The sequence below is a fragment of the Diceros bicornis genome, chromosome 4 (genome assembly GCF_020826845.1).
Source record: "Diceros bicornis minor isolate mBicDic1 chromosome 4, mDicBic1.mat.cur, whole genome shotgun sequence".
Lineage (NCBI taxonomy): Eukaryota > Metazoa > Chordata > Mammalia > Perissodactyla > Rhinocerotidae > Diceros > Diceros bicornis.
The window spans coordinates 52,488,215-52,776,572 of NC_080743.1; the positions used below are offsets into that span (position 1 = coordinate 52,488,215).

General features: G+C 37.7%; 5 protein-coding genes and 1 pseudogene across 8 annotated transcripts; 5 read left to right on the plus strand and 1 right to left on the minus strand.

Annotated features, from left to right (window-relative positions):
• Positions 1 to 586: 586 nt before the first annotated feature.
• FMO5 (flavin containing dimethylaniline monoxygenase 5) lies at positions 587 to 57,251 on the minus strand. Of its 2 annotated transcripts, none has more exons than XM_058538958.1 (9): positions 57,139 to 57,251; positions 32,009 to 32,186; positions 21,984 to 22,172; positions 19,679 to 19,841; positions 18,449 to 18,591; positions 15,207 to 15,406; positions 11,730 to 12,082; positions 5,712 to 5,784; positions 587 to 2,730 (listed from the first exon to the last, which is right to left on the minus strand). In XM_058538958.1, the coding sequence occupies exons 2-9, from the start codon at positions 32,141 to 32,143 to the stop codon at positions 2,385 to 2,387; spliced, it is 1,602 nt and encodes a 533-aa protein (XP_058394941.1). In that variant the 5' UTR covers positions 32,144 to 32,186; positions 57,139 to 57,251; the 3' UTR covers positions 587 to 2,384. The 2 variants fall into 2 exon arrangements, with proteins under 2 accessions (XP_058394941.1, XP_058394942.1); XM_058538959.1 differs by lacking the exon at positions 57,139 to 57,251 and adding an exon at positions 32,657 to 32,732.
• CHD1L (chromodomain helicase DNA binding protein 1 like) lies at positions 56,786 to 125,159 on the plus strand. 3 transcript variants are annotated; one of them, XR_009219785.1, is made up of 24 exons: positions 56,786 to 56,921; positions 76,740 to 76,852; positions 79,984 to 80,090; positions 80,644 to 80,758; positions 81,383 to 81,414; positions 85,005 to 85,086; positions 87,964 to 88,130; positions 89,466 to 89,617; positions 90,320 to 90,412; positions 91,838 to 91,934; positions 93,712 to 93,785; positions 94,980 to 95,090; positions 98,161 to 98,275; positions 98,906 to 99,059; positions 101,044 to 101,209; positions 104,784 to 104,932; positions 105,770 to 105,933; positions 106,497 to 106,702; positions 107,860 to 107,958; positions 117,734 to 117,804; positions 119,730 to 119,844; positions 120,863 to 120,971; positions 123,042 to 123,206; positions 124,952 to 125,159. XR_009219785.1 is itself a non-coding variant. In XM_058538956.1 (23 exons), exons 1-23 carry the CDS (start codon positions 56,789 to 56,791, stop codon positions 123,118 to 123,120), a joined length of 2,703 nt encoding a protein of 900 aa, XP_058394939.1. In that variant the 5' UTR covers positions 56,786 to 56,788; the 3' UTR covers positions 123,121 to 123,390. The 3 variants fall into 3 exon arrangements, 2 of the variants coding, with proteins under 2 accessions (XP_058394939.1, XP_058394940.1); XM_058538956.1 differs by lacking the exon at positions 124,952 to 125,159 and having other exon boundaries at positions 123,042 to 123,390; XM_058538957.1 differs by lacking the exons at positions 56,786 to 56,921; positions 124,952 to 125,159 and adding an exon at positions 57,069 to 57,333 and having other exon boundaries at positions 123,042 to 123,390.
• Positions 125,160 to 126,418: 1,259 nt separating this feature from the next.
• On the plus strand, positions 126,419 to 126,491 carry LOC131405046 (small nucleolar RNA U3; annotated as a pseudogene).
• Positions 126,492 to 184,012: 57,521 nt separating this feature from the next.
• Positions 184,013 to 234,019, plus strand: LOC131401168 (olfactory receptor 5V1-like). Its single transcript, XM_058536236.1, is given in 4 exon segments — positions 184,013 to 184,232; positions 231,039 to 231,907; positions 231,910 to 231,979; positions 233,997 to 234,019. Coding segments are annotated over 4 exon segments (1,182 nt in total).
• A 23,307-nt stretch (positions 234,020 to 257,326) lies between these two features.
• Positions 257,327 to 258,286, plus strand: LOC131401177 (olfactory receptor 5V1-like). The gene has a single exon (XM_058536247.1). The coding sequence runs from the start codon at positions 257,327 to 257,329 to the stop codon at positions 258,284 to 258,286; it is 960 nt and encodes a 319-aa protein (XP_058392230.1).
• A 14,908-nt stretch (positions 258,287 to 273,194) lies between these two features.
• LOC131401187 (olfactory receptor 5V1-like) lies at positions 273,195 to 274,154 on the plus strand. Its single transcript, XM_058536257.1, has one exon. The coding sequence runs from the start codon at positions 273,195 to 273,197 to the stop codon at positions 274,152 to 274,154; it is 960 nt and encodes a 319-aa protein (XP_058392240.1).
• The last annotated feature ends 14,204 nt before the right edge of the window (positions 274,155 to 288,358 follow it).

Here is a 288,358-nt window from a genome sequence, read left to right on the forward strand (position 1 = left end):
TAATTTGGCCTGACTTTGTTTTTCCAAAAGGACCTGACGTGGCCTGTTGAGCATGCATTGTATATCTGCTTTAAATATTTACTATGTCTCGAAAACAAGAGCAATGCCCTTAAAGATAAGGATGTAACTTCCCCCACATCGGCATTTTTTAAAGATAAGCATCTCTGCCTAAACTAAGGATTAATTGCTCACCTGCTGCGATCACCTTATGACCACCCACATTGTGACCACCAACCTGCTGTGTTCACTGAATTGCTGTGTGGGCAAAGCAATCTCATGACTATTATAAAAGGGACATTCCTATCATATGTGATGTATGCTCTCTGTTCCAAGATGGTATATAACCACTCTGTACACCCCACTTCTTTGGTGCCCTTCCTTCCTTGAGGAAGGAAGGCCCTGGGCTAGTCCTCAGATCTCACTCACCCCAATTTTGATTTATAGATTGATTATGGATTATTTGCATTGACAAATATAATTTTAAAAGCAAGATATGCTAAATTGATCAATATTAGTACACATTCATTAGTAACAAAGGCTTTGTATCTTGAGTTGTTTTGAGTTCAATTTCCTATTCACATCTTACTTGTAGCTTGGTTTAGAAGTTAACCAATGATTTTTTTGTAACCTTGCATGTTATAAGTAGAATGAGAGAGTCAATGAATTTAGAATTACATGCTTTTTATTTAAGGAGGAAACTGGGGTACTTGTGCTGATAACTAGGAATTATATTATCAAAGGACTATTAATTCAACAAATTAAATGCTAAAAGAAACAAATTTATATGTTAGAAGAAGGAAATGAAAAAGAAGCAAGCTACCTTCAATTTACTTTTGAACTAGAGTAATCTGCAGATTAAAAGATACTAGGTCCATTTTAATAGATGATAAATCCCCAGTATCACAAGGATTAGGGAAGGAAAAAGACCTAAGAAGTAATACCAATTCTTAATTCTCTGATTCTCAAAAGGCATTTCCACAGGTAAATTAGGCCAAATGGCAGGCAATTGTGCAAACAGTTACATGATTAGGAGGAAGTTGTAGTTCTCACATTTCTGGTTCTCTTACAAGTATTTATATTAGGAAAGATAATAATTTCTAATTTTGTTCTTCCAGTTGTTCAAATTTATCCTTTTTTAAAGTAATAGGCCGCAATCCCAAAATGTATTGCACAAAAGCTTATTTATGAACATACACCTGGCTGGTACATCCAGTACCTTCTTCATGAAATTCAGTGTGGTGGACCCCTAACACTTAGTTAACTTCTCTGTGAGACAAGAACACAGCAAAACTTCTACAGATGAGAAAACAGAATCAACAACAGCACCAGGACATAAACTGGAGTCCCTGCTTTTCATTTCATTTGCTCTGTCTTCCAGAAATACACTATATGACATAAGAACTTTTATAAGCAGAATGCCCCCATATTTAGTTATTATCAATCCTAATTTAATACATAAATGACCTCTTCGAATACTTATTACTTAGACTTTATGTGTGGGTGGGAGTGGAGGGGAGAAAGCAGGAGTAGGGGGAGACAAATCAAATCATATTTATAGGCTACACTATAACAGTTGGCAGCTAGTTATCATATTTCCTAAGGTAAAGTCTTGTTGGATCCTAATATGGGAACTAAGAGATCAAAAAGACAGGACAGCTCATTTAAAATCCCAAGTTTTTCAACAAACTCGAACCTACTGGCAGATGCTAGATTATTAGAACGACCCATGAGCCTAGAAAGTTGACGGTAGTTTCTTCACTGAGAAAATAAAGATGTGTTGCTTAGGGGAAAAGAGTAAAAGTGACGTGGTCTTAGATACACTAGTGAAACAAAATGTTTAAGTATCTACATATCTTATCTTAGATGCATACAACTGTTATAAGACCATTTTTTTCTCTTACTTCTCAGGAAACATACATTTAGTTAGAATATTAAAAACAAACAAAAGATTGGGCTTCTAATAGAAAACCAAATGCTATCAGAAGCAGAGTTACATGGAATCACCCATTTCTTATACAGATATTGACTTATGCTCCCCACCATAATATTTGGTAAATGACAGTCAACATTTATTAAGCACCTACCACAGGTCAAGAACTCTGCTAAGGACATACAAAGATGACTGAATGGGTACCTGAGCTCACAGTCCAGGGATTGCTTTAAGGAAAACGTGATAAGTCATTAGAGGAAGGAAGGTAAGCCAATATGAATGAAAAGCTGGGATTTCACTGTAGGGAAAAGAGGAAAGAGGATTAATGCTTTAGAAAGACAAAAAGTAGATTTCTAAGCAATGTGAAGCTGAGAGTTGTTCAATCTCATCAGATTCTGAAGGCATCTCTAAATCCAGCTTCCCAAAGAAAACTAGGGCAATGACAATGGAACAGCTAAAAATAGGTGATAATCATAGCAAAGAAAACAACAGCCAGCATAAACCTGGCCATTGTTATTGTCGAAGTGGTGGAACTTTTGCTTTCAATTACTCTTGTCATCATAGGCTTCCTGATACGATCTTCTGTGGTGAGGATAGCTTTTCGAGCTCCATCCCACTTTCCAGGGCCCTGTAGACGATACTGGATTGGAGTACATGGTCCCACGAATAAGTGTAATGCCAGTTTGGGGTCAGTGAAGGCCAGAGACAGCAGATTAGGCCTGACGCCCACCAGATCAGCAAGCTCTTCCATCGTATCTATATAGTCTCCTTGAATGGTATGACGTTGGCTCTCCACATACCTGAAGCAGAGAAGACAGAAGCCATGGCCTATCAACAATTCAATCAATTAATCAATGCTTTATTTTTTTTTGCTGAGGAAGACCAGCTCTGAGCTAACATCTATTGCCAATCCTCCTCCTTTTTTTTTTTTCCCCAAAGCCCCAGCAGCTAGTTGTATGTCATAGTTGCACATCCTTCTAGTTGCTGTATGTGGGATGCTGCCCCAGCATGGCTGGACAAGTGGTGCATCAGTGCGCGCCCGGGATCTGAACCCAGGCTGCCAGTAGCAGAGCGCGTGCACTTAACTGCTAAGCCACGGGGCCAGCCCCTTATCAATGCTTTCTGAGTGCCTGTTATTGGCTCAGTATTGGGCTAGGAGCTGTGGAAAATAGAGAAGAAAGAAAAGACATTGTCTCTATCCTTAAGGACCTTATAATCTACTAGAGTAGATAAGATAGATACACATGAAGCAGAGAAAAATATAAGACTTGGTAAATCATGTGGTTTTAGACTGCTAAATAGAAATGTAGAAAAGGGTAGTTAAAACAGAGCTATAATAAATCCTTGAAGGATGTCGAAGATATAGATAAGCAGAGAACAAAGAGGAAAGTATTACAAGTCGGGGGAATAGCAGAGTGAAAGAACAAAGCAGGAATGAGTGTAGAATATGAACATAGAATATCTGTGGGTACTACCTACAGTAGAGAAGGCATGTTGTGGAAAACAAGGCTGGATATAGAGAGGCAAATAGAGCAGGTCTGATACAGAGGACTCTAATGTTATCAGAAAGAGAGAACCCACCACAAAAATTCTCAGGTTTGGGATCCTCAGTTGTTTTCTGAGGGCAGTGGTGGTGGGGTCCCCAGAGCAGGACTTCCCAGGGCCAATGTTAATTGGGAATCCTGAAAGGAGCAGGGAGGTTGACTCATCCCACAAGAGGAAGTGGCCCTCCAAACAGAGCCAGATGGAATGATTACACCAAGTGCAGACTTGAAGAGCTAAAAGGACTTTTTAAAGGGAAAATGTGCTAACAGTGACACCTGTGGAAGGAGCGGGATTTAGAGAGCTAACTGGTGACTTTCTCTTTTTACTTTCTATAATGAAAATAAAGAACAATGGGACAGAAAAGAAGTAAGAGAATAGCCAAGTCAGGCTACTTGAGATTAGAGGTGCTTACTAGAGGAATCCAAAAACAAGGACAGGAAAAAATGATAGAAAATAAATTTGAGGTAGAATTGATGAGATGGAATTCCACAGGAACAGATAGCTGGTCAAATAGCAATTTATTGAAATGAGACTAAAGTTTAGAAGAGAAGAAGATAAGACAGGAAAACATTTGAGAGCTTTTCCGCAAGACAGGAAAGTATTTGAGAGCTTTTCCGCATGGATGTTTTGTTGGCTCAAGGGTTTGTAGGCATGCATTTATCCTATAGTAGAAGGTCAAGATCTATAGCATTCATGCAAGTTTCACAAAAGAGATTCACTAATACCTGCCTGGTGGGTTTGTTAGAAGGATTAAATAAACTCATACATATAAAACAGTGTGTGTACATAGTTAACTCTCAATAAAGTTTAAATTATATCCTTGGGGACTGCTCATGATCAGAAGGTAGTTAGACAAAAATAAGTCAAAGGAAAGAGAGGAGGGAAGTTGAAATAGAATAGTTTAGTGCCAGAAAAGCAAGAAAAGAAAGCACTCCAAGAAGGAAGAGATGTGTAAAAGCACCAAACTCAGTGCTGAGAAGAAGGAAAATTAAGTTGGTCACGGATGATCTTCAAGAGAGCAGTTGCAGAAGTAAGGATGGAAGTTACAATGCAGGGGGCTTAGGAGGGAGAAAAGGGTGAGAATTTAGAGCATATACTATAGAATATTCATTGTAGAAGTTTGGCAGTGAAAGAAAGGAGGAAAATAGGAGAGCACCTGGCAAGGGTATCAGAGTTAAATAAAAACTCTCCTCTCAGATAGGGAAGAGTTATGCTAGTATAGGCAATTGCAGAAAACCACCTCTTTGGGCTTGGAATGATTGTGCCTCTGATTTTTCCACAAAAATTTAGGAATATACCATCAACTTGCATTTTGTCCAAATAAAAAAATCACCCAGTGAATAAGCTCAAGTTCTGAAATTCGGACTTCTAAATTACTGTGTTCACCCAAGCACTAAGCCACTGGCTGATGTTACCACCTTCCCAAATCACAGAGACTATTCATACCATGAGCCGCTGTGACCTGAGTGTGCTGTTATATGATGACAGCCAGCCAAGTGGCCTCTGTAGATTTGTAAATCTACCTACAGATTTGTAATTCGACCCTATCTACTGTGCTTTAATTCATTGTCGCTTTTCCTTTCTCTGGCAGCTCTGCTAGCCCTTCAACTAATCCTTTCAAAAACAATATACCTGATTTTCTCTCCAGATGCTTTTTCCTACTTGACTTCTCTTTTAGGCCCTAAACATAAGATTTTAAATTATTATTATTTTTTTTTTTGAGGAAGATCAGCCCTGAGCTAACATCCATGCTAATCCTCCTCTTTTTTTGCTGAGGAAGACTGGCTCTGAGCTAACATCTATTGCCAATCCTCCTCATTTTTTTTTTTTTCTCCCAAGGCCCCAGTAGATAGTTGTATGTCATAGTTGCACATCCTTCTAGTTGCTGTATGTGGGACGCAGCCTCAGCATGGCCGGAGAAGCGGTGCACTGGTGCACGCCTGGGATCCGAACCCAGGCCGCCAGTAGCGGAGCGCGCACACTCAACCACCAAGCCACGGGGCCGGCCCCTTTAAATTCTTTTCTTAGGTTTTTCTCTCCTTCCCCATCCATATTCAAACCACTTAGTGCTATTTCTTCATTCTATAGTCACAAAGTATTATTTCCTTTTTCTTCAAAATATAATCTAAATCCTTAACCTAACATGAGGAAGGTAAATACGGTACAATATTGCTCTTATTAAGAACTAAATAAGTAGAAAAATTAACCACATTATCTTCCTGGGAGAATTTCTTACCTTTTTGCCATTTCCTCTTGAGCCTTAGCTATATCTGTTATCATTTCACTTTGTGAGGGCAATGTCTTTAGCCCTAAAGAGAAAAATCAAAATTTTAAGTGTAAAATTACCTCAGTAGGAACAATAATCCTATTAACAATTACTATGCTATGGAGAATTCAGAGAAATACAGGCTTGTTTTCTGTACTCAAGGAGGTTATGCCTTCACTAGATCACATTCACCCTACCACCACCACAATATAATGATATTAACATCAGTAGCTTACTCTGTTCTACTTTGTCTTTAGAAGATATTTCTCCTACTCTGCCTTCCAGCCAATAACTGCTTCCTTTCTAACATAGTCTTTCACTTGGGAAATGAAATATAGACATGAAGAAATGATAAGTGGCCTTAAAAGTATATGGAAAATGAGGTACAAAGTAAAAGGGCAGGGGCGAGGGTGGGAAACACACCCACACTTGTACTCTTAATAACAAAGAGGATTTATATCGCAGGAGAAGGAAGTAAAAATCAATTCTCAATCCCATTTGCCTCAAGTCCTACGGAAGATAAGACTCACCTTCTAAACTTTTTTATGTGGTGCGAGTGGGGGGTAAGGTCAAGAGCAACTCATAATACCCAATCTTGACAGATAAATTAAGCACTAATGCACAAACAGTTCCAGCAGTAGGAATTTAACACCAAGGACATGGCTAGACAAAGGTAGAATAGTATTTAAGTTGACATAACTCTAAGCTTAAATGATTAGCTTTATGCCCAGATTTACAGGTGCCACGCCACGTAGAAAATTTTAGCCACACCCAACTCTAAGATGTTACTCCATAAAATTCTGGAATGTATAATTTTACAATGGGAATATATCTTACCTAACATAAGCCTTCTCTCTATGAATACTCTAATCAAATGGTTATCTCATTCTTCCTTAAACATCTCTGGTGATGAGGATCTCATTACCTTCTAAGGAGATGATTTGATTATTTGGCTGCTCTAGTTGCTGGAACATTATTCTTTCTACTGACCCCAAAATTTGCCTCCATGCAACTTGCACCATTGGACTTAGCTCTGCCTTCTGGAGCCAAGGGGTCTAATCTTAACAAATGACAGCCCTTGTAACATTTGAAAACAACTGTCATAACTTCTTTAAGTCTTATTATCAGCCTAAACACTACTAGTTTCCCATATAACAGGTTTCACATTCTCTGCCATGTTGGTTGCCCTTCTCTGGGCACACTCTAGACACTATTCTAGGGTGTCCCTCTTAAAATTTGAGAGACATATTTCCCTCCCACTGGATCAGGGGGCCAACCCAGTGATGCAGTGGTCAAGTTTGCATGCTCTGCTTCGGCAGCTCAGGGTTCATGGGTTTGGATTGCAGGTGCAGACCTACACACCGCTCATTAAACCATGCTGTGACAGTGTCCCACATACAAAATAGAGGAAGATTGGCACAGATGTTGGCTCAGAGACAATCTTCCTCAAGCCAAAAGAGTAAGATTGGCAACAGATGTTAGCTCAGAGCCAATCTTCCTCACCCCCCCCCAAAAAAAGACTCAGAAATTCAACACTCAAGAAATAGCCTTATATGTTTTCTCCTTTTAGCCTTGGAAATTATTGCTTATATTCATAAGTCAATGAGGAAACACTGAAATGCTTCATTTGAGATTAGTCACAGGTCTCTTAAGATGCTCATAGAACACATTTTGAGAGTTGATTTCCAAATTATTTCTCATAGCACAACCGTAACTTTTACTTCTATTAATGAGAAACATTATGGAAGAGGAGGTCTATTTCTTGCCTGTGAGAGGCAGCCAATTCATTGAAAAAAGACAAACAAAAACCCTACTATAGATTAGATTAGATAGATAGATAGATAGATAGATAGGAATGTAGGAAGATACATATAATATCCTATGGTGCAGTTGTTTCTTAATTCATTAATACTGTTCTTGCAGTGTTTCCTTGTTCAGACACATTGTTTTTTACCATATTTCTTATCTCCCTCCTTCCTATCTTGCCCTCCCTCCTTATATTGCCAATTTAAATCAATGGCCGCAGCACCTGAGCAGATTATTTTCTTGCTTTCATTTCCAGCACACATTCCATCACCAAATCCCAAATTCACCAATGAAATTTCATTCAAATATGTCTCCTCCTATTCTTTTACGTAGGTTTAAAGCCCTCATCATGTCTTACTTGGACTTTTGCCACAGGCTTTTAAGCGACCTACTTCCTATTTCTCTCCCCTCTAACACATCTTCTGAATTACAAATCTGATTTGACTTCCCCTCACACAAGTAAAATCCTTCAATGTTTCTCTATTGCCTACATTGAATGCAAACTTCTTGCATGGCACCAAAGGGTTTTTCTTGTTTTTGCCTCTATAAATATCTCTAGCTTCATTTTCCTTAATTCCTATGACACTTTATCTTCCAGAATTCTGAACTACTTGCAGTTCTCAGAACTTGGTTTATTCTGTCATTTTTCTCTAACTTTGCATAAATATTACTGTTTCTCTGTTATGGTCAAGATTTCCTGGTCCTTTTAGTAAACTTTTACTCATCCTTTACAATGGATTTGTGGTTGTAGGAAGAATTGGGTACTTATTCCTCACTGCTCCCATAACAACTCCTCTATATTCCTATTAGAGCACTTGTTTAGAATATAGTAAATATCTGCTGAGTGAATGAACACATTAAGTGTCTGTTTACTTGTCTATCTTCCTTGCTTGACTCAGTTCCATAAAGATAGGAATTTTCTGTTTGGTCATATTTGCATCTCCAGTACCTAGCAGAGAGCCTGGCACATACTAAAAGGTCAGTAAATGTTAGCTGAAGAATGTCATTGAAGAACAGTGAGGAACTGAAGTTCAGAGATTTTCCCAGGGTCTCAAGACAACATGGGAAAGAAGTGAGCCTGAATTACAATTCTATGGAACTAGGTCTTTCAGTCTGCTCTCAGGCCTAAGGCAGTTTGTATTTATGTAATCCTGACTTGTCCCTGCACTGTAAGTGTAAAGATAATGTTACAGGAGAAAAGAGATGTGGCTGCCATCCTGCTCTTTTAGTCCAGTCCAGCCTTTTAACATGCCCGGAAATTGGCTGAGGTCATCATAAACTGAGATCCTCAGATAACAAGTTTCTACTGTAGAGTTTAGAACTTCATTTACCTCCAAAGCTAAACTGGTGTTCGTTTGAATTACCTCCTCTGTGCTAGGAACTGGTCTAGGCTTGAAATACAAAGACAAATAAACAGGATTATTTTATTTAAAGAGCTTTCAGTTACTACTAAGGGAGGGAGGAGATATACCTAGGCTTTTCTATCCAAGTGAGGAGTAAAGGGAGGGCATACCAAGCAGAGAGGACAGCGGAAGCAAAGGCACAAGGTACAAGAGTTCCTGCTGTGTTTGCTGCTTAGTTCGTTTGTCATTTAGGCATTTAGAAGATTGTAGAATGCATGATCAAGACTAGTGGAAGATGGGCCTGAAAAAGCAGGCTGTATCCAGTTTGTGGAGAAACTTGAATGCCATGCTATGACATAATATCTTCTTGTGATCCAGATAATTGGTATAATTTCACATGGTTTTCAAGGAAAGAAAGCTGCTGAGTGGAAGCAGAGCACTTGCAAGGGCTTTGAGAGGGCTGCAAAAGAGGCAAAGAAAAAAGAAAACTAGATGTCAGTCAAGGCAAGGAAGTGGGTTCAGTGTCTAGAAAAGGGTGGAATATTTTTTTGACAAGAGAACAGTAATTCCAGAGAACACAGGAAGAAGGAAAATGGGGCTTGGTAGAGAAAGGACAGGCCAGGGAACTGGACTGAGTTGTGCAGGCATGAAAGAATGGGAGAAACTAGCTAACCTTAAGTTTAAAATTGGCAAAGTGAAGGCAGAATTCAAGGATGAGAAAAGCAAGAATTTCATAGGTAGACAGGAGGGCTATAGGTAGAACAAAAACCTCAGGGTTCCTGTTGGAAGTTTGATCACGTTATAGGGATTCTTCTGATAAGTCCTTCCTTCTAGTGTTAGAAGAAAGCTGGAGGAATTAGCACTAGGCTTCTGCTAGTATAGGAAGCTGGGCTTTCTGTGCATTTCCCCTAAAATCCCCTAATCCCATAGCTGTAATGCAGACTTATTCAAATACTTATTTTTCCTGTTCCTCTCAACAGTTCACTTAGTCCTGGTAAAGTCTCAGTTGTTTAAAGTATAGTACTAAGATGCTGTGGCTTATTTTAATGCAACTTTTTCCCCTTACTTAATTAACCTAATTAAAAGATCCATTTAATATGACTGGAATTAATCCAACTTAATGGGTTACTTGCATTTGATTGCTGGTCTAGTGCTCTCAAGGAGTACATGATCTACTGGATAGAAATGAAAGGAATTAAGAAGTAATACAATTTTGGGGAAATTTGGAAAGGTTTTTGATCTATCAACTCTTAACACCATTGCTTCATTTTTCTCTGCTACCATGAGGACCTTTATCAGGGAGGAGGAAGCTATAATTCCAACAAGAACTCTGAATACTTTTAATTAAACATTAGTAATACTAGCAAATTTTATTATAACAACCATAGAATCAAAGAATTTCTTCATTAGAAGGAACCTTAAAGGTCATCTGATTTCTCCCTGTTCTGAGGCTTGAATCTACTCCATGTTGCCCTGGCCAAATGGCCATCCAGCCATTTTCATCCTTTTCCTGTTCTGCTTGGATTCCTTACAATTTCAGAGGCAGCCCATTTCATCCTGAAATGGCACCAGCTGATAGAAAAAAAGTTTGTTTTTAATGTTAAGCCGATATAACGCTAAGCTGCAACCCTCAAAGTTTCACTCCTTGGTTCTGGTTCAACCCTTTGAAATGATAGAGAGCAAATCAAATCCTTCTGTCATGGGACATCTCTTCAAATATTTGAATAGAACGTTCATATTCCCTGAATCTTATCTTCTCCAGGCTAAACCTCTCCACCTCCTTCAGTTGTATTTCAAATGGCACGTTTTCAAATGTCTTAACCATTCTTGTCTCTCTCCTTTTAAAGCACTCCAGTTTCACGTTTACAATATGTCTTCGGGTGTGGTCTGACCAGTTTAGAGAACAACTGTAAGTTCTAGGGCATTATAATTTTTTTAATGAAGCTAGATATAATTAAGCCTTTTGGAAGCCATATCATTCTGCTGATTCATATTGAGCCTACTATTCCAAACCCTAAAGTTTTTTCTTATGTTCTCCTAGCCAAACCTAAAAGAAGGAATATAAAGGAGGGAAAGTAAGAATTTAAGAGGTTGAATCTTCTACATTCTGAACTAGTCTTTAACCAGGTCTTAATTTGTGGCTGAAATCAAATCACACAATTTCTATATTTGACTTTCTTTGTCTATAATGAAAGAAGATGAAATTCTTTTGCTTCATAAATATATATCAGTTGTCTAAAATCTAGATGAGTGGATTCTAATCTGGAGTGCACACTGAAATCAGCTGGGGAACTGTTTTCTCAAAGATTTTATGGCTGTCCCACCCCAGATTTATTGAATAAACACCACCAGGCAAATCATGCCTACTTGGGGAAGATTTCTCAGGAAATTCTAATATACGTCCATGGTTATAAATTACTACTTTATATTCACTCAAAAATTAATTTTTTGAGCACTAATTTTGTGCCAGGCACTTTTGCAATCATACATACTATCTCAGCTATTTATTTATTTATTTATTTATTTTATTTATTTTTTTAAACATTTTTTTTATTTATTTTTTATTTTTTTATTTTTCCCCTAAAGCCCCAGGCGATAGTTGTAAGTCATAGTTGCACATTCTTCTAGTTGCTGTATGTGGGACGCGGCCTCAGCATGGCTGGAGAAGCAGTGCGTCTGTGCGCGCCCGGGATCCGAACCCGGGCAGCCTGCATCGGAGCGCACGCACTTAACCGCCAAGCCACGGGGCCGGCCAGTCTCAGCTATTTAAAAGCAAGGACATAAACATAATCAAACATACCACCAAGTAATTAAGCAATTAACTTGCATGGTCACTTACCTTTAAATACTTGAGTGGCCCAGCGTCCTTGGAGCTCTGAGATGGGCATAATGGCACCCAAGGGTTGGATCAAGCCTATGAATGCAAGAGTTGGCTTTTCCAGGTTAGGAGGGAAGACCTTTTTATACAGGGATATCTTGTTTTTGACTACTTTGACAGAATCTTCAAGAAAAGGAAAGGCAAAGCTATAGCCTGTGGCAAAGATAACAGCATCAATGTCATCCTCCCTGGAGCCATCTTCAAATATGGCAGCTGTTTCTGTGAATTCCTTCACATTTCCTTTCACCTTCACCAAGCCAGAAATTATACGATTTGGCAGGTCATCATTTACTGTTGGATGCTGATTCAGAGGTCTGTGAGTGGTAATCAAGACCAAAAGAAGAAGAAATGAGAGGGAGAGAGAGAAAGAGAGGAATCAGTAACATGTAAGTAAACAAGTGGATAAACAATATGCCAATGGCTCCCTCTTGGTCTATCCATGAAATTTGGGAAAGGTCTAATGTATACCAGCTTGGCACCAATCAGGGTCTCAGAGTAGATGTTGGAACCCAGATGGCACTGAAGGGGAAGATGGAGAATTGAAGGAAAAATGGTCTTATTTGAAGAATGCATGCATGGTTTCTCAAGGAATAGTAATGTTCTCAGTGATATGATAAGGCCACAGGACAATGGTTTCCATCCATATATCAAGAAGTCTACAGAACTGGACTATCAGCATTCTGTTGAGTCTCATTTCCAGTTTCAAAGGCCCAAGAGCTAGACTTAGACCATGATTTTCCAAACTGTATAATAAATTACATGTGTATAGTAATTTACAGTTATAAATTGATTTTATATACATTAACTTGAGTCTCACACAAACCCAGTGAAGGAAGCAGGACAAGTGTCATCATCCAGGTTTTAGAGATGAGGAAATTGAGGTCTAAAGAAGTTAAGTGGCTTGCCCAAGGTTACACAGCCTAGGATTTTAGAATTTATATCAAAATGGTTTTCTATGAACTCTTTTGGGATCCTCTGGGCCTGTTAAGTAGTATTTCCTAGAGACAGCAGAGGATAAGGGTGCCAAAAAAATAAGGCAGGGTTTCCAGCATCTTGGACCTTTCTAAAAAGCAGTCTGAATGCTTGGATCCTAAGTTAACAGGCTCTGAGAATCCTCAGCTCATCATGTTCAGACCAAGCTGGCCTAGACTCAGCAACATGATATGTTTAAACAACTATTGCTGGTTTGCTGCGTTTAGTTATGCTTTGACTCTAACCTTTAGGTACAGATTCTGTCCTCATTCTGACCTCATGATTTCATCTTTTGCCTCAAGTTTACTCCTTTTCACTAACAGTACCACCATCCACATAGTTGCCCAAGCCACAAAACTGTGAGTCACATCTGTCCACCATTTTCCCTTTCTCCTCTAACATCCTCAGAATAATTTTATCTATTCTCCATCTCACCTGTACTATTACAATTGTCTTTAGGGCCTCCTGCTGCATCCCCCTTCAATCTATCTTCTACATCATTTTTAGAGTGGTTGTTCCAAAATGTATTTATTATTATGTCACTCTCTTGCTTAAAATCTTTCAATGGCTCTGGACTGTCTTCATTCCAAACCATTTTTATTTAGCAGAGCATACAAAGGTTTTCATGTACCTGCGCAATGAACCTGGAGATGTACTCAATCACTCTTCCGTCGTCTTTGCCAAATAGTCCAGCCAAACCAGACTATGTGCAAGTCCCAGAGCATAATGTAATTTCTGCTATTCCAAGACCTTGTACTTATAATTAGAATGCTACTTCCTTACCCTATTTGTTTGACTATCTTCTATTATTCCATAAAGCCTCAATTTATTTTATAATCACCAAATTTATGTATGCTACAATTTCCATAATTGGGTGAGATAAATTGGTGAAATGTTGTTGGGGGACACACTCCTACAGTATCACCCCACTGATTAATTTCAAAGGAAAAAAATATCTTTACAAAGGAGAAACCTGGTAGTTAACACCTTATCTAAGTGATCAAATTTAGCATCATTAACATGGGATAAACTGATATCATTGGCTCCTGATGTGGTCCACCAGGAAGGGACAACATAACCTATGAGTATTTGTGCTAAAAATGTTTAACCTGAATATAATAAAGGAAGAACAACTATGCAAGTCCAAATTTAGAGACTTTCTGCAAAACAATTGGCTTGGATTCTTCAAAAAAGATGTTCATGTCAAGAAAAATGGAGAATTATTTCAGATTAAGAGGGATTAAAGAGACGTGACAACTAAATGCAATCAATGGTGTAATACCTGACAGGATCTTGGATTTAAAAATAAAAAAGCTATAAAGAATATCATTGGGACAACTTGGGAAATTTGAATATGCAATATATTAGATAAGGATATTTTTTCAATGTTAAATTTCCCAAGTGTGGTAACCGTATTATGTTTATGTAGGAGAAAGCCCTTTTCTTAGGCAGTATATCCTGCAGAATCATGGGTAAAGTGTCTTAATGACTGCAAGTTACTCTCAAATGGTTCAGAAGAAATCAAGCATGTATGCATGTTTGTATGTATATATACTATATATGTATGGATCTATCTATCTACAGAGACAGTGAGAGAGAGAAAGCAAACAGTAAACTGTTAATAGGTGAATCTAAGGGAAGGGTATGTGAGTGCTCATTGTATTTACTATTTTGTAGTAAGTAAATCTGAACATTTAAAAAAATAAAAAGTTGGAGGGGAAAAAGGCATTTAAAATCAGCCTCTAGAAATGCTTTCACATTCTATCTCCTTGGCTGGGCGAGGACTCTCATCCTTCATACACTCATAGCACTCTATGCATTTCTTTATCATATTCTATTGTTTGTCTTCTCATTAGAGTATTTAAGGTCAGATCCATTTTTTGAGTCTGCCATTTATTACCTGTGTGATCTTGGGCAAATTAGTTTCTCCAAGTGTCAATTTATTTTTATACCTGAAAAATGGAGATAAAGCACCAACCTATTGGCTGTTGCAAGAATTAAATGAGATACTGCATGTAACTCATTTAGCAGTATGCTTGTCTTGTGTTAAGTCCTCAAAAATGGAAGGTGTTACTATTTGTATTATTATTACTATTAGGTCTTTATTCTCTGTATTCTCATGTCCAGTAGAATGCTTGGCTCATAAGAGGTGCTCAATGTTTGTTAGATGAGTGAATGAATGATGCATTGCTTTCTACTACCATTTTGTTGCTGTTGCTGGGCATCATGTGAAAATAACCAGTACCTGGGGGAATGATAAAATGGTTAATGTTAAGGAGAATCATAGACTAAAGATTACAGACCAGTAGATCTTGGACTTCTGGGGGGTCAAGGTAGAACTCTGATCTCAGATTCTGTGGATTTTCTTAATGTACATGCACAGATAGCTCTACTAATAGCCTATGTAAACAGTCCTTAGTCTTGTGCCTTGGCCATTACCTCCCCACTCCCACGCTGGGAACATACCTGTGTTTAGGCTTTAGGCCATACATTTCATGGTCAAACCTTTGGTTCACCTTTTTTTCCATATATGTGTTTACTAATGATTCACCACAAATCTTTGCCAAAAAACGTTTAAGTCGAGAAAGGAACAACACATCAAAAGGAAGGCCATTGTCTCCTACACGATTCAGGATCCAAGCCCCTCTCCTGGTGCTGAGGAATACCTGGGGCACAGGAAAAAATTGTTTGCTTTTACCATTCTCTGGCTCATAATCCTTTAAAAGCATCCCATTTTCTTCAAGATTAAGTTTAAACTCATTAGTCTGATTTTTTAGCCCCTGAACAATCTTTTTTTATTTCCTGCCATTTTCCTTCTCAAAAACTAAGCTTACAATTAAATTGGTGTATTCACTGACCAAGAATATGTCTTACTCTGAACCACCATTGCATTTCTATTTAATGTCATTATGGCTCCCTGAAAAGCCCCCTGTCCTTTTAATTCTCCAAAACCTATTCATTTTTAAGATCCGGATCAAGTCTGCCTCCTCCATGAAGACACCATTGACTGTTCCGGCTGACAATTTTCTCTCTATCCGCTGATCTTCTCTAGCACTTATCACCTGTCTAGGTCATTTAAAATCATGGAATGGTAATGCTGAAAGCAACTGGAGATCATTCAATCCAAAACCCTCAGTCTTTTTTGCCTTTGACATTGTTTGCATTATTACAAAGAAAACTTATCACTTATATTGATATTAAATGTTTTACACTCTTATTTTCTGTCTCTCCAAATGCGTTTTCTCCAGGGTAGGAGATATAGCATACACATCTTTTAGTCTCCCCAACACATCATCATCATCACTTCCATTTATTGAGAATTGTGACCTGTAAGCCACTGTGCTAGGTCCTTTATCTATATTCTTATTTAATCAATACAACAACCTCTTGAGGTAGGTATTATTATCCCCATTTTATGGATGAGAGGCATGGAGAGGATGAATAACTTGCCTGAGATTATACAGCTAGTAAGTGGCAGAGCTGAATTTCCAACCCAGGTCTGACTCCAAAGCCTGCCCTTAAGAAATGTCCCCTTGCTTATTTAATGGAAAAACTGAAGATTGCTAGTAGAACAACAGGAAGCTGGGCAGTCTTTCTATGTTCTCTGCTCTCTAAAGTCCACATTCAGAGCTAATAACATTTGATATTCAATTACCTGGCAAAAGCATCACATTCTCTACATTACAAAACTCTCTGGAGATAGTTTCCAGAGTTGTAAGGTTTATAAGTACATTGCTTTATGGTCTTTTGTCTAAGTTCTCATGTAAAAAGGTGACCTTTCTACAGAGGGATGATCATGTACTTCATTCATATATTCTCACCGATGGTGACCTTAAGCACTATCATAATTAAGCTCTTTTACATGTCACAGTAAAAGAGCATGCATGGTCTTAGGAATCGAACAGTTTTGTGCACAGTCAATATAACTTTTGCTATATAAGTATATGGTAATATAAATGCTCAGATCCTAAAGCAAAAGGTCCCCTATGTAGAGATAGTGACAATAATACATACATCACAAGGCTCTTGTGAGAATTAAATAGTGTTTTTGTAAAAGGTGTGGCCTACAGTAAACACTTGATAAATGCTTAATGGCATCATACATCTTATTTCAGTTTCCCATCTATACTTTGTTTTAAGCAAATAGCATATTTACAAATCTGGATTTATAGGGAAAAAAAGAATTTTTTTACAAGAAAAGGATGTTTTCTCTTCATGAAAGCATTATACCACAAGAATTATTATACCAAAACTTCCATGATACAACTGAAATTTATGGATTCATTTAAAATTTTTGATTTACAAACAACTTCTCATAAATACAATTTACTATGTAAAGCAAAAAGTTAGAACGCAGCAATTGAGTTTCTTCAGCTTGTATTAGTGGTGTGACGGTGCTGCCCCTGCTATGAGTTTTCCCAGACACAGCCACCTTATCTCCACTCATTCTGGATGCTTTGTTCTTTGGCAATCTACAATTCCACCATGCAGGTAAGGCCCAGCTCCCTCCTAACTGACCATTGGACAAGCCAATGATGTTAAAGAAGGCTAATGCCATGGGTCCCTACCACATACCTTGCATATTCTTCTATCATAACATCCACACACATTTTTACTCTTTCTTATTTATATACCTATTTCCTGATAAGTGCTTGATGAATTAATTCATGGAGTAACATATGAAATCACTTTTGTGATGATAAATGGGGTAGTACTAAGAAGTATTATTGAATGAAGTTTCTGGATAAGGGTCATTTAACAAAGTTGTGGCATTAAGCTTCTATTTTTTTTTAAATAATTTAAAACATATTTGTGGAGAAGCACAGCTTAATTAAAGTTACTGAAGAACAATCAGGCATTTACCTATTGCCAATAAAGTTAAGATTCAATAAAGACATGAATAACAAAATATAACAATAACATGTCTTTTTCTAGGAATTTATCATGAAGACACTTCTCAATTCAAAATATGTGATACAAAAAACAAAACAAACAAGGGCCGGCCCCGTGGCTTAGCGGTTAAGTGCGCGCGCTCCGCTACTGGTGGCCTGGGTTCGGGTCCCGGGCGCGCACCAACACACTGCTTGTCTGGCCATGCTGAGGCGGCGTCCCACATACAGCAACTAGAAGGATGTACAACTATGACATACAACTATCTACTGGGGCTTTGGGGAGGAAAAAAAGGGAAAAAAAGGAGGAGGATTGGCATGGATGTTAGCTCAGGGCTGATCTTCCTCACACAAAAAAATAAATAAATAAAGAGTGAGGACCAAATTCACTCACCATCCTGTGAGTGAGAAGTTTTCAATGACCCAGTGTGCTTTCCTTCACGTAAGAGCGTGGTACTTCTGCCGGCCAGCAGAAGATCCACACTCTGAATGCTGCATTCTAACAAGCTTTCCCAGCAATTACTTGGTCTTCTTCAAAGCCAGAGGCACACTCTGAGGAGGAGACAGCTGATTGGGATTATCAGCACAGTCTGTGGTCATAAACTAATTCCTAAGTATGAGGCCAACTGAATGATGGAAATCTAACTGGTAACCTTGGCTCCATCACATCATCAATCAGGATGTTGCCAAATGAGGCAATGAAATGAACCCTACATTTGCCACTGGCACTGATGGGCTATGTGCAGGTATCCATACTCTCTATTGGGTTCACCTGCAGCTTCCTTGGTGAAGAAAAGTAAATAATTTACTGATTCCAACCTGCTTGGCTGTATGGCTAATCTCCACAGCAAGATCCCCTCCAGAATTCCCAATGCCAATTACAATGACTCTCTTTCCAGTGAAACTCTCTGGGTTCTTATAGTTTCGACTATGGAAGTACTGTCCTTTGAACTTCTCAATTCCTGCAAGAGAATGGAAAATAATTATTGGGTGATGGTTTATCTGATATCATTTGTGAAATCATTCATTCATTTTTTTTGCAGTGTGTAGCATCTATTCTCCATATGTTCTCATTTTACTCAGCTGCATTCTTGCATTTCTGAATATTTTTGCCTATTTTCTTTTCCCATAGCTTCAGAACAGAACCTTGTGATTGCCTATCCGAAGTAGTCTCCTTAACTCAGTATCTGTTTGTATTTTGGAATTGTAGACTTACAAATCCAAACTGCTTCAGAAAACCTCCATTCTCTTTTGTCTTTTCATCCTCTTTAAATACCTACTGTCATTTCAATTGGAGTATATATGTTTATACTCTATACAGTGCTTTTTTTTTTTAAATGAAAATCCTGGCCAAAGACTGTAATTATATTCTATCTTTAAGTTTTGTGTGTGCGTGAGGAAGATCAGCCCTGAGCTAACATCCACGCTAATCCTCCTCTTTTTGCTGAGGAAGACCGGCTTTGAGCTAACATCTGTTGCCAATCCTCCTCCTTTTTTTTCCCCAAAGCCCCAGTAGATAGTTGTATGTCGTAGCTGCACATCCTTCTAGTTGCTGTATGTGGGACGCAGCCTCAGCATGGCCGGAGAAGCAGTGCGTCGGTGCACGCCTGGGATCCGAACCCGGGCCACCAGTAGCAGAGCGTGCGCACTTAACCGCTAAGCCACGGGGCCGGCCCTATCTTTAAGTTTTAATTTCTTCCTTAGAAACTCAATATTTCTGTTTGTTTCCTCGATTGCTGAAAAAGCCCTCATTCAACCTAATGTGGATCAACTCCACATTCTTTCTTCTGATCCTTAGAAAAATCAAAGCCATTGTGAAATTAAATATAGAGCTCTCTAATTTTCCTCTAGTCTCCAAAATTACCATTATCTCTGTCCCCCAAATGGCAGTCATAAAAGTTACCCCAACATCTTTCAGGGGAACATACAGAATTAGAGTAAGCCTTATTTCATCCCAAGGTAGGATCACTCAGACCACAATCCTTCCATTCCTCAGAACTCAGGTCACAGGGATGGTTCAAAGGTCTTCCTTCCTGGTAGGCTACTCACCAGGGAAGCTTTCCAAGGGTAAGTTAGCATTGGTGTGATGGCCAGTGCAAACCATGACTCCATCGAAGACATTCACCTCCTTTTTCCCTTCAGATTCCGTGACCACCTCCCATTGGCCTGAAGTGGAGAAATCAGGTTGCTTCTTCACACTGCACACAGTGGTCTGAAAAGCAAAGTGATAGCCATAGGGGACTGTAACCACAGCTCTACAGTGGACATCTTCACTGACATCACTCTCCTTGCAGAGTGTTACACAAAGGGCTGATACTGCATAATAGGGCTCATACAGGGATATTTTATTTTCATACTCCACAAATAAGAACTCTTTTGTTTGGGGCTGTGGTCAGAGTGAGAAAACTTTCATGAGGCAGGCTAAATATAATCGAGTTGGCGGGCTAATGTTGCACTCTCCTCTGCTTCTAGGAAAGTGCAATTAAGGCAGTGCAACATGTGAATAAAGCTTGGGCTTCTCTTGTGCTTCTAAGACACTGCATGCACTAAATGCCTATTCCTCCCCTGACCTCCAGACATCCTGAGACCCTCTGATGCCTTCTTACCCCAAATCCTGTTCTCACTGTCTAGCCTTAAACTTGTGACTGAGCTATAGGGCTCCATTTCCTAGTAGAGTACAAAAACATCTCAGTGGCTCATATTTTATGTAAATGAACCTCTCTTTGGCTCCATAAACGCCCATTTTACAAGTAACTATAAAGAAAGAGGCTGTGAGATGGGATAGTCAGTGGTATAATTTTTAGCTGTTTTAAAATAAATAAATAAAGGTTACTCTACCCAGCCTAAGGAAACATTAAGAATGTGTTCCTCTGTGCTTCTAGGTTCTATGGCCATATATCTTGGTGGACTAATAGAGACACCACCTCTGTATACCCTAGCCATCCTGCACTATTTATAGTTCCTCTCTATCATGTTCTTGCTTTTACACAGGCTGATGCTTCTGCCTGGATCATCCTTTTATTATTTTTTCATTTGGCAGATTCTAACTCACCCTTCAACATTCAGCTTGGATATTATCTCCTCTAAGAAAACTTCCCTGGTGCCCGATGCCTCATGCCCTGATGGGTTAAGCATCCCTCCTCTGAGCTGCAATATGTAGATCTCTATGGAATTTACCATGCTGTAACACTTTGTTTTTATTAGTTATATTTATAATAAAATTTTCTTCATTTTTCTATCTCCCTAACTAGAGTATGAAATCGCTGATTTTTTTATCTTTGTATCTTTACTGCTTAGTATGATAACAAACTTGTTCAATAAGTGTTTAAACAAGTGAAGGGAAGTACCACTGGGCTGTAAATGACTGACTTTGTAAGTTGTCACTGGATATTACCATTTTATTATTGTTGTTAAACAGAAAAGGCGTGATTCAGCAGAATGATCAGAAGGTAGAAGCGGGGTGGGGGTAGGGGAATTGGATGAAGGAGGTCAAAAGTCACAAACTTCCAGTTATAAGATAAATAAGTACAGGGATGTAATGTATAACGTGATGACTATAGTTAACACTGCTGTATGGTATATTTGAAAGTTAAGACAAGAGATCCTAAGAGTTCTCATCACAAGGAAAAACAAAAAAGGTAGAAGATTTGGGCTATTTGCCAGCTGTCAGAAATATCTGTTCTTTTATGGCCATGGTTAAAAATAAGAAAAATTATGGGAGATTTTACAGCAAGAAGAAACCATTGAAGTGATCTAGTACAATCATCTTGTTTTCCAAACAAGAAAATTAAGACACATCAAAGTTGAGGAACTTACTTATCTGAGGTCACAAGTTCATTAGTGGTAGAGCAAAGACTAGAACTCAAGTTTTTGTTCCCCAACTCAGTATGCTTTCTTCTACACCAGACTTAACTTCTTTGCCTCCTTAATAACTTCTCAATAACTGCTTCACTGTGTTGTTGTGATCACATAAAATAATACATTGGAAAGTACTTCAGAAAGTATAAAAGGGCTAAGCAGTAACGGACAAGTTGTGAACCAGAAGTTTTAAAGTTCCTATACCTGTCAGTTCCCCTCATTTGTTGTATTGCAATCAAATAGTATAAAAGGAAGGCAATGAAAACATTCTGGCAGGTGGCTTCCTGGACCTGCAGCCAAAATATACAGAAGAGGGACGTTTCCATGAATATTTTTCAGGCACAGAGAAGACAAAGAGTGGAGTCTTTGTCTGGATAGGATAGATACATGTGCATATCAAACCAATCTTTACATGTAAGCACTGGTAAATGAAGCCACGTTGTTCATTTACTTGACAAACAACTTCAAACACAAAGATACCCACAAACTTCCCTACCTTCAATCGAATATACTTTAGAAGGTCAAATTCTTTGGCATACATCCTGAAATACTCCATGATCTGAGAGTTATGCATGAAGTTGGGATAATGATCTGGGATGGGATAGTCACTGAAGCACATCATCTCCTTAGAAGTGTTGATGATCACTGATTTGTAAATACTGGCCCTTCCTTCTTCAGGATTTTCCTGCAGTAAAGAAGAAGCATTCATAGCAACACGAGCATTACCTTTATGGTCTATAAACAGCCAATAAACATTTGAAAAAGTTTTCTGAAAGAAATGCCAATTAAAAGAAATTACACATACACACATATACCCCTCCACATCTCCCAGTATTTGCACCCTTGTGTAGTCTCTTCTCCTTGTTTCTGAATTGTCTTTATGACTTGCTTTTGACCAACAGCATGCAGTTGGAATGATACCGAATGGCTTCCAAGACTAAGTCATAAGTAATCTTGCAGCTTCTGCCTAGGTCTCTTAGAAAGCTTGCTTGGATGGAAGTTAGCAGCCATGAGAGAAGTCCAACTACCCTGACACCACCATACTATGAGGAAGCCCAAACTAGCCACAGGAAGAGAATGTTTGGGATACAGAGATGTGTAGCCAGCCCCCAGAAATTCTAATTATCCCAGTTGAAGTTCTACACATGAGAGCAAAGAGGCCATGGCAGATGTCCAGTCTCAGCTGTCACCTGATTGCAATGATATGAGACTCCAAGTGAGAACTGCCCATCTGAATAATACAGTCTTTTAAATATTTTATATATTCCAAAGCCTAGGTAAGTTTCAAAGGTTTTCAAATACTTGTGAGACTGCTTTCCAGGAAATATTGTTCTAACTTATATTCTGTCCAGTATATGTCCCCATTTTACCTCATTTTTACTAACTTAGAAGACTATTACTCAGTGTTAGCAAAAGTGGGGTGGAAATGGGAACTTATGCTAGAGAGAGTGTAAGTTAGTACAATGTTTTCTGGAGAGCAATGAGGCAAGTATATGAAAACCCTTGCAACTTACTTAGCCTTTTGAAGAAATATTCAGCATTGTAGACAAAGATTTATGTTAAAGGATGTTAATGGTAGCATTATATATAATATAAAAAGGAAATAAGCTAAACACCTGCAATATTGTGATTTATAAGAAATACACATTTGGTCATTCAGATGACCAAAATATACTTCCCCTATGTATTTGGTCTTTGTCTACAGTTCTTGGGTCATAGCTCCCCAAACTCTTGGAAGTTTCCAAGTGTTGGGAGTGACAAGGGTGTCTTTTTTTATGTCAGTGAGATGACTTTTGGAAAGCACCTAAGGATGGGGGCTAGTTGCCAATGGAGCCACCATGTGATTAGAGGGTTGGAACTTTCAGTCTCCCTCACTGACCTCCGGGGAGGGGAAAGGGGCTGGAGGTTGCATCAGTTGTCAATGACCAATTATTTAATCATTCATGCCTATGTAATGAAGCCTCCATAAAAACGCAAAAGGATGGGGTTCGGGGTGCTTCCAGGTTGGTAAATCCACAAAGACTGGGGAGGGTGGCATGCTTGGAGAGGGCATGGAAGGTCCACGCCCTTTCCCCGTACCTTGCCTTATGCACCTCTTCCATCTGGCTGTTCCTGAGTTATATCCTTTTATAATAATGCAGTAATCTAGTGAGCAAACAGGTTTCCTGAGTTCTGTGAACTACTCCAGCAAATTAAGTGAACCCAAGGAGGAGGTCATTGGAACCTCTGATTTATAGCTGGTCTTAGCAACCTGGACCTACAACTGACGTCTGAAGTCCGAAGTCCAAGGAGTGGGTCCTTGGAACCTCCAGTCTGTAGCTGGTGGGTCAGAAGCAAAACTAATAAACTGTGTTTGTGACTGGAGTCTGAAGTGGGGCTGGGGGGCAGTCTTGTAGTACTGAGCCCTCAACCTGTGGAATCTATGCTTTCTCTAGGTAGATAGGCATCAGAATTGAGCTGAAATCTCAGACACCTACAAGGTGTCTGGTCTCAGATCCATTTTAATGCACTAAAAAATACACTGAAATTTGAGAAGCACTGCTCTAGATCCTTGCTACCTAAAGTATGATCTGTGGACCAGCAGCAGTGGCATCACTTGGGAGATTGTTAGAAATGCAGAATCTCAGGCTCCACCCCAGACCTACTGAATCAGAACCTGCCTCTTAGCAAAACCTTCAAGTGATTCAGATGCATCTGAAAGCTGAACAGCATTGCTCTAGATGACATGAATCCCCAATTCAGTGTTCTTCCCCCTACCAAGGTTAACTCGTTTACTTCCTCAAAAACTTTCTAATAACTACCTCATGAGGTTGTTGTAGTGATCACATAAAATAATGCAATATCTACTCAGACTATTAGTCTGTCACTAAGATGTTACAAATGATGCCTTTTCAAATCTATTACATTTTTAAAAATTGTTTTGATTATAGAAAATCACCTTAACCATTTTGAAGCTCCCTTCCCTTTTTATTCCTGAAACGAGCAGATATTTGGATGCCGGGTATTACTGGCCGTTAAGTGTCCACAAAGGAGAATGTTCATTGACTTTGCCCACATTAGAGATAATTTTCCTCCCATTTGTATAGAAGAATTTTTCAGTCTAGGAATCTTGAATTGATCATTTTCAGTTGTCTCCCCCAAACTCCAATATCTCATTCCCTTTGGCTGCTAATAACATTTTCACAAGTCTCTTTTCAAGTCTCTCCTTCTAATTTATCCTACCTGTTTCAAACAAAGCATTCTTTCTAGAGTATGGCTGTATCTCTGCCCTAATTACAATTTTGGATTGCCTCATTATCTATAGTTTACATTTTTCAGTTTAGGATTGAAAGACCTCCAAAATGTCTTACAGTATATTCTTTATCTCCCCCATTAAATTGTAAGCCCCTTGAATTGTATTCATAGTTTTTGACACAGCTTCTAAAATTACAAATAGAACTTAGTAAATATTTAATAGATGTATGTTGAACGGTATTCAGAAAGGCACATATATAAAAAGGAAGTAAACTGCACATAATGCATAACAAACTAATGAAATACATCAAAAATTTATTTTAAAAAGAGTTGAATAAGATATATTTATCTTATTACCAAAAATTTGTTATAAGGAAAATTGAAAAATACTATAAAAGTCAAATCATAAAGATATCCATTTTGTATTATTTAAAATAGCAATTAATTAGAAACCACTTAAAACGCCCCTAACGTAGGTGAAAGGTATAGTAAGTTATGGTATCTCAATGTGATGAGAATTTATCTTCCACATTAGTCCATAAATATCCTGCTAAATACAATGCCGATCCTGTCACTCCACTGCTTAATGGCTAGGAAAACCAAATTCCTTATTTTGAAACTCAGCATGTTTCACAATCTAGCGAAATCTATTTTTTTATCTTCATTTAGTGCTCTCCTCAATTAATTTCAAGTTTCTGAGCCATTAAATTGTTCCTGAAACTTTCTGTGCTCTTTCATAACTTTAAACTTTTGTACATATTACTGCTTCTTCATTTGGAAAATTCCTCTCTATCATTCAAGAGTCATGTCAAATGTCACTTCTTTGGAGAAGACTTTCCTGTTCTCCTCACAAAGTTGGATGTCCTATTCAACGTCCAAGCTGCCAAAACTCTCTGCTAATATTGCCATTAAGGCAACTTTAACACACTATATTTTTCTGCATTTGTTTTTTTTTTTAATTTTTTGTTTATTGCAGTAACATTGGTTTATAACATTGTATAAATTTCAGGTGTACATCATTATACTTCTATTTCTGCATAGATTACATCATGCTCACCACCAAAATACTAATTACAACCCATCACCACACACATGTACCGAATTATCCCTTTCACCCTCCTCCCTCCCCCCTTCCCCTCTGGTAACCACCAATCCAATCTCTGTCCCTATGTGTTTGTTTATTGTTGTTATTATCTACTACTTAATGAAGGAAATCATACGGTATTTGACCTTCTCCCTCTGACTTATTTCACTTTGCATTATACCCTCAATGTCCATCCATGTTGTCACAAATGGCTGGATTTCATCGTTTCTTACGGCTGAGTAGTAAAGAAGATATACAGATGGCCAACAGACACATGAAAAGATGTTCAAAATCACTAACTATCAGGGAAATGCAAATCAAAACTACAATGAGATATCACCTCACGCCCATCAGAATGGCTATAATTAACAAGACAGGAAACAACATGTGTTGGAGAGGATGTGGAGAAAAGGGAACTCTCATACACTGCTGGTGGGAGTGCAAACTGGTGCAGCCACTATGGAAAACAGTATGGAGATTCCTCAAAAAATCAAGGATAGAACTACCATATGATCCAGCTATTCCTCTGCATTTGTTTCTGTGACTTACCTGAGAGTAGGATCTCTGTCTTATTCTTCTTTGTATCTCTATCATCAACACAGTACCTGATACATAGTGGATGCTCAATAAATGCTTTGAAATGAATTAATGAATGAGTTATGGAGAATGAATTTGGAGGCACCTAAAACTATGATTTTGAAATCAATACAGGAACATTGAAAAGGCATATGGTATAACTTTAAGTGAAAAAGTAATATTAAAAAATTAAATTCACATTCTAATCACCAAATATATAATATTTGTATGCATAGTGCAATTGTATACCTAAGTCTACTCATGTTTATATAATTATACATTGTATACCTAAGTCTATCCATGTTTATATAATTACACATTGTATAATCTCTTCCCTGTTAGATGGATATCTTTGACTATATTTTATTTATTTTAAATCAATAAGACTTGAAAATAGGAAAACCAAGTTGATTTATTAAGGAGGTAGGATTTTTTTCTTTTATTTTTGTGGAAATGTTTATACAACACTCATTCATAATAAAAACCTTCAGCAAACTAGGAATAGAGGGAAACTTCTTCAATTTGATAACGAACATCTACAAAACACCTACAGCTAGCATCATACTTAATAGTGAGAAAACAGACAATTTCCCCCTAATATCAGGAACAAGGAAAGGATATCCTCTCTCACCACTCCTATTCAACACTGTACTAGAAGTCCTAGCTAGAGTAATAAGAAAAGGAAGTAAAATTATACAGATTGGAAAGGAAGAAATAAAATTATTTTTATTCACAGATAACATGACTGTCTATGTAGAAAATCCCAAAGAATTAAAAAAAAAACAACTCCTGCAACTAATAAGCAATTATAGCAAGGTTGCAGGATACAAGGTTAATATACAAAAGTCAATTACTTTCCTATGTACCAGAAATGAACGATTGGATTTTGAAGTGAAAAAACAATACCATTTACAATAACACTCCAAAAATCAAATCCATAGGTATAAATCTAACAAAATATGTACAGCACTTATATGTAGAAACTATAAATCACAGATGAAGAAAGTCAAAGATCTAAACAAATGGAAAGATACTCTGTGATCATAGATTGGAAGACTCATAGATTGGAAGACTCAATATTGTTAAGATGTCAGTTCTTCCCAACTTGTTCTGTAGATTCAGTGCAATCCCAGTCAACATCCCAGCAGGCTATTTTGTAGACATCGACAAACTGATTCTAAAGTTTATATGGAAAGACAAAAGGCCTAGAACAGCCTACTTTGTCCTTAAGTATGGACCATACATAGTGACTTTCTTCCAAAGAGTACAGTATGGCAAGAGAGAAAAAAAAAAAGAGCAACGTTACAGTGGCAAAACCTGACAAACACCATCTCAAGCCAGGCCATCAAGGTTAACATCAATAGTGATAACTCATATTGATAGTATGTACCATTGATATGATGTGACAAGAATGGCACTTTACCTCTAAAGTCTTCCTCCCCAAAACCCATAACCCCAGTCTAATCATGATAAAAACATCAGACAAATCCCAATTGAGGGACATTCTATAAAATACCTAGCTAGTAATCTTCAAAACTGTCAAGGTCATCAAAAACAAGGAAAGTCTGAGAAATTGTCACAGCCAAGGGGAGCCTGAGGAGACATGACAACTAAACGTAATGTGGTATCCTAGATGGATCCTGGGACAGGAAAAGGCCGTTAGGAAAAAACTGAGTAAATCTGAATAAAGTATGGACTTCAGTTAATAATAATATATCAATATCAGTTCATTATGACAAATATACTAATGTAAGATGTTAATAGGGGAGACTGGGTATGGGGTATACGAGAACTGTGTACTATCTTCCTAATAATTCTATAAATCTAAAACTGTTCTAAAATTAATAGTTTATTTAAACATGTTTGTACATAGCACATTTAAAAAAGATTAAATGAGTGGCAGGGTCATTTTGGAACTAAGATGTTTGTAGGGGCAGGGGTAGACACATTCCTAATTTCTTAATTTGATTTCATTCATTCATTCATTCAACAGATATTTCTAAAGTCCCTTTGTAATAAAAACACTATATTAGGTGCTAAAAATTACAAGTCTGCCCGTCTTCCAAAGATTCAAAATTTAGTACAGGTAGAGCCATGCTTTCCACAGCAGGTCTGTTGGGGTCACTGAGCTAAATGAATCACAGATCTTACCCCTATGACAATAGTCATAATTTATATTCTTTTTCGAGTCACTAACACAACAAAGTGTTATCTTGTGTTAACAAAAACCTTCAAGCCCTTGCAAACACCTGATTGGATCCTAGGTACTAGGGTTTATCATTATGTCAACCCGCTGCTTTATAAAAGAGAGTGGGAGCAGAGCAGTATTGGGTTAGTGAGTGGAAAAAGAAGCTTTTGTTTCCGGATTTTAAAATTTCCTACCATCAATGAATAAATCTGTCCTCTACAAATGTACCTTGATTGTATTTCCTGCCTAAGCACATGACTCACACATTTGAGTAGGAAGTGCACTTAAGAAAAGAGAGAGCAGAGGACCTAGGGTGGGGTAATTGGAACTGAAGAGATTGGAGGCAGTAGGAAGCACAGAAGGAGACAAATGACTCCCCTTCAGTAGGAGAAGTGAGGAGTGTGGACCCTCTGTTCCTCTGACAGACTCTCAGAATCCCCTGGGACAGAAGTTCGTTTAGGACTGTTGTTCTCAACCTTGTCTGCACATTGGAATCATCTAGAGAACTCTAAAAAATACTAACGCCTGGTCCCTACTCCCAGAGACCCTGTTTTAATTGCTCCTTGTCAAATGTGTAGACAAAGTTGAGATCTGCTGGTAAGAGGTAGTGTGCTGGCCCCAGAAAGCTCAGGGCACCAGAGTTTATCCCATCAACCTCAGAAGTCCTTTTGCCACACATCCTTAGGGAAACTGCAAAATGCCTGAGGGCAGTGGCAGGAGGTTATATAACTTTGTATCTCCATACCACTTGACATAGTCTGAGGGCCAGAAACGTTTATTTAATAGCTATTATTGATTTTATTTTAAAGATGCAATGTCATCCTCATTTATCACCTGGGAAAGGTGGGGTAAAAGTTATAGGTTAAAGGTCTCCATGTTGGCTGCACATTAGAAATAACTAGTAGAGAGATTTATTGGCACTCCAGGCCAGTAAACCCAGAATTTCAGGGAGGGACTGGCATCAATGTTTGTTAAAGTTCTCCAGGCGTTTCTTCCATGCAGCCAAAGCTGAGAATCACTACTCTATAGTTACCCTCTTTTAAGCGTTTTTGCATCCTTTCAGTGGTCTTTTTGTGGGGAGTGAGAGTTAATAAATTTAAGAATTTTTAAAAACCTATTCATCTAAGAGTGTTTATTAATTTCATATTTTAAATTAATTTATTAAATATGCCACATTTTACATTATATTGTATCCATATGGTATCTTTTTTTATATTAGGAAACTTTTTTTATATTACATATACACTTTAGAACTTTACTACTTGAATTGCACTTATTAGATCAGCAGCATCAACATCACTTAGTGGCTTATTAGAAATGGAGAATCTTGGCACCACCCCAGATTAATGAATTAGAATGTACATTTTAGCAAAATCTCCAGTGACTCGTATGCACATTAAAGTTTGAGAAGTACTGCTTTGGTAAGCTTTATGGATTTTAAAAATTCAGATTGACCAAAGAATATTAAAAATTATTTTACAGCATTAAATACTTATTAAATTGTCAGCATTTCATAGGGATTTATCATGTTTAAACTATTTCATTCATAAAATAATACTGGAAGATAAAAATCAAAATGATACATCTCACATTAGCACCTACTTTCCACTATCAGTCTGATCTAATATTAATGAGAGAGATCAAGAATTGATTGAAATTAATATCTTAAGAACTTAAATATAATTATTACTAGAAAGTATTCAGCAATAACAAGAAGGAGGCAAGTGGTGAATCCTACTCCTGTTTGGCAAGTGGAACAGAGAAAGAGGAATAGAGATAGGAAAATGCAAGTGATGGTATCTGAGAAGAAAAAAATATATACTGAATCCTTGGGACCTGCCACAAGAAAGAGAAAATGGAAGCCCTGAGTCCCCAGTGTCTTACTGGATACCTGGCAGCAATAGTGGAATTCCAAAGTGCTTGGGATAATCCTATATATGAAATCCCCAATGAATTTCAAAAAAGTTAGGGAGATAGGATGGGAGAGAGCAGAACTCCAAATAACAAGCAAAGGGGTAGTAGAGAAGCAGATGTAAAACACATTACATATGTAAAATATATTACATATGACATAATATATGTATGTATTAAAATATATATATAACATATAATATAATAGACACAGATGTGGTCTGTCTTAACAGAAGTCAGAGAGTTATGATGAAATATAGCTTATTTATTTTCAAGGAAGCAGTTTATAAGGTGTTGGAATTTTGCCAAGAGGATAATCAGAAAAAAACTCCAAGTTAAGTCTTTAACAGAGAACAAGTTTAAACCACTTTGGAGATAAAGGCCAGAAACCTCATAATAAGGTAGGATGGTGGACCCTCAACTGATTTCACGCCTGGTCAGTATTGCCAAACCTGGCTAGGATGCTTACCAAAGACACCAAATGCGTGGACCTCGCTCCAGGCCTGCTGAATAATAACTGATGTGTAGCACTTATTGTGCACCTGGCACTGTCATTAATAATTGACATAATTATTCACTCACTTAATCCCCACAATAACTCCACGAAGTGGGTATTATTATTATCTCCTTAAAGATAAAGAAACAGAGGTGTAATGATTTTCCCCAAGGTCACACTGCTAGTAGAAGCAGTTACAGGATTTGAACTCAAACTGTGCACTTGACCTCTACACTGTGTTGTGGCTGGATTTCAAAAGCATAATTTTCTGTTGATTACTAAACACTAATTAACAACCTTTTTAGCCCATGCTCGAGACTGATTATGACAGAGATGGGCGGGGGGGGGGGGGGACTGCTAAGGTGTATCCACTCTAGATCTGAATAAAGACTATTGTCAAATAGTGTTAGTCCCCAAAGATAGAGCTAAGATGCAAAAGGACTGTGCTACTGCTCAACTAAGGAATGCTATGAAGCCACTTCATAAGTAGCTGGTCAACAGTGTTAGTTTTTATAAATATGAAACACATCTGGACACCTTAATTATCTAAAGTGAACCAGAATTAAAAGAAAAAAATAATAAGAGAAGATTGAAAAGGGAGATTCCTGGAAGGAGTCGTAAGCAGGTGTTCTAGATCACTTACCTATTAATGCAGACCAGGAGCAACCCACCACTCAATTTTCTAACCACCTTACATTTTCTAATGTTTGTTACATGCCCTCCAACCCCCACCCCAAGATCGTTACCCTCTTCTGGATAGCAGCAAAATTCATTAACTGAAAATGATCTCTGTGCCATTTTCACAGACATCAGTAAAGAAAAACAAGTGATACCTGTGTCCAATTTTGCTGCCAGCCTAGAGAAAGAAGAACCTGCGTAGAACCTGAGGTGATGGCTGCTGAGAGGTCAGCAAGCTGAATTCTAGCATGTTTAATCACTGTCAAGCCCGTCATATTTCCTGAGACGAGATAAAATATCTCATGCACCTAGTTGCGGTGAGGGTTCCAAGTATTAAGGAACCAGGAGATTTACCTGGAACCTCCAGAGCCCTCCGATGTCATCAGTCCTTTCAAAGCAGATGGGCTCCAAGCCTTCTTCCAGGCAGCACTTGATAGACGAGAGCCCGCTCACACCTGCCCCAATCACAGCAATTCTTTTCTTGGTCATCGTTTCCAGAGATCTTCACCGGGCTGGGTCACTGTAACCCGTCCTAAAGAAAGGATGACAAAGACAGAAAGCACACATCAGTTAACGCTTTTCAACGAAGACCTTGGCCATAGCATCCAAATAAATGCTGCAACAACAGGTGCCTTTGGGGAAGCCCGAGTGTGCTGTCCTCTTAGCCTTAAGGAAGCGCTACGCCAGCCACAGGAGAGCCCTGGGCCTGAAAGACGCAGAGCCTAGACCCAGAGCTGAGAGCTCTGCTGTGCTACCAGACCTCACTGCCTTTCCTGCAGCACCGAAGCACCCAGCAGATCCTTCAGCTGCGAGCTGGAGGCTACTCTGCACTTGCAAAGAAATCTAGAGCAACCAAGTGCAAACATCAGCCAGTAGGACGGGGCTGCTCCACTCCACCTCCTTTCAGCCAACACCCCGCCCACTCAGCGGCAAGCACTCCCTTCCCCATCGGGAATAAAACTCGGGCCAAACTTATTTTGGGTAGAAAAAAATTAACCCTACAGCCTATCTATTTTCCCGCTGCAGTTGCCCTAACTCTCAGCTACTCTCTCTGGAGACTGAGCGGCCTGTGTCTCTATCCCTCCCCACCCACTTTTAACTTCCTGGTGTTTCTTTAAAGTGACAAACTCCTACTGGTGAAGTGAAACTTGTCAACAACCCCAAAGCAAGTCCTGCTACAAAAGCATAAGCGAAGAACACCCACCTTTCGGGACATCTGTGAAAATAGACCCTGGCCTCTTCTTCCACTTCCCCACCACAGCCCCCACCTCACAGTTTGGATCTTTGGTTCTAGGTTACTGGTAGAAATTTATTTCAATGGAGATTCCTCCAAAAATTAAGGATAGAACTACCATATGATCCAGCTATTCCACTCCTGGGTGTTTATCCAAAGAACTTGAAAACACCAGTGCCAAGATACATGCACCTCTGTGTTCATTGCAGCATTATTCACAATAGCCAAGACTTGGAAGCAAGCTAAGTGCCCATCAAGGGAGGAATGGATAAGGAAGATGTGGTATATATACACAATGGAATACTACTCAGCCATAAGAAACGATGAAATCCAGCCATTTGTGACAACATGGATGGACACTGAGGGTATTATGCAAAGTGAAATAAGTCAGAGGGCGAAAGTCAAGTACCGTATGATCTCACTCATTAAGTAGTAGATAATAACAACAACAAACAAACACATAGAGACAGAGATTGGATTGGTGGTTACCAGAGGGGAAGAGGGGAGGGAGGAGGGCGAAAGGGATAGTTCGGCACATGTGTGTGGTGATGGGTTGTAATTAGTATTTTGGTGGTGAACATGATGTAATCTATGCAGAAATAGAAGTATAATGATGTACACCTGAAATTTATACAATGTTATAAACCAATGTTACTGCAATAAACAAAAAATTTAAAAAAAAAAGAAATTTACTTTAAAATACCTATGCACTGAGCTAGGTGCTGGGGTATGGTGAGGAATGGATTACGTTCCCTACTTAGAGGAGATTACAGTTTAATGAAGAAAACCAAAAGACAAACAGGTAACTTCAATAAAATAAAAATACTTTTTAGGGGCCGGCCGGTGGCGCAAGCTGTTAAGTGCAGGTGCTCTGCTGCCGCTGCCGAGGTGTTTCGCCGGTTTGGATCCCGGGAGCGCACGGATGCACTGCTTGTCGAGCCATGCTGTGGCGGCGTCCCATATAAAGTAGAGAAAGATGGGCACGGATGTTAGCTCAGGGCCAGTCTTCCTCAGAAAAAAGAGGAGGATTGGCAGCAGATGATAGCTCAGGGCTGATCTTCCTCACAAAAAAATAAAAAATACTTTTTAATAGTGCTTTCTCTCACACAATTACATGTGTTAAGTAGAAAGACAAAATATCCATAACATAAAATGTAACTTAAAATTTTCAAATATAAAATCATTGGCAGAAAAGGCCAGTGTAACAGACATAGTACTTCACACACTGAGTCAGAATCAGGGCCTATCCAACCCAGAAGTCTATTGTGACAGACGTAAAAAGTGGGAGAGGTAGCTTGTGGGTGATGCCATCCATCTTTGTTTACCTTCTACCACTCCCTGAGTCAACTTTGCGCAAGATGATTCGATGCCAATAATGCCAGGCCTGCGTTTTGACATACTGGCTTCACCCTAAAAGACTGACCTTCACAGGCCAATGATTATCATTTCTCAACAGCTTACCTTGGATGGTTCAAAAGGCTTAATGGGAATGGACCCACATGTAATCCTCTCAGCAACCCCATGAGGCAGGTACTATCATCACCCCAATTTTGCAAGTAAATGGAAAGGCAAGGAGGTAAACCAGGCAGTCTGGCTTCAGGCCTGGGCTTTCAATTGCTATATATAATACTACTCCTTTATGAGGATATTTTTACTTCTTATTTAGCCACAAGTCCTTCTTCCGTTTCTCATCTCTCTATTACATCCCTTTTCTTTTTGCCTAACTCCTGCCTTTACATTTTACACTTTAGTTGAATTGCTTTTAGCTGAGCTATAGCTTGCCTTATTTCAACCACTTTAAAATGTTTAAAAATCATTTGACTCCATCAGGAAGATGCGTGCTCAATATATGGTCTGAATTCTATGAAAATATAGTAAACACACACTCAGTGGGGAACATATGACATCAACATATCCTAATGGGAGAATAAAGGGGAAGAGGCTCAAGGATGGAGTTTTATATATATTTTTCAGTAATTAAAAACATGTTTTTGCTTTTTGATGTGATTCTTATTTATTAAAATGTCATTAATCTCTCAATAGTCACATCAAGATGACCTAATCAAAAAGTTCTTATTAAAAAAAGCTGCTGTTTACTTTTGCTCTGGATTATCTTCTCACTTTGCTCCAGAAATCCTTTATTTAACTAGTGTCCTCACAGATTACCAGCAAATAGAATGCTTTTGGTCACCAAATATCTTTCCTTCTGTCTAATGCTACTTTCTCCTAGAAAGAAAAAGCAGGATTTTCTTCAGTTACCTAAATGTATCTCCCTTGAGATTTCAGAAAAATTAGCTTCTCATTCTATTCCTACCCAAGATTTATGGTAGTGAAAGGGCCAAGGGACACTTAAGAACAAGAACATCTCATATAATGATCCTGTTTCTATTAGACCATGGTTTATTGGATATTGGAGAACTTAAATGACTTCCTTTCAGTTAATGAGTTGCTGGACCACAAGGCGCCACATCTTTTTTTTTTTTTTTAATCTTTTCCGCCCCCCTCCCCCAAAGCCCCAGTAGATAGTTGTACATCATAGTTTCACATCCTTCCAGTTGCTGTACGTGGGACTCGGCCCCAGCATGGCCGGAGAAGCAGTGCATCGGTGCGCGCCCGGGATCCAAACCCGGCCCGCCAGCAGTGGAGCGTGCACACCTAACCGCTAAGCCACGGGGCCGGCCCAAGGAGCCACATCTGAATCTGAGGGAGACCACTGCAAGTCACCTAGAGATCTCAGAACTTGAGCTGGGTGTAGTAACTCGATGGGATTTGGAGTTGTTTCCCTTGGCATGGGAATGACTATATCAGGAGAAGGATGAACATCTGTTGCCAGTCTTCCTCTTTTTTTCCTTTTTTTTCTCCCCGAAGTCCTAGTACATAGTTGTGTATCTTAGTTGTGCGTCCTTCTAGTTCTTCTATGTGGGATGCCGCCTCAGCATGGCTTGATGAGTGGTGAGTAGGTCTGCACCCAGTATCTGAACCGGCGAACCCTGGGCCGCTGCCAAAGCAGAGCACACGAACTTAACCGCTATGCCACCAGGCAGGCCCCTTGTGTTGTTTTTAAATTACTTGTAAAATATTTTGAAACTTGCCTCAAATTTTCCCTTTTTAGGCTAACTGCCAATTTGCAACTGAGTCAGTTTCTTCATTGGGCTGTAGCAATACATGCAAATTAATATACAGGCTCAACTCAGTTATCCTATTGGGAAAGAGCAATAATACAAGTGATTGATAACAGTAACTAGTGCCAAGGTAATATATATGAGGCTTTTGACGGACTGTGTGTGTGTGCATGTGTGTGCATGTATGATTATGTTTACAGAGGAGTTTCTGCAAAGGTCTAACCCAGAAGGAGCATAGCCTCACCTCTACTCAGATGTTCTCCCATTTTCTAATTCTTTGTGTTGTCTGCATTTTGCTTACATTCATTCAACTAATATTGCCCTTTGGAGGCCACTTCTTTTAAGATGGCAGCTTTATACGATAGAAGGAGCTTGGATCTTGTTTGAAGGAGAACTGCAAAGCAAAGCTGCCTGACAAGCTTGGGACTGTGACATGAGTAAGAAATATACTTTCGTTGAATTAACATGTGGAGATTTATTTGTTACCGTAGTAAAGCCTGTATCAGTCAATCCTAACTAGTGCAGCAGTTACTTACAGCATAGCATCTATTCTATGCCTGCTACGTGCTAGGTATTTTGTTAGGCACAGAGGAGGGAGGGAGAAGGCATGTGGAAAGGAAATGAAGAGATAAATCACGGGCGTTATGTAGGCTGAAAGCACGGCCCCCAAAGAAATCCATGTTCTAATCCAAAGAACCTGTGAATTTTACCTTACGTGGCAAAAGGGACTTGGCAGATACAATTAAAGTAAGGATCTTCAGATCGGGAGATTTTCCTGGATTATCCGGGTGGACCTATTGTAATCACAAACATCCTTATAAAAGGGAGAGTGAGGGAGATTTGACTGTAGAGACAGTCAAACAAGTGAAGCAAGATGCTATGCTGCTGGCTTGAAGAGGGAGGAAGGGTTCTAGGAACCTAGGAATGCAGCTCTGGAAGCTGGAAAAGGCAAGGAAACAGGTTCTCCCCTAGAACCTCCGGAGGGAGCACAGCCCTGCAGACACTGTGATTTTAGCCCAGAGAAACCCATTTGGACTTCTCATCTCCAGAAATGTAAGAGAATAAATTCGTATTGTTTTAAGTCACTAAGTTTGTGGTAATTTGTTAGAGCAGCCACAAGAAGCTAATACAGATATGATAAGCACTTGCACAAAATGAGGATACAGGGATTTGTTCAAAAGTAAGCTAATCTGAAAGATAAATTCTATGAATCAGCTTATTTGAGATGAAATGTCAGTCAAGCAGCCATGCTGATTGTGCTTCCTGTGGGTCCAATGCTGCATGCCATGCTCTCACACACAAAAACAAGCAATGGAAGAAACTGCCCTTCATGATTTTCAAAGATGATTGGAAACCCAAAATACAAACCCATTAAAAAGATTTAAAGACACTTAAAAAACCATAAAAAACAAGAGGAAAATCTCCGATGAGAAATGATTGAGTTCTAAAAAGTTAGTTTTAATCAATTGTTGAACATCAAAATACGTTTTCCCATAGAAACAATGTCGTATTCTGTGGTTAGGTCACCAGAAGTCATAAAAACCTATTGAATATTTAAAATAGCACAAAAGAAAATAAATTCAAGTTAAAATCCTGGATGACTAGAGAATGAAAGTTTTGTGGATGGCTCTGACTCATTCACATATGAGAATAACACTCATATCCGATGAGTCTCTGGGGGCTCTTGTCCTCCCATTCTCTCCTCAGGCAAAGGGTCCTTCTGGCATGCACATCAGAGACAGCCAAGACTTGGACTAGGGTGGGGAGAGTGGAGATCATGAGAAGTAGATGATTCTGGGTGTGGTTCAGAGGTAGAATAATGGATATGGAGCAGCGGTGTCATACAGAGAGTTTTCTTGTGCACTTTCCCAGCCAATACCTACCTCCAGAGGTAAGAATTATTATTTATATCACTATATGTTATTTTTGTTTCTTTTTTTATTATTGAGGTATAATTGACATAACGTTATATTAGTTTCAGGTGTACAACATAATAATTCAATATATTTGTATATATTGTGATATGATCAACACAATAAATCTAGTTAAAATCTGGTAGTTTTGTTTGTTCTTGAACTTCATATAAACAGAATTATGTTTGAACTTATTAATATGAACTTCATGTAAACAGTATGTACACTCTCTGCTTGGAATCATTGTACAACTTAATGTTTTTAAGATTTATCCGGGAAGTTGCATGTATCAGTAGTTTGCTCTTTTTTATTGTTTGAATATACAACTTGTTTATCCCTTCTCCTATTGATGAGTATTTGGGTTATATCCACTTTTTGATATTATAGAGAAAGCTTTTTATTCTTGTACAAGTCTTTTTTGTGGATGTATGCTCTCATTTTTCTTGCGTGCCTAAGAGTGGAATTGCTGGGTGATAGGGTAGGTATACGTTTAACTTAGTTGAAACTGCCAAAAGGTTTTCAACAGAGGTTGTACCATTTTACACACCCACCAGCAATATATGAAAGTTCCAGTAGCTCCATAGCCTCTCAACCCTTGGTAGTGGTAGCCATCGTTGTGGGTGTGTGTTATATTCTTATGCTATTTTTTAAATTTCCCTTGATGACTAATGATGTTGAACCTCTTTTCACTTAATTTCTTGGCCATTTATATATCTTTTTTGCAAAGTGTTTGTGAAAATCTTTTGCCCATTTTTTTAAAGCTTGGTTGTCTCTTATTATGATTTGTGAGAATTCTTTATATAACCTAGTTACAAATCCTTTGCAGATATATGTATTTCAAATATTTTCTTCCAGTCTATGACTTAAATTTTCACTTTCTTAATTGTCTTTTGATGAGTGGAAGTTTTAAATTTTGATGAATTCTGCTTTATCATTTTTTCCTTGATGGTTAGTACTTTTTACTCTTAAGAAATCTTTGCCTACCCCAAGCTCATATAGTCTCCTGTGTTTCTAGCTAGATTTATCATTTTAGTTTTCACATTTAGATTTATGATCCATTTAAAATTAGCTTTTATGACTGATGTGAGTGTAAAGGTCAAGGTTCATTTTTTTCTATCTGGGTATTGCGTTCTTCCAACCTTCCAGACCTTTCTTTCTCCTTGAATTGCATTGGTGTCTTTGTCATTGGTCAAGTAACCATACATGTATGAGCCTATATCTGGACTCTATTGTGTTCCATTGATCTATTTGTTTATCCTTATGCCTATACCATACTGTATTAGTTACTTATCTTTATAGCAAAATTTGAAAACAGTATAAATCCTCCATCTTTGTGCTTATTTTAAAGATGGTTTGACTATTCTAGGTTTTTTTGCAATTACATATCAATTTTAAAATTAGCCTGTCAATTTCTACCAAAAAAGCCCCTGGGATTTCAATTAGGATTGCATTGAATGTATAGACCAATTTGAGGAGAACTGACATCTTTATTTTTTTGGTGAGGAAGATCAGCCCTGAGCTAACATCCATGCCAATCCTACTCTTTTTGCTGAGGAAGACTGGCCCTGGGCAACATCTGTGCCTATCTTCCTCCACTTTATACCGGACGCCGTCACAGCACGGCCTGACAAGCGGTGCATCAGTGCGTGCCTGGGATCCGAACTCCAGCCATCAGCAGTGGAGCGCTCGCACTTAACTGCTGCGCCACGGAGCCGGCCAGAGAACTGACATCTTAACAATTAAATTTTTCAATCTGTGAAATAGACTATTTCTCCTTTTATTAGATCTTTGATTTTTCTGTGTTGTCATATTTTTCAGTGTAGAATCTTGCACATTTTATTTAGTCATTGTGTATTTTATTTTTTAAATCCTATAAGTGGTGGTGTTTTTACATTTTCATTTTCCAATTGTTTGTTGCAAGTATAAAGAAATACAATTGATATTTTTATATTGACTTTGTATTACATGGCATCGCTAAATTCACTTATTACTTCCAGTAGTTTGTAGATGTCTTGAATATTCTATGTACACAATCACGTCATTTATGAATAGAAGTAGTTTTACTATTTCCTTTCCAATTTTTAGATTTTTAATCCAACACAATGCTGAATAGAAGTGGTAACAGACATCCTTGTCTTGTTAGGGGGAAGCATTCACTATTTCACCATTAAGTGTGATGTTATTTGTATGTTTTAGGTAAATAATCTTGTCAAATTGAAGTTTCTCTCTATTCTTAGTCAATTAAGAATTTTTATTATAAATGAGTGTTGAATTTTATAAAATGCTTTTTCTGTATCTTTTAAGAAGATTATATTGTTAAAATTTTACTGAATGATTTTTTTAATGTTAAGCTATGTCTTTCTAGAATAAATTCACATGACTATGATGTGTATATAACACTGTATTTGATTAATATTCCATTTATAATTTTTTTCCATCTATATTCTTAAGCGATATTGCTCTGTAATTTTTTTTTCTTGTAATGTCCTTGACAGATTTTGGTATTAAGGTTATGCTGGGCTCTCTGAAAAATTTTGCATAGAATTGTTAATCTTTCTCCTTAAAAGTTTGGTAGCATTTGCCAGTGTAGCCATCTGGATGTGGTATTTTTGTTATTGGAATGTTTTAAATCATAGATTTAATTTCATTTAAAAATATAAGGTTATTCAAAATATTTTTCTCATTTTTTGCCAGTTCTGTAAGTTGTGTTTTTCTAGAAAGTTGCTCATTTCATCCAAGTCATCAAATTTATTGGCATAAATTTATTCATGACATCTTCATGTTATTCTTTTAATCTGTGTAGCATCTATAGCGATGCTGCCTCTCTCATTCCTGATATTAGGTATTTCTGTTTTCTCTCTCACTCTTTTTTCCCCTTGATCAATTTTGTCAATTTTACTAATCTTTTCAAAGAACCATCTTTTGTCGTCATTGACTTTCTCCATTTTATATTTTATTAACTTCTGATTTTATGTTTATTATTCCCTTCTTTTTACCTTCTTTTTTTTCTAGCTAGTTTAGATAGATAATTAATTCATCAAATTTTCATCTGAGAACTACTATAGCTGCATCCCACAAATTTTGATATGTTGAATTTTCATTACTGTTACTTCCACAATATTTTCTAATTTCTATTGTAATTTCATGTTTGATGAATGGGTTATTTAGAAGTAAGTTACTTAATTTCCAAATAATTTGGTATTTTCTAGATATCTTATTATTACTGATTGCTAGTTTAATTTTGTTGTGGTTAGAGAACATATTTTGTATGATTTAATCCTTTGAAATTGATTACTAATTTTATGGCTCAGCATATGATATATTTTGTTCAACATTCCATATGCACTTCAAAAGGCTGTGTAACCTGCAGCTGTTGAGTATAGTGTTCTACAGGTGTCAATTAGGTTAAGTTGCTTGGTATTGCTGCTCAAATGTTTTATATCCTTACTAATGTTTTTCTGCCTGTTCTATTGATTACCAAGAAGGTATGTTAAAATCTCCAACTATCACTCTAGATTTCTCTTTCTCATAAAATTCTATCAATTGTTTACATCATAAATTTTGAGGTTATATAATTGGGTGCATACACATTTAGGATTATGTCTTCCTCCCATGGAATTGATCTTCTAATTATTATGAATTTCCTTATTTTTTCTCTATTCTTCCTTAAATTTACTTTGACAGTTATTAATATAGACACATCATTTTTCTTATGGTTACTGTTTGCACGGAATATCTTTTCCCATTGTTTTACTTCCTATTACTTATATTTAAATCAATTACTTATATTTAAAGTGTGTCTCTTGTAGGCAGGGTATTGTTGGGTCTCTCTCTTTTTTTTTTTGGTGAGGAATATTGGCCCTGTTGCCAATCTTCCTCTTTTTGCCGCCACAGCATGGCTCAATGAGTAGTGTATAGATCTGCGCCCGGGATCCGAACTGCAAACCCAGGCCACTGAAGCAGATGGCGCAAACTTAACCACTATGCCACTGGGCTGGCCCCACTGTTGGGTCTTTTTTAAAAATAGTCTGACAATCTTTTTCTTTTAAAGACTGATTAGTCCATTTAAATTTATTGTGATTACTGATCTGGTTAGCTTTAAGTACACCATATTTTCAAATTTGTTCCATCTGTTCTTGTTTCTTTGTTCCTCCTTTCTTGCTTTCTTTCAGATTAATCAAGTATGTTTTAGTTCTCCATTTTTCCTCTTTTATTGTCCTTTTAGATATATTTCTTGTATTTTTAGTGGTTATCCTAATGATTACAGTATGCATCCTTAATTTATTACTATCTATCTTGAATTAGTATTTAACTGCTCCATAAACAATGTAAGAGCCTTACAACAGTATAATTATAATTTTATTTCCCCTGAATTTTGTGTTATTATTGTCATACATTTTACTTCAACATATTATAAACCCTCTAATACATTGATAGTATTATTTTAAACAGCATATAGTTTTTTAAAAAGAGTTTGAAATGAAAATTTTAAAAATACCATTTACATCACACCAAACTATCAAATTCCTGAGAATAAATCTAACAAAAGATGTACAAGTCCTCTATGCAGAAAGTGGAGGAAAAAATATTGTAAGAAATTAAAGAGACCTAAATTAATGGAGTGAGATACCAAATTTATGAGTTATAAGAGTCAATATTGTAAAGATGTCACTTGACTGCAATTTAGTCTTCAGATTCAATGCAATGCCAATCAAAATCTCAACATGTAGGAGTGTGTGTGTGTGTGTGTGTTTGTGCATGTGTGTGAAGCTGATTTTAAAATCTTAGCCAAGACACCTGAAAAAGAACAAGGCTCACCAAAGAAGATATACAGATGGCAAATAAGCATATGACAAGATATTCCACATTTGTCATCAGATAAATGCAAATTAAAATGACAATGAAATAACACTACATACCTATTAGAAGGGTCAAAATCCAGAACACTGATGACACCAAATGCTGGTGAGACTGTGGAGCAACAGGAACTCTCATTCATTGCTGATGGGAAGGCAAAATGGTACAGCCACTTTGGAAAACAGTTGGCAGTTTCTTACACTATACACACTCTTACCATACATCCAGCAATCATGATTCTTGGTATTTACCCAAAGTAGTTGAAAATGAATGTCCACACAAAAACTGCACATGGATTTTTTTCTTCCCATCTTAACTGACGTATAATTAACAAACAAAACTATATATATTTAAAGTGCACAGCATAATGATTTTCTATATGTACGTATTATGAAATCATTACCACAATCAAGTTAACACACCTGTCACTTCATATAGTTAACTTTTGTGTGTGCGTGTCTGTGTGATGAGAACGCTTAAGATTTACTCCCTTAGCAAATTTCAAGTATCCAATACAGTATTATTAACTATATTCACCATGCTGTACATTAGATCCTTGGAACTTATTCATTTTATAATTAAAAGCTTATATCCTTTGACCAACATCTCCTCATTTCCTACACCTTCTAGAACCTGGTAACCACCATTCTACTCTCTGCTTCTGTGTGTTCAACTTTTTTTTTTTAATATTCCACATATAAATAATATCATACAGTATTTGTCTTTCCCTGACTTATTTCACTTAGCATAATGCCTTCTAGGTTCATCCATGTTGTCACAAATGACAGGATTTCCTTCTTTTTTATGGCTGAATAATATTATATTGTATGTATATATACCACAGTTCATTTACCTATCTGTTGAAAGACACTCAGGTTGTTTCCATGTCTTGACTATTGGTGAATAATGCTGCAATGAACATGGGAGTACAGATATCTCTTTGAGATCCTGATTTCGCTTCCTTCAGATATATACCCACAAGTGGGATTTCTGGATGATATCATAGTTCTATTTTTGATTTCATTTTCCATAATGGTTGTACGAATTTACATCCCCACCAACAATGTACAAGAGTTCCCTTTCTTCCACACCCTTGCCAACATTTATCTCTCATCTTTTGATAATAGCCATTCTAACAGGTGTGAGGTGATATCTCATTGTGGTTTTGATTTGCATTTTCCTGGTGATATAGATGTTGAGCATCTTTTCATGTACCTGTTGGCCATTTGTATATCTTCTTTGGAAAAATTCTATTCAGGTTCTTTGCCCATTTTTTAATTGGATTATTTGTTTTCTTGCTATTGAGTTGCATGAGTTACTAATGCATTTTAGATATTAACCCATTATCAGATATATAGTTTGCAAATATTTTCTCCCATTGCATAGGTTTCCATTTCATCTTTTTGATTGTTTGCTTTGCAGAAGCTTTTTAGTTTGATGAAGTCCCACTTGTTTATTTTTGCTTTTGTTGCTTTTGCATTTGGTGTCATCCAAAAAAATCATTGCCGAGATCCATGTCAAGGAGCGTCTCTCTATGCTTTCTTGTAAGAGTTTTATGGTTTCAGGTCTTAGATTTCAGTCTTTAATCTATCTCGAGTTAGTTTTTGTGACCGATATAAGACAGGGGTCTAATTTCATTCTTTTTTTTTTTTTAATTTTATTTATTTATTTTCCCCCAAAGCCCCAGTAGATAGTTGTACATCATAGTTTCACATCCTTCTAGTTGCTGTACATGGGACGTGGCCTCAGCATGGCCGGAGAAGTGGTGCGTCGGTGCGCGCCCAGGATCCGAACCCGAGCCGCCAGCAGCAGAGCGCGCCCACTTAACCGCTAAGCCACGGGCCGGCCCCAATTTCATTCTTTTGCATGTGGATGTACAGTTTTCCCAACACCATTCATTGAAGAGACTATCCTTTTCCCATTTTGTGTTCTTGGCACCCTTGTCAAAGATTAGTTGACTATATGTATATGTGTGGGTTTATTTCTGGGCTCTCTATTCTGTTCCATTGGTCTATGTGTCTGTTTTTATGCCGGTGCATTAGAGTTTTGATTACTATAACTTTGTCATGTAGTTTGAAATCTGGAAGTATAATGCCTCCAGCTTTGTTGTTTTTTCTCAAGATTGTTTTGGCTAGTTGAAGTCTTTTGTGGACAGAGAGGTTTATAGCAGCGTTATTCATAATTGCCCACATTTGAAGGCAACCAAGATGTCTTTCAGTAGGCAAATGGGCAAATAAACTGTGGTACATGTGGACAGTGGAATATTATTCAGTGTTAAGAAGAAATGAGCTACCAAGCCATGAAAAGACATGGAGAAAACTTAAATGCATATTACTAAGTGAAAGAAAATAAAATGAAAAGGCTGCTGTGATGGTTAATTTTATGTGTCAACTTGACTGGGCTATGGAATGCTCAGGTAGCTGGTAAAACATTATTTCTGAGTGTGTCTGTAAGGGTGTTTCCAGAAGAGATTAGCATTTGAATTTATAGACTGAGTAAAGAAGATCACCCTCACCAATGTGGGGGGGCATTATCAAATCCATTGAGGGCATGTATAGAACAAAAAGGGTGAATTTGTTCTCTACTTCAGCTTCTACTTCAGAAGACATCCATCTTCTCTTGCCCTCCAACATGCCCACTCCTGGTTCTTGTGCCTTTGGACTTGGACGGAGACCTAAACCATTGGCTTCCCTAAAGCATTTCTCAGTCTTTCAAATTTGGATTGGAACTACATGACTGGCTTTCCTGTGCCTCCAGCTGGCAGATGGCAGATCATTGGATTTCTCAGCTTGCGTAATCAGTGAGCTAATCCCTCATAATAAATCTCTTTCTATATATCTATATATATATATTGCATTAGTTCTGTTTCTCTGGAGAACCCTGACTAACTCAGCTATATTCTGGAAAAGGCAGAACTATGGAGACAGTATTATGGTCAGTGGTTGCCAGGGATTAGAGGGGAAGAGGATGAATAGGTGGAGCGCAGAAGATTCTCAGGGTAGTGACAATACTCAATATGATACTATAATGATGGATACATGTCATTATACATTTGTTCAAGCCCATGGAATGTACAACACTGAGAGTGAGCCCTAATGTAAATTATGGACTTTGGTGATAATGATGTGTCAATGTAGGTTCCGTGATTATAACAAATGTACCACTCTGGTGGAGGATGTTGATAATGGGGGAGGCTATGCATATGTAGGGGCTGGGAGTATATGAGAAATCTCTGTACCTTCCTCTCAGTGTAGCTGTGAACCTAAAACTGCTCTAAAAAAATTTTTTTTAATGGAATTAAAAAAAAGTTTTTAATAAATTTCTCTTCATAAAAAAAAAGCAAGGTGAAAAACTTGTTATACTAAGCTAGAATTGTGTTGTATTGGTGTAAGAATAGTCAAATAGATGAATAGGACACTATAGAGAACCCAGAAATTGGTCCAGGTACATAACAATATTTGATTTATGATGACGTTGTCACTGCAAAGCAGTGGGAGAAATAGCTTTTTAATAAATGGTGCTAGGTGGAAAAAAACCACTAAACTTGATTCTTAATATCCCACATAAAATTTAATTCCAGTTTGATTATAAATGTACTGGAAGTCCTGGACAGTGTAATAAGATAAGATAAAGAAATAAGAGGTATTCAGATTGGAAAGGAAGAAATAAAACTATCCCTATTGGCAGAGAACACATTTGTCCATATAGAGGATTCCAAGGAACCTACACAAAAAGCTACTGGAACTAATAAGTGATTTAGCAAGGTCACAGTATACAAGGTCAACATACAAAAATCATCTTGCATTTCTACACACTAGCAATAAACAATTGGAATCCAAAAGTTAAAAACAGTACCACTTATAATAGCTCTTCAGAAATGAAACACTAAGTATAATCACAATAGGATATGTAAGATCCGTATTTTGAAAATTAAAAAATGCTGATGAAAGAAACCTAAGAAGACCTAAATACATGGTGAGACATACTCTTTTCATGGATTGGAAAATTCAATATAGTTAAGATGTCAATTCTCTGTAAGTTGAGATAAAGATTTAATACAATCCCAATGAAAATCCAAGCAGAATTCCTTGCAGATATAGACAAGCTAATTCTAAAATTCGTATGGAAATGCAAAGAAACTAAAGTAGCCAAAACAATTTTGAAAAACAAGAACAACGTTGAAGGACTCACAATATACATTTTTAAGACGTGTAATAAGCTACAGTAAAGAAGACAGTGTGGTATTGGTGAAAGGACAGACACATAGATCAGTGGAATAGAATAGAGTCCAGACATAGACCTTCATAAATTCAGTCAATTGATTATTAATAAAGATACAAAGGCAATTCAATGGAGAAAGGACAGTCTTTTCAACAAATCTTGGAAAATTAGACATCCATGTGCAAAAAAATGAACCTTGACCTACATCTCATACCATATAAAAAATTAATTCAAAATGGATAATAGACCTAAGTATAAAATGTAAAACTATAAAAGTCTTAGAAGTAAATATGGGAGAAAATCTTCATGACCTTGGGTAGGGCAAAGATTTCTTGAATATAAAACCAAAAGCATGATCCATAAAAGAACAAATTGATAAATTAGACTTTGTCAAAATTTAAAACTTCTGCTCCTCAAAAGGCGTTGTTAAGAGAATGAAAAGAAAAGCCATGGACAAAGAAAAGTTTACTAATCATGTATCTGACAAAGAACTTGTACCTAGAATATATAAAGAACTCTTAAAACTTGAAAAGAAAAACACCCAATTTTTAAAATGTGGGAAAAAGATTTGAACAGACACTTCACCAAAGAAGATATTTGGATGACAAAAGCCACATGACTAATGTACTCAGTCATTAGAGAAATGAAAATTAAAACCAAATGAGAAACTATTACACACCTATTAGAATGGCTAAAATAAAAAATACTGACAATACCCAGTTCTGGTAAGAATCTAGAGCAACTGAAACTCTCATATGTTGCTGGTGAAAATGCAAAATGGAACAGTTGCTCTGGAAAACAGTTTGGTAGTTTTTTTATAAAGTTAAACAAACACCTACCATGTGACCGAGCAATCCTATTTGTATATATTAAGTCTAGGGAAATCAGCACATATGTCTACACAAAAACTTGTACACAAAGGTTCATAGTAGTATTATTCATAACCACCAAAAACTGAAAACAACCCAAATATCCTTCAACAGATGAATGGATAAACAACTTTCATGTATCCATCCACTAGAATGCCACTCAGGAATAAAAAGGAGTGAACTATTAATACAAAAACAACATGGATGAATCTGAAATGCATTATGCTAAGTGAAAGAAGCCAGTCTCAAAATGTTATATACTGTATATTTCCATTTATGTGACATTCTGGAAAAGATAAAACTATAATGATGGTGAACAGATCAATGGTTTCTAGGAGTTAGGGATGGGTTGCGAGACTGATTAAAGAGTGTTGGAATTGTTCTCTATCCTATTTGTGATGGTGATTATAAGAATCTAAGTATATTAAAGCTCATCGAACAGTAAACCAAAAAAGAAAAAAAAAAAGAAAAAGGAATTTGCTGTGTGTAAATTTAAAAATAATAAGTTGAGATATATTAGAGGTTGGACTCATCATCTTGGGTCAAACTGAAGGTCCACATAGCCTACAATTCTATGGCTAGTAGTGCCATAAAATAAGATGGTTGCTATTTATCCTCTCTGGCCCCATATACACCAGCATCTTTTAATGGTTCTGTTAGGCATAACTGACTCATTCTCACTCTGAAAACATATTTATTTTACCTTTTTAAACCATAGACTGTAGATCACAGTAACATGCAGTAATATTTTTTTATAAGTGGAAATTTTTAAAAAATCCAAAAGAATCAACTGAATAACTTTCTACTAAAAAGAGAGTTCAATAAAGAAGCAGAATATAAGAACATACACAAATCAATGTCTTTTCTATATACCAATTAGAAAAAGTAACAGAATAAAGGAGTCCATTAACCAAAGGAAACCTAAACATTTCCTAAGAATAAACAAAAAAGTAATGTGCAAGACCTATATGAAGAAAACAATAAAACCTGACTGAAAGACATAAAATATGACTTGAATAAATATCTTGTTCCCAGATAGGGAATCTTAGCATTGGAGAGATTATTAAGTTTCCCAGTCTCCCAACATTCATTGATAATGTCAAAGCAATCCAATCAAAATTCCAGTTGAATTTTTTATGGACCTTGACAAGTTGATTCTCAAATTAATTTGAATACTGGAAAAGAAAATGTATTAGGCGCCGGCCCCATGGCATAGTGGTGCACGCGCTCTGCTGCTGGCGGCCCGGGTTAGGATCCTGGGCACGCACCGGACGCACCGCTTGTCAGGCCATGCTGTGGCAGCGTCCCACATAAAGTGGAGAAAGATCGGCACAGATGTTAGCTCAGGGCCAGTCTTCCTCAGCAAAAAGAGGAGGATTGGCATGGATGTTAGCTCAGGGCTGATCTTCCTCACAAAAAAAAAAAAAAAAGAAAGAGTATTAAAAAATTAAAAGGAAGACAAAAATTGAAAAGAAATAATTCAAAACAAATCGTCACATTATAATGATTGAAACAGTATAGTATTTTTGTGAAAAAAGATAGTTTCATGTATATAAAGGAATTTAGTTTGCAATAAAGATGCTACTTCAAATCATTTGAAGAAAGGATGAATTATCAATAAATGATGTTTTCTTATTTATTTAAGGAAAAAAAGTCAGGTCCTGACTTTGCATTGTACAGAAAAACAAATTCCAGAGATAAATGTAAAAAATGAAACTAGATAAATACTAGGAGAAAACATAGGAATATATTTATATAATCTGGGCGAAAAAGAAGGCATTTCTAAGACAAAATCTAAGAACAGTGAAGGGAAAGTTTTACTCATGGAAACTCAAAACTTCTGTACATAAATAATACTAAACAAGGAATAAAGAAAGGCTATAAGCAGGAGAACATATTTGCAACATATTCAACAAAAGATTAAAATTCAAAATGTATGAAGAGCTTCCACACAACTATAAGAAAAAGACAAAGAATACAATAGAAAAATAAGCAAAGAATATGAACAGGCCATTCAAAAAAGAAGAAATTAAAAATGGCCAATTAGTCTATGAAATGATCTTCAACAGGATGTGTAACCAAAGAAATTTTAGGCAATGAGATATCTGTTTTCCTCTTCAGATTGGAAAACAAAACAAAATAAAAAGATTGGTCATATTCAGAACTGGAGAGGGGTTGGAAATGGGCATGCTCATCCACAGTAGGTGGAAGATAAATTGATTAAGCCTTCATGTGGAACAATTTTATCGAAATTTTAAATTCCTTTGATCCACCAATTACTTTGCAGGATTTCCTACAGAAATAGTTGCACATGTGTATAGACAAAAATGTTTACTGCAGCATTGTTTGGGTATAGCTTTGGTGCTAGAGCCAGATTATGTGGACTCCGTCACTAACTAGTTTTCTGACCTTAAGCAAGTTAACATTTTTTGTCTCAGTTTTCTCATCTGTAAAATGAGGAATAGGATATTACCTACCCCATAAGGTAGTTGTGAGGAACAAAGAAGATAATACATGTAAAGTGCTCTGCACATGGCCTGGCACATAGAGTTCGACAAGTATTAGCTGGCATTAATAGTGAAAAATGTTAAATAACTTCATAAATATTCATCAAGATGGAAAAGAACTCTATTATGGGATTTCATACTATGGATTAATATATATATTTTATAATATAAATATATTTTAAAAATTTATTTTTAATAAGATGAATTTATACTGACATGGAAAGATTTGAACCAGCACAGCCCCTATTTGGTTTGTATAGTTCTCATGGCAAAGTGTAGGAACAGTCTAAGCAAGCACATTTATAGCTTTAGCTCATATACTGGAGTATATCACATCTACTTGCATTCCATTGGCTAAAGCAAATCATATGGACTCTGCCTGTCGGGAGGCACTGAAGCCACATGGCTAAGAGCATGGATGCACCATCATCTTATAGGCGAGAAAGTGAATAGTTGGGAACAGTAATACAATCTACCAAAGCTGGCTATCCACGACCCCACCATTGAGTAGATATCCCACACTGTGTGTGTGTGTGTGTGTGTTTTCTGTTTACCTTCAGAACTTGTATCTATGGGCCATACATATAAGAAAAACACTAGGGAATATTTGCTTGTGGATTTCCCAAGCAGATGAGGTTATGATGGGACCTCAACAATGAGGGATAACTCCCAATTTCTTGTGTCTCCACTAGTGAGATGTAGATACTTGGGTGATCATCAGGCTCATTTCCAACTTAAGTTTTTCACAATACCCTGGACATTCAAATTTGTGTTTAGTTCCTTGTAAAAAAAATTATTTCATTTAATTTTCACATCATTATAGGGTAGCTATTATTATCCTCATTATAAATTATTATGTATCAGAGGCCTTCCAGAAGCACTCTCTGATTGTTAAAACTCTTTGATTACGAAGATTAATTGTGCATGACAATTTTGAGCACTCCTGGGGGATGGAGGTAGGAGAACTTCCTTGCATCAAAGTTACAACAGTGCCTCAAGAATACAGATATGTGGTCAACAAATGTGCTCATTTTTCAAACTTATGACCCAGGCTTTGTGGAGTTGGGGCATAAGATGGCTTTGGGCTCTTGTCAACGAGAGTAGAAGAGAATTGTTAGAATTGTAGCCTCTGGTAGCAAGATCACATTATCTAAAAATACTTCAGTGTAGGCTGAATCACGAGAAATATTTTGGCTTCATGGGTTTATTAGTGAGATGTCCTAGTCCTTCTATGGAACTATGTCACAAAAGTTAAATTCCAGAGTTGGCAAATTCAAAAGTTTTGTGGGAATAGCTAGGTGGACTGCATAAACATTATACTACTGGGTAGAGAACAGAAAGAATGAGATTGCCTGTGACTAATTTGATGACAAGGCATGACAGTCAAAAGGCATTCAATTAAAAAGGAAAACAAATGCAACCCTGTCAAACAGAAAACCTGTGGGCGGATTTTGGTGCAGAGCTGCCGGTTTACAATCTCTAGACTTTGTCCTCAAAGATTTATTTGATTACATCCCAGTGTTATGCCCTTACCTTTGGTATTAAAGAGGAAGGGCAGTTTTCTGAAGTGACTGGGCAAAAGTCCTATAAAGCAGATTTACTTTGTTGATATACTTAAATGTGCGCTCTCTTTAGTATATTTCCCCTGAATTTCTGGGTTTTAAATTTATTATGTGCTATTTGATGCCAAAGATGTATAATTACATCAAAAGTGAAAATACAGTTTTTCCTTTCTTAGGAGAAGGAAAAGTCAGGTCTCTTTCATCCCAGTAGAATGATTTTTCCACTTAATCTAATCCTAACCTGAGTCCAGAGGTCTAAGTCTATGTATTCAAGAAGTCTGTACAAATTGTCACCCATGGTCACAGCTGTTACTCAAGCTCCATATCTGACTCACTAGATGCTGCCAACTCGTGTCCTGTTGTTACCCAACAGGGATATAATGGACAACAAACACAACTTGTTTGCTAACCTGTACTTGATCATGCTTGTTTTGCCAGGGTTGACAGATTCTAAAGCTCATCACGGGCATGATTTGGTCACCATTAATCCCATTAAGTTGCTGTTGCTGAAGGTATACTCTCTCTGTGGAATAATAAAAAAGAATTAATGTGAACCCCATGATTATATAACCTGAGCAATGATTGAAAAAGGAGTTGGGGTTAGACTTTATTCTGGCAGTTAACATTGACTCACCAGAAAACAGACGAGTTGCCTAAGCTTTCTGTGCCTTAGTTTGCCTCTTGGTGAAATGTCCTCTCTGTACCTCAAGGTAATAACAATTATAAGTCCTGGATTTTAGAATTGTTCTATAGGCACCTCATTCAAACATTCAATATTACTTATTGAGTGCATACTATGTGCCAGGCACTGTTCTAGGTACAAATTTAACGTATCCTAAAAGTGAAATCATTATCTTCCCTTCCTCAAATCAGCTTTTATCTCCTATATTCTGTCTCAGGGGTGGCATCAATATCCACCCAGTTATCCAAGGCAGAAGCCCCTGGGAGTCAATCTTGACATTTCTCCCTCCTTCAGCCCTATATCCAACCAATGACCAAGTCCCTTCAAGTGTACCCTCACCAATTTAAAAAATCTGCTGCTCCATTGATAACCCTGCCCAATGTCTTTGCCCTTGTGGTCTATCTGCCTTAAATACTCTTCTTCCTGATTTCACATAGCTGGCTTCCCATCATTCAGATCTTGGTTCAAATGCCATCTTCTTAGTGACATGCTCTTCAGCCTATCCTATCCAGAGCTGCTCCCCAGCCCTACTCTTTCTGTTTTACTATCTTAGCACTAATACTACCTGATAACTTATTATCCCTCTCCCCCTTTTCATCTGTCTGCATCACTAGAATCTAAGCTCCATAAGTGCTGGGACCTTTTCTGCCTTGTTCACTTCTATTCTAGACACTGGGGATATGGCCAGTATAATCACTCTCCGTTGTACTCATCTGGCAAAAATGCTACCCTGGTAAAATCCAATTCTCTAACTTTTCCCCACCTGCACCCAACACACACCATGCTGACTGGGCTCATGACCATAAACCTCAAGTGTCCCTCGCTGCTGCTTGGCAATGCTACCACATTTCTTTAGTCAATTCACTTTCTACTTCCCCATATGACTATTTCACACCTTTCCCTCTTCAAACCTCCAAAACCCCTTTCTTCCTCCTTAAGCTCATCTGATGACCTTGTTTCTTATTTCGCTTAAACAACAGAAACAATCAGAAGAGCTCTTCCACAGGCTTTCACACCAGATCTGTCCATATACTGTGCCTCTGCCTGTTCCAGTGCATGAACTGTCTATGCTCCTATCTAGGCCAACCCGCCTCCTTGTGCGTTGGGTCCCCCCTCCTTTCACTCTAGGACATCACTCCGGCAGCATTGGTTTTTCTGTCCACTGGGTTGTTCCCATCAGCATTCAACATGCTCTAATATCACCCATTTAAAAACAAACAACCCTCCCCTTGACCCATAACCCCTTTCAGTTACTGTTCCCAGTTTTCTGCTCCATTTTACAGCAAAACTCTTTGAGAGAGGTGTGAGACATTTTGTCTCCACTTTCTTTCCTCCTATTCTTTTTAAAACCCACTCCAATCAGGCTTTTGACTCCACAATATACAGAAATCATTCTTGTCAAGGTCATCAGTGACCAGTATATAGCCCAATCCAGCAGTTATTTCTCTCTCTTATCTTTACTCCACCTCTCAGCTGCATTTGACACAATCACTCCCTTCTTCTTCTTCTTCTTTTTTTTTTTTTTTTTGAGGAAGATCAGCCCTGAGCTAACATCCATGCTAATCCTCCTCTTTTTACTGAGGAAGAACGCCTCTGAGATAACATCTATTGCCAATCCTCCTCCTTTTTTTTTTCCCCCTAAAGCCCCAGTAGATAGTTGTATGTCATAGCTGCACATCCTTCCAGTTGCTGTATGTGGGACGCGGCCTCAGCATGGCCAGAGAAGCGGTGCCTCGGTGCGCGCCCAGGGTCCGCCCCCGGGGGCCGCCAGTAGCTGAGCGCGCACTTAACCGCTAAGTCACAGGGCCGGCCCCTCCCTTCTTCTTGAAACTCCTCTTCATTTGGCTTCAGGGACACCATGCTCTCAGTTCTCATACTATCTCAGGCTGCTCTTCTTAACCTCTTCTACTCATTCCTCCTCATCTTCTCAACTTCTAAATATTAGTTGTCCAAAGCTTAGTCTCTTATATAGTTCCAGTCATCCTCTAGGGAGACCCATCTAGTACCAAAGCTTAAGGTCCATCCTAAAATGATGACTTCCATATTTTCATATTCAGTTCCAACCTCTCCCCTGAACTCCAGACTAATCTGATTATCTATTCAAAACCTGTACTTGAATATCTAATAACCATTTCATGCTACTCCGTCCAAAAATGAATTCTTGATGTTCCTCAAACCTCATTGTCAGTCTTTCCCCCCTCCATAAGTGTAAACTCCCTTCTATCATTTGCTCCAGCCAAATCCCTGCAAACATCCTTTATTCCTCTATTTTTCTCAGATGCTCAGTCAGTGTATCTTATAGGCTCTACCTTTTCAATATATCCAGTATCTGACCACTACTCACCACTCCACTGCCACCATACTGGCCCAACAACTATTGTCTCTTGCCCAGATTGCTGCAATAGTCTCCTAACTGGTCTCCCTGCTTACACCCTGCCCACTTCTACAGACTCGTTTCATGCAGCATCCAGAGTAAAGCTTTTATAGGCATCATCTCACTAGCTGATTTGAAGTCTCTCAGCTACCCTTCTTAGCTGTATTTTAGATACCAGAATCAATATACCTACAGAACATTTAGCTTATAGCTAGGACCCTATCTCTAGTATTGTGCCAAAACAAATATATTTTATGTTAAAAATAAAAAACAGCCTTTTGAGTGGCAGGTGGTTGGTATTGCTGCTTTAATGAATGTCTACCCACTGAGCCCAAAGGGGAAGAAATAAGTCAAACACAGAGACCAGGATGCAAAAACCACTCACAAGCAGCCACAAAGGACAGAAGCTCCTCCAGAGAAGCCAGCAAAGGATACAAATCTATCTTAAGTTTCTGAGAAAACACCCAAGTAGGAGATCAATGCAGCCCCATTATGTAACTCTAATTCTCTTTCAGCTTAACATTGACCACTACCTGATTTTTATTTGCTAATTTCCTGTCTCCTCCTTTTAAAATATAAGCTTAACTTAAAATATAAGCTTAATATAAATTTAACTTACTTAAACGTCCTATCGATGAGACTAGTGGCCTCTGTCTCCAGTGCTAAAAGAGTGCTTGGCACATGGTAGGTGCTCAGTCAGTATTTACAGAAGGACTCAGGACACAGAATTAGCTTCACAAAACAGTGCTTGGAGTTTTATGAATAAACCAACCTGAAGTCAATCTCTTTTGTAGCTCACAACTAATTTCTCCCTTTTTTTAATGGTAGGTAAGGATGGGGAGAAATGCAACTTTAATCTGCGGTTACTGAAGATGGAAGCACCAAGATTAACCTAAATGAGAATAGTATTCTGATGACTGTTACCCAGAGGAGAATATGATGCCTGTTGCAGCTTTGCCAATTACCGAGTTGCAGTTCCCTCATCTGTAATGTGGGGACAATTATAGTACCTATTTATAGGGTTACAACTGTGAGAGTTAAATGAGAAAACAAATACTTGTAAAGCCATTAGGGCAGCACTTGTAATGCATCAACAAAAGCAGTTATTTGGGTGTTATTATATTTTTATTAGCAGTACACTACTAATCATAAATTGCTGCATCATAAATCCACTCAAAGCTGATGTTGAGTCACGGTGACCCCAATCTAACACACTGCTTCAATTTGCTCCCCTTCATTCACTTGAGAAACCCATTGCGGAAACGACACCTTTCGTGATTTTAATTTACTACCATTCAGAGGTTCCTTATTTTGGCCTGCAACCAGCAGGAAGTAAGAGGATTTCAGGGCCTAAACGAATTTATTACCAGTGTAAACTGAACTGAGCACGCTGTCCTTTGCAATCTTGCTGTGAATCTCTGGAGGGCAGGGACGATGTCTTATCGAATTTTATAACCCCAGAGCCCAGCAGACTACCCGGCACGTGACAGTCAATGCTGATTAAATAAGTGAATGACTAGCACAGGCCGACCCCCTGACCAGATTTCAGGCCATCAGTCCTCTAGAGCGGGCATAAGCACAACCAGAAACACAGGGAGTGAGACTCAATCGACCCTACGTGCGGCTGACCGCCAGAAATCCCGCACGTGCCTGAAGGGTAACTCAGAGCGTCGCTCGCACGCAGAACTCCGTGCAGGGCGCGCCCTCTGGCGGCGGCTGCGCCCGGGGAGTCGGGCCGTGCGCGGCAGGAAGGAAGCGCGCGGGGCGGCGGAGGCGGAGCCTCTTCCGGCTCCATGGAGCGCGCGGGCGCCGCCACCCGCGAGGGCGACATGCCCGGCTTCTTGCTGGCTCTTCAGACCAAGAGCCGAGCCGAGGCGCCGCGGGCGCGGGTGCAGGAGCAGGACTTAAAGCAGTGGGGCCTGACAGGTCAGTGGCCTCGGGCGAACTTACGCCCGGCCGGCCAGCTCTTTGGGACTCCCCTCTCCCGGACCGGGACCCCGCGCCAGGAACGGTGCCGAGGCGCTGCGTGTGGACCGTCCTGTGGGTTTTTAACTTACGGGAAACAGGGTCTTCCTTTCCCGCCCCTGCGGTGGGGCTGGGCGGAGAGGAACCCGGCCTGGGGCCGGGGGGCCATTTTACCCACCTGCGCAGCGCGCGGGGCCGCGTACTCTGGATGAATGGGATTCGGGGCGGGAAGCGAGGCCTGCCCGCCAACCCGACATACTGGCCCGGGGCAGGGGGAGCTTGGTGAGACCCTTGTCCCAAAGGTAAGACGTTCTCTCTGAAGAAGCGGAGGACGTCCTGGCCCCAAGGGTGTGGCTTTCAAGTTTCTGTTCTGGTAGGTTTGGAGGCCTGGCGTGAGTCGGGTTTCATTGGTTGCTTCTGTGAAACTATCAGAACTTGTCTTCAAGCTTCAGTTATTTTCGTTTACCGTTCATATGCAGTTCTGTGATAATTCCCCACTGGTTAATTCTCTCCCTATGATCTATTTTAAAATATGCACCTAAGCAAAGTTTATCAGCTCATCGCCAGACGTAACTTTTATTTATACTAGCCCTTTCTTGGAATCTTTGAAGCACGAAACTTGGATTCCTCTGAGGTCTGCAGGCAGCGAGGCCACCACATCTCCTGTGGATGGAGAGACCCAGGCCCTATTGCCCTTTTTCTGGCCTGCGCTTGACTCCCCACCTAACATCTACCGTCCTTGTTTTCTTTATTTATAAAATGGGGAACGCAGTACGTGCCTTAACTGTATGACGGAAACTTGGATCAATAGTAATCAGTGATGTAGTCGTTAATTCATTGTTTATGGAGTGCCCCTGAGAGCCACAAACTGTAAGGTTTGGTACAGAGATGAGTAAAATAAATATGGGCTCTGCCCTCCTAGAATTTCTACACTAGGTCATGTGAGTGCTTTCAAAAGTATAAAGAAGTATTTATTGAACTCATACTATATGCTAAATATCAAGGAACTGTGAGGTTTTGTTATTCTCGAAATAAAACAAAAGATGCAGTTCTATGTGCAGCTTAGAAGAGGGATGGATAATGATGAATGGATAGGATACAGACATGAAAGAGAAAGACCTTTCCCTTCTTGAGTCTGAGTGTATACCAATGTGTTTCTGTGTCTGTAAGGAGTGCATGAATTTGTGGACTGATGTTTATATGTTTGTATCTTGACTAAAGTTTATATGTTTGTGTGTTTGCTTATTTCCTTACATGTGTTTTTAGGTATGATACTTTGAGAACATGTGTCAGAGAGGGTTAAAGTGTGCACATTGATATTAGATTGTAAATAATACACCCAGAGAAATGTACACATGGATGTGTGCTGATTTAGTGAAAATGAGTAGATAGATGAGAGTCTGCAAGTTTTTGTGGATGAGTTAGAGTGAGTGAATGAAAAAGTAAATAGACAAATGTGGAAACTTGGTAGTGGGAATAGATAAGTTGGTAGTAGGGAGAAAGAAAGAAACAGAAAATAGGTATATTGAGAGGAATAACCATTGAATATTATGATTTAAAATTCCTATTTCTATTTACCAGAATAAATTAACATTCTGAGAAACTATGTGAGTCGGTTAAAAATACTTACTGATTTTTTCTTCTGATTACAGAAGTATTACATGTTCTCTGTAAAACAGGGTGATTTTCTATGCATAAAGAAAAAAAATTTAATCTCCATAATCCTTTTACTGTTAACATGTTATTATCTATCCTGCTAGTCGTTGGTCTACGCATGTGTCAGGTAAGAGGGAGAATCCCCCTCTGCCCTTTCCTTTAAGGTTCTTATGGCTGGTCAAATAATTAAAAGACAGGTTAGCAGGAGAAAATAATACCAAATTTAATAACATGTATACATGGGAGAAAGCAGGGAAACTGAGTTTCTCAATACAATAGCAGAGATTCTCCTCTTAAATACCATCTTCAGCTAAAGACAAAGGCCGTTGTTGGTGGTGGGGAGGGAGACAGAAATCACAGTAATCAAGGGTATGTAGATTTAAGGCCTTATCCTCCACCCTGATAAGTTTCTAGAGAGGCCATCCCCCCTTCCCCCCAGAGTGGGAGATACCTTTACAAATGGAGATTTCCCTTATAAATGTAAATGTTTGTCTGGCAACTCCTTGCAGGGCCACCTAGAGAATGTGGCCAGAGAGACAGGAATTATAGTAATCAAGAGTATGTACATTTAAGTCTTCTTCTTTCATCCTGATAAGAGTTTTCACAGATAAGGTCATCCCCCCCTTCCCACTACACAGAGGGAGATACCTTTACAAATGTAAATATTTGGTAAACAGAACTTTGTTATGAATGGGCTTAGCGAGGACCCTGCCAATCTGTCTATACCCAGAGTTAAATTCCTTTAGGCAGTTTGGGGGAGGTCAAATGTCTGTCAGAGAAAATAATCAAGGTAAAGAGATATATTTCAGGGTGGCCAATTTTGATCTCCCACAGTCCCGCCTTTGAAACTTAAAGTTTCACAGTCCTTTTGAAACTTAAAGAAATTTCATAGTCCAGAAGCTGAGTTGGTAGATTGTTCCATCTCACTGAACACATTTCTTAGTCCTGATAATAGATCAGTTCAATTAAGTTCATTTTAAAAGGTGATGATGCAGGTGGGCTCCCAAAGTTAGGCCTTACATACTGTGGAAGTAAGCAATCAAGTATTTAATAAGAAGCATTTCTATGGAAACAAAAATAAAAACAAGGTTAATGGTTGGAGCAAATTGTAAATCGGTTTCTGAGTTCAGAGGACAGCCAGTTAAGATTTTTAGATGTCAGTGTCAAAGCATCTTTTGTAGTTTAAAATGTCTCTGATGATGTCATCGGGTAATCTCTCAGGCTTATATCAGTTCCATCAGCTTCAGTTTGTAAGGCTTCAGGAAAAGGGGCAGGTTCAGTTTTCAATTATTCCAAATGAAAATGATGGAAAAAGAAATCAAAAATGTTAGTTTGGAGATCTGTAGCCAGATATTTTAGGAGACTAGAAGAAATCAGGATCCAGTCCAGTCAACAGATACAAAATAAAAACCTCAAAAGACAATTAACAAAACTAGGATCTAATAGCCACAAATGTATATTATAGTTTCCATTGAAATAATTTCTCTCTAGAATCACCCTCATTTTTATCAAAGATAGCCAAATTAAGACTAACTAGTTTGCAATATAAGTTTAGTTCTAATAAATTTTGCCCAATTATTTACATAAGTACAGCAGGAATAGCCATTGATCATATAGGCTCCTTTAAATCTGCTTTGCTGGAACTTTTTATAAGGAATCTCACATTGAACTTCAAAGGCCTCTGGAGGCCAGGAAAGCCAAGCCAAGGATTTTGTCATCAGACTTCGCCTGCAATACCTACAGATTTGGGTGAATTCCTCTCTTCTTAAGGTTTCCCCAAAATATTTCGAGGTTCCTTGTACCTGCCAGATAAGTAACATTCTTTACTTATCCAGTAAGTGCTGCTTGGAACATAAGGTACCAGGGCAATATTTACATGTGGCTTTAATCCATAAAGTCCAATCTTGGTTCCTCAAAAGCTGTATGGTTATATTACAAATATGATGTTCCAGTCACAGCCTTGGTACTATAACCAATGTTTCCAATTGTGTCCTGTTATAAGGAGAACAGATTCTTATTGAACTTATGCAAATAACTATATTGCCATGAAAATAACAATACTCACTAAGAGTTTCCAAATTTTGGAGGGATCAGGTAGAGAGAAAAAGGTAAATATTTTAATTTTACTTACAAAGGTATCATTTACCAAATTGTTATGTCATAGCTAGCTCAGGAGAAAAGAAAAAAAGTTCTACTTAAATCTGAAAAAACAAAACATTAAAAATTCAGCAATGCTTCACATGAAAAATCATAAAAATTGTAATCATCCTTATCAGTTCATTCAGTCCTGTGTAATCAATTCTTGATCCCAATCTTTTTGTTAGCAGCTTCATGAAGTCATCAGTCTCTCCATCAGAGTTTTGTAATTTCTTACCAAGTTCGGTTTTATGATCAGAAAGTTTGTCAGAAACCTATATTCCAGAGTAAATGTTAGAGTCCTTTCCACGGACTTTTCTGAAGATGAACATATTTCGTAAAAGCATTAGAGCAAAGAAAAATAAGTCTGTAAACAAGAAGATCTCAAACGGCAATTGACAAATTTGGTGACATACAACACTTTAATAATAACCAGAATTGTGACTGATAACCAGGATGGATCAGAATTTCAGTAATGTTATACAATTTTAAAACACCTATATCAATAACATTTACCCACACAATATCATCTAAGAAGGTTTATCATAAAGATCAAGTATGAAAACAATGTTCACTATGAAATAGTTGTGGGAGATCAAGATTTGGCCACCCTGAAATATATGTCTTTACCTTGGTTGTTTTCTCTGACGGGCATTTGACCTCCCCCACTAACTGCCTAAAGAATTTGACATAGAAGATCTGTTCCAAGAAGGAGTTACTATCTGATGGCTGTAATATAATGTAAAATAAGTGTTACAATAGGAAAGGCACCAACAAGCCCATCTTATCAAAAATTCTGTCTCTCTGGCCACATTCTCTAGATGGCCCTGCAAGGAGTTGCCAGACAAACATTTGCATTTATAAGGGAAATCTCCATTTGTAAAGGTATCTCCCTCTCTGTATTGGGAAGAGTGGGGGATGACCTCATTTCTAGACACTTACCAGTGTGGAAGCTGAGGCCTTAAATCTGCATAATAACCTTACTATTGTTTACTGTGCTTTAGTGGTAATCTCCTGTAACTGACTCCCCCCACCCCCAGCATCCTCCTTTGTCTTTAGCTGGAGATGGTATTTAAGACTAGAATCTCTGCTATTGTGTTGAGAAACTCAGTGTCCCTGGTTTCTCCCATGTATACGTGTTATTAAATTTGGTATTATTTTCTCCTGCTAACCTGTCTTGTTAATTATTTGGCCAGCCATAAGAACCTTAAGGGAAAGGGCAGAGGGGAATTCTCCCTCTTCCCCCAACATAGTCAAGGGCAGCAAGAGAGTTAAAACAGCAAAAAAAAAAAAAAAAAAAAAAAAAAAACCACCCTTAATAGAGAGACCTCAGTCCTTTGAACATAGAAAATTATTTTACCAAAACATAGATTTTCTGTTTTTTAGGTAGACTTACTCAAAGGTAAAGAAAAACCTTTTATAGCTTCTTTATCAAGTGCAAGAAAATTATCCTTTTAAGAGAAAGAAGACCAAATTTTAATTTTGTACCAGCTTACTTCTGATATTAAAACTCATTTACTTAATTGGATTTACTTTAATCCCAGCCAACTTGACCATGCATAAAACTCCTTTCCCATAATTTCTCTTCCACAAACCTTTTATAACTTTCCTTGTATACAGAGCTGTTTTCCTTATTAATTTTTAGTAACTTTAATCACATATACTAATTAGAAATTTTAACCCTTAGAAACCTTAATTTCTAAGTAAAAACTCAGTAAGCAGGGCCAGCCTGGTGGCGCAAGCGGTTAAGTGCACGCGCTCCGCTGCGGCGGCCCGGGGTTCGCTGGTTCGGATCCCGGGCGCGCACCGACGCACTGCTTGGTAAGCCATGCTGTGGCGGCGTCCCATATAAAGTGGAGGAAGATGGGCACCGATGTTAGCCCAGGGCCGTCTTCCTCAGCAAAAAAAAGAGGAGGATTGGCGGATGTTAGCTCAGGGCTGATCTCCTCACAAAAAAAAAAAAAAAAAAAACTCAGTAAGCAATTACAAACTTTCTTTTACATTGGCATTCCGTGGCTTGGAAAATTTATAAACACTTCATAATTTCTGGAAACATTACTTTATAGTACAATCTCTTAATAAAACATATAACATGTTTACCAATAGACCCAAAACACCTTTTAGTTTTCTTGCATTAAGAAGCCAAAAGTAGACAAACCTATATTTAGCAATCAACGTTTAATATCTTATCTTATTTGAAAATGATCTAGATACTCAACGAATTTTTATCATAAAATTTAGCAAAACTCTAAAGTTTTAAGTCACCAAAAAGAATTTGGAAGCTATATACATCAAAACAAATAATTATTGTTAAAAGTTCACACAACATTTATCTTTTTCACATCTATTTAGTTACTTGTTCCCAATAATTATTTAGATTGCCTACAAGATTTCATGAGACATTAGATAATATTAGCCATCACTTAAGTTATTATTTTTGTTAACCAGTTTTGTAATAGAAATTACATCAGTTTATTCGACAAATAAAGGCTGCATATCTGCATTATATCCAATGCTGAAAACAAACAAACTTAAGTTATCACGTTAACTCGAAAAACATTTGGGTTAGTTGCATTTAGAAATCATTTACTTTAAGCCAATTAAACAGAGCTCTTGTTTTTTTTTAAAAATTTTATTTATTTATTTTTTCCCCCCAAAGCCCCAGTAGATAGTTGTATGTCATAGCTGCACATCCTTCTAGTTGCTGTATGTGGGACGCCGCCTCAGCATGGCCTGAGAAACGGTGCGTCGGTGCGCAACCGGGATCCGAACACGGGCCACCAGCAGCGGAGCGCGCTCACCTAACCACTAAGCCATGGGGCTGGCCCCTAAACAGAGCTCTTAACTTTAGTCCTACCATCCGGAGGTAAAATATCACACAAATAAACAACAGACAGATGTAACAAAGATTTTGTAGCCTCTGTTAAAAATTTTAGCAGTTTTTGTCTGCAAAACTTAAACATACTCAGGCAAAGTTGATATAACCTCTTTATATAAAATTAGCTCAAACATTCCAACCTTTATAATCTTACACTTTTACATTTTCTCAATTGTAACCTGAGTCAGGGTCTTAAGGCTAGTCAAATTTTTCATTTTCTTTTTCTGGCCTTTTCTTAGGTACCAATTAAACAATTATGTGAGAGCTCTCAAAAAAATTTTTTCCCCCAATTTAGAAGTTTGTCCAATTTAAATGATTCATCCTCTGGCCACATTGATGAGTAGGATCTTAACCGTAACAGCGGCTCATCCCAAGCTTTAACTATGGACGCAAGAGGCGTCCCCAAAAGAGAGCCAGAGAATTCACTCCCAAAAATGAGAAAGCACAAGAGTGACAAAGGCCTCTCATAAAGCAAATGGGACCCCTTATGACAAACTTCCCTGAGAGCAGGCACAGCAGGACAAAGAGAGTTTCTCGGAACCTCAGTCTGTACGACTGGCCGCCGAGGATGCACGCCAGTACGTACATTTTCCGGATGGCGGAGACGAGAAAGGTCACAAAGCCAAGCTCACAAGACATAGAACAAGACAAAAGCCCAGACGACAGGCTTATAGAGATGCCTGTGTAAATCGCAAAAAGAGACAGAGAAAAAGACTGTTTCTGGGAGGAAAAGGATCAATTATCCAATGGGTACCCAACCAGATGCTAGAGTTGCTGAGTCCAAGAAGCTAGCTTCACCAATATTTTCTCCTGCTAATCTAAATTTAGAAAGAGAAAACTCACCACTCTCACTTCCATTGGACCCTGCAGGCAGAGATCTGAGAGACTGACATGGTAAGAACTCTCACCTCCTACCAGCTCTTGTCAGGGTCTGAGATCTCTCCTCTGCAGTAGTCCAGGAGCGAGCAGTGTCCAGCCAGTGAAATTTTTGCCCCATGTCGGGAGCCAAAACTGTCAGGGAAGAGGGAGAATCCTCAGCCCTTTCCCTTAAGGTTCTTCTGGCTGGCCAAATAATTAAAAGACAGGTTAGCAGGAGAAAATAATACCAAGTTTAATAACATGTGTACATGGGAGAAACTCAGTTTCCCTGGTTTCTCCGGGAAAACTGGAGAAATTTGGCCAGCCAGAAGAACCTTAAGGGAAAGAGCAGAGGGGGATTCTCTCTCTTTCCTGACACATGCATATGTGTGTGTGTAATTTCTTTTTTTTTTCTTCCTATCTGAGGCAGGGTGGGGAGCAAAAGAGAGGTGCAGAAATGGGGTTTCATGTATGTACTTTTTTGGAAACCATAATTTTTTTCTTTATTATCATTTGTTCTTCTTCAATATCATATTTAGTGGGTATAGAATATTTCACTGTATGGATGTGCCATAATTTAGCCAGCCTCTCTGCTTAGGTATTTAGGTTCTTACATTTTTTGCTGTTATAAATAATACTAATAAATATCATTGTAATCAAATATTTGTTATATTTATGAATTTTTAATACCTCAAAAGCAACATTTTAAGACAGAGTATGCAAAATTTTTGCTCATTTCTCCAGACTCTCTCCAACACTGATATTCTTTAATTTGAGAATTTAAAAATGCTGTTTTATTGTTTTATTTAATGTTTGTTTACTTGTATTGCTGGACACTTGGATATTCATCTTTCTTTTGTTCCTTGTCTATTTTTGCTCCTTGCCCTTTTTTTTTTTACTGAGGAAGATTGTCCCTGAGCTAACATCTGTGTGCCAATCTTCCTCTGTTTTGTATGTGGGATGCTGCTACAGCATGGCTTGATGAGCAGTGTGTAGGTCCACCCCCAGCATCCAAACCTGTGAACCCTGGGCTTCTGAAGCAGAGTGCATAAACTTAACCACTATGCCACCGGGCTGGCCTCAGCCTTGCCGATTTTTTAATTGAAGTGTTTGTCTTTTGCTTTGTAGGATCTTTCTTGCATTGAAAGTATTAAATATTTGTCACATGTGTTGGGAATATGGTTTCTAGTTTGTTACTTGCCTTTTGACTTTGTTGTGTGTGTGTATTTCAGTGGTGAAATTGAAGAATTCTATGTAGTCAAATCTTTCAGCCTTCTCCTATGTGATTTTTTTTAATTGAGGTAACATTGGTTTACAACATTGCGTGTAGATTTCAGGCGTACAGCATTATAATTCGATGTCTGTGTATACTACAGTGTGCTCACCACCAAAAGTATAGTTTCCATCTGCCACCATATAATTGACCCCCTTTACCCATTTCGCCCTCCCTCTACCTTCTTTCCCCTCTGGTAACCACCAATCTGTTGTTTGCTTCTTTGAGTTTGTTTTTGTTTGGTTTGGTTTGGTTGGTTGCTTTTTTATATTCCATATATGAGTGAAATCACATGGTATTTTTCTTTCTTCATGTGATTTATTTCACTTAGCATAATACCCTCAAAGTCTATCCATGTTGCAAATGGCAAGATTTCATCTCTTTTTATGGCTGAATAGTATTCCATTGTGTGTGTGTGTGTGTGTGTGTGTGTGTGTGTGTATATATATATATATATATATATATATATATACCACATCTTATCCATTCATCTGTCAGTGGGCACTTAGGTTGTTTCCATATCTTGACTGTTGTAAATAATGCTGCAGTGAACGTAGGGGTACATATATCTTTTCAAATTAGTGTTTTCCTGTTCTTCAGATAAATGCCCAGAAGTGGAATAGGTGGATCATATGGTAGTTCTATTCTTAATTTCTTGAGGAATCTCCATATGTTTTCCATAGTGGCTGCACCAGTTTACATTCCCATCAGCAGTGTACGAGGGTTCCCTTTTGTCCACATCCTCTCCAACACTTGTTGTTTCTTTTTGATAACAGCCATTCTAACAGATGTGAGGTGATATCTCATTGTAGTTTTGATTTGTATTTCCCTAATAATTAATTATGTTGAACATCTTTTCATGTGCCTGTTGGCCATCTGTATGTCTTCTATGGAAAAATGTCTATTCAGATTCTCTTCTCATTTTTCAATCAGGTTGTTTGTTTTTTTGTTATTGAATTGTATGAGTGCTTTATATATTTTGGATATTAACCCCTTATCAGATATATGATTTGCAGTGTCTTCTCCTGTTTGGTAGGTTGTCTTTTCATTTTGTTGGTGGTTTCCTTTGCTATGCAGAAGCTTTTTAGTTTGATGTAGTCCCATATTTTTTTTCTTTTTTTTTGTGAGGAAGATCAGCCTTGAGATAACATCCATGCCAATCCTCTTTTTGCTGAGGAAGACTGGCCCTGAGCTAATATCCGTGCCCATCTTCCTCCACTTTATGTGGGACGCCGCCACAGCATGGCCTGACAAGCAGTGTGTCAGTGCACGCCCGGGATCTGAACCAGGGCCGCCAGCAGTGGAGCAGGCACACTTAACTGCTACGCCACAGGGCCGGCCGCTGTAGTCCCATTTTTTATTTTGTTTCCCTTGCCTGAGGAAACATATCCAAAAACATATTGCTAAGACAGATGTCAATGAGCATACTATGTTTTCTTCTAGGAGTTTGATGGTTCCAGATCTTATATTTAAGTCTTCAATCTATTTTGAGTTAATTTTTGTGTATGGTGTAAGATAGTGGCCTAGTTTCATTCTCTTGCATGTGGCTGTCCAGTTTTCCCAACACCGTTATGGAAGAGACTTTCTTTTCTCCACTGTATGGTCTTGGCACCTTTGTTGTATATTAGCTGTCTATATATGTATGGGTTTATTTCTGGGCTCTCATTTCTGTTCCATTGATCTGTGTGTCTGTTTTTCTGCCAGTACCATACTGTTTTGGTTACTGTAGCTTTGTAGTATAGTGTGAAATCAGGGAGTGTGATACCTCTGGCTTTGTTGTTTTTTCTCAGAATTCCTTTGGCTATTCAGGGTCTTCTGTGGTTTCATATAAATTTTAGAGTTTTTTGTTCTGTTTCTGTGAAAAATGCAGTTTGGATTTTAATAGGGATTGCATTGAATCTGTAGATTGCTTTAGGTGATATGGACATTTTAACTATGTTCATTTTTCCAATCCATGAGCATGGCATATCTTTCCATTTCTTGTGTCTTTTTCAATTTCATTCAGTAATGTCTTATAGTTTTCAGTGTAAAGATCTTTCACATCCTTGGTTAAATTTATTCTGAGGTATTTTACTCTTTTTGTTGCACTTGTAAACGGGATTATTTTCTTAATTTCTCTCTCTGATAGTTTGTTGTTAGCATATAGAAATGCAACTGATTTTTGTATGTTGATTTTGTATGCTGCAACTTTACTGTTTATTATTTCTAATACTTTTTTGGTGGAGTCTTTAGGGTTTTTCTATATATAAAATCATATTCTCCACAAATAGTGACAGTTTTACTTCTTCCTTCCAATTTGGATACCTTTTATTTTTTTTTTCTTACCTAATTCCTCTGGTTAGGACTTAGAGTAATATGTTGAATAAAAGTGATGAGAGTGGGCCTCCTTGTCTCGTTCCTGATCTTAGAGGGAAAGCTTTCAGCTTTTCACCATTGAGTATGTTGTTAGCTGTGGGTTTGTCATATTTGGCCTTTATTATGTTGAGGTACTTTCCTTCTATACCCATTATATTGAGAGTTTTTTTTATCGTAAATAGATGTTAAATCTTATCAGTTGCTTTCTCTGCGTCTATTAAGATGTTTGTATGATTTTTTTCATTTACTTTGTTAATGTGATATACATTGATTCATTTGCGGATGTTGAACCATGCTTGCATCCCTGGAATAGATCCCACTTGATCATGATGTATGATCCTTTTAATGTGTTGTTGAATTTGTTTTGCTAATATTTTGTTGAGAATTTTTGCATCTATGTTCATCAGAGGTATTGGCCTGTAATTTTCCTTTTTTGTGTTGTTTTTGTCTGGTTTTGCTATCAGGGTAATGTTGGCCTCATAAAATGAGTTAGGAAGCATTCTCTCCTCTTCAGTCTTTTGGAAGACCTTGAGAAAGATAGGTATTAAGTTTTTGAGTATTTAATAGAATTCAATGAAGCCATCTGGTCCTGGACTTTTGTGTTTTGGAAGGTTTTTGATTACTGTTTCAATATCCTTACTAGTAATCAGTCTATTCAGATTTTCTCTTTCTTCAGGGTTCAGTCTTGGAAGATTGTATGATTCTAAGAATTTATCCATTTCTTCTAGATTTTCTAATTTGTTGGCATATAGCTGTTTACAGTAGTTTCTTATGATCCTTTTTATTTCTGTGGTATCTGTTGTAACTTCTCCACTTTCGTTTCTGATTTTTTAATTTTTTCAAAGAAGCAGCTCTTAGTTTCATTGTTTCTATTGTCTTTTTCATCCCTATTTCATTTATTTCCACTCTGATTTTTATTATTTCCTCCTTCTCCTGACTTTGGCCTTCATTTGTTCTTCTTTCACTAGTTCCTTTAGGTGTAAAGTTAGATTGTTTATTTGAGATTTTTCTTGTTTCTTGAGGTAGGCCTGTAATGCTATAAACTTCCCTCTTAGTACTACTTTTGCTGCATCCCATAGATTTTGGTATGTTGTATTTTCACTTGTCTCTGTGTAGTTTTTGATTCTTTGATTTCTTTGTTGACCCAGTAGTTGTTCAGTAGCATGTTGTTTACTCTCCACATATTTGTGATTTTTCCAGTTTTCTCCTTGTAGTTGATTTCTGGCTTCATAACGTTGTGATCAGAAAAGATGCTTGATATGATTTGAATTTTAAATTTATTGAGACTTCTTTGTGTCCTGACATATGGTCTATCCTTGAGAATGTTTCATGAGCACTTGAGAAAAATGTGTACTCTGCTGCTTTTGGGTGGAATGTTCTGTATCTATTAAGTCCATCTGGTCTAATGTGTCATTTAAGGCTGATGTTTCCTTGTTGACTTTCTGTTTGGATGATCTATCCATTGATGTAAGTGGGGTGTTAAAGTTCCCGACTATTATTGTGTTGCTGTCAATTTCTCCCTTTAGGTCTGTTAATAGTTGCTTTATATATTTTGGTGCTCCTATGTTGGGTGCATGTATATCAACAAGTGTTATGTCTTCTTGAGGGATATTTCCCTTTATCATTATATAATGTCCCTCTTTGTCTTTTGTTACCTTTTTTGGCTTGAAGTCTATTTTTTCTGATATAAATGTGGCTACACCTGCTTTCTTTTGGTTGCCATTTACTTGGAGTTTCACCTTCCACCCCTTCACTTTGAGCCTATATTTGTATTTAGAACTGAGATTAGTCTCCTGAAGGCAGCATATTGTTGGCTCTTGTTTTTTTAATCCATCCAGCCACTCTGTGCCGTTTGATTGGTGACTTCAATTCATTTACATTTAGGGTGATTATTGATATATGAGAACTTACTACTGCCATTTTATTTTATTTTTTTTAAATTTTTTATTTATTGCAGTAACATTGGTTTATAACATTGTATAAATTTCAGGTGTACATCATTATACTTCTGTTTCTGCATAGATTACCTCATGTTCACCACCCAAATACTAATTACAACCCATCACCACACACATGTGCCGAATTATCCCTTTCGCCCTCCCCCGTCCTCCCTTCCCCTCTGGTAACCACCAATCCAATCTCTGTCTCTATGTGTTTGTTTATTGTTGTTATTATCTGCTCCTTAATGAAGGAAATCATACGGTATTTGACCTTCTCCCTCTGACTTATTTCGCTTTGCATAATACCCGAAATGTCCATCCATGTTGTCACAAATGGCTGGATTTCATCATTTCTTATGGCTAAGTAGTATCCCATTATGTATATATACCACATCTTCTTTATCCATTCGTCCCTTGATGGGCACTTAGGTTGCTTCCAAGTCTTGGCTATTGTGAATAACGCTGCAATGAACACAGGGGTGCATGTATCTTTACACACTGGTGTTTTCAAGTTCTTTGGATAAATACCCAGCAGTGGAATAGCTGGATCATATGGTAGTTCTATCCTTGATTTTTTGAGGAATCTCCATACTGTTTTCCATAGTGGCTGCACCAGTTTGCACTCCCACCAGCAGTGTATTAGAGTTCCCTTCTCTCCACATCCTCTCCAACATATGTTGTTCCCTGTCTTGTTAATTATAGCTATTCTGACGGACGTGAGGTGATATCTCATTGTAGTTTTGATTTGCATTTCCCTGATAGTTAATGATTTTGAACATCTTTTCATGTGTGTGTTGGCCATCTGTATATCTTCTTTGGAGAAATGTCTGTTCAGATCTTTGCCCATTTTTTAATTGGGTTGTTAGTTTTTTTGTTGTTGACTATTGCCATTTTATTATTTGTTTTCTGATTGTACTATGTATCCATTGTTTTTTTTTTCTTGTGTTTCTGTATGCCATTTTAGTTTGGTGGTTTTTTGTAATGTTTTTTTCTCTCTCTCTTTTTTTTTTTTTTGGTGAGGAAGACCAGCCATGAGCTAACATCTGCTTCCAAGCCTCCTCTTTTTGCTGAGGAAGACTGGGCCTGGGCTAACTTCCATGCCCATCTTCCTCTACTTTATATGTGGGACGCCTGCCACAGCATGGCTTGATAAGCAGTGTGTAGGTCTGTGCCTGGGATCTGAACGCGTGAACCCCGGGCCACCAAAGTGGAGCATGTGAACTTAACCACTATGCCACCGGGCCGGCCCTTCTCAGTTTTTTTCTTTTGTTTGTTTTGTTTTGTGTCTCTGCTCTAGATTTTTGTTTTGTGGTTACCATGAGGTTTGTATACAACATCTCATAGATAAAATAGTCCTTTTTCTGCTGATAGCATCTGATCTCCATTTGCATATACAGGTTCCGTCCTTTTCCTCCTCTTTTCCTCCTCCCCTTTTATGTTTTTGTTGTCACCAATTGTCTTTTTATGTTGTGAATTCATTACTGTATTGAAGTAGCTTTAGTTATTTTTAATGCTTTTTTACCCCTTTAACCTTTATGCTGTAATTAAGTATTTAACACCTTATTCTGTAATAGCTTTGCAATTTTCTATTTCTGTCTATTTATCACCTTACTCAAAGTTTTGTGTACTTTTGCCTTTTTGTTTCTGGTAGAAGAGCTCCTTTTAACATTTCTTGTAAGGCAGATCTAGTAGTAGTGAACTCCCTCAGCTTTTGTTTGTCTGGGAAAGCCTCTGTTTCTCCTTCATATCTGAAAGATAACTTTGCTAGATAGAGTATTCTTGGGTGACAGTTTTTATCTTTCAGTATTTTGAATGTCATTTCACTCTCTCCTGGCCTATAAGTTTCTGCTGAGTAATCTGCTGATAGCCTAATGGGGATTCTGTTGTAGGTTACTGTCTTTTTTTCCCTGGCTACCTTTAAAAGTCTTTCTTTGTCATTGACTTTTGACAGTTTTAATATAATGTGTCTGAGAGAAGGTCTTTTTGCGTTGAGATAGTTAGGTGTTCTATTAGCTTCATGTACTTGTACATCCAGTTCCTTCCCCAGATTTGGGAAGTTCTCAGCTATTATTTCTTTAAATAAGCTCTCTGCTCCCTTCTCCCTCTCTTCTTCTGGAATACCCATTATCCTTATATTATTTTTTCTAATGGAGTTGGATATTTTTGTAGAATTTCTTCATTTTTAAAAAATCTTAGTTCTCTCTTCCACCTGAATTATTTCTAGTTTTCTATGTTTGAGCTCACTAATTCTCTCTTCCATATGGTCTGTTCTATTTTTAATGCTTTCTACTGTTATATTGAGTTCTTCAGCTCCAGAATTTCTGTTTGGTTCTTTTTTAGAGTTTCAGTCTCTTTGGTGAAATACTCCTTTTGTTCATTTATTGTATTCCTGATTTCATCAACCTGTCTTTCTGAATTTTCTTGTATCTCATTGAGTTTCTTCACAGCTATTTTGAATTCTTTATCAGTTAGATCACAATCTTCTGTGACTTCTGGTTTGGTTTCTGGAGAATTGTCTCTTTCTTTTTATGCTACTGTGTTACTGTAGTTCTTCGTGGTGCTTGATGAATTGTTCCTCTGCCAGCTCATTTGTGGTAGCAAACACCTTTTTTATTTGGGTAAGGCTTTGGTTACTTTGATTCTGAGCTGTTTCTGGTTGTATTTGAGAGCCAGTGCTTTCCACCTTCCACTGCCTCTCCCAGAGGTGTCGTCACTGCCCTTGTCGTGCTGCTTGTGCCTCTGAGGTTGCTGGTGCCTTGGTGCTACTGGAGTCGCTGAGTCACAGGCATCACCACCAGGGTCACTTGGCTGCTGAGCACCTCTGTTGCTTTTGGGGTTACCTGGGTTGTAAGTTCCCCCACTGTGGCAGGGGGATAGGGAGGGTGGGGTGGGGGCTGAATCATGCACGCCTCTGCCATGCTGGGATTGTTGGGTCTTCAGGCATCACTGCCACAGGTTGGGAGGCTGGGGTTGCAGGCACCACTGCAGCTGGGTAGACCAGAGTTGCAGGCCCCACTGCCCCTGGTATGCAGCTCTCCAAAGCCTTGGGTGCCTGAGTCATGTGTGCCACCTCCACTGCTGCTCCCAGGTTTTCTGAGGATGCTGGCACTTCTGCTGCCAGGGGCAGTGGGTTCGTGGGCGTCACTGCCACTGCTGAGGGAGGCTGGGGTTGTGGGTGCCACCACCATAGGGTAGGGGAGTACCTGTGTCATAGGCACCACTGCAGTTCCTGGAGCCTCTAGTTATAGGTGCCACTGTGGTTCCTGGAAGCCAGGGGCACTGGGGTCTTGGATGCAGCCTCCGCTGCTGGGAGGGTGGGGTCGCAGTGCCTCCACCACTGCTGGGTGGGTGGTGGAGGGGGTCAAGGGTGCCACCGCAGTTCCTGGAGCCTCTGGTCATGGGTGCTGCCTTGACTCCTGGGACTTCTGTTTGCCTGTATTGCTGCAGTTCCTGGAGTCTCTAGTCTCAGAAGCTGCCACCACTGCTCTCCTGGTTCTGCAGCCTCCATGAGTTCCAGTCCACCCACCTTCAAATGTATAGATACATGGATCTCTCAGGCATGCTGGTGTGCTGTGCAGAGGATCCTTTGTTGGTCTATGGATGTCCTACTGGTTGCAACTTAGAGGGGAGAGATAAAGGGAGCAACTTTTGCTGCCATGGTGCTGATGTCACTCTTTTCCTGTATGATTTTTGTCTTTAGTGTTCTGCTTAGAAGGGACTTTACTACTCTGAATTTATCATTATTGGCCTAATACTTTTCTTCAAGTACAATTATGATTTCTTTATATTTTAACTTTTATTTCCCCAGAAATTTATCAGGAAGGAACTTGATTCCTTTTTTTCCCCCTCTCAAAATAAGTATTTTGTTCTGTAGTATTTTCCCCAGTGATTCAAAAACTTTCCACTAGGTCTTCCTACCCTTAATAGTGTCATAGATCTATCCCCTACATTCCAGTGAACTTCAGAAACCCAAAATACATTGGATTGTAAAGGTATGTTAGGACTGCTTTGTTTTTGGAATATGCAGACCTATTACTTCTTGCTGGTTTTGGCTGCTTTTTCACTACTTGCCATCCACCTGAGAGGTGGGCAAGAGAATTAAAACAACTGTGTGATGAATATTACAGAAGGGCACTCTCAAATTTATTCCTTCCCCAACCCCTAAGCCTGCCTTATTGCATCCTAGAAGCTAGAAAGCAAAAGACTACATTCCCCAGACTCCCCTGTAGTTTTCTTGTGCATATGACTTGGCTTTGGCCAAACAGATGATATGGGAGATTTGGAAGGGGAAAGTGAGGGAGAGACCACAGTCTGGGAGGAATTTGGGTTTTCTACATTTCACTAGGCAACTTGTCCTAATTTCAGGAGGGTTAGGTGAGTACTGAGCATCCATTTAGCAGTCACGGATTGGGGCTGAGGCAGAAGGGTCCTGGAGCTGACAGTCGGGGTAATGACCCCCTAGTTTTTCTACTCTAGGTAACTCATATCATTTTCCTCTGGCTGTTTTGAAGATGTTTTCTTTGTCTTTAGTTTTTAGAAGCTTAATTATGATGTGTCTTGGTGGATATTTCTTTGGGTTTATTCTCTTTAAAGTTCACTCAACTTCTTGAATCTGTAGGTCTTTTGCCAAATTTGGGAATTTTTCAGCCATTGTTTTTTTGAGTACTTTTTCGGCCCCAACTTCTTTCTCATCTCTTTCTGGGATGCCAGTGAATGAATGTAGATTTTTTGTTAGAGTCCTGTAGTTCCCTCAGGTTCTGTTCATTTGTTTTCAGTTTATTTTCTCTCTTTTTTTCAGATGAGTAATTTCTATGGTTCTATCTTCCAGTTCACTAATTCTTTCCTCTCTTCCCTCCATTCTGCTGTTGAGCCCATCCTCTGAGCTTTTTATTTTGATTATTGTATTTTTCAGAGTTAAAATTTCCATGTGGTTCTTTTTTATATTTTCTGTTTCTTTACTGAGGCTTTCTATTTTTTCAGTTGTTTCAAGTTCATAATTGCTTGTTGAAGCATTTTTGTCACTGCTGCTTTAAAATCTGTAATAATTCTAACATCTGTGTCATCTGGATGTTGGCATCTGTTGGTTGTCTTTTTTCATGCTGTTTGAAAGCTTCCTGGTTCTTGGTATTCATGATGAGTGATTTTAGATTGAAACCTAGACATTTTTGTATTATGTTGTGAGACTCCGGATCTTACTTAAATCTTCTATGTAACTGTCTTTTTTTCATGCTGCTCTTGGAAAGGAAGTGGGTTGCTGTCTTTTTACTGCCAGATGGAGATAGAAGTCCAAGCTCTCCCTCTCGGTCTCTGTTGACACCTGGGGATAGGGAGGGGGCTCCTCCTTACCCCTGGGTGAGAGTGAGAGTACTGGCTCTCCACTTGGTCACCACTGACACTGCAGGAGGGGTGTTCTCATCACCTCTGGACAATGATAAAAGTCCTGCATCTCCACTAGGCCTCCTGTGATACCACTTGTGTGAGGGTGGTGGAGGGAGTGCATTATGATCTAGTAGGAGTAGAATACAGGCATTTCTGTGTTGCCAGTTTCTTTACCTCCAAGTCTGGGATATATGAGGCAAAAAGAAACCCAGGGAACTTATCACCTTGTTATTCCTCAGCTCCCGAAGTCACTAACAGGTCTGCCTTCTTTGCTCCACCTTTTCAAAGTTGTCTTATGTCTGTTTTATTTGTAATATTCAGGATTTTTACTTGTATTAGCAAGTGGAATGGGGAAAAGAACGTCTCCATCTTCCCAGAAGCAGAAGTCTCCAGATTTCACATTTTAATCTTCTTTGATTGTCTGAATTTTCTAATCTACAGTGTGGGGATAATACCAAGTGCATTGGATTGTTATCTGTATTAAATGAGTTATGTAAAGTGTTCACTGCTCTCCCTGGTATTTAGTAAGTGCTTAAATAAAAATAACTTGTTAATCTTTTTAATGTTCTACAGTTATTATATATTGATTAGTTTCTTTTTAAAGGTTATGAGTTCAAACTAGAAAGTTATATTTTTGTTAATAGTTCTTGTATATAGTATATTTGGTGTCTTCCTTCTCCCCATGATATGACTATGTTCTGAATTTGGATTTTTTTTCAAGCGAGAAAGAAAAGAGAGGCAGCAGAAGCTCCATGTGGATTTCAGACATTTTCCTCTGTCCTTTGTGCACTGTTAAACACCTTCTATGCAACATCATTTCAATTCTTGACAACACTGCTTCTCTATCGAAGCATAATTTAATCTAGTCCTGTCGTGGTTTTTTCCTTTAGCACCCATGGCAAATTTAAATGGTTGCAGTTAAGCAGACACATGCACAATCCATGTGTTGTTGTTTGTTGTTGTGTTGCATCAGTAATGCCTCATATCCTAGAATGGACACTGGCATGAGATTCAGGCAGTATAGAGGCCAAATCCCAGGTTGACTTGCTCATCTTTCAAGTGGATACCGTAACACTAACAGGCTGTTTTAAGGCTTTGAATATAATGGTGACTAAGTCTGCTCAGAAAGTAGTTTGGAAGTCAGCAAATATTTACATCTTCATAACGTCCCAGCAAAGGCTATGGCCAGTAAGGTTTGGGAGTATGGGAATTTAGGCTGCTTTCTTCAGTCGAAGTCTTAGAACATAGCCTGTGTATGTGCTGAAATGTCTACTCCTTGGACAAATAAAATTTTTTATTTCTAGAGATTCATCTACGCTCTTATCAAGTGGAGGGAGTCAACTGGCTAGCCCAGCGCTTCCATTGTCAGAATGGCTGCATCCTGGGAGATGAGATGGGCCTGGGTAAGACCTGCCAGGTATGTTACTCTGGAGTGACCACTGTTCACCTCCACTGAAATACCTCCTTACAACTGATTACTATCTTTAGCTGCTAGGTACTGGTATATATTTTTATACTAGGAGGTGAAATGCCTGAACCTTTATTAAGAAATCATACATAACCTTGGAGTTGACTTTTCTAGTCATGGGTATGGTTTTGTACTGTGTCACTACGCTTATCTAGCCCTTGACATATAGAATTGCAATTAATGGGCAGGGTTTGTCTCTATGTAAAGCCAATATATACCTGTTCCAGGGATCAAATTGACTCTGAACTCCTTAGCAATACTTTATCTAGTTAAGTTAACTGGATCACTTTTAATATTAATTTCTCTTCCTTGGTGGGTAGTGGGGCTACTTCCCATTTCTCTAACATCCTAGAGAAGTACAGAGGAAGTACTGTTTGTTTTCCAAAATGCCTTTGTCAGCAAATGGTAGGATACAGTCTAGATACCTGGAGAATCAGATATGACCTCCTTAGGCATTGACAAGCAGGTGGTGTATTGATAGTTGCTTCTGGTAGGTTGATCACCAGTATAGCCCTGTGTTGACAGATGTCCGTGGTAGGATTGAATCGATGGAAATTCCAGGCGTAGATACCCCTTGCGTTAATCACTCAAAGTTTACTCATCTATAGGATACCAAAGAAAGTCAGTGCAGTCAGGATATACAGCAGAGGCAATTTGATTGGAAACCATGGAAGTATAATTTTCTCAATACCAAAAAGTTTTCACCAGTGAACACACAGAAAGAGTGAAGGCCTCATCAGTCCTTTTAGAAGCTCAACTGCCTCCTCCAAGTCTATCCTTACATACATAAACATCAGGCTGGAGCAGTTATGCACATAAGCTAGTCTGAGCATGTGTTGGAAACTACTTTATTTAAGCCAGGTATACCTCATCAGTCTTGGGCTATTCAGAATACGGTATGACCGCTAAGTATGGTACCCGGAGGTACCTCATTTGTCATCCTCAGGTTTCTCAGGCAAATAAACCTGGTTCTAGTACATTCCTGAAGTGAGAGCTGTGGAACTAGAACAAAGGTAGTTTTCCCAGATGTCTCTGGGAGCCAGGCTAACAAACTCTTGGACAAATTACAGAGCCTTCTTTGCAGTCTCCTTTGCCTCAGACATTGGAATTGCCCTGACTTCATTCAGAGCCAGCGAATTCCGCTTGTTCTTTGCCTTTCCCCAGGGTGTTTATATAGCTCTACTTTAAGTGCCCTAAAAATATCAGACCTCCAAATTCATCTTGCTAAAATTTTGTTTAGAATTTTTATATCTATGCTTATGAAAGATATTGGTCTGTAGTTTCCTTTTCTTGTAATATCTTCGTGTGGTTTTGGTATTGGGGTAAAGCTGCCGTCATGGAATGTGTTGAGAAATGTTCCTTCCTCTTCAGTTTTCTGGAAAAGTTTGTGTAGAATTGGTATTGTTTCTTCCTTAAATGTTTGGTAGAATTCACTAGTGAATCCAAATTTATTTTTTCCATGTATTTGGTTTACAGTAATAAAAGATAAATTTTCTCTAAATAGCATCCTCAGCAAAAGCTAGAAGAATGGTTTTAATCCAAGAAGCACTTATTGGATGGTTGCTCTGGGTGCAATCTGGGCTGGGAAGCCAAGGATGGTTAAAAAATAAAATTATTTCCATTATAAAATTAATGTAATCTCTGTTAAAAAAAATAACTGCCACCCCCTAACCACAGCAGTCTAATTGTAGCGATGAATGGCAATGTATGTTTTACATGGTTAAAATTATAATGCACACATAGTTTGTATTTTATTAATCTAACACTATCATTGTATTTTCTTTTTTTGTGTGTGTGAGGAAGATCAGCCCTGAGCTAGCATCCATGCTAATCCTCCTCTTTTTGCTGAGGAAGACCGGCTCTGAGCTAACATCTATTGCCAATGCTCCTCCTTTTTTCCCCAAAGCCCCAGTGGATAGTTGTATGTCATAGTTGCACATCCCTCTAGTTGCTGTATGTGGGACGCGCCCTCAGCATGGCCGGAGAAGCGGTGTGTCGGTTCACGCCCGGATCTGAACCCGGGCCGCCAGTAGCGGAGCACGTGCACTTCACCGTTAAGCCACGGGGCTGGCCCTCATTGTATTTTCCAATTTATTATATTCTTCCCAGTCATTATTTTCTACTGGCTGTGTAATATTCCATCAGGAGAATTGATCGTAATTTACTTAAATGTTCTACAGATGAGGAATGGCACGTTCTCCTCTTGTACTATTTAAATCAACCTTGATGCAAACATCTTTGGGCGTATAGCTTTCTCAGGATTTTCGATTGTATCTTTAGGATAGCTTTTCTGAGAAACGGTTCAGCATTTGGGGCTGGGGGCTCCTCGGACTTTTTGTTTTATTAAAGAATGCTGTTTTCTCTGTATATCACAGCAACCTTTTAAAGAGATTTTTCTAGTTAAAAGTGTACACAGCCATATCCTCAAGGAGGCCTATTTTGCTTTACAAAGATTTCCATTTTATACCGCGACTTAAGCTTAAGAAGCATTATTTATTGTTTTCCTCACTGGGTATGCTCCAGGAGAGGTACGAGTTTGTCTGTTTTTTCACTATTATATACGAGAGCTCAGAACAGTTTTTAGCAAATAGAAGGTGTTCTATAAATGCACATAGGAGGGAGGAAGTTAGGAAGGAAGGAAATCATCACCTCTCAGGAGAGCCTGGCAAGCAGCAGAGGCCACCACGTGGTTGGTCATCTTTATAGTTGCATCTTGGCACTTCTTCCCTTATGTTCACAGAGTATCTTGTGCATTATTTGTGTTGTTTTCATTGATTTCTATTGTCTTTCTTCATTTTTTTTCTTTGCATGAGAGGTTCAGTTACCTAAATATTGAGCACCATCGCTTGTTAATGATTGATGTAATTGAGTAACATAAATTTCTTTGGCAATTATATTGAGGCTTCCATGATTTCACTCTGGGAATGGATAACCCTCCTAATATGTGGAAGATTGTACATTATCTTTTTGTAAACCAAGTCTTCTCTAAGAGTTTGTGTTCCCTGCAAGGTTGTGGGAACTTTGTGGTTGTTTCTCACTTGGAAGTATGATCAAAACTGCCTTCTTTTTCTGTATTCCAGACTATTGCTCTCTTCATTTACTTGGCAGGAAGATTGAATGATGAAGGACCGTTCCTGATTCTTTGTCCCTTATCTGTTTTGAGCAACTGGAAAGAAGAGATGGAGAGGTACAGAGTAGATGTAGATGAAATTTTATTTTTTACATTGATTAAGATTTTTTTTCTGGTTGATATGTGAAATATGATAAAACAACATATTGTCCTAAGCAGTGAGTTTATTTCTTCCAGAAAACTCTGACCTGAGGCAATATAGATAGAGACTGAGGATCTGATGGGGGGAGGGTCCACTGGGTGTTATTATTACGATTTGGCAATTTGAAGGTCAGTACTCATTTTTAGTAAGTTTTGCTGAACTAAAGGAGAAAACGTCTTTCAAAGTGACGTAGGAAGAAACCAACATGGAAAAAATATTTTCTTTTTAGAGTCAGCCCAGGCCCTTTTAGATGTTCATCTGACTCTTCCTCCTATTCACATAGGGACTTACTCTTAGATTTGCCTATTGCTCTAGATAAGATTCCAGAGTCCCAGGACTCTTTCTGGTTACAGGGCATCCTGAGGTCTGCTCGTCTGCAGTCCTTCCATGAAATGTAATTTTCCAGATATGCACACCCTTTCTCATGTCTCTGCATTTGTGTTCATCTGCCTGTTTTCTTGGATTCAGATTTGCTCCAGGTCTTTCCTGTGTAACATATGCAGGTGACAAGGAGGAGAGAGCCCACCTACAGCAAGACCTGAAACAGGAGTCACGTTTTCATGTGCTGCTAACTACCTACGAGGTATCCATTTGTTTCTCTATAGCAAGAACTCTTAACCTGGGACCTTAGAAATTGTAGAATCCACTGGAATTATATTTAATTTTTTTGAGAGCACATATTTTTCTGGGAAGAAAGTCTGCTTCCATTAGATTCTCAGAGTGGGGCTGTGACCAAAGGAAGTGAAGGACCACTGTGCTCCAAATTAGTTAGATATCTCTCCTTCCCTTTCCTGGTGGATCAAGGGGGAAGGCTTCCCAGGGAGGTGGCACTTGAACTGCCTCTTGGTTGATGAATAGAAGGAGACAGGTAAGCAGGGGAAAGAGTTTTGTGGGCTGAGGCATCGTGTCCGTCACTAGAGAATGGGAATGGAGGACACTTAGTTCCAGTCTTGTTCGAAGTCCTTGTTCTTCAAGCTAAGACTGTTTGGGTCACTGTAAGCAAAACCTTCCACTTAATCATGCCTCTCTTTTGTTTGTCTGTAAGATAATGCTACTTAGAAATTATGCTCAGAACTTTTTTTTACTTAGTGAGTGAAGAAGACTTAGCTAAGTCCTGTAGTTGAGGAAAGTTAACAAGAAATTAGCTTATTAATACCAGAGTTATATTAATATCAGCTTTTATAACGTGTCTTCCTTAATTTTTCAGATTTGCTTGAAAGATGCATCATTTCTAAAATCGTGAGTATGTTGCATTACTTCAGAAATTATGTGGAATGTGTCATGAAAGTGGTGTCTTTCCTTCACATTTTAGTGCTTTGCTTCTTTCCTGGTATGTCTTCCACGAGTCTCATTTACAGATAGGAGGCATGGCAGGAGTCCTACAATCTAACCTCCCCCCACACACACACCCCGGCCCCATAAACTGTGTGCCCTTGATTAGTTACTGAACCTCCATGAGCCTCAGCTTCTTCACCTGTAAAATGGGGATAATTAAATCTTACTTTGGATGGCTGTTATAAGGATTAAATGAGATAAGGTATACGTGGTGGGTGGTTGATATTAGATTCTTTACGTTGCAACTTGCGTAGACACCTTTCAAGGCTGCTGTTTGGAGATTTTACTACAATATATGAAGTGAGTTATTTCAGCTTTTTCCTGGAAATATCCTAAAGTAGCAATCAGTGCTATAAAATTAACTTTTTAGAAGGGAAGTTTTAAGTGTACTTAATTAATTATCTTTCAGGCCTCGTATCAGCTCATGAAGTACAGGAAACTTAGATCTAACTCTTAGTACCACCTGATAATAGGGATGACGTATTATAGTAGATGGTCAAGACAATGGTTACAATGTAAACTAAACAAAAGCTAGACTCTAGGTAGATGTGCTGACAGCTTCGTTCTCCATAGCATGTGTAGTTATGACATGGTCAGGTGGGGATTTGTATCTCTAATGTTCAGAGATTTTTGTTTTCAAAGTACTTTTTGAATATTTTAAATGCTATTTCTCATCCAGCTTCTTCTGAGTTGGATTTCTGTTTTCATCTTATTTTGAAATGCTAAAGGCTCAGTCGGATTTCATGACTCCCATCCAGTATTTTGTTTCGCTTAAGTTTCATTTAAGTGAACATATTACCTTTTCTTAAGAAGAGGATATGCTTTTCCTCTCTTTTTCTTTTTTATGGTTAATATCCAATTTAATATTTGTTGAAGATCTCTCCGCTGGAAAGACATTGTCCTGGGAGTATCAGCAAATACCAGGAAGAAAACCATAGAGCTACCCTAAGAGGACATAAACTGCAATAGAGGGATAAGAAGTATACAGATATCCACGTTACAAGGCAATATATGGGAAGTCTCAAAAGATGAGATGATTGGGATGTAAATGTTATTGGGTACTTTACATAAATTATCCTATTTAATCTTCATGAAAACCCTAGTAGGCAGCTATTATCATCCCTTTTATAGATGAGGAAAGTGAGAGATGAGGTAACCCATTCCAGGGTACGTTGCTAGTAGATGGTAAAGCAGACATCCAAACCCAGCACACAGTGCTGTGGAACTTCTTTTTAAGAGAGCTTCTCAAAGTATCTAGGTGCACTGGAGTTTCACATTATTCAGCAGAAGTACAGTCTTTCCATATCAGATCATCTATCTTGAATCCATTCCAGCTGAATTTAAGAACCTAAATAATAAAGGGACATTTATCTTGTTGACTCATAGTGTGAATCCCAAGATCACAGAGTATTCTTTCGATACATGTGGCAAGGTTATATTGTGTATTACTGTATTGCACACTCTGAGAACAGCCAGGAAGTGTAATGTAATCTCTGCCCTAACGAAGCTTATTGTGGAGAGTTAAGGCTGTGCACATAACAATTTGAAAAATATGAAATTTTTTTTATAATAACCAATAAACTTATAAAATCTTTGGATCAGAGGATTAGAAGTTACCTCATCCCGCTCTCCAGTCAGTGCTGGAATTCCCTCCACCTCTTCCTTTACAGGGAGCGTCCTTTAGAGTGTCCTTTGATGAGTGAATCAACCTACTTCCTTTCCCTGAGCCAAAGTCCACCTCCCTGTAGCCTGTTTCATTGAACAAGCTTTTGTTAGATGCTTGCTGTGTGTAAGAACCTATAAATATCTAGTTCTCCACAAGGGAATAAGACCTAATCTGTTTTGAATGCTAATCCACACAGGGACCAGGTACTGTACTCCAGCCACTTTCACACTTATCTCATGACCAGTGTCCAACTTCAGCTGAATCCTTATTCCTTGTAATCCTTAACAGCACGCCCTGCTCATGCTACCCAGTAGGAATGATCCCAATTCCTGCGCTCTCTTTGGACTCCAGGTCTCCCTCTACCTGTAACATTCTTAATAGGTGAATGGTACTAGGTATCCGCTTCTGTACCCATTTTCTGGATTTTCTCTATAGCCTCAGAGGAAGAGAGCTTTTTCCTTATAAGGCCAACCCCTGCTCATGATCTTTAATTCTAGAAGGATTTTTATTTCCATACCCACTATCTTTCCAATATTCTATTTTACTTATATATACATTTAGTTTTTTAAGTATAAAAATAATGGGATTACAGAATGTTTACAAACAAAATAAAAAGTTAAAAATCTTCTGACTTTCACTTTATTATCTTTTGCATGGTTTTCACATTTGTGAAAAAGGATTTATAATATTTATCTCTTTTAGTTATAGGCCTTTTTTATTACAACATAATCATATTTACCATTTAAAATGCTATTTAATATTTCCTTACCTATAATTAGACCTATTATTATTATTTTCAGTTTTTTGCTGTTTTATATAATGCAGCTGGGAACATATTCATCCATATGTATTTTTCCATATTTTGAATTGATTTTTTCTTTTGGAACAGCTTCCCAGGAGTGTTCATCAAAGGATATGCTTTTATGACTGAAACTTCTTTTTTTTTAAATTTTATTTATTTATTTATTTTTCCCTCAAAGCCCCAGTAGATAGTTGTATGTCGTAGCTGCACATCCTTCTAGTTGCTGTATGTGGGACGCGGCCTCAGCATGGCCGGAGAAGCGGTGTGTCGGTGCGCACCTGGGATCCGAACCCGGGCCGCCAGTAGTGGAGCGCGCGCACCTAACCGCTAAGCCACGGGGCCGGCCCTATGACTGAAACTTCTTGACAAATTGTTGCTGTAACCTACTGTGCTATAAAACATGCTCTACCAACAGCCACCAATGACTTCCATTTTAACAAATCCAATGGATGTATCCTCCTGGACATCTATAATATTTGGTCCTATTCAACACTCCCCCATTTCAAAGTCATACTTTTTTAGTTCCTGAGACACTACTGTCTCTTGATTTTTCTTCTGGGTTTGAATCTCAGCTCTACCTCATACTAGCTTTGTAACCTTGACCAAGTCACCTAACCTTTCTGTGCTTTAGTTTCCTTCTTGGTAAAATGAGCACAATAGTATCTACTCACTGTATTCTTTTGGATTAAATAATATACATAAAGCCCCTAGCTCCATGTCTGGCATGTAGTAGGTGGTCATAAATGTTTCTTTTTGCTTTCTGTCTCTGGCTTCTTTCTTTCTACCATCAATGCATAGGTCTTCCCATCTTGGAAAAAAAATTCCCTTAATTTTACTACTGTATCCAGATATTGTCTTATGTACATGGTAGGCTCTCAGATAAGAAGGAAATCTGAGTGTGTTTCTTATAGAATGGACTTAATATTAGTCTTCCCCCAAACAGTCACAGTTTTATAGTAAGATTGTTGGTTGTGAGATAGGTGTTTGAGTTACACAAAACTGAAAGTTTGAATTTTTCTCTCACAGCTTCCCTTGGAGTGTTCTTGTTGTGGATGAAGCTCACAGGTTGAAAAACCAAAGCTCTTTGCTGCATAAGACACTTTCAGAGGTAAACTCACAGGATAGTCTTAATTTTTATATAACTCCCTTTAAAAATATATTAGTTTAGGCCTGTATAGGGTCACTTAAGGTGAACCTTATTTTTTCAGTCAGATTTCTGCAGGGCTAAGTGAACGTTTTGTGGGTGACAGAAGTAGTACTTAATATGGCCTAACTTCTCCTTGTTTTCTCTCATCTTTTACACGGGAGATAACATTTACTAAAGTCTGGTTATCAAATCAAAAGACTCTATACCATAAAATACATTGTATTTTTGGAAATGTTTCAACTGTTATCTTTTCCAAAGGGACAATTTCTTTATAAAGTAATTTTATTATAATTCTTCTGTCTGCAATAGCAGATATATCTGACATTGTACCTCTCCCCTCATTGACCTGTTTAAAAAATTTGATAGTTCACATGGAGTCAAAAAGAGACTGATTTCATGTCATTAAGTATTACCTTCAATCTCTCTTGTCTTTGTCCTACTTTTGAGTTTGCCGCCTTTGATCTCATTCCCTTCTCTTGATCTCTGACATCATTCTGGCAAAGTAGATAAGTGTCATTGAGGCCCTAGATTTGCCCTCTCCTCGGAGGAGCTTGTGAATATGAAGTGCCCTTCTCCTTGTTGACCTAGTAAAGGCTTGTTCATTCATGAGACCATGTCTGCAAATTTCTGTGACCATCATTGACCATCCTTTCCTATAATAAATCAATTAATACATTTAGAGGTCATTTTGAGGAAAGTCTTAGTTCTGAGTTCTATATTTACAGGCTAAAAGTTGTAATATTTTGTTTTAACGTAGATATGGTGACTGTCTATTATTAGCCCAGTCTCAAAGATTGCTGTGCGCTGCTGGGCGCCCTTTGCTCTGTGGTGTCTCTTGCCTTCTTTTTAGGGACTCTTTACAGTATATCTTTCCCAAGAGGTTGTCATATCCTGGTGCCTAACCTTATAAGAGACTGTTTCATAAACTACCATGCCAGTTTCCTAATTTACAATGGGAAGAGAGAAGCAGGTGTTGTAGAAGAACCCTGGCTTTGGAGCAGGGAAACTAAGTTCTGTTGCTGGCGTCAGAGCCTTTTCCTTTTATTCATAAGGAAACTAAGGCTCAAAGGGATTAAGTGAGGAAATTTTCTGCATCATTTCCTTTGTAGGTGAGGTTTGAATTGCAGGCAAGTAGTTGGTTGGAAAGAAAGACTCACATGTATTCGGCTGAGAGGTGAGGAGAAAGGCACTGCCTTTTTTTCCCTTCCTAATATTGTTTTCAGGTTGTTTGTAAAAGTTGGAAGCAACCTAAAGTGAAACATAGGGAATTAGTTATACAATTTGTGCCACACTTATACAGTATATTTATAGAGTAAGGCTGCCATGAAAAATTATGTAGAAGAATATTTAATAACATGAGAAATGTTTGCAAAATTTTTACACAGAAAAAGTTTACAAAATATTATACACAAACAGATATCATCTCTTGATTTTTTTTTACCCAATTTATAAGTTTTAATGCCAAAATGGACACTACTTTCAATAAAAATCTTATGTGATGGTGTAAGTTGATTGTAGAGACCAACAACCTTGATTATCTTGTGACCTTATATTCTTTGGTCACCTCAGCTCTTTGCTTGGTGAACACATACTGTTGAAAATGTGAGTCGGTTATTTGAAACATTTATTTTTGACAGTTCTCATACTTGAAATACTATGAAAACATTGCCCTACAAGCAGAGCAGTCATGAATGGGTGGACATTGATTAGACAATCAGACAAAAAAGGAAGATTGCCAAAAAAAAAAAAAAAAGATTTTCAAATCAGTTTTAATTGTGTCGTTTCATTTATTACCTTTTCTCGTTATAAAAGTAGTATATTCTTCTAACTCCCTCCCAAATCAAAGTATAGAAACACAAGAAGAAAAGTAAAAACACCAATAATCCTACTCCCCTGTATACATTAACATATGGTGTTGGTTATGGATATGTTGCCATATCCTTTGCTGTGCATATGTACACTCAAACATATAAATACGTATATATATTATTTAAAAAATCAAAATATATTATTTGAAATATCTAAATATCAAAATACAGTATGTATGTATATGTATTTTGATGTTTAAAATAACATACATACACAGGATATGGCTTTCCCTTTTTGCTGTATTATTTAACTCAAATAGTGTAAGTTCTTGTTCATGTCAGTTTAGAGTTGTCCTTTGCTTGACCTAATATCTGTTGTTATTGTTTTTCCTAACCTCTTACTTGCTTAGTTTCTTATTCTTGGTGCTCTCACTTGTTGCTCAAAATTTAAAAACTTTCTTTCCCTTTTGGGCTGTATATGGCCCAGAAACATCCAGAAGCCTTAAAGTCTTGCATGTGATACGCTGTAAAGCTTTACAAAATGACATTCTTTTAGTACGGGTCTTCTTGCTTGTAGTGATGGGGCCTGCTGCTATAGCTTTGGGCTTCTCAAACTGCGTGAGTATCTGCTGTGTGCCTCTGTAGACTCCCTGGTACTCTGCTGGTACTCGGTAGACTCCCTCACGTAGGTAATGACACATACCTGGAATCCCCACCTAGACTGAATAACAGTAACCATATTGAATACTCATGCAGTACTTCAGAGTTCACAAAGTGATTTTACTTACATCCTTATAATGGTATCTCCTTCACAGGATTATTATCCCCTTCTTATAGTTGAAACTGAAGAGGTATATTTCCTACATCAAACAACTAGTATACAGCTTGAACATGAGCCTTCTGATTTCATGTGCCCATGGTCATTCCATTAAATCACGCCTCTTTTTGTATGGGTCAAGGTTGTGATGGGTAATTCAGTCTTGCTTTCCAGTATTATGGATTTTTTACTTTACTTATTTATGTATTTGAGTTCTCAGTAGTCTTCAGTCTCCTGTTGACCGGAACTCCCATCCAGAACAGCCTCCAAGAGCTCTACTCTCTGCTCAGTTTTGTGGAGCCTGATCTCTTTTGCAAGGAGCAGGTGGAAGATTTTGTTCAGCGTTACCAGGATATTGAGAAAGAGTCCAAGTCAGGCAAGTTCCCTTCCTACAAATCATGCCCCAGAGGTCTGGGCCGAGAAACTGCCCTAGTGCATAATAGATAGTGGTTATAGATAGAAAAGAAAGAATTGATAACTAGAGGACACCTTCCAGGGAGATAAGGAGCCACACAAAAATAAGGTGATGTTAGATCCCTCATGTAGTTCCCAGTTGTCTGCTATTCATGAGTCTTTTATTTGTTTGTTACATGATTCTACAATAGGCTTATTTGGGTTATTTTTGGAAGAAATAGAAAGGATCTACTGATTTTCAGACTTTTTTAATCCAACATGTAATTTCTATAAGGATTTTGTTAACTTTTTATGCTACTTCCTGAGGCATAAAATTACGTGGGTGCTATAGCCCCAAACTGCTGTTCAGCATTCACAGCACTGATGTCAAAACCAAAAGTCTAGGATGGATGGGTGGTAGAGTGAAGGAAGGAAGCCATCCTTATTCATTCAGCTGCCAGTTGTAGCCTTCTTCCTCTCATACCGTTGCCCCTCACCTCAAAGAATTACCTGTCTATCTCTGTAGTATTATCCCAAGATGATTATTCAAAACAAATGGAAGGCATGCCTGCTAGTGGGTATGTATGTACTAGGTGAATATGAATTGAAGGGCTTCTCACAGGAAAAATCCCCGCACCACAGGCTGAGGGTTACCTGGGGAACCTGCTCTGATTGCTCCCAACACCCAGTAAAATATTACATGGGACATACTTGTATTAAAAATTGTTATTTATCTGAAATTCAATTTTAACTGGGCTCTTGTATTTTTATTTGTTGTATCTGGCAACCCTCCATGCAGTGTAATTCCAATTTAGGTTAGTTTTTGAAGTTCACAGCACCTAGGGAAGGAACAAGGGAGTTGAAGTCGAAAGACCTAAGTTTGAATAATAGCAACATTAGCGTCTAGCTGTGTGACTTTGGATAAGGTGCTTAATTTCTCTGATCCTCACTTAGCTGTAAAAATGGGGACAATAATACTTACTTGCCCTACGTTTCTAAGCTGTTATGCTGGTCAATGAGATTAAATGCAAAAGTATCTTGGAAACAGAAAAGCTCATGCAATTGAGATTATTAGCAAGAATCTAGTTCTTTGAATGTTCCTAGTTCTTGAGTTAAGAGCCAGTAATGATTTCAGGAGTTGGGAAGAAGAACCTAATGGAGGAAGAAGTACTATGAAAAATTACCATAGTGACCTAGAGTGCAGAATTGCCATGAAAATTAGAAGCGAAAATAAATTGCTGTATGTTCTCTAGTAGTTCAATGCCTTGGTCTTGCTTTAGCCCCACACTACTTGTGTTTTTTTTTTTTTCTTCTACAGCAAGTGAACTACACAAACTCCTGCAGCCATTTCTGCTGAGGCGAGTGAAAGCTGAGGTAGCTACAGAGCTTCCCAAGAAGACAGAAGTAGTGATATACCACGGCATGTCAGCGTTACAGAAAAAGTACTACAAGGCCATTTTGATGAAAGACCTAGGTAATCAGAGGACACTTGTCCATTTAGAAACTAAATGAGGATGTGATTTTCATGGAGGGGAATATTTTATAATCACACTCGCTTTATATAGCAAGAATATGGGATGGAGTTTTGTATTCTAAATAATATTCAGGTCAGTGAAACTGTGGCAGAGTATCTTTAATATAACTCAGACTTTACTGGTTGTTGCGCTTGTGAAATTCCCCCCCTCACCTCTCCACCAGTTTTCCTTATTGTCCCTAGTTAAGCAAACACTTCTAGGCATCCCAGTCATGCCTTTCATCTTTCTACCCTGTCAGATGTGTAACACACTGCAAAACTTTTGTGTTGAATCAAATTCAGTGGGAGGAATTGTGTGTGCAAAGGGAGAGATAAGAGTGGAACAGTCTCTCAGTTTGCATTATTTTTTCCTTTGGCTCCACAACAGCAATTAAAGAAGGAAATTTAGAATTTTCCAAACGAGTAACAAAGTACTCCTGAGTTCAATTTATAGTTAGGCTTCCTTAAAACAAAGTGATGGTTAAGAAAACTTCATATGGATGTGCTATTAATTCTTAATGCAATTCAGTGAAATTTGGGAGGTTAATACAGGTTTGAAAGATACATTATTGAAATGAGTAAGGTTATTTGTGGAGACTTGGAGGTTTTCTTGTTGTTGTTGTTCAATAGTCCATCTCTCTCTCTCTCTTTTTAAAATTTCAGACGCATTTGAGAATGAGACAGCAAAGAAAGTTAAACTTCAGAACGTCTTGTCCCAGCTTCGAAAGTGTGTGGATCACCCATACTTGTTTGATGGTGAGGCGGTGCCCTTTTTTCTCACATTACTTTTCATTAACATTTCTGTGGCCAACGTCATAGCAGAATTCTTCAAAAGAATTGCCTATATTTACTGTCTATTTTTCCTCCATTTTCTCTTGTTAATTTTTTATATTGATGTTATCTAATATATTGTTCATATTCATATTTCTTAAGTTGTCCCCTTAATGTTCCTTATGGCTTTGTTTTTCTTTTCTCTTTTTAAACCCAAGATCGAGTCATAGATCCTGCATTGCATTTGTCATGTCTCTCTATTCTCCTATAATCTAGAAACGTTCCTCAGCTCTTTTTGGGGGGGCAGGAGGGGGCTTTTTTTTTTTAATCTTTCATGAAATTGACAGTTTTGAAGAATCAAGGCTGGTCATTTTGTGAGGTGTCTCGTGATCTGGATTTATCTGATCTTTTTTCTTTGATTAGATGTCTCTTTGTCTTGAACTCACTCAGTCAGCGTTTCATCACTACCCTTCCTAGTTCACCAGTGATCTCTATGTTGCCCGACCAATGGTTGTTAGTTCGCATTTTAATTAACCTCTCAAAACCTTTGACACAGTTGCTCACTTCCTTCTTGAAACACTTTCTTCCTTTGGCTTCTGGAGCAACACTTTCTCTTGCTTCTCTACCTGCCTTACATCTACTCCTCTGCCTCCTTTGCTGCTTTCCCTTCATCTTACAGATGTCTGTAACTTTCCAAGTGCTGCTTTAGCTGTATTCTACACACTTTGATGTGTAGTGTTTTCATTTTCCTTCAAACTGGCGATTTTTTGATTCACTCTGATTGTTAGCCTTTGGGACAGTTCTAGGACTTTTGTGACTGTGGGGGCTCTAGTATGGATAGGAGCAATGCAGAGAGTTTGCTGTAGTCAAGGGAGTCTTTGCCAAGTAGCATTATGAATTATTTTAAAATGTCACAGAATCTTGATTAGGTGCATATGAGAACTTTTTTTTTTTTTTGTAAGGGAGGGGACGTTGGGAACATGTAGATTTTGAAAGAAGCCCTCTAGGTTATTCTGAACACCATCCCCCACCTTGAGAATTACTAATTTATACATCTAAGTCTGTTTCTTGATTTGTTTTCTCGAGTGAGAGCCTCAAGATTTAGATTTTGGGTTTCTTTGGCCTTTTGTATCTCCCTGTGCCTCAGTTTCTTAAAGAGTGGGTTTGTCCCTTGGATAAGCATTTATTAGGCATATTGAGTGTGCCAGGCTCTGTGATGGATGTTAAGCAGCACTGAGATCATCATGCAACCAAATAATTGTAAAATGCCTCAAAGAGAGATGAGACTTGGGCCCATTATCAATTGGAAGGAGCTTGGCCTCTCGCTGTAACCCAGCCATTGGCTGCTCCATTCAGGGAGTCTACCCTGATGGAGAACTCGTCACTGGGAGTGGGTTCTTTCTTTTCCAGGTGTGGAACCAGAGCCTTTTGAAATTGGAGACCACCTGATTGAGGCAAGTGGGAAACTTCACCTGCTGGATAACCTGCTGGCATTCCTGTATTCCAGGTAGGTGGTATGCTTACATTTTCTGCTCTGAGCTGGTGACTCTTAAAACCAGAATAATGAGCAACTCACTGATCTCTTGAGACTAATTCCAGTTTTCCTTTTTTCAAGACCCTGATTCAGGTTCCACCTTCTCTGCAACTATACTCTCCACCCCGTTCCATCCCATCCTACCCCATCCCCTCTATAATCATCCTTTCCTTTCCTCAATTCCTGCAGCACTTAGGATCCTAACCAGCACTTGGCAATGCACGGCCTTAATCTGCTCTGTGGTTAATTGGTGTGTGTTAACTGTAACACTCCAGCTGTATTGTTCAGTTCCATAAGGACAGAGATAACATCAAGCATTTATTTTTTAATTGCCTGCTGGTACCTTGCATTGAATTGGCACATAATAAGAGCTTAGTTAATTTTCACTTTTGTTAACCTGTGGGGTTTGGTTTGCACTCAGGAAGAGCTTGGGGGACTCTTTCCCAGAGACATGAGATGGGTGTTGGAAAACCAAGTCACTTCTGGAGCCTCTAAAGGTTCAGCTGAGTGTTCAGTGGTGTCCAGCCTATACCTGATCCTCCTAGTCTCAGAGAGACAGGGGAGTCTAGAAAAAACCCAGCTTCCCAAGGATTTCAAAGTTGTTCCTTTGGGACAACTGCCTGAACCAACCTAAAACCTGATTTGGCAAAACCGCCCAACATTAGGAATGTGCAAGTCAAATAATTCCATGTATTATATATTTTATTAGCTCTGATAAATCTACTATAAGTGTGTTAGAGTTGGAGAAGGACCCATAAGTTTCTTTTCTCCAACCTTTTCATTTCACAGGTGTTGAAACAGGCCCAGAGAGGTTGTGTGACTTGTCTGGAGGTCACACAGGCAGCAGATGACAGAGATAGGATTAGAATTGGGATCTTCAACTTCCAGTTCAATGCCTTTTCGACCCATATGGGGCTAGAGTTTTGAAGGAGTTCTTCATAATTGTTCCTCTTATGCCCATTGCAAGCTCAGATTAACTTACTATTCCTAAGGAGACTATTGTTTTGACAGTGCTGTACTTCTTTGTTTATGCAAACTTAAAATGATGGCTGATAGCATGGAGCTCTAGGCGTGACTTTGTTCTTGACTGAATCCATTTTGCCTCCTCCTTTCCTCTCTCCTCTCCCTATACACAAGTTTTCTCACGTATCCTATGGCATATAAGATGGCACCTGCCCCTTGCTTTTCTAAAGTGATGCTTCTCAAACTTTTCAGCCAATATAGCTGTTGATGAGAGGATAGTGACTTTACACCCCCAAGTAGAGAATAACTGTAGATGGCTGACTGCAAGCTCTTCATGGATTATAAAGGTGACATTCCTTGACCACTGTTGGGTTTCCAGTTTTTGGATTTTTGTGTGCATTTGAATTTTGCGTTTTACTCTTCACATATGCTGTTAAAATAAAAGTGTATGTTTCTTTCAATTTAATAAATTACCATTCCAGAAAGACATACCTTGGTTATCCTAGGGCTTCCTATACCCACTGGTACATTGACACATGCTCCTGGGAATATCCCCACTCGAGATTGAGAACTACTGCTTTGAAGGATTCAATACGTGTGGAGCTGTATCCTTACGTAAAGCATTTAGCATTTCTGAGGAGGTCTCTGCAAGTGATTAGGATATTTCTATTTCTGCTTCAGTATTTCATTTATTTATAAACTTGTATTCTTTGGTAAGTTTCATCTGAGAGAAACTCACCTAAATACTACCAGAGTTGGCAGTTTTTCCTTTTCTTTTTCTTGCCAGGGGCCATCGAGTTTTACTTTTCTCCCAGATGACCCAGATGTTGGATATTCTCCAAGACTACATGGATTATAAAGGTGACATTCCTTGGCCACTACATTGCCCAAGCCATTTTTAGACTTAACAGTCCAGTAGGTCCATGGAGAGTGATCTTGGGTGTGGGGATGTTATGGAGGAAAGCAGTAAAAGAACATTATGCAGAACCAAAAGAAGAATGAAAGTGAGGAGAGAGGTATGTGACGCAAGGATTGACAGCAGCGTAGGGACACATGGACAGAAATAAGCGTACATATTCCCATTGGTGATTCATTTAAAATTATGGGTACTGGAGAAAATGTGTGTTGCAGAAATGTTGAGTGTCTTTGAACATGTATGATAAAGCGAGTTTCAGTGACAAGAGCTTTCAGTGTTTTGAAACATTCAACTCAGCAGTTGAGTACTTGTTCAGGATCAGTAGAAAAGCTGAATATTGAAATGGTAGAGATCCCACATATCAAGCAAGAGAAAGGGAGAGCAAATTTTTCTCTCTATAGACAATAGGGAGTCTAAGTTCTTACCTGGGACTCTGTTTAATATATAGTAAAATTTATGTGAGATGATGGGAAAAGGCTGTAACATTGGTTGATCTTGAGATCAGTGGTAAAGACTTACTATTTAAAAAATGAATCCAGAGTGGGTCTCTCAGAGCCACTTGATGCCCCTCAAGTACTACAATATGCCTGTTCCGTTGGATACTTACAGGAAACGGCACTGGCACATTGAGAAATCCAGTTTGACAAATTTGGCTTGAGCATATAATTCCCCTTTCTGACATGGGTCTATGGTGACGGGTGGAGAACCCTGAAGCTTCATTGCAAGGCAGCTGCTGGGCTGTCCAGCAGGCTCCCTCACCAGTTCCCAAGTACTTGTCCTACTGATTGCTGAAGTCAGAGTTGTGTCTTAGCAAAATCAGAAACTACCACACAGTGTGGTCCACAGTGTGCTTCAGGGTTGTTTGGGTTGGTCAGAATGGAATATTGACTCCACGAATGCCAAATACATCAACTACATGTATTTTAAAAACCCAGAGGACTATATTATGGTGAGGTCTTTTGTAAAACAGTGAAATGTCCCCTAAATTTAGATAGTTCCCATGGGATTTGCTTAAATTAGGAGCATGCCTGTATATGGAAAGGGACAAAATTAGCGTTTGATTTTGAGCTGACAGTGTTTTATTCCCTAAAGAGTGCTTGAATAGGGTTAATATTTCTGTTTCCTTTCTCTGTACGAAGGCTATAGCTACGAGCGTGTGGATGGTTCTGTGAGAGGAGAAGAGAGACACCTAGCCATTAAGAACTTTGGACAGAAGCCCATTTTTATTTTTCTTCTCAGTACCAGAGCAGGTAAGCCGCATAGACATTGACAAAAGGAGACAAATAAAGGGTGATGCAGTACTTTTACATCCCAACCATTAGTGTGTTTTTCCTTAATTCTCTGAAAGGTGATATCATTACTTAAGAGTATAAAAAAGGGGGAGTTGAGGTAGTTGACGTAAGTTTATCAAGGGACTGGACTTTGAGCGTGGTGTTCTTTTCTGTCCAACCTATCTTAAGCAGTCATCTTGTCAAAGAAGTAAGGCTGAAATCTGGGGGTTTGGGAAAGTAATTCTAATCTGCCTTGACCATTGACTTGGGATTGTCCTGAAAGATTTGTAGAGTTTTGTGAAAAGTTTTATTCACATTCAGTGGAGTTAGCTCTCCTTGCCAACCACGGATTTGGGAATTGAGATAACGACCTGTCTGCTAGTTGTCCCTCCTTCATATTAGCTCTGGAATAGTGTTGTAAAAGCTTAAAAAACTCTAGTTTTTTTTAAAAAAATTGTGATTATAATGAAATTGCCAGCTGTTTAGAATTATTTGTAACATTGTCTATGTATGACTTCAGTCATAAATATTATGTATGACATTTGTAGTGCTTTACCAGTTACAGAGTGCTTTCACATACTCTTAAGTAATTTGATATCAGTTCTTGAAGATGAAATTATTCTTATGTCACGGAGCATGCAGACCTTAAATTAGTTTTGAACTCAAAGAATCTTACTTTCATTATCTTATTTTTTGTAGATGTAAATCGTGATGGAATAGATGCAGGAACACTAAAGGGATGTATGTCCTCTATTAGAGATCAATATCTTTATACAAATAGAGTTCAGTGTTATTTAGAAAGCATTTTTTAAGTGCCTAGTACTCTAAGGGTATATAAAAGAAGTGTTAGATGTAATCCTTGACCATAAGGAGATTGTTTTACCTGTGTATGTCTTATCTCTGTATTACAGAGATATAATCGGATTCTTTTGGTCTCACTCACGTCTAAGATCATAGACTGCACCCTGAGTCTCAGCCATTTTTTTCATGTCATAGTTGTATCAGGGGTTATCTTAGGAGAAACTGGAAGGATCAGGGCATATACATGACCAGTGTTGGAAAAACAACTCTATTTATGCTTTACTGATTTCATCATCTTCATATTCAGAGAGCAGCATTATGTTTGAAATGTCTAAAATTAAGAAGAAAGAGATCTCTGCTTTTCAGCTAGTCTCCTTGGAGTACTCAGAATCAGTCAAAACAGAGCAATCTTTTAGGAGCCAAAGCAGTCCTGGACATGAGCCTTTTCCAAACACTAACTGTCATATTTGCTATCATTTTTATCTGTAGATTTGCAATATTAGTTTATTTAACAGGTTTCCCTCCAATTTTCAAGTATTTCTGTGATTGAGTCGTATTGCCACCAGGTGGCAGTGATAGCTCATGAAAATGTCCCAAACTAGAATGGATATAGCTTATTTATAAAGTATCACCCCTTAACGAAGAAGAGCTGAACATAGACAACAATAACCCAAGAAGAAGATAATTTTTTTTGTGTGAGGAAGATCAGCCCTGAGCTAACATTCGATGCCAATCCTCCTCTTTTTATTTATTTATTTTTTTGTGGAGGAAGATTTGCCCTGGGCTAACATCCGTGCCCATCTTCCTCTACTTTATATGGGATGCCGCCACAGCATGGCTTGGCAAGCGGTGCACTGGTGCACACCTGGGATCCGAAGCTGCAAACCCCAGGCCGCTGAAGAGGAATGCACGCACTTAACTGCTGCGCCACCGGGCCGGCCCAGAAGAAGATAATTTTTATGGAGCACACTTTAAAGAAATAAATGCCTGGGAGGTGTTATGGTATAGAAGGTAAAAGCATAGACCATGTGGGTCTGAATCCTGGCTCTTTTGCTTTCTAGCTGTGCAACATCTGATAAGTCCCTTAACTTCTCTGTGCTTCCATTTCAACATCTATAAAAATGAGGGTAATAATAGGTAATTACTCATATGGTTGTTATGAGGAAGAAAAGAGTTTATATATGTAAAGTGCTTAGAATAGTGCCTGGCAAGTGGTAAGCCTAGTACAAGAGTAGCTGGCATTATTATAAGGTATAATTTAGCATCTCTCAGTAATCAGTCTTTATTATCTCTTTATTCCAACTTTAATTTTATATGAAGGTTTTAATTAGAATATTCTTGCCTGACTTGTCTTGAGATCCAGCTTGGAGTCAGTCGCCCATCTCAAAAGTTCATCCTCAATTCAGGCTCTCGGAACAAGCCCTTTCAGGCTTGCTTGTTTCAGCAAAGAGCTGTAACGACCCTGGCAAGAGGGAGTCCGTTTTGTACTTGTTTCCACATTAATCAAAGAGAAGGCTGTAATTTGCCTTCATCGTTCTCTTAATTGATTCCCGTAGCCCAGGAAGCCTCCTCATGCCTTTTCCTGCGGCGCCGAAGAAAGACCGGAAAGTTGTCCCATGGGGTGTTCTTGTCCTCTAGTTGGTTTTGTTACCTTCTCTTTGATTAATGTGAAAACAAGTTCAGAAAAGACCTACTAAGGTTTCCTCCAGTCAGAGGGAGGTAATTTCCCTCTCTGCTTAGGAGTGTACTGAGTGTCATCCCCTCCTCTCATTAACCCATGTCAGGAATCTTGCCGCTTAGTTGTAACTTGCAATGCATGTTAAGAGCTCTCCTCTTAACGGTGCCTACAGCAGGAGACCTCTCTCATATTTAAAACTATTTTCTGAAAGAGCATGTGTCCTTTTCCACAGACTCTTCTAAACAAAATCCGATCAAGATTTTTAAACAGAAGAGATGTAAAATGGCTTCCTGGCGCTAATTTAAGTATGCACTTTTGCTGTATACCCCTGCTCCCCTCATTCTGTTACTTTTGGTAGTTAAATTTTCCCAAGTCAGGCAAAAGAGCTCAGGTAGCACTTTTAACCACGAGAAGGCTCTGGAGTTGGGGACGGGGTGTCAGTTTGAAGGACGAAGCCAATTGTTTTGACTGATCTCAGCTTATCTGTCTGACCACTGTAGCCTTGCGTCTTTATTTTCTAGTCCCTAGTCCACATGCTGCTGATCACATCCCTTTTTGCCTTGTTTTCAGGTGGAGTTGGCATGAACTTAACAGCAGCAGATACCGTTATTTTTGTTGACAGTGATTTCAATCCTCAGAATGACTTGCAAGCAGCTGCCAGGGCTCACCGAATTGGCCAGAACAAGTGAGAGATTTAAGCATCAGCACTTTTCAACTTCCTGGGCTCCTCAGCAGTTCTGGGTTGGAGAGGACGGTGAAGAATGCGGTCCTGGTGACAGTCCTGGACTGGAGGCGAGAGACCACTAGGTTTTAGCCCAGCCTTGCTGCTGACTCCTAGTAGCTATGCTGGGCAGGGCACGTTCTCATTTCAGACTTGCTTTGTTAAAAAGAACGCAATCACATTGTTGAAAGGACTGGAAGGAACCTTTAGATGTTGTTTAACTGATTCTTCCTGAGTTAAGTTCTAATTCGGTTAAAAAAATAAAGTTATGCAGTTATGGAGCTAAGCTAAAAAGATAGGTCTTAACCCTTTGAGGATGGGTTAGATGTTCCTGAGATTTTCCTCCACCACAGATAAGAATCTCAATTATGGCCACTTCGTCACCCCTTCCTTGACTCTTTTGGAAAGGTTCAATGAGAAGTTGAGGCCAGACCTCTCTGACAAATGCTCAGGTCCACATACTACAATCTCCCTTTAGTTGTACCCCGAGCATGGCGTTTTGGATTTGTTTCCTTTTAGGTGTATCAGCCTCGCATGCTTGTGCCCATCTTTTCAGACCTTACAGCACACCACTCTCCCTTTGACTTCTCACAGGTCTGTTAAAGTCATTCGGCTGATTGGCCGAGACACTGTGGAAGAAATAGTCTGTAGGAAAGCAGCCTCCAAACTGCAGCTCACCAACACCATCATAGAAGGAGGCCATTTCACTCTGGGAGCCCAGAAACCTGCAGCCGATGCTGACCTCCAGGTATAATATATTGTTCTTCACTTTAGAATATGTCATGGTTTGTAGTCTGTGCTGTCTGTTGATTAGAAAGTAAATGAAAAGACATAGCATTAACCACCCACTCTCCCCAACTACACATTTGTTCCCTGGCCAAACATACCTGCCGTAGGATCTGCTGCATGCAAGCAAGGAGCTAAAAATGAATAGGATACATAAAAGCAACAGAATACAGAATAACGAGGATGGGCTTTAGATTGCTCTGACTTGGATTCAGATCCAAGCCTTGTCACTTTTTGACTGTGTAGCTTTGAGCAGATATCTTAACCTCTCGGATTGACTCTGTTTGCTTTTCTAAAAGTGAGGATACTGCAAGTTACCTCAGAGGGCCATTAAGAGAATTAGATAAAATAAAGAATTCAGCATAGTAAATGATGACTAATCCCATATCTCCACCTTAACCCCAGATCCTTTTATCAGTGATCTTCATACTCAGAGGAGGGTGAATGAGATAAGGAATTAAAAATTATGCCATAGGAAAAATGGATGAAAGAACTAGAGTTAATTGCTTGAAGAAGGGAATATTGGATAGGAAACAAATGTTGGCTTGGAAGACTTTAGAGAAAGCTCTCTTCTGGAAGAGGGCTTAGAGTTATTCTATAGTGGCCTTCGGGTTAAAATTATAATACCCAAATTATAATATATCCCAGGTTCTTCCACTTTGCACTAGGGATCAGATTCACCAAAACAATTGGAAAGAAGCACTTCAGATAACACTTAACACACAGTAAACATTCCATAAATGTTTCCTACATCTGTGTCTGCCTCTCTCTGTTTCTGCTGTGTTCTCCCTGCAGGACAATGAACCTACTTCCCTCTTTCAGGATCCTATACCTCTTAGATTTACCAAACCATAACCACATCTTGTATTACTGGATTCTTTTTATTTTACAAAAAGAACCAAACTGCCGCCTTCTGAGACAAGGGCATTGGGTTGTTATCTTTGTTTTTGGCAGCCAAAGAGATAACTCATATAGTCTGGATGGGGAAGAGATACAGACATTAGAGCCAGAACGTGACCTTCCAGTAACCTTGAGCTGGGCAAGAAGTCCAACAGAGCCCTCTCAAACAGCCAGTGATCCATGTTCTCACTAGTATTTGGCTCACAAAGTAGACCATCTAGAGATAATTGACCCAGCCTGGAAGGACAAGATATGAACTAGGAGCCAAGATGTGAATCCAGCTTGGTTCAGAATCTCAGAGTTAGTGCTTAGGGAGGTGCAAAGCTGGAAGTAGGAAGCTAAAGGCAGGAAAATGATCTGAACTTTTTGGGTGGTTCCTGTAACCCCAGAGAATAGGCTAAGGGTATGTTAGAGAGAGATAAGGGAAGAGAAGCGGGACAGTGCAGTGCCAGAGAAATACCCAGAAAGAGTGGAATTGAGAAATGGCTTTCAGATCTAGTGATCAGGAGTTGTTACTGGTCTTTGCGAAGGTGATTTCCATAGAGCACTGTGGTAGGCAGCCAAATTGCCAAAGGAAAGAAGTCAGTTAATGGTGGAAGTGAAGTACCTTCTCTTGGTAGAAGTGTAGCCTTCTCTTTCCAAGAAGTTTGGCAGTGGGAGAGGTGAGAGAGTAGCTATCTGGGTCTCTGACTTGTCATGTGGCTGCTGGGAATGCCTATGAAAAAGACTGTGAGAAGTGCGAGAGATAATGTAGGAAATTACTGTTATACTTCAAAAAAAAATGGAGGCTAATAAATTTTTTTTGTTAATGAGAATTGTCAAAGCCAGCATCTCTGATCAATATTTATTACATCTCTGCTTACCCATCATCCAGGTACTGAATGGCCCTGTTGGTATCATCTACCATGGGGAGAGAAGAAACCCTGACCATCAGACCATCAGGGAAGGAATGTGTCTGGTGTCGTTAAGCCACCTAGCAAATCACTGATATTCCAATGTTTGATTTTACGAGAACTAACTGGACTTTTTTGTTTTCTCCAATCAAGTTGAGTGAGATACTCAAATTCGGTTTGGATAAACTGCTGTCCTCTGAGGGGAGCACCGTGGATGAAATAAACCTGGAGTCTATCCTGGGAGAAACAAAAGATGGCCAGTGGATCTCTGATGCCTTGCCTACAACAGAAGAAAGAAGCAGAGAGCAAGAGGAAGGAAGTAAGTCGGGGGTGAGAGTAGAGCCAATGGCACAGCTGCCCCAAGCTAGAACACCAGGGAGGTGGGTCCCCACGGGAAGTCCTGGATACTGTTCCCTGGGACATCTTTTTCCTGTGCAGCCCTATTCTTATTTGGGTACACTGTTTAAGACTTACTTGGTCCAAGAACTCTTCCTAGACTGACTGGAAGTTGGCTGACTTTTCCCTTGTAGCTGAACTTTGAACCAAATTGATGATGTTGGATTTGTTATCCTTGTTGATCCTTGTTGAGTTTTTATAGGATATGTGAAAAGATTGAAATTTAGGCAGCTAGCATTATTCTACAGGACACTGCTCTTTGACTTTTCTCGTATTTTATTCTTTAAATTTTTTTTTGGTGAAGAAGATTAGCCCTGAGCTAACATTTGTTGCCAATCCTCCTCTTTTTGCTGAGGAAGATTGTTCCTGGGCTAACATCCATGCCCATCTTCCTGTACTTAATATGTAGGACGCCTGCCACAGCATGGCTTGATCAGCAGTGCCTAGGTCCACGCCCGGGATCCAAACCCACGAACCTTGGGCTGCCAAAGCGGAGTATGTGAACTTAACCACTACGCCACCAGGCCAGCCCCTTAAATATTTTAATATTGGTATCCTGTGTTTATTCTTCAGTATTCTTTCTTGTTCTCTGCTTTTTAATTGTATCTTGTTCTCATTTCAGGGATATAATATCCTCTCTGAGGATATTTAATATAACTTTTAAAAAATATCCTAGGGTGGATATTTATTATATCTTTTTAAAAAGTATCCTCTGGGGGCCGGCCCCATAGCTTAGCGGTTAAGTGTGTGCGATCGGCTACTGGTGGCCCAGGTTCGGATCCCGGCGTGTGCTGACGCACCGCTTGTCTGGCCATGCTGAGGCTGCGTCCCACATACAGCAACTAGAAGGATGTGCAACTATGACATACAACTATCTACTGGGGCTTTGGGGAGAAAAAGGGGCAAAAAAAGGAGGAGGATTGGCAATAGCTGTTAGCTCAGGGCCAGTCTTCCTCAGCAAAAAGAGGAGGATTGGCATGGATGTTAGCTCAGGACTGAGCTTCCTCACACACAAAAAAAAGTATTCCTCTGCCCCTGGCATTGTCTCTGTTTCCTCCTATTGCTGCTGCTTCTTCCTTTTTAAAAATTTGTTTTGGAATCTCATTCTTGTTGATAGTTTTCCTGAACTATCTGGTGTCCTCTGGCTGTCTGATCACGTGTGCCAGTGAAGTGCCAAAGCTGATGGGCTGCTTAACCTGAGCAGGTATATGGGCTCTTTGTCCTTATTCCAGCATCACTGGCTGGTGAGCCTGCTTTCGCACAGAGGGGACCTTCCCAGATGTCTGTATTTTTGTAGTCTTTTTGCTAGGCAACTCAGTTTCTCCAAAGATGAATCCTTTAGTATCTTTCTTAGAAGAAGTGGGCTAGGGGTTGGAATAAACCTGTTTGCTCAAATTGAAGAGAAAACATGAGTCAGGTGTTCCTGGTGCTCCCATTATTTGGTGTGCAGAATTTCTCTCAGTTACCCTATCCTCTGGTACCTTGTCCTTGTGAGTCCTAAGCTTTTGAAGGATTGAAAGGGTCTCTATTCTCAGTAATCACTCTTGACTAGGCACCTGTGTTTTACTTCCACTGTTCTTAATCTTTATTAGTCCAGCCACTTTCTGTTTTCTAAAGAGTTGTTGAACTTTTCATCCACTGTTGCCTCATATATCTTTTTAAAATCCCTTTACTGCCATTTAGTGGTTTTAGATGGGAGAAGAAATAAATGCGTGTGGTCCTATTTTTGAGTTACATTTTGATTACAGTAAATACTGAAGCTTGCACCTATTTCGGCACTTGTCTAGATTAATTTCAGCCCATTTTCATGACGTTTACTAAAACAAAATAAAATTTCACTATTTTCCAAAAAGATAATTGTAATTTTTGTTGGCGGTTGGACTGACTGAGAAATATACTTTTTCAAGCAGTCCAGCTGCCAGAAAAGATTTCCCAGCTGTATTAAAACCTGGAATTTTGTCTTTGATCAACGAGAACCTGTGTTCGCTCTGTGGTAGATGGTTCCACTGGCGGGACGTAGATGAGGGTCTAGGCCTGTGGTCTCCGACCTCCTCTTGACTGCAGAGTGAAGACAGGGAGCACAATTAAAGAGAATATAAGCAAATGTGAAAGACTGGTAATTAAAGTAGCCCCAATCAAAATTAAATAAAAAACAGCATTGCTTTATCTTGAATGCCAGGATTTTTTTAAAAAAAGTATGTTTGTAAGTTGAGCATTGCATGCAATATGAAGCTGCATATGTTGATTGTATTTGACACTTCTCAGCTCTTTATTTTTTTCCACTTGTTGATAGAACACCTCATTGAAAGCCCCCTGCTGATTTAATTAGCAGATGCCAATTAGAATTACAGCTGGTTGGATTTGGGTGTAAGTGTGAAGCAATTGATCTCTTGAGAATGAAAATGTTTTGCTTTCGTTCTCTCTAGAGAAAACATACTTATAGCTGATTTCATAATGCTGTGAAAATATATCTTTTGGTGACATGTGCTATTAAATACACTTCACTTTAGAATCATTCTCACACCTCTCTGTGGTTGCTAGTATTGGCTTGTCATGGTTTCTCTTTTTCACTGATTCATGATTTTGGCAGATCACCCAACCTCTTGAGCCCTCATCTGTAAAATGGTCCTGTTAATGTCTGCTTTATTCTTTTAAATAGTTGCAAAAATCAAATGTGATAAGAGATGTGTAAGTGCTCTGATAGCAGAAAATGCTTTACAAGATTATACTATTGTCAACAATAATGACAGTAATAATTATTACTATAATTATTTGCTGGCCTGTTATCTCTCCATCCTTCTATATACACAGTAATGTACTGAAAAGAGCACACTGGCCTTAAAGTCAGAAAATCCTGCCTTCTTGATTTATTAGCAATGAGCATTGGGGAGTCCCTTAATCCCTGTCTGAGCCTCAGTTTTCCCTTTCTTAAGTGGGGTTTGTTATACCAGGATTGTGGTGAGGCTCATGAAGCTGGTTCATGAGATCTGTAAAGAATATTGTAAATTTAAGGGATTATTTTTGTGATTCTCATTTTCTCATGGATTTGCTGCTTGTTCCTTTAATATTACAGAAAAGCGGGGAAAGAGTCAAGTATTAAAAGTGTGTTTGGGATAAAGAAGTATATTTTCAGTTACCTTTTATTAGGTAATCTTAATGTCAGTGAGATTTATGCTGAGGAATAGTGTGGAATGAATGAGTGATCCAAGAGTCAGCAGGGTGGAGGTATCCAGCAGAGACTCCCAGACCATAGAGAGAGGGACCAAAAGGGCTTTAGCTTTGCTCTGTTCTTTGAAAAGTAAATGTGTGAGATCCCCATGTGGATCCCAAACCCAGCAGTGTCAGTGGGATCGGAAATACAATACCTTCTTCACAAGCAAGTCTTAGCCCATTTAAAATACAGCCTGTTCTCGTTTGCCCTGGTTATTGCTTTGAATAAAATTAATCCATTTTTCTTTAGTATCTAACATTTCTCTTTTTGTGATTTATGTTCTTAGAAAACCATATGTACTTATTTGAAGGTAAAGATTATTCTAAGGAGCCTAGTAAAGAAGACAGAAAATCATTTGAGCAACTGCTAAATCTTCAGAAAACACTTTTGCAGGAAACTACTCAAGAAGGCCGGTTACTCCGAAATAAAGGCAATGTAAGAACTATTTATTTGTATAAAAGAATAAATTCTTCCAAACTGTCATCCTAAGAGAACAAAAAATGATGCTGGGAGTGATTTATAAGAAATAAGTGTTTAAGTATTTGTTGGAATGTAAATATAATTAACTGTACCCTAGTATAAAAACTATGTAAAAGGTTGCCAGAAAAAACATTACGAGGAGAGAGTACTTTATCATTTAATGCAGGTGAAAGCAGCCATGTCCATCTAAGCCACCCCTGAAGGGATCACTATATTATCACAAAAATACCATACCCTGCTGCTAATAATCATGACCCCATGGCACGCAAGAGGATGGCAGTCATAAAGGATATATGTAATGTCCACACTATTTGGTACTTAGTAGTGCTCGTTAAATGCCAGCTGTCGTTAAGATAATAATGACGTTGAAATATTCTGTTTAAGAAAGAATTATATAATACATTGTAGGAGGATTTCCATTAAAAATGGTTAAACCTAAAACGGCATTCTGCAGGGTATGCTTTCAGTTAAAAAAAAAGTTATTTTTCTGAAGTACCTTATTCCTAATGAAATTAATCAAAATGACATATTGCTGTACCAACCATGCCAGTGCTTTGGTTGAGTTCGGAGCACAGTATCCTGGTCAACAGGGCTATGACATATATAATATGAACAGTAAATTGAAGTGTCTTGCCACCACTTCCTACCATACAAGGTGGCATGGAGATGCAGTGTTTTGTGAAATATTCAGCATGTTGCTTCCGTACAGATTGTGTTTTAGGGACAAATGAAACTCATGAAGGAACAGGCAGCCCCCAACCTTCCTGGTTATGGATCTTATTCTTCCTACAGGTTCTCATCCCAGGCCTTGTGGAGGGGTCTGCCAAGAGGAAGCAGATTCTGAGCCCAGAAGAGCTGGAGGACAGAAGAAAGAAAAAACGAGAAGCAGCAGCCAAGAGAAAGAGACTAATAGAGGAGAGGAAAAGGAAAAAGGAAGAAGAGGAACATAAGAAAAAGTATGTTTGATCAAAAAAGTGTTATTTGATTGTATTATTAATAAAGCTGAGGGTCACAGTTGGTAAAGGAATCATTTTTGTATAGTGAGTCCACAGTTGTACATCACTTTAAAATTCCAGAAAACTTCTATAAAGCTGGTAGTTCCTACTGGTAATAGAAAAGTTTTTTAAAGATTAAACTTTAACCTTAGCAGTTAGTCTGCCTAAGTGAAAAATCTTGAGTGCCTAAGGCAGAGAAGATGCATTCAGTTGAAGCAAGAAAATTTTAAGATTTTATTGTAGCTGTCTGACAAAGAGTGGTTTACTTGAATAGTACCTTTTACTCACGTTCTTAAAAACAGGGGCGTCTGATGGCTGCTCATTACTGAAGTATAGTTAGGCAGTTAGGCTAATCAGTGGGACTTCTTGTTTATTTGCAAATAGGCAGAAAACCTCAAGTCAGAGTGAGCTTCTGACTGCATTTCCACTTGACACTTACTGTTTGTGAATAGCAGTACAAAATGCGTTCCAAGGGAAATTGGGATAGGCCTGGTTAATTTCCTTTTCTCTCTGGCCTATTGAAGGATGGCCTGGTGGGAGTCCAACAATTACCACTCCTTCTGCCTGCCTTCCGAGGAGAGCGAACCAGAGAACCTAGAGGATGGGGAAGATGAGAGCTCTGCGCGTCTCGATTATGAAGACTCAGACTCGACCTCCATCAAGTATGTTAGCGGTGATGTCACTCACCCACAGGCTGGGGCAGAGGATGCTGTCATCGTGCACTGCGTAGGTAGGAGAAGTGGTACAGGCCTGGGGTGGGTGCCTCAATCTTTATGGTGCCAAAAACTAGGGGAAGATGAGGCAGAACGCTGACCTAGGGGGGACTGATGGGCTCAGTGCAGCCTTGTGTGGTTAAAAAAAAGTGAATTTTAGAATTAGGAGACTTGGATTTGACTCTTGGCTCTCTTGTTTACCTGGTTGAGTAACCCAGCCTCCCTGGACCTCAACTTCCATATTCGTATAGTGGGATAGTATCTGCCCTATTCTCTGCACAAGGTTTTTAAGAGGGTGAAAGGAGGCAACATCTATAAGACAAATGAATCCTTTGAGAAAAAGCAAAACTCCAAGCATCTTCCCCCCCTCATGACCTTTGCACTTTTTACTTCCTCTGCCTAGAACCCTCTTTTCTCAAGCATTGTTCAAATGCCTGCCTCTCAGAGAGGTCTCCCCTGATTACCTCAAATAAAACAGACCCATCCGCATGCCTCTATTACTCTCTATTCCTTTTCTCTATCCCTTTTCCTACCTTATTTTACTTTATTACACACATTATACACTGACATATTATGTATGTATTTGTTTATTTGACTGTCTCATTGCACTAGAAAATAAGCTTCATGAAAGCAGGGATTTTTTTTTTTTTTGTCCACTGCTATAACCCTAGTGCCTAGAACAGTGCCTGACAAGTAATACATGCTAACAAATATTTGTAGTATGATTGAATGAATGAATGACCATAAATAAAAGGTGCTCCCCAGCTATGTTAGTACCAACTTAAACACATCATTTAACCTTTCCTCTTCTTCATCTGTACAGTGGCAGTTATGTGCTGTTGTATTACCAGTGCTTCAACTCTCTCTGTTATGTTACATCTTTTCTCCATCCTTCTACAGTCATCCCCCAAGAATTACAGAAGTACCACAGAGATTTTGCTCTTTTAGAACACTCATTTTTTTGATGCTTTCCTGTTATGATGGCCAGGTATATTCCAGGAAACCTAAAAATATTTGAGAAGTTCAGCCTATGATATTCCTAGGAGATTAGATAGTTTTTTCTTTCCTTTGAAAAATCATTCCTCTAGAAGTCTATTTGGTGTACCTTTGTTCTTTTAAACTGTGGACTGGACTTTGCCTCCTATAGATGAAAATTTTCTCTTTCTTTTATCAGATGATTCTGGCCGCTGGGGCAGAGGTGGTTTATTCACAGCTCTGGAAACACGATCTGCTGAGCCAAGAAAAATATATGAGCTGGCTGGGAAAATGAAAGGTAAGAAGCAAAGCAGAGAGAAGGGTTAGGGATGGAATAAGAGAGGAGAGGACACTTAGGACAGGTATCATGTGAGTTAAAAAGCACTAGATAATAAGGAGTTGGAGGAGCTGGTTGGAGTCTGAATTCTGTCATCAATTACTTAGTTGTTACGTGGCTTTGAGGCAGTCCCTTACCCTCCTTGTGCCTGTTTTCTCATTACTAATTTGTGAGTAATATTTATTCCACCTGTTTCATGGGACTGTAATGAGGATAATGAACGTGCAAGTATTTTGATAAATGTCCATCTTTGCATGCATGTTAAAGTATTGGCATGAAGGTCATTTCATTGTTTACCCAACTCACCCCATCTTTGTAAGGGAATGTCTCATGAAAATGTCAAACCTGTGGGAGAGAAATCAGACACACCATTAAAATGCTAACAAGAGCTCGGGTTGGGTGCTGAGGGGAAGGAGGTTGTATTATGAAGTTAGCACAGGCTGGGGTACAGCACTCCCTGGAGACAGAAGTAAAGCTGTTCAGGGTTGGGGAAACTTGGGAGGCTGGACAGTGGTCTCCCTCAGCATAGAGCAGGGGAAAGGGCACCTTCTTTTATGTGTAGAAATCAAAAAGTGGCAGGAGGAGTAAAATTATTGTGATCGTTTCCTGGGGACTTTAGAGGCCAAAGGACCTTGTCCAGGAGAGAAGGGCCCTTCAGACTTCTTAGAGATTGGTTTTTCCTAATTCTTCTGCCCAGTTCTCTACAGTGGAAAGGGACTAAGGACTTAGAGTGAATACTCTTTCTACTAAAACAGATTACTGAAAGAAGGGTTTAATATGTGTTAAAATAATTAACTCAGATCTAAATATTGATTGGGCTATTGGAAAAGCAGAGAATTCAGGAGAGGTCAGAGCTAGAGATGCAGACTGAGGAATCCCTGTTTGGATCCTTTTTGGAAACTGTGAGGGAGATAGGACAGAGAACAGAACATGGAAAACACTTCCACTTAGGAGCAAAGGCAAGAAGGGGAAACAGAAGGAATTGCCAGATAAATAAGAGAACCTTGAGAATGTAATATTTTGAGGTACAAGGGGGGAGAGGGTATCAAGAAGTGATCTGCATTGTCAGACACTGAAGTGAAGATGAGAATTAGGAAAAGGCCATTGGATTTGCCCTAAGGGCAGTCACATGACCTTGGAGCACTTTGAGGAGAGTGTGAAAACTAAACCCTGATTTCACAGAGTAAAGTATAAGTGATCAGTAAGGAAACAGAGATGGGAGTGGGTACTCTTCTCTGAAGAAAGATTGAAATAGGAGAGCAGTGTAGATGAAAGTATGGGCTAGAATTACCAGGGAGGGCTTCATGGAGGTGGTGAAAGTTGGCCCGGAAAGATGGGTTGAATTTAAGTAGGTGGAGAGAAATGGCAAGAGGATCCCTAATCACATCTCTTTCTTTCTAGTATTCCCACAACTCCGACCATTCCCAGTACAGGGTATTGAGTGACCCAGGCAGTTACACAGCGAATGTGTTTGGGGGGTGGTACAAAGGCCAGACAGGCCAGAGTAGAGGGTTTAGGCTGAGGACTAGAGGAGAGTTAGATTTTAAAGAGAGATTTGTGCCACATCATAGAAGACTTTATGTGGCTTGTCCACAGAGATTCTAAGCAGCACGTTATCCGAGGGTAATGGCTAGTCATTTGGGAGATTTGAGTAGAAGAATGGCATAGCAGAGCCAATATTTTAGAATGACTTAAGAGATTGGGGGGTATAGGATGGATTAAGAGGACAAAAGGTTCAAACTGAAGTGTGTAAAGCCATAGAATTATTTTAGCACATTTTTCTAGAGCATCAGTTTGATTTGATTTGGATGAGGTAAGTGTACAAGTAGATATAGATATAGTAGAATACAATATTTGAATGGTTTAAGACAATCATAAGACTTCTAAAGGAATTTAGCTTCATAGCTCTCCCTTTCCCATCCCCCAGACTCCACTGGGTTTTGCATTCACTCTCCGATGCCTGCAGGAGTACCTCCCAGGTAACATTTAAGGGGCATTGAATTAGGAGATCATAAAAATTCAGGAGTGAAGGGCATGACACCAGCAACATGGCAATGTAAGACATTCCTCCTTTTTATCCCTCTTTTTAATCAACAAATTAAATATCCATACACAAACAAAAGCACCTTGGTGGGTCTTTTGGGACTCTTACTCCAAGGGACCTGAGAGGAGTCTCACCCTCCAGCTCAGCCAGTCAGAGACAGATAAACCTCCATATGGGCTGCAAAGCCAGTGAAACTCCCTCTCGCCACTGTCAGGCAAAAATCGGGTGAGTGCTGACCTGGGCAGGTACTCACACCTGAGACAGAAGTTGTAGAAGTCTAGCCTTCCCAAAGGGAAACTCCAGCCTATCATTGGAGAAAAAAAAAGAAAATAATATGAGTTTGGTCACAGTGGAGATGATAAGAGAAACTTTCCCAGTGCCACCCCTCCCCCGAAGGAAACACTGAACAGGGCTGATTTATCAGGTGGAGGTGACGTCTCCCATGGGGAACAGGAAAGTGGTGAGTGAGCACCCAGCTATCCTAGCCAGGCAGGACACAATTGGAGAAACCCATTTCTCTCCACCGGCACCCAGAGTAGTAATACAAAGGTGAGAGGTCTGTGACTGGGGAGAGCAAGGATATTGGGAAAAAGGGAGATCCCTTTCAAATGGCATCAAAGGGATTGTGCTCAGCAGGAAGTTCACCCACGAGCCTCTGGGAGTACTACCCCTGGAGAGCTCCTTACTGGGCCCACGGGCACCCCAAGTGCACTGAATGCTAAACCCACACCTCCCCTGAGTCTGCTGTCAGCTCCTGAGTGTGTCTGTGTGAGCGAGCTCTGGTAGACAGGAAGCGTGCTCAGAAAACAGGCCATGGTTGGTGGGCAAGGAATAAACCACAAACGTGAGCTATAGCACCAACTACTGGAAGGCAAAAGAGAGGTTTCCAATGGCCAGCCTGGTGAATTGTAACAACCAGAGAAGACACAAAAGCTTAAAAATTTGGCCACAAGAGAGCAAGAAGAGTGGAACACCTCACAATAACAATGCCATAGAACACAACACCCCTCTGCAGAAAGCAGTAAGCACAGAGTAAGGAGGTGTCTGCTACTTCAAATGTGAAAGGACCAGCGTGTAACTATGAGGAATCTGGAAAAATCAAGAAAATGACAGTTTTCCAGCAACCGAGTTCAAAGGCACAGAATATTGCGACTTAACTGATGAAGAATTCAAAATAGCAGTTATGAAGAAACTTGAGTTACAAGAAAACTCAGAAAGGCAATTCATTAAAATCAGGAATATATGAACAAAATGAGTTCTTTTCCAAAGAGATTGAAATTATTAAAAAAAATTCTAGAGCTGAAGTATTCGATGAATGAGATGAAGAATGCAATAGAGAACAGCTGTTAATAGGGCAGATGATATGGAAGAAAGAATAAGTGACTTGGAAGATAGGAATTTTGAAATAACACAGAAGAGATGAAAGAATAGAGATTTAGAAAGAGCAAAGAAAGCCTGCATAAGTATGGGATTGGATCAAAAAGACAAATATCAGAATAAGCAGGCTTCTAGAAGGAGCAGAGAGGGAGAAGGGGGCAAAGAATTTATTTAAAGAAATATTTGCTGAGAACTTTCCAAAACTGGGGAAAGACTTGGATATATAAGGTCATGAAACTAATAAATTACCTTATTATCTCAATGCAAAAAGACCTTCCCCAAGACACAGTATAATGAAACTGTCAAAAATCAATGATAAAGAATCTTAAAGGAAGCCAGCCAGGGGCAAAGAAAAACATAACCTACAAAGGAACCCGCATTAGGCTATCAGATTTCTCAGCAGAAATTTGATAGGTCAGGAGAGAGTGGAATGACATATTCAAAGTTTTGAAAGATAAAAATTGCCAACCATGAATACTATATCTGGCAAAGTTATCCTTCAGCTATGAAGGAGCAATAAAGACTTTTCCAGACAGACAAAAGCTGAAGGAGTTTATCACCACTAGACCTGCCATGCAAGATGTTGAAAGGAGTTTTTCAAGCCAAAATGAAAAGTCAGTAATCAGTGATATGAAAAGATATGAAGGTATACAACACACTAGTAAAGGTGAAAAATAGACTTAGAAAACTGTAACTGTATATTAGTATGGTGCATTAGCCACTCAACTATAGTATAAAGGTTAAAAGAAAAGAGCAGTAAAAATAACTATAGCCACTATAAATTGTTAATGAATACACAACATAAAAATGGGTAAACTGTGACATCAATAATATACAAGGGAGGAATAACGGGGGGGGGCCTTTATCTATAGGCGATTGAACATAAGTTGCTATCAGCCTAAAATGGACTGTTTTGTCTGTAAGATGTTTTATGTAAGCCCTATGGTAACTGCAAAGCAAAAACCTAGAGCAGATCCACAAGAGACAAAGAAAGGGAAACAGAGAATACCACCACAGAAAATAACCAATTTGCCAAGGTAGGCAGAAACAGAGGGAAAAAGAAACAATGGAAATACAAAACTAGAAAGCAATTAACATGACATTTGTAAGTACATATATATTAATAATTACTCTAAATGTAAACAGATTGAATTCATCACGCAAAAGGTGTGGAGTGGCTAGATAGATAAAAAGACCCAACTATTTGCTGCCTACAAGAGATCAACGTGAGCCTTAAAGACACACATAGATACCAAGTGAAGGGATGGAAAAAGATACTCCATGCAAGTAGAAACCAAAAGAAAGTGGGGGTAGCTATATTTATAAGACAAAACAGACTTTAAGCCAAAAATGGTAACAAGAGACAAGGAAGGTCGTTATATAATGATAAAGGGATCAATCAATCAAGAAGATATAGCAATAGTTTTTAAGCTTCCGATGTTGGAGCACCTAGGTATATTAAGCAAATAGTAACAGATATAAAGGGATAAATAAACAATACAATAATAGTAGAGGACTTTATACCCCACTTTCAGCAATGGGTAGATCATCCAGACAGAAAAGCAATAGGAAATGATAGACTTGGACTAAATATTACACCAAGTCAGCCTAACTGATAGCTATAAAACATTCCATCCAACAGCAGCAGAATACACCTTCTTAAGTGCACGTGGAACATTTTCAAGGATAGATCATACGATAGGGCATAAAACAAGTCATAGCAAAATAAGAAGATTGAAATCATACCAAGTATCTTTTCTGACCACAATGGTATGAAACTAGAAATCAACAACATGAGGAAAGCTGGCAAACCTACAAATACTTGGAAACTAATCAGCACACAGCACACTCCTGAACAAGTAGTGGGTCAAAGAAGAAGTCAAAAGGGAAACCAAAGAATATCTTGAAATAAATGGAAACGGAAATGCAATGTACCAAAACTTATGGGATCCTGCAAAAGCAGTTCTGAGAGGAAAGTTTATAGTGATAAATACATATAAGAAATTAGAAAGATCTCAAACAACCTAACTTTACACCTCAAGGAACTAGAAAAAGAAGAGCAAATGAAGCCCAAAGTTAGCAGAAGGAAGGAAATAAATATCAGAGGTGAGCTAAATGAAATAGAGACCAGAAAAACAGAAGAACAATGAAAACGAAGAGCTAGTTTTTCAAAAAAAAAAATGAAATTGACAAACCTTTAGCAAGACTAAGAAAAAAAGAGGACTCAAATAAAATCAGAAATTAAAGAGGAGAAATTACAACTGATGCTACAGAAATACATAGGATTATGAGACTACTATGAACAAGTATACAGCAACAGATTAGATAACCTAGAAGAAATGGATAAGTTTGTTGAATCATACAAACCTACCGAGACTGAACCAGGAAGAAACAGAAAGTCCGAACAGACCAATAATAAGTAAGGAGATTGACTCAGTAATTAAAAACTTCCCAGCACAGAGAACCAGCTGTCTTCGTGTGCAAATTCTACCAAACATGTAAAGAATTAATACCAATCCTTCTCAAACTCTTCCAAAAAATTGAAGAGGAGGGAACCCTTCCAAACTCATTCTGTGAGACCAGTAGTACCCTAATACCAAAGCCAGATAAAGACAGTACAAGAAAACTGTAGATCAATATTCCTGATGAACACAGATGCAGAAATTTTCAAAAACATATTAGCAAACTGAATTCAAGAACTCATTAAAGGGATTACACACCATGACCAAGTGAGATTTCTCCCTGGGATGCATGGATTGTTCAACATGTGCAAATCAACAAATGTGATACACGCCATTAATAGAATGAAAGATAAAGTCATATGATCCTCTCAACAGATGCAGAAAAAGCATTTAATAAAATACTGATTATAAAAACTCTCAACAGAATAGGTATAGAAGGAACATACCTTAACATAATAAAGTCCATATATGATACCCACAGCTAACATTATAGTCAATGGAGAAAAATTGGAAGCTTAAGATCAGGAACAAGACAAGGGTGCCCACTCTCACTACTCTTATTCAACATAGTACTGGAAGTTCTAACTACTAGGCAAGACAAAGAAATTAAAGGGCGTCCAAATCAGAAAGGAAGAAGTAAAACTGTCATTATTTGCAGATGATATGATCTTATATAAAATCCCAAATTCTCAACTAAAAACCTATCCAGTAGTTTTTTAGTTGAGAATTCTAATCAATGAATTCAGTAATGTTGCAGGATATAAAATCCATACACAAGAATCAGTTGCTTTTCTATACACTAACAATGAAATATCTGAAAAAGAAATAAAACTATCCCATTTACAATAACATCAAACACAACAAAATACCTAGGAATAAATTTAACCAAAGAAGTGAAAGATCTGGACAATGAAAACTACAAGATTTTGATGAAAGAAATTGAAGAAGATACAGACAATTTGAAGGACATCCATGTTCATGGATTAGAAGAGTTAATATCATTAAAAATGTCCACATTACCCAAAGCCATCAATAGATTCAACACAATCCCTATCAAAATTCCAATGGCATTTTTCAGAGAAATAGAAAAAACAATCCTAAAATTTGTATGGAACCACAAAAGACCCCAAATAGCCAAAGCAGTCATGAGAAGGAAGAACAAAGCCAGAGGCATCACACTTCCTGATTTCAAACTATACTACAAAGCTATAGTATTTAAAACAGTATGGTACTGGCATAAAAATAGACACATAGGCCAGTGGAACAGAATAGAAAGCCCAGAATTAAACCTCTGAATACACTGACAACTAATATTTGATAAGGGAGCCAAGAACATCCAGTGGTGAAAGAATAGTCCCTTTAGCAAATGATGTTGGGAAAACTGGATAAGTACATGCAGAAAAATGAAATTGGATCTCTATACTACTCACAAAAATTAACTCAAAATGGATCAAAGACTTAAACATAAGGTCTGATACCATAAAACTCCTAGAAGAAGAGAATAAGCGCCTCGACTTTGGTCTTGGTAATAATTTTTTGGATATGAAACCGAAAGCACAAACAACAAAGGAAAAAGCAACAAGTGAGACTACATCAAACTTAAAAGCTTCTACACTGCAAAATATAGTCAACAAAATGAAAAGGCAACCTACACAATGGGAAAGAATATTTGAAAACCATATATCAGATAAGGGGTTAATATTCAACATTTATAAAGAACTCAGACAACTCAATAACAAAAAAACCCCACAGTGTGATCTTTTTAACAATTTGATTAAAAAATGAGCAGAGGCAGGGCCTGCGCAGTGGGTGGCATAGTGCTTAAGTTCGCACACTCTGCTTTGGCAGCCCAAGGTTCACAGATTCAGATCCCAGGCACAGACCTACACACCACTCATCAAGCTATGCTATGGCGGCATACCACATACACAATAGAGGAAAATTGGCACAGATGTTAGCTCAGGGACAACATTCCTCAAGCAAAAAGAGGAAGATTGGCAACAGATGTTAGCTCAGGGCCAATCTTCCTCACCAAAAAAAAAAAGGAGCAGAGGAACTGGATAGACATTTTTACAAAGAAGACATACAAATGGCCAACTGGTATATGAAAAGATGTTCGACATCAGTAATCATCAGGGAAATGCAACTCAAAACCACAATGAGATATTACCTCTCACCCGTTAGAATGGGTATCATCAAGAAGACAAGAGCTAACGAGTGTTGGCGAGGATGTGGAGAAAAGGGAACCCTTGTACACTGTTGGTCGGATTGTAAACTGGTTCAGCCACTATAGAGAACAATATGGAGGATCCTCAAAAAATTAAAAATAGAACTACTTCTGGATATATATCTAAAGGAAATGAAATCCGGTTATTGAAGAGAGATATGTACTCTCATGTTTATTTCAGCATTATTCACAATAACCAAAACAACCTGTCAACAGATGAATGGATAAAGAAGGTATAGTATCTATACACAGTGGAATACTATTCAGCCATAAGAGAAAAGGAAATTCTACCATTTGTGACAACGTGGATGTACCTTGAGGACATTATGCTAAGTGAGATAAGTCAGACAGAAGGACAAATGCTGTGTGATATCCCTTATATGTGGAATCTAAAAAAACCAAACTCGAAAAAACAGAGTGAAATGGTGGTTACTAGGCCCTGAGGGGTGGGGGAATGGGAGAGATGTTGTTGAAGGGTACATACTTGCAACTAGTAGATAAATACACAGTACAGGAACTACAGACAACAGAACTTGTGTTATAAACCTTCAAATTGCTAAGAGATTAGATCTTAGTTGTTCCCACTATTAGAAGGAATGATAATTATGTGACACAAGTGAGATGTTAGCTAATGCTACAATGGCAATCGTATTGCAATATAAATGTGTCAAATTAGTATGTTGTTTGTCTTAAACTTATACAATATTATGTGTCAATTATATCTCAATAAAAAAATAGAAAATAATAAATGTTGATGAGGATGTGGAGAAATTGGAACACTTGTACACCGACAGTGAGAATGTCAAATGGTGCAGCCACTATGGAAAACAGTATGGCGTTTCCTTAAAAAATTAAAAATAAAATTACCGTATGATCCAGCAATCCCACTTATGGGTATATATCCAAAAGAATTGAAAGCAGGGACTCGAGCAAATATTTGTACACCCATGTTCATATCAGCATTATTCACAATGGCCAAAAGGTGGAAGCAAGTGTCCATTGATGGACGAATGGGTAAACAAATGTGGTATATATATAATAGAATTTTATTCAGCCTTACAAAGGAGAAAACTTCTGATAACGTGCTACAGCATGGAGGAACCTTGAGGACACTATGCTAAGTGAAATAAGTCAGTCACAAAAAGATAAGTATTATATGATTCCACTTATATGGAGTAACTACAGTAGTCAAATTCATAGAGACAGAAAGAGGAATGGTGGTTGTAGGGGGAATGAAGAGATGATGTTTAATGGATGTAGAGTTTCAGTTTTGCAAGATGAAAAGAGTTGTAGAGATTGCACAATAGTGTGAATGTACTTAAACACTACTGAACTGTACACTTAAAAATGATTAAGATAGTAAATTTTATGTTCTGTGTATTTTACCACAGCTAAACATTTAAAAATAAAAATTGTTGAGCAAAAAAAAAAAAAATCAGGAGTGAAGCAAGTGAGTACCTGGCTAAGGCAATGACTGAGGCCAGGAGAGTGAGGAAACATGGGTTTGAAACCTGATTGGATGTGGAAAAGGCAAAGTATAAGGAGGATTCAGATAGTCCTGTTCAGGGGTCTCAGTCCGTAGTAAACTTAATGTTCTTTCTGTTGCTCCTTTTTACTTTACCTTAGACTTGAGTTTGGGAGGTGTCCTTTTATTTCCTATTGATGATAAAGAGTCAAGAAACAAAGGGCAAGACTTGGTAAGTAGAAAAACCACATCTCTTATCAGAACTAAAGTTTGGCTCACATCACCTCCTCTTGAAACCTCTCTGTTCCCTCTGGCCTCTCTAACAGCATATTAGTTTGCTAGGGCTGCCATAACAAAATACCACAGACTGGGTGGCTTAAAAAACAGAAATTTATTTTCTCACGGTTCTGGGGGCTACACGTCCAAGATTAAGGTGCCAGCAGGGTTGGTTTCCTCTGAGACCTTGGGTTGCAAGTAGTCACCTTCTCTCTGTGTCCTCGTGTGGTCTTTCCTCTGTGTGCATGCATCCCTGGTATCTCTGAGTGTCCAGGTGTCTTCTTATAAGGACACCTGTCACATTGGATTAGACCCCACCCTAATGGCCTCATTTTAAAATAATCCTCTTTAAAGGCCGTATCTCCAGTCACATTCTGAAATAGTGAGGGTTAGGGCTTCAACATATGAATTCTGGGGGACACAATCCAGCCCATGACAAGCAAGTTGGGCCTCGTCTCTGCTGCAGCTGCCATCCATCACACCCCCTGGAACACTGTCGTCTACTTCCTTGTTCCCTCCACTGACCTAAACAGCAGTCTCCTCCTAAATGATCAGACTCTTATTTTCTCTTTATCCTCAACACCTCATGCAATTCTGGCTCATAGGAAATGCTCAGTAAACATTTACTGAGTGAATAAGAAAACATGACTCAAAATGCTGAGGATTTCATCATTTATATTATATGAAAAGTTCTATAAAAGATTGTGTTTTCTAGCCAGCCATAAGTGGAGGAGAGGAACCAATTCATATTTCCTCTGGCTGCATTAAAACTCTCCTTTTTGGGGCTCACCTCATGGTGTAGTGGTTGAGTCTGGTGTGCTCTGCTTTGGTGGCCCAGGTTTGCAGTTCGGATCCTGGCGTGGACCTACACCACTCATCAAGCCATGCTGTGGCAGTGACCCACGTGCAGAATAGAGGAAGATTGGCACAAATGTGAGCTCAGAGTGAATCTTCCTCACCAAAACAAACAAACAAAAAAAACTCTCCTTTTGCATCTTACGTGCCTCCCACTTGCCTGTCATTTGGAATTCCTGTAAGATGGTTTATTTTCTACACCTACCTAGCTTTCTCCAAGACCTGAATTCATATTCAAATTTCAAACCAAATCTTATTGACTTAGAAAAGAAGAAATTTAGAAATCAGGCTGAAAGAGAGGCATGTTTTCTCGAGGTTGGTGGCCTACATGGCTAACAACAAAGTGGTTTCTGCTTCTTCAGTCATTCATTCAGTCATTTCTAAAATGCTAAAAAAACAGAATGACACGGTGTTTGTGCATAAGAAGCTCCAAATCCAGTGACTCTGGTGTTTACAGTGAGTAGAACACCATGACTATGATGTGACTAGTGATGTCAGCCTCAGATGTTCCCTTGACACTCTCTCCAGCTCTACCCCACTTATTAGGACAGGGTGGGAGATATTTGGCATTTTGTCCTCACGGGAATTGTTGTGAACAGAGAGCGAATGACTGCTTATCCTAGGGGTTGTGGAGCTGACTCGAGCATCAGCTAGAGGGCTGGAAAACAAGAACCTTTAAAATCCTTTGTGCTCCTAAGGTTCTGAAACATTCTGTACCCTCTAGAGTACTGAGAAAGGATAGCATGTTTTGAACTCAGGTTTTAACGTATCTTAAAAAGAGGAAGAAAAGCTTATATAAAGTTACCACAACATAAGGTAAAAGAATTACAATGGGGTGTGAAGTCATAGATTGGGCAGGACATGGCTGTTTAGGCAGAGCATTCAAAAGAGATGAAGCAAAGTCAGGTGACCCATAAAGGGCTGTGCCTGTCGGGGGACTGTTGCACCTGCTCCATGGGTAGGTCACTCAGTTGACAGTGTAGCCATCTCATGTTATGTTGACTATTTAATGACTGTTCCTCCTAGTTGGCCTTGATTGTGGCTCAGCATCGTGATCGCTTCAATGTCCTGTCTGGCATTAAGATGGCAGCCCTAGAAGAGGGCCTGAAGAAGATATTTTTAGCAGCAAAGAAAAAGAAAGGTAAGCTCTTCCATTTGTGCTCAGAAGTAAATGAATTTCTGTTTCCAGGCATGTGATGTGATTTTTAAAGAGAATGAGAAATGTCAAGATCCCATTCACTATACATGGTAAAGGTAAGCCCCGGTATAAGAGACCACAGATGTAACCACCTCATCATCTTGTATCTGTAAAGCCCTTTTTCCTTTCCAAATCACTTTTGTATCTATTATCACTGTGGACCATCTGCATCCACTTGGGTATTTGTATCATGATTTCACAGATGAGGAAGCAGAGGACCAGAGATGAAGTAAACTGATCACATGCAGTTGGGAAATGCTGTTTATCATATCTCCTCTTGGAGAGTCACAGTCCACATTAGCAGACAGTTCTCTGCCAAAAACCAGAGTTGAGTTTTGTTTCCAAACCCAGTGTGACTCAATTTGTTGAACTGAGTTACTTGTTAAAGAATCTTTGCTTATTTTAATTACTTCTCAGCCATCAATCATATTCTCTTTCCATTGTACCTACTTATTTCCAGAGCCTGTAGGTTCTTGTGTTTAATAGAATTATTTAATTTTTTTCTATTACACTCCCTCCCCAGAATATTTTTTTGTGTGTGAGGAAGATTAGCCCTCAGCTAACATCCAGTGCCAATCCTCCTCTTTTTGCTGTGGAAGATTGGCCCTGGGCTAACATCCATGCCCATCTTCCTCCACTTTATATGGGACGCCACCACAGCATGGCCTGACAAGCGGTGTGTTGGTGCGCGCCCGAGATCCGAACCTGTGAACCCTGGGCCGCTGAAGCAGAGCACGCACATTTAATCTACGCCACCCGGCCGGTCCCCCACCCCAAAATATTTTTGACATAATTGTATGCTTTGAGTGGGCTACGCCGTGATTATATATACTTTGTCCATTGGAAACCACAAAGTGACTCTGAGAGTATAGATTATTTTTTCCTTTGTATATATTATACCCAATCAATTTTTGAATAATAAAGACATCATGATCTGATCTGTTCTTTTGTTTTTTAACAGCAAGTGTCCATCTTCCACGCATTGGACATGCCACGAAAGATTTTAACTGGTATGGTACTGAGCGACTTATTCGGAAACACTTGGCTGCAAAAGGCATCCCAACTTATATGTATCCTTTTGTTATCCTAATAGTGTGCTCACCCCAGCTCAAAAGGGAAAATGTCTTGCATTTTCTGGTATCACTATTTAATCCAAGGCCAAGCCCTCTTCTGGCATGTTTGTCACTCTGGCCCTCTTCAATGAGACAAAAGCTATGAAGCACTTTCTAACTTGTATATCCAAGGAGATAAATACACCCAAGCAATTCTGAGTGCCAACAGCTAGATTAAAAGATATATGAAGGGGGGGAATTAATTGACCAAGTGTCAATTAACATATTGAATCTTTTTTACATCACTTCTCTAGAGATCCTTCAGGCCTGTAGACCAAGTCCTAATTCAAAGAACTTCACTCCATTCGCTAAAATAAATAATTAAACAAGCAAACTAACAAGTAAACTATTTTATATCTGAACCTGTTGAATGTATTCCTAAAGAGCAGTGGGAAATTCATTTTGAGCATTAGGATATAATCTAGTTTTGCTAGACTAATTTTCTTCTAATGCCCTCCTTGCTATAGAAGTTATCATTGTTTGAACTATTATACTGAGTCCAAAATCACTGGAAGAAGCTGAATTGACCCCCAAGTGCTATAATCATACAGAAACTCCCATCTTTTTACTTTAGATACTTACTGAAATTAATTCACTTAGTGGTGGTTTTCAAGATATTTAAATCACTATAAAAACTTAGCAGAGTATGGAGATTCCTCAAAAAATAAGAATACCTTATGATCCAGCTATCCCACTACTGGGTATTTATCCAAAGAAACTGAAATCAACAATCCAAACAGGCCTATGCACCCCTGTGTTCATTGCAGCATTATTTACCATAGCCGAGAAGTGGAAGCAACCCAAGTCTCTCTCGACGGATGATTGGATAAAGAAGATGTGGTACATATATACAATGGAATATTAGCCATAAAGAAAGACAAAATCGGGGGCCAGCCCCATGGCTTAGCAGTTAAGTGCACACGCTTCGCTCCTGGTGGCCCGGGTTCAGATCCCAGGTGTGCACCGACGCACCGCTTGTCAGGCCATGCTGAGGCAGCGTCCCACATACAGCAACTAGAAGGATGTGCAACTATGACATACAACTATCTACTGGGGCTTTGGGGAGAAAAAGGGAAAAAAAAAAAAAAGGCGAATTGGCAATAGATGTTAGCTCAGGGCCGGTCTTCCTCAGCAAAAAGAGGAGGATTGGCATGGATATTAGCTCAGGGCTGATGTTCCTCACAAAAAAAAAAAAAAAAAGACAAAATCGTCCCATTTGCGGCAACATGGATGGACCTGGAGGGTGTCATGTTAAGCAAAATAAGCAAGAAAGCAAAAGACAAACACCAGATGATTTCACTTATATGTGAAATATAAACTAACACACAGAACAGTTTGGTAGTTACCAGGGGGAAGGGGGGCGGGGTGTGGAAACAAAGTGTGCAGGGATGCATTTTTATGGTGACTGACAATAATGTACAACTAAAATTTCACAATGTTATGAACTATTGTGACAAAAAAAATTGAAAAACAACCACAAAAACTAAGCAGAGAAATCATATTTTATATGCTTACACAGAAGTACGTCAGATAACAATAGCAATAATAAGTACTAACATATTGGAAAGATTTATGATATGGTGAACAGGAATTAAGGCATACTACTTCGGTAGCGGTTATTTCTTTTTTTTTTTTTTGTGAGGAACCTCAGCCTTGAGCTAACATCCATGCCAATCTTCCTCTTTTTGCTGAGGAAGACTGGCTCTGAGCTAACATCTATTGCCAGTTCTCCTTTTTTTCCCTTTTGCTTCCCAAAGCCCCAGTAGATAGTTGTATGTCATAGTTGCACATCCTTCTAGTTGCTGTATGTGGGATGCCACCTCAGCATGGCCGGACAAGCGGTGCGTCAGTGTGCACCCGGTATCCGAACCCGGGCCGCCAGTAGCAGAGCACGCGCACTTAACCGCTAAGCCACAGGGCTGGCCCCTGTAGTGGTTATTTCAATAATTGCTGAACTAGAAAACTAGTAGTTTTAGCAAAGTTGATTTTAAAGTGATGAAATATATCTTCCTTGACCATCCTTATCAGATATTACTTTCCTAGAAACAAGGCTGCCATTTTTCATTCACAGTCTTCATATTCCCCCTCAGGACAGCTGATGCCTTAACAATTGGTCCAGCATCAGCTCCAGCCTTCAGCAACCAGCTAAGAAAATATTTGCCCAGAGCCGCTGTAATAGAGTATTTCAAAAAGGTATCAGGATCTGGTGGGCCTCTGAGATGCTGTTTTCTGAATTCTAATTTTGTTCTGGATATGTTACTCTGATTTGGTACCTGTAATACAGGGATGCACAACTTATTTGGAAAAGTCCATTGGCAGCTTGCCAGGGTCCCAGTTTGCATAGCTATTTGCATAATAATAAATTTTCTATGTCTAATGGTTTCATTGCTTTCTTTCCCCTCCATCAGACTGATTTCCTTAGAGAGGGAGGGGCTTTATGGATTAAGGAGAAATGAAAGGTAATAGGAGACTAGAGTGGCTCTGGGAAAAGAAGCACCTTCAGCCAGTTCATGCCTTGGAAAGACAGTGCTCTGAGGGGCAGAGGCTGAGAATTGAGAGTCCTGATCCAGACAAGTGGAGCCCCTCCTGCCCTTCTTGTTGCACTGCTCAGCATCAAGATCTGGAAGAATGCACATTGGCCTAGAGGCCTGTCAGATGTGACTTGAGAGAAACCAGGGGATCTCCTTTCCCCTTCTCACCAAATTCAGTTCGTCCTCAAGAAATAAGGGAATTGTGGAAATAGCGGAAAGCTGAGACAGAATGTCAGATTGGGGAGGGCAGGGGGCTGAGAACCACGAGAGAAGGAGTCATGGGAGGAGACACTATATAAGCTGTGGCTTCTCACGCTTTTGTACGTGAAGTCTCAGTCTTGGCCGACTGTCCTCTCACAGTCTGATTGCTGCTTTGAGGCCCTCAACACCCAGAGTGCTGCAGAGGCCTCTTCAGAAGCCTCAGCTCTGGGCCCTTGATTCAGGGAACCCTGGCTAATGAGGGCCTCAGAGCCCAAACCATGACCTTCTAAGGAAGGTGGTACCTTTAGCACCTGGGTTGTACTGTTCTATTTGACTCCCTCGCTAGCACCTTCACCCTTCAACAATTGAGCATCTGTGTTGAAACCCTATTAGACCCTAAATTCATGATTCCTTAATTTTTTTTCCTCCTAAAACTTCTTACTTTCATTTTTACTGCCTCCTATCTGCTACGCTTACCACCAGCCCTTGACACATAGGTTATTCTAGTTACTTTAACCTCTTGACTGGCATCTTAAGTCTCTTCTACAACTGGAAGCAAATTGGAACTCCAAAAAGGGAGAAGGTAGTGAAACCTAACCTAATGCACAAGTAAATTGCCGTGCCTTCAAAAGCAACCAAAGTCCAAATAGGTGGGATATTATCAAATGCAAAGAAAACTTGATTGTCCAAAGCTGTGTACCCTCCTGAAAAGCTGTACTCACTTCTGATAGCAAAGAGTATAGGGCTAGCTGTGGGTGTTTGAACATCAGAGAAGCCTCAGAGCAGGGAACTCACTCCCAAAAGGAGCACAGCTGACCTTTTCAGGGGCACAGTTCTTTTAAGGAGAGAAGGCCTTCTCGGTCCCGATGCTCCAGCCACGTGAGCTTTTCCTCTGAGTGAAGGCCCTGGGCCATGAACCTCTGTCTCCTGGTAAGCTGAACAAAACAACACAGAAGGAGATCAGAAAACTCACATAGCACAGTCTCCCTTGAACGTGGGGTTACCTGTTAGTGGCAGCCCCCTACTTTCCTTGTCTACCTCTCAGCTCTTCAGAGTCAAAAACACTGCCCTACTATATCTCCGAAGTCTTTCCTATCTTCTATAATCCCTTCACTCTTCCCATCCAAGGGCTGTCATTCTCTGGGAAGGAAGAATGAGAGAAGCCACCTACTTTATTTATCACAAGGGGTTCTGTTACTTCCACAGCAGCGCTCCCCTCTCAGGAGGCTATGATGGAGCCAAGAAGACAATACAAGATTTTATTTTGATGAACTTTTGTGGAGAAGTTTGTACCCTAAACACCAATATAAAACCCTGCTTATTGAGATAGTGAGGAACTTAAGTCTGTTGGAATTTTTCTATATATACAATTTTATATATTTTCTTGATTTTTAATAAATTTTACTTTGTAACTGGCTATAAGTTGTTTAATTTTTTGTCCAATCAGTCTAAACTACATTCTATTAAGTTAATTAACCGTCTTCAAGGATAGTTTGAATCAGCCATTTCAGAACCCCAAACCTTCTCTAGGCCTTTGCATTGCCTGTGTTTTGCTGTCTACTAACTGAAGTATAAACTCACTCGAGCATTACTTACCTTCCAGTGTAGTCTACTTTGTTTCCCAAAGATATCCTACAGTTTCTCACTCGGCCTTTGCTCCTGCCGGTGCCTCTCCCTGGACTGCCTTGCTCCTCTGAACCCCTTCCCCTATCTCCAACCCCCTATTGTCCCCTATCAAATCTGATCTTCTTTAAGAATCCAGAAAAACGTAATCTCTCTGTGCTTGAACATAATATGATAATTGGCTTTATGAAGCACTTAATTTGTTGCACCTCATATTATATTCATTGGTATATTTACTCAACCCTTGCCTAAATACTAAGGTCTTCAAGAAAGATGATTTCTCATTTATTTTTCATATCACACAAAGCAATTAGTAGGTACTCGACTATTGAAATGGTATGAGAATAACTGGCTAGCACTTTGGGAAAAGTATTAGACTTCCTGTGTATCTCATAAACTCTAGATGGCTTAAGTACTTAAATATAAAACTTGAGAATACGGAAGGAGACTTGTCATTTTATGGTGTCTGACTAGCAACTGCCTTTTGAAGCTTCCTCCAGCTCTCACTAAAATACCAATGGCATTAATGTGAAGACTCATAACCACACTGAAATTAGATGACCGACCAACTGAATGCCAAAATGTGAGAGGGAATGACACTAGTTACAAGGCAAAGTTGAACTGAGATTTCATTTTAGGTTGCAAACACTGCTTAAAAACCTAAGACATTCACCACCAGACGATGAGCACCATTCCTCTATCCTTTCCTTCTCTTATGTTAACATAAAGGTCAACCCCCCTGAATCTCTACCTTCTCAAGAGTGTTACTCTACCAATTACTCCTCTTATATATTCAATTTCTTCCTTTAGATTAGAACATTTCCGTTGACTTATAAACAAGGCCAAGTCTCTCCCATTAAAAAGAACTCTAATTCCTTATTCTCTCCCCTGTCATAGCCAAACCTTAAGAGTTGTCCATAATTACTGTTTTCATTTCCTCACATCTCACTCACTGTTTAACCTACACCATTCTGACTTTCTGCCCTATCAATCACTCCACCAAGAGAGTCTGTGTTAAGAATACCAACAACCTTCAAGTCACTAAATCCAAAGACTATACTTTCAGGGATCATTTCTATAGTTCGTTACCTCCAAGTCACTAAATACAGAGAAAATTTTCAGTTCTCATCTTGACTTAGCTGAGTTCAACACTGTTGACCACTTCCCGCTTCTTGAAACACTCTTGCCTTGGCTTCTGTGACAAGATGCTCTTCTATGACAAAGTAATTTCCAAGAGCTTATCTTTGCACACTTTTTTTCCACAGTCTTCTTTTTACCCAGTGTATTAGTTTGCTAGGGCTGCCATAACAAAATACCACAGACTGGGTGGCCTAAAAAACAGAAATTTATTTTCTCACAGTTCTGGAAGCTTGAAGTCCAAAATGAAGATGTCAGCAGGTTTTGTGTCTTCTGAGGCCGCTCTCCTTGGCTTGTAGATGGCCGCCTTCTCGCTATATTCTCACCTGGTCTTTCCTCTGTGCACGTGCCTCTGGTGTCTCTGTGTGTCCAAATTTCCTCTTATAAGGACACCTGTCAGATTGGATTAGACCCGACCCTAATGGCCTCACTCTAACTTAATGCCTCTTTAAAGGCACTGTCTACAAATACAGTCACATTCTGACTCTAAGGAGTTAAGGCTTCAACATATGAATTATGGAGGACACAATTTTGCCCATAACACACAGCCATTAAATGTTGGAGTTCCTTAAATCTCATTCCCAGGTTGCCCACTGCTCCTCTTGGTCTGAACTCTCTCTCAAGGCTATTTCATCCATTTATAAATGTGTGACATCTCATATCTCTAGCTCAACTGTCTTCTCTGAACTTGAAGCCTATGTATACTCAGCTACCTACTTGACATCTCTTCTATTTCAAAGGCACCACAAAATTACATGCCCCAAATTAAGTTAATATCAATCCCTTCCCATTCTCCCAAACAAAATAAATGTATTTATTCAGTTATGCAAGTCCACAAGGTAAGAGTTGTCTTTGCTATTTCTCTCATCCCCCATAAATTCAACCTATCATCAAGATCCAGCAATTTAACTTGCTGAATTCATCCACTTTTCTCCATCTCCACCATTACTTTAGCATAGTCCACCATTATATTTCACCTGGACAACCACAAGAACTTTCTAACTCTGTGCTTGTACTGACTCTGGCTCCCCTGCAATATTGTTGCCAAATTGCAGCCAAAGTAGTCTTCTCAAAGTCTATCCTGTCATCACCCATTTTGAAATCTTCAGTGGCTTCTCATTGTTCTCAGGGTAGAAACCAAAATCCTTAATATAACTTTTATTTTCTGCATCCTTCAACTGCATGTTCCAAACAATTTGGACTGAAAATAGAGAAGACATTCCCTGCCAAGATGTCAAATTAACATGGGTTCCTTCCTCCAAAATCACCCTGGAGGAACTAAAAATAGAAGCATGGAATCTAAGAAATAACAACGTAAACATAAAAAGTCACAGGGGAGATGGAAAATATTTTGAACTGGTGTGTGGGGTAATTGGTGGCTGGCGTGGCTGTTCAAGAAGAGCTGTTCTAATCATGCCACACACACCCTCCCCACACACACTTTCCTTTAGATTCATTATTGCCTGCCACTTTGGGACAGAAATTTAAGACGAGCCCAGATACCCAAGGGCTAAATCAGGGCAGGACAAAACCTCTTGGGGCCAACAGACTGGGAACGAGCAGCCCCAGGCATCTACTCCTCCACCCTTTCCCTTCAAATCCTGAGGGCTGGTAGATGACAATCTAGGGAGTGCCTCTCTCCCCAACACTGGTTTTCCACATGAGACTTCAAAAGTGAAGCTCAGATCTAAGGAATTGCTAGTTAGGGTAATTAAAAAAAAAAAAAGACAGTGGATCTGTGGTCCCTGAGGCTTTCTGCCCTAGGGCTCCTCCCCTTCCTCTGTTCTGAAGCTTACTGGAGCCGAGGATCTGAACATTTGGACTGGGATCTGGATATCTACTCTTTTCCAATGCACATTAACAGCACAGTCAAATATCCCCAGGGGAATATATCTTATAACAAGACGCCTGAGTATTAAAACTGCCTCAACAGAAAAAGTTAACAGTTACATTTAAAAAAAGCAGATATATTAGAACAGAAAAACTAAAAATTTACAATAAGTAAAATCAATATACTAAAAGACTTAAGGGAGTATATCAGAAATGTGAAATTAAAATTATATAAAAAAAGAACCAAGTGGGGGCCAGCCCGGTGGCATAGTGGTTAAGTTCGCACATTCTTCTTCAGCGGTACAGGGTTCTCCGGTTCGAGTCCAGGGCACAGACCTACTCACTGCTCATCAAGCCATGCTGAGGCAGCATCCCACATAGAGGAACTAGAAGGACCTACAACTAGGATATACAACTATGTACTGCAGCTTTGGTGAGAAAAAAGAAAAAGGTTGGCGACAGATGTTAACTCAGGACCAATCGTCCTCAAAAAAAAAAAAACTTGCTTGAAATGGGAATCAATTAGCTGCGCAAAATTCAGTCTTTGAGGTAGATAAGTAATTTAAAAGAAAAAGAACCAAATGGAAATATTAGGTATGAAAAACAGGTGAAAAAAACCTTCAAGAGATGGAATAAATAGTGAAATAGATATAGCAGAAGAATGAATTAGAGAGTTAAAAAATTAGACAATTAGACTGAGGAACTCTATCAAAAGGAAATGGAGGAATAAAGAAATAGAAGAGATGAAAAAAAAGTAAATTATGTATATATATTTTAATTATATATATACACACACACACAATTTCTCCTAATTAAAGAAAGATGAACTACTTGAGATTGATAGTGTTCATAGTGTACTAAATAGAAGAGATAAGAAGAACTCACATCTTAGAAGAGATAAGAACCCCCTTATACCTAGATACGTTATGGTATAATCTCCAAAAGTCTCAGAAGGTTTGTCACAAAAAGGCCCATTTTAAAAACACTTTTGAAGGAACTATTCAAATAAGAGGAATAAAACCAGCAGATGCTGCCTGGACAACATACTACCTTGCTAATATGTCTCACTTCCTCATCCCACTTGAGGAGCTTAATATGGATGAACATCTTTTCATTATTCATATACATTTGAATGACTTTTTGGCTAAATATGAAATTTGTTTCAAAGTTCTTTCCTTCAATATTTAAAAAATAGTACCACGTTGTCTTGCATATACTGTTTTGGTTGAGAAGTGGGGGGTGTGGTGAGGATGAAACCAAGAAGTGGTTTCCCTTTTTAAAGAGAAGATATAAATACCAATTTAACAACCAAAAAAGAAAGAAAGAAAATCAAGAAAGAAGGAAGAAAACTGACACAGATTGACATAAAAAAGTAAAACAGTAGAAGCAAATCAGTACGTGATTAATCAGTAAATGTAAATGAGCTGATTAAATGTAAAAGAGCTGTAAATTGCCAGTTAAAACACTAAACTCATCAGATTGCATAAAATAAAACAAACAAAACAAAAAAATGTGTAGTTATATACTTAAGACTCCAAATATGTATCATTCCCTGCTTAAAATTTTTCAGTAACTCTCATCATGATAGGATTAACAGCATCACACACACAATTCACTCTGTGACTTGGAGTCTGCCAACCAACCTTTCCAGCCTCATTTCCTCTCATCTCCTTTATTTAATTTGTTCCAATAACAGTCAACTGCTCCTAGTTCACTGCATACACCATTATGTTTCAGGGTTTTGTGCCTTTATTTATACTCTTTTCTCTTGACACACCTAATCCCTTCTTAAGAGTATTAATTCATCCTACAAGACTTACTTTAGTTATCATTTCTTCTGGGAGTCATCCCCTAACTCTAAAGAATATATCAAATACCCATCTTTTATGTTTCCCAAGGAACCTTGTACAATTTCCCTATGATTCTTCTTACCTTGAAAGATCAGGAGTAACAAAGAGCAGAATTAGACCTTCCAGGCTTTAGATCAGAATTATCAGAAATAAAATATTAAAAGTATATTTACAACATTTGTAGAAATGAGTGAATTGAAAATACAACCAAGAAATGAGAGGTTATAATAAATGACCAGGCAGACTAGAAAACAGCAAATAAACTTTTAGAAATGAGATATGAAATCACTGAAATTAATGCAGTGGATGGGTAGGCAGAATAATGGTCCCCCAAAGATGTTCATGTCCTAATCCCTGAAACCTATGAATATGTTATGTTACACGATAACAGGGATTAAGTTTGCAGATGGAATTAAATTCGCTAATCAGCTGACCTTAATAAAGGGAAATTATCCTGGATTATCTGGGGCAGTCCAGTGTAATCACAAGGGTGCTTAAAGATGGAAGACAGAGGCAAAAATGTCAGTGTCAGAGTGATGGAAGTGATTTCTCAAAATAGAGGAAGCAAGCCATCAGCCAAGAAATGTGAACACTTTCTAGACGCTGGAAAGGGCAAGGAAAAAGATTCTTCTTTAGAGCCTCTGGAAAGGAATGGAACCTTTGATTTTAGCTCAGAGACCCGTTTAGAAATTCTGAGCTACAGAACTGTAAGATCATAAGTTTGTGTTGTTTTAAGCATTAAGTTTGTGGTAATTTGTTAGAGCAGCAATAGGAAACTAATACAGTTGGTTAATTAGATTAGACACGATGAAAAAAGAATTAATGGAATGGAATATAGCCTTTCATTTGCTGTAATGTAGTATAGAGGAACAAAGAGAGAGAAAATGTGAAAGAAGAGAATAGGGAGAATGGGCGAGGTATAATATTCAATTAGCTGAAAAGTCAATGGCTGAAAATTTTCTAAAATTTATGAAAGATATTAAAACTTAAGAATCAGGAAGCAATGACTCCCAAGCAGGTTAAATAAAAAAAAAATCCCCACCTAAACATATCATACTAAAACTTCACGGCACCAAAGACCAAGAGACAATCTTAAAATAGACAAACAGAAAAAAAATCTACAAAATAACCAACCAACCAGGTAACATACAAGGAATAAAATTTATACTGAGAACTGATTTCTCAATAGAAAATGGAAGGCTAAAAATAATAGAATAATATCTTCAAATTGCTGAAAGAAAATAACCTAGAATTGTTTACTTGGTTAAAATATCATTTAAGAACTAGAACAGGGGAGGGTGGCATCAGCATCGTGGTGGAGTGAGTTGTTCCCTTTGTCTCTCTCCTCTAAGTTACAACCAATAGGATATCACTGAGCAAAACACAACTCCCTGCACAGCACACCAGAACACCTGAGAGATCCATACATCTATACATCTGAAGGTGGGTGGACTGCACCTCCAGAAGTCAGTGGAACTAGGAGAGTATCCCTTTCCCCCTCCCCCAGCAGTGGTGACTCCAACACCAGCCCTCCCAGAAGTGGGGGTTGCATCCAAAACTTGGTTACCTCTGGCAGTGGCAGTGGTGCTCTGACTTGAGGTTTTAAAAATCACACTGGAGCTGGAGACCAGAAGCTGCAGGAGTTGCAGTGGTGCTCACAGCTCAGTCTCTCCCCCTCCTCTAGCAGTAGCAGATGGTGCCGGTAACCTGAGGCACCAGGAAACACAGTGGAACTTGTGGCTTAGCCCCTACCCCTCTGTCAGCAGTGGCACTTGTGACCTGAGGCTTCAAGAGCCACAGCAATACTCATGACCTAGCCCCCTGTGGCAGCACCCCCAAAACCAACCCTACCAGCAGTAGGGGCTGCATATAAGACCCCAGGCCCCTGGCAGCAGCAATGACACCTGTGAACCCAGCACCCCAGGCAGCAGTGCTGCCAGCACTCCCAGATAATCCAGGAGCAGCAGCACAGGTGGTGCTCATGACAGCAGCACCTAAGCCCCTAGATAGCTTGTGGAAAGCCAGTGGGGAACAGAAAACCCGGGCTATCCTGGTGCTTGCAGCCTGGTAGAAATGCCAGTAACATTGAAGACAGCAAGGTAGCAGAAACCTAAGAGGCACAAGCAGTACAATGAGGGCAATGATGATGCCTCTAGTAGAGGTGGTGGAGGGTGGAAAGTGCAGGCTCTCAAATACAATCAGAAGCAGCTCAGAACCAAAGTAATCCAAGCCTTACCCAAATAAGAAAGGTGTTTACTGCCACAAATGTGCCAGCAGAAGATCAATTTATCAAACACCATGAAGAACTACAGTAATATGGTAACACAGAAAGAAAATGACAACTCTCCAGAAACCAAACTTGAAGTCACAGAAGATTGCAATCTCACTGACAGAGAGTTCAAAATAACTGTGATGAAGAAACTCAACAAGTTACAAGAAAAATCAGACAGACAGTTCGATGAGCTCAGGAATAAAATTAATGAACAGAAGGAGTACTGCACCAATGAGATTGACTCTAAAGAAAAAAAGAAAACCTGGAAATTCTGGAGATGAAGAACACAATTAATGAGATGAAAAATAAAGTAGAAAGCATTGGAAATAGAGCAGACCATATGGAAGAGAGAATTAGTGAGCTCGAAGATAGAAATCTAGAAATGATTCAGGTGGAAGAGGAGAGAGAACTAAGATTTTTAAAAAACGAAGACATTCTACAGGAAATATCCAGCTCAATTAGGAAAAGGAACATAAGAATAAGGGGTATCTCAGAAGGAGAAGAGAGGGAGAAATGACCAGAGAACTTATTTAAGGAGATAATAGCTGAGAACTTCCCAAACCTGAGAAAGGAACTGGATATAGAAGTACACGAAGCTACTAAAACTCTTAATTACATCAACGCAAAAAGACCTTCTCCAAGGCACACTAAAACTGTCAAAAGTCAGTGACAAAGAAAGAATATTAAGGGCAGCCAGAGAGAAGAAAATAAATTACAAGGGAATCCCCATTCAGTTATCAGCAGTTTTCTCAGCAGAAACTCTACAGGCTAGGAAAGTGGAATGATATATTCAAAATACTGTAAGACAAAAACTATCAGCCAAGAATACTCTATCCAGTAAAGTTATCCTTCAGATATAAAGGAGAAATAAAGGCTTTCCCAGACAAACAAAAGCTGAGGGAGTTCATCATCATTAGACCTGCCTTGCAAGAAATGTTGAAAGGAGCCCTGCTACCTGAAACACAAAGGCAAAGGTATGCAAAGCTTTGAGCAAGGTGATAAATAGGCAGACTGAACAAGAAAATTGCAGCTCTATGTCAGAATAGGTTAGTAAACACTTAACTACAACATAAAGGCTAAAAGGAAAGAAAGCATCAAAAAATAACTATAAACACTTCAATTTGGTAACAAACTCACAATAAAAAAAGGATAATTTGTGACAATAAAAACATAGAAGGAGAAGAGGAAAAGGACAGAACCTACATAGGCTAATGGAGATAAGATGCTATCCGCAGAAAAAAGACTATTTCATCTATGAGATCTTTTATACAAATCTCATGGTAACCACAAAACAAAAAAATCAGAGCAGAGTCACAAAACATAAAAAAAGAGGAAACTGAGAAACACATCACAGAGAACCACCAAACTGAAATAGCAAAGAGAAATACAAGGAAAAAGAAACAATGGAAATATAGAACAATCAGAAAACAAAGGATAAAATGGCAGTATTAAGCCCTCACATATCAATAATCACTCTAAATGTAAACGGATTGAATTCACCAATCAAGAGACACAGAGTAGCTGGATGGATTAAAAAACAGGACTCACCAATATGCTGCCTCCAGGAGACCCATCTCAGCTCTAAAGACAAACATAGGCTTAGAGAGAAAGGATGGAAGATGATACTTCAAGCAAATGGCAACCAAAAGAAAGTGGATATAGTCATACTTATATCAGACAAAACAAACTCTAACACAAAAAAGATAACAAGAGACAAAGATGGATATTACATAATGATAAAAGGGACATTCCACTAAGAAGACATAACACTGATTAATATATATGCACCTAACATAGGAGCACTAAAGTATATAAAGCAACTATTAACAGACCTAAAGGGAGAAATTGACAGCAACAAAATAATAGCAGGGGACTTTAATATCCCCTCTTACAGCAATGGACAGATCATCCAGACAGAAAGTCAATAAGGAAAAATTAGCCTTAAATGAAAACACTAGACCAGATGGACTTAATAGATATATATAGACCATTACATCCAAAAACAGCAGAATACACATTCTTCTCAAGTGTACATGAAACATTCTCAGAGATAGACCATACATTGGGATACCAAACAAGCTTCAATAAATTTAATAAGATTGAAATTATATCAAGCATCTTTTCCAACCACAATGCTATGAAACTAGAAATCAACTACAAGAAAAAAGCTGGAAAAGTCACAAATATGTGAAGATTAAACAACATGCTACTGAACAACTATTGGATCAACGAAGAAATCAAAAAATACCTGGAGACAAATGAAAATGAAATCACAACATACCAAAATCTATGGGATGCAGCAAAAGTGGTACTAAGAGGGAAGTTGATAGCAATACTGGCCTATCTCAAGAAAGAAAAAAAAATCTCGAATAAACAATCTAACATTATACCTAAAGAACTAGGAAAAAAAAAAGAACAAACAAACCCCAAAGTCAGTAGAAGGAAGAAAATAATAAAAATCAGAGTAGAAATAAATGAAATAGAGACTAAAAAGACAATAGAAAATATTAATGAAACTAAGAGCTGGTTCTTGGAAAAGATCAACAAAATTGACAAACTCTTAGCCAGACTCACTAAGAAAAAAAGAGAGAAGGCTCAAATAAATAAAATCAGAAATGAAAGAGGAGAAATTACAATGGATACCACAGAAATATGAAGGATTATAAGAGAATACTATGAAAAGGTATATGCCAACAAAATGGACAACCTAGAAGAAATGGATAAATTCTTAGAATCATACAACATCCCAAAACTGAATCAAGAAGAAATAGCAATCTGAAAATAGACCAATCACAAGTAAAGAGATTGAAACAGTAATCAAAAACCTTCCCAAAAACAAAAGTCCAGGACCAAATAGCTTCTCTGGTGACTTCTACCAAACATTCAAAGAAGATTTAATACCTATCCTTCTCAAACCCTTCCAAAAAATTGAAGAGGACAGGACACTTCCTAACTCATTTTATAAGGCCAACATGACCCTGATACCGAAACCAGACAAGGACAAAACAAAATGAAAATCACAGGCCAATATTCTGATGAACATCGATGCAAAAATCCTCAACATAACATTAGCAAATTGAAAACAACAATACATTAAAAGGATCATAAACCATGATCAAATGGGATTGAGTCCAGGCTTGCAGAAATGGTTCAACATCTGCAAATCAACCAACGTGATACACCACCTTAACAAAATTAAGAATAAAAATCACATGATCACCTCAACAGATGTAGAAAGCACTTGACAAGATTTAGATCCATTTATGATAAAAACTCAATAAAATGAGTATGGAAGGAAAGTATGCCAACATAACAAAGGCCACATATGACAAACCCAGGGCCAGCATCATACACAACAGTGAAAAACTGAAAGCTAGTCCCCTAAGAACAAGAACAAGACAAGGATGCCCACTCTCACCACTCTCATTTAATATAGTATTGGAAATCCTAGCCTGAGCAACTAGGCATGGGAAAGAAATAAAACGTATCCAAATTGGAATGGAAGAAGTAAAACTGTCACTATTTGCAGATGTCATGGCTCTATATATAGAAAACTCTAAAGAATCAACCAAAAAACTATTAGAAATAATAAACTAATATGGTAAAGTTCCAGGGTATAAAATGAACATACAAAAAGTCATTTGTATACACTAAAAACAAATCAGCAGGAAGATAAATTAAAAATACAATTTCATTTACAATCACAACAGAATGAATAAAATATCTAGGAATAAATTTAACCAAGGAGATGAAAGACCTATACACTGAAAACTATAAGACATTAGTGAAAGAAATTGAAAACAACAAAGAAATGGAAAGATATTCTATGCTCTTGGATTGGAATAATTAACATAGTTAAAACGTCCATATAACCTAAAGCAATCTACAGATTCAATGCAATCCCAATCAGCAACCCAAAGACATGTTTCACAGAAGTAGAACAAAGAATCCTAAACTTTATATGGAACAACAAATGACCCTGAATAGTCAAAGCAATCGTGAGAAAAAAGAACAAAGCTGGAGTTATCACAATCCACAATTTCAAAGTATATTACAAAGCTATAGTAATAAAACAGCATGGTACTGGCAGAAAAACAGACACACAGATCAATGGAACAGAAGTGAGTGCCCAGAAATAAACCTTACACCTATAGGAATGGCTATAATTAAAAAGACAAGAAATAATAAGTGTTGGGGAGAGGATTTGGAGAAAAGGAAACCCTCATACACTGCTGGTGGGAATGCAAACTGGAGCAGCCACTATGGAAAACAGTATGGAGGTTTCTAAAAAAAATTAAAAATAGAAATACAATATGATCCAGATATTCCACTACTGGGTATTTATCCAAAGAACATGAAATCAATAATTCAAAAAGATTTATGTACCCCTGTCTTCATTGTAGCATTATTCACGATAGCCAAGATGTGGAGGCAACCAAAGTGCCCATCAACTGATGAATGGATAAAGAAGATGTAGTATGGAATACTTCTCAGCCATAACAAAAAGACAAAATCTTGCCATTTGCAACAACAGGGATGGACCTTGAGGGTATTCTGCTAGGCAAAATAATTCAGACAGAGAAAGAGAAATACTGTATGATTTCACTCATATATAGAAGATGAACAAACATATAGATAAGGAGAATCTATTGATGAGGGCATGGTGAGGGTGAAAGGTATAACGGGGCACATGTGTATGGTGATGGACAGAAACCAGACTTTAGGTGGTGAACACAACACAGCCTATATAGAAGTCGAAATACAATGATGTACAGTTAAAATTTATATAATGTTATAAACCAATGTGACCTCAATAATTTTTTGTGTGTGTGAGGAAGATTGACCCTGAGCTAACATCCACTGCCAGTCTTCCTCTTTTTGCTGAGGAAGATTAGCCCCAAGCTAACATTTGTGCCCATCTTCCTCTGTTTTGTATGTGGGATGCTGCCACAGCATGGCTTGATGAGTGGTGTGTAGGTCTGTGCCCAGGATCCAAACCCACAAACCTCAGGCCACCAAAGTAGAGTGCATGAACTTAACCACTAAGCCACCAGGCTGGCCCCTCAATAAAATAATTTAAAAAAGAATTAGAACAAGATAGACATTTTTAAGCAAATGAATACTGAAACACCAGGCCCAAAACACTGTATAGAAAAATTCTACCAAATAACCCAGAAGATCATTCCCTTTCTGTATATATATATTCTACCCAGAGGATAGATAAAGAGTAAGTGTCCTTGATTCATTTCATTGAGCTAGTATAACCTTAATAAAACAAAGCTGATACAAGCCAGGAAAATGATAGGCTATTCTTCCTATGCACATAAATGCAAAAATTCTAAACAACAGAAAAACAAATAAAATCCAACAGTGTGTATGGATCAATTTTGGTTAAACTGACTTTGTATTTAACAGATTTATATTAGAAAAATCTATTCTCATAACTTACCAAGTGAAAGAACTTAAGACATATCTGCCAACTGGGTGCCTTGTCCTAAATTTTTTAAATGATTTTTTCCTCAACCTTTCACAGTTATCTCGTCCAAACATAATTTGATAGCAATTTTTTGGTGACCCATCTTTAGTGAATATTTCCAAAGTCACAAACTTTTTCCGCACACTTTATCACTTAACATTTCTGATATAACTGATGGGAGCAGATGTGCTGATTCTCACCTGGTGCTCACTGTAGAAGAGCACCACTTGCTAACATTGAAAAACTTCCAAACCAGTCAGTAAAGAGAAATTCTCTACTTATTAACATTACAAGCTGGAAAGTGACATTAGCAACATGGCAGCATAAGACATTCTTCCTTTTTATCCCCCTTTTTAATCAACCAATTGGACATCCGTACACCAACAAGAGCACTTTAGTGGGGGTTTCCAGATTTTGCACCTTGCTTCAAGGGACCCAAGAGGATGCTCGTTCACAGTGCAGCTGGTAGGAGACAGACAAACCTCCATACAGCCTGTGGAGCCAGCAGACCAAGTGAGACTTCCTGGACCCCTCTTGCCACTGTTGGGCAAGTACTGGGTGAGTGTTGAATTGGGCAGGCACTCACCTACAAGAAAGAACTTGCAGAATTCCGGGCCTCCCAAAGGGAGAATACAATAGACCATTGGGGGAAAAAAAAAAGAAAAAATATAAGAGTTTGGTCACAGGGGAAGTGTGAGAGAAACTATCCCTGCGCTACCTCACCCCCAAGAAGGCCCTGACTGGGGCTGATTTATCAGGCAGAGGGGGACACCTCTAGATTGCCTTGCTCTGGTGGCCAGTGGGGCTTATATTCAGGGTCCCACAGAACCATAACAAATGGAGAAAGCATTCTTAAGTGGCTACCACTCGATCCCCAGTCTTTCTGTGAAACAAGTCTATTAGCTTATCTTCATAGCTGTGGCCTGAAGGGCAGGCTTCTAATTAAAACACACATTAGTAGAGGAGGGAAATAAAGATCAGAGTGGAAATAAATAAAATAGAGACTAAAAAGACAATGGAAAAGATGAGTGAAACTAAAAGCTGGTTTTTTGAAAAGGTAAACAAAATAGACAAACCTTTAGCTAGACTCATCAAGAAAAAAAGAGAGAAGACTGCAATAAATAAAATTAGAAAAGAAAGAGGAGATATTACAATTGATACCATAGAAATACAAAAGGTCATAAGAGACTACTATGAACAATTATATGCTAACAGATTGGACAACCTAGAAGAAGTGGGAAAATTCCCAGAAACGTACAACCTGTCAAGACTGGATTATGAAGAAATAGAAAATTTAAACAGATCAATTACTAGTAAGGAGACTGTATTAGTAATCAAAAACCTCACAATAAATGAAAGTCCAGGACCTGATGGCTTCACTGGTGAATTCTACCAACATTTAAAGAAAAATTAATACCAATCCTTCTCAAATTCTTCAAAAAAACAGAAGAGGAAGAAACACTTCCAAATGCATTTTATGAGGCCTCAGTTACAAACTCTGATACCAAAACCAGACAAAGACACAACAAGAAAAGAAAATTACAGGCCAATATTCCTGATGAACATAGATGCAAAAATCCTCAACAAAATATTAGCAAACCAAATTCAACAATTATTCTAGGGACGCAAGAATGGTTCAACATCTATAGTTCAACCAATGTGATACACCACATTAATGAAATGAAGGATAAAAATCATATGATCATCTCAATAAATGCAGAAAAAGAATTTTACAAAATTCAACACACATTCATGATAAAAACTCTCAATAAAGTGGTATAGAGAGAACATACCTCAACATAATAAATGCCATATATGATAAGCCCACAGCTAACATCATACTCAATGGTGAAAAGCTGACAGCTTTTCCTCTCCTAAGATCAGGAGCAAGACAAGAATGGCCCCCTCACCATTTTTATTCAGTATAGTAGTGGAAGTCTTATCCAGAGCAGTTAGGCAAGAAAAAGAAATAATAGGCATCCAAACTGGAAAGGGAGAAGTAAAACTGTCTCTATTTGCAGATGACATAATAGTATATATAGAAAGGCCTAAAGACTCCACCAAAACACTGTTAGAATTAATAAACAAATTCAGTAAAGTTCCAGGATACAAAATCAATACACAAAAATTGGTTGCATGTCTGTACACTAATAACAAACTCACAGAAAGAGGAATGAAGAAAACAATCCCATTTACAATTGCATTGAAAAGAATAAAATACCTAAGAATAAATTTAACCAAGAAGGTGAAAGACGTGTACACTAAAACCTATAAGACACTGATGAAAGAAATTGAAAATACAAATAAATGGAAAGGTATCCTGAGCTCATGGATTAGAAGAATTAATACTGTTACTGTGGCCACACTACCCAAAGCAATCTACAAATTCAATGCAATCCCGATGAAAATTTCAATGACATTTTTCACAGAAATAGAAAAACAATCCTAAAATTTGTATGGAACCACAGAAGACCTCAAATAGCCAAAGCAATCTGGAGTAAAAATGAACAAAGCTGAAAGCATCACACTTCCTGATTTCAAACTATATTACAAAGCTATAGTAATCAAAACAGTATCATATTGTCAGAAAAACGGACATGTAGATCAATGGAACAAAATATCCCAGCAATAAATCCATACATATATGGTCAATTAACGTGCGACAAAGGAGCCAAGAATATACAATAGGGAAAGGACAGTCTCGTCAGTAAATGGTGCTGGTAAAACTGGACAGCCACATGCAAAAGAATGAAACTGGACTCCCAACTTATGCCATACACTAAAATCAACTCAAAATAGATTAAGACTTGCATAAGACCTGAAATCATAAAACTCCTAGAAGAAAACATGAGCAGTAAGCTCATTGATATCAGTCTTGGAAATATTTTGGATTTTACACCAAAAACATAGGCAACAAGAGCAAAAATCAGCAAGTGGGACTACATCAAATGAAAAAGCTTCTGCACAGCAAAGGAAACCATCAATAAAATGAAAAGGCAACCTACAGAGTGGGATAAAATTTTTGCAAATCATATATCTGACAAGGGGTTAATATCCAAAAAGTATAAAAAACTCATACAACTCAATACCAAAAATATCCAAACAATCCAATTAAAAAATGGGCAGAGGAACTGAATAGATATTTTTCCAAAGAAGACATACAAATGGCTAAATGGTTTATGAAAAGGTGCTCAATATCACTAAGCATTAGGGAAATGCAAATCAAAACCATAATGAGATATTACCTCACATCTGATAGAATGGCTATCATCAAGAAAACAAGATGTGTCGGCAAGGGTGTGGAGAACAGAACCCTTGTGCACTGTTGGTGAGAATGTAAATCGGTGCAGCCACTATGGAAAACAATATGGAATTTCCTCAAAAACTTAAAAATAGAACTACCATATGATCCAGCAATCCCATTTCTGGATATAAATTTCCAGGGGATATTTCCAAAGGAAATAAATACAGGATATTGAAGAGATATCTGTAGTCCCATGTTCATTGCAGTATTAGTCACATGAGCCAAGATATTGAACAACCTAAGTGCCTGCCAATGGATGAATGGATGAAGATGTGGTGTATATATTATAATATATTATATTATATTATATTATATTATATTATATTATATTATAATATATTATATTATATTATTTTATTTTATTTTATTTTACGTTAATTATACACACAAACATACACAGTGGAATATTATGCAGCTATGAGAAAAGAGGGAATCCCAACATTACAACAACATGGATTGACATTGAGGGCATTATGCTAAGTAAAATAAGCCTGATAGAGAAAGACTAACACTGCATGGTATCACTTACATGTGGAATCTTAAAAGAAAAAAAAGCCAAACTCAGAAACAGAGAGTAGAAAAGTGGTTGCCAAGGGGTAGGGAGTACGGGAAATAGGGAGAGGTTGGTAAAGGGGTATAAACTTTTAGCTACCAGATGAATAAGATCTGAGGATATAATGTAAAACATGGTCACTGTAGTTGATAACACTATATTGTACAATTGAAATTTGCTAAGAGAGCAAAAAAATGTTCTCACCAAAAAAATATAAAAAAGGTAAATATGTGGGGTATTGAATATGTTAATTGACTAGGTGGGGGGAATCCTTTCATAATGTATACATATATCAAATCACCACAACATACACTTAAAATATCTTACCATTTTATATATCAATTATACCTCAATAAAGCCTAAATTAAAAAAAAAAAAAAGAGGATAAACTTCAGTCGCCTGGAATAAGATTAAATCTATCTACCTCAATAGATGAGTAATGGGGACTTAGAATATAAAATTTATATTTGTATACAAAGAACTGTTAAAAATTGGGATAGAGGGGCTGGCCTCGTGGCGTAGCGGTTAAGTGCATGCGCTCCGCCGCTGGTGGCCCGGGTTCAGATCCTGGGCGCGCACCGATGCACAGCTTGCCAGGCCATGCTGTGGCAGGGTCCCATATAAAGTGGAGGAAGATGGGCACAGACGTCAGCCCAGATCCAGTCTTCCTCAGCAAAAAGAGGAGGATTGGCATGTACGTTAGCTCAGGGCTGATCTTCCTCACACGCACAAAAATAAATAAATAAAAATTGGGATAGAAATGAATACAAGTCAGATAGAAAGACAGACAAAGACATGAGCCAGCAATTTTCCAATGCGTTGAAACAGCCCTAAAAGATATTCAACTTCACTCATGATTAGTGAAACTCAAAACTACCATTATAAGTCATTTCTCACTTATCAGATTGGCAAAAATTCACAAGTTTGACAACAAATTTTTTAGAGAGACATGAGTAAAAAGGCCCTCTCATTATATTGCTGGTGGGAATACAAATTCCACTGTAGGGGAATATCTAACACAACTGCACATTCAATTACTCTTTGACTCGTTAATCCCACTTCTAGAAATTTACCCTGAAGATACATCTCTAATAAGAAAATATAAATACATAAGATTATTTATATGGCATTATTTTCAATTGCAAAATATTGAAACTACCTAACTACTCATACATAGGGTATTGGTTGAAAAACTATGGCACAACCACACAATAGACCACTTTGCAGCTGTTAAAAAAAAAAAAAAGGTGAGAAAAATCTCTGTGATTGATATGGAGTGATTTCTAGCATATACTGTAAAGTGAAAAAAGAGTATGTATGAAAAAATAAAAGTGCAGAAGAGTATGTATGATACTGGAAGACAGGATTGGTATCAGTCGGGTTCAATTCAAGAAGCAGAAGCAGAATGAGCTGAGGAATTGCTGGACTGGAGGGCTGAGTCCTCTCCACACTCAAGACTGGGAACGCTTAAGGAAAGCAAAAATAGAGGCTTCTTCATAGTATCTTGACTGGAACCAGACAACAACCTGCCTCACTGACCCACAGGGGCAGAGACTCTAATGCCTTCTACTACTTGGGGTGAATCTTCCCCCGCTTAAGGCAGATGAACACAAGCCAGTTTTAAGGCCACAAGAGAAATCACAGTGCACCTATGTGGGACCAGCAGCCAGAGAGAAGAAAGAGTAAACAAATATTCAGAATAAGCCCTTTACTAACTACAAACAGCTGGAAGAAACAGACAACAATTTGAATGCAAAAATAATTAGAACATCCTTAAAACAATTCCTGGAACTAACAGCATGGTTTTTTGAATTAAAATTTACAATAAATAAATTTTAGGATAGGATGAAACTAAAGGATAGGATGGCCTGGAAGATCAAGTGAAAGAAATATCCCCAAACTCAGAGGTATTATATTAAAAGCTGGCATACATTCTAGTAAAATTATTGAATTCCTGAGACAAAGATATATCTTATAAACTCCCAAAGAGAAAGATCAAGTTATTCTCAAAGGGAAAAGACTGAGACTTGTGTCACACTTCTCATCTGTAACATTGGAAGCTAGAGGACAGTGGAATAGCATTGACAGTCAACTAAGAGGACTGTGACCTAAGAATCTTAAACCCAATCAACATATCATTTACTTGTCAGAGTGAAAGAAAGATATTTGCAAATACCCAGGATTTCAAAGATCACATTACCCACATAACAGATTTAATAAAATTACTTGAGGAAAAGTTCTAAACCAAAGAACAAAGGAATCAAACAGATTTCAAAATAAAGTATGATGAAGATGAAGCAGAAAGAAAAGGGTGCACAATAAATTTTCATCTCTGTTTCTTTCCCTCTCCTTATCCATTCCTCTCCCACATACATGTAAATTTAAATCTAAATGGATTGTGATAGTCTCTGGGAAGGTACTGCTGTCGGTGACATAAAGACAGGCTACTTCTGTACATTTTTGATGGAAACGAAGTATTACAGCCTTTTTTAAAAAGCCATCTGACAATATTTATTAAAACTTATAGAGCACATACCCTTCTACTGCATCTTCCCAATCCTTGGAATCTATTACACGATATAGGAGCACAAATATGTAAGGATATGTTTACACATATGTACGTATAGCTGATTTTCATCACTGAATACCAGAAAGACCATACCATTTGTGTACAGCTAGCATCTGTTCTATTTGAGATAGTGAAACTTCTGGCTGGTTGGGTTCCATGTCACACTGATTGCTAGTATTTCTGCTAGCACTATACTCCGGTATATGATAGATATGTGTATACGTACGTATGTATATGTATGGGTGTGTGTGTGTATATATATATATTTACTGCCAGAAATTAGAGTGATAATATCAACTGCTAGAAGTGTATGTGTGTGCGTGTGTGATGCTCTAATATAGAATGAGAAGTAATATTGTTACTTTACTTTGCATCTTTAACTACTAGTGACATATACAGACTTTTTAAATACAGTCATCCATCGCTTAATGACAGGGATACGTTCTGAGAAGTGAATCATTAGGTGATTTTGTCATGCAAACATGAGAGAGTGCACTTACACAAACCTAAATGATATAACCTATTATACACCTAGTCTATGTGGTACTTATCTTATAGGACCACTGTTGTATATGCTGTCCTTTGTTGACTGAAAGATCATTATACTGTTCTCAACTGTATTTACTAACCATCTGAACTTGCTCTTTTTTCCATTTACTCCTTTTTCTATTGGCCTATTCTTTTTTTTTTAAACCAAATCACTGAGCGGTAACCAGCCAGGAGTGGGAACTTACTCTCTGATTCCCTTTTTTTTTTTTTGTGAGGAAGATCAGCCCTGAGCTAACATCCATGCCAATCCTCCTCTTTTTGCTGAGGAAGACCGGCCCTGAGCTAACATCTATTGCCAATCCTCCTCCTTTTTTTTCCCCCAAAGCCCCGGAAGATAGTTGTATGTCATAGTTGCACAACCTTCTAGTTGCTGTATGTGGGACGCGGCGTCAGCATGGCCGGAGAAGCAGTGCGTTGGTGTGTGCCTGGGATCCGAACCCGGGCCGCCAGTAGCGGAGCGCACGCGCTTAACGGCTAAGCCATGGGGCCAGCCCTCTATTGGCCTATTCTTATTTATTCTAGCTTTTAACTACTTTCTTTATAGGTCAAGGATTTGGTAATTAATATTTTCATGAAAATCATCCATTTCCTTTGTTGCTGTACATTTGGATGCTAATATCATATATATATATATATATATATGAAAGAGAGTATGTACGTATATATAGGTTTGTAGTGGCAAAAAGAAAAAAACCGCGGAAAAGTTGAATGTCCATTAACAGAGGAGGAATGGTCAAATAAACGATACACCATATTGTAAAACATTTTGCAGCCATTTAAAAGTTTTATACTATTGATAAAAACAAGATAAAGAGTTGTAGCAGAAACTGCTTGTTGCCAACACGATATTCATTCTTCCATGTAACAGAACACTGTGTTTATTGCTGTGTGTGTGTATAATGTATCTAATTAAACAATTACATATTCCAGCTTCCTTTGCAATTAGAAGTGGCCATGTCACAAAGTTCTGGCTAATGATAATGTAAGTGGATGTTGTTGGATGGGCTTTATGAGAAATAGCTCCAAAAATTGTGAGGCATCTTCTGCTTCTGGCCATGAGTGAGTACAAGTTCAGAATTATGCTCCCATCATAGACAATTAGAAAACTGGACAAAATATAGGGGAAAAAAAGGTTTCAGACATTGGACAAGAGGAAGCTCAGATCTAGGACCCCTGAAAGAACAGATATAAACAAGGTGAATCCTACCACAACTAAGCTTTCTTCTTGGAGACAATTTATGGACTATGGTACAGAGAGGGAACCCAAACAAAATGTGGGAAATTGCTGACTTAAAGAAAAAAGTTCAAGGAGTCTTGAGTTTTTGAATAGAGTACCTGAGAGGAAGGACACACACAGAGGAAGAGTTACAGAAACATGTATATTGGGCCCCATGAATGAATAGCTGAATAGAAATCTGTGTATGGTAGAGTAAACCTCCACAAGGCTGGGAAAGAACAAATTTCAGGCAAAGAACAGTGGCTAGGAAGAAGACAAACAAAAAAATACTACAGTTCACAGAGGGCTCGAGAATATTACAGCCAGCATGGAAATATAGAGAAACCTCACTGAGTACACAGGGCATTCAGTAGAGACCTCAAAAAAGCCAGGCCTTAGAAGTGGGACCAAGTTAGCCCTAGAGCAAAGATTACTATAGACTTTCTCTGAAATAAGTTAAAAAACAAGCCTCAAAAGAATCAAACTAAACATAAGTAACTTAATCACTGGTGAGAATAAAGTTCAACAATCTTTAGAAACAAAATTCAACAACCAACAATGTATAATTCACAAAGTCCAGCTTCTGATAAAAAGTATTATACTTAGGGCACAGGAGCCAGCCCTGATGGCTTAGCAGTTAAAGTTCAGTGCACTCCACTTTGGCAGCCTAGGTTCAGTTCCTGGGCATACAACCACACCACTCATCTGTCAGTTGCCATGCTGTGGTGGTGGCTCACATAGAAGAACCAGAAAAACTTACAACTATACACGACTATGTACTGGGGCTTTGAGGGGGAAAAAAGGAGGAAGACTGGCAACAGATGTTAGCTTAGGGTGAATCTTCCCCTACAAAAAAAAAAAAAAGTAATATACATATGGCAGGAAAATGTGACCCATAACCAGAAGAAAAATCAGATAATAGAAACAAACTCAAATGAAAGAGATGATGGAATTAGTAGGCAAAGACTTTAAAACAGATATTATAAATATGCTCATATGTTTAAAAATGTAAAAGAAACATGAGCACAATAAGGAGAGAAATGGAAAATATATGTATGAATGGAACTCCTAGAGATGACAAATAGAATGTCAGAAATGGAAATGCGACTGGATATGGTTAACAGGTCAGAGACTGCAGAAGAAAATACCATTAAAGTTGAGGACACAGAAATAGAATTTATCCAAAACGAATCAGAGAAAAAAAGACTGAAAAAAATAAAGTCTCAGTGACTTGTGGGATGATGTTAAAATAAAATAGTATATGCAAAATTATTGTCTCAGAAAAAGATAAAAGAGAATCTGGGGCAGAAAAATGAAGAAATAATGGCTCAATAGTTTCTAACTTTTTGGAAAGATAAACACACAGAATGAAGAATCTCAATGAACTCTAAGCAAGATACACATACACACAAAACCATCCCAAAGCATACCACAATCAAATTATTGAAAACTAGAAAACTGACCAACTAGAAAAAAGACATTATACGTATATATGAACAACTAGAAAAAAGACATTTCAACATGTATAGGAAAAAGATAAAAGGTTTTACAAACTTCTTATCAGAAACTATAAAGACAATGGAATAACAACTTCATGTGCTGAAAGGAAAAAACCAAACAAAATCAAAAACCCTTTCTACCAAAATTTCCTGTCTAGAGAAGTTATTCTTCAAAAATGAAGACTAAATAAAAACTTTTTTTTTCCAGATAAACAAAAGCTGAGAGAATTCAGCAGCAGCAGATCTGCACTACCAGAAATATGACAGGAAATGTGATGTTACTTGTTAAGCTGTGTATACACAAAGAAATGAAGAGTGCTCAAAATAGTAGATATGTGAGTATTTAAAAAAGACTTACTTTCTCCCTTTATTTTTATAATTTTATTTATTTTTTTCCCCCAAAGCCGCAGTAGATAGTTGTATGTCATAGCTGCACTTCCTTCTAGTTGCTGTATGTGGGACGCAGCCTCAGCATGGCCTGAGAAGCAGTGCGTCAGTGCGCGCCCAGGATCTGAACCCGGGCCGCCAGCAGCGGAGCGTGCGCACCCAACCGCTAAGCCACGGGGCCGGCCCTCTCCCTTTATTTTTAATGTCTTTAATAGATAATTGACTACTAAGAGCAAAAGAATTTAGTATGTTGTCCACAAAATATAGAAGTAAAATATATGACAGCAAGTAATACAAGGAACAGAAGAGAAAAATAGAAATATGACACTTTAAGAGTTTCAAATTACATGTGCAGTGTTATTCTTTAAAGGTAGACTGTAATAAGTAAAAGATGCATATTTTAAACTATAGATCAGTGCTGGCAAATGAAAAGGTCAATGCAAATAACCAATAACCATTCTATAGATAAGAGAGAGAAGGTGAGTTTTATTTGAGCCAAGCTGAGGACTGGCCCAGGAATGCAGTCTCCACAAAGGAAGATAGTGTTCCAGAGAAGTATGGTTTTCAGTATAGTTTTATACCTTTTGAGAACAAAGAATATACATCAAACATGTCCAGGATACATATTCATCAGAGTTTCAAAGAGATATTTTGTTACAGATTAGCGGGTCAACATGACCCTGTTGTCCAGGAAAGGAAATTGATCTTCAGGAGTGCTGATACTGGTGTCATAGGAAAAGAAGTATGCATTCTTATCTTCAAAGAGTACATTCTTTTACCTGGAGATAATGTTTAATGCATTCTTTACTTTAACGGTTAAAGCAGATGTACAATGTATATTTGACAGGCCATAAATCAGGCTTTGTTACTTCAGGCCAAATCAGGTTTAAACCAGATTTGCTACCCCATATACCTCAATATGTGAAAATTTCTTATCAGAACTATGTGAGCCAGATATATGTAAGTTGAAATTTTCTAGTAGCCACATTAAAAATCTAAAAAGAAACAGAAAACAAAATCTTAAAAATTTTAATACATTTTTATTTAACCTAATGTATTCAAAATATTATCATTTCAATATGTAATCAACAGAAAGAATTATTAATGAGATATTTTACATTCTTTTTTCATACTAAGACTTTGAAATCTGGTGTGTATTTTACACTTTCAGCACATCTCAATTTGAATGGTAAATCTCCATTGTAATTAATAAAATTCCAATTCTCTATTTGGATTTAATAAAATTTACAGTTGAAAAATAGGTTCCTATACCCAAATTGTTCCAAACATACTTAAAATTTTCCAATAACAGAGTCACATCTCAGTTTTTAAACTTAATTAAAATTCAATACATTAGACTTGCAGTTTCAGCTCTGAAAAAGACAAGAAAAAAGATTCAGAGCTCAGAAATTGGTCTCTATTGTAATAAAATCAAAGCTAAACAAATCAGTGAAAATCAGTGACTTATCTTGGACCCACTGGAGAATTGAGGTTGCAGGTGTGGGAGATCAAGATTTGGCCACCCTGAAATTTATCTCTTTACCTTGATTGTTTTCTCTGAGGGACATTTGACCTCCCCCACTGACTGCCTAAAGAATGTGACATGGTGGCTCCTTCCTGGAACAGATCTTCTATCATGATGGCTGTAAAGATAATGTAGGATAGAGGTTAAAATAGGAAAGGCACCAAGCCCTTTTTATCAAAAACTCTGTCTCTCCCTGACCACATTATCTATAGATGACCCTGAAAAGAATTGTCTTCCTGCCCTCTGAAGTCCCAGACCACTACCCACCCCCAACACCTTCCTCGCCTTTAGCTACAATACTTAAGTGGGCAACTTAGACAGAGGGACGAGTTGCTCATTTCTGAGTTTCTCCCATGTATACATGTTATTAAACTTGGTATTATTTTCTCCTGCTAACGTGTCTTATTAATTATTTGGCCAGCCATAAGAACCTTAAGGAAAAGGGCAGAGGGAGATTCTGCCTCTCTCCTGACAAAGGAAAAACTGCCACACTGAAATGCGGAGAGACAGGCAAATACAGAGAATCACAGCCAAGATCTGCTGCTTGGAGCAAAAGCCTTTGCAGCCATAACTGGGAGGAACAACTAAATGGTAATTTTGATGAACTGATAGAGGCTGAGTGTGATCTAGTGTGAGAATGAGAAACTCCTGGGGAAAACAGTCTTAGAGGTGTCTCTACATTTCCATGGGTTTTTCCTCCAGAAACCCCACCAGGTCTTCATGATGCAGAACCAAGAAAAAAATTTTCTCAAGGCTCTGGCAGGGGAAGGGGAAAAGCAAGGATTTGGAATATGCCCTGAGCATTCTCCATAATAAGGGACTACTCTCCAAGGACAAAGACTTTATCAGAGTCTTATCCCACTTAGAGGAAAGGACATTTACCCAACTTCAGCCACCTTTAGCCTTCCTGTATCGCCTAAGGGGAAGATGAAAAACACTTGTGGAGGTCACAGCCTAGAAACAGTGGCCCACTAAAAGTCAGATTTAATCACAAGATTATAGAATGCTTCTCTTCCCCTATACCTTACCACCACAGCAATAGGGCTTCAGAATAATAACAGCAGATTACAGTTGAAAGAGCTGCAAGGTATAGTCAATATTTAAGGAGGAGACAAAAACAAGGACAGAGGAATTTGAAGCTTCTGGCACTGTAACTACAGCAAACGTTAAGCAGCCCAACTGCTGGCTAGATTAACATAAAACCTCACACTAAAGGCCTTTTACCTCAGTTCCTAACACCCAATACATATGTCTGGCTTTCTACAAAAATTACAAGGCACACTAAAAGACAAAAGAAAAAAAATTTAAAAAACAGTCTGAAGAGACAAAGCATGCATCATAACCAGGCTCAGACATGACACAGATTTTAGAATTATCAAAGAGGGAATTTAAAATAACTATGATTAATAGGTTAAGGACTCTAATGGAAAAAGTAGAAAATATGTAAGAACAGATGGGTAATGTAAGCGGAGAGAAAGAAACTCTAAGAAAGAATCAAAAGGAAATGCTAGAAATCAAAAACACTGTAACAGAAATGAAGAGTGCCTTTTATGGGCTGATCAGTAAACTGGATACTGCTGGGGATAGAATCAGTGAGCTTTAAGAGAAGTCAGTGTGCACCCATAAAGCTCTGATATTTAAGATAGTTATAGTATGCACTCAATGTAAATATAATATAATTTCTAGGCAATTTTTAAGTCTCTAGGGCCCTTGATATAAGCATATTCTATACTTATAAAGTAAATAATAACTAATTCATAAAAGCTACTAGCGAAATATTTACAGCACCAGGTATATTTTGTTCCTTTCAAATCTGTTATCACCAGGTTCTTCCTTCAGAAAATGGATGGATAAGGTGTCACACATTTTGCCTAAGTGGTTCACAAACAAAAAGTTTCAAGTGCTAGTAATATAAAGGGATCAGGATTAGGTTATTCTAGATCAGAACCACGCCATTTCTCATCTGCCTTTGCTTACTCCGTTAGCACTCTGGGCCCTTCCAGTTTCTTTTCTTTTGTATACGTCAGCTAGAGAGAAATGTAAAGGGTTAAACAAAAAGCAACATATGTTGATTATAGTAAACAGAGAAAATAAAATACAAGAGATGGAAGGGAGGAATTGAGAATTTTCCGTTATGAGGTACCTGTACTACACATAAAGAAGTAGACATAGTAATTATAAATGTGTATTGCAAACCATAGAGCAACCACTAAAAAACTGACAAAGGAAGCATAATTGATATGCTAACAGAGGAGATAAAATAGAATCATATAAGATGTTCAATTAAAACCAAGGAAGGCAGAAAAAGAAGGGAAGATTAAAAAAACAAGTGCAATGAATAAAGAACAATTACAAACATAGTAGATATTAATCCGATGATATCAATAATCATGAATGGTATAAATGCATCAATTAAAAGACAGAGATTGTCAGAGTGGATTAAAAACAAGATTCAACTGCCATATTTGAATATAGATGTTACTCCCACACCGTCTTAAGACAACTAGTTACTGATCTTTGTCATTTGGTTTCCTTTTAAAGCTGATTGACTTCCCTAACTGGTATATCCAGAGAGTATGAGTTCAAAAGAGGGTAGCTTTTAGCAGAATGGTGGCGGACAGAGTATAAGGGAGTAATAGTGGTGAACCAGGAGACGTGAAACTGCAGTAAAGTAACCTCACTTCTGAATCCAAGTGCCTTGGATTCAGGCACTTATTTCTATTCTTAGAACTTATTTCTATTCTCTGTCATCCTTGGGAAGCAGGGATTATTACTTCTAGTTTACATTTTGTGAAAACTTAAAATAAGGGCCTCCAGTGCACTCCAGACAGGAAATCCAGTCCTGTTCCACATGGCCCTGCACTTACTCCACGGATCACCTCTACTCTGCCCCCACGGATTTGCTAGTACTCTCTCCCTTGTCCTCTTCCAATCTCACTGCAGTTTTGTAGGAAAATGGGGCATTGTTCCCTAAAGCTGAGAATTGTGCATCTTTCTTTGGCTTCAAAATGTCAGGCGTGTAATAATAAAAATCCAGCAAACCACTGAAAGGAAATGGCACCTAAGGAAATCTTCAGTGGCTCTGTCTTTTCCTCTTTCTTGGTCCTGCTCAGAGTTGTCTCGTTGGCAGGCAGCCGCCTGTGAAATGTGCACATTTCAAAGCAAATGGCTCCAGGAGCTCATAATTGCTGCCAAACGTGTGCGGATTTTAATAGCCCATTTTCATTAGCTTTGTGTGAAATCACCTGTCTCTGTGTTGTTACCCAACTTAATTGTCAATTATGGTGATTAAGCTTGGCTTTCACTACCATTGCTGGTAATCATTAGTATTATCTCTGAGGCTGAATGAAGGGAAAAAAAATCATGCCAGAAAAAAATCATTTTGCAGGTGAAGGCAAATATTTTGGTGTCAATGAATGAGGTGGCATTTTTCTTTATTCAGGCTGAACCAAACTTGAGTCTAGCTGTCATTTCCAACCTGCCTTTAAATGTCTTGGGACAAAACACCTCTCTTTTGTCACTTGGTTTCCTGTCATCAAGGAGGAGTTCCTGATACCCATCTCCTCCATTTCTCCAGAGATGTGCCCCATAGCTAATTAGGTATGTGGGTAAGATAATTAATACCTTTAAAGTGCTTTCAGCAATGTTGATGATTCTAAGTATAATAGGTAGAGCCCTAGAAACATTTTAGGGGCAGCAAAGAAAGTGCTGCCAATGGGAAACTTGAGATTCTGATTGTTTTCTTCTACTTTCATCTGCCCTGTTAAATTTTGAACACCTTGCCTCGGCTTCCCCTATAGAATCATCTAATTATATGAGTCTTGACTAATAGTTTACTTTTTCCCTGAATTTGGAATGAACAATAATGAAAATCAAGGAAACCATCATTCCTTTTCCTCCTTCTTTACAAATTTTAATTTAGTAAGATTCCCAAGCCCATTTCTGTTATGCTTTTATGGGATTTCAGGACATGGCAAAATAATGAAAGATATTTTTAAAAATTATATTATTAGACATCATCTCTAGTGTTTGAATGCCATGTGTGTCCCCAAGGTTTATAACACTCTTAAGACTTGATTTCCATGATCTTTCCAAAACACTTAGAGGAAACTAATAAGAGATTTTTTTATTGTAGTTTAATGGGAAGAAAGAAAGTAAGTAATGCAACCTTAAGGGATATACAGAGTGAATCAGTAACTGTTTGCTGCCTTCTGGGGTAGAGAGGGGAAAAGGCTCTATCCCAGGTTAATAAAAACACTTAAGTCCATAACCTAGCAAAGACCATCTGGCGAGTCTGGACTGAGGCTGAGAAGAATTATAAAGGAACTAGCTTTCTGGACAGTTTCCCTTCTCTTTCAGCTTTCCCATTCCCATTTAGTGTTGTTTTGAGTTTTTGGTTTGGGTTTTTAAAAAAAGGTCTGAGTATAACAGACACTTTTCTTCATCACTTGGCTTCTAAACTCTTTGTACTCAAAATTAAGGAAAGAGTGTCCTCTTAAGCTTCATGGTCATCTACCCAGACACAGTGGAGTACTGGAATCTGAACTGTTATGGGATTTCCTAATTTCTATGAATATGTGTTTGTCTTGTGATATATGTTATTTTTAATTTCCCAAATAGGAGAATATGATTTAAAATATCACTTAGTAGTAGAGGAGGAAGACAAAGTACAGCCCAAATATTTTCTCTTCTGTGAAGCTTTTGCCAGCCTTTCCTCTCCCAAGGCCCTAGGACAAGTAAATTGCCCCTTTCCCGTGTTCCCATTGTACTTTGTCCTTACATGGGTTACAGTGTGACCACATTTTATTATAGTTTTTTGTTGTATAGCCTAAACTTTTTGTCCTCAAATTTTGGTCAAGGGAGAGCTTCTTTTTTTACCTGCTGGATAGGTATGGATAAGGATGATGAAGGAAAGAGAAAATTCAAAGACCATGAACTGTGAAGGATAAGTCCCTTATAGGTGAACTTATGGGGGAGCTACTGCCTCACTGCGAACTGATTCAAAAGAGAATGAACTGCTTTGGTACCTTGGAGGTGCTATGCCAGCTGAGTGGTTTGTTTATTAGACGGCATTCCCCAAATTCATGGAGATCCCATGTAGGCTTGCAGATGCTTGTGGTTTGTGATAGAAACGCCTCTGCAAGAGCTGTCTTAAGTCTAATTCGAAACTTTTTGTTTTCCCCTGGTGTGTACGTATCTCCCGTTAGGACAGATTCTATATTGTATTCATTCTTTTCCGTCACCTAGCACAGTGTCTGGCACAAAATGGCTAGCAACAGATATTTGCTAAAAAGGCTTCAACTATCACACATCACCCCCATAACTCCATAAATCAGTTTTGATATTATAGTTAAGGAATAAATAATGTCATATATTCATTTTCTTCCTTTAAAGTTTGTGCTTTTAATGTGTATTCAAAGCAATGAATGAAACAAGGCATAATAATGTCTTTTGATACCAGGATCTCAAATTCCAGCTGACCTCTACCTCTATCTTTTCATAGAATTTGTGACTTCCCTCAAGAAGCTGGCAGGACAAGAGACTGCTGTTTCTAGAGCTGCCTTTGAGATTTCAGCCCCCAGTACCAAGCACTCCCAGAAATTCCCTGCAAAAGTTCCCTGATTCAGCCGTCTCTGCCAGTTGGGGTTTCTGAGGAAATGAACCAAAGCCCACAGTGGTTGCCATGGTGATCAAGTCTCTATGGAGTGAAGTCAGGGGAGCATCCATTTGAGGGAATGGGGGAGCCATATTCTAGTAGAATGGCCATCTGCTAAGAATGAAGTGATCCTGGAGAAGGAGTGAAGTCAGAGCGGGGGGGTCTTAAAGAGTATGGAAAAAATCAGAATAGACACTGTGAGGGATGTATCAGAGAGTCAATAGCGATGAGTAAAGTGATTGCCTGAACAGCAGTGTGAGTCCAGCCCAGGAGAGATTGCATGTATCAGAGTGGACCCAGGAGTACAGCTTTGTGGTTACTCACAGAAATTCTCAGCAGCCTGGGAGTGGCAGCAGAGAAAACAGACATAAAGAATTACCTAAGGATAGGCATTGGCAAAGAGGATACATGAAATATGTGTAAATCAAACACACCTGTGAAACATAAACACACCTCAGATTACTAAGAACTATACTCTCACAAGTTTTTGCTTAAATAAACAGTTTGCCACAGAATGAACATAAGTATGTTTGTGTGAATCTTAAGCATGATGGAAAGCAAAATCTTTTACTATTCTAGTAATAATCCCTAAATCACAGGATTATTATGAGAATAAATTTTATAATTTATTAGTAGGTGCTGACAGAGTGCCTATTACATAGTTTATGTTCAGTAAATTCTTGTCTAGATATTTCAAAAAATTATTCTCTCAGATTCGAACCAATGTTCAGTCTCATGCCAAAGCACAGTTAACATTTCTTCAAAGAGCTCATAGCCCTTAAAAAGAAGTGATGAACATGCCAAATAGTCCCATAAGGTAACTTAGAAACAGGCATTATTAACTTCATAATATAAAAGAGCAATGTTGACCTCTAGAAGAAAATCAAAGCACCCTCTTGGCCTCTCACATCCAACACTTCCCTACTCCTGCCCTCTCACAGGAGGATTTGGGATCCAGAAGAAGTCTCTCCCCTAAGGAGGAATCCAGATTTGGATTGGCCAGTTACCAGCAAGTAAAGTTTTCAAAGAAAACAGCCTCAGCATACACGAATGTGGTGTTCCCTCTTCCCTCCTTTTGCTTCCTTCCAGGGACAGCCCCAGCCATCTTTCTTTCTCTTCTCCCACATGATGGCAGGATCTAGTGCTCAGAATTGAGAAGACTCAAGGTAGGCATCAGCGGCCAAGTCCATGTGAGGACTGCAACAGAGACTTGTCTTTTCCTTCTTGACCATTATAGTTGCAGGATCTGGGATAAGGATTTGGGTTTGTGGAAGGTACAAAGAACGGGCCTAACAGCCTGCTTTGTTCCAGGCCATTCAAGGCAACCTAACTTAGAGATAGTACTTCTCTCAGGGGTACAGCCTAGGCCACTGGAATTTGGCGACTAATCTACAGATGTTGCACAATGTTACTTTGCCTTTGTTTGGTTTACTTTGTCCTCTGTCTATAAACATCAGAATCTTTTAAAAGGAGAGGTTATGGGGCAGGGGCAGGGTTTGATCATCTCTGAAACTCCTGAATAAAATACCACTTTAATACAATATCAAAGTCACCCCTTACTAGGATCTCCATTTTATGTGCAACACCGGGTCCCAATATTCATCCTATCACCACAATCACAATTCTTTCATCAGTAAATGAAGCTACAAAGATATTAATTGTCTCTAGTCTCAGCTATAAAAGGGGAGTTTAAACTATGCATTATTATATTTATTTTTTAACCTGTGTTTTTATCCACTAGTTGGTAAATAATTTGAAGGCAAGAATCATGCCTTGTTTATTTTTTGTGCTTCAAAACACCGATTTAGTGTCTCTTGCATAGTAGCTTTCTAATACATGTTTGTCTCACCAGAATAATAAGTTCTCAAAGTTGGAAGAGATCTGAGAGGTCACAGGACACAACCCCACATCCAGAGATAAATCTCCTCCCAAACCTCCAGGGCAAGTGGTATTCAGCCTCTCCATGGATGCTTCCAGGGATGGGGAGCCTGCTGCCACACACAGTGGTCCATCCTGTTGCTGGACAACCCTCGCTGTTGGAAAGTGCTTCCTTAACTTGTGTTGAAATTTGTCTCCCTGTGAGGTTCACCTGTTGTGCCTCTTGCTGCTCTCAGAGCCACACATAGTCCCTTCCTGAGTCCATCTTATAGCTCTTCAAGTATTCAAATCAGCTTTCATGTTATCTGCGTTTGAACATCCTCCATTCCTTTATATGTTCTTCAGAGGAAATGTCTTTCAAGATCCTGTCTCTCTCTTTTGGGGATCTAGTTGGCCAAAATTTCTCATAAATTGTGAAGCCTAGAAGGAACCCCACACAACAGTGAGGTAAAACCAACAGAGAATAGAGTGGACAAAGCTTCTGTTCATGTACTTATGAACACTTTGCTTTTCTGGCAGTGGTTCCATTGACTCCTATTTAACTTATAGTCAAGAGAAACATACATATCGTCTCATATAAACTGCTGTGGAGTACAATCTTACCCATCTCAAACTTGTGCAGATGGGCCTGGAGACCAGGTAAGTGGCTTTATATTAATCCCTGTTAATTGACTGTCCCCATTGATAAAGCCTATTGAGATGCTTTTTAAGTCCCGGTTCCACTAGGAATAATGTTCTCTTCCTCAAGTGTTATTGTGAAGATTACATGAAATAATGCATGTAACACACTTAGAATACCCCACACATAGTAGATACTTAATAAATAGTAGTTCATATTATTTCAGTCAACTTAATGATAGCTTGAATTGATAAACTCTAACTTCTCTACCAGTTCAGACATTCTTGGATTTTATTATATTTTAGGATGAACAGGTAATTTGGAACTCCTGGTTCTCAGTTTAATACTCAACCTAACATTTTTATTTGTTGTATGTTTTTATACCCTGCCTCCAACCTAAAGGCAGTAGAAGTAACAGGTCAGAAGGCAAAACATTTCTTATCCTGCCTCCACAACTGTGTTAGCCACGTGATGCAAACACTAAGATCATCAAATGAATACCTGTCACCAGCAGTAAGTTCTTTACTAAGGGCAAAGAGTTTGCTGAGAAAATACAGTCAGAAGCATTCATCAAGAATGATTAAGCAGCAGCAATTTCGATGCTGGGAGTGAAATTGGGAAATATAAATTAAACATGATGCCAAAAAAGATGTTTTTGTATTTAATGCAAATTTAAATAACTTGATGTCTGTAGCTATATAAAATGAATTAAATATAGCTTTAAGGAGTAAGTTTCAGCTGGTTGCATTATCAGGGCCCTGAAGGTTGTCATCAAGCCGGTAGGGCCAAATTTCTCAAAGTGTGATTCAAGGACTTTGTGCATCAGAATCACATGAGGTCCTTGTTTAAAATGAAGATTTCTAGATATTGTCCCAAACCACAGAGTTGGAATTGCTAGAGACTGGGCCTGGGAATCTGAATTTTACCAAGCTTTCCAGTTCATTCTCATGTATACAAAGGATTGAGAACCTCTGCAGTATAGTGGGTGCCTGGAGGGCAAAGGGCAGTGACTGCATGGAGGAAAGAGAGGGAACTTCACACCTATCTTCACACATATCTACCCTCGGCCTCAAGTCACCCCCTTGGAAGCTATGTACTTTGAGAGTCTCATTAATTCTGGACCATAGGGGCACCATACAGAGAAATAGGGGTCCTCAAGCCATCAGACCTCTGAAATGCCTCATAACCTACCCAGGAGTTAGCTAATTTCTGAAAGGCCAGAGAACCCTCCACCATTGCCAACCCAGTATATCCAAAAGCACTTGTAAGGATTAATTATCTGAGTGCATAGGAGTTAATTTCCTGGATCACAATTTGGGACAGCGCTACTGACCCATTGGAGTTTAGGGCTAGGTGTCATGTTTGTCTCATGTGACTCTGCTGTCTTGGCCAATAGGAATAGGGATGGACACCTGCCCAGGCTGTGACAATCAGATCTTCTCTCCTGGGATTTTGGAATTGGGCCTGAAGTTGGTTGCCATTTGCTAACTCATTTGGTTAGAAATATGACAGGAAAATTTGAGATCTGTGGCCAAAGAAGCAGAGAAAACTAGTTGTATATAGAGATAAGAAGGAAGTAAATGGGCAGAGAGAAGCAAAGAAATAATAGTTCTTGCTTCTAGTTTCTTCCTCAGGTCTAGCTGCCTTCTTAACTTTGGTTCCATGAGAGATCTCTGTATCCTTCTACCAAATTCCTCTGCACTCCTTTTTTAAAATATACTGATCTAATGAACTTTCTATTACTTTCAACTAAAGGGATCCTAATTAGCTAAGCCCATTTTGCCACATAACTATTTATCCTTTCTCACCACCCACTGTGTGATCTCTTCCTGTTATCTACCCCTCCACTCACAATCTCATGTCCTACTGTTGCCCTCCCACCGAAAGTTTCCATGGAATCTGTCCTATGGTTGATAAACTCTCCTCCATCTTGAATTGATTATTCTGCCTCCTTCAGGCTTTAATTGAAGTCCAGTCCTCTCCAGAGGTTAACAGTTCCCTGTGGCCCTCTCAAGGCGAGGCTACTCTTTTCATATGCCTACTAATAGACCCATTATTGGTCAAGAGAGGAACGAGATTACTAAGAATAGTTTAGCCAATCATGATTATTCTGTAGGCTGTGGTAAAGCCCTATTTCCCTGAGATTAAAGAATGTCCACTGGGGGTTTATCTGGGAAAAAGTGGGAGACTGGCTACTGGATAGGCAATGGTTTATGTCTGAGACGCCTCCCACTCTCCCCTCCCACCTCATATCTCATACACACACACACGTTCCATTCTCTAGTCACACTGGAGTTCTTTCACCTTTGGGCTTTTTCATATGCTGTTCCCACTGCCTGGTAATGTTTTTACCTTCTCTTCACCAGACTAACTCCTACTCACCCCTTAGGTCTCACTAAAATGTCCCTTAGTCTGGGAAGTTTTCTCTGATACCCCCTCCCCTTGCTGTGTTCTCCCATTCCAGTGCACTTCCCCTATCTTCACATTTATGCACCTTACAGTACTGCTGGTTTAATCATCAGTCTTTCCTACAGATTTGCAGCCCCAAGAAAGCAGGGGCTTCGTAGTTCTTGCTCACTCTTTCCCAGGATGTGTGATAGAGAGAACTTTGTATTCCCAGTAGCTGCAACAGTTCTGGGTCCGTCATGGCAGCAATTCCATAAACATTCGTTGAGTAAATGAACAGTCTTCCTCTGAGCTGGGCTTAGAATATATTGACCTCCAGCTTTGCATAATATGGGGACACATTTGAAATCCTGAGCGATAAAGAGGCCTCAATAGATGCCAAAAGAGATATGAAGGAGTTTTGCAGTTACAATAGCACAACACATTGTTTTGCAATGAGGTGATTGTAGAACTTAGGAAATTTCCTGGGTGAGAGTCTGCCTCCTGACCTGAATGTATGGGACAGACCCAGCAACTGTCCAGGCAGTGTGACAGGAGCTAACATGGCTGTGCTTATCTGTGCCATCCAGATGGACAAGCCCCGTCCTTGCCTTCCCTTTCTCTTCTTCCTGTGTGGATCTTCATATCTGGAGGCAGGGAATGCAGAGAGCATGGTTCCGGCCTTTTAAATTTGTCTTCTAGTCTTAAAATCCTCTTCCCTCTCTCCTTATGTCTCACCACTTACTCCAGGACAAACACTGGTGGCTTTTCTTTCTTCTGCATATATTAGACAAGAAATTGAATTTAGTCAAGGCAGGAAGCTTTGGGTTAGATTTCTACATGGTAATGCTATGAAATACGGCATAAGATAATAAGGGGCAAATATCTAAATATCTAGAGAGTGTTATCAATCAACATTGGCCCTTTTCAAAGAGAAAGCAATGTAACAACTGCTTTCTGAAACTTTCCTTCACACTCATAACTTTGTAATTATTGTCTCGTGGTCCAAACAGCCAGGTAACCCTGAGTACAGGTAACGGAAAGAGAAACATTGGCAAGATTTCTATTATATTGTTCTTCATTTTAAAAACAAAAGCAAAGTTTCTTATTTAAATAGCCAACACTAAACACAATCATTTAAAATATTACAAGTATGTGAAAAATGCAAGATTCAAATAAGTCAAACACCTGGGTAAAATCAGGAATCTTTCTCACATTATCTATCTCTGCTCAATCGAACCCTGATACATATTCTCAGGCTGTGATAAAGGTTTCCTTCGAACTCATCTAAGTTCTTATATTGCTTTCATTCCTGGAATATTTTATTTGGATAAATAAGGGATTTCAGGAGATCTTGGTATCAAAAGTTTACCCGTCTGCACAACTTCCCTTGGTCATGGCCACTAGTGATTTCTTTACCCTGCTTTACTATTAGGACTAAATATAGAACTGCACTGCCTTGCCCTCTGGCTCATCTGCTCCTGTTTCTTCTACTTCTCCTATAAACAGCATAAGTGGAAAGAGAACAATTAGTCCTGTTAGTTGTTTGTATCAGTAGTGTGAGCCTCTGTGACTATCTTTTTCATGATAAGGGAATAATATTCTATCCTCCTCAGAGAAAGAATAGGAGCTATTCCTTTTTGAAGCAGTTTTTCCTCACTAGGAAGCCCTTAAGTTTGCATGAAATGATTTCTCAGAGCAGTTGCTCGTTCTATGAAGTTGTTGCAGAAACAAAGTGCTTCCAGTTAAGGGAAACATGTGCCTTTTCCTATAAGATGAGATTTAAGGAAAAAAAGCAACACACGCACATTGAAAATTTAGCAATGCTTTACAACAACTATGCTCAGTAATTCCATCTTACAACAATCATCCGGGAAGAAAGTCAGACAAACACTCATGTGCCGTGATCACATTGCAGCATTTCTTTTGATCCCTAATGTCATTTTTCTCCCCAACTCCGAAAAGTGCAGAAATACCAAAGGCTGCAGTAAAATGTCTAGGTGAGCCATTGAGTCAATGAGTCCTGGATCTACCCTTGGGAGACCATGACCAGCCTCCTCTACAACCAGGGTCATTCACGGGAGCCGAGTGCCATGTGAGAAGCCTCCATTTTCCACTCTCCTACATTCAACATTCTTCCCTCGGAGTTCCTACGTCCTATGTGTATCACATGATGAGTCAGAGGAGGACACGACCCATAGGTTCTCCATTGTCACTTGTACCTGCCTTGTGGGTTATTAAACTAAGCCAAATGATTCCAGAGGACGTGAATTCCAGAAAGAAAACCTTTTCTTTTCATTAATTCAATAGAACTCCGTATTTTCAGAATGGAGTTAAAAGTTATGAGTAAAGACCCATGCTTTTTCTAGTGATTTATATTTGTCACTTGATATTCTAAACTAGTAACTCAGTCTCTTTCCCCATACATTTATGTAGGGGGAAACTTAGGTAAGGAGAGATAGTAATATCAACAACAATAGCTAATATTTACTGAGTACTCTATGTCCCAAACTCCATGCATTATCTCATTTAATCCTCTAATATTCCTGTAGATTAAATACTATTGTTATCTCTATTATACAGATGAGGAATCTGAGGCTTAAAAAGTTAGTACCCCACCCAAAGTCAAGTCATAATTAGAACTGGGGTATAGACCCAGGATAAGACCCTTACTCTAGCCCTGCTCAGCTCTTTCCCAGCTCCTGGCTGGCATAACCCAAGAGGATATGGCCAGGGGTAGGGTGGGAGCTCTGGTTCTGCCCCACGATATTCAGCTCTGCTGAATGGAGAGGAGCCTTCTTTGGCTACTAGGAGAAGGTGAGAGTTCTGCTCTTTTATCTAAAGGTCAGTAAGGCAATGAAAAAAACCAGGAAGAGAGAAGGGGTTCCTTACCCAAAGCCAGCAGTTTCAGTCATACTTTTCCACTTACTCTTTAGGGTGTAGGGAGTGTTTAAAGATTATTGTTAATTTTGCATTTTTGTTTATTTTTGGTTTTGTTTTTTGCAGAGATCTTATGCATGACGTGCTCTTCAAACCCCCTATTCAATTGAAGGCTTCAAAGGAGTATGATATTGTTTTACGTTTATAAAATATATCAGTGACAAGAGCAACATGAAAATTATCCAATCCTAAATCCTTACAGGAATAGTCTTTTTCTCTCACTTTGTAGGTGGGGATTAACTGGTATAACATGGAAGGCAAGGTGGAAAAGTATGTTTCAACTACACACTGCTATAGGAAAGCAAATGCTATGCCAGCGATGCTGATTCACTGCCAAGTTGCACAATTCTGAAAGGAATCAATTGAGTTATCCTGGGTGCAATCTTTAACCAGCCCTCCCCCCTTTTCATACATACATATTCATCACTTTTATCAGAAGATAATCCATTCTGGAAAGGCAGCTGCTTTCTAAATAAATTGCTGTTCCTTAACAGCTGAATCCAACAGGCTGTTTTTCTCACTTCAGTTAATTTGTTCTGACAACAGTGCCTGCCAGTCATTTGCTCTTTTCCTTTCATGATTTGGTTTTATTATTAATTTATTCATTATGTTTATTGGCTCTGTCCATTATTTGAGAGCCTCAGTGCATATTTACAAGTGCAATAAAAAGAGACAGCCTCAGCCATTATAGCTTAGAATCTAATAGGCAGTCAAGACATAAAATTATCCTTCTCTCTTCTACCTCTGACTAAACTGTGGGGCTATCGTGTTGAGTGACCAAACTGACTAGCTAATACAATATGATCCAGCCGAATAACTAGATAATGTAACCAAGTAAGTGGTTTGCTTGAATTTTCTCCCACCTAATTCAAATTCAAGGGTTGTTAATTGTTCTTTGAAAAAATTATTGAGAAATAATTCACATACTATAAAATTTACCCTTTTAAAGTGTAGAATTCAGTGGTTTTTAGTTTATTCACAAAGTTGTGTAGCCATTAAAACTATCTAATTCCAGAACATTTTCACCACTCGGAAAAAATAACCCTTTCCCATAGCAGTCACTCTCCTTCCCCCCAGCCCCTGGCAACTACAAATTTACTTTCTATGTCTATAGGTTTGCTTATTCTGGACATTTTATATAATGGATAATACAATATGTAGCCTTTTATGTCTGGCTTCTTTCAATAAGTATGATGTTTTCAAGGTTCATCTATGTTGTAGCATGTATTGGTACTTCAATCCTTTATTATTATTATTATTAAAGACTTTACTTTTTAGAGCAGTTTTAGGTTCACAGCAAAATTAAGAGGAAGGGATAGAGATTTCCCATATACTGCCTGATCCCACACATGTGTAGCCTCCCCCATTACCAGCATTCCCCACCAGAGTGGAACATTTGTTAAAATGGATGAACCTACATTGACACATCATAATCACCCAAAGTCCAGTTTACGTTAGAATTCACTCTTGGTGTTGTACGTTATATGGGTTTGGACAAAATGTATAATGACACGTATCTATCATTATAGTATCACACAGAGTATTTTCACTGCCCCTCAACTCCTGGCAACCACTGATCTTTTTACTGTTTTTATAGTTTTGCCTTTTCCAGAATGCCATATAGTTGGAATTGTATAGCATACAGCCTTTTCAGATTGGCTTCTTTCACTTAGAAATATGCATTTAAGTTTCCTCCATGTCTTTTCATGGCTTGATAGCTCATTTATTTTTAGCTCTGAATAATATTTTATTATCTGGATGTACCACTGTTTATTTACCTGTTCACCTGCTGAAGGACATCTTGGATGATTACAAGTTTTGGCAATTATAAATAAAGCTGCTAGAGACATCTATGTGCAGGCTTTTGTGTAGACATATGTTTTCAGCTCCTTTGGGTAAATACTAAGAAGCATGAGTGCTGGATCATATTGAAAGAGTATGTTTAGCTCTATAAAAAGTGCCAAACTCTTTCAAAGTGGCTATACCATTTTACATTCACATGAGCAGTGTATGAGCTTTCCTGTTGCTCCACAATCCTCACCAACATTTGGTGTTGTCAGTGTTTGGGATTTTGACCATTCTAATAGGTGTGTAGTGGTATCTCATTGTTGTTTTAATTTGCATTTCCCTGATGACATATGATGTGGAGCACCTTTTCATATGCTTATTTGCCATCTGTATCTCTTCCTTGGTGAGGTATTGGTTAAGGTCTTTAGCCCATTTTTTAATCAGGTATTTTCTTTTTGTCGAGTTTTAAGAGTTCTTTGTATATTTTGGATAAGTCCTTTATCAGATGTGTCTTTTGCAAATATTTTCTCCCAGTCTGTGGCTTGTCTCCTCATTCTCTTGACATTGTCTTTCACAGAGCAGAAGTTATTAATTTTAATGAAGTCCAACTTATCAATTATTTCTTTCATGGATCATGCCTTTGGAGTTGTATTTAAAAGTCATTACCATACCCAAGGTGGTCTAGGTTTTCTTCTATGTTATCTTCTAGGAGTTTTATAGTCTTGCATTTTACATTTAAGTCTTTGATCCATTTTCAGTTAATTTTTGTGAAAGGTATGTAAGGGCTGTGTCTAGATTCATTTTTTTTGCATGTTGATGTCCAGTTGTTCTAGCACCATTTATTGAAGAGACTATCTTTTCTCAATTGCATTGCCTTTGCTGCTGTATTGAAAATCAGTTGACTATATTTATGTGGATCTATTTTATAGGCTTTCTGTTCTGTTCCATTGATCTATTTGTCTATTCATTCACCAATACCACACTGTTTTGATTACTATAGCTTAATAGTAAGTCTTGAAGTCAGGTCATGCCATTCCTCCAACTTTGTTTTTCTTCTTCAATGTAGTGTTGGCTATTCTGGGTCTTTTGCCTCTCCATATAATCTTTGGAATCGTTTGTCAATATCCACAAATTAACTTGCTGAGATTTTGATTGGTTTGCATGGAATTTATAGTTGGAGTTGGGAAGAACTAACATCTTGACAATATTGAGTCTTCCTATCCAAGAACATGGAATTTCTCTCCATTTATTTATATCTTCTTTGATTTTGTTCATCAGAGTTTTGTAGTTTTTCTCATATAGATTTTGTACATATTTTGTTAGATTTATACCTAATTATTTCATTTTTGGAGATGCTAACATAAATGGTATTGTGTTTTTAATCTCAAATTGCACTTGTTAATTACTGGTGTATAGGAAAGCAATTGACTTTTTATTAATTACAATTAACCTTGTACCCTGCAACCTTCTATGATCACTTATTAGTTCCAGGAGTTTTTTTTTGTCAATTATTTTGGGTTTTCTGTATAGACAATCATGTCATCTGCAAACAAAGACAGTTTTAATTCTTCCTTCCCAATCTATACATTTTATTTCCTTTTCTTGTCTTATTATATTAGTTAGTACTTCTAGTATGATGTTGAAAAGGTGTGATGAGAAGGGACGTCTTTGCCTTGTTCTTGCTTAGCAGGACAGCTTCAAGTTTCTCACCATTAAGAATGATGTTAACTGTAGGTCTTTTATAGATATTTTTTATCAAGTTGAGGAAGTTCACCTCTATTCCTAGTTTACTGAGCTTGTTTTTTTTTTTTTTTACATGAATGGGTGTTGGATTTTGTCAAATGCTTTTTCTGCATCTATTGCTATGATTATGTAATTTTTTTAAGTTTATTGGTGTGTTGGATGAAATTAATTGATTTTTGAATGTTGAACCAGCCTTGCATACCTGGGATAAATCCCATTTGGTTGTGGTATATTATTCTTCCTATGCATTGTTGGATTTGATTTGCTAATATTTTATTGAGGATTTTTGCATCTATGTTCATGAGAGATATCGGTCTGAGGTTTTCTTTTCTTGTGATGTCTTTGTCTGGTTTTGGTATTAGGGTAATGCTGGCCTCATAGAATGAGTTGGAAGTATTCCCTCTGCTTCTGTCCTCTCAAAGAGATTTTAGAAAATTGGTATACTTTCTTCCTTAAATGTTTGGTAGAATTCACCAGTGAACCCATCTGAGCTTGGTGCTTTCTGTTCGGTAAAATAATTAGTTATTGATTCAATTTTTAAAATAGATATAGGCCTATTCAGATTGTCTATTCCTTCTTGTGTGAGTTTTGATAGCTTCTGTCTTTCAAGTAATTGGTCTGATTCATCTAGGTTATCAAATATGTGGGTATAGAGTTATTCATCGTATTCCTTATTATCCATTTAATGCCATAGGATCTGTAGTGATGTCACTTATTTCATTTCTGATATTAGTAATTTGTGTCCTCTCTTTTTCTTAGTCAGCCTGGCTAGAAGCTTATTGATTTTATCAATCTTTTCAAAAAACCAGCTTTTGGTTTTGTTGATTTTTGTGGATTTTATCTATTAATTTCCTGTTTTCAATTTCATTGATTTGTGTTCTAATTCATATTATTTCTTTTATTCTGCTTACTTTGGATTTGATTTCTCTTCTTTTTCTAGTTTTTTAAGGTGGAAACTTGGATTATTGATTTTAGATCTTTCTCCTTTTCTACTATATGCATTCAATGCTATGTTTTCCATAAATCACTATTTTCACTGCATTACACAAATCTTGATAGGTTGGTTTTCATTTTCATATAATTCAAAATATTTTAAAATTTTTCTTGAGATTTCTCCTTTGACCTATGTGTTACTTACTTTTTGATAATTGTATTTATTTATTTATTTATTTTGGTGAGGAAGATTGGCCCTGAGCTAACATCTGTTGCCAATCTTCCTCTTTTTGCTTGAGGGAGATTGTTGCTGAGCTAACATCTGTGCCAATCTTTCTCTATTTTGTACGTGGGGTGCCACCACAGCATGGTTTGATGAGTGATATGTAGGTCCGCAGCTGGGATCTGAACCTGTGAACCCCAGGCTGCTGAAGCAGGGTGCGTGAACTTAACCACTATGCCACCTGGCCAGCGCCCCCATGTGTTATTTACAAATGTATTGTTTAATCTCCACGTAATTTGGGATTTTCCATTTATCTTCTGTTACTGACTTCTAATTAATTCCATTGTGGTCTGAGAACAGACATTGTATAATTTCCATTCTTTTAAATTTGTTAAGCCATGTTTTATGGCCCAGAATGTGGTCTTTCTTGGTGAATGTTTTCACCAAGAATGTGTATTCTGCTGTTGTTGGATGATACAATCTCTCTCTCTTCTGGACCCAAACAACATTTCTCAGACAGCTTTTAACAGTGTCTTCCATTGTCTTCCAGAAATCTTTTAGGCACTTACAAGTACCCCTCTCTCTACATCTTGAATTATCAGTGTTGAGGAACTTGCTTTATCTTCTCTATCAGTGATTGATAGAGATTGAAGTCAGGATCTGCAAGTGATTCAACATTGTATCCCCCTCAGTACTTATCCCAGGGCTTTGTGCCTAGTAGGAGCTCAGTACATTTTTGTAAAGAGAATGAGTCACCTCTTCCTACTTCCACTCAAACTGAAGCTCTTGTCAAGGTTGTATAGAACTTAGCATCCATACCAGAGGCTCATCCCAGCAGAGATGACGCCTTGGTGCAAGATACTATCACCAATTGTCAATTGGAGATATTACTCCCCATTAAAGAATGGCTAACAGATAACATATTCTCCTAATTTCTTTTGCACTCCTTCTTTCCAAACCAACTTCCAAAGAAATATAGGCATAATTTCTTTGAAAAAAATCTATCCAATGCAAGCTGTATAGATCTCTGGCCACCTGATATTTTTGGTATGAGGCTCATCTTAACCTTAATGTGTTTAATGTCACTGACAATCCCCAGGTAAAAGGACTAAAGAGTAGTAAGTCTCATTATGTTAGTTTTATCATAAAACTGTTATTGAGGAGGAGATGGAAATAACAGGATACTTTATGAGAGCTCTGGGCTTCTTGAGTTCTCTCATGGCTCCTAATGAGAGCATAATCACAAAATTATTACAGCAAATTTTTTTCTTCAACCAATAAAAATGACACATTTTTCTGAGTCTGAACTAGAAAACAACTTTTGCATGTCCCTGCTGTCATTTACCTGCACATGGTACAAGCGCTTATTTTTGGTTCTTAATGAAGGCACAAAGCTTCTAATTATTTAGGGATGTGATTAAATGAGTTTTCCAGTGACTTGGTGTCGCAGGAGAAATCTTTTAATTTGCACACTCCTACCACTGATATATCTTGCAAACAGTGACTATTTAACAATCCCCATTGCCACTCATTTGCCACTGCTACTCCAACTCATTGACTTTGAAAGTTTTAATAGTGCCCAATGAAACTTTTAATTGCCACTGATTAGTGTTTAGGCTTCCTGAGGCAGGCTGTTAGGGGATACATCTAGGCCACACAAAGAATTGACTGCAGAGGTCGTGGATGAAGATCATATGAAGAACAAAGAGTTCCCTCATCTCTGTCTCCTCCCTACCCCCATTTTTGTCATGAAGGGCTCAATATCTATTTTTGAAGCTCTGCCTGACTTATTTTTGATCTTTATTTATTCTCATCTCAGATGCTGTTAGAAATCCATAAACCAGAGCAGAAAAGCACAAGAACATAATAATTTCAACCTAAATTCTGACACTATATTTATAGTTTAAAATTTTAAACCTCGACTTCATCATGCCCCATTCTCAGCAGTCTTGATTTGCCTCTCACCTATTTCAGTGCCAGGCCTTCAATGGGTTCCACAGCTAATATCAGAATATGAAAGTTACTGCATCCCCCATACAAAATCTTGTTATATAATCTATATTTGATTTAGAACAATTGTGGGTAATAAGACTAACAATCAGAATGGATTTTAGGAAAATTGTAGGCTGTGTTAATGGAGCAGGAAATAAGTGGGAAAAGGGGTGGGGCCTGTGTTTCCTTGACGAACCACGGGTGAAGCTCCAGATTCAGCAAATTTCTCAGCATCAAGGAAAGATTGGAGAAACTGGAAAGATGAGCATGTCAAAAATAAATTTAGGCGGGATCTGTGGATACAGGGAAGTGGGAAAATGAGTTAAGTTGCTGCTGTTTTATAGAGAGCTTGACTGAATATAGATATGACCACTGCACTGATCACATTTGGGGTTCTGTCAATTTTTTATGGTGATGTAGTTTCTATCATGTTTTTCTGAATAATTAATTAGTTTTGCTCTGCATTCTTTTTCATTTGTCCTTTAAGAGAGCTAGAAATGATTTAATGAAGACATTTTGGTGAAGTTCAGTATGTTTATCTGAAACTATGAATCAAAAATTCATCTGCCATTTTTCATTTGTCATTTAGTTGCTTCATTAATTAATTTCAATGAATGTTTAGGGAGTCACTGGTTATACATTTGCTGAACATGGAAACCTTCTGGTTAATGGTAGCATTTGGGGGGTACTATTTGGAACAAATCTTTTTCAATATTTCAGACCTTGGCCTATCAATTTGTTGCAATTAATAATAGTGTCCTTTACAAATCAGTTTGCCTCCAGCCTGTCATGTACCACATGCATTTTTTTCTTTTAGCCCCAAACCCATCTGGTTCATGGAATGATTTTAACTGTGCTAGGTCAATTTTTCTGGGCTGGATGCCCCCTGTTGTTCTCCTTTTTCACCTTCACTTTTACATTTGCCTTTCTTTTACTTTACAAGGAGGGACATACTTCTCACCCACCCCAAATCTAAATGAGCTCATTGCCTCAGGGTACTAAACAAAGGGACAATTTGAAATCTTGACTTAGGCAAATCCTACTTTTCAAGGCACGTCATGTGACTGCCTGTCTTTCCCAGTCTTTCACATATTTCTGGTAAGGGAGAAGCTTCACATTAGAAACTGTCATTTTGACTCATGTTAGGTGTTATAAATTCGGATCTGTATCTGTCATGATCATTTTTAGCTGAGACAAAATTAATCTTAAGTAAATTTTAAGTAATTCTAATAAGTCTGCTCTAGTGTGTTACTGAGTTAGGAGACATGATTTCAAATCTTGGCTTGATCCCTCATTAGCAGCGTGATCCAAGGATAGTATAGTGTTTATATTATAGACTGCAGCAGGAGTGATAACAATTTTTCTTCAACATGATCCCTCCTCTTCTATTCCCTGACCAAGAACTCACCTTTCCTGAGGGCTGCTCCTGTGAGAATAAACAAAGAGAGCATCAGTAAGAAATAGTGAAGGCAGCAAGGCTTTGTTTAATTCTTAGAAAGTCTATATTTTGTGTATTTGTCTATTTATCTATTTTAGAATAAAAATCAGTAGGTGGTTGACTGTCATGAGGATGCGCCATAAGAAGATTATTGGAATCAAAAAAATGAAATCACGTTTTTTTTCTGATTTGGCTGATTGATTTGACAATGAGAACTGGCTTTGTCACTTAGATTATGAAATGGATATTTACCATAAATTGAATGAGGTGGGTATCAAATCGCAGGTCCAAGACTCTGATAAAAGCACATGACAAAATAAAAGCATTTTATTAAAAAAATTGCAAAGATGTATTAAAATGAACAGTAATTTGATTTCTGAACCCTTTCTGAGTTTATGGAGTAAAACAAATACCTCTAAGTGGAAGAGGAATGGGCATAGTTAATAGTAATTTGACAAGTCTTGATAAAGCCGTTTTGGGATACTTCCAAGAAAATGGGAAAGTGAATGACTGTATTAAATGGATAATAAATCATTTTGTAAGTCAGGTGATTTCCAATTCTTTGCTTTCAACCAAAGTTAAGTATTAGCTGATATACTTTAATATAATTGCTTATACAGTACTATGTGATGTTGGCAAATAGTTCAGAAGGAGTTAAAAGTATTGAGTGACAGTGATATAACAAAACTCTCCCATTTCCAGCTACTTATTTACTTGACCTTAGTTGCTTAGCACTAAACGTTATGAAAAAAAAAAAATAGAAGTAGAATTGATAGTAAACCCTATTTCATTCTAGCAATAAGTAATATTGGATACATGAACCAACTTTTTTTAAAAAGTCCCATTTCCAATGAAATTTTACTTCTTTATGTTTAAAAATATATTTCAAAATTTGAAATGAATTCATGTTGTTTTGACCAAATGTCTACTGCTATTATTTTTGATAATAACTCAGTCCAGAAGAAATTTTTTAATACTTAGAGCTTTATGGTAAGGGAAATTTTAAAAATTTAATTTCAATTTATATACTTCAGAGCATAAACTGTGTTACATTTAGATAAAATTCTTGTAAAATGCAAGATAAGAAAATTAAATGGTATAAATTTCCAACTCTTAAAGAAGAGCGTGTTCATGTAGTTTTAAAAATGGGTGATGGTAGCAATCAATTTACTAATGCCATCTTATTAATTTCTTTCTGGCTGTTTTATAGTTTCCTTGCTGCTTTACTCCTCTGTCTTCCTTCGTGAACCGGTGATTTTCCATAGTGGTATGCTCTGATTCCCTTCTCTTTATACTTTGTGAATATACTCTAAGTTGTGCTTTGTGGTTACCAGGAGGCTTACATAAAACATCTTGGTGATGTAATAGTCTATTTTATGCTGATAGCAACTTATATCACTCATATACTAAACCATATTCCTTTACTCCCCCTTTTGTGTTTTTAATGTCATAAATTATGTTTTTTATATTGTGTATTTGTTAACAAATTATAGTAGCTATAGTTATTTTTAATATTCTGATCCTTTAACTTTTACACTACAGTTAAGTTATTAGCACTCCATCATATTACAGTATTAGAGTTCTGAATTTGACTATATGTTTACCTTTACAAGTGTGTTGTATATTTTTGTATGTTTTTATGTTAATAATTAGTGTCTTTTTATTTCAGCTTGAAGAAATCCTTTCAGCATTTCTCATAAGGCAGGTCTAGTGGTGATGAACTCCCTCAGCTTTTGTTTTTCTGGGAAAATCTATTTCTCATTCATTTCTAAAGGATAACATTGCTGGAAAGAGTATTCTTGGCTGGCAATTTTTTTCTTTCAGCACTTTGGATATATCATCCCACTCTCTCCTGGCCTGTAAGATTTTTGCTGAGAAATCTGCTAATAGCTTAATGTGGGTTCCTTTGTAGGCTACAATCTTTTTTTCTCTTTCTGCTTTTAGGATTCTCTATTTGTCTTTGATTTTTGACATATTTATTATAATGTGGCTTGGAGAAGATCATTTTGGATTTAAATAATGGGGTAATCTATTTGCTTCATGAACTTGAATGCCCAAATCTCTCTCCAGGTTTGGGAAGTTCTCAGCCATTATTTCTTTGAATAAGCTTTCTGCCCACTTCTCTCTCTCTTCTCCTTCTGGAACTCCGGTGATTTGTATATTGTTTCTTTTGATAGTGTTCCATAGATCGCATACACTTTCTTCGTCTCATTCTTTTTTCTTCTTTCTTCTTTGTTCTCCACTGAGTGGATTATCTCAAAGTTCTTATTCTCTAACTCGATTCTTTCTTCTGTTTGATCTATTCTGCTGTTGATGCTATCTATTGCATTTTTAATTCCATTTATTGAATTCTTCAGCTCTAGAATTTCTGCTTGAATCTTTTTATCATTTCTATCTCTGTTAAATTTCTTATTTTGTTCATGTATTGTTTTCCTGATTTTACTGAATTGTCTTTGTGTATTTTCCTTTAGCTCATTGAGTTTCCTTAAAATAGCTGTTTTGAATTCTTTATCAGATCTCCATGTCTTTGGGTTTGGTTACTGGAGGATTATTGTGAACTTTGGTGATGTCACTTTTTCTCGATTTTTCACATTCCTTGGAGTTTTACATTGCTGTTTTTGCGTTAGAACTAGCAGTCACCTCCTCCAATCTTTACTAACTGCTTTTGGATGAGACATACTTTTTGTCAGCCCAGCTATAGATTCTGGGGCTTTCTCTGACCTTGTATGGATACACCTGCTCCATGCTTCCTGTTCCCTCTTGTGGCAGAATTCTTAAGTTCGTGTGTCTTTTCTCAGTTCTCAACCCCACAACACATCACGCTGCCCACTGATAACCTCTCTTTTTTTTTCATTGATGTCATAATAGTTTATAACATTGTGAAATTTCAGTTGTACATTATTATTTGTCAGTCACCATATAAATGTGCCCTTTCCCCCTAGTAATCACCAAACTGTTCTATCCGTCTGTGTGTTAGTTTATCTTCTACATATGAGAGAAATTATATGGTGTTTGTCTTTCTCTGTCTTGCTTATTTCTCTTAACATAATATCCTCCAGATCCATCCATGTTGCAAATGGGATGATCTTGAATTTTTTTATGGCTGAGTAGTATTCCATTGTATATATATACCACATCTTCTTTATCCAATCCTCAGTCAATGGACACTTGAGTTGCTTCCACTTCTTGGCTATAGTGAGTAATGCTGTAATGAACATAGGGGTGCATAAGCCTCTTTGGATTGTTGATGTCAAGTTCTTTGGATAAATACTCAGTAGTGGGATAGCTGGATCATAAGATATTTCTATTTTTAATTTTTTGAGAGATCTCCATACTGTTTTCAATAGAGGCTGCACCAATTTGCATTCCCACCAGCAGTGAATGAGGGTTCCCTTTTCTCCACAACCTTTCCAACATTTGTTATTTTTTTAATTAATTTTTTTATTGCAGTAACATTGGTTTGTAACATTGTATAAATTTCAGGCATACATCATTATACTTCTATTTCTGCATTGGTTACATCATGTTCACCACCAAAATACTAATTACAATCCATCACCACACACGTGTGCCTAATAATCCCCCAACATTTGTTTTTTTTTGTCTTGGTGATTATAGCCATTCTAACAGGTATAAGGTGATATCTTAGTGTAGTTTTGATTTGCATTTGCCTGATGATTAGTGATGTTGAACATCTTTTCATGTGCCTATTGGCCATCAGTATATCTTCCTTGAAAAAATGTCTGTTCATATCCTCTGCCCATTTTTTGATAGGGTTGTTTGTTTTCTTGTTGTTCAGTGTGTGATTTCTTTATATATTATGGAAATTAACCCCTTGTATATGATTTGCAAATATTTTCTCCCAGCTGGTGTGTTGTCTTTTCATTTTGATCCTGGTTTCCTTTACCTTGCAGAAGCTATTTAGTCTGATGAAATCCCACTAGTTGACTTTTTCTTTTATTTCTCTTGTCTGAGTAGACATGGAATTTGAAAAGATCCCTCGAAGATCAATGTCAAAGAGTGTACTGCCTATGTTTTCTTCTAGGGGTTTTATAGTTTCAAGTCTTACCTTCAAGTCTTTGATCCATTTTGAGTTAATCTTTATGAATGGTGAAAGCAAGTGGTCTACTTTCATTCTTTTTCATGTGGCTGTCCGGTTTTCCCAGCACCATTTATTGAAGAGACTTTCCTTTCTCCATTGTATGTTCTTAGCTCCTTTGTCAAAGATTAGCTGTCCGTAGATGTGTGGTTTTATTTCTGGGCTTTCAATTCTGTTCCATTGATCTGTGTGTCTGTTTTTGTACCAGTACCATGCTGTTTTGATTATTATAGCTTTGTAGTATATTCTGAAGTCAGGGATTGTGATGCCTCCAGCTTTGTTTTCACTCAGGATTGCTGTAGCTATTTGGGGTCTTTTGTTGCCCCATATGAATTTTAGGATTCTTTGTTATATTTCCATGAAGAATATCATTGGGATTCTGATTGGGATTGCATTGAACCTGTAGATTGCTTTAGGTAGTATGGACACTTTAACTATGTTTACTCTTCCAATCCATGTGGATGGGATATCTTTCCATTTCTTTATGTCATCATCAGTTTCTTTCAATAATATCTTGCAGTTTTCGTTGTATATGTTGTTCACCTCCTTGGTTAAATTTATTCCTAAATATTTTCTTCTTTTTGTTGCAATAGTAAATGGGATTATGTTCTTGAGTTCTCTTTCTGTTAGTTCATTATTAGGGTATATATTTTTGTAAGTTGATTTTGTACCAGGCAACTTTGGTGTAGTTGTTATTTCTAATAGTTTTCCAATGGATTCTTTAGGGTTTTCTATATATAAAATCATGTCACCTGCAAACAGCGAGAGTTTCACTTCTTCATCACCTATTTGGATTCCTTTTATTCCCTTTTCTTGCCTAATTGCAAGAACAGTTTGCAATTACAGTTTTTATTGTAAATGGATGTTGGATATTGTCAAATTCTTTCTCCGCATCTCTTGAGATGATCATGTGTTTTTTTTGTTTGTTTGTTTGTTTTTTTTGTTGTTTTGTGAGGAAGATCAGCTCTGAGCTAACATCCATACTAATCCTCCTCTTTTTGCTGAGGAAGACCAGCCCTGAGCTAACATCTATTGCCAATCTTCTTCCTTTTTTTCCCCAAAGCCCCAGTGGATAGTTGTATGTTATAGTTACACATCCTTCTAGTTGCTGTATGTGGGATGCGGCCTCAGCATGGCCGGTGAAGCAGTGTGTCGGTGCGTGCCCAGGATCCGAACCCAGGCTGCCAGTAGTGGAGCACATGCACTTAACCACTAAGCCACGAGGCCAGCCCGATCATGTGGTTTTTTATTCCTCGTTCTGTTAATGTGGTATATCGCATTGATTGATTTGCAGATGTTGAACCATCCCTGTGTCCATGGTATAAATCCCACTTGATCATGGTGTATGATCTTTTTAATGTATTGCTGTATTCGGGTTGCCAATATTTTGTTGAGGATTTTTGCATCTGTGTTCATCAGTGATATTGGCCTGTAATTTTCTTTCTTTGTATTGTCCATGTCTGGCTTTGGTATCGGGGTGATGTTGGCCTTGTAGAATGTGTTAGAAAGTATTCCATCTTCCTCTATTTTTTGGAATAGTTTGAGAAGGATAGATATTCAATCTTCTTTGAATGTATAGTAGAATTCTCCAGAGAAGTCATCTGGTCCTGGACCTTTATATTTGGGGAGGTTTTCGATTACTGTTTCAATCTCTTTACTTGTGATTGGTCTATTTAGATTCTCTATTTCTCTTGATTCAGTTTTGTGAGGTTGTATGAATCTAAGAACTCATCCATTTCTTCTATAATTTTTTCCCCCAAAGCCCCAGTAGATAGTTGCATGTCACAGTTGCACATCCTTCCAGCCGCTACATGTGGGATGCAGCCCCAGCATAGCCAGAGAAGCGGTGTGCCGTTGCGCACCCGGGATCCGAACCCAGGCTGCCAGCAGCGGAGTGCGTGCATCTAACCGCCAAGCCACGGGGCCGGCCCTATCCGTTTCTTCTAGATTGTCCAATTTGTTGGCATACGGTTTTTCACAGTATTCTCTTATAATCCTTTGTATTTCTGTGGTATCCATTGCAATTTCTCCTCTTTCATTTCCAAATTTATTTGAGCCTTCTCTCATTTTTTCGTAGTGAGTCTGGCTAAGAGTTTGTCAATTTTGTTTATCTTCTCAAATAACCAGCTCTTGGTTTCATTGATCCTTTCTACCATTTTGTTGTTGTTGTTGTTTCAATTTCATTTATTTCTACCCTGATTTTTATTATTTCCCTCCTTCTGCTGACTTTGGACTTTGTTTGTTCTTCTTTTTCTAATTCTGTTAGGTGTGGTTTAAGATTGCTTATTTGGGATTTTTCTTGTTTGTTAAGGTGGGCCTCTATTGCTCTGAATTTCCCTCTCAGGACTTCTTTTGCAGCATCTCATATGAGTTGCTATGGTGTATTATCATTTTCATTTGTCTCCAGATATTTTTTGATTTCTCCTTTAATTTTATCAATGATCCATAGGTTGTTCAGTAACATGTTGTTTAGTCTCCACATCTTTGTCACTTTCCCAGCTTTTTTCTTGTGGTTGATTTCTAGTTTCATAGCGTTATGTTCAGAAAAGATGCTTGTTATGATTTCAATATTCTCAAATTTATAGAGGCTTGCCTTGTTTCCCAACATATGGTCTTTCCTTCAGAATGTTCCATGTGCACTTATGAAGAATGTGTATTCTGCTCTGTTTAATGGCGTGCTCTATATATATCTATTAAATCCACTTGGTCTAGTTTTTCATTTAAGTCCACTATTTCCTTATTGAATTTCTGTCTGGATGATGTATCCATTGATGTAAATGGAGTGTTAAAGTCCCCTACTATTACTGTGTTGTTGTTAATATCTCCTTTTAGGTTTGTTAATAGTTGCTTTATGTATTTTGTGCTCCTGTGTTGGGTGCATATATATTTATAAGTGATATGTCTTCTTCGTGGAGTGTCCCTTTTATGATTATATATTGTCCCTCTTTGTCTCTCATTATCTGTTTTATCTTGAATCTACTTTGTCTGGTATAAGTATGGCGATACTTGCTTCCTTCTGTTTGCCATTAGCTTGGAGTATCATCTTCCATCTCTTCTCTCTGAGCCTATGTTTGTCTTTAGAGCTGAGATATGTTTCCTGAAGGCAGCATATTGTTGGTTCTTGTTTTTTAATCCATCCCACCATTCTGTGTCTTTTGATTGGGGAATTCAATCCATTTACATTTAGAGTGATTATTGATATATGAGGGCTTAATGCTGCTATTTTATCACTCCTTTTCAAGTTCTTCTGCATTTCCTTTGTTTCTCCTCCCATTTGTTTCTGACTACCAATTCAGTTTAATAGTTCTGTATGACCGTTTTCTTAGTTTTTTCTTTATTTATCGTATGTGTCTCTTTTCTGATTATTTGTTTAGTGGTTACCATGGGTTTGTATAAAAGATCTCATAGATGAGACAGTCCGTTTTCTGATAGCCTCTTATTTCCTTAGACTAAGTCGATTCCACCCTTTTCTTCTTTCCCTTCTATGGTATCATCGTCACAACTTATTCCATCTTGTGTTGTGAGTTTGTGGTTAAAGTGATGAGGTTATATTTATTTTTGATGTTTTCCATCCCTTTATCTTTGATGTTACAATTAAGTGTTTGCTAACATATTCTTGTAGAGAGCTGCAATATTCTGATTTTATCTGTCTATTTATCTCCTTGCTCAAAACTTTGTATCCCCTTTCTCTTTTTTTTTCAGATATGAGGGCCTTCTTGAGCAGGGGACTTGTGGCAATGAACTCCCTTAGCTTTTGTTTATCTGGGAAAGTTTTTATTTCTCCATCATATCTGAAGGATATATTTGCTGGATAGAGTATTCCTGGCTGAAAGTTTTTGTCTTTCAGAATCTTGAGTATATCATTCCACTCTCTCCTAGCCTGTAAGATTTCTGCTGAGAAATCTGCTGAGAGCCTGATAGGAGTTCTTTTGTATGTTTTTTTTTCTGTCTTGCTGCCCTTAATATTTTTTCTTTGTCATTGACTTTTGCCAGTTTTACTACTATGTGCCTTGGAGAGTGTCTTTTTATGTTGATATAGTTAGGAGATCTATTGACTTCATTTACTTGTATTTCCAGCTCCTTCCCTAGGTTTGGGAAGTTCTCAGCTATTATTTCTTTGAACAACCTCTCTGCTCCTTTTCCCCTCTCTTCTCCCTCTGGAATACCTGTAACCCTCATGTTGCATTTCCTAATGGAGTCAGATATTTCTTGGACAATATCTTCATTTCTTTTTAGTCTTAGTTCTCTCTCCTCCTCCACCTGGAGCATTTCTGCATTCCTATCCTCTAGATTGCTAATTCTATCCTCCATATTGTCAGGTCTGTTCTTTAAAGATTCAATATTTTTCTTTATCTCCTCCATTGTGTTTTTCATCTCCAACATTTCTGATTGGTTTTTCTTTATAATTTCAATCTCTTTTGTGAAGAAGTTCCTGATTTCATTGAACTGTCCAGCTGTATTTTCTTGTAACAGGTTGAGATTTTTTATGGTAACTATTTTGAATTCTCTGTCATTTAGAGTATAAATTTCTGTGCCTTCAGGATGGATTCCTGGGTGTTTATCATTTTCCTTCTGGTCTGGAGATTTAATATATTTTTTCATACTGTTTGACGGCATGGATTTGTTTTTCCGTTTAGTGATAATATCTGGTCCCAGCTTCCACCTGCTGCCACTGGGTGGGGGCCAAGAGCTGTGTATTCTGAGCCCGCCATGATTCATGGTTGCTCTGGCTGACTGGCTGTGCTGGAGAGCTGGGCGGGGGGAGGGGCACTTTCTTTCACCTGCCTGATTCTCGGGGCTTCTCGGTGTTCCATTGCTATCTGCTCTCCTGGGGTACTAGCTTGATGAAGACACCCTGGCAACAGTTCAGTCACCTCCGTGTGGGAGTTTCCCACAGGCTGTGAGGAAACTTGGAGAGTGACAGGTTTCCTGCAGAGGCCCACACTCCTCCCCCTCTAGAGCCTCATGGTCCCAGTGTTATTGCCATTAGGGGGGATAAGAGTTCTCCTTACCTCCCACCACTTCCTCCAGGAGGTCCAGCACCTCCACCTTCAGACATATGGCTTCATGGGTCTCTCAGATGTCTTTTTTGTTGTGTGAATGTCCTCTGTTGGTATATGAATGTCCTTTTTGTTGTATATTATGGAGAGTGTCTAAGGGCAGAGCTCACTCCACCATGATGCTGATGTCACTGAGATAGCCTCTCTTTTGTTTTCCCAAAGGTGGTGCTGTAGCTCAAGTTTGTGGTTTCTCTCTTGTCCCCAGACCCTGGCCTGTTTCCTGTGCTGCATCCTGTCTGCTCGAGCTTACTCTCCCTGCTGCTCTCAAGAGCATGCACAGGGAGCCAGCAGCAGAATGGGGGGAGATGTGAGATTGTCATTCGGGGCATTGGAGGAGCTCAAGAGTCAGTTGGGGGATTCTCTGATGAGGTTTTCTCAGTAGCTTGTGGGCAGGGTTCTTGCTGGAGTCCAGAATGCAGTCAGCAGGAACCACATCCCTTTAATGTACTCTGATGTTCTTATCTGCCTCTTTCCTGATCTTCTCCCTCCCACTAGTCATGGAGCTCCTGACTTAATTTTCTGGATACCGAAGAAGAGGAATTAGTTTCTTTAGAAGTATCCTGCATAGCTCGGGATGGTGTGCACTCACTCACCACTCTCCCTTTCCCCTGCAAAAGAGATGCCTGGTCAGCTAGTTTAACTCTAAGCTGTGCCACCTTTGGGAAGGAGTGATGCTAGCAAAATAAAGTTGTTCCTCTTACCCACTCCAATGCATCCAAACTCGCATTTTTTTTTCCTCCAACAGAGTGCTGGAACTTCCCCTCTGGAAACATGGACTTTCACAAAGGCTCTCTTGTCCATTGGTGTCTGTCCAAGTCTGTGATATCCAATTGCTCCTGGACCTTGCCTGAGCGGGCTGGAGCCAGTTCACAGGCCCATGACAGTTCCACAGCCTGTGCCAAGGTCAGTCTGCATTTAAATAGCATAAGATATGTGACCTCATCCATCTCAGTTTCGGAAGGACAAAGAACTTGGTGATAACAGATTTTAAAGGAACAAAATAAACATTGTGCTGTAAGCATTTTGTTAGCAGCATTATAAATCAATATTATTTACTTTACAAGCATAGAATATGCTTACAAAACAAGGCCCTAGAGACTTAGAAATCATCTATAAATTATATTATACTTACATTGAATGCATACTATAATTTTCTTAAATGGCAGAAATTTGTAGGTAACACATCATCAAAGAAGACTAACTGTATAAACTAATGGTTTTGGATTATATATGTACTTATTGAAAAATAAGGGAATGATGGTACATATTTTTTATTAGTTTTAATATTGAAAAGTTACTTTCACAAGAAAAACACATATATACATAGTTAGTAAAAGTTTAAACATGAAGATAAGTTTGTCAGAGATTCATAAAAACCCCGCATCACAAAAATTCCAGAAATTGTCATGCTCTGGATGTCATGGTTTCTTCAGAATCAATTGTAGTGGCTTTCAAATATGTCTGCAGTAAAAAAAAATACATTCCACTAAAATATATTCAGAAAATTTGTCATACGATTTTATTGTATTTGGTGAAAACTTCTGCAATTTATGATGGTTTAGGATTTTCAAGCTCCCCCTAGGTGCAGAGTTCATACCTCTAATCTTTGTGGCATTATATGTTCCTGCATCTAAACTGTAGATTCTAAATAAACAACGATCAATGATAGTATTGATCATTGATAATTGGTTATCGTAAAGACCAAAAAACGAACAAGAACTTGAGTTCTTCCTCCCCAAAGGAACCTGTGTGTATAACTTGCATTTCTTTTAATTAACTGTCATGTGGAATACAATGTTTATTAAAGGATAAGTAATAAAAAATGCTACCTGAAGCTTAATATATATATCATTAAAACTCAATAGTAACTGCAGTGGTTATTTGAATTATTAGACCCACAATGATTTTTTTTCCAGATAGGTGTATTTTATCACTGACATTGTTTATAATCCCTGTAACATGATGATGAGAGCAGACCAATATCTATTGGTTTTATAACTATTTTAAATTCTCTGTAGTAAATACAGCCCCTTATTGCCTGCCTCCAGGTTGAACTGCTCTCACTGCCATTGGTGAGTGAGAATGAGGATGAGGAGTTCAGGGAGGAAAACGGGAGACAAAAGGAGACATGTAAAGTGAGTCCTAGAAGCTTTTTCTGGCAGTATTTTACTTTCTCCCATTGCCTTCTGGTCTCCATTGTTTCACATGAGAAGTCAGCTGTTAATCTTTTTGTAGTTAAAAAATAATACACTTTGCATATCAAATGAATTAGGTATGCCCCTGCCTCCAACCTCTCATCTGCTTTTATGTCTCTGAAAAAAAAAAAACAAAACTTCACCACTGAAGCAAAGTGAAGGACAAGATAGAAATGAGAAATAGAAGGATGATGTGATACTGAGAATCCTCAGGGTAAGTGCATAGCAGTCCCTTCTGGAAACAACTAGCTGAAATGGTTTATTCTGCCTTGTTTTACAGAGTGAAAACGGGAAAGAACAGAGACTCAAAAGAATCCTTTATGAGAACAGGTTTTATCCAGACCTCTTGGGTATAAGCTAGGTCAAAACAGAACAATGCAGTTTATATCTTGGAAATCTCTCAGCTTATGTCTCTAACCTCAAACAGGAATTTCTTCTTAGCAGAAGGAAGAAGTTGAAGGGTGCCACAGAAAAAATTGCTGAGCCACATCACCTCATTTCAGGCACCTAGCCAGGATATTCTAGGCACTGACTCCATTTCCTGTGTCTCTCTAAACTTTACTACTCATAGAATTGATTTCCCCTTCCACTCCAGAAACCTCACCCTCTGCTGTGTGTTCTGGCACCTACTTCTGTTTACTTTCTTTTTAATAAAAAAATCCCAAATAAAGTAGAAAATAATTGAGCTTAACTTTAAGTCCTTCTCTCCAATCTTCTTAGCTTTCTTAGTCCTTAAATGTCTTTTATGATGTTATGTTGTTTCATTTAAAAAACAGTCTCTATAAAATTCAAAAATATGTAGAAATTAAATAACACACTCAAACAACCAATTTGTCAAAAAAGAAATCACAAGGGAAATTAGAAAATACATTGAGATGAATGAAAATGAAAATTAACACACCAAAATTTATGAAATGCAGTAAAACCAGTACTAAGAGGAAAATTTATATCTGTAAATGCATACATTAAAAAAGAAGTAGGATGGCAAATCAGTAACCTACTTTATATCTTAAGAAAATAGAAAAGGAAAGCAAACTAAACCCAAAGCTAGCAGAAAGAAGGGAGTACTACCCAAAGTGATCTACAGAATCAAAGCAATCCCCATCAAAATCCCAATGGTGTTGAGTGATGTCAGCATCATGGGGGAGTGAGCTTTCCCATGAACTCTTCCCCTGATAAGCTACAACAAAAGGAACAGTCACAGACCAACAATGGAATCCCAGACAGTGAAAAGCTAGATCGGAAAGATCCACACTGCTGCACATCTGAGAGTGGAACATGCTGGGTCCCCAGAGGAAGTGGGGAGAGGTAAGAAGAACTCCTCTCCTTCCCCATCAGATCAGCAATCCCGGGCCACACGGCTCTGAGAGGGGGGTAGGGGCAGCCCTTGGTGGGGAAACCATAGCTCTTCGGGCTCTCTCAGCCAGTGGGAAACTCCTGCAGGGAGGACTCAGAAGAGCCACAGGGCTACCATCAACATCTGAGCACCCCAGAGAGCGGATAACGAGGGGCAAAGGAGAAGCCCCCCATGCTAGGGACCCAGAAAGCAAAAGAGAGAGACCCCCTCCCCGAAAACTGGACCCTGCAGCTCAGCCGACCAGACCAGACCAAGCGAACCACGGCAGAGCAGATCAAGCTATCTGACCCGTGGATCACAGTGGAAAAACCAAGGATTGCAGTGGAAAAACCGCGGCAGAGTGCAGGGGGCTTAGATTACACAGCACTTTACCACCAAACAGTGGCAGTGGGTGGAAATTGCAACCAGAGATTTCCAGGATGAGGAAAAACAAAGCCAACTAGGAACCACAATGCACAGGTATACGAAATCACCAGACCAGAAGGAAAATGACAAGCACACAGAAACCAACCGTGAAGACACAAAAATCCATAATCTAAATGACAGAGATTTCAAAACAGCTATCATAAAAACACTCAACGAAATACGAGACAACACAGACAAACAATTCAATGAGATTAGGAGTTTCTTCACAAAAGAGATTGAAATCATAAAGAAAAACCAATCAGTGCTGATGGAGATGAAGAACACAATGAAGGAGATAAAGGAGAATCTGGAATCTTTAAAGAACAGAGCTGACAATATGAAGGAAAGAATTAGCATTTTAGAGGATAGGAATACAGATATGCTCCAGATGGAAGAGGAGAGACAACTAAGACTAAAAAGAAATGAAGAAAGTCTCCAAGAAATATCTGACTCTATTAGGAAATGTAACATAAGAATTATAGGTATTCCTGAGGGAAAAGAGAAGGAAAGAGGAACAGAGAGCCTATTCAAGGAAATAATAGCTCAGAATTTCCCAAATCTGGGGAAGGAGCAGGAAATACCAGTAAGCAAAGCCAACAGGTCACCTAAATATATTAACAGACAAAGGCCCTCTCCATGACACCTAGTGGTAAGGCTAGCCAGAGTCAGTGACAAAGAAACAATATTAAGGGCAGCTAGACAAAAACAAAAAAATAACATACAAAGGAACTCCCATCAGGCTCTCAGTGGATTTCTCAACAGAAACTTTACAGGCTAGGAGAGACTGGAATGATATATTCAAAATACTGAAAGACAAAAACTTTCAGCCAAGAATACTCTATCCAGCAAAAATATCCTTCAAATATGATGGAGAAATAGTAACTCTCCCAGATAAACAACAGCTAAGGGAGTTCATGGCCACGAGACCCTCACTACAAGAAATACTCAAGAAGGCCCTCAGGCCTGAAAAAAAGAAGAGAAAGGGAATACAAAGCTTGGAGAAAGGAGAAAAATAAGTAGATAAACTCAGAAAAATAGTAGATCTTTACCAGAATAGGTTAGCAACCACTTAAATACTAAAATCAGAGATCAAAGGAAGGAATTCACCAAAAATAAATTTAACCTCATCACTGTAAACACACAGCCACAACACAAGATAGAATAAGGTATAACAAGAATGACTTAGAAGGGGAAGAGGAAAGTGATTGAATTGACTTAGTATAAGGAAATAGGAGGCCATCAGATAATGGAATATCTCATACACAAGATTTTTTACACAAACCTCAAGGTAACCACTAAATAAATAATCAAAACAAAACCACATATGATAAACAAAGAGAAAACTAGAAGAGTCATAAGACAGAACAACCAAACTGAATTGGCAGTCCAAAACAAATGGGACAAGAAACAAAGGAAACACAAAAGAACCAGAAAATAAGTGACAAAACAGCAACATTAAGCCCTCATATATCAATAATTACCCTAAATGTAAATGGATTGAACTCTCCAATCAAAAGATACAGAGTGGCAGGATGGATTAAAAAGCAAGACCCAACAATATGCTGCCTCCAGGAAACACATCTCAGCACTAAAGACAAGCACAGGCTCAGAGTGAAAGGATGGAAGACAATACTCCAAGCTAATGGCAAACAAAAGAAAGCAAGTGTTGCCATACTCATATCAGACAAAGTAGACTTCAAGATAAAACAGGTTAAGAGAGACACAGAAGGGAAATATATAATGATAAAAGGGACACTCCACCAAGAAGATATATTACTTATAAATATATATGCACCCAACATAGGAGCACCAATGTACATAAAGCAACTATTAAAAAACCTAAAAGGAGACATTAACAACAACACAATAATAGTAGGGGATCTTAATACCCCACTTACATCAATGGATAGATCATCCAGACAAAAAGTCAATAAAGAAATAGTAGACTTAAATGAAAAACTGGATGAGATGGACCTAGTAGACATATACAGAGCACTCCATCCAAAAACAGCTGACTACACATTCTTCTCAAGCACACATGGAACATTCTCAAGGATAGACCATATGTTGGGAAACAAAGCAAGCCTCAATAAATTTAAGAAGATTGAAATCATAACAAGCATCTTTTCAGACCATAATGCTATGAAACTGGAAATGAACCATGAGAAAAAGACTGGGGAAGTGACAAAAATGTGAAGATTAAACAACATGCTACTGGACAACCAATGGATCATTGATGAAATTAAAGGAGAAATCAAAAACTATCTGGAAACAAACAAAAATGAAAATATGCCATACCAAACCATATGGGATGCACCAAAGCAGTCCTGAGAGGGAAACTCATAGCGATGCAAGCCCACCTTAACAAACAAGAAAAAACCCAAATAGGCAACCTTAAATTACACCTAACAGAACTAGAAAAAGAAAAACAAACAAAGTCAAAAGTCAGCAGAAGGAGAGAAATAATAAAAATCAGAGCAGCAATAAATGAAATTGAGACCAAAAAAACAGTAGAAAGGATTAATGAAACAAAGAGTTGGTTCTTTGAGAAGATAAACAAAATCGACAAACCATTAGCCAGGCTTACTAAGAAAAAAAGAGAAAAGGCTCAAGTAAATAAAATTAGAAATGAAAGAGGAGAAATTACAATGGATACCACAGAAATACAGAGGATTATAAGAGACTACTATGAGAAATTATATGCCAACAAATTGGACAATCTAGAAAAAATGGATAAATTCTTAGACTCATACAACCTCCCAAAACTGAACCAAGAAGAAATGGAGAATCTGAATAGACAAATCACAAGTAAAGAGATTGAAATAGTAATCCAAACCTCCCAAAAAATAAAAGTCCAAGACCAGATGGCTTCTCCGGTGAATTTTATCAAACATTCAAAGAAGATTTAATACCCATCCTTCTGAAACTATTCCAAAAAATAGAGGAAGATGGAACACTTCCTAAATCATTCTACGAGGCCAACATCACCCTGATACCAAAGCCAGACAAAGACAATACAAAGAAAGAAAATTACAGGCCAATATCGCTGATGAACATAGATGCAAAAATCCTCAACAAAATATTGGCAAACCAAATACAGCAATACCTTAAAAAGATCATATACCATGATCAAGTGGGATTTATACGAGAGACGCAGGGATGGTTCAACATCCTCAAATCAATCAACGTGATACATCACATCAAAAAAACAAAGAACAAAAACCACATGATCATCTCAATAGACGCAGAGAAGGCGTTTGACAAGATACAACATCCATTTATGATAAAAACTCTCAACAAAATGGGAATAGAAGGAAAGTATCTCAACATAAAAAAAGCTATTTATGACAAACCCACAGCCAACATCATACTCAACGGGGAAAGACTGAAAGCCATTCCTCTGAGAATAGGAACGAGGCAGGGCTGCACACTCTCACCACTCCTATTCAACATAGTACTGGAGGTTTTGGCCAGAGCAATTAGGCAAGAAAAAGGAATAAAAGGAATCCAAATAGGTAACGAAGAAGTTAAACTCTCACTATTTACTGGTGACATGATTTTATATATAGAAAATCCTAAAGAATCTGTTGGAAAACTATTAGAAATAATCAACAACTACAGCAAAGTTGCAGGGTACAAAATCAATCTACAAAAATCAGTTGCATTTCTGTATGCTAATAATGAACTAACAGACAGAGAGCTCAAAAAGATAATACCATTTACAGTTGCATCAAAAAGAACAAAATACCTAGGAATAAATCTTACCAAGGAGGTGAAGGACCTATACAATGAGAACTACAAGACATTATTGAAAGAAATCCATGATGACATAAAGAAATGGAAAGATATCCCATGCACGTGGATTGGAAGAATAAACATAGTTAAAATGTCTCTATTACCTAAAGCAATCTACGGATTAAATGCAATCCCAATCAGAATCCCAATGACATTCTTCACAGAAATAGAAAAAAGAATACTAAAATTTATATGGGGCAACAAAAGACCGCAAATAGCTAAAGCAATCCTAAGAAAAAAGAACAAAGCAGGAGGCATCACAATCCCTGACTTCAAAACATACTACAAAGCAATAGTAATCAAAACAGCATGGTACTGGTACAAAAACAGACACACAGATCAATGGAAAAGAATTGAAAGCCCAGAAATAAAACCACACATATACGGACAGCTAATTTTTGACAAAGGTGCTAAGAACATACAATGGAGAAAGGAAAGTCTCTTCAATAAATGGTGTTGGGAAAACTGGACAGCCACATGCAAAAGAACGAAAGTGGACCATCTGCTATCGCCATTCACAAAAATTAACTCAAAATGGATCAAAGACCTGAAGGTGAGATATGAAACCATAAAACTCATAGAAGAAAATATAGGCCACACACTATTTGACATTGGTCATAAAGGAATCTTTTCAGATGACATGCCTACCCAGACTAGGGAAACTAAAGAAAAAATAAACAAGTGGGACTTTACAGATTAAAAAGCTTCTATAAGACAAACGAAACCAGAATCAAGATGAACAGACAACCCACCAGCTGGGAGAGAATATTTGCAAAACATACATCTGACAAGGGGTTGATCTCCATAATATATAAAGAACTCACACAACTGAACAACAAAAAAACAAACAACCCGATCAAAAAATGGGCAGAGGAAATGAACAGACACTTCTCCAAAGAAGATATACAGATGGCCAATAGGCACATGAAAAGATGTTCAACATCACTAATCATCAGGGAAATGCAAATCAAAACAACACTAAGATATCACCTCACGCCCATTAGAATGGCTATAATCACCAAAAAAAAAAACAACAAGTGTTGGAGAGGATGTGGAGAAACAGGAACCCTCATCCACAGCTGGTGGGAATGCAAACTGGTGCAGCCTCTATGGATAACGGTGTGGAGATTCCTCAAAGAATTAAAAATAGAGATGCCCTATGATCCAGCCATCCCACTACTGGGAATCTATCTAACGAACCTGAAATCAACAATCCAAAGAGGCTTATGCACCCCTACGTTCATTGCAGCAATATTCACCATAGCCAAGAAGTGGAAGCAACCTAAGTGTCCCTTGACAGACGATTGGATTAAGAAAATGTGGTGTATATATACAATGGAATACTACTCAGCCATAAAAAAAGACAAAATCGTGCCATTTGCAACAACATGGGTGGGCCTGGAGCTTATAATGTTAAGTGAAATAAGCCAGAAACAGAAAGACAAACACTGTATGATCTCACTCATATGTGGAATATAAACCAACACATGGACAGAGAAAATTGTATTGTGGTTACCAGGGGCAGTGGGGGTGGGGGGTGGGCACGAGGGGTGAAGGGAGTCATATATATGGTGATGGACAAAAATGTACAACCCAAAATTTCACAATGTTAAAAACCATTAAAACATCAATAAAAAAAATCCCAATGGTGTTTTATACAGAAATATAAAAATACATCCTAAAATTCACATGGAATTGCAAAGGGCCCCAAAACCATTTTGAAAAATGAGAACAAAGTTAGAGGACACATACTTCCTAATTTCAGAACTTACTACAAAGTTACAGTAAACAAGACAGTGTAGTCCTGGAATAAGGACAGACATCTAGACCAATGGAATAAATAGATAGCCCAGAAATAAATCCTCACATATATTGTCAAATGATTTTCAATAAGGGTGCCACAACCATTCAATGGGGAAAGGACGGTCTTTTCAACAAATGGTGCTGGGAAAACTAAACATTCACATGCAAAAGGATGAAGATGAACCCTTACCTTGTACTATATACAAAAATTAACTCAAAATGGATCAAAGACCTAAAAATAAGAGCTAAAACTATAAAACTCCTGGGAGAAAACATAGGAGAAAATCTTTATGACATTCAGTTTGGCAATGGATTCTTGCCTATGATGCCAAAAGCACAAACAACAAAAGAAAAAATAGATAAATTGGACCTCATCAAGATTAAAGCCATTTGTGACAACATGGATGGACATTGAGGGTATTATGCAAAGTGAAATAAGTCATAGGGAGAAGGTCAAATACCGTATGATTTCCTTCATTAAGTAGTAGATAATAACAACAATAAACAAACACATAGAGACAGAGATTCGATTGGTGGTTACCAGAGGGGAAGGGGGGAGGGAGGAGGGTGAAAGGGATAAAAAAAACCAAAAGATTAAAAACTTTTGTGCATCAGAGACACTACCAACAAAGTGAAACTACTACACATAGAATGGGAGAAAATATTTTCAAATCCTATTTGTGTTAAGGGACTAATACCCAGAATATATAAAGAACTCCTACAACTCAACACCAAGAAAACAAATAACTTAATTCTAAAATGGGCAAAGATTTGAATAGAAATTTCTCCAAAGAGATATACAAATGACCAGTAAGCACATAAAAATGTGCTCAACATCCTTAGTCTTTAGGGAAGTGCAAACCCAAACCATAATGAGATACCACATCATTATCATTAGGATGGCTATTATATAAAAACAAACAAATAAACAAAAATCTCAGAAAATAACAAGTGGTGGCAAGGATGTGGAGAAAGTCGAGCCCTGTGTATTGCTGGTAGGGATCTAAAATGGTGCAGCCATTGTGGGAAACAGTTTGGCAGTTCTCAAAAATTTAAACAGAATTGCCATATGATCCATCAATTCGACTTATGGGTATATCCCAAAAGAATTGAAAGTATCAAACAGATGCTTGTACACTAAGGTTCATAGCAGCATTATTCACAGTAGCCAAAAGGTGGAGGGGCCAGTGGCGTAATGGTTAAGTTTGCACACTCCACTTCAGCGGCCTGGGGTTCACAGGTTTGGATCCCAGGTGCAGACCTACACACTGCTCATCAAGCCATGCTGTGGAGGCTTCCCACATACAAAATAGAGGAAGATTGGGACAGATGTTAGCTCAGGGGCAATTTTCCTCAAGCAAAAAAAGAGGAAGATTGGCAACAGATGTCAGCTCAGAGCCAATCTTCCTCACCAAAAAAACAAAAGAAAGATGGAAACAACCCAACTGTCCATCAACAGATACATGGACGAACAAAATGTGGTATACCCATACAATAAAATATTATTCAGCCATAAAAAGGAATGAAATTATGATACATGCTATAATATGGGTAAACCTTGAAAACATTATGCCAAGTGAAATAAGGCAGATACAAAAGGAAAATACTGTATAATTTCACTTACATGAAGTTCCTAGAATAGGCAAATTCATAGAGACAGAAAGTAGGACAGAGGTTACCAGGTGCTGGGGGAAGAGAGGAATGGGGAGCTACTGTCTACCGGGTATGGAATTTCTGTTTGGGATGATGAAAATGTTTAGGAAATGGATAGTGGTGATGGTTGCACAACATTGTGAATAAACTTAATGCCACTGAACTACACACTTAAAAATTGTTAAAATGAGGGGCCAGACTTGTGGCCTAGTGGTTAATTTTGGTGCACTCTGCTTCAGTGGACCAGGTTCAGTTCCTGGGCTTGGAATTATACCACTCTCAGTGGCCATGCTGTGGTGGTGACCCATATACAAAATAGAGAAAGATGGGAACGGATATTAGCTCAGGGCAAACCTTCTTCAAGTAAAAAGAGGAAGATTGGCAATAGATGTTAGCTCAGGGTGAATCTTCCTCAGCAAAAAAAAAACAAAAAAAGGTTAGAATGATAAATTTTGTATTATGTATGTTTTACCACAATATAAAATATTTAAAAGTAATCTTTATAGAGTGACATCAGCATCATGGTGGAGTGAGACTTCCTGTAAACGCTTCCCCATAAGATACAACAAAAAGGCGATTCACATAACAACGAAGGACACTCACACAGCACAAAATGACATTGGAGAGACCCATGCAGCTGCACATCTGAGAGTGGACGTGCTGGAGCACCGGGAGGAAGAGGGGAGAGGTAACGAGAAGTCCTCCCCCTCCCCATCAGATCAGCGACTGGGGTTTGCGTGGCTCCCAGACGGGGGGTGGGGTGGCCCTCCATGGGAAAACCATAGCTCTCCAGGTTCTCGCAGCCTGTGGGAAACTCCCATGCAGAGGACTGGGAACTGTTGCAGGGGTGCCATCAACATCTGAGCACCCCAGAAGAGCAGATAATGAGGGAAGAACTAGAAACCCCCAGGAGCCCCGGGGGGTTCAGGCAGGCAAAAGAGAGAGCCCCCCCTCCCCCCGCACGCCCAGCACTGCAGCTCAGCCGATCTGTCGGAGCAGTTGTGGAGCAGCTGGGGAGCAGCCACAGAGCAGCCCTGGAGCAATCAGGGAGCAGCAGCAGAGCAGTCCTGGAGCAATCGCTGAGCAGCCGTGGATCACAGGGGGCTCAGATCACATAGCCCTTGACCCCCACCTGGTGGCGGCAGGTGGAAACTGCAACTAAATATTTCCAGGATGAGGAAAAACAAAGCGAATACAGCAAGCACGATGTAAAAGTACATTAAATCGCCAGACCAGAAGGAAAATGACAAGCACCCAGAAATCAGCCTTGAAGGCACAGAAATTCATAACCTAAATGACAGAGAATTCAAAATAGCTGTCATAGAGCTCAACAAATTACAAGAAAACACAGATAAACAATTAAATGAGATAAGGAGATTCTTCACAAAAGAGATTGAAATCATAAAGAAAAACCAATCAGTACTGATGGAGATGAAGAACACAATGGAAGAGATAAAGGAAAATCTGGAATCTTTAAAGAACAGAGCTGACAATATGGAGGAAAGAATTAGCATTATTGAGGATAGGAATGCAGATATGCTCCAGATGGAGGAGGAGAGAGAACTAAGACTAAAAAGAAATGAAGAAAGTCTCTGAGAAATATCCGACTCAATTAGGAAATGTAACATAAGAATTATAGGTATTCCTGAGGGAGAAGAGAGAGAAAGAGGAACAGAGAGCCTATTCAAGGAAACGATAGCTGAGATCATCCCAAAATTGGGAAAGGAACAGGAAATACCAGTAAGTGAAGCCAATAGGTCATCTAAATATATCAATAGGGAAATGTCCTCTCCAAGGCATATAGTAGTAAAGCTAGCAAAAATCAATGACAAAGAAACAATATTAAGGGAAGTGAGACAAAAACAAAAAAATAACATACAAAGGAATTCCCAGCAGGCTTTCAGCAGATTTCTCAACAGAAACTTTAGAGGCTAGGAGAGACTGATATGATATATTCAAAATCCTGAAAGACAAAATCTTTCAGCCAAGAATACTCTATCCAGCAAAAATATCCTTCAAATGTGATGGAGAAATAATAACTTTCCCAGACAAACAAAAGCAAAGAGAGTTAATGGCCATGAGACCCCCACTACAACAAATGCTCAAAAAGGCCCTTGTACCTGATAAAAAGAAGAATAAAGGAAGACAGAGCTTGGAGCAAGGACAAACATAGGTAGACAAAATCAGAAAAATAGTAAGTCTTTATCAGAATAGGTTAGCAACCACTTAAATATCAAAATCAAAGCTAGAGGAAGGGAAACACCAAAAATAAATGTAACCTCATCACTTCAAACACACACCCACAACACAAGATGGAATAAGTTAGGACAATAATAACTTAGAAGGGGAAGAAGAAAGAGATTGAATCAACTTAGTCTAAGGAAATTAGAGGCCATCAGATAATGGAATATCTCATCTATGAGATTTTTTTATACAAACCCCAAGGTAACCACTAAACAATCAGAATAGAATCACATATGATAAATAAAGAGAAAAGTAAAACAGTCATAAGATGGAGCTACCAAGCAGAATTTGTAGTCCAAAACGCATGGGACAAGAAACAGAGGAAATGCAAAAGAAAGGAAAATAAGCAATAAAACAGCAACATTAAGCCCTCATATACCAACAATCACTCTAAATGTAAATGGATTGAATTCCCCAATCAAAAGACACAGAGTGGCAGGATGTATTAAAAAGCAAGTCCTAACAATATGCTGCCTCCAGGAAACACATCTCAGCTCTAAAGACAAACACAGGCTCAGAGTGAAAGGATGGAAGACAATACTCCAAGCTAATGGCAAGCAAAATAAAGCAGGTGTTGCCATACTCATATCAGACAAAGTGGACTTCAAGATAAAACAGGTAATGAGAGACAAAGAGGGGCAATATATAAGGATAAAAGGGACATTCCACCAAGAAGACATATCACTTTTAAATATATATGCACCCAATACAGGAGCACCAAGGTACATAAAGCAACCATTAACAAACCTAAAAGGAGATATTAACAACAACACAATAATAGTGGGGGATCTTACTCCACTCTCATCAATGGACAGATCATCCAGACAGAAAATAAATAATGAAATAATGGACCTAGATGAAAAACTAGATGAGATGGACTTAATAGACATATACAGAGCACTCCATCCAAACACAGCAGATTATACATTCTTCTCAAGCACTCATGGAACATTCTCAAGAATAGACCATATGTTGGGAAACAAGGCATGCTTATATAAATTTAAGAAGATTGAAATCATAATAAGCATCTTTTCTGAACATAATGCCATGAAACTAGAAGTCAACTACAAGGAGAAAACCAGGAAAGTGACAAAGATGTGGAGATTAAACAACATGCTACTGAACAACCAATGGATCATTGATGAAATTAAAGGAGAAATCAAAAAATATCTGGAGACAAATGAAAATGAAAATACACCATACCAACTCATATGGGATGCAGCAAAAGTGGTGAGAGGGAAACTCATAGCAATACAGGCACATCTTAACAAATAAGAAAAAGCCCAAATAAGCAACCTTAAATTACACCTAACAGAACTAGAAAAAGAAGGGAAAAGTCAGCAGAAGGAGAGAAATAATAAAAATTAGAGCAGAAATAGATGAAATTGAGGCCTCCCCCCCAAAAAAAACAGTAGAAAGGATTAGTGAAACAAAGAGTTGCTTCTTTGAGAAGATAAACAAAATTGACAAACCCTTAGCCAGACTCACTAAGAAAAAAAGAGAAAGGGCTCAAATAAATAAAATTAGAAATGAAAGAGGAGAAATTACAATGAATATCACAGAAATACAAAGGATTATAAGAGAACACTATGAAAAACTATATGCCAACAAATTGGACAATCTAGAAGAAATGGATAAATTCTTAGACTCATACAACCTCCCAAAACTGAAGCAAGAAGAAATAGAGAATCTGAATAGACCAATCACAAGTAAAGAGATTGAAACAGTAATCAAAAATCTCCCCAGAAATAAAAGTCCAGGACCAGATGACTTCTCCAGTGAATTTTACCAAACATTCAAAGAAGATTTAATGCCCATCCTTCTCGAACTATTCCAAAAAATAGAAGAAGATGGAACACTTCCTAACACATTTCACGAGGCCAGCATCACCCTGATATCAAAGCCAGACAACGACAATACAAAGAAGGAAAATTATAGGCCAATATCGCTGATGAACACAGATGCCAAAATCCTCAACAAAGTATTCACAAACTGAAAATAGCAATACATTAAAAAGATCATACACCATGATCAAGTGGGATTTATACCAAAGATGTAGGGATGGTTCAACTTCTGCAAATCAGTCAACATGATACAGCACATTAACAAAACGAGGAATAAAAACCACATGATCATTTCAAGAGATGCAGAGAAGGTATTTGACAAGATCCAACATCCATTTATGATAAAAACTCTCAACAAAATGCATATAGAAGGAAAGTACCTCGACATAATAAAGGCTATTTATGACAAACCTACAGCCAACGTCATACTCAATGGGGAAAGTCTGAAAGCCATCCCTCTGAGAACAGGAACAAGACAAGCGTGCCCACTCTCGCCACTCTTATTCAACATAGTACTGGAGGTTTTGGCCAGAGCAATTAGGCAAGAAAAGGAAATAAAAGGAATCCAAATAGGCAATAAAGAATTGAAACTCTCACTATTTGCAGACAACATGATTTTATATTAGAAAACTCTAAAGAATCCATTGGAAAACTATCAGAAATAATCAACAACTACAGAAAAGTCTCAGGGTACAAAATCAACCTACAAAAATCAGTTGCATTTCTGTATGCTAATAATGAAATAACAGAAAGAGAGCTTAAAGATAATACCATTTACAATTGCAAGAAAAAGAATAAAATTTGTAGGAATAAATCTTACCAAGGAAGTGAAAGACCTATACAATGAAAACTGTAAGACGTTATTGAAAGAAATCGATGATGACTTAAAGAAATGGAAAGAAATCTCATACACATGGATTGGAAGAATAAACATAGTTAAAATGTCTCTATTACCTAAAGCAATCCACAGATTCAATGCAATCCCAATCAGAATCTCAATGACATTCTTCATGGAAATAGAACAAAGAATCCTAAAATTCATATGGGGCAACAAAAGACCCTGAATAGCTAAAGCAATCCTGAGAAAAAAGAACAAAGCTGGAGGCATTCACAATCCCTGACTTCAAAACATACTACAGAGCTATAGTAATCAAAACAGCGTGGTACTGGTACAAAAACAGACACATCTATGGACAGCTAATCTTTGACAAAGGAGCTAAGGACATACAATGGAGAAAGGAAAGTGTCTTCAATAAACGGTGCTGGGAAAACTGGACAGCCACTTGCAAAAGAATAAAAGTAGACCATCTGCTTTCACCATTCACAAAAATTAACTCAAAATGGATCAAAGACCTGAAAGTGAGACCTGAAACTATAATACTCCTAGAAGAAAATGTAGGCAATACACTATTTGACTTTGGTGATAGAGGGATATTTTCAGATGCCATCTCTACTTGGACTAGGGAAACTGAAGAAAAAATAAGCAAGTGGGACTTCATCAGCTTAAAAACCTTCTACAAGACAAACGAAACCAGGATCAAAATGAATAGACAACATACCAGCTGGGAGAAAATATTTGCAAAACATATATCTGACAAGGGGTTCATCTCCATAATAAATAAAGAACTCACACAACTGAACAACAAAAATACAAACAACCCGATTAAAAAATGGGCAGAGGAAATGAAGAGACACTTCTCCAAAGAAGATATACAGATGGCCAATAGGCGTATCAAAAGATGTTCAACATCACTAATCATCAGGGAAATGCAAATTAAAACAACACTAAGACATCACCTTGCACCCATTAGAATGGCTATAATCACGAAGACAAAAAACAACAAATGTTGGAGAGGATGTGGAGAAACAGGAACCCTCATACACTGCTGGTGGGAATGCAAACTGGTGCAGCCTCTATGGAAAACAGTATGGAGATTCCTCAAAAAAATTAAAAATAGAAATACCCTATGATCCAGCTATCCCACTGCTAGGAATCTATGCAACAAACCTGAAATCAACAAGCCAAAGAGGCTTATGCACCCCTATGTTCATTGCAGCATTATTCACTATAGCCAAGAAGTGGAAGTAACCTGAATGTCCCTCAACTGATGATTGGATAAAGAAGATGTGGTATACATATACAATGGACTACTACTCAGCCATAAAAAAGATAAAATCATCTCCTTTGCAGCAACATGGATGGACCTGGAGGATATTACGTTAAGTGAAATAAGCCAGAGAGAGAAAGACAAACACTGCATAATCTCACTCATATTTGGAATATAAACCAACACACAGACAGAGAAAACTGTATAGTGGTTACCAGGGCAAGGGGGTTAGGGGGTGGGCACAAGAGGTGAAGGGAGACATGTATATGGTGATTGGCAAACAACAATGTACAACCAAAATTTCACAATGTTATAAACTATTAAGACATCAATTAAAAAAATAATAATCTTTATATAAATCTTCACAGAGGACTGCCTATTAAATAAATGCACTGTCTCAGGTGGGTACTGTGAAGGCAACTTTCATAGTAGCTAGATTGACAATTGCTATTCATGACTTTTGTAAAAGGGTACAAACTACTGATTCCTAGAAGACTACTTGGAATACTGGAACCAGATGTAAAGGGAACCTGCTCATCTACCCAGAAAGGAACCCCTACCTAAAGCCTCTTCCAAACAAAGTACTCTGTTCCAATAAGGTAGGAAAATTCTCAAAGACCCCCCCAGGCAGAGGAGGAGCATGGGAGAGGAAGGTCAGGCTGGGAAAGATTATTAGCAAAGCGTAGGGAACATCAGCTTGTGGTTGACAGTTTGGGGGCCAGAGAATTCCAGCTGAGGAGTTGGGTCCAGCACTTCTGTGGTTTTCAAAGATTATTTCTAGCAACAGATTTTTTTAATAAAGAAACCTCATGCCGAACTCTAAAATAAAGGACAGATATCTGAAGAGCAGCTCTGTGGGTGGGATCTCCTGAGCACTCTCACTGTCTTGGAAGCTTGAGCCTGAGAACATGATTTTAGAAACAAGCTACTAATTAATGATTAGCATGAACTAAATGTTTTCTTTATCTCTCTTATTGACTTCCCTTTCTATAAAATGTGGTTTGTCAGGACTAGATACACAGTTAAGCATTTTTAGAGTGGTTAATAAATGAAGATCACTTTGCATTCTTATTATTTGAATAGTAGCTTTCATTAAAAGTGTAAATTGTGATTTTCAATTGACTCATGGGTTCTGGGTTTTTCAAAACCCAAACTCATGGGTTTTGAAGATATCTCAAACTTGCCACAGATGCTTCCTCATTATCTCGCATTTGATGGGAAGCATAGTGTAGAGGGTGTTGCACTGGACTGGGAATCAAGAGGCTTAGATTCTGTTTCTGGCTGTAGATTAACAAGTTATGTACCTTGAACAAGTTACTGGACCTCAATTTCTCCATCTCCAAATTAAAGTTCTTGGATTAGATATGTCTAGCCCCTTCCAGCTCTGAAAATGTGGTTGTACCTCTTCTTTCTAGTCCCATATAGGCCATATTACCAGGAGGGTGTCCGTGAACTCACCCCAGCTAGTCTACGCACCACAGATAAACTAATGATGACGAAATCTGGTAAGATTACAAGAAAGACCAACCGACTAATTTATTCAGGTGGTTAGAACTGACTTAAAGAAACACTCATAGCTCTCACCTGGACAGTATTCAGAATTGCAAGCTTAAATATTACTAGCCCCATTTATATTTATAAGGGAAAAAAGAGCTCACATTAAAAATGTTGTGAGATTCACTGGTCAAGCTTATCAAGGACAGGGGTGCCTCTATTACCCCAGAAAGTGCTAGTCAGCATAAACATAAACATAAACTAATTTTCTATGTATGGGGAAAGTGCTCCTTTAAGCACCAAAATATTTTAAATTTTTAATTGCTTTCATGGATGATCTTCTAAAAATAGATATTTCACTGCTTTCTTAAGCAAAGTAGGTAAAACACAGTTTAATAATTTATTAATGGCTGACGGTTATCTTTTTGAAATAAAATTATACCTTCTGTTATAATACAGTGATGTCCATAATCACTATTGAAGGTGTGTAAGGACGTTTGTTCCTTTGCTGAATGGCCCAGATTGTTCTGCTTTATAAAATAGTTGGTTCTCTCACAAACAAATGGGAAGATATTCCATGTACATGGATTGGAAGAATAATATTGTTAAAATGTTCATACTACTCAAAGCTATTTATAGATACAATGCAATATCTATCAAAATTCCAATATCATTTTTCACATAAATAGAGAAAACAATCCTAGAATTTGTATGGAACCTCAAAAGACCCCAATAATCAAAGTAACCCTGAGAAAAACAAAAAAGCAAATCCAGAGGCATCACACTTCCTGATTTCAAACTGTACTACAAAGCTATAGTAATTGAAACAGTATGGTACTGGCGTAAAGATAGACACATAGACCAATGGAAGAGAATAGAGAGCCCAGAGATAAGCCCTTGCATATACTTTCAACTAATACTTGACAAGAACACTCAATGGGGGAAAGGGCAGTCTCTTCAATAAATGGTGCTGGGATAAATAGATAACTGCATGCAGAAAAATGTAATTAAATCCCTGTCTTACAACACTCATAAAAGCTAACTCAAAATAGATTAAAGACTAAACATAAGACCTGATACCATAAAACTCCTAGAAGAAAACATAGGGAAGAAAATCCTTGACATTGGACAGGGCAATTATTTTTTTGGATATGACACCAAAGGCACAAGCAATAAAAACAAAAATCAACAAGTGGGACTACATCAAACTAAAAAGCTTCTACACAGCAATAAAAAAAAACAATCAACAAAATGAAAAGGAAACCTATGGAATGGGAGAAAATATTTGCAAGCCATATATTGAAAAAGAGATTAATATCCAAAATATACAAAGAACTCAAACTCGTCAGTAACAAAAAAATAATTCAATAAAAAAATGGGCAAAGGAACTAAATAGACATTTTTCTAAAGAAGACATCCAAATGACCAATAGGTACATGAAAAAATGCTCAACATCATTAATCATCAGGGAAATGCAAATCAAAACCACAGTGAGATATCACCTCACACCTGTTGTAATGGCTATCATCAAGAAGATAAGAGGTAAGTTTTTGCTAGGATGTGGAGATAAGGGAACACTTGTACACTGTTGTTGGGAAGGTAAATTAGTTCAGCTACTAGGGAAAACAGTATGGAAGTTCCTCAAAAAATTAGAACTACCATATGATCCAGGAAATCCACTTCTGGGTATATAGCCAAAGGAAATGAAAACAGAGAGTTCAGAGATATCTGCACTCCTATGTTTATTGCAGCGTTATTCATAATAGCTAAGATATGGAAACAACCTAAGTATCCATTGACAAATGAATGGATAAAGAAGATGTGGTACATATATACAATGGAATGTTATTCAGCCATGCGAAAGAAGGAAATCCTGCCATTTGTGACAGCACGGATAGACCTTGAGGCCAATATGCTAAGTGAGATAAGTCAGACAGAGAAAGACAAATACTGTATGATATCACTTATATGCGGAATCTAAAGAAGCTGAAATTGTAAAAACAGAGAGTAGAATGGTAGTTACCAAAGACAGAGGGGTCGGGGAATTGGGGATATGTTATTTAAGGATATAAACTGGGCACTGGTAGGTAAATAAGTCGTGAAGAGCTAATGCAGAGCATAGTGATTATAGTCAACATACTGTAATATAAACTTCAAAGGTGCTAAGATATTAGATTTTAATTGTTCTCACCACAAAAAGGAAATGATAACTATGTAACTTGATAGAGGTGTTAGTTCTCTTAATAGAGGTGTTAGGTAATCATATTGCAATATATAAATGTATCAAATCAGCATGTTGTATACCTTAAACTTATAAATGTTATGTGTCAATTATATTCTAATTAAAAATGAAAACAAAATAGTTGTTTCTGTTTCTAAAGTATTTTTGGCTCTTATTTTCTTGTCATGCTGTCAGCTGTTTTATGTCTGTCAATGCACTTGCAACCAGCAGAGCTCTACATTTCTTGTTGGCTTTTAGCATCCATTTTTTTTTTTTTGGCAGGGGGAGAGGAGAGGATTTTCATGCCTTTCTTTTTCTATTTTTTTTTTAATACTTTCTGTTTCTCAATTGTCTTATGGATATATGAGGTTGTTGGGAAGTTAATCTCCAGAGAAATAACATGTAATGGAGTGTCTCAGTCAGCTCGGGCTGCTATAACAAAATATCATAGACTGGGTGACTTAAACTGCAGGCATTTATTTCTCATAGTTCTGGAGGCTGAGAGGTCCAAGATGAAAGTGCCAACAGATTCAGTTCCTGGTAAGAACTCTCTTCCTGGATGCAGATGACTGTCTTCTCACTGTATCCTCACATGGAAGAAAGAAAGAGAGCTCTGGTTTCTCTTCTTCTTCTTATAACGACACTAATCCTATCATGGGGACCCCATGTCCATGACCTCCTCTAAACCTGATTACCTCCCAAAGGCCCTACCTCTAAATACCATAACACTGGATGTTAGGGCTTCAACATATGAATTTTAACATATGAACATTCAGTCCATAACACTGAGATTCCATGATATTTCTATTTCTTTTTTATCCCAAGAAAAGTGATGAAAACAACCAAGCTGGGAGTAAGGCATCAGTAGGATACACAGTACTTCATACCCTGACTTGATATAAAAGGGGGCAATAAACAACTTGAGGTATCTCTCTATTAGAGAAGCTAAAGGAAAACAACGTTTTAAAAGTGGAATGATTTTACCATTGATTTCAAGTTCCTTGCAGCCTCAAGATATCTTTTTAAGAGCAAATTTGAGTCATCAGGAACAGGCACAATCTGTCCTTTCTAATAGAGACTACATTAGATGAGGCTGCAGGAGAGACTCCATGTGCTAGGACAGACAAAATGTCAGCCCAGGGGTGATTAGGGACAAGCCTCCCTATAACTTTTGTATGAATGATACAGGTTTAGAATAGAGAAGCTGACATTCAAACCCAGTCCTGTTTGACTCCTAAGCTTGAGTGCTTTCTACAGAAACATGTGACCTCCACAGACAACATGCCCAACTGTTGAGTCATGGTTTGCTTCCTGGGAACCCAGTCCTTGGGATGAGCTCCTAGACACATACACATAGACTTTCTTTCTCCATGAGGTTTGGCCAAGTCCTTTTGCAGTAATTCTACAGTTAAGCATCAATACAGAGCAAAATCAGTGTGGATAACCTAAAATCAGGGGACAAAGATGACCAACTTAGCTGGTAGCTGGGAACAAAAAACAAAACAAACAACACTATTTCTAGGTACCCAACAATGAGCTGAAAAGCAAGAATTCCATCAACTTCTTGTTTTGTATGTAAGTCTATGTTTTTTCCTTATTGTTTACATGAAGAAGTTGGGTTAACATAAAGTTGTAATCAACTCAAGACCAATAAGTTTGGAGAGACTTACTTCCAGATAATTTACTGCCAAATTAATACAGAGCAGTTAATCACTTTTAATGTCTCTTTTTATATGTCTATTTTCATTAAACAGGTCTTTTCCATTTAACTACTCTGACCAATATCTTTAGAATGAATATCTAGATTTCCTCTAAGGAAGAAGTATAATGGGGGTGAAATCCCCACATTAAAAATAGCATATAGAAATAAATAAAAGGAAAATAGATAAGCAAATGTGATATAATAACTTCTACTTCACTTGGGAAAAATCACTCAGATAATTTGTAAATATGTTATCAGTGTTCTAAAAAATAATACTTGCTGTAACTCTGGATCAAAACAGCCAGCACTGTTTGTTTACATGATAGTACGAATAGAACAGCTCATACTTTATACCTTTGCTGATTGTACAATGTTGTAAATATACCATGTTGATCAGAAACATAAATACAGAATATTTTTTAGAAAAGGCAGCTCAGGACAGCTCTAGATCTAGTGAAGCCCTAGAGAAAGTCAGACGAGACAATTGTTTTCTTCCAAAGTCACCAGCTTTTGACATTTTCCATAACCTAATTCAAATTTTATGGTTCAATAATACTCTCTTCTACACCTATCCAGTTTATCTTTTTTTTAACTTGACACAATTGAACCAAGACCTTGGGTCTAGAAAGCAGGAACAGCTGAGTTTGAATGGCAGTTTTAATCGCTTACTAGTTGTGTGATCTTACGAAGTTCTTTAAATTCTTTGACCCTCAGTTTCCTTGTCTACATATTGGGGATTATAATAGTATATTCCTCATAATATTGTTGTTAGCATTAAATTATATAATGCATATAAAGTACTCAGAACAAAGCCTGGTACATGGTGGGTGGGGGGACACCATAAATATTATTATTTACGTTATTAACGAATAGGGCTAACTTTTCCAATTAATCTGTGGTGCTTATAAATGCCATGTCAATTACCTTTTCAGATTAATTACTGAATTCAGGAAGCTAAGTGTGATGAGCACTTGAAAAGGGCACTTCTATGTCCTGAGTTGTCGAATTTATGTGTAGTTTTTCCCAGTATCAGCCTCAGAGAGTAGTCTGCTCATTAAAGAGCTGCAACAAGCCTGGCGTTCAAGAAAGCACACTGAATTTGCTAGTTTCTTCTACATCACAGAAGAAGTTGATGACAATATAAACTGGGAAACAAGACATTTCTGGTTTCAGGAGAACAAGGTTGTTGGGTATAAGTAGTTACTAAAAATCTCTAAAACCTAATATGACCGAAACAAACGGCTTGAGAAACTAAGAGAGTAACAGAAAGGTTCTAATGTGACAATTGCCTACACTGTCTCTCTAGGTTGCCTTCCTCCTTCCCAGGTCACTGTCACCTCCACTGACCACTTTCCTCAGTTCTGTGTGTCCCTTTCTCCATTGATATTAATTCTATCATCACACTTCCTCCTCGGGAGAGAATGTGATTATTTCTGTGCCCAGCAAGGTAGATGCTCAATAAATGACTATCATTAAGTTCTGAAAGTGGGCAAGCAAAAAACACTGCTTTTAGCCTTCTAAAACCCACAAAAATCTAAAAGCTCTCTCTTTCTCTTTCTCTCTTTTAGAGGGTAAAATGATAAGTAATGCAGAAAAGAGTGGGTTAAACTATATGGAAGAATATACATCCAAGATGTTCTAAATACATTCAACTTAGTCTTATCCGTAGTCAAACTAGCAAAGCAGATGAAGATACCTCTCTAGGACTGAATGACGTGCAACTGTGCATCTGTCAGTTCCATAGGACTCCAAACCAAAATGAGGGACGATGGCCTATTCCTGGACCATGAAGTCAGAGAATTACAGATGTGACCTCACTTATAAGAAGGATTCCAATGGAGACCAATTGGTGAATCTCCCCTCCATACTGGGCAAGTTGAGCAAAATTATATGATTCAAGACTAAAACAAAAATAACATATTTAACCACGACATCATAGTTCTTGAATTCTCCAAGTGAACAAATAGATAAATAAAAAAATAAAATCTAGTGGATATATTTTTATTTCTTCTTGGGTTTTCAACCTAGAGAGACAGTGTAGGCAATTGTCACATTCCATTGGAGCCCTTCTGTTACCCTCTTAGAGTTTCTCAAGCCATAGATTTGGTCATGCTAGATTTTAGAGATTATTAGTAACTACCTATACCTATTAACCTTGCTTTCCTGAACCCAATATCTTTGGATACTTACTTAAATATTCAAAGATGATTCAAAGTGGAATCGCTGCAGGCTGGTGATAGGGGATTATTTTTTTCATCATCAGAATACCAGCTTAGGAAATAAAGAACAAAGATAGGCACATCACTGAATGAAGAAGAGCAAGGTGCAGGATTGCTCAAGAATCCAGACTAGGGCAAAGACTGTTAAATAGGTTTATAGATGATGAGGAGGAAAGAGTACATAGCGAAGTCTCAGATTCCAAGATACACAAATCTCTCCAGACAGTGGAGAGCCACCCCAAAGGAGAGAGAGACTACAGAATAATTGTATGAGTATGTGTTAGTGAGGAGAGCCTTAAGGGATGTTATGATGATCATGAGGGAAAAGCAAGGAATTTTGGAATAAATAATCTAACACATACCTAAAAATGAAACACTTTCCTTATCAGATTCTACTAAAAAAAAGGATCCAGAGTCATTACAGATTGACCCTAGAATATGGAACCAATATTCCACATCAGCCAAAAAGGCCTAGAAAATGAAGAAAAACATCAAAAACTACACTGGAAGCAAAGCTTTATCCTGGTATATCTCTGATTGAATGGATTTATGTAGTTCTTGCTGCTATGCCTCCAAAGCAAGTTTGCCATAATTTGAAAACATCTAGGGAAGAAGAGTCCAAAACAATTGAAGATATTGGGAATAAAAAGGGAGTCTTTTGTTTAAGGTTAGATTTGAACTTTCAGTCTGGAGATTAGAAATCTAATTACTTGGAAGTAATTAAATCTACATAATCATAAGTAATACAAATAAGGGGAACAGAGATTTGCTTACTCACTAACCTCAATTCACTAACCCCCTGTCCTGGGACAGGGAGATGGCAACTTTTGAAACTCATAAAATAAATTCATTAGCCCAAGAGTTAGGTCTGATAGAAAATATAAATGCATTTCAAAAGCATTTGGATAAAATATGACTAATGCAGTCAGCAATGATTTTGAGATATATTCAGCTCCTGGAATTAAAATGGCTTCAGAAGGGGCAATAGAAATATTTTCTTGACATCTTTGTGGGCAAGAGAATTCAGACATGAATGGGTCAAATGTGCCCAAACAGCTCATGAGTTAGAAAAGTTTAACTATTGATATAATAACAAAATTACCTCTAATCCATTTAGCATACCACTTTTTATCCCTCTTCCTCTCTATTTCAGATCTAAGTACAGTGAAGACAAACTTTCAGCAGTGGATGCTCTCCTTTGATTGATGGCCAGAGGTCAGGAATCTTCAGCAATTCTGATGAATATGTGTAACTTCTTGGTTCATCTCTATTGTTTCATCTTAAATTTTGCAAATGAGATGATGCAGATGAGCAATGCTGCAGTTCTTTCTCATTTGCATTTTATTAGCTTTATGACAGTTTCCTTCTTGCATGATATTACCTAATTACATCCTTCAAGGAAGCACTAACATATCACTCTCCACTTTCAATTATCCACTCCAACGAAGGGAATCAGGAAACACCCACTCTCTCCCAGAAAATTTCACCCAGCAATTGGGTCGCTGTGGGAGGGAGATGATGTGGAGGAGAGAGACCACAATCCCAATCAGGAGGTCTGAAAGAGAAGCCTGGCTTTGGCCCTATTTCTTTTCAAGCCAACTTTCTAGACACACAAGAACACAAGACTCAGATGGTATTACCCAACTTTATTGTTCACGTTGATTCACCGAATTTGCTTCAAAAACAACTAGTTTCAAATAACTTTGGGATGTTTCCCAAAAGCATCCATTTACAAAGAATCATATTTTCCCAATATTTCAAAGAAAGGATTGTAGTCTCTGAAAATTTTTGGAAAGAGAAAATCCAGACTGATTTAAAGTGCAGTGGCAATTGGTGTGTAGCTTTGTAAGGGGTCTGCTATACCTCTTACACCTGGGTGATCAACTCTAGATAAAATTTTCCTTCTTTGACCCTCTTCTATCTTAATGGCACTTCCCTCTATTCCTTGATACTCAACTCAGGGCCCTACTATACTAGACTTTCCTTTTGTTCTATTTATTTCTACCTTATTCAGTATATCCTAGTTACTGCAAGGAAGCGTTTAAAGTTCAATTTTTCAAATTTCTAACCCTTTTTTCATTCAGTCTACTTACACTTCCTTTAAGTATTACTTTGTTGGGGTAATGAGTTTATCATCTGCTGCACTAAGTTACAGAGGTTGAGTAGTAGAGTAGAAAGAACACTGTAGCGGAAGACATGGCGTGTTACTTGCTGGTTGTGTGACCTTGTGCATTTAACTTCTTTAAACTCTAGTTTCCTTATTTGTAAACTGGAGTTAGTAATTCTTAGTCCATCTTCCTTACAGAATTTCTGTAAGCTACAAATGTTAAGTGAGTCTATATTCACCTTATCTGCACCCTTCGTGATTTGATAGCTTTCAGCCATGTCCCTTATCTTCCTTAATCTTTCCAGTCTTTTCAGTTTGTCTACTCATCTGCCTGATCATTTTTCTTGTCCTTCACTTATTCTATTTTCTCATTATTGAGGGTCAGCAATCAGAACTTCACACACTATTCCAGGGGCTGTTGTCTCTGAGAGTGCTATGTTTCATTTCTAGTTTTCTTTTTGTTGATGACCAATATTTAGTTTACTTCTTTTAAAACTCAAATCAGTACGTGGAATGAGTCTTTAGAGACTAACTCCCAATTGCTTCTAGAAACTTTTCTTGGACTACACCAAATATTAGGTACCCCTTCATAAAGAGTAATATGCTGCAGACTCACCTACACACTGGCAATAACATGTGAGATGTTTCTGGAGTCTATCTCAATAACCTGACTGAATCTTAGCTTCCTGATAGAGTTTCACACCATTTTCAAACTCAGACACTTAAATGTGCACCATCTATTGTGTTGTAGAATAAATCTAAAGATGTTAAATGAGATCAGCTCAAACACAGGTCCTCAACAAATCCTCAATCAAAACTTCACCCTGAGAAGCTTTCCTTTACTCATCTCTTGCCAATGTCAAAGTGCCAAGAGTTCCAAGGTAGTTCAATTTTTAATAACCTTGACGTTAAACTTTTCCAAGACATTTTTAGAATTAGAATAGTTTTCATTGTTCTAGTTGCCAGGGACATATTGGATGATTAATAAATTTCTGTTAGCTGAATCATAAGTTTCCTTCATCTACTTGCCTCATTCGTTACTTGGAGAAAAATAAATTAGTAAGACATGGTTTTGTTTTGCAGAAACCACATTGCTCTTGCCCCAGTAGGCTACTTTTGTTCAAGTATTGGACAATTGAATACACTAACCATCTTGCTTTAGAATGGAAGGGCCATACAGCAATTTGCAATATATTGAGTTCCCATTGGAGTTTTCATAAATGAAAATTATAGGTGCAATTCTCTAGACTCCTAACACACTGCTAATACAACCAAGTACAAAAATGGAGTAGACATTTCCCAATTTTCATTTCTGACATTCTATAAAACATCTAGGATGGAAATTTGCTGCTAACTTTTCTGCCAATTTCCCACAGAATACTTAATTACTGACTGCTTTTTTGACCTCATGAGGTGACGTCACGCACACTTGATGAAATAAAGGTCGTAGGAAAGGCTGAAGGGATCCAAGTTCCCAGGCAACAGAAGTATACCTTAACAATAGCTTTCCTGAGAGGAGCTTTAAACTTGGGTTTCTGACCCGTTAGGAACATTTAGGCCTTATAGGCTGTTTGGTGAGGGAGATTTTTAGGGTACTTGGTGCATTTCAAATCATACAATGTGGATAAGTGCCTTCTCTGTTTCCCTGTTCAGCCAGTCCTGTGTGCTATTTGACTGGCCCAAGCAGTAAATACAGTGCTTGGGCCCAGCACTTACAAGCAAGCTTGTGTTTCTCTGTGTAAATTGCTTACTTCCTCTAGTGAGTTTTCTATGTTGGATCTTTCTCTGTTAATGGATACCAAGGCATTCACAGAAAGATTGTTTTCTAATTCATGTTTTACCATATGAATAATAAACTGCAACTGGCACAGAGCTCAGGTGTTTAGGATACTCATTATTTTCTGGATGACCACTTATTTCCATTATCTCTATACCACCATTTTCAAGATGGCTTTAAAGTACAAGGAAAGATCCTGATTTGTTTAATAGCTTTACAAGGTATAATTGATACAGAATAAACTGCATAAAGGTATACACTTTGATGACTTTTGATATATGTATACATCATTGAAACCATCACTACATCAAGATAATGAATAATTTCATCACCCTCAAAAGATTCTCTAAGCCTCTATCACTCCCCCAAATCCCTAGGCAACCACTGATCTGCTTTTTTGCACTACATATTAGTTTTCATTTGTTAGAATTTTATACAAATAGAATCATATGGTACTCTTAAGAAAAAATCTGCCTTCTTATACTTAGCATAATTATTTTGAGATTCATCCTTGTTGTAGCATCTATCAATAGTTTATACTTTTTTTTGTTCTTTTCTCTTTATTTTTTCTTCTCTGTATTAGTATTCTAGTGTATGGATATACCACAATTTGTTTAACCATTTACCTGTTGATAAACATTGAGCTGTTTTCAGTTTGGGGCTTTTACAAATAAAGATGCTATTCATGTACTAGTCTTTGAGTGGACATATACTTTTCTTTCTTTTGGGTAAATATCTACAAGTGGGTTTACTGGGTATCACGGTAGATATATGTACAACTTTTTAAGAAGCTGCCAAAATTTTCTAAAATGGTTGTTATTTTACATTCCTATTAGCAATGTATGGGAGTTCCAGTCGCTCCACATCCTTGCTAAAACTTGGTTTTGTCAGTCTTTTAAATTTTAACCATTTAAGCGGAGAGTGTACTGGTGTCTCATTTTGGTTTTAATTTGCATTTTCCTAATGACTAATGATGTTGAGTATATTTCATGCACTTGTTTGCTAACTATACATCTTATTTGATGAAGTGTTCAAATGTTTGTCCATTTTTTTATTGAGTAGTTTGTCTTCTCACAGTTGAACTATAAAGGGCTTTTATATTCTAGATACAAGTCTTTTGGATATATGTCTGCAAATATTTTCTCCCAGTCTGTGGCTTTGCTTTTCATTTCTTTTACAGTGTCTTTTTTTTTTTTTTTTGTGAGGAAGATCAGCCCTGAGCTAACATCCACGCTAATCCTCCTCTTTTTTTTGCTGAGGAAGACCGGCTCTGAGCTAACATCTATTGCCAATCCTTCTCCTATTTTTTCCCCCAAAGCGCCAGTAGATAGTTGTATGTCATAGCTGCACATCCTTCTAGTTGCTGTATGTGGGAAGCAGCCTCAGCATGGCCGGAGAAGCAGTGCGTCGGTGCACGCCCCGGATCCCAACCGGGCCGCCAGTAGCGGAGCGAGCTCACTTAACTGCTAAGCTACAGGGCTGGTCCTACAGCATCTTTTTGAAGGGCAAAACTTTTAAAATTTTAATGAAAGCAAATACTTGAATATTTTCTTTTATAGTTCATGCTTTTTGTGTCATGTCTAGGAAATCTTTGCCTTACCAATGTCATTAAGACTTCTCCTATTTTTTTTTTTTTAGAATTTTAATAGTTTTAGATCTTATAATTAGGGCTACACACCATTACAAGATAATGTTTTATGTAGTACACATAAATTGTTTCGGCTATTCTAAGTGTTTTGAATTTCCATATCAATTTTAGTATTGTCAATGTCTTTTTTTTAAAACCTGCTATTATTTTGACTGAGATTATGTAGACTCTACAGAGCAATTTTGGGATAATTAACATCTTAACAACATTGAGACTTCCTATATATGAACAAGTCCTCAACTTTGTTTTTTTCCAAAGTAGTTTTAGCTATTCTGAGTCTTTTGCATTTTCATATAAATTTTAGTATCTGCTTTTTCAGTTTCTGCAAAAAACTTGCTGGAATTTTAGTAGGGATTTCATTGAATCTATAGACAAATTTGGAAAGAATACCTATCTTAACAATAGTAAGTCTTTCAATCCAATAATATTGAGTGTTTCTCCATTTATTAAGATGTTTAAAAAAATTCTCTCTGCATTGTTTTGTAACTTGCAGTGTACAAGACTTGCACTTCTTTTATTAAATTTATTCCTAAATATGGTATTCGTTTTAATGCTTTTATGAATGAAATTATATTTTTAATTTTATTTTCAGATCATTCATTGCAGGTATATAGAAATGTAATTGATTTTTGTATACTGATCATGTATCCTGTGACTTTGCTGAATTCACTTATTAGTTCTAGGAGTTATTTGTTTTGTAGATTCGCTAGGATTTTCTATGTAGAGCATCATGTCATCTACACATAGGTTCAGTTTTGTTTCTTCCTTTCTGATCTGTATGCCTTTTCTTTTGTTTTCCTTTCATATTGTGTTGGCTAGAACCTCCGGTATAATTTATAATTTATACTAGAAGTGGTGAGAGTGAACATTTTTGCCTTTACCCAGTCTTAGAGGTGAAACCTTCAGCCTTTCACCATTAAGACTAACGTTTGCTGCAGTTTTTTTGTTGATGGACTTTATCAGGCTGAGGAAACCTATTCTATTCCAAATTTGTTGAGAGTTTTTATCATGAATAGGTGTTGGATTTTGTCAAATGCTTTTTCTATGTGTATTGAGGGAATCATGTGGTTTTTGTCACATATTATTTCAATATGGTATATTATATTAATTGATTTTTGGACGTTAAACCAACGTTGCATTCCTGGGATAAATCCCACTTGGTCATGGTGTTTAATCTTTTTAATATGTCCTTAGATTTTGTTTCCTAATATTTGCATTTATATTTATGAAGGATATTGGTCTGTAGTTTTCTTTTCTTGTCATGTTTTTGTCTGCCTTTAATATGAGGATGACACTGGCCTCATAGAATAAGTTGGAAATTGTTCCTTCCTCCTCTATTTTCTGGAAGATCTTGAGGAGTATTGGTATTATTTCTCCTTTAAGTATTTGATAGAATTTACCAATGAACCCATGTAGGCCTTGTCTTTGTGTACAGCTTGTCTTTGTGGGAAGATTTATAACTACTAATTTCTTTATTTATTTTAGGTCTCTTCAGATGGCTTGTTTCTTCTTGAGTTAGTTTTAATAGTTTGTGTTTTTCTAGGAATTTGGCTATTTTGTCTAAGTTGTCTAATTTGTTGACGTAAAGTTCTTCGTAACATTCCCTTATGATGCTTTTAATTTAATTTGAAATATTTCTTCTTTTCTCAATATAGGCATTTAAAGACATAAAATATCCTCTAAGTATTGCTATAGCTGCATCTCATAAATTTTGATATGTTGTGCTTTCATAGTTATTCAGTTTAAAATACTTTCTAATTTCTTTTGTACTTTCTTCTTTGATCCATGAATTATTTAGAAATATGTTGCTTAATTTCCAAACATTTGTGGAATATTTCCAAATATTTCATTCTGTTGTTGATTTCTAATTTAATTACATTTTGGTTAGGGAACATACTTTGTATTATTTCAATCCTTTTAAATTTATTATTGTTTTATGGCCTAGTATGTGGTCCATTCTGTGGGATGTTCCATGTACATTGAAAAGAACATGTATTCTGCTGCCATTGGGTGAAGCATTGTATAGATGTCTGATAGGTCAAGTTGGTTGAGAGTGTCATTAGTCTTCTATATTCTTGCTGGTTTTCTATCTAGTTGTTCTATCCATTATTGAGAGTGCAGTATTGAAGTTTCCAATTATTATTGTATTATATATTTCTCTCTTCAATTCTGTCAGTTTTTATTTCACATATTTTTGGGGTCTGTTGTTAAGGACATATATGTTTATAATTATTATAGCTTCTCTCTGAATTGACCCTAATATATCCTTATAAATTGTCCCTCTTTGTCTCAAGTAAGCTTTTTTTATTAAAGTCTATTTTTCCTGATATTAATATAGTCATTACAACTCTTTTAGTTACTGTTTGCATGGATTTTTCCATCCTTTTACTTTAATCTATTTGTGTTTTTGAATCTAAAGTGTGCCTTTTATAGAAACACATTTCATATATAATTGAATATATAAAACTGGATCCTATTTTTTAATCCAGTCTGACAACCCCTGCCTTTTATTTGGAGTGTTTAGTGCGCTTGCATTTAATGTAATAATTGAAATGGTAGGATTTACATCTGCCATTTTGCAGTTTATTTTCTATGCATTTTGTGTATTTGTTGTTCCTCCATTACTGCCATTTTTGTATTAAGCAGATATTTTCAAGTGTACTATTTAAATTGTTTTGTTGGTTTTTGTTTGATTTCTTTTTGTCGTTTGCTTTTTTGAAAAAATAGACTATTTTTTAGAGAAGTTTTAGATTCACAGCAAAATTGAGTGGCAAATACAGAGTTTTCCCATATACCTACTTTTTAAAGTATATATATATTTTTTAATTGAGGTAACATTGGTTTATAACATTATATAAATTTCAGATGTACTTCATTATATTTCGACTTCTGTATAGACTGCATCATGTTCACGACCAAAAGTCTAGTTGCCATCTGGCACCATGCAAATGTGTACCTTTACTCCTTTTGCCCTTCCCCCTCTGGTAACCACCAATCTATTCTCTGTATCTATGTGTTTGTTTGTTGTTGTTTTATCTTCCACATATGAGTAAAATCACATAGTATTTGGCTTTCTCCATCTGACTTATTAAATATCACTATTTATTAGGGAAATGCAAATCAAAACCATAATGAGATATCACCTCATGCCCGTCAGGATGGCTATTATTAAAAAGACAAGAAATAACTAGTGTTAGAGAGAATGTGGAGAAAAGGGAACTCTCATACACTGTTGGTGGGAACGTAAACTGGTGCAGCTACTATATATTTTTAGGTTATTTTCTTAGTGTTTGCGATGAGGATTGCAATATGCATCTAGTATACAGAAACTTTGCTTTAATATAACTCCCTTGTATTCCCATTATAAGCCGATTAACACAGATTCTTAATTATTGTTTTATACAGTAGTCTTTTAAATCAGTTAGGAGAAGAAAGAATTTAAAATATATATGTATAATGTCTTTTGTATTTACTTATTTAATTACCTTTACCGGTGCTCTTTATTTCTTCATGTGGATTGAAGTTACTCTCCAGTGTCCTTTCTTTTAAGCCTGAAGGAATCCTTTTAGTATGACTTGTAGGACAGGACTGCTTGTGATAAATTATCTCTGCTTTGTTTATCTGGAAATGTCTTTATTTCTCCTTCTTTAAAAACTTTTAACTTTTTATTTTGAAAAAATTACAGATTAAAAAGAGTTGTAATGATAGTACAAAGCAGTCCCTTGTATCCTTCAACAAGTTTCCTCAATTGGTTACATCTTACGTAATTATAGTGCAATATAAGAATCAGAAAATTGATATTATACTAATGCGTGTGTAGAGTTCTGTTATGTTGTCACATGTGTAGATTCGTGTAACCACCACTACAATCAAGATACAGAGCTATTCCATAACCACAAAGATCTCCTTCACGCTACTCTTTAATAGCCACACCTCTCTTCCCAACCATTCCTAACCACCGGCAACCATTAATCTGTACTCCATCTCTATAATTTTGTCCTTTTGAGAATGTTATATACTGTATGTGGCCTTTTGAGATTGGCCTTTTTCACTCAGAATAATGCCATGAAGATTGATCCAAGTTGCTATATGTATCAATAATTTATTCCTTTTTATTGCTAAGTAGTATTCCATAGTATGAATGTATCACAGCTTGTTTAACCGTTCATCAATTGTAGGACATTTTGGTTGTTTCCAGTCTGGCTATTACAAATAAAGCTGGTCTGAACAATCATGTATAGGCTTTAGCATGAGTATCAGTATTCATTTCTTTGGGATAAATGCCCCAGGAGAGCAGTTGCTGGGTTGTACAGTAAATGCATGTTTAGTTTTTAAAGAAACTTCCAAACAATTTTCCAGAGTGGTTGTATCATTCTATATTTCAATCAGCAATGTGCAAAAGATTCATTTTCTCCACATTCTTGCCAGTCTTTGGTGCTATCACTATTTTTTACTTGAGCTATTTGACAGGTATGCTGGGATATCTTATATATATATAACCGTCTTTATTCGGTTTTCCCTAGTGGCCAGTGATTTTGAACATCATCTCTATCTGTATAACCTCTTTTTTGAAATGTCTCCTCATGTGTTTTACCCATTTTCTAATTAGATTTTTTTTAAGTTTGAGACTTTAAAAATATATATTCTAATGAGTCCTTTGTCAGATATCTGGTTTGAAAATATTTTCTCCAGATCTGTAGCTTGTTTTTTCATCCTTTGATGTTTCAATAAAGCAAAGGTTTTAGCTTTGATGAAATCAATTTATCAATTTTTTCTTTATGGATCAGACTTTTGGTGTCATGTCCGAAAACTCTTCACTAAATCATAGACTCCAAAGATTATTTCTCATGTTTTTTTCTAAAAGTTTACAGTTTTGTGGTTTAAATTTAAATATATGATCCATTTTGTGTTAATTTTTTATATAAGGTGTAACATTTAGATCAAGGTTGTTTTTGTTTTTGGGTTTTTTTCTTTCTTTCTTTCTTTCTTTCTTTCTCTCTTTCTCTCTTTCTCTCTTTCTCTCTTTCTTTCTTTTTGCCTATGGATATCTAATTGCTCCAGCACCATGTATTTGAAAGACTATTCTTCCTCCGTTAAATTGCTTTTGTACTTTTGTCAAAAATCAGTTGCATTTGGTAGTGTGAGTCTATTTCTGGGTTTTCTATTCTGTTCCATTAATCTGTCCCTACACCAATACCACACAGTCTGTGATAGGGTAGAGTTCTTCTTCCCACTTTATTATTATTTTCACAATACTTTAGCTATTCTACTTCATTTACCTTTTTATTTAAATTTTAGAATAATCTTGCCTATATCTATAAAAAAAAATCCTACTGGGATTTTGATAGGAAATGCATTAAACCCATATATCAGTGTAGAGAGAATTCACATCTTTGCTATGTTGTCTTCCAAACCATGAATATGATATGTCCCTCCATTTGTTTAGAACTTCTTTGCTTTCTTTCATAAGCATTTTGTAGTTTTCAGCATCTAGTCCTTACATATGTTCTGTTACATTTACACTTAAGCATTTTTTTGAACAATTGTAAATAGTATTGTATTTTTAATTTTGGTTTACACATACTCATTGATAGTACATAGATGTACAGTTGATTTTTGTTTGTTGATCTGTGACCTTGCTGGTCTAACCTACTAATTCTAGGATTTTTTTGTAGACAGGGTTTTGTACGTAGACCATTATATCATCTGTATATAGGCATAGTTTTATTTCTTCCTTCCAAATCTACCTGCCTTTTATTTCTTTTTCTTGCCTTATGGCACTGACTGGAACTTCCAGCAATATGTTGAAAGAGTAGAGAGCACACATCTTTGCCTTGTTCCTGATCTTAAGAGGAACGCATTCAATCTTTTAGCACTAAGTATAATGTTAGATGTAGGGTTTTGGTAGTTTCTTTACCAATTGATAAAGAGGAAGTTGAGAAAGTTCCTCTTTATTCCTATTTTTCTGAGAGTTTTTATAATAAATGGGTTTTAGATTTTGTCAAATGCTTTTTCTGCATTGATTGATATAATCATGTGATTTTTCTTCTCTAGCTGTTAAAATGGTGGATAACACTGATTGATTTTCAACATTGAACCAATAATAAACCCCACTAGATATTAGTGTATAATTCTTTTTATTTATTTCCAAATTCTATGCTAATATGTTGTTAAGGATTTTTGCACTGATATTCATGAAGGATATTGATTTACGGGTTTTTTTCCTTGTGATGTCTTTGTCTAGTGTTGGTATCAGAGGAATGTTCACTTCATAAAATGAATTCGTAAGTGTTCCTTCCTCTTTTGTATTTTGCAAGAGATGGTGTTTTAATTCTTCTTTAAAAGTTTGGTAGAATTCTCCAGTGGACTCATCTGGGCATAGAACTTCCTTATTTTGGATTTTTAAAATTAGAAATTTATTTCTCTTAATAGGTATAGATAGAGTTATTCAAATTATCTTTTTCATATCAGGTAAACTGTGATAGGTTGTGCTTTTCAATGAATTGGTCCAGTTCATCTAAGTTGTCAAATTTATATGTTTAGAGATATTTGTAATATTCCCTTGTTAAACATTTATCTGCAGGGTCTGTGTTGATACCGCTTGTTACATTGCTGATATTAGTAATTTGTGTCTTCTCTCTTTCTCTCTTTGTCTGTCTTATTAATTTGGTCTATTTTATTGATCTTTTCAAAGAACCATATTTTTTCATAAATTTTCTGTATTATTTGCTGTTTTCAATTTTATTTATTTCTGCTCTTATCTTTGTGGTTTCTTTCTTTCTCCTTGCTTAGGGTTTATTTTGCTCTTCTTTTTCTAGTTTTTTGGTGGTTAGAGTTTAGATTAATAATTTTATACTTTTCATCTTTTATAGTGTAAGTATTTAGTGCTATAAATTTCCCACTCAGCACTGCTTTAGATGCATCCTAGAAAGTTTAATATGTGTATTTTTATTTTCACTCCATTCAATAAACTTATTAATTTCCCTTGAGACTTCTCGTTTTACTCATGGACCATTTGGAAGTGTCTTATTTGGTTTCCACATGTTTGGAGACTTTACTATTATCTTTCTGTTATTTATTTCTAGTGTGATTCCATTGTGGACAGAGAACATACTCTGTATGATTTCATTTCTTATAAATGTATTGAAGTTTGTTTTGCAGCCAGGAGATAGTCTATCTTGGTGTATGTTCTGTGAACATCTGAAAAGAAGGTGGTATATGATGTTGTTGGATGGAGTGTTCTATAAACGTACATTAGATCTTGGTTGATGATGTCGTTGAGTTCTTCTTTATCCTTATTGGTTTTCTGTCTAGTTCTATGAATTGTTGAGAGATGAATGTTGAAGTCTTCCACTATAATTGTAGATTTGTCTATTTCTCCTTTTAGCTCAGCTTTTGTTTAACATATTTCAAAGCTCTGTTTTTTGATGCATGCACATTTTAGAATTAGAATTTGCTTGGTCTTCCTGGTAGATTAACTCTTATCATGATGTAATATCCCTCTCAATTCCTGGCAATTTTCTTTGCTCTGAAATCTACTATTAGTATACCTACTCCTGCTGTCTTTTTGGTTAATTTTGGCATGGTATACATTTTTTCATTCTTTTACTTTCAACATAACTTTATTATTATATTTTATGTAAGTTTCTTATAGACACATATAGTCAGGCTATTTTCTTTATCCACTGTACCAATCGTTGCCTTCTATTGGTATATTTAGACCATTTAAATGTAGTATACTTAGTAATGTCTTAGGGATTAAGTCTGTCATTTTATATTTTGTTTTTTTATTTGCTCTCTCTATTGTTCAATTCTCTGGAGTTTTTTCCACCTTCCTAAATTCCATTTTGATTTACCAATAGTGTTTTGAGTGTATCTCTTTGTATAACATTTTTAGTGGTTGTCTCGGTATTACATTATATTTACATAACTTATCCGGTCTACTCCAATGATACAAATGTTACATCTTTTGTTGTAATTCCACAGTTCCCTGAAGCTCTATTCATTTCTTTTCAGTCTATTTTCTCTCTGTTTCTCAGATTGGTTAATTTCTATTGTTCTATTTGCATGTTTTCCAATTCTTTTCTCTGTCACCTCCATTCAGCTGTTGAACTCATCCATTGAATTTTTAAATTTTGGTTACTGCATTTTTCAGTTCAAAAATTTGTTTTTTCTTTGTATCTTCTTTTTCTTTTCTGAGACATTATTTTTTTCATTTGTTTCAGGCATTTGTAATTGCTTGGTGAAACAGTCTTATGATGGCTGCTTTAAAATCCTTGTCAGATCATTTTAACACGTGTCATCTTGGTGTTGGTATTTATTGGTTGCCTCATTTCAATAAAGTTGAGATCTTCCTGGTTTTTGATATGGTGAGTGAATTTTTTATTGAAATCTGGACATCTGAGTATTATGAGACTCTAAATTTTATTTAAACCTTCTATTTTCACATGCCTCCTCTTACACCAACCTAGCAGAGGAGCAGAGGATGCTGTTTCATTACTGCCAGATGGGGGTGGAAGTCCAGGTCCCCTACTTGGTCTCCATTGGCATATGGTGGTGAAAAGGGGAATCCTCTTTACTTCTGGGCAGGAGTGGGAAATCTGACTCCCTACTAGGCCTCCACTGATACCACCACAACTGAGAGAGCCAGGCATGCCTCATTACTGCTCTTCATATGGGCTTCACTAACACTGTGGTGGGTGGCCTTGTTACTGCCGGGTGATGGTAAAAGTCCTAACTCTACACTTAGCCTTCTCTAACACCATCCTAGCAAGGAGGGGAAATGCTTTCCATTACCTTCACATAGGGGTGGATGTCCAAGCTCCCCACATGGTCTCCACTGATTCTACAGGGAATAGGGGTGCTACTTTACAGCTTGATAAGGCTCAAGTCTCTTCTCCCCATTTGGCCTGTGCTGGTAGGTGTGGAGATAAAGCTGCAGTTTTTTTCTGTGGTGTTTGGTTAAAATAGAGCAGTTGTTATCTAAAAGTTTTCTGTCTTACTATGCTGCCCCTTTTCTGGTCCTTTGGCTGGAAAAATTAGGCATTTTTTTTTTTTGTCTGTAACCACTGGTATTTCTGGGTTGCCAGCACTCAGTTTTAGATATATAGGACAAAATTAAAACCTAGGGAACTCACTGCCATGTATTTCCTAGGGTCCCAAGGTCCCTAGCCAGGCTACCTTCTTCTCTCTATTTTTCAAAGATTTTTTTATGTTTTCTAAAATAAAATGTCCAGAGTTTTTAGCTCTGCCTAGTGGAAGACATTGAAAAAAGTATTTCTACTCCATTGTTTAAAGCAGAAATTTCTGTCACCTTTATTCTGAAGGAGATAGAATTCTTTTTATGAATATAGAATTCTTGGTTGACAGATTTTTTTTTTCAGCACTTTGAATATGTTATCCCACTGCTTTATGACCTCTATAGTTTCTGATGGAAAGTCAGCTGTAAATTTCATTTATGATCCCTTGTATGTGAAGAATCATTTTCTCTTGATGCTTTCAAGATTTTCTCTTTGTCTCTGTCTTTCCATAGTTGGACAATGATATGTCTCGGTGTGGATGCTTTGAGTTTATTTTATTTGGAGTTTGTTGAGCTTCCTAGATGTGTATATATTAGTTTCCTATTGCTGCTGTAGCAAATTACCACAAATATAGTGGCTTAATACAATTATGGAGGTCAGAAGTCTGAAATGTGTTTCACTAGGCTAAAATCAAGATGGTAGGAGGGCTGCATTGATTCTGGAGGCTCTAGGGAGAATCATTTCCTTTCTTTTCCCAGCTTCAAGAGACTGACTGCATTTCTTGGTTTGTGGTGCTTTCCTCCACCTTCAAATTCAGCAACTGCCTCTCAAATCTTTCTCCCACGTTGTATCACTCTGATACCCTTGCCCCCATCTTATAAGGACCCTTGTGATGGCATTGAGCTCACACAGATAATCCAGGATAAACTTCTCATCTCAATATCCTTAATTACATCTGCAAAATCCCTTTTACCATGTAAGGTAATATATTCACAGGTTTTGGTGATTAGGACATGGACATCTTTGGAGGACCATTGTTCTGTCTACCACAGTGTAGAATAATGTTTTTCATCAAATTTGGAGAGTTTTAAGACATTATTTCTTCTCAAATTTTTTGCATCCTTTTCTGTATTCTGTTGTTTGGGGACTCTCATTCTGCTAATATTGGTATTTTTGTAATGTTCCACAGATCTCTGAGGCTCTGTTCATTTTTCCTCTTTCTTTATTCTTTCAATTACTCATCCTGCATAATCTCTGTTGACATATCTTCAAGCTTCCAGGTTCTTTCTTCTATCTGCTTTTTAATCTTTATTGTGAATTATTCATTTCAGTTACTGTACTTTTCAATTCCAAAAATTCTATTTGGTGCTTTTTGTAATTTATATCTTTCTATTGATATTCTCTATTTGGTGAGACATAGTTTTCATACTTTCCTTTAACTATTTAACCATAGTTTCCTTTAGTTCTTTGAACATATTTGTAATAGCTGCTTTAAACTTTTTGTTTACTAAATCTAACATCTGGTCCTTTTCAGGGACCTTTTCCAATGAATGCATTTTTTTACTATATATGGGCCATACTTATTTCTTTGCATATCTCACATTTTTTTTGTTAAAAACTGGACATTTTAGGGGAGAAAGTATCGTAGCAACTTTGGAACCAGATCCCTCCTCCAAACCCCAATTTTGTTGTTATTGTGTTAGAAATTCTTTACACTCTGATTGGTGGGATCACAAACTATTCCCAGTCATGTGTGAGTGCTGGAGATTATTGCATCTCATCATCTCTAATGATCTTTCCCTTGGCTCTCATGTGCTGATTAGCATTCTACTGATGAGTTTAGGGGAAACCTCTGTGGATCTCTGGAGCTCTCTCTTTATATGCATCTCTCTTACCTCCGGACTCTACCACATGAATTCTAGATACTTTAATCTCCTCAAACTCTGAATTTTGTCTCATCAATGAATGGAGACCACTGAGCTCTGCATGTGTGCCCCTTCCTTGTTCTGTGGCCTGGGAACCATGCAGTCTCCATGTAGTGAATTGGCACATTCATAGGGTTTATATCATTTGTTTCCCTTCCTCAGTGTCCTCTGTCTCTTACTATCTGTTGTTCAATATCTGAAAACCCTTTTTTCTTTAATTTTTCCCAGTTGTTAAGACAGGAGGGCAAATCTGGTTGCTGTTATTCCATCATAGCTGAAAGCAGAAGTCCGAAAACCTGATTCTTAAAATGCGCAGTTGAACACCTGGGCTGATATTCAAGAGGCTTCAATGACAGGAAAGTACAGAAGGGATAATAACTTTGTTTGTTGCTAATTAGATTAAATGAGAATTTAAAGGAAATGTTACAATTGATACCACAGAAATACAAAGGCTCATAAGACACTACCATGAACAATTACACGCCAGCAAGTTGGACAACCTAGAATAAACGAGTAAGTTCCTAGAAACATAACAACCTACCAAAACTGAATCACGAAGACATAGAAAATCTGAACAGACCAATTACTAGTAAGGAGATTATTTCAGCAATCAAAAATTTCCCAACAAACAAAAGTCCAGGACCAGATGACTTCTTTGGTGAATTCTACCAAATTTAAAGAAGAATTAATACTAATCCTTCTCAAACTCTTCCAAAAAATAGAAGAGGAGGGAACACTTCCAAACTCACTTTATGAGGCCAATGTAACAAACCCTAATACGCAAACCAGACAAGGATGCCACAAGAAAAGGAAATTAAAGGCTAGTAACTCTGATGAACCTAGATGCAAAAATACTCACAAAATATTAGCAAATCAAATTCAACAATAAATTAAATTAAATTAAAAGGATCATATACCATGATCAAGTGGGATATATCACTGAGATGCAAGGATAGTTCAACATCCACAAATCACTAAAAGTGAGAGATCACAGTAATAAAATGGAAGATAAAAATAATATGAACATCTCAATAGATGCAGAAAAAGAATTTGACAAAATTCAACATCCATTTATGATAAAAACTCTCAACAAAGTGGGTATAGAGGGAACATACCTCAACATAACAAAGGCCATATATGACAAGACCACAGCTAACATCATACCCAGTGTGAAAACTTTTCATCTAAGATCAGGAACAAGACAAGGATGCCCAATCTCACCACTTTTATTCAACATAGAGGTCCTACCCAAAACAATTAGGTAAGAAAAGGAAAAAAAAGGCATCCAGACTGGAAAGGAAGAAGTAAAAATATTCATATTTGCAAATGACATATATTATGTACAGAAAACTCTAAAGATTCCATCAAAAAACTGTTAGAATTAAACAAAGAGTTAAGTTGCAGGATACAAAATCAATATACAAAAATCTGTTGCATTTCTGTACACTTATAACAAACTATCAGAAAGAAAAATTAAGAAAACAATTCCATTTACAATTACATCAAAAAGAATAAAATACCTAGAAATAAATTTAGCCAAGGAAGTGAAAGAGCTGTACACAGAAAAATATAAGATATTTATGAAAGAAGTTGAAGAAGACACATTTGACACATTGCTTATTGGATTGGAATAATTGATATTGTTAAAATGTCCATACTACTCAAAGTGATCTACAGATTCAATGCAATCCCTATCAAAATTCCATTGACATTTTTCACAGAAATAGAACCAACAATCCTAAAATTTGTCTCTCCCCTGTAAGGAACCACAAAAGACCCTGAATAGACAAAGCAATCTCAAGAAAGAAGAACAAAGCTGGAGGCATCATGTTTCCTGACTTCAAACTGTATTACAAAGCTATAGTAATCAAAACAGTATGGTATTTCCATAAAAACAGACATAGATCAATGGAACAGAATAGAGAACCCAGAAATAAACCCTTTCAATTAATTTATGATAAAGGAGCCAAGAACATACAATGGGAAAGGGCAGTCTCTTCAATAAATGATGTGGGGAAAATTAGAAAGACACATGCAAAAGAATGAAAGTGAACCACTATCTTACACCATACACAAAAATTAACTCAAAATGGATTAAAGACTTGAATGTAAGACCCAAAACCTTTAAACTTCTAGAAGAAAACATAGGTGGAAAGCTCCTTGATTGGTCTTGGTGATGATTTTTTGGATTTGACACCAAAAGCAAAGGCAACAAAAGCAAAAATAAAGTGGGACTACATAAAACTAATAAGCTTTTGCATAGCAAAGGAAATTATCAGGAAAATGAAAAGACAACCTACTGAATGGGAGAAAATATCTGCAAATCATATATAGGATAAAAGGCTAAGCCCCTATGAGGCTTTCAGGATTTCTTTCAGGATTTCTCAGCAGAAAACTTACAGTCTAGGAGAGAATGGAGTGATATATTAAAAATATGAAAGAAAAAACTTTCAGCCAAGAATACTCTATCCAGCAAAACTATCCTTCAGATACGGTGGAGAAATAAAAGCTTTCCCAGATAAAAAAACGCTGAAGGAGTCCTTCGCCACTAGATGCCCCTCACACAAAATGATGAATGAAGCCCTTTTACCTGTAACAAAAAGGCAAAAGTTTACAAAGCCTTGAACAAGGAGATAAATAGACAGACAAAATCAGAAAATTGCAGCTTTCTATCAGAACAGGTTAGCAAACTCTTAATTATGATGTAAAAGATAAAGGGAAGGAAAGCATCAAAAATAATGATAAACTCTTCAATGTAGTCACAAACTCACAACACAAATATAATAATTTGTGAAAACAATAACTTAGAAGGGGAAGAGGCTGGGAATGGAACCTGCTTAGGCTAATGGAGATAAGAGGCTATCAGCAAAGGGACTATCTCTTCTATGAGATTTTGTGTGTGTGTGTGTGTCAGGAAGATCAGCCCTGAGCTAACATCCAATACCACTCCTCCTCTTTTTATTTTTTTATTTTTGCTGAGGAAGATTGGCCCTGAGGTAACATCATGCCAATATTCCTCTAATTTATATGGGACGCTGCCACAGCATGGCTCGACAAGCAGTGCATCAGTGTGCACCCGGGATCCAAACCTGCAAACCCCAGGCCACCGCAGCGCAGCAGAGCACACACACTTAACCTCTTGCACCACCGAGCTGTCCCCTATGAGATCTTTTATACAAACTTCATGGTAACCACTAAACAAAAAATAAGAGCAGAGTCACAAATCATAAATAAAGAAAAAACTGAGTAAACTATCACAGAAAACCACCAAACTGAAATGGCAGTCAGAAATACAAGGGAAAAGAACAATGGAAATATAGAACAACCAGAAAACAAGAGATAAAATGGCAATATAAAGCCCTCACATATCAATAATCACTCTAAATGTAAATGGATTGAATTCTCCAATCAAAAGACACAGAGTGGCTGGATGGATTAAAGAAAAAGAACCAACAATATGCTGCCTCCAGGAAACACATCTCAGCTCTAAAGACAAACATAGGCTCAGAGTGAAAGGATGGAAGACAATACTCCATGCAAATGGCAAGCAAAAGAAGGCAGGTGTTGCCATACTTATATCAGACAAAGCAGACTTCAAGATAAAAAAGACAATGAGAGACAAAGAGGGGCAGTATATAATGATAAAAGAGACATTCCACCAAGAGGACATACCATTTATGAGTATATATGCACCTAACACAGGAGCACCAAAGTATATAAAGAAACTATTAACAGACCTAAAGGGAGAAATTGACAGCAACACAATAATAGTAGGGGACCTCAACACCCCACTTACATCAATGGATAAATCATCCAGACAGAAAGTCAACAAGAAAACAATGGCCTTAAATGAAACAATAGACCAGATGGACTGAATAGATAAATATAGAACGTTCAATCCAAAAACAGCAGAATACACATTCTTCTCAAGTGCACATGGAACATTCTCAAAAATGGACCTCATTGGGTAATGAGGCAAGCCTCAATAAATTTAAGAAGATTGAAATCATATCAAGCATCTTTTCTGACCACAATGCTATGAAACTTGAAATCAACTACAAGAGAAAAGCTGAGCAAAGCAGAAATATGTGGAGATTAAACAATATGCTACTGAACAACCATTGGATCAATGAAGATATCAAAGGAGAAATCAAGAAAATGTTATATATATAATGTCTCTCTCTATATATACACACATACAATGGAATATTTTTCAGCCATAAAAAAGGTGGAAATCTTGTCATTAGATGCACTTTGAGGCCCATGGATGGACCTTGACGGCATTATGCTAAGTGAAATAAGTCAGACAGAGAAAGACACATACTGTATGATCACACTTATGTGTAGAGTATTAAAAAAAAAGCAACAAAACCCCCAAACTCATGGATACAGAGAACAGATTGGTGGTTGCCAAAGGCTAGGTCTGAGGGGTGGGCAAAATGGATGAAGGTGGTCAAAAGGTACAGATTTCCAGTTATAAAATAAATAAGTCCTGTGGATAATGTACAGGATGGTGTCTACAGTTAATAATACTGTATTATATATTTGAAAGTTGCTAAGAGAATAGATTTTAAAAGATCTCATCACACCAATACAAAATATGTAACTATATGTGATGACGTATATTAACTAGACTTAGTGTGGTGATCATTTTACAATATATATTAATATCAAATCATTATGTTATATACCTGAAACTGATATAGTTATATGTCAATTATATCTCAATGAAAAATAAGGATTTAAGTATCAACCTTCAGCCTGGATATAATGTTCATAAGCTCAAAAAGTAGGGAGTATAGTTAGAATTCAATTTCAGTTTTGTGAATATAGGTATATGATAAAGGCTAAATAGGTCCTGAGTGCTCCAACTGAGAGACCATAACAAATTACGACAAACTCAGATGCTTAAAACAACACAAATTTATTATCTCACAGTTCTGTAGGTCAGAAATTCAGCTATATATTCAAGCTCGTCCCTTGATTTAGTGTCTCAAAAGACTGAAATCAAGGTTTCAGCAGGGCTGTGTTTCTTTCTCAAGATTCTCGGAGAGAATCACTTTCTGAGCTCATTTGGATTCTTGGCAGAATTCAGTTCCATGTGGCATAGGATGTGACTGTCAGCCAGAGGTCATTCTTAGCTTCTAGAGGCTGCCTGTATTCCCTAGTTTGTGGCCTCTTTCAGACAGCAATGGTAGATTGAGTCCCTCATGCTTTGAATCTCTCTGACTGTGCTCAATCTTGCCTCATCTCTTCTGTTGCATCTCGTTACTCTAGCTGGAGAAATTTGTCTGCTTTTAAGGGCTCAAGTGATTAGATTTGGCTGACCCGGGTAACAGGGGATAATCTCCCTATATGAAGGTCCATAGTCTTAAATACATTTGCAAAGTCTATTTTTCCATGTAACATAATATATTCACAGGATCCGGGGGTTAGGACGTAGGCATCTTTGGGGGGTGATTATTTTGTTTACCATATCAGCGTATAGGCTAAAATCTTCATCTTATCCTTGACCTTTATACTTTATGAAGACAGGAATAAACAACTGTTGTATCCCTGGGAGACCTCTGACTTTCTTACTGTTGCTATTATTTGGCTTGATCTTGGAGGCCAAGAAATAAGCAGATACCAAATATCACCACAAAATATCAGAGCTGGAAGGAGTGTTATCAATTACCTGGTCCAGCCTTCTTATTTTACAGATGAGGAAATTAATGTTCAGAGACAGGAACATGCTTTGACTAGGTAATGGTAGAGCGGAACATTTATTCTGGATCTCCAAATCTTTGCCAATATGTTGTTTCATTAATTACATGACTCTGAGCATTTACCTATCACTTCTAAGCTTCAGTTTGTTCATCTGAAAAATGGCAATAATAATGATACTTCTCAAAAGTGTTGTAAGAATTAAAGGAAATTAATGTATGTAAAGTATGTAGTATGGTAGCTATACCTGGCATTTAGTATATGCAGAAAATGTTAGCTATTGTTATTGCTGTTGTTGTTACTATTATATTAATATTCTATATGTCAAGGTTGCATCAACATACAGGCACCTTCTTTTGACTGACTTGATTGACTAACTGAATAGTTAGTTGTAGTTATTGTGAATTTGAGACTTTTATGTTATATCACTGCTTTTTCCGACATGATCCTTTCTTTCTGTGGGGTGATTTGAAAATTTAGATGGGTGAGAAAATCTATACTACCCTAACTGAACTTTTATTTTAAGGTGATAAAGCAATATCTAATCACATCCATTCTCTGTTTTAGTAAACCTGTTCATTAATTCATCCATAAAACAAATGTTTATTGAGTGTCAGTTATGGGCCAGGCAATATATACAGAGGTGAACAAATCAGACATGATCCTTGCTCACTCAGAGCTTATTGACTAGGCAGAAACTGATAGTCAATGAATAAACAAATATATAAATAAAGATCACTATAAACTCTTTGAAGGAAAATAATAGGATGCTACAAGAGATTTTAAAAAGCCTGTACTAGATTGGAGGTCAGAAGGCTTCTCTCTGATGTGAGGTTTAAGATAAGACCCAAAGAAAGACAAGGAATCAGCCACGTAGAGAGTGTTCACGTGTTTGGCTATTGAGATGGAAATAAATACACACATTTGAAACAGAGAGAGAGAGAAAGAGAGAGAGAAAAAGAGAGAATTGACAGGATTTGCTGAAGAATTAGATACAGTCAGCGGATGAGGGAAGGGAAGGCCTAAAGATGACTCTCAGGTTTCTGACTAGGAGTTAGGGGATATTGTAAGAAGGAAGTTTAGAGGCATTAGGTTTAACTTTATCAACCACTTGTAGTGTTATTTGAAACTTCATATGATATTTGGCCTTTTAAATTTCCAATTTCAGAGGAAATCTTATTACTTAAAAAACTACGATAATAAAATCTACCTGCCTCCCTCAACGGATTCTTGTGAAAATCTATTCAGAAAACGTATTTGTAAAAAAAAGAGAAAAGCAGATACAATTGTATAGGTGGACCATAAGTGTTTGTTGTGTGAGAAAGAAATGTGTGAATTTAATTTCATACCAGTTGCTTAAAATTGGAGCTGGTAGAGACAGTGAAATTAAAAAATTAGAGAAGCCAAGTCAATAAATAGAAAACAGTGGTTGATTCTTATTATAAATAGTGAATCATTCTAGTCAATCTGGAAAAATATGGAGGGGAAATAACATTTTTGATGGGGAACTTGAAATGGGGACAGCGGCATAATGGAGAGACTTAATCTATGTTGTAGGTTAACTATGTTCACTGCTCCGTTATTCATTACTTAATTTAATCTCAACAAAACCTCTGTAATCCAGACATTATTCCATCTTAAACTTGAATGAATTTAGGCTTATAACAGTTAAGTAAGTTGCTCAAGGTCAAGTTTAACAAGTGACAAAGCCATGATTTCAACTCAAGTCTTCAAATTCCCAAACCCAATTGCTTACACCAAGGGTTGGCAAACTTTTTCTGTAAAGGGCCTGAAAATGAATAGTTTAGTTTGTGAGCCATACAGTCTCTTTCTCAACTACTCAATTCTGTCACTGTAGCATGAAAGCAGCCATATACGATTCATAAATGAGTGAGTGTGGCTGTTTGCACATAAAACTTTACTTATAAAAATAAGTTGGTGTGCTGATTTGGCTGCTGACCACTGGCTTACACTAAGGAAAAGGGACAGTTTAACAGTTTCTACAGAAAATGGTGACCTTAAGACACACAAAGCCTCATTTAAAGACAATCCACCAGGGAAATAATTTCATATGCAAGTTAATGAACTCTCATGTTTCTCAGATCCTGTGATTGTTATGTCACAGCCTAGCATACGTTTGTTGTTCATGGTAAAGCAGAATGGAAAGATACTAATTAAAATTCTAAAATAATCCAGGAATATCATCCTACCCAACAGTTCCAAATTTGTCTTTCTTCCAACCTTTTACTGGAGCTACTGACTAGGAATCCAAACAGTGTAAATTTGACTTTTTCCTTTGTACTCCTTTTATCTATTCTCTGAGAGGTGGAACTAGCCACAGGCACCACGAAGGAGAAGAGAGCAAAGAAGGGAGGGGTGCTCACAGATTTGAAAGCATATTGGATGAAATCGCTTCTGAGGCTTCTAGATTGGTGGTCTGTCATAGTTAGCCCCAGATAACCAGAAGTTTCATATAGCAAATGAGATGCTCAGTGTATTTGTTTTCTAGTGGTACCATAAAAAATTATGACAAACTTAGTGGTTTAAACACTTACAGTTTATTATCTCACAGTTCTGTGGGTCAGAAGTTCAGGCACAGCAGGGCTCAACAAGGTCGTCTGCCTCACAGAAGTACAGGCACAGCATGAGCATGGCTCAAGCTAAAATCAAGGTGCGTCAACTGGACTGAGTTCTTATCTAGAGACTCTGGCAAGATTCCACTTCCACGTTTATTCAAGTTGTTAGCAAAATTTAGTTTCTTGCAATTTTAGGACCAATGTTACCTTTTCATTAACATGTGGCCCCCTTCATCTTCAAGCCCACAATGACACGTGGAATCCCACTTGTGATTCAAATCTCTGACTTCACCTTCTGCTCTGCTTTTAAGGCCTCCTGTGATTAGATTAGGCCCACTTGAATAATCTAGGGTAATCTCTGTACTTTAAAGTCATGTGATTTAATAATCTTAATTACATCTGCAAATTCCATTGTGCCATATAATGTAATATATTCACATGAGTAACACCAGGGGGCAAAGGTCACAGAGGCTACTTCACACTCAGTAAATTAGAATTTGGTACTATGATTTCTTCCCAGGGAAGAGGGAAGTTGGAGGAAAAGCATTTTTGTTCTAGTTTAATTTATCAGCTGTTTTTCAATGTCTGTGCTGAAGACTGAAGTTCCTACCTCCTTACTTCTAAAAAAAGTTTTATAGAGTACATATGGATTAAAGAGAGTACATATGGATTAAAGAGAGATAAGTTCCTTGCCTAATAGAACTTGTACACTGGTAGGGGAGCCAAATGAGCTAATAGATAATAATAATAGGCATAATAAGTCAACACAGGGGCAAAGGAGCACAGGAGTGAGGGGGAATGTATATATCCCAGTCTCAGAGTGTCAAGCTACACTATCTAGAAGAGATGCCATCTAATCCACTAAATAAAGGAAGAGTAAGAGTTAGTCAGCTCTCCCAGCATTTGTTATTGTATCGCATTGTCTTTTTATTTCCTAATGTTCATTTCAGTTGAGAAAGAACTCAAAGAAATGGAAAATCAAACTGTGGTCACTGCATTCATCTTCCTAGGATTTTCTAACCATCCTGAATTTCAAGGGCTGGTAGTCTCCTTGGTCTTCTTGATCATTTATCTGATAACTCTTCTGGGAAATACTTTCATATTAACAGTGATGAGAGCCAATCCTGCCCTCCACACTCCAAAGTATTATTTTCTCAGCAGTTTCTTGGACATCTGCTACTCATCCACCACCATTCCAGTCATGCTGGTGAACTTCTTCCAGGAGAATAAAACTATCTCACATGAGGGCTGCATTTCTCAGATCTTTATCCTAGATCACGTTGACTGTGTCTTATTGGCTGCTATGGCTTATGATCGCTTTGTAGCGTCTTGCCACCCTCTTCAATATCCAGTCTTCATGAGTGTGAAGGTCTGTGTTTTTTTGTTGACTAGGTCCTGGATGTGTGGCCTGGTGAATTTTGTGACACACACAGTGCTGGCAGCCACACTCACTATGTGTGGGCCCAACCAGATCAATCACTTTCTGTGTGACATCCCATTGTTCCTGGAGCTCTCCTGCTCAGAAGTCTCTCTCAATGAGTCTATGCTCCATGTGGCCAGTGCCACCACTGGCCTGAGCCCCTGTCTGTTTACTGTAGTGTCCTACATACTCATCATCTCTGCCATCCTCAGGATTCCCTCTGCTCAGGGCAGGATCAAGACCTTCTCTACCCATGCATCCCAGATTACTGTGGTGGTGGTCTTCTTTGGAACAGCCAACTTCACTTATGACAGACTCAGAGAAGTCTGGGACATGGACATTCTGGTCTCCGTGTCCTTCCGTGTTGTGACTCCCATGTTGAACCCCATCATATACAGAGATGAGATCTCCTGAGAAACAAGAAGATCAAGGGTGCCCTGATGAAGCTGGCTGGAGAAGATGGATTCTCTAGTAACATCAGTGAATGGATCAATATTTTTCTTTCTGGAGAATTTCTTTTCTTTCTTTCTTTTTTTTTTTTGTGTGAGGAAGATCAGCCCTGAGCTAACGTCTGCCAATCCTCCTCTTTTTTTGCTGAGGAAGACTGGCCCTGAGCTAACATCCATGCCCATCTTCCTCTATTTTATATGGGATGCCGCCACAGCATGGCCTGACGAGCGGTGCATTGGTGCACATCCAGGATCTGAATCCCGGGCTGCGGCAGCAGAGCGCACGCACTTAACTGCTACGCCACCAGGCTGGCCCCTGGAGAATTTCTTTTCTTTCTCTCTCTCTTTTTATTTTTTACAGTTGATCACATTTATTTGTGTGATAACTCTTTTGTTACCTTATTAAAATACCATTTTAATAAAATTAACTAATTCTTTTAAAGCCATTTTTAACAAATTTTATATAGATTTAAGGTGTACATGTGATGATTTGATATACATTGTGAAATGATTACTATAGTCAAGCTAATTAACATATCATCTCCTCATATAGTTACCAATTTTTTGGCGATAAGAGCACCTGAAATCTACTCTCTTAGCATATTTCTAGTATTCAATACAGTATTAACTGTAGTCATCATACTGCACATTAGATCTCCAGACTTATTCATCCTACATAACTGCAACTTTATACCCTTTGACCAACATCTCCCCATCCTGACACCCTAGCTCCTGGTAATCACCATTCTACCCTCTGCTTCTATGAGTTCAACATTTTTAGATTTCACACATAAGTAAGATCATGCAGTATTTGTCTTTCTGTGCCTGGCTTATTTCATTTAAGATAATGTCCTCCAGGTTCATCCATGTTGTCACAAATGACAGGATTTCCTTCTTTTTTTAAGGCTGAATATATTCCATTGTACATATATACCACATTTTCTTTATCCATTCATCCATTGATGGACACGTAGGTTGATTCCATATTTTGGCTGTCGTGAATAACGTTACAATGAACATAGGCATGCAGATATCTCTTCAAGACTCTTTTCATTCCCGTGGGATGTAGATCCAGAAGTGGGATTGCTGGATCAGATAGTAGTTCTATTTTTAATTTTTTGAGGAACCTCCATACTGTTTTCCACAATGACTGTATTAATTTACATTCCCACCAACAGTGCACAAGGGTTCCCTTTTCTCCACATCCTTGCCAACACTTGTTACATTAGTCTTTTTTTTTTAAATAATTTTATTTATTTTTTTCCCCCAAAGCCCCAGTAGATAGTTGTATGTCATAGTTGCACATCCTTCTAGTTGCTGTATGTGGGCCACGGCCTCAGCATGGCCGGAGAAGCAGTACGTCGGTGCGCGCCCGGGATCTGAACCCGGGCTCCCAGCAGCGGAGCACGCACACTTAACTGCTAAGCCACCGGGCTGGCCCCAGTCTTTTTGATAATAAACATTCTAACAGGCATGAGGTGATATCTCATTGTGGTTTTGATGTGCATTTTCCTGATGAATAGTGATGTTGAGCTTCTTTTCGTATACCTGTTGGCCATGTGTTTGTCTTCTTTTGAGAAATGTCTGTTCAGGATCTTTGCCTGTTTTTTTAATCGGGTTGTTTTTTTCTTGCTATTGAGTTGTATGAGTTCCTTACATATTTTGGATATTATCCCCCAATCAGATGTATGGTTTACAAATATTTCCTCCCATTTTGTATGTTGTCTATTCACTCTGTTGATTGTTTCCTTTGCTGTACAGAAACATTTTTAGGTTGATGCAATCCATTTGTCTATTTTGCTTTTGTTTGTCATATCCAAAAAATCACTGCCCAGACCAATGTTAAGAAGCTTTTTCCCTATGTTTTCTTCTAGTAGTTTTACAGTTTCAAGCCTTACATTTAAGTCCTTAATGATTTTTAGTTGATTTTTGTAATGGAGTAAGATAAAGTTCCAATTTTATTCTTCTGTATGTGGATAATCAGTTTTCCCAACAACGTTTACTGAAGTGACCGCCTTTTTGCCATTTTTTGTTTGTAGCACCTTTGTCAAAGATCAATTGACCATAAATTCATGGATTTATTTCTGGGCTCTTTATTCTATTCATTGGTCTGTATGTCCATTTTTATTTATAACCATGCTGTTTTGGTTACTATAAATTTGTAGTCTACTTTGAGATCAGCTAGTGTGATGCCTCCAGCTTTGTTCTTTTTCCTCAAGATTATTTTGGCTATTTGTGGTCTTTTTCGGTTCCATATGAATTTTAGGATTGTTTTTTCTATTTCTGTGGAAAATGTCATTGAAATTTTGATAAGGATAGCATCGAATCTGTAGATCATTTTGGATATTATGGACATTTTGACAATTTTAACTCTTCCAATCTGTGAACAGAGGGTATCTTTTTATTTAGTTGTGTCTTCTTCAATTTCTTTCACCAATGCCTTATAGTTTTCAATGTACATATTTTTCACCTCCTTTATTAAATTTATTCCTAAGTATTTTTTTGATACTCTTGTAAATGGGATTGTTTTCTTAATTTCTTTTTCAGGTAGTTCATTATTAGTGTAGAGAAATGCAACTGACTTTGTGTGCTAATTTTGTATACTGCAACTTTACTGAATTTATTACTTCTTACAGTTTTTTGGTGGAGTCTTTAGGGTTTTCTATGTATAAGATCATATCATCTGCAAATAGAGACAATTTTACTTCTTCCTTTCCAATTTGTATGCATTTTATTTCTTTTTCTTGCCTAATTGATCTGGTTAGGACTTCTAGTACTATACTGAATAGAAGTGGTGAGAGTGGGCATCCTTGTCTTTTTACTGATCTTAGAAGAAAAGCTTTCATCTTTTCATTGTTAGCTGTGGGCATGTCATATATAGCCTTTATTATGTTGAGATACTTTCTTTCTATCTCTAATTTTTTGAGACTTTTTATCATGAAACGGTGCTGAATTTTGTCAAATGCTTTTCCTGCATCCATTGAAATGATCATATGATTTTTATCCTTCATTCTGTAATGCAGTGGTTCAAGTTTATTGATTTGTGTATAATGAACCATCTTTGCATCCTATGGATGAATCCCACTTGATCATAGTGTATGATCTTTTTTAATATGCTGTTGAATTTGGTTTGGTAGTATTTTGTTGAGGAATTTTTTATCTACGTTCGTAGGAATATTGGCCTGTAATTTTCTTTTCTGGTAGTGACCTTCTCTGGCTTGAGTATCAGGGTAATGTTGGCCTCATAAAATGAGTTTGGAAGTGCTCCCTCTTCTTCAATTTTTTGGAAGAGTTTGAGAAGGATTGGTATTAACTCTTCTTTAAATGTTTGGCAGAATTCACCAGTGAAGCCATCAGGTCTTGGTCTTTTCTTTGTTGGGAGGTTTTGGATTACTGATGCAATCACCTGATTTTTTTATTGGTCTGTTTGGATTTTCTATTTCTTCATGCTTCAGTCTTGATGGGTTGTATGTGGTAGAAGTTTATCCATTTCTTCTAGGTTATGCAATCTGTGGTGTATAAATGTCTTATGATCCTTAGTATTTCTGTGGTATGAGCTGTAATGTCTCCTCTTTTATTTATAATTTTGTTTATTTGTCATCTTTTTTACTTGTTAGTCTAGAAAAAAGTTTGTCAAATTTATCTTTGCAAAATGCCAACTCCCAGTTTCATTAATCTTTCCTATTTTTTATCTAGTCTCTATTTCATTTATTTCTACTCTGATCTTTATTATTTCCCTCCTTCTGCTAACTTTAGGTTTAGTTTGTTCTTTTTCTTGTTCTTTGTAGTATAATGTTAGGTTATTTATTTGAGATCTTTATTTTTTTCCAAATGTAGGAATTTATCAGAATAAACTTCCCTCTTGGAACTGCTTTTGCTGCATCCCATAAGTTTTGAGATATTGTAATTTCTTTTCTTTTTTTTTTTTTTTTTTTTGGTCTCAAGACACTCCTTTTATTTCTCTTTTGATTTCTTCTTTAACTCATTGGTTTTTCAGGAGTGTGTTGTTTAATTTCTACATATTTATGAATTTTCAAATTTTTCTCCTGTTATTGATTTCTAGTTTTATACCACTGTGGTTGGAAGAGATACTTGGTATGATTTTAATCTTCTTAAATTTGCTAAGACCTGTTTTGTGACCTATCATATGATCTATCCTGAAAAATGGTCTGTGTGCACTTAAGAAGAATATGTATTCTGCTACTGTTGGATGGAATGTTATGTGTATGTCTGTTAGGTCCATTTGGTCTATAGTGTTGTTCAAGTTTCCCTTTTCCTTAATGATTTTCTGTTTGGATGATATATCCATTGTTGAAAGTGGAGTATTGAAAGCCCCTACTATTATTGTATTACTGTCTATTTTTTTCTTAAGTTCTGTTGAAATTTGCTTTATATGTTTAGGTGCTCTGATGATGGGTGTATATATATTTACAATTGTTATATCCTCGTGATGAATTGATCCCTTTATCATTATATAGCGGCCTTCTTTGTCTCAAGACAGTTTTTGAAGTAAAGTCTATTTTGTCTGATATAAGTATAGCCATCCCTGCTCTCTTTTGGTTACCAGTTGCATGTGATATCTTTTCCCAACCCTTCACACTTAGTCTATGTGTATGCCTTAAACTAAAGCAAGTCTCTTGTAGGCAATATATAGTTGGATCTTGTTATTTTTTTTTTAATCCATTTAGCCACTCTTTGTCTTTTGATTGGAGAATTTAATCCATTTATATTTAAAGTAACTATTGGTAAGTAGGGATTTACTATTGTCATTTTGTTAATTGTGTTCTACTGTTTTGTAGTTCCTTTGTTCCTTTCTTCCTCTCTTGCTGTCTTCCTATATGATTTTATGATTTTTTTTGGTAGTGGTATGCTTTGATTCCTTTCTCTTTCTCTTTTGCATATATACTACAGGTTTTTTATTTGTAGTTACCATGAGGCTTACATAAAATATCTTATAGTTATAACAGTCTATTTTATGCTGCTAACAACTTAACTTTGACTGCATACAAAAACGACACTTCACTGTCTCATAACCCCACATTTTACGTTATTGATGTCACAATTTACATCTGTTATATATTGTGTATCTATTAATAAATTATTGTAGCTATAGTTATTTTTAATACTTTATCTTTTTACTTTTATTGCAGAGTTAAAAATGATTTATGCTCCACTATTGCAATATTAGACTATTCTGAATTTGACTGTATTCTTATCTTTACAGTGAGTTTTATATGTTTTCATGTTGTTAGTTAGTATCCTTTCATTTCGACTTGAAAAACTCCCTTGAGCATTTCTTGTAAGGCAGGTCTAATGGTGATGAACTTCATTCTGCAGAATTTCTTATTTGGAGAAAAACATGAACATTCTGGCTTCAACTGTAACACTGCTCTCTCTATATAGCATCTCTTTGCAACTGTGGTGCCCCATTCCATTAGGGCAAACATATTACGCCTGCGTTGAGCATTTGATACATTGTAATCTCATGTGTGCTGTGTTCTTTCCAGTGAACTGATAATTTAGAACAATTCAGTGCTCCAAAAAAGCACCATACCCATAAGCAGATTTATCATTTCCCCCAAAAACCTCCAACTCTAGGCACTTATTAATCTACTTTCTATCTCTGTGGATTTGTCTATTCTGGACATTTAACGTAAATGAAAATATTTAAAAATGTGGCTTTTTGTGTCTAGCTTCTTTCCCTTACCATACTATTTTCAAGCTTCTTCCATGTTGTAGCATGTATCAGTCTTTTTTATGCCAAATTATATTCCATTGCATGGGTTTACCACATTTTATTTATCCATTCATCAGTTGATAAACATTTGGGTTGTGCCCACTTTTTGGCCATTATGAATAATGCTGCTACCAACATTTGTGCACAAGTTTTTGCAAACTTATATTTTCATTCTCTTGGATATGTATTCATGAGTGGAATTGCTGGGTCACATGGTAACTTTATGCTTAACATTTTTTTTTCTTTTTTTTTTGTGAGGAAAATCAGCCCTGAGCTAACATCCGTGTTAATCCTCCTCTTTTTGCTGAGGAAGACCGGCTCTGAGCTAACATCGATTGCCAATCCTCCTCCTTTTTTTTTCCCCCCAAAGCCCCAGTAGATAGTTGTATGTCATAGTTGCACATCCTTCTAGTTGCTGTATGTGGGACACGGCCTCAGCATGGCCAGAGAAGTGGTGCGTCGGTGCACACCCGGATCCGAACCCAGGCCGCCAGCAGCAGAGCGCACGCACCTAACTGCTAAGCCATGGGGCCGGCCCTATGCTTAACATTTTGAAGAACCACCAGACTGTTTTCCAAAATAGCTGCACAATTTTATATCACTACCACAGTGTGGGAGGGTTTCAATTTCTCCACATCCTCACCAATACTCTTTAGACTCTTAGTGGGTGAAGTAGTATCTCGTTGTGATTTGTATTTTCACTAATTGCTGATGATTCTAAAGTCTTTAAGAAGCCCCATTTCTGTGCTTTTCCTTTACATATGGAAAAACCCATGTTGCTAAGGGGATTTTTGAACTTGAGAGACTTAACTCTTCACCCTGTATAATGTTTTTACCCTAATTTTGGTGAAGTAAAATACCACAAGATTTTCAAACTTATAGCTTTCTCCCCATCTGTGCCCCACGGAGCTGTTTGATGGCTCTGCCTTTTGCTCCTTTAGAACTCCACAGCAACAGTGTCATCACCAGGTCATGAGCAATGCAGGACTAGAAATCAGGGGACATGAAGAGATAAGGATGCTGGTGGGGAAGGAAGGAAGTGCCATGTCCAGGTGAGTAGACAATAACTAGGAGTGGCTTAGTGCCAAGAGAGCAGGTATGCTGTTAGTACTGTAGCTCTAGATACACATCCAGTTGACAGAGCATGCAACATAGGAAGTCTAGTTCTAAAAATCAAGGCCATGCCTAGCAGAACAAATAGAGAAAATTCTCTTGTGCTTTGTAAAATTCAACCAAATAAGCCCAAATCCATGCATCTCTCTTCTCTCCCTAATCGAGAGGAGGAGAAGGCAGTCTTTCAGGCTTAAGCCACCCACAATTCCTAACAGAAAATCTAGTACTGAAATTCACTCACAAATGTCCTGATAGAGATAAGAAAGTGATTTCCTCACTGCATGCTAGGAAAAGATGATTGCCACAACTTTAATGAATCCAAGAGAGAATTAATTGTTCATTTCTACACTTTCTATGCAGGCTTTTGCCCTTGAGTTGTGTTTGCACTCTGAGGAGTTCCATAAGCTGCTTAGAGAGAGGTTACACAGTTAGTCCCAAAAGGTTCGTCCACAGACATTTATAAATGTCCCTTCTAGACAAGTGAATTCATTGAGAGATCAAAGAAGGATTTTTGATTCTTGCATTAGGCAATGAGTATGCTCAAGGCAGCTCCAGAAATGTCAAGTCCCCCTCATGATGTATGACAGTCAACAACCTGTTTTACCAGAGTATCCTTTCCAGTCCAGAAACTAGAGTGGAGAGCAGCAAGCCCTGCCACCAAAGCCAGAAATCCAAGGTTGCCGGCGAGAGTCAGTGGTAAGTAGTTTATTTACCATCACAATTGAGAGAAATTCTGCCTAGTATCAAGATATGTCTACTTCCTAATAAGATATTATAAAATATTGTACATATTTTCATTTCCAATTTCATGACATTTATGTAATGACATAGATTTAATATCATTTTTGAGTGTATAAATGTCTACAATAATAATAATAAAACCAGAATTGAAATGACCTTAGAGATTATCTACTTGAAAGCCTGAGGGGTGCCTGAATTCCTTAAGTAAGATAACAAGAGGGAAAAATTTGTTCATGGTAAATAATATATAATACATAGTTTTACTCCTACTCTAATATTGACAAGCAAGACAGAAAGGAATAACTTTCAGGGAGAAAGCATATCTCCTATGCTACATTATGATATGACATTAGGACACACAAAATATTTGTTTAAATAAAATGTAATTACATTTGCATAACACATATTTGGAAACGTTTTGTTCACTAAGCTAGGGGTTCTCATCTTTATGTTGCAACATGTTGATGTTTGGGAGGTGTGTTGCAAGCAATTTATTAACTGTAATAATGCCCTAAAATTTGTGATTTATTTACTTTCCCCACAGTCTGGTTTTCTTTTTTAGAAATCTCACAGATTCAGGGTTATTCCTATATATTTCATTTTCACTCATTTGGCTTTGAGATGATTTATTTATTGGATAACTGTACTTTATTTTATTGAGGTCACATTGTTTTATAATGTTTATAAATTTCAGGTGTACATCATTATATTTCAACTTCTATACTGCATCGTGTTCACCACCAAATGTCTGGTTGCCATCTGTCACTATACACGTGTACCCATTTACCCCTTTCATGCTTTCCCCACCCCATTCCGCTCTAGTAACCACCAATCTGGTCTCCTTATCTATGTGTTTGTTTATCTTCCACGTATGAGTGAAGTCATATGGTAATTGTCTTTTTCCATCCGACTTATTTTGCTGAGCATAATACCTTCAATGTCCATCCATGTTGTCGCAAATGGCACAATTTTCTTCTTTTTTATTGCTTAGTAGTATTCCATTGTATATATATCCCACATCTTCTATCCATTCATCTGTTGATGGCATTTAGGTTGCTTCCAAGTTTTGGCTATTGTGAATAATGCTGCAATCAACATAGGGGTGCAAATATCTTTTCAAATTAGTGTTTTTGTGTTCTTTGGATAAATACCCAGAAGTGGAACCACTGGATAATATGAAATGATTTATTGACTGGAAAGAAAGAAGCCGAGTTGCTGTTCTCTGGTTGGGAACTGAGCCAACGCCATCACACGGTCTCCATTGGAACCACTGCTCTTAGGGAAAAGGAGAACATTAAGGCCACCACAGGCCAAGGGGTCATAGTGCTACATTTATGTCCCCATGAGCTGTTATTTTTTTCAGGTCAGGAAGACATTTGCACCGAAATCACTGGACAGAATTGTCCTCCCAAGTTCAGCTGAGATGCCCCTTCTCAGTCTCTTCTTTCGCTTTGGGCCTGACTAAAGTGCTGGATTTTATACTTTTTCTGTTCCTTTTTTTTTTTTTTTTGACTTAAACCAAGGTTGTTAGCAAGTAGTTTTTGCACCCTAAGGTTTGGTTCCCAATTCAGCCTCAGTAGGCAGGGGGAGAAAATGCCATTGGGAGTATCAGGCTCCATGATGGCAGGGTGAAGGACCTGAGGTGCCCTCTCCTGGAGAGGTCGTGAGTGGAGGCCAGCCCTTCTCTACTCTAACAATCACATTCATAAGGAAGAACTCAAATTTTGGTAATAGCTCTATGCTGCCCATGGGATATGCTGGGGGAGGGGTGCAATTTCCTGTGAGACTCCTATAGAGCAACCCTATTCTAAACCTAGGACTAAATACACATTAAGAAATGACCATCTAGGGGCCGGCCCGGTGGCGCAAGCGGTTAAGTGCGCGCGCTCCGCTGCGGCGGCCCGGGGTTCGCTGGTTCGGATCCCGGGCGCGCACCGACGCACTGCTTGGTAAGCCATGCTGTGGCGGCGTCCCATATAAAGTGGAGGAAGATAGGCACAGATGTTAGCCCAGGGCCGTCTTCCTCAGCAAAAAAAAAAAAAAAAAAGAGGAGGATTGGCGGATGTTAGCTCAGGGCTGATCTCCTCACAAAAAAAAAAAAGAAATGACCATCTAGGGGCCGGCCCAGTAGTGTAGTGGTTAAGATCGCACACTCCGTTTCAGTGGTCCGGGGTTCATGGGTTTGGATTCCGGGCACGGACCTACACACTGCTCATCAAACCATGCTGTGGCAGCGTATCACATACAAATAGAGGGAGATTGGCCCAGATATTAGCTCAGGGCTAATCTTCCTCACCAAAAAAAAAAAAAGACCATCCATATCATGTTTGAGGCAGAGATGGGGCAGAGATTGAAAAATCTTTGTCTGATAAATACCTCATTTTCTCCTGCTGGGGCTGCCCAGGGGTAGGGACAATGGAGAAGAGTAAAAGAGCCAGTCATTCAACTCTTTTTATAAGAATAAATCCAAGAAATTATTATCATTTTTTAAAATTTTTTGTGAGGAAGATCAGCCCTGAGCTAACATCTATGCCAATCTTCCTCTTTTTGCTGAGGAAGACTGGCCCTGGGCTAACATCTGTGCCTATCTTCCTTCACTTTATATGGGGCACCACCACAACATGGCCTGACAAGCGGTGGCTCAGTGTGTGCCCAGGATCCGAACACAGGCCGCCAGCAGCAGAGCGCACGCACTTAACCGTTACGCCATGGGGCTGACCCGTCCAAGAAATTATTTTGACCAATGTTAAAAGAAACTTTTTTTGTTTCTGTGGGTTTTTTGTTGGTGGTGGTGCTGATTTGACTAAATTGTCAGGAAATTAAAAAGTCATAGATATTTTCCCTATTTGGTCCTCTTTTTTTATTTTTGTGAGGAAATAACATCTATCCTGAGTTTACATCCCTGCCAATCCTCCTCTTTTTGTTTGCTGAGGAAGACCGGCCCTGGGCTAACATCTGTGCCCATCTTCCTCCACTTTTATGTGGGACACCGGCACAGCATGGCTTGATAAGCAGTGTGTTGGTGCGCACCCAGGATCCGAACCCTGGGCCGCCACAGCAGAGTGCGCGCACTTAACTGCTACGCCACCTAGCCGGCCCCTAGTCCTCTTTTTTATTTCTTATTCCATGGAATGTTCTAGCAGTACAACGAACTGTAAAGATTATTGGCTTCGAAGTCAGATGGATGGGATTCAATTCCAAGCTATGGTAATAGTAGCTGTGTAACTTTAAGCATCAAACCCCAATAAAATACATAAGGTTGTTGTGATAAATACATGAGATTGTGTGTACAAGGCACCCAGCACATTGCCTGGTACATCATAAGTACTCCATAAACAGTGGCTACTATTATATTTCAGGCTATTGTTACTGACAATCATGGGACTTTTGGACAGGACTACGCGGGGATGGAAAGGAAGCTGGGATTGTTCGTAAGCTGGCTTCTTTTACATGGTCAATCGTATATGCATGTAAACAAAGGACTAGAGGGGCACACACCAAACTGTTAACAGTGGTGCTGTGCAGAATGTTGTGTGAAAGTGAAAATATTCCATTTTCATTTGATATGTCATTGACTCAGGTAAATTTTTCAGTGAGCATGTGCTATTTTTGAAATTTAAAATCCAATAACATTTTTAAATTAAAAAATATAATGAGGAGACCTCCCTCTACATTTCTCTGTAACTGCCTGTAAATCTATGAGTATTTCAAAATAAAGTTTTCTAAAATATAAAGCATAAATATTAAAAAAATATATGGGATCTATCTATCTACCTACCTGCCTGCCTACCTATCTATCTCTGACATAACGTTAGACCAGGAGGGCTTTCAGTCATGTGGAATGTTACCATCCCAGAGGGTGTTCATGAATGCAAAAACGGGGGTTTCCCATGGTAGGCGAAAACTAAGGAGTACAGTGATGTATTAAGTCTGATCCAATCATAGAAATATGAAGTTTTCAAAGTCTTAAATGCCGTGTTTTCAGATATATAATGACATTGGTAGAACAATGGAATCTCAGGGCTGAAAGGAACTGGAGAAGCAAATCAATGAACTTCACTTGAGACTTGAATCAATCCTCTTTGCAGGAGATGTAGCAATCTAGCCTTTGCTTGAACATCTCCACTGATGGGATCTCATTACTCTCTCTATATTATAAATGCTTGCTTATCTTGTCTAAACTCAGTTAGTGAAACAAGAAGTTGCAAGATTAAAAAAGACGAAAGAAGAATAGATACAGGGCCAATTAAGCACAGAGTGAGGAGATTTCAATTCAACATAAATTTGACAATTTGTCCAAGTGATTACCAAGAAATACTTGAAATGAAGCAGGCAAAGAGAGTTTTGAGCAAGTACCTCATCATTCATACATTGGTATGGAGAAGGAGTATGCTCAGCGGTCAAAACAGGCTCTGAATTCAGACTACCAAGATAACCTTTTGAAGGTCTGATCCTCTGTTTTCTTACTGCAAACAGAGCTAATAACAGTACTTAACACTTTCAAGTTGCTTTGAGAATTCATGGAGTAATTCATGAAGAGTGCCTAGCACATAGGACATAGGACGTGCTCAACAAGCATTAAATTAGAGGCAGAGTGATTATGTTATCAATATGTACAAAAGGATGGGAAAACACAGCGCCCACTTTGGCGGCCTTGACTGGCTAATCACAAATTTGATAGGAAGGTTTCCAAAGCTGAACAGGTGAGAACAAGGTCATGTTTCCACCATCACCATAGGCTATTTGAGATAAAAGGGAATGCCATCCATCTCACCTCATGGAAATACGTGTGATTTACACACACATAAAGTTTGAGATGCACTTGACTATTTGATGACTTCTGAATATTTCATCTGCTCCTACCTGCCCATATGATAGGGAAGGGCACAAACAGAAATCTGGGCAAACTGAAAATAGCTTATATTCCACAGCAATAAATTAACTTTGCCACAGATACTTCAAATCTTCTGGACTTTCTTTTAGAAAAATTATCATGAATGCTCTTCTTAATTGTTGTGTGTGTGTGTGTTCGTGTTTTAAGTAGATAAGCAATTTACCAGACAACACGAAAATGATATTTAAATTTTAATCATTGCTTTTCATTACTGGAATTGAGTATGAATAGATGTTTTCTTTATGTGCTCTAAGGGTTTTCACAATCACAGCAATTATCCAGGTTTATATGATGCCCCTTTTGTTTTCTTGGAAGAACTAAATCCCTAAGGTTAGTCAACAAAACGTTTCATAAGTATTAGCTATTATTATCTAATGTGTGCCTCTACTCATTACTTTGTTTGGAAAATCCTGGTTGAATTCAGGTATACAAAAATATTGCTTCTTTTCAAAGTAGCTCATTGAATTTTGTTTTATTTTTTGATTCGATGGGTTATACTGAACTTACTTTAATCTTTAAAGAAAAATATACCTGTTTTAAACTAAATTCAACAAGATTTCTTTCAAGCTAGACATTTTTGTGTATAGAACCAGCATTAAAAACCTCATCCTCAATCTATTTATCTATAAAACCTATCCTCACTAAACAGTGGAGAGAAAGGTCATTATCATAAAGCAGAGGGTTCGAGCTTGAGATTGTTTATTCATATGTAAATTCTAAGAGGCAAAGGTCCAGAGTATCACATAAACTGTAGTGTATAAGTGGTACTGGTTTATGATAGATTTTGATGATGATGATGTTGATGTTGATGATTCTCCATTGTTGCCCTATACAAACAACGTGAGCATCAGAAGTAGGAAAAATAAAATAGATATTACTCTTCACTCCATCCTCTTGACCCATGAAAAAATCAGACTAGCTAGTCAGACCAAGAAAATAATTTTATTATGGTTCTGATTCCACTCCATACGTATATTATGCCCCATAAATATATTCCTCAGGGATGGACTTCATATCATATTTGAAAACATTTAAAATAAGCAGTACGTGCAACTTCAGAAACCATATTTTTTTAAAAATCCATATTTTAAACCTTTAAAATTCACTTTTACAATTTAGTTATACACAGATCATGCACTGGTTTCTCTTTGTGATACCACCTTTCATGAAGAATTTCATTTTCTTCTATGAATAAACCTAAAAATCTATCTATAAAAGGGGTTGTTTGTCTACTTTTTTGATATCATGGGTTAAGAGGAAATGCGTGGCACTGATTTTTAATAAACTGAAATGCATCTTTGCAGTTAATAGAGAAAACAAAGAATAGTACACACATATTACATAAAGATTTTCTAAGAGGACATGCAGATTGCAAGTGCTTTACTGTGAAGTGATGCCTACAGCTAACCTAGAGAGGGTAGTGAGTATCGGTAAACCTCCTTTTTGAATACATCTTTCACCATATGAACTTTGAGGATCACAAGAATCCCATCTTAGTCTTCTTCTCTATTCTTTTCTAGTTGATTTCACACATACCTATGGATTCAACAGCCACATTCAAGACAATACTCCCAAATCCATTTTTAAACAGGTTTAGTCTTTCTCCTGAGGATAAATCCTTGATTTTCAACTGCCTATTGGGCATTTCCATGTGGATATCCCACAGGTACCTAACAGTCAACATTACTCAAATCTAATCCACTATCTCCTCTTCTCATACCTGCTACACCTTGTTTATTTCCTGTTTTAATTAATGATTCCAGGCTGCCCAAACTGATTTAGCGTCCTCATCACCCATCAACTTCAAAGTGCTTCAAACATGGCTCCTTCTCTGACAACTATTGCTTCATAGATTTTTCTCCAACCTCCAAAACCCTACATCTTCCGTTACAGACCATTTCGTTTTGATCTAGTTTTAGTTCTCAGACTACTCTCTTGTACTAAACAAAGGTGTTTTGACTGAAGGTACATGGACTATAAGGGACTCTGGGGATGGGTTTCACAATTATATGAACCCATTGGAATTACATGGAAAATTCTGTGGTGAGCAAACATGCATTTTCTGGATCTATAGATTTTTATGAGTTTCTCAAAGCTGATAAATTTCTAAAACCCAACCTATTACCCTGCAGATGTCCCCTGCCTCCAGTCTGCCCTCACCTAGAATGTAGTTTATGGGCCATTGTTGATACTTTGCAATCATTTCTGCCCATTCTAACACCAAAGCCTGGTACAGGCAGCCCAGACATCTGGATTCCCTGCTGCCCTTTGAGGGGAGAGAGGAAATTTTCTGAGACCCTGGTTGGAGGTCTCCTCAGTTTTTATTTTTTTTCCAAGGAGCTTGCTCAGAAGGCAGGTCTGACACAGCCTCCACATGCCAGTGTTGCTTCCTCAACACCTCCTCAGGAGTAGCTAATGAGCTTGTGTTTTAAGTGAAAATCGCTAGGCTCCTTAGAATTAATGAAGGAGTTTGACAGCAGCCAGCCAGGGTTGACCTACCAGCTCTCTGCAATTAACAGGATTCTCCAGGGATTGGGGATGCAGCTACAGGTGAGGGGGCTGCCAGCAAAGCTCAGAACCCTGCAGCCTTCCTTGTTGCTGCTTCCTAGTAGCAACACAATTCTCAAGGAAGTTCACCAGTGTCCCAGAGACCTCCGAGTCCTTTCTCCTATAAAACATGTGGAAAACAGAAGTCCCTTGAGTGTGCTTGCCCTTGGCTGGACAGACTCATGCTATTTTACCTGAGATGTCTGCTACCAATATTGCCTGGGATGCCAACCTGCCATCTTTTTGCTCATGTGACGGTGCTCTCACACATGGCACCTCCCCCAACTAAAACATACACACATACTCTCACTCACACACATTCACAAATATTGTGAGCATGACTTTTCATCTGTGGTCCAGGGCCCATGGGACTACCAACCAGGTTCACTCTTCCAAATTAATCACTGTGAGGAGAATGAATTAATCATTGGTATCATTAATCATTATTTTGTATATGCCTGAAGGGTCAAGACTGTAGGCAGGGAAACAATCTGAAGGCAGTTACAATGATCCAGATAAAAGGTGATAAGATACTGAACCGTAATTTTGGTAGAAAGATGAGAAAATGGGGAAAACATTTAGAAGGTCTTAGTGATTGGTTGAACTTGGGTCTGACCAATCCTGAAATGAAAATTGCGTGAAAAATGCCTCCTGCTTTTATCTTTTTCTTCTTTTATTTTTAAAAAGTGAATTATATTTCACATACAGGAAAAGGCACCAATCTTAAGTGTACAGGCTGATGAATTTTTACATACATATGCAGCTATGTAACCACTATCCAAATCAAGATATAGAACATTTCCCTCACCTCAGAAAATTCCTTCCTGCTCCTTTCCCATTAGCATCATCCCATGGTAACTACTATGCTCACTTTATCACCATAGATTAGTTTTGCCTATTTTTGAACTTTTAAATGGAAACTCCAGTATAAATTCTTTTATGTCTCTCTTCCTTCATTTTAAAAACATGTTTTAGATTCATCAGTATTTATAAACATATCAGTATTCCATTGTATGAACATAACACACTTTTGTATCCATTTTCCTCTTGATAGGCATACTGCATATTTCCAGTTTATATTGAATATTTCCAGTTTTTATTGAATACAAGTGGTGAGAGTGGACATCCTTGTTTTGTTTTATATGTTACACAGAATGTGTCACCATTAAGTATGATACTAGCTATAGGTTTTTTGTAGATACACTTCAGCAGATTGATGAAGTTTCCATTTATTCTCTGTTTATTGGATTTTTCTTATTATGAATGGGTGTTGAATTTTGTCAAATGCTTTTTCTGCATTTATTGAGATTTTCACATTCTTTTCTTCTTTATTCTATTAATATGAGGGTGTCAATGATTAATTGTTAAATGGTAAAACAACCTTCCATTCCTGGGATAAACCATAATGGTCATGGTGTATTATCCTTTTTAAGTATCATTGGCTTTGATTTGATAGTATTTTGTTCAGAATTTTCATGTCTATGTTCATGAGGGATGTTAGCTTGTAATTTTCTCTTCTTATAAAGACCTTATCACATTTTAGTGTCAGGATTATGCTGTTATCATAAAACAGGCTGGGAAGCAGTCCCTCTTTTCCTATTCTCTGAAGAGTTTTTGTAATACTGTATTGTTTCTTCCTAAAATGTTTGGTAGAATTCACCTTGAAACCATCTGGGCCTGGAGTTTCTTTTTGGAAAAGTTTTTAATTGCAGATTAAATTTCTATTAATAGATATAGTACTATTCAAATTTTCTATTTTTTCTTATGTCAATTACTTCTTCCATTTTAAAAAGTTTTGTTTTTCAAGGAATTTGTTTACTTTGTCAAAGTTGTCAAATTTAATGGAACAATGTTGTTCCTAATATTTTATTATCTCTTTAATATTTGTAGGATCTGTAGTGGTGTCCTCTTTTTCATTCCTCATTTTGGTAATTTGTATTTTCTCCTTTATTTCTTTAATCAGTCTTGCTAGGGGTGTTATCAATTTTATTAAACTTTTCAAAGAACCAATTTTTGGCTTTGTTGATTTTTTGTTAATCTGTTTTCTATTTTATTAACTTCAGGTCTTTATCATTTTTTTCTCTATTTCATTTGGGTTTAACTTTATCTTCTATTTCTAACCAGTAAGTTAGAAATACTTCTACCCAGTAGGGATGAAAGTCTAAATCATTTATTTTAAACATTTATTTTCTAATATAGGCATTAAAAGCTGTAAATTTTCCTCTAAGCATTGCTTTAGCTATATCCCAAAATTTTTGATTAGCTGTGTTTTCATTGTCATTATATTCAAAATATTTTCTATTTTCCTTATGACTTCTTTGACCCATAAGTTTTGTAGAAATGTTTGCTCAGTTTCAAAATATTTGGGGACTTTTCAGATTTTTTTTGGGGGGAGGTGGTGAAGAAGACTGGCCCCAAGTATTACTGAAATGATTAAGTCTAATATTTCACTATTTGTTTTCTGTTTGTCCCATGTGACCCTTTGTGCCTTCTTTTGGATTAAATAACATCTGTTGCCAATCTTCCTCTCCTTGCCTGAGGAATATTAGCCCTGAGCTAACATCTGTGCCAGTCCTCCTCTACTTTGTATGTGGGACACCTCCACATAATGGCTTGATGAGTGGCATGCATGTCCCCACCCAGGATTTGAACCAGCGATCCCTGGGCCACCAAAGCTCAGCATGCAAACCCAACCACTACGTAGCCAGGCCAGCCCTTCAGATTTTTTTTATTATTAATTTCTAATTCAATTTCATCATGATCAGAAAATATACTCTATATCATTTCAATCTTTTTAAATTTATTGAAACCTGCTTTGTAGCCCAGCATGTGGTCTACTTTAGTGAATATTCCATGTGTATTCAACTAGAATGTTTCTTCTGAAATTATTGGATATAATGTTCTATAAATGGTAACTATGTCAAGGTGATTAATTGTGTTGTTCAAATATTCTATATCTTTCCTGAATTTTTGTCTACTTATTTTATTAATTTCCAATGAGAGAGAACTGTTAAAGTCTCCAATTATGACTGTGAATTTGTCCACCTCTTCTTTTGTCAATATTTGCTTCATGTATTTTGAAGTTATGTTATTAGATGCTTTCGCACATTTATGATTATTACGTCTTCTTGATGAACTGATCCTTCTATTAAATATCTCTCTTTACTTTTGGAAACCTCTCTATCATAAAGTCTATATGTCAACTTTTTTAATGCTTGGTTTCACACAGTATATTTATTCCCATCTTTTTATTTTGAACATATCCAAGATCTTATATGCAAAATAGGTTTCTTGAAAAGGAGATATAGTTGGTTCATTTCAAAATCCAGTCTGACAATCTCGGTCTTTTTATGGGAGTGTTTAGTCCATTTACGTTTTCTAGCATTACTGATATGATTAAGTCTAATATTTCACTATTTGTTTTCCATTTGTCTCATCTGACCCTTTGTGCCTTCTTTTGGATTAAGTTTTTATTATTATTCCATTTCATCTCTTCTATTGGTTTTTGGATATACTTTGTATTATTTTTTAGTGCTTAGTCTATTATTATTATACATTCTTTTATACTATATTTTGTATTTGTATATGTATATTGTATACATTGCTTATATTATATTATACATTGTTTACTTAATACAGTCTACCTTGAATTAATATTTTATTACTTAATGTACAATGTAAGAACATTACAAAATATTTTTCCATTTTTTCACCCTCCCACCCTTTGTGTTGCTATTATTATATATTTCATTTCTACCTATGTTACAAGCCCTCTAATGCATGTTATTATTTTTTCGTTGAACAGAATCTTTCTTAATTCTTTAAAAAATATATTACTTTATATTTACCCACTTATTTATCCTTTTGGATTGAGTAAATTTTTTTATTATTCCATTTCAGATATGGGCTCTTTTATTTCAATTCTAATTTTAGACATGGAAATATTAAGCAAAGAGAGATTAAGTAACTTACCCAAGGTCTCATGACTAAATGTTTACAGAGATGAGTTTTGATTCCAAGAAACATATAACTCCAGAGTTTACAACTTAACCAATGTAGCACATTGGCTTATATGCCGTGAAGCAACTGAAACTTAAGCTTCAGGGTCCTGATTTGCAGAGGCCTTTTATAAAGCCTTGGATAGTGCCCTAGAAATCTGTTAACATAATTTGGTTGCTAGAAAATTTACTAAAGTAAAATATTTTCACATTTTTAAAAAAAGAAAGCCCCCAAAATGATGTGTTTCAGGACTTCACACACCTGGATCTTCCTCCGGAAGCTATGTGAAATAACCTAACTTCATTTGATAAAGAATGGAGGGCATTGAAGGATTTCAAGTTATGGAGGGGCTAGATACATTTCAGGGTTTAGAGAGATCACTGCTTTCAATAGGATAGCATCCTAGGATATGATTTCCAGTTTAACGTGGATTAGACAGAGTTTATGGAGGCTGCCCTTCAGGTTGCAGAGCAAGGTTGCTGATTAAATAATTCAGTAAATTCTTCTGTTCCTTTAGTAGTTTGAGGCTCAAATTTGGGGACACATTTAAAAGCCAATCAAGTAATATATATTTGTTGGGGTTCTAATGATATTTTTTGCTATAATTGATAACTTACATGAAAGAAATAAAAAGCTAGGTTTTATCTTTATTTTGTTATTAATGATAATTATTTATTATATAAAAAGCTGATATAGAGTAAGATGTTAACATTTCCAATGTGTAAAGTTTTCTTCTACTCTAAAGATTAAAATGGGCTGAGAGGCATGATGAGCTGATATCCACAAGTCAGGTGAGAGATATACAGAAGAATAGTTAAGCATAATTAGGCAAAATGGAAAAGAATTAGGTTAGATTTTCTCACAGGAAATATAATGAATTCTGGAATCATCTCAAAAATATAGATTCATTCATTCTCTCAACAAATATTTATCAGGAACATACTGCCGGCCAGGCACTGTCTTAGGTAATAGGGACAGAGAGTGAGCAAAATGAGCCCCTGGCCTCACAGAGCTTATATTGCAAACAGAATCAAATAGACCCATAATTTCACACCAAGTGTAGCATAAATGCTACAAAAAGAAGTAGAGCTGTGTAAGGGGATAAAAAGTGATGGGGCTATTTTAGACAGAATTGTCAGAGAAAGTATCCCTGAGGAGGTAACAGTTCAGAAAAAAACCTCAATGAAAATAGGAAATGGACCATGAAAAAATATCTGGGAGAAAGTGTTTCTGGCAGAGGAAAGAGAAAGTACAAGTCCTTAAGATGGGAATATGCTTGGTGTAGTCAAAAACAGAAAGCAGCCCTGTGAGCTCAAGCTGAGCAAACAAAGAGGAAGAACGGTGGGAAGTAGTATCAGAGAGGCAGTCAGAGGCCAGATCCCATAGGCTTTGTGGGCCAAGGTGAGATCTATAGATTTTACTTGAAGTGAGATGGGAAACCATTGGAGTGCTTTGAGTTTAGGAGTGGCATAATTTAGCTTACATTGTAAAAACTCACTCTGGCTGCTACTCTTTAGAGACACACTAAATGGGAACAGGAGGCGGAAAGAAAGTAGGAATCTGTTGCAGGAGTCTAGGCAAGAGAAAATGGTGGCTTGGACTGGGGTATCAGTGGTGGTGGTAGTGAGAAGTGATAATATTTGTACAATTTGGAAAGCAGAGTCAAAGAAAATGTTTTATTTTGAAATGTTTTTGTATAGATCAAAAATAATAGCAGTGATAGCTACAATTGATCCAACACCTGTTACACACCAGGCACCTTAATAACTCTGATATAGGCACTGTTAATATCAGAATACAATGAGCAAACTGAGGAGTCAGCTGACTTAGCCACCATCCATGTCTAGGCAGCAGTAGAAGTAGGATATGAAGGTACATCTATCTGGCTCAAGAGCCCACTCTTTCCACCATATCATCTCATATTCAAGGTTGAAAAAGGTGCAGAAATCAACAATGATTGTGAACCTATCAGAATGGATAACTTAACAGAAAGCTAGTAATTGTGTCAACTATTTTTTCAGGAAACATGCAATGTTTGACTAAGGACAAATCTTGGTTTAATCAAGTCTACTTTAATAAGGTAACATACCTAAGTATATACGATTACTTAAAAATTTTCACATCTTTTAAACCCTGAAAAGATAAATGATCTAATTGATAAAAATAAAATCAGTCTGTTTAAAAACACAGAGACTTAACTGGACAGCCACAAGCAAAAGAATGAAAGTGGACCATCTGCTATCGCCATTCACAAAAATTAACTCAAAATGGATCAAAGAACTGAAAGTGAGACCTGAAACTATAAAACTCATAGAAGAAAATATAGGCAACACACTATTTGACATTGGTCATAAAGGAATCTTTTTGGATGATATGCCTACCCATACTAGGGAAACTAAAGAAAAAATAAACAAGTGGGACTTTATCAGATTAAAGAGCTTCTACAAGACAAATGAAACCAGAATCAAGATGAACAGACAACCCACCAGCTGGGAGAGAATATTTGCAAAACATACATCTGACAAGGGGTTGATCTCCATAATATATAAAGAACTCACACAACTGAACAACAAAAAAACAAACAACCCAATCAAAAAATGGGCAGAGGAAATGAACAGACACTTCTCCAAAGATGATATACAGATGGCCAATAGGCACATGAAAAGATGGTCAACATCATTAATCATCAGGGAAATGCAAATCAAAACAACACTAAGATATCACCTCATGCCCATTAGAATGGCTATAATCACCAAGACAAAAAACAACAAATGTTGGAGAGGATGTGGAGAAACAGGAACTCTCATACACAGCTGATGGGAATGCAAACTGGTGCAGCCCCTATGGAAAACAGTATGGAGATTCCTCAAAGAATTAGAAATAGAGATGCCCTATGACCCAGCCATCCCACTACTGGGACTCTATCCAACGAACCTGAAATCAACAATCCAAAGAGGCTCATGCACCCCTATGTTCATTGCAGCATTATTTACTATAGCCAAGAAGTGGAAGCAACCTAAGTGTCCTTTGACTGACGATTGGATCAAGAAGATATGGTATATATATACAATGGAATACTACTCAGCCATAAAAAAAGACAAAATTGTCCCATTTGCAACAAGATGGATGGGCTTGGAGGGTATTATGTTAAGTGAAGTAAGCCAGAAAGAGAAAGACAAACACTGGATGATCTCAGTCATATGTGGAATATAAACCAACACATGGACAGAGAAAACTGTATTGTGGTTACCAGGGGCAGTGGGGGTGGTAGGTGGGCACAAGGAGTGAAGGGAGACATATGTATGGTGATGGACAAACAAAAATGTACAACCCAAAATTTCACAATGTTAAAAACTATTAAAACATCAATAAAAAAAAAACACACACAGAGATTAAAAATTTATTCTGAAGAGATAAACAATGTTCACATATATTTACGTATGAAATATTCATTCCAGTATTTATAATAGAAAAAGAAATGAAAGCATTTGAATGTTTAATCAAAGAAGAGATATTAAATTTATTGTATATGATGGACTACAATACATCCCTGGGAAATTGGCTCCCAATATTTTTTTTTTACCTTTAAAATTCTGGTAAAATATACATAATATTTATCATTTTAACCATTTGTAAATGTATAGTTCAGTGACATTAAATATATTCACAATGTGTATAACCATCACCCCTATCTATATCCAAAACTTTTTCATCATCTTTAACATAAACTCTGTACCCATTAAACAATAACTCTTCTATTCTACTGACTCTGTGAACTTGCCTGTTCTAGACACATAATATAAAGTGGAATCATACAATATTTGTCCTTCTGTGTCTGGCTTATTTCACTTAGCATAATGTTTTCAAGGGCCATTTATGTTGTAGTATATATCAAAATTTCATTCCTTTTTATGACTGAATAACAGTTCATCGTAGTATATACCACATTTTATTTATCCATTCATTGGCTGATGGACATTTGGGTTGTTTTGGCTACTGTGAATAATGATGCTATGAACATTGTTGTACAAATATCTGTTTGAGTCCCTGCTTTCAACTCTTTTGCATATATACCCAGGGGTAGAGTTGCTGGGTCGTATGGTAGTTTTATGTTTAACTTTTTGAGGAATCAGCCAACTGTTTGCCACAGTAACAGCCCCATTTTACATTCCCACCAGCAATGCACAAGGGTTCTAATTTCTCCATATCCTCACTAACATATGTTATTTTCCATTTTCTTTACTATAGCCATCCTGATAGGTGAAAAGTGGTACCTCATTGTGCTTTTGTTTTGCATTTCCGTAAGACTAATGATATTGAGCATCTTTTCATGTCCTTATTGACCATTTGTATATCTTCTTTGGAGCAATGTCTATTCAAGTCCTTTGCCCATTTTTCAAGTGGGTTGTTTTGTGGGTTGTTGTTGTTAAGTTATGGGAGTTCTTTATATATTCTGGATATTAATCCCTTATGAGATATATGATTCGCAAATATTTTCTCCTATTCTATAGGTTGTCTTTTTGCTTTCTTGATAGCGTCCTTTGATGACACCTTCTTAATTTTGATGAAGTATAATTTATCTATTTTTTCTTTTATTGCTTGTACTTTTGGTGTCATATCATGAAATAGTTGCCAAATCCAATGACATGAAGATTTTCCCCGATGTTTTCTGCTAAGAGTTTTATAGTTTTAGGTCTTAATATTAGATCTTTGATACATTTTGAGTTAATTCTGTGTATAGTGTAAAGTAAGGGACCACTTCATTCTTTTTCATGAATATATCCAGTTTTCCCAGAACGATTTGTTGAAAAGATTGTCCTTTCCGCCATTGAATGGTCTTGGCACCTTTGTTGAAAATCAATTAATCATATATGTGAAATTTTATTTCTGGGGTCTCCATTCTATTTCATTAGTCTATATGTCTGTTATTATGTCAGTACCATGTTGTTTTAATTACTATAGCTTTGTGGTAAAGTTTCAAAGTCAGGAAGTATGAGTCCTCTCACCTTATTCTTCTATTTCAAGATTGTTTTGGCTAGTCAGGTCTCCTTGCAATTCCACATGAATTTGAGGATTGGCTTTTCCATTTCTGTGGGAGAAGGATACTGGAATGTTAATAGGGATTGTGTTAAATCTGTAGATCACTTTGGGTATATTGACATCTTAACAATGTTAAGTCTTTTTATCTATGAACGTTGGATGTATTTCCATTTAATTACGTCTTCTTTAATTTCATTCAGCAATATTTTGCTGCTTTCAGTGTACAAGTCTTTCACCTCCTTAGTAAGATTTATTCTAAGTACTTGATCCTTTTAGATGTTATTGTGAATGGAATCGATTTCTTAACTTTCTTTTTGGATTGTTCATTGCTAGTGTATAGAAACACAACTGATTTTTGCATGTGTAACTTTGCTGAATTTGTTTATGATCTCTAGCAATGTTCTGGTGGGTTCTTTGATATTTCCTATATGTAGGATCATATCATCTGTGAATATAGATAATTTTACCTCTTCCTTTCCATATGGGAAATTGTGCTCCTAATATGTTTTTTCTTTTTTTTTTTTTTTTGGTGAGGAAGATTGGCCCTGAGCTAACGTCCATTGCCAATCTTCCTCTTTTTGCTTGAGGAAGGTGGTCCCTGAGCTAACATGTGTGCCAGTTTTCCTCTACTTTGTATATGGGATGCCACCATAGCATGGCTTCATGAGTGGTGTGTAGGTCCGCACCCAGGATCTGAGCCTGTGAACCCCGGGCCGCCAAAGCAGAGCACACGAACTTAACCACTACGCCACTGGGCCAGCCTGGTAATATTTTAAAACTATAAATAGAGATCAAGATTTACATAACTGAAAAAAAAACCTACAATGGAGAACACAGAAAGGTGGCACTGATTCTGATTCTGCAGGTGATTGAATTCTTCTTTATATCTTTCTACATTTTTTTAATTTTTTGCAATAAAATTTTATTTTTTAGAATAAAATAAGATGCTTACCAAAAAGGTCAATGATTGGAGATAGATATTACCAAGATAGTGAAAAATGTGCTCAGACGAATGCAGGGGTTAATGGTTTATTGTTGGTTTTAACCAAGTATACATTTATTTTCACCCACCAGCAGCCATGCAAATTTCTGGGAGGTCCCTGGGCCTGAGCTGGCTAGACTTGTTGGGTGAGAAGTTGTGGTTTCTCTGAAGCACACCTCTGTGCACACCTCTGTCCACAGTCCAGACGGTTCTATATCCAACATTATTTGACATGGTCCGGCAAGTTTATATGCCAATTTGGAGTGCTTTTCATACCTTCTCATTATGGCTTCTTTTTTCTCATTGTTTTGTAGCTATGACATTGTTTGAAATGAATAATCAAACAGACATCACTGAATTTATCTTCTTAGGATTTTCCAACCACCCCAAACTACAGGGCTTGTTCTTCCTGATCTTCCTGGTCATTTACCTGACAGCTCTCCTGGGGAACATGCTTATAATAACAGCCACTAGGGTCAGTCCTGCTCTCCACACTCCAATGTATTATTTTCTCAGCAACCTGAGTTTCTTGGACATCTGCTACATGTCCACCACCATCCCGGTCACGCTGGTGAACTTCTTCCGGGAGAAGAAGACCATCTCATACAAAGGCTGCCTCTCCCAGATTTTCTTCCTCGTGACATGTGCTGGCACTGAATGTGTCTTATTGGCTGCTATGGCTTATGACCGCTACATAGCCATTTGCCATCCTCTTCAATATCCAGTCCTCATGAATGTGAAGGTCACTGTGTTTTTGGTGACTGGGTCCTGGCTGTGTGGCCTGCTAAATTCTATGACACACACAGTGCTGGCAGCCACACTCACTCTGTGTGGGTCCAACCAGATCAGTCACTTTCTGTGTGACATCCCATTGCTCCTAAAGCTCTCCTGCTCAGATACTTTTCTCAATGAGTCTGTGCTCCATGTGGCCAGTGCCACCATTGGCCTGAGCCCCTGTCTGTTTACTGCAGTGTCCTACACGCTCATCATCTCTGCCATCCTTAGGATTCCCTCTGCTCAGGGCAGGAGCAAGGCCTTCTCTAACTGTGCATCCCACATCACTGTGGTGGTGGTCTTCTTTGGAACAGCCAACTTCAACTATGACAGACCCAATGTAGGCTACAACCTGGACATGGACATTCTGGTCTCTGTGCTCTTCTGTGTTGTGACCCCCATGTTGAACCCCATCATCTACAGCCTGAGAAACAAGGAGGTCAAAGGGTACCTAAGGAAGCTGACTAGAGACTGTGGGTTCTCTAGTGAGATCAGCGATTAGATAAAGTTTTCATTCTGGAAAATTTCTTAATACGAGAAAAATATGAACATTCTAGCTACAATTATAACCGTCCTCTCTTTGTATGTAGTATCTCTTGACAACTGTGATGCCCCTTTCCACCAAAACAAACAGCTACACCTATGCCAAGCATTTCACACATTGTGATCTCAAATACCCTGTGTTCTCCAGTCTGCTGACATCTTAGAACATTTTTGTAACCTGCCCCCCCATAAAACCCCAGTACCCATTGGCAGTCATTCCCCATAACCTCCAAATATTTACAGCAGTAGACAACCACTAACCTGCTTTCTATGTCTATGAATATTCCTATTCTGGATGTTTCATGTAAATGAAATCACACAATATGTGCCTTTTATGTCTGACTTCTTTCACTTAGGATGTTTTCAAAGTCCATCCATATTGTAGCATGTATCATTTCATTTCTTCTTATTGCTGAATGATTTCCATTTTACGGATATACAGTCAGCCCTCTGAATCCATGGGTTCCTCATCCATAGGCTCAGCCAACTGTGGATTGAAAGGCCTACAATGGTTACATCTCTACAGAACACGTACAGACGTTTTTCTTGTCGTTATTCCCTAAACAATACGGTATAACAACTATTTACATAGCATTTACATTGTATTAGGTATTACAATTAATCTAGAGATGATTTAAAGTATTTGAGAGGATGTGCATAGGTTATATGCACATACTATGCCATTTGATAGTATGAGGGACTTGAACACCAGGGATGTTGGTGTCTGTGGGGGTCCTGGAGCTAATGTCCCATGGATACTGAGGGACAACTTTTATTTTTTCATTACATTTTATTTATCCATTCATTACTTGATAGACATTTTGGTTGTTTCCACTTTTTGATTATTACGAATAATGTTGCTAAGAACATTGATGTACAAGTTTTTAGTGGATATATATTTTTATTTGTATGGAGTTTACACTATACAAATTGGAGTGGAATTGCTGGATCATATGATAACTCTATGTTTAACGTTTTGAAGAACTGCCAAATTGTTTTCAAAGTGATGGAAGCATTTTACATTACTAAGAGCCATGTATGAGAGTTTAATTTCTCCACATCCTCACCAACATGTTATTGTATGTCCTTTTGGTTACATCTGTCTTAGTATGTTGTTAGTACTGTAGCTCCATACACATGTCCTACTGGCAGAACATATAGCATGAGGAGTTCAATTCTGAAGGGAAAAGTCCCCATGCTGTATGGAATCCAACCAAAGGAGCCCACACCCACTCTTACCCCTTCTCTCTCTAATGGGAAGGAAGAGGAACGACTCCCATAGGCTTCTGCCACTCACAACTTTTTAATAGAAATCTAGTACTGACCTTTAATCATAAATATCCCAAAAGAGATAGGAAGCTGATCTCATGAATGCTGGGAAAATATGATTGGCATGACTTTTATCAATCCAAGAGAGAATTACTCGTTCTTCATTTCTACGCTTTCTATTTAGACTGGTGCCCTTGAGTTGTATTCGCACTCAGAGGAGTCCCAGACAACTGCTTAGAGAGAGTTTACATGGGTACTCCCAAAAATCTGTCCACAGGCATTTCTAAATGTCCATTCTAGAAAAATGAATTCATCAAGAGATCAAAGAAGGATTTTTGACTCTTGCATTAGGCAATGAGTATGCTCTAGGCAGCTTCTGGAATGGCAGTTCCTCCTGATGATGCGCAGCGTCAACAGCCTATTCTATTAAAGAGTATCCTTTCCAGTATAGGAACTAAAGTGGAGAGCAGCAAGCCCTGCCATCAAAAGCCAGAAATCCAAGGCTTTTGGCAAGAGTCTGGTAAGTAGTTTATTTACCATCACAAATGAGAAAAACTCTGCCCAGTGTCAGGACATACCTACCTCTTAGCAGCATTCTATAAATTATTGTGCATATCTTCATTATCATTTTGATGGCATTTATGAATGACATATTTTTAATATTTTTTCTGTGTATGTCAATTTCTGCAATAGTACTTATAGAACCAGAGTAGAATTACTTTAGTGATTATCTACTCCAAAACCTGAGGGGTGTCTGAATTCCTTAAGTGGAAGAATATGATTGAAAAATTTGTTTATAGTAAATAATATAGAATGCAAAGTGTTAGTCTGCTATTTTTGACAAACAGAACAGAAAGAAATAATTTTGAGGGAGAAAGCACAGGGACACATGTCTCCTATGATACATTACAATGTGACAATGGATACACACAAAATATTTGATTAAATTAATATAATTAAATTTGCATAACACTCATATTTGGAAACATTTCATATCTTTATGTTGCAACACATCGATGTCTGGGAGGTGTGTTGCAAGCAATTTATTAACTGTAATAGAGCCCTGAAGTTTGTGAATCATTTACTTCCCACCCCATATTTAGAAATCTTATAGATTCAGGGTTATTCCTATATAATTTTATTCTCATTCATTTGCCTTTGAGATGATTTATTGATTGAGAAAGATACAAGCAGAATTGCTGCTCTCTGGTTGGGAACTGAGCCAACACTACCGTGCAGTCTCCATTGGAACCACCGCTCTTAGGGGAAAAGAGAACATTAAGACCATCACAGGCCAACGGGCTATGGTGCAACATTCATGTCCCATGAGCTGTTATTTCTCTCAGGTCGGGATGTTTGCACCAAAACTGCTGGACAGAAATGTCCTCCCAAGTTCAGCTGAGATGTCTGTTGTCAATCTGTTCTTTCTCTGTGGGCCTGACTAAAGTGCTGGACTTTGTATTTTTTTTGTTTCGCTGACTTAAACCTGGGTTTTAAGCAGGAGCAGTCCTTGCCCCCCAGGGGTGGTTCCCCACTCAGCCTCAGTAGGCAGGGGGAGCAGATGCCATTGGGAGTATCAGGCGCCATGATGGCAGGGTCAAGGATCCGAGGTGCCCTTTCCTGGAGAGGTCATTTGTGGATGCCAGCTGTTCTCCACTCTGACAATCACATTTATAAGAAGGAACTTAAATTGTAACAATGGCTGTATGCTACCCATGGGATAGGCTGGGGGAGGGGTGCAATTTCCTGTGAGACTTCTTTAGAGCCACCCTCTTCTCAAACCTAAGACTAAATACACCAGTTAAGAGATGCTGATCTACATGATGTTTGAGGCAGAACTGACGTTGAGAAATCCAAGCCTGATAAACACCACTTGATCTCATGCAGGGGCTGCCGAGGGGGAGGGACAATTGGTGGAAAAGTAAATAGTCAATAATTCAACTCTTTTTATATGCAGAATTCCAAGAAATTGGTTTGACTGGTGTAAACATTAACTTTTGGTTTTTTGGTTTTCTTAATGTTGATTTGACTGAATTCTCAGGAAATTCAAAAGGTATAGATATTTTCCCTATTTGATCGTCTCTCTCTCTCTCTCTCTCTCTCTCTCTTTTCTTCTTGTTCCATGGAATGCTCTTTGTAGGACAGTGAGCTGGAAACATTATGGCCTTCAGAGTCAAAGAGACCTGGGTTAAATTCCAGGCTCTGGGTTAGTCTGTGGAACCTTAAGCATCAGTTTCCTCACTTGCAAAACTTAATAAATACTTTCTACATAGGATTGTTGTGATAGATACATGAGATCTTGAGATTGTGTGTACAAAGCACCCAGCACGGTACATCTGGTACATCATAACTACTTGATAAACAGAAGCTACTATTATATTGGGGCTATTCTTACTGACAATCATAGGACTTTCGGACAGGGCTATGCAGGGATGGAAAGGAAGCTGGGATTGTTTGTTAAACTGGCTTCTTTTATATGGTCAATCATATATGCATATAAACAAAGGACTAGGACACACACCAAACTGTTAACAGTGGTGCTGCGCAGAATGTTGTGTGAAAGTGAAGATATTTCACTTATTTTTTCTGTACTTTGACTTATATGTGAAAGTTTTCAGGGAGCATGTACTACTTTTGGAATTAAAAATCCCATATATTTTTCACTTAAAAAATGTAATGACTGTACTCCCTGTACATTTCTTTGCAATTTCTTATGTATCTATAATTGTTTCAAAATGAAATTTTTGAAATCTCTAAATACGATAAATAATATAAAATAAGGGGGATATATATATTACACAATATTGGAGCCAAGGAGACTTTCAGTCATGTGAAATGTTTACCATCCTGGAAGATGTTCATAAATGCTAAAAGGGGATGTTCTCAAGGTAGGCGAATACTAATGAGTGTATTAATACTTTGGGTCTGATTCAGTCACATGAAATATGAAATTTTTATGGTCTTAATCATACCATGTTTTCAGATATGTAAGACATTGGTAGAACAATGGAATCTCAGAGCTGAAAGGAACTGTAGAATCAACTCGATCTTCACTTGACACTTGAATCAATCCTCTTTGCAGGAGATGTAACAATTTAGCCTTTTTTTGAACATCTTCAGTGATAGGATCGCATTACTTTCTCTATATTGTAAAACACTTGCTTATCTAGTCTAAATTCAGTTCGTGAAACAAGAAGTTGCAAGATTAAAAAACAAAGAAAGAATGGATATAAGCCCTCAATACTTATATTTACACACTTCAATTAATCAGACAGTTGAAGAGATTTCAATTCAATATGCCAAGTGGATTACCAAGAAATGCTTGGAACGAATCAAGTAATAGAGTCGTGAGCATGTGCCTGAATACTCATACATTAGTATGAGGAGGGAGTGTTGCTCAGTGGTCAAAACTGAGGCTCTGGGATAACCTCTTGAAGCCTCAGTTTTCTCATCTGCAAAATGGGGTTAATAATAGTATTTCTACTTTCAAGTTGCTTTGGGAATTAATGGGTTAATCCATGAAGAGTCCCTGGCATATAACATGTGCTCAACAAGCATTAAATGAGAGGCATGGTAACAGTTTTGCAATATGTACAAAAGGATAGGAAAACACAGTGCCCTACTTTGAAGTGGCCTTGACTGGCTAATCACACATTTGGTAGACAGGTTTCCAAAGCTGAACTGGTGACAATAACAAGGTCATCTTTACAGCATCACTATAGGCTATTAGAGATGGAAGAGACCTCACAGGTCAACCAGTCTGGGTCTTTGCTTTAGAAATAATGAAACAGAAGCCTAAATCATGATCTAACAGGATTAAATCTGTAGATTTACTCTCTTCATGTGTGATTTGGGACAAATGTGAGAGGGACAAAACTTGGAGCAATTTAGGAGAAAAGAACCAACTCTGGGCACCCAACTTCTATACCTTTGCTTCCCTGCTCTCTCTGCCTCAAATGCCCATCCCCACATCTCTGTTTAAATCCTTTAGGGTCCAGAGCAATGCCATATCTTTAAAGAAATTTTTTGATGTCTCTACTACTGTAACATTCTTTACGGCTCTTCTTTATTCATCATTTATTGAGTGCACACTACATGCGAGGCCCTGGACTAGTTTTTAGCACAGATTTGAAAGGCCCGACCATGACTTTAAGGAGCTCATATTCAAGACGGAATGAGGGACTCTGAGCAAGTAATGGGTGTCCTATTCCTAGAGGTGTTCAAGCAGAGGCTATCCGACCAAAGATAAGTAAAATAATTTTAAAAGTAAACAAAATGTTACAAAGCTTTCTGCCTCATGCTGTAGTTTATCTTCCTATTAGACTGTAAGTTCATTGACGACAGGAATCAGGTCTTACTCCCCTTCGTGTTTCTTCATAATCCTAGTGTAGGGCTATGTTAGGCCCTCTAGAGGAACTAAACTGGTTTGAATTGAAAACTAGCCACTACCAAGAAAAGATTGTTGGAAAATATTGAAAGGAAATGAGAATTTCATAGCTTGAAGAATTTTATAGGTAGAAGGCTTTTATATATCAGAAGAGGTAGTAATTTGTCTTCCCTTTCCCCTTTACAATAGGAGAAGCACAGGTGAGATATAAAAGGCTGAAAGAAATGTTAACGCTGGAACGAATTTCAGAGACAGGGTGTAGACTTCTTCTTGGTAAATTTGTTAGGAAAGGACTTGTAACCCACTAGTTAGGGGTGAGGGCAGCTCTGCCTGTTAGGTGGGAAGATCCTAAACTCTTGCCACTAAAGCTTGGTCCCTGGACGAGCAGTATGGGCATCACATGGGAGCTTGTTGGAAATGAAGGTGATTCACATGCAAATTAAACTTTGAAAAGCATTGGCCTCTACAGTGACCTCTGATTATTCCTTCTGGTCCCAGGCGCCCATATTATGGGGAATTGTGCAAATAGAAATCTGGACCAGGTGAAAATAGCTCATATATTCCATAGCAATAACTTAACTTTGTCACAAGTACCTGAAATCATTTGGACTTTCTTTTAGATACATTCTTCTGCATGTTGATATGGTGTGTGTGTGTGTATTTTAAGTAGACCAGTAGTTTACTGGACAACAGGAAAATTAGATCTAAAAATTTTAGTCATTGCTTTGTGTTATTGAAATCAAATATGAAAAGATGTTTCCCTTAACTGTTATAAGAGTTTTCACAATCACACCACTTACTCTGGTTTAATTTATCCCCATTTTGTTTCCTTTGAGGAAATAAACTCCTTAAGGTTAGTCAACAAAACATTCCCATTTATTACCAAAGAAAAAAAACTTCCCCTTTTTAAGACCTCTAGGCTTTTTTATTTTCCACAGTTTATATTTAGATTTTTAAAATTATGTTTAACTTCAGTACCAACTTTGCATTGAAATTTAAATACTTTAAGCTCCTCAAGGCCCAGACACTTGGAATTTTTAATGAAAGTTGTGCTCGCCTATTAATCATGTGCCTTGAATTACTAGAATAAAAGATAAGACTGCATGGGCTCTGAAGACTGTGAAGCACTTTACAAATATAAGATATCATCATCAGGTAACAAAGTATCATTATTAATAACAGTCATTATTATATGACAAACTCTCCGTGCTTCAGTCTCTTGATCTTCAAAATGAGCATAATAGGTTGTCTTATAAGTTGTTGTGTGAACCAAATGAGTTAATACATATAAAAAGCTTAGATGTAATACATGTAAAAAGTTAGCACATAATAGGCATTTAATAAGTGTGAGCTATTATTATCTAACGTGTGTCTCTACTCATTACTCAGTTTGGAAAATCCTGATTGAATTCAGGTATGTAAAAATGTTGCATCTTTTTAAAGTAACTCATTCGGTTTTGTTTTGTTTTTTGATTGGATGCGTTATACTAAACTCAATTTAATCTTTAAAACACACCTTTTAAAAACTGCATTTAGCAAGATTTTTTAAAAGCCAGACATTTTTATATATAGAACCAGGGTAAGAAAACTTACCCTTAAACTATTTTTCCTATGAAATCCTTTCCACATGATTGTGGAAAATAAGGTCGTTATTATACAGCAGAGACTTTGAGATTGAGGTTGCCTATTCATATGTAATAGATGTAAATTCTGAGGAGGCAAGTGTCTATTGTATCGTACAAAATGTAGTGCATAAATGGTGCTTATTAATGATGAATTTTGATGATGATGGTGATGATGATAACTCAACATAGCTGCCCTATACTGGCAGAATGAGCACCAGGGATAAGGAAAATGAATTAGATGTTACTCCACACCCCGCCCCATCCCACTGGCCCACAAGAAATTAATCGAGCCAGTCAGACCAAGGAAATTTTTTATTATGGCTCTGATTCCACTGCATATATATAGTATGTCCCATGAAAGTGTTCCTCAGAGACTGACTTCAGATAATTAGAAGTCACATTTCAAAATCTTTACAAAAGCAGTGTATGCAACTTCAAAACCGTATTATTTTAAATCCTTGAACATTGAAAATTCAGTTTTACAATTTGGATACCCACAAACTGTGCCTCACTTTTCCAGAGTAAACTCTTATGGAACCATCTTCCATGAGGAATTCATTTCTTTCTATAAATACATCAAGAAATCTATCTATAAAAGAGATTGTCATATCTACTTTTTTGATATCAGGAGTTAAAAAAAAATATATATATATATGTCACTGATTTTTGAATGACTTAAAGTTCATCTATGTAGTTGATAGAGAAAAGAGAATAAAATACACTTAATAACATAAGAACTTTCTAAGAGTACCCACAGATTCCCAACTCAATTCCAAAATCAATGCTAATAAGACTTAGGGGAAGCAATGCCTACAGCTAACCTAGATAGGGTGGTGAGTATTTTAGAATCTTTCCTGGATACGTTTCCACCACACTCCTTGTAAACATTGAAGATCACAGAGTCCTGCCTTACCTTACCAATAGTCTATTCTATTTGGTTGATTTCATGAACACTCATGGCTTCAACAAACACCTTCAAGACAATGACTCCCAAACCCCCATCTGCAGTTCCAACCTGTCTTCCGAAGACAAATCCTTTATTTTCAACTGCCTATTAAGCATTTCTACATGGATATCCCACAGGTGCCTACCACTCAACATTACTCAAATCTAATCCACTATCTCCTCTCCGCATACCTGCTGCACCTCATTTATTTCCTGTTTCAGTTAATGATCCCAGCCTGCCCAAGCTGATTCGGTGTCCTCACCATCCATCAACTTCAAAGTGCTCCAAGCATGGCGCCTTCTCTGTGAACTATTGCTTCAGGCATTTTCTCCAAGCTCTAAAACTCTGTATCTTTAGCTACACAGTGTGTCATTTTGTTCTGGTTTTAGTTCCCAGACTACTCTCTTGGACTAAACAAAGGTGTTTTAATCTAAAGCACATGGCCTATAAGGGACTCTGGGGATGAGTTTCACAATTTGTAATTGCATAAAGATTCTGTGCATGGATATATGTGCGTTTTCTGGATCTACAGATTTTTATCAGTTTCTCAAAGCTAGTGATTTTCTAAAACCCGGGCTACTACCCTCCATATGTCCCCTTTTTCCAGTCTGCCCTATCTAGAATGTGGTCTGTGGGCCATTGTTGATCTGCAATCATTCCTGCCCATTCTTACACCAAAGCCTGGTTTCCATCTGCTGGCCCATGGGAGGGAGGGAGGAGGAGGATATTTTCTGAGGCTCCTGTTGCAGGAACACTAAGTTATTTTTGTCTTCAAAGACAGAAAGGCAGGCCTGACACAGCTTCACGTAGCCTAGACTGTGCCCCAGAGGCAGCCAATGCCTTACCACCTCCTCTAGGGTAGCTAATGAGGTTGTCTTTGAAGTAAAAGTCACCAGTCTCCTCAGAATTAATCTGCTAGAACTTGGCAGCAACCAGCTGGGATTGCCCCATCCACTCCTTGCCACATAGCAGTAATCATTAGAGACAGGGGATGCAGCTGTAGGTGAGGGGGCTTCTAGCAGAACTCAGAATCCAACAGCCTTCCTTTCCCTAGTAGCAATTCAGCTCTCAAAGAAGTTCACTAATGTCCCTGAGACCTCTGGGTCTTTTCTCTTGCAGCTTTTAGGACAACACAAGTCCTCTGAGCTTGCTTTCCCTTGGCTGGATAGACCCAATGCTGTCTATTTTACTTGAGACTTCTGCCACCAATGTTGCCTGGGATGCTAACCTGCCATCCCATTACCTACAAGACAGTGTTCTCAGACACGCTTCCCTCTCCCAATAAAATATGCACACGCGCACAAATACACTTACATCCTTTGTGAGCATGGCTCTGCATCTGTGGTTCAGGGCCCATGTGCCCACCAATCATGTTCATTCTTCCAAATAAAAATATTGTCAAGAAAGTGAATTGATATGATTTATAAAAGGTGATATGTACCGAACTATCAATTGTGGTAGAGTAGTAGAAAGATGCAAAAATGGAAAAAAAACTACTTAAGTCTTAGTGACCTAAAAAATATTTAGATCTGGTTCTGACCAATCTTGAGATGAAAATTGCATTGAAAAATGTCTCCTACTTTTATTTCTTTCTTTATCTTATCTTAAAAATTGAATTATAATCCACATTCAGTAAAATGCACAGATCTTAAGTGTACGAGTTGATAAATTTTGAAATATATATAAACCACCAAAATCAACTATATAGGACATTTACATCACTCTCAGAAAATTCTTTCATGGTCCTTTCCATGTAATACCACCCCCAACCCACAGAAGTAACCACTGGTTTCCCCTGCTTTCCAAAAGGAAAGCATTCTTATAAAACCTTTCCTAAGCTAAAATGATGTAAAGTGAAGAAGCGATTACCATTAATTTGCATGGAAAAAATTTTTGAGGATTCCCAGACCCAAAAAATAACCTACCAAAATAAATCAAGATAAAGCACAGATGCTCACAGACACAGTTCCACCCTATAGTGGCTTGATGCTGAGATGCTGAGTGTAGCTCCCAGGGAAGGAGCTTGGTGGTGGCGCCTCTCACTGCTTGGGGTATGTGCTGCCTGAGGGCTCACTGCAAAACAAACACTGAATGCTGTTTTCACTTTTCAGCTTTTTCCATAAAAGCGAAAATCCTCTTCAGGTTTTTTTCAGTTAGCAAAACCAGGACTAATGTAGGTCTTTTATAAAAGTGGAGTGGCATAAAGTAAACTTTCGGATAGTGGGGGAAACCTGTATTCTCATTTGATTACCATTGTTTAGTTTTTCCTATTTTTGGACTTCATTTAAAGGAAATATACAGTATATATTCTTTTGTGTCTGGCTTCTTTTACTCAACAAAATGTTTTTTAGATTCATTAATGTTATTACATGTATCAGTAATTTGTGTTTTTTTTAAAATAACTGTATAGCATTCCAATATATGATATACCACTGTTTGTTATCCATTCTCCTGTTAACAGGCATACTGTTTGTTTGAGCTATTATGAAAAATCTGTTTTGAACATCCTCATACACATTTTTTTTGTGACCTATGCATCCATTTTCTTGAGACTATGCCTAGGAGTAGTATTGTTGGGTCATAGAGTAACCACATGTTCAACTTTATTAGAAAGTGCAAAATAGTTTTCAAAAGTGGTTATATAGACTTCAAATTTCAGCTTGGAGATTTAAAGAGCTGGAAAGAATATTGCTCCTATCATTACACCAACAACAAAAAGCAGGATAAAATACAAATTAGTGACTTTTCTTGAACCCACTAGGGAATTAAGGTTGCAAGGCAAAGAACTAAAACAAAATCTGGGGAGAGATAGGCAACCACAGAACCCATGACTTTTTTAACTGGGGCAGCAGCCACTAGATGCCTTATAAGACGATAAGAGGACCCAGTTTAAAATATTTAGCAGATTGCTAAGCATAGGCTAGTATGAGAGTGTGATGTCCCTGAGGGCCATAGACACAAGAAGGTTTGCACCTTCTTGCTTTTCCTCGATGAACTGTACCAGATGCTCACAAGGAAGAACATGAAGTATTCTGAGAAAGCTTCGCTAATGTTGTTGTTTAGGGCCAGGCTGAGGTGGTGGGCAAATAATAGGGAAAATGAGCAGCAGCAACTGCCAAAACTCCTCTGAGACACAGTTCCTATATTTTTACTATACAACAGATGCTGCAATATGCAACGGCAAGAACAATAAAAACTGTCACCTTAGGGCACTAACCCATTACAGCTCAGGAAGGGAACAGGGGCAAAAAAGTTCTACTCCTTGGGGGTGGGGAGCAGGAATATTTGCTAGGCCAAGCACTACAGCTGGAGGAGGGGCAGGATCACTTGTGAGAGCCAGACCCCCAAGACCCAGGTTCACAGTACCTAACACTAAGGCTTAACCAGTGCATCAGAGAATACCTTTTCCCTGTTCACCACCAGCCCACTAACATGCATTGAGCAAAAATAACAGTGGAATACAGCTAGAAGATTGCGAAGAAACAATTTATCTCTAGAGAACAAGGAAAATGAAAAACCCAAAGTCAAGCATGGAGCAGAAATGTGGGCACACTAGCCTGTACCCTAAAGACAAAGTATCACTAGAGTAATTTGAAGCCTGTGGTGCACTCAGGGTGACCACAGGAACAACGATTCAAACTCAGTCCAACTGCTCACTAGATTAACCCTCATACTAAAGGTATAGTAGAAGTAAAGGCATGCTCCTCTCCAAGCAAAAAAATGTTTACTTCAGTATTTACTATCCTATATGATACGTATAGCTTTCAATTTATGAGGCGTACAAAAAAGATAAGGAAAAATACATTCTGAAGAGACAATACAAACATCAGAATCAGACTCAGATGTCAGAGAGATATTAAAACCATCAGATAAGAAATTTAAAATAACAATGATTAATAGGTTAAAGGTTTTAATAGAAAAGGCAATCAATATACAAAATCAGACAGTTAATTTCAGCAAAGAGATGGAACTGTAAGAAAAGATGAAGAATGCTTTTAACAGGACCATCAGTAGACTTGACACAGCTGAAAAAGAATTGGTGAACTTGAAGATAGGTCAATAGAAATTACCCAATTCAAAACACAAGGAGAAAAGAAAAAAAGAACAGAGCGCCCAAGAGCTATGTCATAACACCAAACTAATACACACATAACTAGAATCTTAGATGGAAGAGACAGAATGAACAGAGCAAAAGAAATATTTGAAGAAATAATGGCTGAAAATTTTTCAGAATTTATGACAGATCCAAAAGTTTAGAGACCACTAAGCAGCGTTAATACAAAACAAAATAAAACCTTAGGCATATTGTATTTAAAGGGCTGTAAAGACAAAAAGAAAATCACGAAGGCAGCTAGAGGAATAAAAACCAATCTGACAGAGCCCCACAAATAAGAATTAGAGCAGTCGTCTCATCAGAAACTATGCAAGCAAGAAGACAGTGGTGTGGCATCTTTAAAGTGCTAAAAAAAATAAAAAACAAAAAACAAAAAACTGTCAACCCAGAAGATATCCTTCAAATACTAAGAGAAATACATTTTTTCAGACAAACAAAAACTGAGGGAGTACATTGCTAGCAGACGTACTCTAATAGAAATGTTAATGAAAGTTCTTCAGGGAAAAGGATTATGATACAAGGAAATTTACACCATTTAATGCTTATATTAGAAAAGCATATATCTAAAATCATAACCTAAGTTTCCACCTTAAGAAAATAGAAAAATAAAAGTATATTAAACACGAAGCAAACAAAAGCAAGGAAATAACAGATTGAGAAGAAATCAATAAAATTGAAAATAGAGAAAATCAATAAACTAAAAACTAGTTCTTTAAAAAGAACAATCAAATTGATAAACCTCTAGCCAGACTGACCAAGGAAAAAAGATAGAAGGCACAAATTGTCAATATCAAGAATTAAAGAGGAGACATCAATACTGACCACACATTAAAAGGATAATTATGGAATACTATGAACAACTCTATGCTTGTAAACTCAACAAGATGAATGAAATACACCACTTTCTTGAAAGATACCAAAAAGTATCAAAACTTACTCAGGAAGACATAGATAACATGAATAGTTCCATGTATGTTAAAGAAATGAAATTTGTAGTTTAAAACCTTTCAAAAACTAAAAATCCAGGTAGATATAGTTTCACTATTGAATTTTATCAGGCTTTAAAGGAAAAAATAATGGCAATTCTACACAATCTCTCCTTGAAATTTAAAAGGAGAGAAACTTCCCAACATGTTTTATAAGGTCAGCATTACTCTGATAATTGATAACAAAACTAGAAAAAGACATTATAAGATAAGAAAACTATAGACCAATATCATTCCTTACGGATATAGATGCAAAAATCCTCAAAAAAATATTAGCAAATTGAATCCAGCAATATATAAAAAGGATGATATATCAAAATCAGTTGAGGTTGACCCCAGGAATGCAAGGCTACTTCAACACTCAAAAAGTCTATCAATATAATTTACCAAATTAACAGACTAAATAAGAAAATACATATATCATTTGAATAGAGGCAAAAATATCATTTGACAAATTCAATTTCCACTCACGATGGAAACTATCGGTAAAGTAGGGGTAGAAGGGGACTTTATAACCTGACAATGGGCATTGAGTACATGTGCCAGGCACATGACTTATATTATCTCATATTACATTTTCCAACAACCATGAAATAGGCACTATTAATATCAGAATACAATGAGAAAACTAAGGAATAGAGATCTACTAATTTATCCACTGTCTACGTCTAGTAAGCAACAGATATAGGATTACAATCCACATCTATATATGGCTCAAGAGCCAACTCTTTCTACTATATCTTGCCTCCCAGATGAAAAAGAACTGGAAATTTCAGTTCACAACAGTGGTTCAGAGATTTGAATGGAAACTTAATAGAAAATTTGTACTTGTATTAATTGTCTTTTCAGAAAACATGTAACATTTGACTGAGGTTAAATTTTGGATTACTAAAGTTTACCTTAATGATGAAAAATACTTAAGAGTATATGATTAGTTAAAATTTCTTATATCTTATAAATCCTAAAAGATAAATATTCCGATTGAGAAAAATGAGATCAATTTACTTAGAAACAGACCAATAAAACTTTATTCTGAGGAAATGAGAGAAGTTCACAATATTTATTATGAAATTTTTCATTCTAGTGTTTATAATAGCAAAAGGAACAGAAGCAATCTAAATGTTCAATCAAAAGAGAGATTAAATTGCTTAAAAATATAATATATTTACAAAAAGGAATTTAACACAGTAAAGTATAAATGTTAGGAGGGAGATTTTGCAAAGCCAGTGAGAAATCAGCTTACTTTAACACACTGGTTAGCAGCCTGTTGTAGGTTTTGACCAAATCTCCATTTATTCTCATGCACCAGCAGCCATGCAAAAATCCATGGAAGGTCCCTGGGCCTGAGCTGGCTAGATCTGTTAAGTGAGATGTTATGGTCTCTCTGAAGACACTCCTGTACGCCTCCCTCCACAGTCCAGGCTGTTCTATATCCAACATTAGTTGACATATTTGACATGCCCTGAAGGTTTACATGCCAATTTGGGATGCTTTTCACACCTTCTCATTATGGCTTCTTTTTTCTCATTGTTTTGTAGCTATGACACCATTTGAAATGAACAATCAAACAGACGTCACTGAATTCATCTTCTTAGGATTTTCCAACCACCCCAAACTACAGGGCTTGTTCTTCCTGATCTTCCTGGTCATTTACCTGACAGCTCTCCTGGGGAACATGCTCATAATAACAGCCACTAGGGTCAGTCCTGCCCTCCATACTCCGATGTATTATTTCTTCAGCAACTTGAGTTTCTTGGACATCTGCTACATGTCCACCACCATCCTAGTCATTCTGGTGAACTTCCTCCGGGAGAAGAAGACCTTCTCATACGAGGGCTGCCTTTTCCAGATCTATTTCCTCGTGACATGTGCTGGCACTGAATGTGTCTTATTGGCTGCTATGGCTTATGACCGCTACATAGCCATTTGCCACCCTCTTCAATATTCAGTCCTCATGAGTTTAAAGGTGTGTGTTTTTTTGGTGACTGGGTCCTGGCTGTGTGATCTGGTGAATTCTGTGTCACACACAGTGCTGGCAGCCACACTCACTCTGTGTGGGTCCAACCAGATCAGTCACTTTCTGTGTGACATCCCATTGCTCCTGAAGCTCTCCTGCTCAGACATCTCTCTCAATGAGTCTGTGCTCCATGTGGCCAGTGCCACCATTGGCCTGAGCCCCTGTCTGTTTACTGCAGTGTCCTACACGCTCATCATCTCTGCCATCCTTAGGATTCCCTCTGCTCAGGGCAGGAGCAAAGCCTTCTCTACCTGTGCATCCCACCTCACTGTGGTGGTGGTCTTTTATGGAACGGCCAACATCAACTATGACAGACCCAGAGAAGGCTACAACCTGGACATGGACATCCTGGTCTCTGTGCTCTTCTGTGTTGTGACCCCCATGTTGAACCCCATCATCTACAGCCTGAGAAACAAGGAGGTCAAGCGTGCCCTGAGGAAGCTGGCTGGAGGGTGGGTGTTCCCTGGCAGTATGAGGGACTAGATCAATGGTCTTCAAACTGTGGTAGGCAACCACCTGAAAAAATTTCCAAGGTAATATACACAGTTTTAGAAATTCTATACTCAGATCCTTAATTCCTACATACCAGTTCCTAAAATTGATCTTCTTAAGAACTCATTTCTCTCCTCCCTTTCCACAAGTACTCTTTTCTCACTTTGCAAAGTCAAGATGTATCAGATATTTTATGTTGTTTCTCAGCTCCATCTCAATCCTTCTAAGTTCTCCCCACATCACAGGGGCTGAAAGCCTGGAAACCTTATTTCCCAGGCTCCCTTACCAGCATTCTTCCATTTTAGATTCTGCCAATGTAAGAATCATGTGAGAGACTAGAAGAAAAAGGAATAAAGAAGAAATTTTCTCCTTCTGGATCTGGTAGCAGTGGCAGACTAGCACTGCAGCGGCAGAAACAGACTCCTGTGGTGGCACTAGCTGATGTTTGCAGTCTCTTACAACAGCTGTTCTTAAAACATAAGGTCACACAAGTATGGAATGAGTGTCTCTCTATAGGGAGTATAGAGGCTTCCATAAAGAGGGTAATATTACCTGCCCTCCCCCTTTTTTTTTGCGCTCCAACCCTTCCAACAATTTTATCACTTATTTTCTGTGTTAAATTCCTCTAGGCTGAAATACCTAGACTAATTTTTTATCTCCTCTGTGAACAGTAACTGCTACAGCATTTTATATCAGGAGTGGCTCTAGGAAACAGACCCTCAAAGGTGGAAGTCTGGGATTGGATATCTGATCTGATGGAGTTTGAATGTATTGATGATATCCTTGTCAATGGAAAATGGGGAATCTGATCATTCATGGTGTGCAATAATAAAACAGATGCTTAAAACTATCAAGTCATTATCTGAAATAAAATGTCTATTGAAAACTAGGCTTTGGAATACCAAAATACTACTGCAATTGACCTTTATGGTGAGAATGAAGACTATAAGATCATTTACTAACTACTATTACTGATTTCAGTGGGAAGCTTATAGGAAGAAAATGATAGACTTAGGCATTAAATTCCTCACTCAAGTCAAGGTTAAACAAACAGAAAATCTTTTATCTCTCAAAACTGATGAAACAATATCAGAAAAAAAATCTGATTCTGTGGATTGCATAATTACAAAGTAAATTGTAAATCCACAATTTTTCCAGGTCTCTTAATGTACCTTGACTTGACCAAGACAAGTTAGGGCCTTGACTTGGGAATGAGTAGCACTCTGATACTTAAAATGGGAAAATACAGTGGATTTGGACAAATCTTAGAACCTTGAACCCCTAAATCTCTGTTAACCTTTCTTGCCAACATAAGCAGCCCTTCTTCCCCTAAGGAGACTAGCTTTCCCTTAGTTGAAACCCTATAATGACCTCACCTGAGTCAATTGTCTTGTAAGTAATGCTAAGTCTCTTTAAGATGCTCACCCACCATCCTTCAATACCTCTAGACTCTTAATTTGGGTCTAATCCCAGAATACCCCAGGGTAATAGCACAAGGTACAATTCAGGAGATTATAATGTTCACACTAAAATAAACTTTAAAGATTTTCTATTTTTTATTGATAGAAGCCTTGAGAATATGTATGATAATGGATTCTTAGGGTGACAATGGATTCTTATGACATGGATCCAGCAATATGTTCCATCCTACTGAAAAGGATAGAACATATTGCAGGATCATTTTGAATATATTCATATGGGTGCACTTACTAGAAATTTTAGATTCAGCGTGTTATCTTGAGCAGCTGGGAGGGGTTCTAACAGTTTCTTTGGTTGATTGACTGAAACCTACATTAATGATAGACTACACTCAATAAAATTCAGACCCCAGGATATCCCTGGTATAATGTAAATGGTGGGCTCCAAAGCTTCAGAGAAAAAAGAATATTAAAATGGATTCATTTTATATGACCCTCTTACCCTAGACCCACAAACAAAGTACTTGAGGAGGGACCAGGGTACATTCCCTTTACCAAGACCTCTTGCAAAACGCATTGATAAAGGGAGCAGCAGCCTCCTCATAAAGCTTTTAGTGGCTGTCCTCTGCAGCCTGGGTATGACACTAGGAGATGCCATCATTGGAATGGGCTCTCCTATTTCAGTGGGGATGATGGGATTCTGAAGTGGTAGAGGTCACATGGTTGAGCAGAAATCAGAATACTTTAATCTGCAGAGATCTTTGGCAGTGGCTAAATGACCATGTTATCTCTAGATCTGAAATGAATGGGCATCTTACTAAAATATTACCTATTCAGTATAATATGAAAAACTCTAAGTCTGGTGATTTGAATCATTACAATGAAGAGCTACCCTCACCCAGTTCTCAGACCTTCTGAACCAAAAGATCCAATGAGATTTGAAGAGTCTGTGGCATATGGGATGCCATAAAGCCTCTGAGGCCCCAGTAGGAGAATCATAGTGCCAGTCCCCAAGAATTTAAAGCAAAGCCGTGTCCTCTTCTGAAGACAACTTTTTTTTTTTTGTGAGGAAGGTCAGCCCTGAGCTAACATCCATGCCAATCCTCCTCTTTTTGCTGAGGAAGACTGGCCCTGGGCTAACATCCGTGCCCATCTTCCTCCACTTTATATGGGACACCACCACAGCATGGCCTGACAAGCAGCGTGTCAGTCCGCGCCCGGGATCCGAACCCCGGGCTGCCAGCAGCAGAACGCACGCACTTAACCACTACGCCATGGGGGCCGGCCCCCTGAAGATAACTCTTATCCTTTTGAGCAACAGCTCCTGGCTGCTACTGGGCCCCCAAAGAGACTGAATTCCTGGCCATGGGATACAAAGTAACAGTGTGATCTGAGCTGTTCATATGAACTAGGTGTTCTCTGATCCACCAAGCCACAAATGTAGGTGAGTGGAGTAGCACCTCATCATTAAGAGGTGGTATATAGAATATCAGGCTCAAAACAGTCCTAAAAGCCCAAATTAGTGGCATGAGCAAGTGGCTCAGACTTCCACACATCTTACTCTACTGCACTATCACTTTCCTCAACACAAATCAATGGCCTCACAGGAATTTCTCCAAGGCCAGTTTACTGAAGAAGAAAAAACTGGAAACTGGTTTACAGATAGTTCCACAAGATACTCTGGCACCAGACAGGGTAAAGTGACACAGCATTACAGCCCCACTCAGGAGTAGCCTTGAAGGACAATAGAGAAAAGTAATCCACCAGTGGGTAGAATTTTGAGCCATAAATCTGGTTTTCTTTTCTGCCTGGAAAGAGAGATGACCAGAAATACGAATTGATATCAGTTTACAGGAAGTAGCCAATGATTTTGATTGATGGTCAGGGACTTAGAGGGAATGAAGTTGGAATAGTGCTAACAAGAAGATCTGATGAAGATGTATATGAATAAACCTCTCAGAATGGGGCAAACTATGAAGACATAAGCATCCCATGGGAATACTCACTAAAGGGCACTTATTATAGAGAACCCTTCTCTCAGTAATCATGTGGAGAAGACGGCATGCTCCATAGAGAAATCAATCAGCCTTTCCTAACCCACCACAGTCCTTGCTCAAGAGACTCGTGTGCAAAGTAGTCATGATGACAAGGATGGATATAATCCATAGGCTCAACAACATTGGCTTCCCTTCATCAAGGCTTATCTAACTACCACCAGTGTTGAGTGCCCAATTTGCTAAGAGTAGAAACCAACACAGAGGCCCTGATATGGCACTATTCCCACCAGTAGAAGATTGATTATATTAGACCAGTTCCACCATGGAGAGGGCAGATTTTTATAGTGATAAAAACACTTATTCTTCTATCAGTACCATCACTCATGGATTTATAGAATGTCTTAGTTGCCATAATAGTATCACACCTGACATTGTTTAATGACCCAGGAACTCATTTGACAGCAAAATGGGTGCAGCCAAGGTCTCTTACTATGTACTTTATCACCTATAGGCAAATAGCCTTATTTGAATGTTGGAATAGCCAATTGAAGACCAGTTAAGGTGCCGGCTGGGAAAAAAGACTTTGCAATGTTTGGATGTTTTAGACGAGATGCAATATATGTTTTGAACTAGTGAGCAATATGTGGTATAGCTTTTCCCATAGCCAGAAATCATGGATCTGTAGTCAAATGGTGAAAGTGGAAATTGTTTCTTTCACTGTTTACCTAATAACCCACTCACAGGACTTTTGTTTCTGCGTTCTTCTAGTGTAATGATCCAAGTTACCAAGGGAGGAATGCTCTGTTAGGGAACATAGCAATGATTCCATTGAACTAGAAGTTGAGATTCCCACTGCCATTTTGGGCTCTGGGAGTAACTGAACCAACAGTCAAAGTAGGAAGTTGCCATATTGCATAAGGTAATTATTCCCTGTTATAATAAAGAGAAAGACTTCATTTTTTTATGTTTGATTGCTGAAAGCATTCCAATTCCATTCTTTCACCCTCTTCTTTCACCTCACATCTAGGCAAGCCAACAAGAAAAGCCATGCACTGCCTCATTTGGCATCAGTGGGAAATTCAAACCATGCAAACCCCAAGCTGGCCCCACTTCCTACACACAATAAACCAAAGCCAAAGCTTCTCTCCTTCTTCACTCCAGAAGAAACTCTCTCTAGAAATCCTTTTGGTGTTTACCATGTGAGTAATAAACTTTATTTCATAACTTACACCCATATAAATTCCTAGAGGGAGGGATGCTGCCCAGCATCCAGGAGGGGATGTTAAGTCCCTGTATAAAACACTTATCACAGGGAAATAGTTTTGGTAAATAATGGTTGAATTAATGATTAGGTCTGGGACCAAGAGGATTCTCTAAATGTGTCTCTTAGGACTACTCTGACCAATAGTATAAGTTAATGAAAGACTACATAGCCCAAGAAAGGGAGCACCATAAGAGCTCATACCTCTTAGAATTGAAGGTTTGTGTCACTTCTTTAACCGAGGCCATAGCTGAAAGGAAAGAGAGCAAAGAATGGATAGGAAAAGAAAGAAGCTATAAATATCAACAACTGTCTCATGGTATAACAGATATGGTGACTCCAGCAGCCATGCATAATTACTTCCTTTTTTGCTCTATATACGTCTATATACTAACTAGGTATTTTTGCCTTTTCTTTTTCTTGGTATTCTTTATAAAGAATGTTGGTGGATGACTAATTAAATTATTTAGCCTGTTGCGATGATTAATTTTATGTGTGAACTTGACTAGGGCATGGGGTACCCAGATATTTCATCTAACATTATTCTGGGTGTTTCTGTGAGGATGTTTTTGGTAAGATTAGCATTTAAGTCAGTAGACTGAGTAAAGCAGTTTGGGTGAGCCTCCTTCAATCAGTTGAATACCTCAACTAATCAGTTCTTCTATCAGTTAATAGAACAAAAAGACTGACCCTCCCCTGAGTAAGAGACAATTCTTCCTGCTAGGCGGCCTTTGACCTGGGACATCAGGGTCTTTTTTTCTTCCTGCTTTGGAACTGAAACATCAGCTCTTCCTGGGTCTCAAGCCTACTGGACTTCACACTGGAACTATACCATTGGCTCTCCTGGTTCTCAGGACTTCAGACTCGGACTGGAACTAAACCATCAGCTCTCCTGGATTTCCAGCTTGCTGACTCACTCTGCATATCTTGAGACTTGCCAGCCTTTATAATCGCATGAACCTATTCCTCATAATAAATCTTTCTTTCTATATATATATATCCTATTGGCTCTGTTCTCTGAAGAACTCTAACACAGGTTTTGGTACTAAGAGTGGCTCTAGAGGAACAGAATTTTAAAAATGAATGTTCTGAATTGATGCTGGGGTTTCTGGAATTGGTTCTCTAATCTCGTTAGATTTAAAGATGCTAATGACTCTATTTCTAGTAGTGAAGAGAGCACTGATAGTCTATGACTTGATCATAATCCACCACTTACAAGAAACAAGGATCTAGATGACTGTGTATATGATACTTTCAAACATTTTTGTCATGCTAACGAGTATAATGAGATTGGCTGGTGGCTCCTAACATCACTGGACAAAGTGGGGAAAGAAAAGGATGAGCTCAGGGATTCAAATTCCCAGTTCAGGTACTACGTAAATAACCTGAAACTGTCTATGTGTGCCCTGAAGGAGATCCTAATCTCGTGTATATCTCGTGTAGCCACAGGACTGAGAGATTGCTGAAAAATCAAACCCAGAATCTCATCCTGTGACTGGCTGAACTACAATGTAAGTTGAACTCTCAGCGTCACAAGGTATCTACTATTAAAGTGAGGGCATTGATTGGGAAGGAATGGGATTCTGAAAGTTGGAATGGGCATGTGTGGGAAGATCCTGATGAAGCTGGAGACTTTGAATCTCTGAATTCTGATGCGTCTTCATCGCCAGCGGAAGCAGCCTCTCAAGGGCCAGTGGAAGCAGCCTCTCAAGCCCCAGTGGAAGCAACCTCACCACTCATTTTAGGGATTTAACCCTGCATTGCCTGAGGAAACTGTAATGGCCTCCCTTGAGGCAGTTGCCTTACAAGACAATGCTGATTCTTCTCAGGACCCACCCCCAACACCCCTTTTTGCTTCTAGAGCTATAACTAGACTCAAGTCCCAGCAGGACCATAAAGGTGAAGTACAAAGTGAGACTCATATGGAGGTGCACTACACTTTAAAAGAACTACTTGTTTTCTAATTTATATAGACAGAAATCTGGGGAACATATATGGAAATTGAAACTAAGGGTATAGGATAATAGTGGAAGGAATATAAAATTGGATCAGGCCAAATTTATTGATATGGGCTCGATAAGCAGAGATTCTGCATTTAATGGTGCAGCTTGAGTAGTTAGAAAGGGCCCTAACTGTTTGGTTGCTTAGTTGAAACATGGACCAAAATGTAGCCTACAGTGAGCGAGTTACAAATGCCAGACTTACCTTAGTTTAATGTAGAGGAAGGTATTCAAGGGCTTAGGGAAATTGGATTGTTAGAGTGAATTTGTCATTTTAAGACTTACTTATCAGGGTCCAGAAGATACACCTTTCACCATGACTGCGAGAAATAAATTTGTGAGGGATCCCTGGCATCCTTGAAGTGTTCTGTGATTGCTCTTCTTTGTAGGCCAGACCTTACAGGAGGAGCTGTGATCACTGAATTGGGGAATCTAAATATGATGGGAGGAATTGGATCTCAGGGTTGCAGGGGCCAACTGGAGGCACTCAACCACCAAAGGCAAAGTGGGCATGGTTACCGTAATGGAGAGCAGAGTCAAAGCCACAATCACAATATTTTGACCCACACAGACCTATGCTGTCGGCTAGTTGATCATGGTGTTTCTAAAAGTGAAATAGATAGGAAGCCTATTAAATTCTTACTTGATCTGTATAAGTTGAAAATTTCTAGGTCAAGTGAAATAAGTCTAACCTGAATCATAAAATCAGAGAGTCACAGCCCCTCAATCAATTCCCAGACTTGAGCCAGTTTATAGACACAGAACCTCTTGAATGAAGGGGAGTCTAGGGCTCCTTGAGGAAGGACCCTGGTACATTGCTAAAAATTTATACAGTTAATCTTCCTTCCAGCCTTCCTAAAAGGGACTCATGGCATTTTACTAGGGCAACCGTGCACTGGGGAAAAGGAAATAACCAGAACTTTGGGGGACTACCAGACACCAGCTCTGAACTGACACTAATTCTAGGAGACCCAAAACATCACTGTGGCCCACTAGTCAGAATAGAGGTCTATGGAGGTCAGGTGATCAATGTAGTTTTAGCTCAGGTCCATCTCACAGTGGGCCCAGCATGTCCCCAAGCCCATTCTCTGGTTAATTCCCCAGTTCTAGAGTGCATAATTGGAATATACATACTCAGCAGCTGTCAGAATTCTCACATTCGTTCCCCAACCTGTAAAGGGAGGGCTATTCTGATGGGAAAGACCAAGTGCAAGCTACTAGAACTGCCTCTACCTAGGAAACCAGTAAACCAAAAGCAATATTGCATTCTTGGAGAGACTGCAGAGATTAGCGCCACCATCAAGGACTTGAAAGATGCAGGAGTGGTTGATTCCTACCACATTCCCACTCAGTTCACCTATTTGGCCTGTGCAGAAGACAGCTGGATCTTAGAGAATGACAGTGGATTATCATAAGCTTAACCAGGTGGTGATTCTAATTGCAGCTGTTGTATCAGATGTGGTTTCCTTGCTGGAACAAATTAACACATCTCCTGGTACCTGGTATGTAGTTATTGATCCGGCAAATGCTTTTTTTCTCTGTATCTATTAATAAAGACCACCAGAAGCAGTTTGCTTTCAGCAGGCAAGGCCAGCAACACACCTTCACTGTCCTATCTCAGAGGTCTATCAACTTCTAGCCCTATGTCATAATTCAGTTTGCAAGGATCTTGATTGCCTTTCCCTTCCACAAAGTATCACACTGTTCTATTACATCGATAGTATTATGCGAATTGGACCTAGTGAGCAAGAAGGAACAACTACTCTAGACTTATTGTAAGACATTTGTGTGTCAGAGGATAGGAAATAAATCCAACAAAAATTCAGGGGCCTTCTACATGAGTGAAATTTCTAGGGGTCCAGTGGTACGAGACATCCCTTCTAAGATTAAGGATAAATTATTATATTTTGCCCCTCCTACAACAAAAAAGAGGCACAAAGCCTAGCAGGCTTCCCTGGATTTTGGAGGCAACGTGTTTCTCATTTGGGTGTGTTACTTTGGCCCATTTATCAAGTGATCTGAAAAGCTACTAGTTTTCAGTGGGGTCCAGAACAAGAGAAGGCTCTGCAACATGTCAGGCTGTCGTGCAAGCTGCTCTGCTACTAGGGCATTTTTATCCAGCAGATCCAATGCTTGAAGTGTCAGGGGCAGATAGGAATGCTGTCTGGAGCCTTTGACAGGAGGTAACAGATATGAGGACTACATCAGTCATCCATAATTCCTTCCATTTTTGCTCTTTATATGAGTATATATAACTAGGTATTTTCTCTCTTCTTTTTCTTGCTATTTTTTATAAAGAGTGTTGGTGGATAGTTAATTTAATTATTTAGGCTTTAGTTACAGGATACCTAGAGTGAATTGTGACTAAACTAGAAAAAAAAAAATCACCCAGAGAAGTGTATGACTGTTGAGTCTTTGAGACTGTGCATTCTGAAAAGAGGGTGAGTGTGTCTTTGTGTGAGGGACAATTGCTTCATGTTAGGCAGAGGCATTATATCATTGCTGCTTAGAAGTTTATATTGGGGATTAAGAGTGGACGCGGATGATAACTAATCAAAGGGATAAACTACGCCAGATATGTGTCTTGGTACTGATCATCCTCCTCACCATTCTATACTCTCTGCTGAATCACAGGGGCTGAAAATCTGGAAACTGCGTTTCCTAAGACTTGCTCACTACTAGAGTTCTGTGTTAAGTTCAGCCAGTGAAAACACAAATGACAAATTACAAAGAAGAAGAAAAGTAAAAATATTTTCCTCTGACTCTGGCAGCGATAGTGACTACAGACCAGCACAGGGTCTTGCAGTGATACTAACTACAGACAAACACAGGATCAAATGAGCTCCAGCAGGGATGATAGCTGCTTATTACGTTTCCTTATCTCTGGGAGATATCATCTTCCTTCCAGGTGTGCTCCTTCAACATTTCCAAAATTCGTAGAAACAAATTCCCTATATTAAATGTTTTTCTATTTGAAATATTTAGAGTGTCTTCTGTATTCCTGACTGAATCCTGACTGATATAAAAGGCCTTCTCTCATCCTTTCTAAATTTTACTATGGTGCATTACCCCCAGGATGTAGAAACCTCTTTAGATTCCAATAAAAGTGATAATTAGACTTATTGGTAAAATGATGGATAAACCATTAAATAACTGAGTAACAAATTCTTTAGCAAGTTAAGTGTTAGGAGAGGGAGCCTCATGCGTGCAGTCTTTTGACTCCCACTCGGCCATGTAAGAATGGGTCTTGGAGCCAGCCCTGATGGCCTAGCCATTAACGTTCAGTGCACTCCACTTTGATGATCCAAATTTTGTTCCTGGGTGCAGAAACACACCACTTGTCTGTCAGTAGCCGTGCCATGGTAGCAGCTCACATAGAGGAATCAGAAGAACTTACAACTATACACAACTATGTATTGGGGCTTTGGGGGTGGGGGAGGGAGAAAAATGGAGGAAGATTGGCAACAGGTGTTAGCTGAGGGTGAACTTCCCCTGAAAAAAAAAAAAAAGGGTCTTGGGCCTGAAACACTTCCTTACCAAGAGATAAAGAGTCCACACAGCGTAAACCGGGCTTATCATCTTGTGTGTGAATATCTTTCCCTTTTTCAAGCTCAATAAGTTCTCCTTTGTTCTGCTTACATCAATGGTCCTCAGACATGCCACCAACTTTCGATATTTCAGACTCCATGGGAAGAGGGAGTAGTCCTTCCACTGAAGCATGAGAGGGTTACATGTAGGCAAATTTCCCTGTGTCAGCTGTAGGAAGAGAACCACTGGCCATGAGGGATGCCCACTGTTGAAGCTGATCTTGCTCCATCTTTTCTCTATGTAAGTAAAGTATTGTTCCATCCAGTGCTTGACTGCCTCCAATACCAAGATGCAGTGGGCAGAAGTGTTTAGAGTCCTCCCCTGGGATTGGTAACCAGTGCATGGTGTTCGGCTCAACATTAAGTGGTTCCCAGATCTTTATTTTCAACAAAATTAAAAGAGGAGCTAATTCAGTAGTCAGCTGATAGATCACTTTTTATATTTATTCAGACATTTACCATTTCTGATGCTCTGTATTATTTCTTGATGATTCAAGGTTCCATCTGGTATCATTTCCCTTCAGCATGAAGAATCTTGTTTAGCATTTCCAATGATGCAGCTCTTCTAGCAATATATTCATTTAGTTTTTTTTTTAAATCTGAACTTGTCATTATTTCACCTTGATTCTAGAATATTTTCATTGGATACAGAATTCTGTGTGGACAGCTTTTCCTTTCAACATTTTAAAAATGTAGTTCCACTACATTTCTGTCCTCCATTGCTTATGATGAGAAGTCAGTGAAAATTCAAATTTTTGTTGGTCCCCTGGCTACAATGTGTCATTATTTTCTAGTTGCTTTCAAGATTTTCTCTTTATCTTTGTATTTTAGCAGTTTGATGATAATGAATATAGGATGATTTTCATTGTATTTATTCTGTTTGAGATTTACTGGAATTGTTGAGTCAGTAAATGTATGTCTTTCATCAAATTGGGGAAATTTTTAGCCATTTTATTTTTTAAAAATTGCCTCATACTGTATCTTTTCTTGCCTTCTAAAATTCCAATTATATATATGTTAGATCTTTTGATATTGCCCCATAGGTCCCTGGGGTTCTGTTTATTTTTTTCATTTTTTTCTCTACATTCTTCAGATGGAATAATTTTAAGTTCAGTGACTCTTTTTTCTTTCATTTCTATTTCTCTCTTAAGTCAATCTAGTTACTTTTATTAAATGTTGTATCTTTCAATTCTTGAATTTTCATTTGTCTCTTTTTTTATATTCTTTCTGTTTCACTCCTCTGATTTTCTTATCTTTTCATTGATTATGAGCATATTTTTCTTTATGTCATTGAGCATAATTATAAGAGCTGCTAGGTCCAAAATCTGGTCATTTGGGGGTTAGTTTCTCTTAATAATGGGCTACATTTTCCTGTTTCATCATATGTTGAGTAATTTAAGGTTGTCTTGGACATTGTAAATATTATATTGTGGGGACTCCTGATTTTGGTATGGTCCTCTGAAGAGTATTGATTTGTTGTTGTTGTTGTTATTGTTTTAGCACAAAATTAACTTGGTTGGCCTCAAACTGCAAATTCTATCTCTTGGCAGCAGCTCAAATATCAGTTAAGTTCTTCTATCCTTAGCTAAACTTCTTGGAGCCTGGCCCACACAGAGCAGAATTTATACACAGAATTTGAAGTCTCGTCTCTCTGGCTCTCTCCTTTTCAGGATTCCTCCCTCACTTTCTAGTGCCTGTGGTTGTATCTAACTCTACAGGCCAGAAAGGCAGTGGCTTTTCTATCAGAGTTATAGCCAACCCACAGAGTGACTTACGGGGGCTAAAAGCCCTAAGAACCAAAAAAATAAATAAATAAAAAGAAAAAAAATCATCCCTGTCAATCTCAACTCAGAATTTGCCTATTTTTCACATTCAATTTCCTTCAAATATTTATTTTTCATATTTTGTCCAGTATTTATTGTTATCTGAGGGAGATTCCATCCAGCAGGATCTTACTCTGCTACACTGAAAGCAGAACCAAATCATTAAAATTGTTGATGGTAGATCAGTATGGTAGAAAATAAGTGTAATTGCTAAATTATTTCAATTCCCATTTATATGTAGTTAAATAGAATTTCTTAAAGCTTATAACATTAAAAATAGGAACAGAATAGATGCTGAAATTATATTTTATTGTGACACTAAGTTATATTCCTCCACATATACAGCTGTGTAATTAAGAGATACATTTTCAGTAAGTTTTACTTTTTATGTTTAATAAGTATTTGAATTAATTGTAGATTTACCATTGTTTTTTTCAATTGTTTACTAATAATAACTGTAAAAATAACTCAATCTGGAAAAAAATTAAACATTCAGAGACATAAACAAACTGTCAATTTATAAGCATTTTTTGTTTTCTAGACATATGATAGGGTGATCATAAAAGACTTTCAACCATAAAAGTATATCACATTGAGATGAAATTCTGAGAGAAAGCTGAATGGAAATGTAATTTCAAGGAAAATATATAAGAACAATGCAAACTTCTGATTGCCAAAGATAATTTGATCATGTATTTTTTTTTCATGATTCCAGTCTTTTATTTACCCTCTAACAGTACTTTTATTGAGGCATAATTTATATATGGTAAAAACACAGATATTAAGTATACAATTCAATACATTTTGAGAAACTGTTTAACAGAGTAACCATCATGCACATCAAGACATAGAATACTTCCACTATCTTTTACTCTTTTCCAGTCACCACTTCTCCCCACTTGAGGCAACCCCATCCCAGTTTCATCACCAAAGATTAATGTTGCCTGTTTTTGAACTTCATATATAGGAAATCACATAATACATAATCTTTTGTGTCTAGCTTCTTTAACTCAACATAATGTTTCTAAGATTCTTTGTGTATCAGTAGTTTATTCTTTTTTATTTCAATGCATGAATATACCACTGATATCCATTCTTGCATTGATGAACATTTGGGTTGTTTCTATTTTAGGGCTATTCTAAATAAAGCAGATATTAACATGCTTATAAAACATTTTTTATGTGGACACATGCATTCATATCTCTATTCTATATTTATATCTCTATTATATATATCGAATATTCTATATGTATTCAAATTGCTAGATCATAAGTTAAGTAAATGTTAACTTTCTTATAAACTACTAAAGAATTTTCTAAAATGATTGTTTAATATTTAACTCCCACCAGCAATTTAAAGGAGTGCCAGCTGTTCAACATCTTCTCAAACATTCACTTGTTATTGTCAATCTTCCTAATTATTACCATTTTAGTAGTGTGTGCAGTGGTATTTCATTACAGTTTTAATTTAGATATTCCTGAATACTAATAATTTTGATCACTATTCTACATGCTTATAGGACATTCAGGTATCTTTTGTTATGAAATTCTGATTCAAGTCTTTTACTCACTTTTAAGTGGGTTGTATGCCTTCTATAAGTGGTTAGTAGGAATTTTTATGTCTTCTGATTATGAGTTCAAATTATCACATATATGTATTACAAAGGATTTTTCCCTTTCTTAACAGTTTCTTTTGATTAGAAGAGGTTTTAAAAATTTTTTATAAAATCCAATTTATCAATTTTTTCTGTGTCCTGTCTGAGAAATCTTTGAATATCCAAGGTTGTGAAAATATTTTTCTATTTTTTCTTCTGGAAGCTTTATAATTTTATCATTCACAAGTATATCTATGACCCATCACAAGTTAGATTTTGTGCATGGTATAAAGTAGGGGATCAAAGTTAAAGTTTTTCTCATACAACTATCCAGTTTTTCCAGAACTATTTATTGAAAAGACATTTCTTTCCCCATTAAATTAAATTGGTGTCATCATAAAACAAATTGATTGATATATGTGTTTCTATTTTAGGATTATATTCTGTTCCATTAATCTATTTGGTCTAGGATTATGGCAATAGCACTTAATAACTATTCACTTTATAGTAAGTT

Bases quoted from the DNA above. Each gene is read 5' to 3' on its own strand.
- FMO5 (XM_058538958.1), bottom strand. From the start codon at position 32,143: ATGACCAAGAAAAGAATTGCTGTGATTGGGGCAGGTGTGAGCGGGCTC. The intron at 15,407-18,448 runs GTTGGAATCAGT...CCTGTGCCCCAG, and splicing joins TTAGCCATACAGCCAAGCAG to GTATTCCTCAGCACCAGGAG. The intron at 12,083-15,206 runs GTATGTTCCCAG...TACCACTCACAG, and splicing joins GGCCTAAAGCCTAAACACAG to ACCTCTGAATCAGCATCCAA.
- CHD1L (XM_058538956.1), top strand. From the start codon at position 56,789: ATGGAGCGCGCGGGCGCCGCCACCCGCGAGGGCGACATGCCCGGCTTC. The intron at 91,935-93,711 runs GTAGGTGGTATG...TTTTCTTGCCAG, and splicing joins CTGGCATTCCTGTATTCCAG to GGGCCATCGAGTTTTACTTT. The intron at 104,933-105,769 runs GTAAGAACTATT...TTCTTCCTACAG, and splicing joins TACTCCGAAATAAAGGCAAT to GTTCTCATCCCAGGCCTTGT.
- LOC131401177 (XM_058536247.1), top strand. From the start codon at position 257,327: ATGACATTGTTTGAAATGAATAATCAAACAGACATCACTGAATTTATC.
- LOC131401187 (XM_058536257.1), top strand. From the start codon at position 273,195: ATGACACCATTTGAAATGAACAATCAAACAGACGTCACTGAATTCATC.